The sequence below is a fragment of the Acinonyx jubatus genome, chromosome B3 (genome assembly GCF_027475565.1).
Source record: "Acinonyx jubatus isolate Ajub_Pintada_27869175 chromosome B3, VMU_Ajub_asm_v1.0, whole genome shotgun sequence".
Taxonomy (NCBI): domain Eukaryota; kingdom Metazoa; phylum Chordata; class Mammalia; order Carnivora; family Felidae; genus Acinonyx; species Acinonyx jubatus.
The window spans coordinates 116,151,368-116,408,083 of NC_069386.1; the positions used below are offsets into that span (position 1 = coordinate 116,151,368).

Sequence of the window (256,716 nt, forward strand, 5' to 3'; positions counted from 1 at the left end):
GACCCTGAGCATCTAGGACATTTCCCAAAGTAGCAGCCCCGTGCAGAAACGTCTGGAGTTGAATATACATAAAAGTTACCATCGGAATCATTTTTAAGTGTGCAGTTCATAGGTATTCAAGCCGTTCATAATGTTGTGCAGCTGTCACCACCACAGATGTCCCGGACTAACCAGCCCTCCACCCCGCCCTCCCGGCAGCCCCTGACAACTGCCGTTCTACTTTCTGTCTCTATGAACTAGACTGCTCTAGGGACCTCAAATTAGTGGAACCATGCTGTATTTGTCTTTTTGTGTCTCATTTATTTCTCTTGGCACAGCGTTCTCAGGGTTCATCACGTTGTTGTAGGTTCGCTTCAATAGAAAGATAACCACAACACCATCATAAACCATTACCCAATATATTTCACCCCTCCCCCCCAACATAGCACACTCCCAATCTTAAAGTTGATGTTCCCCCAATCCGTGCCTTGTGCTGTGTCTTTGGTGTCTTTCTGCAAACCCTGCTTTGAGAACTTCCTCCCCTACTCTAGCCACCAGTGCAGCCCAGTCACAACTGGAATTCAGGGTGTGTGCTGAGTGGAGGCCTGTGCTAAGAGCCTTCAGGGTCCCCAGAGCCACCCCCATCTCTCTGCTGCCCTCCTTTGTTCTCAGCCCCTGGGGCGGTTGATTCCTGGGAAGTTTCCATTTTAACATTGATTTTTGTTTACATTAATCTATGGTCTTCCTTTTATTATTTTAAATTTTTAAATTTTTTTTCTAATTTTATTTTTTATTTTTGAGAAAGAGCGGAGAGAAAGAGTGCTAGCGGGTGAGGGGCAGAGTGAGAGGGAGACCCAGAATCTGAACCAGGCTCCTGGCTCTTGTCAGCACAGAGCCCAATGGGGGGCTCAAACACATGATCCACGAGATTATGACCTGAGCCGAAGCTGGACGCGTAACCGACTGAGCCACCCAGGCGCCCTGTATTGTCTTCCTTTTAAAAATGAAGAAATTGCCATGCAGGAAGGTTAACTTGCCAGACACATCCCAGCCAGTGAGTACAGATGCCAGATTCCAACCCAGGCCTGGGGACTACATGGACTTAACACCTCTTCCAGCCCCACCGTCTCCCACCGCCTCCCCCACGATGGAATTCAGCAGGCCACCGGCCTCTGTCACCGTCATTAACATTGTGCTAACGTTGTGAACCCCATTTGTAGTCATGTTGTGTTTAATTTATGCAGGTCTACAATCCCTTATTTGCAATTATGAAATTCAAAAGGCTCTGAAAACCAAAAGGTTTCTCCTAGGCTTGTGAGTAGGTGTGGCCTGAGGCTATTCAGAGTCTCAGTTTAGCCTATTTAGGTGAATATTTGTATGTTTTGCTGCAGAGGTATAAGTGCATGTAGTTTTGTTGTTGATTTTGGTTGGTTGGTTTTGATTAAAGAAAGCTTCCAGAAAGTACTGGAGGTAGTACGTCATATGCAGTTTAGTAACTTCTAAAATCTGAAAAATGCTCAACCCTGAAACACATTTGGCCCCGAGAGTTTCTAATAAGGAATTGGGTCCTAGACATATGTAATAGGATTATAGTTATATACAGCTGTAAAAATAAAAGGCTTAGACCTAGTTTTATGTCCATGCATTTTTAAGTGGTATCATGCTCTAAAATAAGGGTCAGGATAATAGGTTCACAAATTACTGAAGTTAGAGAAGCTCCCCACCCCACCCTACCCCCCACCCCCCCCCGACAAAGTTAGTAGAATTTCCCCTTTCATTTAACTTGAGCATTGGGAATTGCGTTTCTGAATTGAGAGGTGCTGGTCCTCTGACTTTGTGAGTAATGTTTCTAGGCCTTTGGAACAAGGCACAGACACTTGTCAGCTTCCAGGCTGAGAATTATCCAAATACAGAGGCTGAAGCGGCAGAGGAGATGAGCCGTGCCCTGAGCGTGCAGTGGAGAGAGACAGAGAAGAAAGGATCTGAAGAGCTTTGGCAGCTGGCCTGTGGGGGTCCCAGTCCCCGGCCCTCCCTGGCAGCCCACAGGGGACAGCAGCAGCAGAGCAGGGGATGCTGAGGCAGAGGCACAGGGGTCTTCAGAGGGGGAGAGAGGACCTGCCCTGTCCCTGTCACTGCTGATAGGGGCACCGAGGCCACTGCCACTCAGCCATGGGACACCCACCCTGAGCTGAGGGGGACCCTCCGGGCCTGCATGCTGCAGACTGGCCCCACACCCCACATTGACCTTTGTGGGGGCCTGAGCTCTGAAGCCCCCTCCCACTTAGGAAGCAGAGGGTGGGCAAAGTGGGCTCCTCACACCTTCTTCCTTAATGTCTCCAGGAGTTCATGCAGTTAGCTTCTGCAGGAGACTGTAGGCCGACACTTACGGTGTGTGTGAGCGTGTGTGTGCACACACACGTGTGCAGGGGTGAGTGTGTGTGTTCCCGTGTGGAAGGAAAGGGATGAGATTGAGGCTGGAGCTGCTGGGCGGAAGCCAATCAGGAAATATTTTCTGGAAAGCCCCCTACCTCCCTCCGTGTTGCTGCCCTAACACCAAGCGTCTTCAAATGGCCTCGCCCTCCCTCCTGGTGCCCTGTCCCGGGATCTGGACTGAGGATGGGGCAGATGGGGTGGGTCTGTGTCAGGCCTGATGTCACTGAAGGACATCCCAGGATTTGTTCTTTCTCTCTGGGTGGCCCTCGTGTCTGCAGGAAGTGTCGGGGAGCTGTATTTCTGTCCCACCTTTGAGCATAAACCTCCCCTCCACAGGTCAGGTGGCTTATCTTATGACAGCACTTGTCAGATATACTGAGCTTTGGACTTCTTCTCATGGTCTTGCTCGGTGTTTCAAGGTCCTGACCTGGACATGGCAGCAACAGGGGGAGGAAGACAGATTAGTGTTGGGATCTGAAAGCACAGAGTCAAGTTGAGGGGCAGACTGGCAAGGGGCATTTAACGCTCCCCTCCCCCACCCACCCCCAACTTTGAATGACTCCAGAGAGGGAAATGGATAGATGCATGGGAGGGGGAGGGAAGAAAAGGCAGAGAGAGAAACAGAGAAATCCTCTCATGTGAAGTGTTCTTTTTCCTTTTGGATTTCCTTTTGCAGATAGTTTTATTCTGGATTAACACATAGCGCTAGAATGCAGTGCCCTACTAGAAGGTAAACTCCCCAAGGGCAAGACGGTCTGTGTGTTGCGACAGCTTGGGACAGCCGACCACATCTCTTCCCAGCTCTGTGCTTAGCGACATCACCTTGGTAGCCTGAAAACAGCCATGGAGTATTTACCCACGGAAGTTGATAAAGGCTACTGGGCAGCACTTTTTCCCTCCAGAGAGCTGGGTGTTACTTACACGTTTGCCACCACTGGACAGGTCTCTCCGCAGCTTCTGGAAGAGGAGGCCTTCAAGTGTCCCTGGAATGAATAAACAACCATCAGCAAGAGAGGGAAGAAGAGAAGCAGCATCCTCTCCAAGTCCAGTTAAACAAGCGCCGTGTGCCAGCAGCTGCACATCGGAACGAGGTTCCCATCCGGGCAACCTGCCGACTCTTGCTTCGTAGGTCTTGGCGGTCAGGGTGCAGCCATGCTCCTTCCTGTTGGGGTTGGCATCTACGAGGACTATTCAGGGTTTTCTCTGGGGATGATATGGGTCATTGTAACCTGAAAGTGGTGGTGGCAGCTTCCAGAGACCAACAGGACAGTCCTAACCAGAACTGCTCCTGGGCCGTGGTCTATGGCATTGGTGGGGACTCTGGCCCTTGTCTGTGCCTGATTCTCCAGGCTTCCTGTCCATTCCATGAGCTCTCAATGTCCTTACTTAAGCCTCAACTTGCTCAGCTGAGCCTCGCACAGAGGGTGGGTAGAGTAGGGAAGTACTTAGCCGCTATAAAGCGGCTTCCACTTTCCCTGACCTTGCAAGATTCACAATTTAGAGGGAGGAAAGGGACACATTCGTATCACTGTAGTAGTTCCAAAGTGCAATCCTGGCGCCGTGGGAGCACAGAGGTAGGCTTTAAGGGAAGGCCTCCTGGAAGTGGCCTATCCTTGGAGCCTGGAATGGGTTTCCATTCTAACCCAGCCTTACAAGAAGATCTGGCCACTTATTTCTAGGCTGTGTCCCTGGATCTGCAATCTGCTGAGATGATCCGGATGTAAAGAACCCAGGAAACAGGCAGAGGGAGCACGGGGCAGAAGGAACTTTTGCTGAGCACGCGCTTAGTAGGAGCTTTATAGCGGCTAAGTACTTCCCTACTCTACCACGCTCTGTGTGAGGCTCAGCTGAGCAAGTTGAGGCTTAAGGAGGTGACATGATTTAGTCCTAAGTTCACACACAGAGCAGAACAGGTTCCCAGTCTAGGTCTGTCTGCCTCCAAGGGCTGTACCCTCTTCTGCACCCTGGGCTTCTCAGACCAGCAGGTAGAAGGGCCAGGCAGAGGGGGATTTACAATGAGGGAAGGTCTCTGGTCTCACCCCAGAATCTTCTTTCTAAATCACCATTTTGTGTGTGTGTGTGTGTGTGCGCACCAATTGTGCACACAATTTTTGGTGAACAATTATGTTCTGGGCACCGTGCTCACACATCCTTCTGGGGTAGAGAACTTGAGGCTTGGGAGAGGACTACTTACCCAAGCCAGGAACTGCTGGAGCCTGGCTCCTTCACGCTGTGTGTTGACTCTCTGTTCCCTACCTTCTGGGTCTTCTTTGCAGCGGGGGTGGGGAGCAAGAAATCATGGGCCTGGGTGCCTGAGAAGGGATCACTGAGGAAAAACAGGAGCAGACCAGGAAGGTGCCTCAGCGGCCCCACCCCCCAGAGCAGGAGAAGCAGCTTCCTCCCACTTAAGGGACCTTTGACCAAGCCCAGAAAATTCCTGGCTGATGGGGGCAGGGAGTGGGGCTTCTTGAATGGAAGACGCTATTTTCCTTTTCTAGACAGGCTTTGGGTAATTCCACTCCCTTTTCTCTGCCAAGCTTTATCTTTGCCTAAGAATTCACACTAGTCCCCAGGGGCCCCTGCTACACAGCTGCTGCCGCTTCTTTCTTCACTGATGGGTAAGAAATGGGACAGATGTAAAATGCTTATGTTTTAATAAGCGTTTTGTCTGAGCATCAGTGACAACTTAGAGAGATGATCTACAGGGGCTGCCGCTCTCAATGGGGGCGGGGAGCTTCCTACCGGTGTTTCTCTGCCCGAAAGGAGGCCATGGGAGAAATGACCAGTGCTCAGGGTAAGTAAAGGACGGAAGGTATAAGAAGATGAGGGAGGGGGGGCTTGGGTGGCTCAGTCGGTTGAGCATCTGACTTTGGCTCAGGTCATGATCTCGCGGTTTGTGGGTTCGAGCCCCGTGTCGGGCTCTGTGCAGACAGCTCGGAGCCTGGAGCCTGCTTTGGATTCTGTGTCTCCCTCTCTCTGCCCCTGCCCTGCTTGCACTCTCTCTCTCTCTCTCTCTCAAAAATAAAAAAAATAAAGGAGATGAGGGAAAAGGACCTGCTGTGTGAACTCCCCACCTCCCATGTGGCCCAGGGCCAATGCTGTTTACCTCGGGGTAGGTGATTTTCAGTCAAAAAGGGATGGCAGGCAAGAAGTGCCTTTGCTGAGAAAAAGGACAATGGGGAAAGGAAATGAAGTGTATCACATGTATTGAGTCCCTACTTTGATCCTAACTAGTGCCTTGGGCACAGGTGATGGGGAGGCAAGCTTTGTCCTTAGCCTCTTACAAGGTGAGTCAGGGAGACTCGGGTTCCCACAGAGTGATGCACCATAAACTACAGCAGACAGGGACAGAGCCTGAGGGAGCGGGGCGGGCACCAATTCTGCCTGATACGGTATGGGGAAGGCTTCTAGAAGAGGTGAATGTCAGGGCCTTGAGGGATGAGTAGTAGCTTGCAAGGTAGAGTGGATTTTCAGAGTGCATTCTAGGCAGTGTGAAAAGCTGGCTGGGAGGGTAGCAAACAGCAGCCTGTGTGAGGAGAAACAGCTGTGGCTGAAGTACAGGCATACTTTGGAGATACGCCAGGTTCAGCCCCAAACCACTGCAATAAAGCGAATATCACAATAAAGTGAGTCAAATAGATTTTTTGGTTTCCCAGAGTATATAAAACTTAGGTTTACACTATACTGTAGTCTATGAAGTATGCAATAACATGTCTAAAAAACTAATTAAAAAATTTTTTTTAATGTTTTTAAATTTATTTTTGAGAGACAGAGAGAGAGAGACAGCATGAGCGAGGGAAGAGCAGAGAGAGACTGAGACAGAATCTGAAGCAGGCTCCAGACTCTGAGCTGTCAGCCCAGAGATTGACACGGGGCTCAAACTCATGAGCGGTGAGATCATGACTTGAGTTGAAGTCAGACGCTTAACCCACTGAGCCACCCAGTCGCTCCTAAAACATTTTTTTTTAAGTAAACTGTATGCCCAGCACAGGGCTCAAACTAACAACCCCTGAGATCAAGAATCGCATGCTCAGCGGGTTAAGCTGAGCTTTTGATTTCGGCTCAGGTCATGATCTCAGTTTGTGAGTTTGAGCCCCACAGGGGGCTCTGCACTGACAGCACAGAACTTGGTTGGGATTCTCTCTCTCCCCCTCTCTCTGCCTTGCTCCCCTCTAAATAAATAAATAGATAGATAGATAGATAGATAGATAGATATTTAAAAAAGAAAAAACAGAGTTGCATGCCCTACCAACTGAGCCAGTCAGGTGCCCCTAAAAAAAACATTTTTTTCTAATTAAAAAAGACTTCATTGATGAAAAATGCTAACTGTCATCTGAACTTTCAGGACATCCTAACCACTGATCACTGGTCACCATAACATATAATAATGAAAAATTTTGAAATATTGCCAGAATTACCAATATATGACACGAAGTGAGAAAATACTGTTGGAAAAACGGGGCCAGTAGATTTGCTTTAGGCAGGGTTGCCACAAACCTTCACTTTGTAAAAAATGCAATAAAGTGCAATCAAGCAAATCACACACACAAAAAAACACAACAAAAAAACAAAAAACCCCAAAACACAAAACCACGCAACAACCAAAAACCCTCAATCCTCCAAACCAACAACCCAAGGAGGCACAAGAAAGTGAGGTCTGCCTGTACAGAATTCAAGGGCGGAAGAGGCGGACGGCTGGACGCAGAGGTGTGTTGTATGTAAGGTGAGCATGGAGCGGGATGATACAGAGATGGATGGCTTAGAGGAAGTGGGACCAGGGTGGTGACTGATGCCCCCCCCCCCCCCAGGAAACACAGAATGGAGGGCAAGCCAAGCTCTGGCACAGACCCAAGAGGATGCAGCACGGGTCACTGCAGGGGGGCGGGGGCTTTCCACTGGGATTGGGGATGGGTGTCCGCAGGGCTGGCTGGGGCGGGGGGAGATGGGGCGGGGAGAAGCCAGCCAGCGGCAGGGAGAGAAAGTCCAACCTCCGCAGGCGTTCCGCGCCGCCAGGCCAACCTCCCATTCCAGGGGCGGGCACCGACGGAGCAGCGCTGCGTGCCCCGCGCGCCCGGAGACCCAGGTAGGAAAGCGGAGGGACAGTGCCCCGGGGGCAGGGGCGGCTCGCTCCGGGGCTGCTGCAGGAACGTGCCCCGCCTGGCCCGCAGGAAGAGCGGTATCGGAGGAAGTAGGGGGTCCCGGAGGGGAACCCGCCTCCGGCTCTGTCCACCGAGGTCACCGCTCCGCACCGCACCTCGGGCGGGGCTGGGAGGTCACCGGCGGGCGGGAGACGCCGGGAGCCACTGGGGCTAGTGGTGGGCGGGCGGACGCAGCCGGAGCCCCGCGCAGACGCCGTCCGCCCCATCGGACCTTGCCTCGGTGGGACGCCTTTGCCGCGCCTCCCAGGCGCCGGGCCCAGGAGACCGAGCGTGCCCCTCCCGGAGGTGCCGTCAGGGCCAGCACGTGCCCGGTGGCCCTGGCGCCTCGCGTGGGAAGGTCACCTTTCCACTTTGCGGGGGTCTGCGCCCGCGCGTTCCCGGGCGGGCGGGTGGGGGGCGCGGGCACGTCCCCGGGCTGGGACTGCGGACCGCTGGCGCCTCCTCATGACCGACGTGGGGAAGATTCTTGCGTGGGAGGCAGACGGGGAAGGGTGTCGCACCGGCCTCGGGCGTCTCCTCATCCGCTGGGGACCCTGCGGACACGTGGCGCCTGGCGCGCAGGGACCCCAAGTACGGGTCGCGGGCCAGCCCCCGCGAGGAGGAGCAGACGGGCTTGGCCTCCGCTTCGGCCCTGGTCCGGCACCGCCGCGTTCCTCGGGGACACGGTGTGAAAGGAGCCCCCACTGTCGGGCGGGTGCGCAGCGGGCCCTGCCCTCGGGCAGTTGGGGGAGCCCCGCAGAGTAGTCCGGTGCCCAAGACCCAAGGCTGGTCTTTTTTGCGTTTTTCTCCCAAGTGAATTGAAATAGCCTTCCAGGCTTTCCAGGACCTTGGGATTGCATATGCGGGCCTTGATCTAGTGTAATTGCAGCCGTGGTGGTGGCACCTAGTAGCAATTTTAAGTCCAGTCTTTCTTCTGTCCTTCCGTCTCTCCCTTGGCTCTGCTCACCTCCGCCCCTTAAGGCAGCCGGCTTTAGAGAAGCATCTCCCCAACACTCATCTTGGCATGAGCCCTAGAACAGTACGGTGCTGTTACAGGAGCTGCGGGGCGGGGTGCGCAGAGCAGAGGTCGTCCTGGGCGGTGGGGTGTGGGGAGAGAAGGCCGTCCCCCCTGCCCCCCGCCTGCAAGCCCCAGGAACCTCTGATTTGACTGTGAAAATAACGACCAAATGAATCAGTGTTTGTGCTAAATTAACGAAGCATGTACGTCGCTAAACGTGCCAGGTTACATTTTGCTGAACTTGGCTTGTGTGTGCTCTGTTTTGTCCTTGTAAAATGAAGTCATTTTATGCTAAAAAAAAAAAAAAAATTAGAACATTGGTAGAATTACAGATTTGTAAATTTGAATTTACAAGTCAGTACTCGCTTGCTGTTTTGTACTGAAGGAGCAAATTGCTTATGTCATTCTTTGGTACAGTGCACAGACTGAACACACACACCACACTGGGGTTTACTTGTGGTGACTTTCTCGTGCAGAGAAATGCTGACTTGGGTTTACAGTAGGGTTACAATTGACATTTTTAAAGCATTTGAGCTTTGAAAGCATCTTGGGAGAGTTTTTTAAATGCAACTTTTAAAAATGTTTATTTTTGAAAGAGAGTGCGTTGGGGCGCCTGGGTGGCTCAGTCGGTTGAGCGGCCGACTTCGGCTCAGGTCATGATCTCACGGTCTGTGAGTTCGAGCCCCGCGTCGGGCTCTGTGCTGACAGCTCAGAGCCTGGAGCCTGTTTCAGATCCTGTGTCTCCCTCTCTCTGACCCTCCCCCGTTCATGCTCTGTCTCTCTCTGTCTCAAAAATAAATAAACGTTAAAAAAAAAATTTTAAAAAAGAAAGAGAGTGCGCTGCCTTCGCATGAGCGGGGGAGGGGAAGAGAAAGGTAGACAGAGGATGAGAAGTGGGCTCTGTGCTCATAGCCTGATTCTTTGGGGCTTGAACTCAAACCTGGAGATCATGACTTGAGCCCACGTTGGGCGCTTAACTGACTGGGCCATCCAGGCGCCCCCAGAGAATTTCTTTAAAAAAAATTGTATATATATATATATATTTTTTAAGATTTTATTTTTAAGTAATCTCTACACCTAACTGTGGGGCTCAGACTCACAACCCTCTCATGAAGAGTCGCATGCTCCACCCACTGAGCTAGCCAGGCGCCCCTATATTAACAAGTTTTAGAAACAACTGGTGTGATGGATTAAAAAAATTTTTTTTAATGTTTATTTATTTTTAGGAAAGAGAGAGAGAGAGAGACAGAGCATGAGTGGGACAGGGGCAGAGAGTGAGGGAGACAGAATCTGAAGCAAGCTCCAGGCTCTGAGCTGTTGGCACAGAGCCCGACACGGGGCTTGAACCCACAAACCTGGAGATCATGACCTGAGCTGAAGTTGGATGCTTAACTGAGTCACCCAGGCATCCCTGTAATGGATTTTTAAAAAGCAATCTCTTGGGGCGCTTGGGTGGCCCAGTCGGTGCAGCATGCAACTCTTGACTTCTGCTCTGGTCATGATCTCGGGGTTCTTGAGATAGAGCCCTGCTTGGGCTCTGCGACCTGAGAGCGTGGAGCCTGCTTGGGATTCTTTCTCTCCTCTCTCTGCCCCTCCCCCACTCATTCTCGTGCTCTCTCTCTCTCTCTCAAAAAAAAATAAACAAAAATTTAAAAAGCAACCTCTTGCTAAATTAAAAATAGGCTGATTGCTTTGATTCTGAACCGTCTTTCAACAAGAAGTATTTTTTTAAACGCTTATTTATTTTGAGAGAGAGATGATGTGAGCAGGGGAGAGCCAGAGAGAGAGGGAGAGAGAGAGAATCCCAAGCAGGCTCTGTGCTGTCACCACAGAGCCCTACGTGGGGGCTCCATCTCACGAACCACCATATCTTCACCTGAGCGGAAACCAAGAGTCCGACACTCAGCCCACTGAGCCACCCAGATGCCCCTCAACGAGAAGTATTTTTAATTGCCCTCTTTTTTTCCCCTTTGAATCGTGAAAGAAGATACTCTTGGACTTTTAGAAGCCAGGAGTAGGCCTTCTCCACTTCCACCCCCCCTCCCTGCCGACATGAGCGCCACTGAGCCCCATGGCCTTCCCTCTGGTCCCCCTGTGGCTCTCTGGTCACCTGTGGGCAACAGGGAGGGAGGGATGCACCCCTGCCCACCCACTGACCGGTCCTGACCCCTGCCCTGCCCACCCCGGCCTCTCCCACAGGCTGAGATGCAGGCCGAGATCCGGATGTTCCTGCTCGTGCCCCTGCTGCTGGCCCCGGCCCCTGGGTCCTCGGTGAGTGCTGCCCTTCCTGGCCAGGCTCCCAGCTTGGGAGCAGGGAATGGGGGATGGGGAATGCCCCAGGGTTTAGGACCAGGGAGGAGCCCCCCCACCGCAGCTCAGAGCCCTGTCCCTGCAGGGAAGGCCAAAAACAATAAAGTTCTTTTAAAAGCGGATGGCACCTTGAAGGGGTCTAGTCAAGGTGCCCGGAGCTGCCCGCCAGGCTGCAGGGTGCAGTTTGCAGGAATGGCAACTTGCCACTGCCCTCCCCCCACCCAGTAGTCTTCCAGGGAGGAAGGAAGGGGAGGGGGCTGTGCTGGCACAAGCCAAGACGCAGGCTAGATGGCTCATCCCATCTGCAGTCTGCCTGGGACAAAGTGGGCTGCCCCTCAGCTTGACTGTTTGTGCTTCGAGGTTTGTGGGTGCCGGTCATTCCTCCTCGCTGGGGGCTGGCATCCAGGGCAGAGATGGCCAACAGACCTCTCTGAGATGATCAACGTTCTGAATCTGTGCTGTCCCGTAAGATAGACACTTGGTTACTGAGTGGCTACACGTGGCTACTGAGCGCATGACATGTGGCTAGTGCAGCTAAAGAACTAAGTTTTTTCTTTGATTTGATTTCTTTAATTAACTTAAATAGCCACACGAGGCTCATGGATATTGCATTAGTGCAAATTTAGAGGACACGGGAGCCCACTGGTGATCAGTGTAGCTGTTTTGTTAACAGGGCCCGAAGAACAGCTTCCTGGAGAGCAAACCTGGGGGCCTGAGGTTATATGAAAAATCTTCTAGATGGCAGTGCAAACCTCCAGGAGAGAGGGGCCACAGAGCTGGGCTTGGTCCTGGGAGCTGCTCCTGCCAAGCTCCTGCTGGCATTGACTGGGTGGAAGGCACGGAAGCAGACAGGTCCCATCCTGCCCCCGGAGAGTTCTTTGCTAGGGGGACCCCCACATCCCTGTCCATCGTCTGTGAGACAGACAGTCCCTGGGGAAGGAGGGGAAACGCCACCTCTGTAGAGTGTGAGTCAAGGATGAGAAGGGGCAGGGCCAGGCAGCATGGGCCACAGTCAGAGTGATGGGTGGGCTAGAGGCCACCTGCCCATGGCCACCTCTGCCACCCCATGGTCCTTGCTCCCTAAATGTCACACCATGAGATCCTTGGCACAGGCTTTCTCTGGTGCCTGGGCATGAAGCCATCGCTCAGGTGGAGGGGCTATGTTGCCAGAGTCAAGGCCCCGGGAGGAAACCCAGAGCCACCCCCTAACAATTGTGTGACCGTAAGCAAATCATCAGGCCTTAGATTCCCTTTAATTGGGGGTTATAATACCCACACTCAGGTTCCTGTGCAGGTGAAGTGAGTCAAGGTGCACAAAACGACCTGGGTCCTATTAGGTGCTTTCTGTCCTAGGAACACCTGAGCAACCTTTTCCTGCCTCCTCCTCCCCACACCATGTGAGCTCAGGTGGGGCCTAGAACTCTCCTCCGCCCCTCCACTGCACGCACCCAGCTCAGCTGCCTCCTATTTCTGGCCTCAGCCAAGGGCAGAGCCACCACGGGGTCCCCGAGTGCTTCTTGGCTCTTCTCAGTGCTGACAGGGGTTAGGGATGAATAAAGCGGATATGCACCCTGGCCATCATGCCCAGTCACTGCCTGCCAACCCCAGGCTGGTCAGGAGTGGTTTCCTCTGTCTCCGTTTCCACCCACTCACACCTTCTCTCACCCCCACCCCTGCACGGCACAGCACAGCCCTGGGAAGAGCGCAGCAGGAAAGGGGGCCCCTGAGTTGCCCTGGGAGGAGGAAGTCAGAGCAGGAGAGACTGGGTACTGAGAGCAGGAGCAGGTGAGGACAGGCCAGCAGGAGGATGGGCTGGACCCGCTTATTCTGGCTCCACACCATCAGCTTGTGGTTTGAGTAATTATAGAGAAACAAAACATGCCTGTGCTGCCCGTGGCTGAAGCCAAATGTGCTTTCGTTCCTCGGGGAGACAGTGTGGAGGAGTAGGTAGCCCGGCTCTAAGATCTGGCAGGCTTGGTCCCTCCCTCCCATCTGCCGGGCAAGTGGATGTCTGCTTCGTGGGTGCTGGGCACAGGAGGCCAGGGCATGCTTGCAGTAGGGCTTTTGGCCCCTTATGGTGAAAGCTGGCGAGTTCTGTAAATTAATGTTCAGGGTGCCTGGTGTTCTTGCCGAGTCCTTGAAGGGCTTTGGCTCCCAAGGTGAGATCGGGGAATGTTTTTAGGCAGGGGTCCTCTGGGGAGCCCCAGTGCCCTTGTGGGGGGCTGAGTGACTCACACTCCTCTGCGTGTCTTTTCCTCCAGGCTCCCAAGGTGAGGCGGCAGAGTGACCTCTGGGGCCCCTGGGGCACCTGGGGCCCCTGCAGCCGGACCTGCGGAGGGGGCATCAGCTTCCGGGAGCGCCCCTGCTACTCCCAGAGGTAGGGGAGGCTGGCCGGGGCCAGCCTGTTAGAAGAGGGCAGGGGGCAGGCTGGTCGGGGAGTCCGCTGGTCCTGAGCAATAGGTTTGCTCTGGGAGCAGCATCGGTGGAATATTTGGAATCAAGTCCATTTCCCACGTACGTACACTCTGATTCCAACAATCAACCTGATTTCAGGGGAACTAGAGACAGGCCTGCCTCACGTGCCCGAGTCTCTAGTTCCTCATGCTTCAGGTGGCAGGTGCAGTAAATTCTTGGTGAATTACTGAACGATCTTCAACAATTGCTAACCTGTGCATTTTCTCCACCTGCAGCCTCTTTAGGTATACGTGTCTCCCACTTTAATAAGTGAGAGATCAAGCGCCTATGTGCCCTGCACTCTGATAGGTGCCATGGCGGGTGGGGCACAAAACAAGGGGGTGACCCTTTGCCTGTTGGTGCGTTACCTCACTATTCTTGAGAACCTTGCGTGAAGAGGAAGAGACATGAGCTATTATTCTAAGCACCTTATGCTCATATACACCTTAAATGGCAGAATAACCTTACCAGATATGCATATATTGCGTCTTATTTTATCTCCAAAGGCAGAATTGGGGTCTTCTTTGGAAAGCTGCTTTAAGAGGCCGAGTAGCCCCGAGTTAGAGAAAGTCCAGAATAGGCTGCTGAGTCCAGCTTCTTCCAAGTATAAACTCGGGGCTCATTACACCTACCTGGGGGAACCTGTGCGTGCACAGGCATCCCTCCTCTGTCCAGCGGGGCCTGCGGGGGAGCCCCAGGAGGAGGAGGGGGTGTTGGTTGGCGGGGTCCGGGCCTTCCCGGTGCGGTGTTCTCATCCTCAGGACAGACGGAGGCTCCAGCTGTGTGGGCCCTGTCCGGAGCCACCGTTCTTGCCACACTGAGGTAAAGCTCTGGGACCCCTATCCGGCTGACCTCCCAGTCCCCGGGGCGTCCTCCCACTGGTGTACAGCCTGGGCTGCGGGAAGCCCCTTCCTCACCCCACACCGCAAATGACAGCCTCCCCTCCAGCAGCCCAAAGCCCCAGCAAGGAGGTGCTCTGGAGCTGCACCAAGCAGCAAGGAGGTGTGGGGGTGGGGGAGGAAGCACCCACCTGCTCCTCCCTTCCCTGCTGGCCCCCCGCAGAGTTGCCCCACCGGTGCCAGGGACTTCCGGGCCGAGCAGTGTGCCCAGTTCGACGGCCAGGACTTCCAGGGAAAGCGTTACAAATGGCTGCCCTACTATGGGGGTAAGTGGCTGTCCTCCGCACCGGTGCCCCTGCTGCTGCACCCTGCCTTGCTCTGCACTGCGCCCCACCTGTTTGGGATCTCCTCCGTACATTGATCTTCCATTACACAATTCCTACCACCATTTTACAGATGCTCTGTCGAATACATTAAACAACAACAACAACCTTACGGTGCCACCGTTCTCCTGGCGTGTGCCCACTGCAGCACAACAGCCGGGGTCATTTTGAGGTCTCTCCATCCTTTTTTCCATCTCTGTTTTTCAAACAAAGCCATGAAGGCCACGTCCTTGCCATGTGAAGCCCGGCTTTGTTTGGCCTGCTCCAGAAGTATTCCTCAAGGTGCACAGAAGCCTTGGGGAGGAGGAGTGCTGGTAGGGTGGGTCCATGTTTGGGCAAACTGCAGGCTGGGGCTGCAAGGGGCTTGGTATGGCAAGAGTCCATTTACTCAGGATGTCTGGCCCCCAAGGGCTTGCTCTGAAGAGCTTTGAGGAGAGTGGTTAATTTTTAGAGCAGCACGGTTTCGGAAAAAACACTTGTACGTAATTAAAACATTTTAGAGGCGTCAGAAGATTCCTTAGGCTAATCCTGAATGTTAGTTTTCACTGCCCATTGCAAATGACTCCTGGGAAGTATGGTACTCTGGATTCCGAATCAATGAGCATTTATATCCTGTGTGTACCAAGGGATAGGGAAGAGGGTCTTGGCTAGAGGAGTGGCCCCAGGGGAGCCTGTTGACATTCTTTGCTCTGCCTGGATAATTTAAATGTATCCGTATTATAGAAAAATAAGGGGGCACCTGGGTGGCTCAGTCGGTTAAGCGTCCAGCTCTTGATTTCAGCTCAGGCTGTGGGCTTGCGGTTTGTGAGTTCGAGCCTTGCAGCAGGCTCCGTGCTGACAGCGTGGAGCCTGCTTGGGATTCTCTGTCTCCCTCTGTGTCTCTCTCAAATGTTTACAAAAATTTTTAAAAAGAAAAAAATTGGAACACAGAGGAAAGGTTAGAAAGGGTCATGCAAGGGATGCCTTCTTTGGTGTTTCACAGGATTGGTCTAGCATTCCATTTTAGCATTTTTCACGTTATTTTCTCTATATACATTTACGCATTTATAGTTATTACATAGCACCATTTTGCATCGTGTGTTATAAGCATCTTCACACGTTACCGCATAGTCCTTGTAATTCTTTATAGCAAAGTCAACGTGCATAGTATTCTATGAATAATTTCCTTAGAATAGCTGACTGTTAACACATGGGCTTGTCTATAAGGATGAGGTAGACCTCTTCAAGTGGCTGGCTTTTTATCTTGGGGTTTTTCTTCCACTTGATCCCCAGGAATGCAGCAGTTTTGTGGCCATCCCTTCTCCCTGGGGTGGGGCGGGGTTCTGAGCCACTGCGGGGACTGCTGCAAGGGCTTTCTCTCTCTGCCATCTGTGTGATTCTGGCCCCTGCCCATGCTTCCCTGTTCCTAGGGTAGGACTTGGTGCTTGCCCGGGGTCTCAGCTTTTCCCTTTGCCTGCTCAGCCCCGAACAAGTGTGAGCTGAACTGCATTCCCAAGGGGGAGAACTTCTACTACAAGCACAGGGAGGCTGTCGTGGACGGGACGCCCTGCGAGCCTGGCAAACGGGACGTGTGTGTGGAGGGCAGCTGCAGGGTGAGTTGCGCCCCTGCCCACCTCCCACCTGCTCCCCGCCTCCCCCCATGCTGCCCATCCTGGCCTTGGGCTTATTGAAGGATGTCCCCCTGCCCACCCCCCACCCCCACACCCCTGTTACTCAGCCTGGGGCCCCACTCAGGCTTATTGCAGGATGTCCCCTGCCCCACGCCAGCAGGGCCAGTGGCTCTCATGAGCTTGATGTCTTACCATGACCAGCTTCTAAGGTGTCTTTGCATTGTAGATGCCCTAGGACCTTTTTACCTTTGCCCTTTGAAAACTTGAGCACCGGGATAAGAGCAACCCTCTGGGTGGCAAGTTACAAAAGCCCAACTAAAACTGACAAAGGGGGGGGGGGGCGGGGAAGCCATCGGGGGATGGGCTGGCGACTTCAGGTGCCTGGATGAGATTGCTGGAAACGTGAGGTGTGTACATGGCCACCAGCAGCTCCAAGCTCTGGCTGGAGAGGGTGCCCTCTTTCCAGGAGTTCCAGTGAGCTGGGGCTCCCTCTGATTTGTCTTGGCTCGGGACGTCCCGTGAACCACTCTCTTTGAGCAAGGCGTAGAACCTGCTGATTTGCCCACACCCACCGTTGGGGGGCTCTGTCCACACTGTGGGAAATGAGGTGTTGTTGCCAGAGGAGGGGAGACGGGTGCTGAGCCGGCAGAAGAGGTAGATGGCCGGCCACAGGCTAGATCCAGTGGTTACTCGGCCTCAATGGCTGATGAGTACTCACTGCTCTTCCCTGATCTGACCAGCGACCAGCGTTTGGATCCTGGTGTATCTGTGACTCCCTCTGGTCTTTTTCATCTCCTCCTCTGCCCGGTAGGCCGTTGGCTGTGACCACAACCTAGACTCATCAAAGGAGGAGGACAAGTGTCTGCAGTGTGGGGGTGATGGCACCACCTGCTACCCTGTCACAGGCACCTTTGATGCCAATGACCTCAGCAGAGGTGGGGGTTCTCTGGGGGCCCACAGGCCGTTGAGACGAGGGTGTGTTGCCTGTCCCTTCCTCTCCTGCCTTCCATTCCATCCGAGTAACCCTCATGGCACTGGGAGGGTCCAATCTGGCAAGTGTGATCTCACACTGCCACCAGCTGGATGCCCCTGCTCAACCCTCCCCCACGGTCCCCATTTCCTCCCCCCTCCCCCCTCCCCCCAATCCCCAGTCAGTTTGGGCACCCAAGCCTGCCGACCCTTCTCGCCTTTGCGGGGCCACTTTCCCTTCTGGAGGACTCTTCCCCAAGCTGCCCAGCCCTGCCTGTCCCTGACCCCGTCTGTGCTGCCGGGGCATGGGTGGGCCCAGAGTATCCTTGCCCCTGCAGGCTACAACCAGATCCTCATAATTCCCTCGGGGGCTACCAGCATCCGGGTGGAGGAGGCGGCCGCCAGCAGGAATTTCCTGGGTGAGTGGTCCGGGGCGAGTCTGGGCTGTGGCAGGGCGGTGGGTCCTGCCCCAGCTGCTGACCGGGCGGCTCACCTCTGCGCAGCGGTGAAGAGCATCCGTGGCGAATACTACCTCAACGGGCACTGGACCATCGGGGGTGCCTGGGCCCTGCCTGTGGCCAGCACTGTCCTGCACTACGAGCGAGGGGCCGAGGGGGACCTGGCGCCTGAGCGGCTCCTGGCTCGTGGCCCCACCTCAGAGCCCCTAGTCATTGAGGTGAGGGGCTGCCAGGGAGCGGGGCCACCTGCTCCCCGAGAGGCGAGGTGGGGGCCACTGTCCTGCTGATGAGGAGGGATCCCACTGGGGGCAGGCCTCAGTGAGGACCCTCCCGCACAGCTCCTCAGCCAGGAGCCCAACCCAGGCGTGAGCTACGAGTACCACCTGCCCCTGGGCAGCCCCCGGGCCGGCTTCCACTGGAGCCACGGCTCGTGGAGTGACTGCAGCACCGAGTGCGGTGGAGGTGAGGGCAGCCCCGGGGAGATGGACACGTACGTGGGACATTTGCATGTCTTGGGGGTCACCTGGAGGAAACCCAGGGGTTGGGCACTCCATGAAGGGTCCCCCCCAGTTCTAAGCTAAGAGAACCAAAGAAGGCTTCCCCGAGGTGGCAGCGGAGGCTGGGCTCGGAGCCGATGACCATGCATCGTAGTAGGGTTCCATCACCAGCAGATCATACTCCTCAAACCTCAGTTTCCTCATCTGTAAATCAGAGATGACGATGGCACGTATCCTAGGGGGTCGGCTGAGAATCAAGATGACACTTGGGGTGTGTCCAGAATGATGCCCAGCCCAGAGAATGCGTTTGGTGGAGGCTGACTGACCCCCCGCTGCCCGCGATGGCCGGGCCTCTACAGGTCACCAGTCCCGCCCAGTGTTCTGCACCACTGACAACGAGGTCTACCCTGACCACATGTGCCAGCCCCAGCTGCGGCCGACTGACCACCGCCCCTGCAGCACTCACCCCTGTCCGCAGACCAAGCGGTGAGGCCTCTGCCAGCCCCCTCCACCCATGGTGGGGCCCGGGCCCTTGGATAGGAAGGCAGTGTGGTCTCTAGGCCACTTGAGCAAACAGTTGGGTTGGTCCAGGTCTCCCTACAGCTGTGGCCAGAGTGGGGCAGAGGCAGCTGCCACGGGGGGAAAGCGGTAGAGGGGCACGGGCATGAGATCCAGGGCTGTTCTGTCCGTTCACGTGTGCCCAGTGCTCAGAATGTCCAGGCCGGTGGTGGGAGAGTGGGGAAAGGTACTGGAGGCCCTGTCTGAGCCAGCAGGGGACTTGGCAGATGCCAAGAAGTGGGCCAGGGATCGGGCCAGAGGGCCTGTGGGCATCAGCCATGCCTTTGTTCATGCACCAAGGACCTCTTACCTGCACCAGCCCAGAGCGTGGCACCTTGCTGGGGCCCAGCGTGCCTGCAGGAACAGGTAATCTGCAGGCCACAGGCTCCCTGCCACGTTGGTGCAGTCCTTCCACTCTCATGGCCTTGGTGGCAGCTGGCCTCTCGGGATGGTGGTGGGCTTGGCTTTGCATGGTGCACTCGGGGCTGCCCTGTCCTCTGGTCCTGGTGCCGCAGGGCCGGGCGGTACCACTCCACGAGTGGGTGAGCACGACCCCTCTGGGAGATGTCCCAGCTAAGGTCAGATGCAGTGGCAATGGAGTCTGGCTGGGGACGACAGGGCACCTGGTGAGAAGGAGAAAGGGGGATCGAGTGAGGACAGGAAAGCTCAAACGGGCAGCTAGGCTCCATGCTGTAGGGACCAGTGCTCGGTGGTGGGAGATGGCAAGTGGAGGGCTTGGCCTTTGGTGCAGAGCTTTCTGCCTCCCCTCCCCCCTGCACCTGTCAGGCCTAGATTGGGGCCGGGTTGGGGGATCCCCAGTCCACTCTGCGTGTGACAGCCGGTGCCAGCTTGGGCCTGGGCTCCGGCTCCTGCTGCTGGGCCAGCCTGACCAGATTCCTGCTCCCTGCCAGCTGGAAGACGGGGCCCTGGTCGCCCTGCTCAGCCTCCTGTGGCGGCGGCTCCCAGTCCCGCTCTGTCTACTGCGTCTTGTCTGATGGGGCTGGCGTCCAGGAGGCCACTGAGGAGGCCGGGTGTGCAGGCCTGCCCGGGAAGCCCCCCACCATGCGGCCTTGCAACCTGCAGCGCTGTGCATCCTGGAGCGCGGAGCCCTGGGGAGAGGTGAGGCCCCTGCCTAGAAGGGGCTGGGGTGGGGGTGGAAGGAGGGGAGGAAATCAGGTGCTGGGCCTTGGGGGCCTGGGCAGCAGCAGAGTCTGACTGGGAGGCTTCTCCTCTGCTGGGGAAATAGATCCGGGGAGGTAAAGTGACCTGCTAGGCGGTCTTGGGAGCTGTGGCCAAGGTGGGGGCTAGGAGGAGCTTCTTGGACTCTTCCTCCTTCTCCAGGATCCCAGGCAGGGTGGGAAAGCTTTGCCTTGGCATGAAGAAGCAGCTGAGCCCATTGTTTGGGGGCGAGGGAGGAGCTGGTACTGTCTGGGGCTGCTGGTCAGCTGCTTCTGGCACGTACATATGTCCAACTTCCGAACGAGGGGATGTGGAAAATGTACCTAAGCTTGGTGTCAGCAGCCCTGGTGTAGGCTGTGTGGCCTCAGAAGAGTGACTCAGCCTCCCTGAGCCCAGGAACCGGACGTGGGCAGTAGAGTGCTGTCCACCCTCCGTGCCGGCAGGTGCGCCTCCAGCTGTCTGCCCTGGCATGGCTCCTCCGGGCGAGGATGAGCTCCTGCTGACAGCCTGGTCCTTACAGTGTTCTGTCAGCTGTGGTGCCGGGATCCGGAAGCGGAGTGTCACTTGCCGGGGCGACGAGGGGTCTCTGCTCCAGGCGACAGCGTGCTCCTTGGAGGACCGCCCCCCCGTCTCTGAGCCCTGCGTGCATGAAGACTGTCCCCCCGTCAGCGACCAGGCCTGGCATGTGGGCGCCTGGGGTCTAGTGAGCACTTGCCTCCTTCCCTTCCATGGCTGCTGCCCAATCCCGGCCCCTTGGGTCTCTGACAGGTGGCCGGACACTTGACCATGCTTGGGTCTGACCTGCATTACCGGGCGTGTTCCCCCTCCCTTCCTTGTGGGGACCCCCAGCCTCAGGGTCTCTCTCCTTCTGTTTGCACGCCTACCCCGCGGGCCCCAGTGCTCCAAGAGCTGCAGCTCGGGCACTCGGCGTCGCCAGGTCGTCTGTGCCCTCGGGCCGCCCAGCCGCTGTGGGAGCCTGGCGCAGTCCAAGCCTGGGGAGGTGGAGCCCTGTAACACACAGCCCTGCCACCTTCCTCCAGGTGAGGACGGGGTGGGGGTGGAGGGGGTGTGGAGTGTGCCTGGCCTGACCTCTTTCCTCACCACGAACCAGCCAGCGCTTCCTAAGTGCCACCCGGGCACCGGCGGGGCTCCTGCGTCTCTGTCTGCTGAAGGCTTTGCCGCCCGCAGCCTCTAACTCTGTGCAGCCCCGTGATCAGCCCGGTTTCCCCATCTGAGGCCGTGTCCCCATCCCACCCCCCAAAGCCCACGTAACTGCTGTCACTCTTGGGATTATTTCCTTGTGCCGCAGTGATTGCATACGGCTTGTCAGGCCTACTGGCTTCCTTAAGTTCCCCCGCCCCCCCCCCCAGAACTTACCATGAGGTGGGTACTCGGTAAATGTTTATCATCGAATGACTGCGTGATTGAGTACAGAGGAGGGAGGTGGTCCAGGAGAGCTTGTCCTCACACACTGCTCCTGCCCTTGTCTTCCCCTTCCCCTCACCCCCATCCTGACTGGGAAAGATGTCCCAGGTACGAGGAGCTGCAGGACAAAGGGCCCAGAGGCCGGTACTTGCTCGGTGTGAGGACGGGATATAGAGGAAGAATGTGGGTTGGGGCTCAGCTGGGAGGAGGGGAGTGTGGGTGGCAGCCCCTGATACCGTAGGAAGGTGTGTTTGGCCCTGACGTGCTAGTGGTGAGGGCCCCGTGAGCCACGATGGTAGACCTCCAAGGGAGGCCCCTGCCACGGTGACTAAGAGCAAGTTGTCTGGAGTTAGCAGCTAACCTGAGTTTAAGTCTCTACTCTCTGTTGCTGACCAGCCACGTGGCTCTGGGTGAGTGCCTCTCCTCTCTGATTCTCGATTTGCCCACCCGTACAGTGGGGTTAATAAGGGTGCTTTTCTTACGATGGTAACTTGGCACTGTGCCTGAACACACAGAGCTTGATAAGCAAAGGGTCGGAAGCAGTGGTGGTGAGGCCGTGTGGGGGCCCCTGGGCCAGGCTCCTGGGGTGCCTCGGCCTGGCCTGGCCTTTGTGGTGCATGAGCAGGAGGGCCCTCCAGCTCCTCTGAGTCCAGCCCCCTGGAACCACTGACACCTTCCTGGAAGAGGTGGCCCTGAGCCTGCCCCAGAGAGGCATTCACATAGGTAGAAAGGAAGGAAACAGAAAGCATTTCAGGCCAGGCTGAAGTGCAAAAGAAATAACCTTCACTGCTACTTTTATAAAAATAATCTGTGTTCGTTGTAGAAAATTGGAAGATATTAGGAAAGCAGCATATAGACAAGTGGGATTGCCTCGATCCCATGCGTTAGTGCGATGAATCGAGTGTGTTTCCTTGTTTTGTGTATGGGATTTTGTGCATGCTTTCCCCCCTTACAGCCATTTGGTGTGTGAACGTTTTCTCATCTCCTGACTTCTCGACAGAAGTCCACGATGGGCGGGAAGTTAGAACTTAGGTGGCTTCTGGGGTGTAGGTACTGTTACTAACGCTGTGGTGCTAACTGGTGTGCCCAGGGGAGTCCTGCGGAAGCCTCTGTTCCTTCTCTTTCTAGAGCAGCACTTGCTGGCAGAAATAGAGGGCAAGCCACATCTGTTACTTAAAATGTTCTAAGAATCGCATTTAAAAAGTAGGAAGAAGGGGCGCCTGGGTGGCACAGTTGGTTGGGCGTCTGTTGATCTCAGCTCGGGTCATGATATCAGAGTTCATGAGTTTGAGCCCCACATTGCGCTGATGGTGCAGAGCCTGCTTGGGATTCTGTCTCTCTCCCATTCTCTCTCTCTTTGCCCCTCCCCCTCTTGTGCGCCCCTGCTCGCTCGCTCTCTTTCTCTCTCTCTCAAAATAAATAAACTTAAGAAAGGAGAAAGAAACAGGTGAATTTATATTAAATAATGTTTTGTTCAGGGCGCCTGGCTGGCTTTGTCAGTAGAGCATGTGACTCAATCTCAAGGTAGTGGGTTAAGCCCCATGTTGTCGGGTATAAAGATTACTTAAAAATTTCCTTAATTTAAATAGTGTTTGGCGGGAGGCCCCTGGGTGGCTCACTCGGTTAAGCGTTCGACTTCGGTTCAGGTCATGATCTTGTAGTTCGTGGGTTCGAGCCCCACATCGGGCTCTGTGCCGACAACTCAGAGCCTGGAGCCTGCTTCGGATTCTGTGTCTCCCTCTCTCTCTCTGCCCCTCCCCTGCTTGTGCTCTGTCGCTCTGCCTCTCCCCCTCAAAAATAAACATTAAAAACATTTTTTTAAAATAATGTTTTATTTAACCCAATTAAATATTTTTAACATGTAAGCATTATACAAAATGGCAGGATATTTTACATTCTTTTTTTCACAAGATTAAAAAAAATAAATCTTCTAAATTCTGTGCATCACTCAGACAGCATGTCTTAATTCAGTTGCTAAAATTTCACTGGCATACTTGATCTATATTTAGATTTCATAAAATGTACAGTTGGAAGAGTAGACTCGCATACTGAAGTTGTTCCAAACATACTGAAGCATTTTCCACTAAGTGAATCGAGCATCAGTTTTTAAGTGTAAAACTAAGTTAATTCTAATTAGAATAAACGTAAAACTCAGTTTCTCGGTCACTCTGGTCACATTCCAAGTGCTCAGTAGCTAGCTCTGCCTGAGGCCAGTAGGGCCCCAGAGCCAGCCCTCAGCCAGGGTGCGGGGGTGGTGGCAGGAGGTCTGTCCAGGGTAGGTGGGGCTCTTAGGGCTGGGGACCTCAGGCCGGGACTGCCGATTAAATTTGTCTGATAGGGGGGCGCCTGGGTGGCTCAGTCGGTTAAGCGTCCGACTTGGGCTCAGGTCACGATCTCACTGTCCGTGAGTTCGAGCCCCGCGTCGGGCTGTGTGCTGACTGCTCAGAGCCTGGAGCCTGTTTCAGATTCTGTGTCTCCCTCTGTCTCTGACCCTCCCCTGTTCATGCTCTGTCTCTCTCTGTCTCAAAAATAAATAAACGTTAAAAATAAATCAAAAAAAAAATTTGTGCGATAGGCCCAGGGGAGCCATTGAAAGCTTTGCAGGTTGATAGTGACACCGTGAAAGCTATTTAGGAGGACAGTCTGAAGCGGAGCCTGTGGGAGCAGGACCCTGGCGGGGAGCAGGCTGCAGAAATGCAAGCGCTCACAGGGCCCCTGAACAGGAAGGGCCAGGCACTTGCCCAGCAGAGCCTGGGGCCCACGTGGTGCGTGGGAAGGGGCCCCGGACTCCAAGTTAAGCGTGAAAGGTGGGTGAGAAGAGGGGAAGCCGGGGCAGGGTGGGCTGGGCAGAAAGGTGCCTTTCAAGTTGAGCTGACAGAGGGGCCTGCTGGCTGGGGCCTGTGAATGCGGTGCTGGGGGTGCCCTCAGGAGATGACGGAACTGGGGAGAGAGTGTGTCTGCCTTCTCCCGGGGTTCGGCCTGGGTGGGAGAGGCCATGAAACGAAAACAGATTTTACTGCGTATCTGCTAGGGTCTTCCGGCCCTAAAGTATTTTTTGAATATTCCCTGGGGGCTGGCAAGAGCTAGTCCTTGTGGAGATGGAATTTTCACTTAGTTTTTATAACTTTGTTCCATTATGTGGTAATATGCGTATTGTGGAAAATTTGAAACACACAGATAAATAGAAGGAAGTCCCCCACTCCCATCCTGCCACCATACCCCCCCCACCCCCCCCCCCCCCACGAAGTGCTCAGAACCTTTCACCAGGAGCATTTTGGGGTGAGTGCTGTTATGCATCATAAAAAAAAATTCCTGTTCATACTTACTCAGCCTTTTGTGGTTTTCTCCATTTTATGACAAAAAATCTTTTTGATAACTCTGAAGTGGTTAAGTATATACCATAAAATTCACCCACTGGAATGGTATAATTCATGATTTTTCGTAAGTTTATTACCAAGTTGGACAATAAGGTGGTGAAAAAAACCTCTCATGTTTCTGAGCAGACCCTCATCTGCTCAGGAAGACAGGCCTGGTTGTTTGTTTAATTCCAGTATATTTAACATACGGCATTACGTTAGTTCAAGGTATACAATGTAGTGATTCAACAATTCTCTACTCCGTGCTCATCGTGGTAAATGTGCTCTTAATCTCCTTTACCTATTTCCCCCACCCCCCACCCGCTGCCCCTCTGGCAGCTATCAGTTCTCTGTGGTTACAAGTCTGTTTCTTTCTCTTTTTTCTTTGTTCATTTGTTTCTTAAATTCCACATATGAGTGAAATCCTAGAGTAGTTGTCTTTCTTTTATTTTGCTTAGCATTATACTCTCTAGATCCATCCATGCTGTTGCCAATGGCAAGATTTCATTCTTTTTATGGCTGAGTAATATTCCATTGTGCATATGTACATCTTCTTTATCCATTCATCAGTCGATGGACACTTAGGTTGCTTCCAAATCTTGGCTACTGTAAATAATGCTGCAATAGACATAGAGATACATACATCTTTTTGAATTAGTGTTTTTGTATTCTTTGGGTAAATAGTAGTAGAATTACTGGGGGTCATGTGGTAATTCTACTTTTAATTTCTTAAAAATCTTTATTTTTGAGAGAGAGAGCACGCAAGCAAAGAAGGGTCAGAGAGAGAGAGAGAGAGAGAGAGATACAGAATCTGAAGCAGGCTCCAGGCTCTGGGCTGACAGCACAGAACCCGATGTGGGGCTCAAACTCATGAACTGTGAGATCATGACCTGAGCCGAAGTTGGACGCTTGATGGACTGAGCCACCCAGACGCCTAGTTTTAATTTTTTGAAGAAGGCTGGAGAAGAATTTTAAACATACAGAATAGTTGAAGGACTGTATAGCAAGCAGCCATGTACCCACACTTAAATTCTATACCTGCTATTTTGTTATATGTGCTTTTTCATGATTTACTCCCATCCCTTCATCTGTCAATCAAATTGTGTTTTTTTTTTTGAAACAAGTGTTTTTAATATGGAATTTTTTTATTGAGGTGAAATTCACGTAACATACCGTTAACTGTTGCAAAGTGTATGCTTTGGTGCTGTGTACTCACAATGTTGTACGATCACCCGCTCTCCTCTGGTTTTAAAATATTTCATCACCCATAAAAGCACCCTGCTGTACCCCCTTAAGTAATCACTCCCCGCTAACCCTAACTGCCTTCCCTGGTAAGCTGATATGCTTTCTGTCTCTATGGATTTGCCTGTTCTGGATGTATCGTATAAAAGGAATAATACACCTTTTGTGCCTACCTTTCACTCAGCAGGATGTTTTTATTTTTCTCAATTTTATAATTTTGAGAGAGAAGAGAGTGCGGTGTGGGGGGAAGGGCACAAAGAGAGGGGGAGAGAGAATCTTAAGCAGGCTCCACCCCCCCCCCAAAAGGGTCCGATCCCGTGACTGTGAGGTCATGAGGACCTGAGCTGAAATCAAGAGTCAGATGCTTAACCGACTGAGCCACCCAGGCAGCAGAATGCTTTTAAGGTTCATCCAGGCTGGAGCACACATCAGCACGACCTCTTTCTTATGGCTGATAACAATTCCATGGATATGCCACAACCTGCTTATTCATTCTTCTATGGATGTATATCTGGGTTGTTTCCATCTTTTGGCCCTAACAGATAAGACTACTATAAATGCTCATGCGTAAGTTTCTGTGTGGACATGTGTTTTCATTTCTCTTGGGTGTATGCCTTAGAAAGTGCTAGGCTCTATGATAATTCTATGTTTAACTTTTGGAGGAATTGCCGAACTGTTTCCATGGTGGCTGCACCAATTTACATTTCCACCCGCGGTGCCTGAGGGTTCCGGTTCACCCACGTCCTCACTGACATTTCTTCAGCCTTTTTTTTTTTTTTTTAATTTTTTTCAACGTTTATTTATTTTTGGGACAGAGAGAGACAGAGCATGAACGGGGGAGGGGCAGAGAGAGAGGGAGACACAGAATCGGAAACAGGCTCCAGGCTCTGAGCCATCAGCCCAGAGCCTGACGCGGGGCTCGAACTCACGGACCGCGAGATTGTGACCTGGCTGAAGTCGGACGCTTAACCGACTGCGCCACCCAGGCGCCCCACTTCAGCCTTTTTGATGACTGCCATGCTAGTGGGTGTGAAGGAGTATCTCACTGTGGCTTTGATTTGTATTTCTGTAATGACCGATGATGTTGAACATCTTTTCGTGTGCTTATTGGCCATTTGTATATTTTCTTTGGAGAAATGTCTGTTCAAGTTCTTTGCCCATTTTTAAAATTATTTTTTTTAAGATTTTCATTTTTTAAAAGTTCATTTATTTTGAGAGAGAGAGAGTGAGCAGGTGCACAAGCCGGGGGCGGGGGGGGGGTGGGAAGCAGAGAGGAGGAGAGACAGAATCCCAAGCAGGCTCTGCACCATCAGTGCAAAGCCCGATGTGGGGTTCGAACTCAAAAACTGGGATTGTGACCTGAGCAGAGATCAAGAGTAGGATGCTTAACGGACTGAGCCACCTAGGCACCCCTTTAAGATTTTAAAGTCATCTCCACACCCAGCGCAGGGCTCAAACTCACGACCCTGAGATCAAGAGTTGGCTGCTCTACCAACTGAGCCAGCCAGGTGCCCCACTTTGCCCATTTTTTAATTGGATTGTTTGTCTTTTCATCAGTTCAATCTAAAAGTATCATTGCTTTGTTTTACGTAGTTGGGATCAAACACCGATGCTAATTTTATATCTGGCTTTTCTTTTTGCGCAACATGTAACATTAGTGTTTTCTAGGACTAAAGACTCTTGAAACAGGGGAAGGGTGTTTTAGGAAATCACAGGTCTGCTCATTCTCGCTTCTGCTGTCCTGGGTGCCCCAGGTGCTGCCTGAGTGGTGGGGTGGGACCACGTGGTGGTTAGCGTGGCCATGGCGTGGCCTGACTGCCCACTCCCTGCAGGCGTCCCCAGCATGCAGGACATGCACACCAGCCCCAGGGATCCTCGCATATCTCTGGGGCCTCAGGCGGCCCCCACCTCAGGTGAGAAGCTCAGTGGAAGCCCCCAACACAGGGCCCTGGAGATGGAGGTTGGGGGGGGTAGGTGGTTTAGGGGGGCTGGGGAGAGGTAGGTCTGGTGTGGACATAGATGGAGAGGTGTCCAGGCGGACACCTCATGTGTCTTTTGCTTCCTCTTCTTTCTAGATTCCAGAGGCCAGTGGTGGGCCCGTCAAGAGCAGCCCTCGGCCCAAGGAAACCCCACAGGAGCCCAGGGCCTCCACCTGCCAGCCCCAGCCCCCTCTTTTCAGCAATCCCCACACAGACAGTCTGGCTTGGCACCCCACAACTGCAGACTCAGCCCCTATGGGTGCTGTCCTGATGGCCACACTGTATCTCTTGGGCCACAGTGGCAGGGCTGTCCTGGGGCCTCATGTCAGCAGAGCAGGTAGGTGCCTCTTCCTCTTCACCAAGTCAAAGAAGGGAGATGGGGCCGGGGGATGGTATCTGATGGGCAGGGCAGCGACTCCGAGCAGAGAGGGGGTGGGGTTTGCAGAGCTCAGAGATGGGACTTCCGAGGTGTTATCTCCCAGCTGCCCTGATTGTGCAGTCTTGGGGACTCTGCTTCCTGTCACTACCTTCCTAATGTGCAGAGTGGGGGTAAGAATTTCCGCTTTCGCTACCGAAGTCAGCCCGTTGAGGTGTAGCCTGAGGCTCTGGGAAGGCACGTGGGATAGAATTCTAGCTTCCAGATCCAAACCAGGCTACCGGTCTCTCCGGGGCTGGGGCGCTGAGAGCCCAGACTTTGGGGCCAGCAGCCCGGTGGCGATCTATCCGCTGTGTGCTGCGTGATCAGGGCAAGTTATTCCTTTGGTCTTGGCTTCCTCTGTGAGACTGGGAACAGTGACAGCCACAGGCCGGGTTGCCGTGAGGATGGAACCATCCCAGGGTGCCTGGCACACGGAAGGAGCTCTGATGTGTTCCTCTTTCCCCTTCCTTCCCGTCTTGTGGTTGACAGAGCTGAAACAGGAGGAGGGCTCTGCTCACCCCTCTTTTCCCCATCCCCCATCTGCTGCGATTTTGTAAAACCTACCCGGGAAGCCAAGATTTGTGCAGGCTTAGTGAATTTTCTCCTCGGTTAGGGGTTTCCGCCTTGGGTAGGAGTTGAGGAACCGTCAGGTATCAGGAGACACGGCCCTGCTTATCGTGTTACTGCTGTGTCCCTGGCTGCCACTGAGTGGTTGGTGGATGTGGCTTGGCATGCAGAATGGTATGCCCCATGTGGAAGGACACGGTGTCTTCCGTTCGGATCCTCAACTGCTCAGCTCCCAGCGTAGGGAGCCTCAGAGCCCAGTTTCCAGGATGCTGGAAGCTCGGGGGATCCCGTGAGGGTGGGGATCAGGGGTTGGGTGGTGACGAGACTGCTGTGTGATGCTTGTCTAGGTACGGGTGCTGCCCTGATGGGGTGTCTGTGGCTGAGGGGCCCCATCAAGCTGGCTGTGCAGCATCTTACAGCAGTGATAAGACCGGGAGAAGGCCGGTGTCGAGAGCAGTGGCTTCCACAGTAAGTGTCTGGTTCACATGAGTGGGCAGGAGTCCCGCACCTGTTCAGCGCCACTGTGATCCAGACTCTCTGCACTTGGGCTTCAGATACGGGCCTAGGCTGGAGTGGGGGTGTGTGTGTGCAGGGGGGTCCATCTGACCTTCCCCTGAGGCTGAGGTACTGCAATTCTGTCCCTCCCTCTTCCTGTCCTCCTTCCCCAGGCAGCCTAGAGTCCCTACCAAGAGCCAGACCTATTCCCAACTTTCCCAGTCTGGGTTTCCTCCGCAGGCTCCCAAGGCCCACCAGCCCCAGGCTCAGCAGAAGGAGCCCAGTGAGTGCCAGGGCTCCCGGTTTGGCTGTTGCTATGATAATGTGGCCTCTGCTGCTGGTCCTCTTGGGGAAGGCTGTGTGGGCCAGCCCGGCTATGGTGAGTGGATGCCCCTTCATCCTTCCTGGTGAGTAGGCTGTGGTCCCGCTTTGCCCCCCTTAACCACCACAGAGCCCCACCCAGATCTTCCTACCAGCTCAGTTATTCATTCATTTCTTTGACAAATATTTACTGATCACCTGCTAGGTGCCAGGTCAGAGAACAGTGCCATATTGTTCTTGTTTCCAACAGTTTGCATTTGAAACCATCTGACTGCTGTGGGAGTTGGGGAGAATTGTAGGCAGGGCGCCCACAGACAAGGAAGGCTTGTCCTGCCCTGCCCCCACCATGGGGGCTCAGCCCCTTCCAGAGGCAGAGATGGTATAGGGTGGTCAGAGCCCAGATGGACAGGGATGTCCCCACCCTGCCTGGGATGAGTCCTAGAGGGAGGTCATTGAGACTGGAGTGTGGGATATGTGGGTGGCACCGGCAGGGACCCTCATGGGGACCTCAAAAGCCAGATGGGCTGGTGGTCAGAGTCTGCAGGAGGCTGGTCCCTGGATGGGACCCCCGCAGGGGCCAGCCACAGTCACCTCTGTGTCTGTAGAGAGGCAGAGCAGGGCTGTGCTGGGAAGGTAGGCCATTAAAACAGGCTGGCTGGGGGCTGGAGGCGGGTCCAGAGGCTGGGCCTCTTCACAGATGTCCCTGCGAGCTGAGGGCTGGGTTCTTATCGCGAGCTAATTACATCAAAGCCAAGCTCGGTGCGTGTGTGTACTCTAGGGACCTGGGTCAGGCATGGGGAGGGGCATGAGGGAGCCAGTCCAGGTTGCTCATGGCCCTGACCTTCTGAAGCGCTCTAGTTCTGTGGGTGGAGGTGGACGGGCTGATCCCGGAGGCTGCTGGTGATCCCAGCCCAGGTAGGTCTGGGCAGTGAGCAGACTGTCCCCAGGGCTAGGTCAGGGGCCCAGACAGGGGTGTAGACCCGCTCTGTGAACTTGGGAAGAGCCTGGCTCCCATATCTGAGGCTGAGGGGGCGGTGGGCAGTTCTTGGCAGAGCTCTGCCGGGGCAGTATCTGCAGCCTGATGGCCTGCCCCCTCCCTGCCCCTTCCCTGCCCCCTCAGCCTACCCTGTGCGGTGCCTGCTGCCCAGTGCCCATGGTTCCTGCACGGACTGGGCCGCCCGCTGGTACTTCGTCCCCTCCGTGGGCCAGTGTAACCGCTTCTGGTATGGCGGGTGCCATGGCAACGGCAATAACTTTGCCTCCGAAGAGGAGTGCGTGAGCAGCTGCCGGGGACGTCAACAGGAGCCCCCCAGACCTGAGCCTGGGGCCTCTGGCCAGAGCACCCATAGAGACGGTGGTGGCAGCGGTCCTGGAGGCCAGCAAGAGGCTGGCGGGCACAGGACGGGGGCCACAGTCCAGACGAGGCCCTTGCCTTCTGGTGGCCTCTGGTGGCGAGACCGAGAGCCTGGGCCTGGAGAGGAGGGCCACGCCCAGGCCTTTGGAGAGAGGCCCCTGGGCCAGGAGCTTGGGCCCAGTGCCCCTGGACTGGGCGGAGATGCCGGGAGGCCAGCGGCGCCCTCCCACAGCTCTTCCTACAGGTGAGGCCTACCTTCCCCAGGTCAGGAGCTGCGCCCATTGGAGCTCAAACCCTGAAGTCCGCAGATCCTCCCGCCCCATCCCTAACCTCAAATCCTCCAAATGGTCTTGCCTGGGGGGGCCTTTGCCAATAGATGGTGGGTGCCTGGGTCTGATCTTGCCGGGACGCCCCGGGGCCTGTCTAGTTGGAAAAGCTTGCAGGCTTCGTGACCTTTGGCAACTCATCCAACTTCTCCAAGCCTCCGTTTCTTGACCTGCAAAATGGTGATATTCTCTCTTAGATTTCGTATGGGTTCCACAGTCTTGGGACTATGTCCTATTAATGAGACTTTTGGGGAGAATAGAAACAAATAAGTAAAACTTGAAATTCCAAAGGGATCAAGCAGTGGTTTAGTTCTACACGGGAATCTGGTGTGAGCTCTCTCTCCCGACCTCTCCACGCCCTGGGCTCTGTACCTCCCTTGCTGCTGTTGCAGGACCAGGTTGAGGTAGCTACGTCCAAGGGCATGGTGGGGAGCCGGGGTGGGGGTGGAGTGAATTCCTGAGGCCACGGGCTTCTAGAGCTGGGCCTCCCAGGGGACCCTGTGACCCCAAAGGTGCCTGAGACAGGATGGGCACCGAGCTCTCTGTGGTGGGACACTGATGGAGGGGGGGTCCCTGGCCCTGGCGCTTGTGTTGTTAGTGCAGGTTCTCACCCCCACTTCCCAGGATCAGCTTGGCAGGCTCAGAGCCAGCCCTGGTGCAGGCGGCCCTGGGGCACTTAGTGCGCCTCTTCTGTCAAGACGACACCTCCCCGGAGCCCCATGCCAGGTGGCAGAAAGATGGGCGGCCCATCTCCTCTGACAGGTGATCTCCCCTGGGATGGGAGGGTGCAGGCAGGGTTACGGTAGGAGCACTCTGGTAGGAGCACTGGGGCCTGAGAGGGCCTGGGCTCACTGTCCTCCTCATTCAGGCACAAGCTGCAGCCCGATGGCTCCCTGGTCATCAGTCCCCTGCGGGCAGAGGACACTGGCACCTACAGCTGTGGCAGCAGCAGGCCAGGCCGTGACTCTCAGAAGATCCAGCTTCGTGTCACAGGTCTTTGTCCCCACCCCACGCCCAGCGGAACAGGTCTCCGTCCCCACCCCACACCCAGAGGATTGTCATGGCCCCAGGTGGGAGGCGCTGGCTGGGAGGGCCTGAGCCAGGGTGCTCCCACGCTGGAGGGGCCCCCACGCTGGAGGGGCCCCTTCTGCTGGCAGGGACCACGTGCTCCAGTTGGGCCAAGGTGGATGTCTTCCCCCTTGTGACCCTCATTTTTCCACACGTCCCTGGCCAGCCTCGTGGCCCTTCCTTCCTTCCACTGCATTCCCCCCACAGCTCACCCCTTCTCCTGGCCTCATGACAGGGGGTGACGTGGCCGTGCTGTCTGAGGCTGAGCCAAGGCCCTTCCCTCAGACCAGGGACCCAGCCCAGGGCCACAGTCCTCGGGAGTCCAGCCTAGTGGGGAACGCGGGGGGCCTGGGGGCCGTCTCCTCCCTGCAGATTCGGCCCACGACCAGGTAACAGTGCAGCAACGCCATTCTGCTCTCAGCCTACCCCACTGGAGGGCCAGGGCCAATGGGGGTCCCAGTGGTGAAAGGAAGGGAGAGTGGATGGGGTCACAGGGCTCTGCCGGGCAAGGACTAGGGAGGTGGAAAGGGAGCCCTCTTCCCTTCCCCAAACAGTTGAGACTGGCCCATGGCCCAGGGCACAGGAGCTGAGGGAAGGGAAGCAGAGCAGGAGCTGGAGAGCCTGAGATGGCCTTGATGGGAGTTTATAGAGGGGTTGCAGAAGGCTGGAGGGGCCCAAGTCAAAGTGCCTTGTGCAGGGCAGATGTGCAGGATCTCAAAGCAGATGTGCAGGGCAGGGAGCAGACAGTCAAGATTCTGGGGTGGTGGTTGGGGGTGGGGAAAGCGAGAAAGCTGGAGGTGGCTTTTAGACTGCCCCGGGGACATGGGTGATGTCCTGACCAGCACAGAGCAGCTTTCTTAGGAAGCTGAATGTGGCTGGAGAGGGAGAAGGGGTCAGATGCTTGTGCAGACAGAGTCCCCCCTCTCATGGCTGTGGGGTGCTTGTTCTGCAGGCTGCTTCTGGACAGGAACCAGCCTAGGGTGGTGGACGCCCATCCAGGTCAGCGGATCTGGTTGACCTGTCGTGCTGAGGGCTTCCCACCCCCAGCCATTGAGTGGCAAAGAGATGGGCAGCCCCTCTCTTCCCCCAGGTTTGTTCAGCTCCTCTCTTCCCCTTCCTGTCCCGCCTTTAGCCCCTGACCCTGTCCAGGCCTCAGGGGAGGGAGCTGCCAGGTGCCACCTCTGGTCAGTCCTGAGCAGGACTCCAGGGGCTCTTGAGAGAGGATACCGCTGGGGGTAGGGCTCCTTGGGCAGACCAACATTTGGGTTTCTGGGTCTTTCCACTGTGGTTAGTGGACAGAAGTAACAGGCTAGCTAAGGAGAGGTGATGGCTGAGGGACAAAATGGAGGCAGACCCATTTCTGGCTGTAACCATAACAGCATGGGCATGTATCGTGCCCATTAGGAGTATGAGGCTTGTTCTCTATCATACAGTCTTCAGGAGAGCCATGTGGAGGTAGGTGCTATTTTATCCCCATTTTACACACAGGAGTTTAACACACCATACAGCTCCTAAGTGGCAGAACCAAGATTTGAGTCTACTGAATGAGCACAGCAAGAACTAGAAACCCAAACCAGAATTATTTTGTATTTGGAGACTGGAAATGGTTTATTGCCAGGCTTAAAAGTCAGGTACCTTCAGGTAAACGAGAGAGCTCAGCATCTGGAGGACCTCAGGGCCTAAGGTTAGATTTGCTCAGACCCCACTGAAAGGGCCACTCAGCCTCTTATGGGGAAAGGAAGACCCTGCCCCACCCCACCCCCATTTCTTCCAGCCCCTTGGGGGAGGAGCTACCTGACTGTGCTTTGTCTCTAGACACCAGCTGCAGCCCGATGGCTCTCTGGTCATCAGCCACGTGGCTCTGGAAGATGGCGGCTTCTATGCCTGTGTCGCTTTCAACGGGCAGGACCGAGACCAGAGATGGGTCCAGCTCAGAGTTCTGGGTGAGGTGGCAGTCCTGAGGGTCAGGTGGCACAGGTGGGGCAGGACTGGTGTGGGTGGCTGACAATGCCTCCTCCTTGCCCTAGGGGAGCTGGCCATCACAGAGCTGCCCTCTACTATGCTGGTGCCAGAGGGTGACACGGCCAGGCTGCTATGCGTGGTGACAGGAGAAAGTGTAAACATCAGGTGGTCCAGGTAAGGCTCTATTCCAGGCAGGCCTGGCCCTCAGAGGCTTGTAGTTTGGAGAAGACGCTCACCTTTCTGCAGCGATACTGCTGTTCCCCACTGCCCGCGGCCTTCATTCTTCAACTCCTACCCGCAGGCCTGGTGGCAGCACCCCCTTCCCTACACAGCGGGGCCCCACAGGACTGCTCTCTTTCTTTTGGTCGGGCTACACCAGGGTCTCTCAACCTCGGCACTCTTGACATTTCAGACCTGATAACTTTTGGTGGTTGGGGCAGTTCTGTGTATTGTAGGGTGTTCAGCAGCATCCAGGCCACCCACCCACTAGATGCCAGTAGTACTTCTTCCCAAGTCATGACAGTTGACAGTATCTGGAGATGGGGGTAGAGAACCACTGGGTATACTCAGCTGTGGGGACTTCAGTGTCGTTTACACCAGATCAGTTGCTCTTTTATTCGTTCATTCCTTCTTTCAGCAACTTTTTTTTTTGGCCCCCTTCCTCCTTGCAGTGTGTCAGCAATAGCCTAGGCTCTGAGGGTCTTGGGGGTAATCTGAGCCCCCCAGATACTCCCCAGGCAGGAGATAGCCCTGTGTCCCCTGAGCTCTAGAGGTCTGCCATCAGTGCTATCTGTGCACAGAGCGCTGAGGCTGCCTTCTATCTGGGGGAATCAAGGGGTGGCAACGCAGGTGACTTTGGCTGAGCCTTAAAGGCTGAGGAGGGGAAGGATGTTCTTGATCAAGCCTCAGAGGTGAGTACTGGAGAGATGATGTCAGGATGGGAAGGGGCCTGCACGCAGGAGGGAGGCAGGGAGCCTCCGTAGGCTTTTCAGCAGTTGTTCTTGGTGCAGGCCTACCTTGATCAGGTGGGGCCTCTGATTACCCTTTCAAGCTTCTGTCTTCAATTTTGCTTCTCCTTGATCTTACCAGCAGCAAACATGCTCAGGAGCCCCCGCTTTCAAAGCATAACATAAAAGATACCCTCCTCTGACCCTGTATTTCCCTGCAGACCCTGGCCTCATCTGGAGTCTCCCCCTCACAGTATGGCTGTTCATACTGGGGGTCTCCACCTGTTCACCCCCTACTCACAGCTCAGTCCTTGCACAGGGGCTCACATCCACCCACCACTCCAGGATACTGACCTGTTCCTAAACGTTCTGGATGTTATCTCAGTCCCCACATGACCTGAGAGGTGTTCTTCTGCTGACCATTTGCACCTCCTGACATGCTCCCTCCTCTTGGCTCCAGGAAACTACTGTTTTCTGGTGTTCTTCCTTCTCTGGCTGCTGCTTCTGTTTTCCTGGCTGGTTTACCTTTTCACACCAATGTCTCGGAGGCGGATGCACCTCAGGGTCTGTCCTTGGTCCTTGGCTTGTCTAACTTCACCTTGGGCAACCTTGTTGACACGTGGCTTCCAGGGCCACCCAGTGCTGATAGACTATCTGGGTCCAGACCTCAAATCCAATGCCTCTTTGTATCTCATGGGCACCCAGAATGCCAAATGGTGGAAAAGAACACTCACCGTTGACCTGTCCTCCCCACCCTGGATCTCCCCATGGTGGAGGGGCACCGCCATTACCCAGCAACCCTGAATAACCACTGTGGTCCTTCATTTCTCCTCCCTTACCTTGCACATCCTCCCCTTACCCATGTGTGCACTTCTGTAGGAGTTACTTTCCTGCTCTCTGCTTTCAGGCTTGTCCTAGGCCCAGTCATCCAAGGGCAGATACTCTGTCAGTCCTGCTTAGTTCACACTCTTCCATTCCCCCCAGGGTCCAGTCCAAACTCCCATTGAGGCCTTGTCCACTTCTCTCCCTGCTCTGACCATGGCCTCTGCCTTCCAGCTCCCAAGTCCCTTTGTTCTCCCGTTGCCTGGCCAGCTGCTCCTCCTCATTCTCAAGTCGGGTCTCAGCTCTGTCTTCCTCAGGGAGGGTGCCCCTAAACACCTACCCCAGTACCCTCAAGGCAGGGAGCGGTTACGTCGCTTGCCCAGCACAGGGCCCGGCACCACACAGCTGCTGGAAAGACTGTTGTTGATAAAAAGTGAGAGTGGGGCTTCCCTTGTGGGTAAGAGGCAAATTCATGGTAATTTAGACCAGTGTGCTCAGTTGGGGTGAGTTCCCTCTACTTTTGAGTTATTTTGCTCTGATAGTGTTCTTTTTGGCACCTGGCCCATCTCTTTCTTGAAGTGAGGGTCCTCTGTCCACAGTGATTACCTCCTCCCTTTGTCTCTGGGCTCTGGGGCGCTGGGAGTGGCAGCATGGCCTCCCAGGGCCTCAAGACCAGAGGCCGTGGATGGCTCTCCCAGTGTCCTGTCCCCTTCAGGAATGGGCTGCCGGTGCGGGCCGACGGGCATCGAGTCTACCAGTCCCCAGATGGCACACTGCTGATCCACAACCTGCAGCCCAGAGACGAGGGCTCCTACACGTGCAGTGCCTACCGTGGAAGCCAGGCAGTCAGCCGCAGCACGGAGGTGAAGGTGGGCCCGCCGGGTAAGAGGCCCACCCCAGGGACTCACTTGTTCCCGAAAGCCGGCTTTGTGCTGCGCAGGTCTGAGTGACTCTAGTCTGAGTCCTGGCTCACTCTGCCGGTTCCTGGTAGTGTCACCTGTGGCAAGGGGCTCTCCTGAGCCTCCCTCTTCTCACATATACAGAGGGCTATTCCACCACCTGAGAGGGCTGCGGTGAGGTGAGGGAAATAATGCAGATGATGGGCATCTGGTAATAGCTTAATAGATGACGTTAAATATTTAGACTTACTGATCTTGAGAAGTAGGATATGTAATACTTACGGCAGACCATTAAGTCTGTCCATTCTAATTAGGGTGGCAAAAAGTGCTCCTATGATTGAGAAGTGCCTTCATGGCCCTTTGACCATATAACTCAGAAAGAGAAGGGCAACTATTAGTATCGTCATCTTACAAATGAGACAGATATCCAGAGACCTTACGTGATGTCTCCACAAGTCACACGGCAAATTAGTGGCCCAGTTGGGACTACAACCTAGTCCTCATATTTAATTTTCTTTTCCCTAAAGTATCACACCTGTTACTGGGCAGTTTGATATTTTAGTTTTATATTCTCTAGCTCTTGCTCTGAGTTACATTTCAATAAACCTAAGCACCATATCACAAAACAATTAGTTTCATACCACTAAGAAAAACATGCTGTTAAAGACACAGTGCTAAGAGACCATCAATTCAGATGCAGTCTAATTTCAGAGGTGTTAATTTGGAGATGCACTTATTTTCACACTTTGAGAAGATGGATTCATAAGAGCCCTATATTCAAATAAGCCAGAAGGAAGGGGGCAGAGGAGGCTCTGCCCTGTGCCCAGCCTGCCCTTCCACGTGTCCTTGGTCTGGGTTCATGGATTGCCTGGACAGCAGGGCAGTGCCCCAGGCCGAGCCACCAGTTCTCAGGAGGCCTCCAGCAGGCTTGGGGGAAAGGTGCCAGGGCCTTTCCTGTCCGCCTGGATGTTCACAGCAATCAGGGCTGCAGCACTGCACCAAGAGTGTTGTTTTAGCAAGGGCTGTCAGGCCTGGCTGCCGCCTGTCTGCTACGCCGAAGGTGGGAACTGGCCAGTGCTAGAGGATGAAGGTCTGCGGTAGAAATGCTGCTTAGTGGATCAGACTGACATGTAGGCTTCCAGTTTGTGAGCTCCTTAGGACAGCCACTGGGATTCGAGTCCCCAGGTCAGTGCCTGGCATCACTAGGTGCTCAGGCTTGGTGACTGCGTGCGTGTGTGCATGAAGGCATTACTTTGGCAAAAACACTGTGCTGCAGGGGCCGCTTCTCATCTCTACTGTGCCCAGCATACTGATCTCTTGTCTACATACCAACCAAACTTAACAAGACTCTAGATAAACCAGAATGCGGATTTATGTGAGAAAAAGAGCTGTCAGAGGAGCCAGGTGTTCATGTTTGTGATTAATTGTAGATCTGTCTACAGGAGAAGCCGAATTATAATGAGAACCTTGCTTGAGGGCAAAGTCTGGTGGGGCTCCTGCTGATGTGTGGTTGTAAGCTGAAATGGTCTGGCATGATGGGCCTCCCGGACAGGAGAGGAGCCGTCGGAGTCAGGCTCCTGCCCTCTGCTGGAAGAGTGTTGCTAATCTTAGATATTTTGTGGGCACCTTTCATGCTTAGAAGCGGTCTCTCCTGTCTTTGTATTCATTCTGATTAGGCTGCAGACTTCTGCTCTCACCTGTTTATGCTTTTTGTAGGGTCTCACTGCTTGAGGCTGCCTCATGCCTCACTCTGCCCTATTCATGGTCTGGTGGCATACTGCAATTAATGTTAGCATCAGAGTAGGGGGTCTTGACCTAGTCTTGCTCTGGTGTAAGGGACATACTTCTTTTGAGGACCTCTCAACCTTCTTGCCTAAAAGACTTGCCTAAAACACTGTAAGGATAGAACATAGGGCATCACTCACTTTTTTGAATGAGAGGGAATGAGGCTATGGAACAAAACACAGGTAAGTACTCAAATTTTAGCCACAGTTACTGTGTGCCCAAGGTGCTATTATCATCTCCATTTCAGATGAGGAAACACAGGCAGAGAGCTTAAGTAACTTGCCCAAAGTCACCCAGCTGGGGAATAGGAGAGCCAGGATTGTGCTCAGGCCTTCTGGCTCCAGAGCTGGTGTGCTTAACCATCATGTGGGACCCCAAACCTCTGGGCCCTGTGATAGGCCCCCGGGCTGCAACTGCTCAGAGAAAGTTGATGCCAGAGTGACAGATTTCTTAATATGTACAAATGGCTTGCTATTTATGTAAATGTAGGTACAGTTGATGCTTGAGCAACACAGGGATTGGTGTGCCAATACTCTTTGCAAAAATCTGGGTATAATTTTGACTCTCCAAAAATTTTACTAATAGCCTGTTGATCAAAGCCTTACTGATAACACATATTGTATATGTATTATATAGTGTATTCTTACAACAAAGAGAAATTGTTGAGAAAATCAAAGGAAATACAGTACTGTATACAGTATTCGTTAAAAAAAAATGTGGACCCATGCAGTTCAAACCCAAGTTGTTCAAGGGTCATCTGTAGTTTGTATTCTTATTATACTGATATACCAAAAGTCATTCACTACTCAGATACAGTCTGTTAGTTGTATTTTTGGGAGGAAGCAAGGGGAGAGAGAAAGATTAAGCCTATGAGGTCTGACTTTAGGGAAGGTGTCACTCTGGCTTAAGCCAAAAGCCCCTTCCAGAAGGGAAAGGGAAGTTAACTAGGTAAGGCCACTTCAGTCCTATAAGGAAGAAGCAGAATGAAACACAGGGGTTGTTTTTTCAATAGTCCTGTTTATTTTTAAAGTAGTCTCCATGCCTAATGTGGGACTGGAACTCATGACCCCAGGATAGGTAGTTGTGTGCTGTACCAACTGAGCCAGCCAGGCGCTTTTTTTTTTTTTTTTAATCTCTATGTCCAACATGGGCTCGAACTCCTGACCCAGCTATTAAGAGTCACATGCTCTACTGACTGAGCCAGCCAGGTGCCCTTCTCACAAGGATTTTTAAGATACAGAAGCCCCTGGCACATTTGGCGGGGGGTGGGGGGGGGTGGCAACCAGCATTTTTGTGCTCAGTGCAGTATTAGAGCCATAGTTCACAAGGCTGTTCTAATCACTTTGCCTAATACTTGCTCTCTCTGGGGGGCGGGGGAGTGTGGGAAAATTGGGAAGATGGAGAATGAAGCGACTGAGACGCACTGGGGCTACTGAAGGCACAACACATTAAATCAGCAATGAGAGGACAGCTCTTGCCAACTCAGAATTTTACTTAGGTTGATCCTACTCCCTTCCCAGTCCAGGCAGCTGTCATTCAGCTCTTCAGGTCACAATTGCAAGGGTAGGAGTTAACTTCAGGAGATGTTTAATCATCCGGTCAGCCACTATTTGGGAGTCTGCATTGGGCTGAGGTTGCAGGACAACCGGAGGACCACTGCATGCCTAAATGAGGCCCATGGTGGGGGGTGGGGAGGCACTGTAGACACACGTGTTAAAAGGTTCCAGAATAACTGTACTTTTTGGGAATCTGGCAGATCTAGTGTTGCTTTCCTTTAAGGCAAAGAAAGAATAGGTGGGACTTTTCAGCGTACACAGCTTCCTTAACCACTTTCTCTCCCTTATTTCACAGCACTGGCAGCCCAGTCCAGGGACCTCAGCAGGGAGTGTATGGATCAGCCTGAGCTGGCCAACTGTGATTTGATCCTGCAGGCCCAGCTCTGTGGCAACGAGTATTACTCCAGCTTCTGCTGTGCTAGCTGTTCCCGCTTCCAGCCTCACGCTCGGCCGGTCTGGCAGCAGGGATGAAGGCTAGCTCCAGCCCCAGTCCTGAAGCAAGTCTCAGGCTGCTGTCTCTAGCTGGCAAAGGGAGCGATCTTCTAGAGAATGGGCTCTTTCGGCCCCCGACCCCCAGCCCCCCCCCACCCCACAGTGCTGTGCCTCAGCAGCAGACAGCACCTGCCTCGCTTCCGACACTACAGGCAGCGGTCAAGAGGAGTCTGCTTGGATAAGGACACCCTTTACTTTACGGCTTCCTTCTATAATTTCTGTTATACAGGATCAATTCACTGGGTTCTAAAGCAAGCTACCAGGGTTCTCACTTCATTTAAAGCTGGGTGGGGAGGTGTGTAATGGGTTCAAAGTTAACACCTGTCTCACACGGGCACGCTAACTCTTGCTGTGTCAGGCAAGTTTCTTTGCTAGAACTCCATCTCATCTAGTGTCAAACAGTGGTCCATTAGTCAACCTCCCCCTTCCAGGTAGTGTAGCAACCAGCTTCAACTCGCATCTGTACATACAGTTAATGGCAGGTTTGTGAAGCTCTTGCCAAAGTGGAACACGACATGTAAGGCTCAGTACAGGGATGTGGGATGAAGGAGCGGCAGCTGCGTTATTGTGTGAGCATGACAGGATGGGGTCGGGGGGAGCTCCTTACTTTCATCAGAAGCTGGTGCCTGAAGCCCTCCTCCTGAGGCTGACCTGCAGAGCCTGGTGGTGAGGACTGCCTCACACCTGCATCAAGCTGACAGACCTGTTCTGTACAGTGACCAACTGGGAGCCTCTCCTCCCCAAGCAGGAATCTGTGAAGCAAAATGTTTGCTTCCAGATACAAATCAGACTATTAAAAACAGGCAGCAGCAGGATAGGGGGCCAATGGAGGGGAAGGCAATGTATTAACAATGAAGGGATTTCAGTTGGAAGAAATCCTTCTCCATCCCTCAGAACCTCTGGTTCCTTGCTGCTAAACAAGAGGCCTGGATTCAATGAGCTTCCAGGTCCCTTTCCACTTTAACCTTCTACCCATCCTCCAGTAGACTGGCTGGGCTAAGCCAAGGCTAAGCGACAGGTTATTCTGGGACCCAGGAAAGACAGGCATTATAGGGAAAGCTGACTTTTATTACCAACACACTGGCTGGAAAAGAGACAAACTGCATCATGGGTGAGTGATACTTCTTCGTCTACCTCTCATTCAGCACAGGAAACATGGGTTAGGGGCAGAGGTATTTTTTTCTTTCCATTTAAAAAAAAGACAGAGGAGCATCCCCTTTCATTTATCATGGCTGGTTTTGCTATACAAATTGGAAACTAAGGGCTATTTTCCTGGACTCCCCAATTCCTTATTTGCCAATTGGCAACGTAATTTAGAAGGTAAGTCTGAGGTTAGCTAGCTCTTCTTAGAACTAGTCACAGAAGAGCGGGCCAAGGTTAGGGAAACAATAAAACTCAATCTAGACAAGTGGTTCTCAACCCTCTTCCATACTGGAAGCTTTTTCTTTAAAAAACAAAACAAAACAAAAAAACACCCTGAGCAGCACCTGGGTGGCTCAGTCAGGTTAAGTATCTGACTTTGGCTCAGGTCATGATTTCACAGTTTGTGAGTTTGAGCCCTTCATCAGGCTCTGTGCTGACAACTCAGAGCCTGGAGCCTGGTTCAGATTCTGGGTTTCCCTCTCTCTCTCTCTCTCTCTCTGCCCCTCGCCCACTTGCACTCTCTCTCTCAAAAATAAATATATATATAAAAAATACCTGAATGTGGGTCCCCACCTGCTCCCCGACATGAGAATTTTAAAAGCTTCCCAGGTGGTTCTAATACATATCCAACGCTGAGACTCACTGCTTCAGTCAGGGCCTTCTCAGAATGTGAATCTTGTTCCAGTGTAGATTCTGATTACTAGGTCGGGGGGGTCAGGGGTGGGGCTGAGAGTCTTCACTCCTAGGTGAAGTCCATGCTCTTGTTCCAGACCACACTTTGAGCAGTAAGGATCTGACATCAGAGATATGCTTAGGATGAACCAAAGCCTAAAGTATAAATACAAAAGTGAATTTTAAGAGTAGACTAGTCCTGATGGGCACAATAGATAAAGGGGACTAAGAGGTACAATCTTCTGGTTGTAAGTCACAGAGATGAAAGGTATAGCAGAGAGAATGTAGTCAACAATACTGTAATAACATGTGTGGTGACAGATGGTGACCACACTTATTGTGAGCACTGTGTAATGTATACAATTATCAGATCAATATGTTGTACACCTGAAGTTAACATTGTATGCAAATTATACTTCAATAATAAAAAAAAACATCCCAATAAAAGATTTTCTAGACATCAAACTGGAGTTCAGCAGAATGGAGCAAGAACAGACCAAAAAGAACTAAAACACATTTACTAATAAAGAAAAGGGGAAAGACCAGCCCTTCAGGGGCAAAAGCTTCTACCACGAACATTTATTTTTGTTAAAGCAGATTATAAATTCTCATCAGTACAAATATATATAACTTACATTTGATTGTAAGGCCAACGTTCAAAAGTAAAAATGAGATGGGATCTCACGTCGTTACCAGAGGTCAAGTGGCTACAACTGGCAACGGGATGCTCTCACCACAAGTGGGGGGACCGGCTCACACACAGCTATTAAACCAGAATCTCCATCCCCACAAAGCTGGTGGGGACAAAATCTAAAGGACAAAACAAAACCCGAGACCCACATGACAAATCAACACAGTAACCTGTGCTCCCGTCCATGGATATGATTAAGTCACTGTCACCTTAGTGTTAAAACAAAAGTAGAGGATTAACATAAGGAAACTGCAGCAGTATATAAAAGAAAATACGTATTCTCTGTAGAATGTATTCAGACTGATTCCATTAAAATTACACTAGGATTTCATCATAGGTTTAAAACCAGGACAATACTGCTCTTTCATTTTTGTTAAAACTACCACCTAGGGACTGTATTGGTCATACGCATGATTGTTGCTGCAAGGTGCTACTTACAACGAATGATACCAAGTAATAGGGATCCCATCTGCAACTCCCAACCTCTCCTCTCTCCACATCAATAGGCATCACTGATAAATCAATCTTATGTACAATTTCTTACAGCTAACCCTTTTACCTTTGGCAAGATTACTTACAACTCATACAACTTTTTAATATTGAGAACTATTTAAAATATTCTAAATGCATAAAAATAAAGATTTTGGCTTTTTTGATATATATTTATAATATTTATTCTTACTCAAAGTGGAAGCTCAACTTTACCCCTAAAATATAGCTCTGCTGGGCAGCTGCTGTGCCCTCCTGGGAATTCTGGCAGCACGGCCTGCCTCTCGTCCCCAGCCCAAGCACAGGCCACCATGTTCTTGATCTCTAAGACAGGCCAGTGAGAGGCGGCAGGTGAATGGCCTGAAAAATGAAGGGTGATTGTTTTGCTTCCCGTTGTGTTTTATATTCCAGTAAATGTGCTTTGAATACAGATTCCTGTTCAGATACTCTGCCTCTCTGCTGCCAGAGATTTTTAAGGGGCTGAGGGAGCAGGAGGGGGACAGCGGGCAACATTTCCTTGACTTCTTTAGCCCAACTGCAAGACAACTCTTCTCTAGGAATGTTTCTTCCATTTTTTTCAAAATCACCTCTCCTAGCACTCTGTGCCTGGACATGCTCCTTAAGACCTTTGGGATTAGTGAAAAGTATACTGACTGGGAACACAAAGTTCCCTTTGCTTCTTTGACCTCTGCCCCTGCCCTTGCCTAAGTATGGGCAAAATACATAAGCCATAGAGACTACTTAAAGTTCAATTTCAAACGTTTTCTGTAAGTCACTGGAGAAAGGGTTGGTGGGAGAGGGGTTAGTACGCTGCTTGGACTTGCTTTCTAATGCAGCCCACTGGGCTTCGAAGGGATCCACCGGGCAGGCCCCTGCAGGAACCTCTGTGTGCTTATCTCCCGAGGCTAACCTGCCATCGTCTACACCATTGAAAGCTGCAGAACCGTTGAGGTGCTGAGCAGGAGGGTTAAAGAAGGGACTGGCAGTAGCACTGCTTGTCTCATACTGAGGGAATGTCTGCTGCTTGACCAGGCCGGGAGACTGATGGGAGTGGGCAGCCTGAGGGTGGCCTGCAGTGCCAAACACGTTGGCTACCATCTGGGAGGGAGTGATGCCCACCACAGGCACATTAGGGGCTGGATAGGGCATCCCATTGGCCACAGGATAGGACTGGGCAGGGACAAAGGCTGGTGGCAGGGGTGGGACCACACCCACTGGTACGGGCTGAGAGGTGAGGAATGCATTCCCTTGGAAAGATGGCGCTGGCTGGGTGATGGCAGTGGGTGGAGGAGGCTGGAGAACTGGCTGCAGAGAGGCAGCTGAGGCCTGGGGCTGCTGCGCCCGGACACTCTTGGACACCTCTTCTAACCAGCGGTCAGCCTCAGAGGGAGTGCGTCTGTGACCAGCCTGGAAGAGACCTGGAGATGCGGCACCAGAAGACTGACTCCACTCGGTCCCTGAAACCAATGAGATCAAGAGAGACAAAAGAATCAGAATCGTTAGGGGCTTCTTTCCTTACCTGATAACCTTGGTTACCTGAATGATCCTAACATGTGGAACAAGTGCCCCTAATGGGACACTTTGTAGTTCTAGCAGGTGTGAGAAAAGTCTCTATTACCAGCTGAGGAGGTTTTGCTTTAGGACAAAGGAAACCTGTCAGACCATGCTGCTATCGCAGCCACACTGAGGAGCTGTCTAGATAGGGCTCAGACCCCATGGAACTAAGGCAGCTGGCTGGCATCTGAAACCCCTTCCTATTGCTGTGGCTCCTCCGTGCTACAGAAATTGGCCTGCACATGCTCTAAAGAGCCCAAGGTGATTCACCTTTTGCTCTAACAGAATAAAAAGAAAATAACCAGGGACATGGTGCTGTACTTTGTGGCCCCTGTCTTGCTTCGAGAGACATGTTATCTTTCAGGTGAACTGCCTTTATTACTATTAAAATTTGTTTTGATTTCATAGTTAACAAATGTTCATTACAGAAAAACTAGAAAGTAAAGCAAAGCAAAAAACAAAGCTTTTTCTGTAGGCCTGCCATTGTAAGAGGCAAGGTTCCCACCCTTGTTATGGGCATATCCATTTATCTCCAAATCCAGTGGTCAGCTCAGGGTTGGGCCCAGGAATCTGTATTTTGTGAAAGTTCTAAGGGGTAGTTGTGTTCTGTAGCCCTAGAAACTATCAGTCTAATCTCTTGAGTTCCTCTCCTTCACCATCCTTTCCTAATAGTTTATTTCCAGGAGGGAACACACTTTTCCTGAAAGGATTCCTCCCCGGTTCCCACTTGGGTAAATGGCTGATTTCTGAATCGGCGTCACTTATCTGATCCCAGAATCCTCACCACCACCCATGGCCACCTTACCCGAACGTGTGGCTGCAATTCCCTTGTTAGCAGCATCAGGGGCATGGGCCCAAGGGTTGGTTTCACGCACAGGCATTGCTACGGGTGCTAGAGCAGTATGGGCTGGCTTAGCAGCAAGCACATGGAAGGCTGAGTCAGTGCCATTAGCTACAATGGGAGCAGACAACATCGATGGAGTTAATTCATGCAGGGTGAATGGGTGACCCCTTGGAGCTCGGTCAGGCCGATGTGCGATAACGGTGGAACAGATAAGACAGAAAAGTTGGTGTTGGGATAACCATGCCATCTTGCAATGGATACACAAACCTTTGGGCAAAGAGGGAATTAGAGGTAATTAAAATAGCTATACTGATAAAAAAGTCAAATGACTGTTCTAGGAAAATATGTGAACAGGGAGAGAGGGAATGAAGCCTAGACAAACAATTTCCAATTAAGTTGAACAGAGCTGCTCTGTCTTACAAGCAGCAAAAATCAATTCTAGGTATAGCTTAGCCGTTGGCATAAGATGTAGATAAAGCATTTCCTTCTCCTACCACTTTTCCAAAAGATCAAATTATGCCAACAATAACAATGGGTTAAATATAATGATCCTCTATGATGTGCCAGACACTATGTTAACAGTACTTAAGCATTCATCATCCTATTTAATTCTCTCAAAAATCCCATAAGGCTGGTATCCTCATACTACAAATGAGAAAAGAAATTTGGTATGTATTTTCATTTGCTTAATAAATTTTTATATTTTCATTTGCTTAATGTTTAATTCGCTACAGAATTAATTTCACCTCTTTGAAGTTTTTTTCCCTCAGTAATGTTCATAATATCTCAAAGCACTACTATTCTTTCCTGTCTCTCTTTATGAAAATCTCTTAATCCTTGCTCCTTTACTCCAGACATCTTTTCCATCAGTTCCTATTCCTTATCCCAGCTCTCTATCATAGTTAGTATGGAGCAAGCACCTTCCCCTGCCCTATACTTCAATCACTCCCTCTTCAAGATGGGCAACCATGCTTATGGCATCGGTATTACTTACCCCAGGGCTTGTCTTAAAAGACTAGCTCACTCATAGACTGGGAGCCGCTTGTGGGCAGGGAAAGGACTACGTTCTATTAGTTTTGTACATCCCACTGTAAATAGGCACTGTAAATTCAGAAATAGGTAGCGGAACGTAACAGATAATGATATTCAGAAAGACCTGGGTTTAAATCCTGTCTGTGCAATTTGGGAAATTTATTCAACCTCTCTGAGCCTCATTTTCCTGATTTGTATTGCTTACCTCAAACGGTTGTTGTGGGGATTAAATGAGAAAATGCTGAGTCCTCATCATGATGTGGCAGGCACTGTGCTAATATCTGCTCAATAAATTGTGCCTATCGTTGGTATTATAAACATTTGTTGGATGAAATGAAAAGCCATTTGGTGCACATGATTATAATAGATTGTTTGTTTTTGTTTTTAAAAGAGACTCTCTGAAGGAAAAGCATTGGTAGCTTCCTCAGAAAGGAATGGGGTACTGTCTCCCCGTTTTGAGCTCTTTCTCAAAAGAAATGAAGAAATGGCGATTATAAGAGTTCAAATTCTAGGGGCGCCTGGGTGGCTTGGTCGGTTAAGCGTCCGACTTCAGCTCAGGTCATGATCTCACGGTCCGTGAGTTCGAGCCCCGCGTCGGGCTCTGTGCTGACAGCTCAGAGCCTGGAGCCTGTTTCAGATTCTGTGTCTCCCTCTCTCTCTGCTCCTCCCCTGTTCATGCTCTGTCTCTGTCTCTGTCTCAAAAATAAATAAACGTTAAAAAAAAAAAAAAAGAGTTCAAATTCTAAAAGTCTATTATTTAAGTTATATATAGACTCTTTGCTGACTTCAGAGTCAACACCAAGTATTAACTCAGTATCCTGGAAACAACAACTTTTAGTTAGTCCTCAATGCCTTTACAAAGGTAAATTTTAGGACACTTGTTACAGAAGATGAAATGAACTAAGAAGCCAAAAGAAGTGCTTTTTTCTTTATGAGCCTCTTGTGGTAGGATGGAGACGAGGTGAATCCAAGTCTTCTTAACCTTGGCACTACTGATAACTTGGGCCAGAAAATTCCTTGCTGTGAGGGCTGCCATTGTGTGCACTGAAGGATGTTTAGTAGCATCCCTAGCCTCAGCCCAGATGACAGTAGCAGCCACTCCCTACCAGCTTGTGACACCCCAAAATGTCACCAATGAATGCCAAATTTTCCCTGAGAGGGGCAAAACTGCCTCGGGTTGAGAGCCAGTCTGCTAAAGAAAGCATACGCTGGAACCAACTCTGATGACTGCTGCTTCTGGAGAACTGGCTGGATACTCTGAATAGTTAAGTGGGAAGTAAAGCAGTGGGTTGGGACTACAGAAGCTCTTAACAGAATGGGATCAAAGACAGAAGGTACATGCAGTGATGAATGCAGACATTCTAGGAAAAAGGAACGGGAACAAAGCACAAAGACATTGTGGAAAAGGGGAATTAACAAATCTGAGACATCATCCAACAGGGAAATTAACAGGTCCGACCAGCTCTTGGGAAGCTCAGAATGCCCACCGAGAGTCAGTGAGCTGTGCCATGAAAGTACAAGCTTCACAGAGAACAGCTGAGCAGGCTAAGAGGGCACCAACCTTGAAAGGCAGGAGACTGTGGTGCTAGCACTGTCACCGGTTTGGTCATTGGGGCAGATGAGAAGGGATCCTCCGTGGGTGTGCTGAAGGCATTGGTGATCTGTGAGCACAGGGAGCTGATACTCTCTGCCTCCCCTTCTACTTCTGGCACTGCAAGGCAAACAGAAAATGGTTCCAGACAGAAAAACTAATCCTGAAATATAACAGTATGACACAGGTGGCATTTTATAACACATCCCTTATTTGCGAAAGGAAAAGTCTCAACTGTCAAGTGGGGCTATAAAAGCAGCTTCAAAAATTTAGTATAAAATGTCAACAATTTATGTACTAAGGACTATCTTCCTCCCTGCAAATCCCCAGTTCTTTATTTCCTTTCCTGTGTGAAACTACTGAGAAGTTGGTATTCTTTTTTTGTGTCAGTTAGCTACATTTTTCTGGAAGACATCTGCAACCTGTTTGCCTTCCAACTAATTCCCAAGGCTGTGATCTGCATAGAGTTCTGGAGCCACTTAGTAACTCTATCAGAAGATGGGTTAAAATCAGGGGCACCAGTGGCAGCTTAGTCCTTCTCTCTGTAATAAGCTACAATAATATCATCACTCATTTTTTTTTTCCTGAAGTAGCAAGTATGTGAACTGTGATAACATGAAAAAGTAAACTGAAATCCAGGACTCTATAGGCTTTGTTCTTTAAAAAAATTTTTTCTTTAATGTTTATTTTTGAGAGAGAGAGACACACACAGAGTGTGAGGGGGGCGGCAGAGAAAGAGGGAGACACAGAATCTGAAACAGGCTCCAGGTTCTGAGCTGTCAGCACAGAGTGCGACACAGGGCTTGAACCCACGAACCATGAGATCATGACCTGAGCTGAAGTGGGATGCTTAACAGACTGAGCACCCAGGTGCTCCTAGGCTTTGTTCTTAATATTGACTCTGGGATACTTCTGTCACAGGGGAAGCTGATAATGTGTGGTGAACCTTTGGTTTGCTCAACTATGAAAAGAATGGTTTTTGTTTCCCATCTGCTGCAGAAGAAGACTGAAGACAAGGTATTAGAAGCATCTGGAGTTTCCATTTTTATAGGTGTTGAGAGCTGGAAAGACCCTCAGTAATCATCCAGTCCAACTGTTGTTTAGGCCTCCTTTCATCTGTCAAAAGAACTTAACACTCTGGACTTTTATACCATCACTGGGAGTGTCTTATTGAAACAGTCTTCCTCATATTCTGTTATAGCACTGGCTTGTCACGTCTCAGAGTGAAGTAAAATAGAGCCCAATAAAAGCACTGACCAGATCTGACACTTTAGCTCTGGATCTTACGATGAGGATAGAGCTACCAGGGCTGGCTCAGCTGTACAGGGGCCACACAAAGGCCTGTGTGGCAGTTCTGAAAGGTAATGAATATATGTGAGCAAGCTCACTGTCTCTGATGAAAAACAGATTTTTGATTTAAACAGGAGACCCGTTTTGAGTTTCCTCCGTACGGAGTCAACCAGCCACAAGGACAATGAGCACTTATCCATTTCTTCTGGTACATCTGAGAGTAATGCTATTTGAATAGATGTGTTTCCAAAGCCTTTTAAATTAATTCTCTGTTGGGTCCCAAATGGCAGGATTAGAATGGAAACTCGAGACCCTTGATGTTTGGAAGCAGGTTGGCTGAGAGGTAGCACACTTCCATCAGGACAAATCACAAACCTTGTAGCTCAGTGTAGGAATTTCCATCATGGCTCTGATACCTATCTGTTGAAGAGAAATGAAGGATTCACGACCCTCTCCATGAACCTTACTTTTCTCTCAATGGGAAATGACACAAGATACATACAACCATCAACCAGGCTCAGAAGAGAAGGTGGCTAGTTTGATGGGTTTAGTGTTACCATTGGAAATAACGATAGTGCTTTCAGTGCAAAGCACTTATGAGTCAGGTGGATGCTGCATTACCTGCATTTTTTATGGGGAAATCAGTCTTCCTCTGCATAGTGGAAGGCAACTCATTGATGCGCAGGGATAGTTGGCGTTTAAAGGGTGACATCTTCTGGCTAAGAGCAGGAAATCCTCGGAAAGAGCCTTGGCGAGCAAGTTGTTCAATGGGCGCATGCCGGCGTGGTATGGCATGAGGATTGTTCGTCTCCAGAGAGGCAGTGGCATCCGAAGTGGGAGAGGTGGGAGAGGATGGGGATGGGGCAGTGTTGCCAGGAGCCACTGATGAGCCAACAGCTGTCTTATCTGTTTCAGCTCAAGAAAGTCAAGAGAAAGAGGACCTTAGCAGTCTTCAAATAATTCCGGCTTATACAGTCAAGGAACTCAAAACCTTCTTATGTCCTTTTACCCATCTGCTTCCCAAAGTCTCTTAAAGGGCAGGTTACAAGCAGGGCTCAGATCTCCTACGTTTCAGACAAATAAAAGGTTTAATATCCTACTACGTGTCACATGATATATCTACTAAGACACAAATATCAGATCTTTGATTCTCATGCAATGATTCATAACTTAAGATTTTCTTTAAGACACTGACCAAGATTAAAAAAAAAAAACCCAGCACCTATGAACTCCTAATGTGAGATCGTTTATAGAATGATGATTCATAGTTTTCAATGTTTGGGAGAGAGGACTTTGGAAGTGGCAGAGTCAGAAAGGTCTAAACAAGTGTAAGTTTGATTAGATATTAAAGAATGCAAAAGGCAGTCTTTAAATCACAAACAATGTGCATTTGTGTCTCATTTGAATAAAAGCATACAGAAGCAAAATTTTAAAGTTTTTTTTTTTTTAATCTATACCCGACATGGGGCTCCAACTCACCACCGTGAGAGTTGCACGCTTCACCAACGGAGCCAGCCAGGCACCCCCATAAGTAAAAGTTTAAACTGGATTATACCTAAATACAAAACTATTTCCATGTAAGTACCAGTTGAGTCCCATTCTGAATGTGGTAAATCTCTACCTGCCTCCCCTCATAATGCTCTAGATGTTAGACTCAACCACTTTGGCAGCTGCTGTGTGTAGCCAAGAGTATTATTTGATGGTATTAAAGAATATGCTTCCAGTCTGAAAAATCACTGTAGCACACTAAATAATAGCTATGCATATTAAATTTTCTGATAAAAATAGCATGGTATTTTATTCTTTGGTATTCTGGCACAAATGTTTATAAGAAATAAAAAAAAATTCACAATCAAGAATTTAATTTCAAATAAAATGTGTACCCTTTTTTTACCTTAAGAATTAGAGTTGTTTGGGTCAGTATTCAATGAATGGCATTCTTTAGTGGCTGGTTTAGAACTAAAAGCATACAGTAAAAAATGAGCAAGATTTTTATCAAATCTTGTATATTTATACTGAACTTTTTAATTCCAAAATATTCCTTGTGGGTTTCAACTCTAGCTGCACACAAGAATGCAAAGCATTTTCCCCCAAGCCCTATCATTTAGTTTTACAATACACTCAAACCCAACTTTACACAAGAGACTTCTGAGTGACCTGAATTGTCCGCACAGGTATTTCTGCTATGCTGCCATGTGTATCTGCAAAAAAATCACACTTTGCAAAATCACACACTAAAATTTGGCTACGGGAAAAAGAGGGGTTAGCTTCTATGGACTTTTTTCACTAAAGCACTAAAACACAGTAATAATCTAATAAGAACAACATCACTGTGAAATTTCTACCCACATTTGTACCTAGCATCACCATCAGTGGGTCCTTTGTAGCCTAAACCTGCAACTTGTACTTCTTCCTTCAAGAATGTAGGTCCTTAGTAGCATGTACCTCTCACAGAGATCAGATCATCAAAATTAGAAGTCTGTTCCAGGATGTAGATTTCCCCAATTTTGTTTTTAAACATGGGGGGTAATGTCTTTGCAGCTTCTTCAGCTGCACTCTCAGCCTCCTCAGACAGCTTCTGGTAATGGAAAGAGTAAATACTTTGGAAGCCACTAAACCACTTACTGTAAAGGAAAGGCCTTTGTTTAGGTTTTCAGCTTTGTTCTTAAAGTCTTCATATACTGCTAAGAGTTCTCTTTGTGAGAAAGCTTGCCCCTGAGAGCTTCCAAATATTAACCTGCTGGGAAAAATGGCTTAAATAAACATAAATTGTAATAGAACAGATTGTACCTTTCTTGGCATCTTGGATTTGTTTCATAATCTCCTCTCTTTCTGCTTGCTCTGTGGCTGTCGTGACACGGAATGATCCTTCTCTTGTAAAAGTGGTCCGACTGGCATCAAAAGTAGCAGTCACTCCACATTCCTTCTCCCGCTTCTGTTTCCGTTCCAAACAGGCTGCAAATGCACAGCCTACTGCATGACTCAATCTCTCACCCTGTATATAACAGAAGGTTTAAAAAAACTTTTTTAGAGTTACAGTACAATTACAAATAAGCTTGGACCACAAATAAGTCTGTTTTCTTAAATTAAATTTTATTTTTTTAATTTACATCCAAGTTAGTTAGCATATAGTGCAGCAGTGATTCAGGAGTAGATTCCTTAATACCCCTTACCCATTTAGCCCATCCCCCCTCCCACAACCCCTCCAGTAACCCTCTGTTTGTTTTCCATATTTAAGAGTCTCTTATGTTTTGTCCCCCTCCCTGTTTTTATATAATTTTTGCTTCCTTTCCCTTGTGTTCATTTGTTCTGTGTCTTAAAGTCCTCAGATGAGTGAAGTCATACGATATTTGTCTTTCTCTAATTTTGTTTAGCATAATACCCTCTAGTTCCATCCACGTAGTTGCAAATGGCAAGATTTCATTCTTTTTGATTGCCAAATAATACTCCATTGTATATATATACCATATCTTCTTTATCCATTCATCCATTGATGGACATTTGGGTTCTTTCCATACTTTGGCTATTGCTGATAGTGCTGCTATAAACATTGGGGTGCATGTGCCCCTTTGAAACAGCATACCTGTATCCCTTAGAATAAATACCTAGTAGTGCAATTTCTGGGTCGTAGTTGCACCCAGTTCTATTTTTAATTTTTTTGAGGAGCCTCCATACTGTTTTCCAGAGTGGCTGCACCCGTTTGCATTCCCACCAGCAGTGCAAAAGAGATCCTCTTTCTCCGCATCCTCGCCAACATCTGTTGTTGCCTGAATTGTTAATGTTAGTCACTCTGACAGGCGTGAGGTGGTATTTCACTGTGGTTTTGATTTGTATTTCCCTCATGATGAGTGATGTTGAGCATTTTTTCATGTGTCAGATAGCCATCTGGATGTCTTCTTTGGAGAAGTGTCTATTTGTGTCTTTTGCCCATTTCTTCACTGGATTATTTTTCTGTGTTGAGTTTGGTAAGTTCTTCATAGATTTTGGATACTAACCCTTTATCTGATATGTCTTTTGCAAATATCTTCTCCCATTCCATCGGTTGCCTTTCAGTTTTGCTGTTTCCTGGATGTGCAGAAGCTTTTTATTTTGATGAGGTCCCAATAGTTCATTTTTGCCTTTGTTTCCCTTGCCTCTGGAGACATGTTGAGTAAGAAGTTGCTGCGGCCAAGATCAAAGAGGTTTTTGCCTGCTTTCTCCTTGAGGATTTTGATGGCTTCCTGTCTTACATTCAGGTCTGTCATCCATTTTGAGTTTATTTTTATGTATGGCGTCAGAAAGTGGTCCAGGTTCATTCTTCTGCATGTCGCTTTCTGGTTTTCCCAGCACCACTTGCTGAAGAGACAGTCTTTATTCCACTAGATATTCTTTCCTGCTTTGTCAAAGATTAGTTGGCCATACGTTTGTGGGTCCATTTCTGGGTTCTCTATTCTGTTCCATTGATCTGAGTGTCTGTTCTTGTGCCAGTACCACACTGTCTTGATGATTACAGCTTTATAATACAGCTTGGAGTCCAGGATTGTGATGTCTCCTGCTTTGGTTTTCTTTTTCAAGATTGCTTTGGCTATTTGGGGTCTTTTCTGGTTCCATACAAATTTTAGGATTGTTTGTTCTAGCTCTGTGAAGAATTCTGGTGTTATTTTGATAGGGATTGCATTGAATATGTAGATTGCTTTGGGTAGTATTGACATTTTAATATTTGTTCCTCCTATCAAGGAGCATGAAATATGTTTCCATTTTTTTGTGTTTTCTTCAATTTCTTTCATAAGCTTTCTATAGTTTTCAGTGTATAGATTTTTCACCTTTTTGGTTAGATTTATTCCTAGGTTTTTTATGGTTTTTGGTGTAATTGTAAATGGGATCGGTTCCTTGATTTCTCTTTCTGTTGCTTCATTGTTGTATAGGAATGCAACCGATTTCTGTGCATTGATTTTATATCCTGCAACTTTGCTGAATTCATGAAATCAGTTCTAGCAGTTTTTTGGTGGAATCTTCAGGGTTTTCCATGTAGAGTATCATGTTATCTGCGAAGAGTGAAAGTTTGACCTCCTCCTGGCCAATTTGGATGCCTTTTATTTCTTTGTGTTGTCTGATTGCTGAGGCTAAGACTTCCAATACTATGTTGAATAACAGTGGCGAGAGTGGACATTCCTGTCATGTTCCTGACCTTAGGGGAAAAGCTCTCAGTTTTACTCCATTGAGGATGATGTTAGCATTGGGTCTTTCTTTTTTTTTTTCAACGTTTATTTACTTTTGGGACAGAGAGAGACAGAGCATGAACGGGGGAGGGGCAGAGAGAGAGAGAGGGAGACACAGAATCAGAAACAGGCTCCAGGCTCTGAGCCATCAGCCCAGAGCCCGACGCGGGGCTCGAACTCCCGGACCATGAGATCGTGACCTGGCTGAAGTCGGACGCTTAACCGACTGCGCCACCCAGGCGCCCCAAGAGTTGGGTCTTTCATATATGGCTTTTATGATCTTGAGGTACGCTCCTTCTATCCCTACTTTCTTGTGGGTTTTTATCAAGAAAGGATGCTGTATATTGTCAAATGCTTTCTCTGCATCTATTGAGAGGATCACACGGATCTTTTCCTTTCTTTTATTGATGTGACGAATCACAGATTGTTTTGTGGATATTGAACTAGCCCTACATCCCAGGTATAAATCTCACTTGGTTGTGGTGGATAATTTTTTTAATGTATTGTTGAAACTGGCTGGCTAATATCTTGAGGATTTTGCATCCATGTTCGTCAGGGAAATTGGTCTATAGTTCTTCATTTTATTGGGGTCTTTGGTCTTGGCTTCATAGAAAGAGTTTGGAAGTTTTCCTTCCATTTCTATTTTTTGGAACAGCTTCAAGAGAATAGGCGTTAACTCTTTCTTAAATGTTTGGTAGAATCCCCCTGGAAAGCCATCTGGCCCTGGACTCGTTTTCTGGCAGATTTTTGATTACTAATTTGATTTCTTTACTGGTTATGGGTCTGTTCAAATTTTCTATTTCCTCCTGTTTCGGTTTTGGTAGTGTATATGTTTCTAGGAATTTGTCCATTTCTTCCAGATTGCCCATTTTATTGACATATAATTGTTCATAATATTCTCTTATTATTGTTTTTATTTCTGCTGTATTGGTTGTGATCTCTCCTCTTCCATTCTTGATTTTATTTATTTGGGCCCTTTCCTTTTTGATCAAACTGGCTGGCGATTTATCAATTTTATTAATTCTTTCAAAGAACCAGCTTCTGGTTTCATTGATCTGTTCTACTGTTTTTTTGGTTTCGATAGCATTAATTTCTGCTCTAATCTTTATTACTTCCTGTCTTCTGCTGGTTTGGGGTTTTATTTGCTGTTCTTTTTCCAGCTCTTTAAGGTATAAGGTCAGGTTGTGTATCTGAGACCTTTCTTCCTTCTTTAGGAAGGCCTGGATTGCTATATACTTTCCTTTTATGACCACCTTTGCTGCATCCCAGAGATTTGGGGCTGTGGTGTTATCATTTTCATTGGCTTCCATGTACTTTTTTTTTTTTTTAATTTTTTCAATGTTTTTATTTTTTGAGAGGCAGAGAGAAACAGAGTATGAGCAGGGGAGGGGTAGAGAGAGAGGGAGACACAGATTCCAAAGCAGGCTTCAGGCTCTGAGCTGTCAGCACAGAGCCCGATGCAGGGCTCGAACCCATGAGCATGAGATCATGACCTGAGTCAAAGTTGGACACTCAACCGACTGAGCCACCCAGGTGCCTCCCATGTACTCTTTAACTTCCCATGTACTTTCTTTAACTTCTTGGTTAGTCCATTCATTCCTTTAGTTCTTTAGTTCTTTAGTCTCCAAGTATTTGTTTCCTTTCTAAATTTTTTCTTGTGGTTGATTTTGAGTTTCATAGCGCTGTGGTCTGAAAATATGCATGGTATGATCTCGATCTTTTTGTACTTGTTGAGGGCTGATTTGTGTCCCAGTATGTGGTCGATTCTGGAGAACATTCCATGTGCACTGGAGAAGAATATATATTCCGCTGCTTTAGGATGAAATGTTCTGAATGTATCTGTTAAGTCCATCTGGTCTAGTGTGTCATTCAAAGCCATTGTTTCCTTGTTGATTTTCTGATTAGATAATCTGTCCATTGCTGTAAGTGGGATGTTGAAGTCCCCTACTATAAAGGTATTATTTTCAATGAGTTTGTTTGTGATTGATTTATATATCTGGGTGCTCCCACATTTGCAGCATAAATGTTTACAACTGTTTGGTTTTCTTGGTAGACAGACTCCTGAATTATGATATAATGCCCTTCTTCATCTCTTGTTAGTCTTTATTTTAAAGTCTAGATTGTCTGATATAAATATGGCTACTCCAGCTTTCTTTTGTTGACCATTAGCATGATAGATGGTTCTCCATCTCCTTATTTTCAATCTGAAGGTGTCCTTAGGTCTAAAGTGGGTCTCTTGTAAACAGCATATAGTTGGATCTTGTTTTCTTATTCATTCTGTTACCCTTTGTCTTTTGATTGGAGCATTTAGTCCATTGATGTTTAGAGTAAGTACTGAAAGATATGAATTTATTGCCATTATGTTGCTTGTGGAGTTTGAGTTTCTGGTGGTGTTCTCTGGTCCTTTCTAGTCTTTGTTGCTTTGGGTATGTATGTATGTATGTATGTATGCATGCATTTATTTATTTATTTCATCTTTGCTCTCCTCAGAGAGTTCCCCCTTAAAATTTCTTGCAAGACTGGTTTAGTGGTCACAAACTCCTTTAATTTTTGTTTGTCTGGGAAACTTTTAATCTCTCCTATTTTGAATAACAGCCTTGCTGGATAAAGAATTCTTGGCTGCATATTTTTCTGATTCAGCACATTGAATATATTGTGCCAATCCTTTCTGGCCTGCCAAGTTTCTGTGGATAGGTCTGCTGCAAACCTGTTCTGTCTTCCTTTGTAGGTTAAAGACTTTTTCCCCCCTGCTGCTTTCATGATTCTTTCCTGGCCCGAGTATTTTGTGAATTTGACTATGATATGCTTTGTTGACAGTCGTTTTTTGTTGAATCTAATGGGAGTCCTCTGTGCTTCCTAGATTTTTATGTCTGTGTCTTTCCCACGTTAGGAAAGTTTTCTGCTATGATTTGCTCACATAACCCTTTTACCCTTTTTCTCTCTTTTCATCTTCTGGGACCCCTATGATTCTGATGTTGTTCCTTTTTAATGAGTCACTGATTTCTCTAATTCTTAAGTCATGCTCTTTTGCCTTAGTCTCCCTCTTTTTTTCTGTTTCATTATTCTCCAGAAGTTTGTCCTCTATATCGCTGATTCTCTGCTCTACCTCATCCATCCTTGCTGCCATGGCATCCATTTGAGATTGCAGCTCAGTTATATCATTTTTTATTTCATCGTGACTAGCTTTTCTTTCTTTTACCTCCACAGAAAGGGATTCTAATCTATTTTCGACTCCACCTAGTCTCCTTATTACCATGATTCTAAATTCTGGTTCAGACATCTTGCTTGTATCTGTGTTGGTTAAGTCCCTGGCTGTCGTTTCTTCCTGCTCTTTCTTTTGGGGTGAATTCCTGCTGAGTTCTGTGGTTCAGGTTGTGCAGATTGTTGTGTTAATCCTCAATCAGTTTTCTAGGTCTGCAGGATGGTTTAGTGTTGATCTGGCTGTATTTCATGGACACAAGACGCAAAAAATACTTTCATGCTATTCTGCCATCTTCAAATAAGTCTGTTTTTACACAAGGCAAAATGTTGGCAAGTCCAGCTTAAAATTATATTTTATTTTTGAAGTTTATTTATTTATTTTGAGAGAGAGGGAGAGAGATCACACAAGCAGGTGAGGGGCAGTGAGAAGGAGAGACAGAATCCCAATCAGGCTCCGTGTTGTCAGCACAGAGCCTAATGTGGGGCTTGAACTCATGAACCGTGAGATCATGATGTGAGCCGAGATCAAGAGTCAGATGATTAACTGAATGAGCCACCTAGACGCCTCTAAAATTATATTTTAATATATTAATATGGCAAATTAAATGAATAAATTACCTTAGGTAATGCTAATGATACTTTACTGTAGTGGGCACTGGGTAAAGTGACCATGAGTAACCTGTACTTTTGTGACCAGCCACTGAGACCTTCCCAGTCAGGTTCTCTTTGTTACTCATATTAGCTTTAGAGACACTGCTCAAGGTTTGAGGCCCTAAGTCTTGACACAAATCTTACATTTGCCAATTAAGGGAAGAGTGGTAATATGTACCAGCATTTCTAAGAAACTACTGGAAAGGCAGGCAAGTTTCAGGAGCTTAAATAGACTGTCAACATATCTAGGACAAAATGTGCAAACCAAGAACAAAAGGTACAAACCTAAGACTTTGGATAACTAATACAACTCCAGCAACGACAAGGGAATTATGAAAAGGAAAGCTTAGCTTTCTCAGTCTCCTCTGTCCAAATGCCACACTCCCCTCCCCAACACCCTACCCCATTCTAGACCCTCACTGCTTTGATGCTGTCCCCCTTTCCTATCTTCTAGCTCTCTCACAACTCTCCCTCTCAACCACACACAGGCAAAAATTAAAGTAGGTTTTCACCCACACTGTACACTTAAAAAGGAATTAGATAAAACTGATTTGTCTGTGTGAGAAGAGAGCTTATATAAACTTAACATTATTTTAAAGAAATGCTGGATTACCTAAATTTAATAAACTCAATGGATTATTTTCAACAGGGTTATCTGTATTTTAAAGCATATCCCTAATTGTGAAATAACAAAGTTAGAGATGATATAGTAACTTTTGGCGTCACTAATAGTAAGAAGAGATATTTGACAACAGAGAGCCCTTTGTGGAGTTTTCAAAATCACACCATGTAGATAGCTGTAGCTGCTCCTACATATGGTTCAAGTAATTTCCCTGAATTTTATATGCCAATATCAGATATCATAAGGAGGAGTAATGTCGGAAATGCCTTTTGTCCCTAAAATATCACACAAATGTAAACTGTAATATTTCACATAATTGCTTATTGCTTATTAAAAGAATGAGTTACTTTTTATGAGTCCACATGAGTTTCCATCTACCTTCTTAGGAGGATGATACAAGGGTAGGGCACTGAAGCATGAAATAGGAAAGAGAACCGGAGTTTTAGAACCTGTCTGCTTTTGAACACAGTTCTATTACAAGGACAGAGCTATTGTCCAAAGAAGTTTAATATTGCTCCTAGGCCTAGGGCAGAAGTTCTTGAAGACAGACCCTCCCCAAGGCCCATCTGAGACCCACTGAGTGAAAAACTCTTGAAGGTGGGGCCTAACAAACTGTTTTTATCAAGCCCTCCAGGTGATTCTGATACAGAAGAACCATTGGCCAAGGAGATTCAAACAGCCTGAAATGAAATACCAGGATTTGACAATAAAACAGGTTTTAAATTAATATAAGGAAACTCTTGAACTCTTGATTTTGTGAGTATAGTGATAGCAAAATGCACTGCTTTATGGCTTAAGATCTGAGAGACAAAGGAAGAAAGTGTAGTTTATTTACTTCAACTCATTAACACGCTGTGTCAAACCAAGGAGGTACAGCTTTGACAATATTAGCCACGGTTTTCAGAGCAGTTAGCATGTGTCAGACTCTATACTAAGAGTGCTTATATCAATTATCTACTTTAATCTTTAAATTAGATTCTACTTAAATCTACTTTAATCACAATTGTTATCTTCATTTTATAGAAGTGGAAACTAAGACTTAAAGAATGTCAAGTAACTTTCCCTAAATCCCATAGTTGTAAGTACCAGAACAAGGCCTGAAACCCAGATCTGAGTCAGAGCCTGGACTCTTAACAGTTTATAGCGCTGTCTCCAACAGCTTTGAAAAAACATTTTGGTGAATTTTAGAGTACAGCCACCACTTCCCTTTTAGATTAAACACTGGCAAGATTTTATTGAGTTGTAGCCTTCAGGAATGACTATACTGCCTTATTCTGTCTGGCCTTACAAAAAACTCAGTAAAATGGGATGGGTAGGTGGCTCAGTCGGTTAAGCGTCTGACTTTGGCTCAGGTCATGATCTTGTGGTTTATGGGTTCTGCCTTGCGTCAGGCTCTGTGTGGACAGCTCAGAGCCCAGAGCCTGCTTGGGATTCTGTGTCTCCCTCTCTCTCTGCCCTCCCCTGCTTGTACTTGGTCTCTCTCTCTCTCAAAAATAAATAAACATTAAAAAATTTTTTTTAAACTCAGTAATTACAGGGGTGTTTAGGTGGCTCAGTCAGTTGAGCATCTGACTCTTGATATTGGCTCAGGTCATGATTCCAGGGTCATGGGATTGAGCCCTGCATCAGGCTCAGTGCTGAGTGTGGAGCCTGCTTAAGATTCTCTCTCTCTCCCTCTGCTCCTCTGCGCCACTCATGCTCTTTCTCTCTCAAGTAAAAAAATATATAAAACTCAGTAATTACAATTACACATTCAATGCTCTACTGTAGTTAATATCATCATCATCTAAGAGACTTGTCTTTTAAGTCAGAATTTTGGGTAATTTACATGAAGGATAATAGGTTAATTATTCTCCATTTTTAAACAAAACCAAAAATTTCTACTATGCAACAATTTCTGGCATGCCAGAAATTCAATGTACCATAATTTAGTTTTTTTTTTTCTTTAAATTAATCTCTACCCCCCAATGTGGGGTCTGAATTCATGACCCCGAGATCAAGAATCACACGCTCCACTGACTGAGCCAGCTAGGTGCCCCAGTATTTTTATTTCTTAATTAATTGAAAATATACTCCAACACAGCTCTTTCATTTATAGTAGAATTTCTTTGCAAATAAATTTATAAGCGCCTTTCAATGTCAGTATCTATACCCAGATGTATTAGCAAATAAATACATGTAAGAATCTTGAACACAGTTCTAATAATGAAAAGTTTCAAGTAAAGTTTAGCAGCAACCATCACCAGAGCACTTTTACTTTCCTTTAATGACCTTGGATCTCAGCTAATTATGGAGCTCTGTGGGCTCAGGGTCACACCAAGAGTGTGAACTACTTGAATAAAAGGAGTAAAAGCAGGCTAGTTTGACACTTCCAAGTGCTGTAACAGCAGGTACATGTTAGAAATGTAGTGGAGGGGCACCGGGGTGGCTCAGTTGGTTAAGTGTCTGACTTCAGCTCAGGTCATGATCTCACTGCTCATGGGTTCGAGCCCTGCATCTTGGGATCTCTGTCTCCCTCTCTCTCCGCCCCTCCCCGCACTCATGCTTGTGCACACACTCGCTCTCTCACTCTCAAAATAAATAAATAAAACATTTGAAAAAAAAATGCAGTGGAAATTGCTTGGCCAACTGAGGCTAGTCATGATGAAATCCACACTGTTGGACTCACTGTGTCCTTGACAGCCATGAAGCAATGACAGATCCAGCGCCGAGTGGTGCCATCACGACATATGTAAGAGAAGGCTCTATCAAAGTTCCTATCCGGAGCACAGAAAGAAACTTTTTCTATTGTCTGGTCAACTATGAGGTCCTAGAAAAAGGGAAGCACAAAGGAACAGAGGACTTATCAAGTTATTCAAGCTTCTCAGAATAAACACAGGATGTTCACTTCACAATAGAGTCTCCACAACAAATGAATTGAGACTATGAAATAGCTAGATCTGAGGCCAGCAGCCTGAATACTAAGAATTTGACTTAGGAGAAATCCCAAGAAGCACTCTGCCCAGATGCCTCTCTCACTTCATCTTCTGTTCTAAAACATATGCTTGCTGCTTTTAGTTTTATCATGGTATAGTCCATGCTAAATTTGATAATATATGTAAATCACTATATCTCATTTGATTCCCATATAACTTATATTAACTTAGTGATCATTTAATTTTAACTATGACTTTTTTATATACTTGCTGAATGGCACTGTATACACACAGTATAAACATTACACAGAATGTTTTTTAAAATCTTGAGGCTCTGAGATTCTTCTATGTGATATTCCCAGTCTAGAATCCCTAGATGCTGAGGTGGGGCTGTAAGAGCTAAAACATAAAATCAAACAAAATAGTTTTTATAAAGCATCACCATAATGGCTCATTATGATTTTACTTTGCATAACGTGCTTACTATGAATTTCCTCTTTAGCAAAATGATTCTTCTTTTGGATTGTCTGTCATTTTTCTTATTGATATGTAGGAGTTCTTTATATATTCTAAATATGAGCCCTTTATAGACTATATGCACTGCAAAATTTCTTTTCCATTCCTGATGAGTCCAAGGGTGAAAAGCCACCAATTACTATTATCACTAAAGGTGGAAAAAGAACCAATTTAATACCAGTGCTACAAGTAGCCAGCAGGGGGCAAATCACTTTCTAACTGGTATAAAACAATTAAAAACATAGCCTCCATGTATAACACATTTCATCCAAAACATTAAAAAAAATACATAAGTTCTTAACAATAAGTTTAAATGATCATTGTTTTCAATAATAATGTACATTTAAGAGTACCACTTCTTGGGACGCCTGGGTGGCCCAGTCGGTTAAGTGTCCTACTTTGGCTCACATATTCCTTTTATGGCAAGCATATAAGAGCAGGGCAGAGGACTACAAAACAAATTTTAAGAGGGCAGTACATTTAAGCTTTTAAAGCTTTAAAAGATGTGTAGAGGGGCGCCTGGGTGGCGCAGTCAGTTGAGTGTCCAACTTCGGCTCGGGTCATCATCTCGCAGTTCGTGAGTCTGAGCCCCGAGCTGGGCTCTGTGCTGACAGCTCAGAGCCTAGAGCCTGCTTGCAATTCTGTGTCTCCCTCTCTCTGCCCCTCCCCCGCTTATACTCTGTCTCTCAAAAATAAACATACATTAAAAAAAGGGTACCACTTCTCTTGAAATTAAAAAAAAAAAGCCTTAGATGGAAGGTCAAAAGAACTCATGCAGCTGTATTAAGTCACTTAAAATGTATCAGACAAGTTACCCATCAAAATTGCTCTTTACCTGCAGACTCCCCCCCCCCAACCCTTCAATAATACATGATTTTTTTTAGAAAAATTGCCTTCATGTTAAAATTTCTCCAGGCTTTAGGTCTCTTAGGAAATTTTAATTAATGATTAAATGTGCTTATATAACACTTTTATGGTCTGTAAGGTCAGAGTCTATGTCTCTCTCTTTTCTTAATATAATTTATCATCAAAGTGGTTTCCATACAACACCCAGAGCTCATCCCAACAACTGCCCTCCTCAATGCGCATGACCCACCTGCCCCTCTCTATGTCTTTATTCTTTATGCATGTAGGATCATTTTCTTTCAAATGATAAATGCCACTTATGATTTGAGATATTATGTAGATTCTAAGTAAATGTTAACCAAATAAGCCATTTACTAGTCCTTAAGATTTCACTTAAATTGGGTGTTTGGTTAAATGGCAGGTTAATCATTTCAAATATCACTTTCTAAGAATATAGTTCCCTTTATTAAGGAACAAGAAGAAACTTCAGGTGTGGTCTTTTTTTTTTTTAATTTGGTAAAAGGTCCATCATCTTTTACACCAAATCTGTGGGGCTAAACATTTTCTTAAAATGTGTAAGAACGAAATCTTAACATTAAGTTCAAATGCTTACTACATAAACATGCTGTCATGTAGAGCAAAATACTGAGAGAATTGTATTTTTTATAAGGTAAATGAGTAACTAATTTCGTTTCCTGAACACTAGTATCTCAGAAGACTGTACTTTGGACAAAGTGGAAGGATAGAGTGAGTGCAGCAGCTTAATGGCATTATATCTGATCATTAGGGATAAAATTTAAACAACATGAGCAGTAACACATTAAAGCATATAAAATGTTTACCTTAGTTTTTTCATCCACAACTCTGAGTCCATCTGCTGATACCCACAGGACTGCCTTAACTGCTTTCTTTCCAGTCTTTTAAGAGAAACCAAAAAGGAAGGGGGGAGACACACAGATATATAATATTAAAAAAAAAAAGTCATCTTCAATAGAAAACACTGACTTCTGCCTTCCAAAAGTCACAAGTACAGATGGAGTCCGAGTTCAGGAGGGGTGCCCAAAGCCAGATACTCAAACCAAACTGCAGAAACATTCAGGAAAAAAACAAGCCAAAGCCATTATTGTAGAAACACAAGGCAAAACAATAAGATAAAATTAAGTAAGGGGGAAGGGACAGGTGGACTCAAAACCATGATATCACATTCCATAAAGGGCAAAGAATTCATAAGTAGATTCTTCACCCCTTTAAAAAATCAACCAAGAAAACCAAGAGTCAGGTAAATATTAATACATAAGGAGTTACACCACAAGTATCTTCTACAAATGTATTTACAGTAAAAAGCAATATACATAGGTCTAAATTGAGATGCTGACCTATCCTCTGACTCCAATGTGTACAGCAGAACCCTTGGTCATCTGAAATTTTCATGTTAAATACCCAAGAAGTCTTCATTATTTCTATAATAATCTTTAAAGACCATTATTTCTTCTCTCAGGATTAACACAGAAGTGGTTTAGTTTTTAATTTGACATTAAATGCATGGAGACATTTTGGGGACATAGGAGGATTTAAAAAATTAAAAAAAAATACTATTATTATTACATGAATTCTTTTTACTGGCTGAGAAAAGACTTCTTTTGGCACACAAGAATCATGTGAGAACAAGCTGATGTAGGATTTCTCTTGTGATGGAATGAAAATGAGACAGTGGGACTTTGTAATAGTAATTTAACAGCTTCCTGTCTTTTCAAATGCTCCAAGGATACAAGCAAAATAAAACAAACGCAAAATAAACGCTGAGAATAGGTGTTAGAACATCATTAAAAAGTATAAATTAAAAGGAAACTGGTAGTAAAAAGTTGCAGCAGCGTCCAGAAGGGACAGAAGAGGATAAAGAAATGTCTACCATTCTCCTCTGTATGTGTCCAAGCCCAGAGCTCCTCCATATGGAAGGCATGGCCTTATTTAAATGAACTGTGTGCTTTACTCTGGGCTCATCATCTCCACTATCACCACACATCTGATAAGAGCCTAGCACATGCCAGGCAGCAGAAACACTTAAAAGTTTACAGCCCACTGAAAGGTGATGATTAAACAAAAGATAAATAATATAGTAGGAAGTGTTATAGTAGAGCTGAAAAATGTATAATGATGTCAGCAAGGAGGCATGGTCAAATGTATTTGTGGAATCAAGGAAGGTTATTCAAAGGAGAAGATCAAACTAGGTTCTGAAATAATTTCTCTAGATGCACAAGGTAGGGGTAAGGAGTCAGGGAAGTGACAGAGGTTGTGGACATGGCAGGCAAAAGAAACAGCAGCACAGGATATGGAAGCAAACAACATGGCAAGTCTGTGCTCTTTAAAAGCTTGAAAGTGGGATGGGTAAGCGAGGAGCAGTGGAAGATAAAGCATAGGAAAGGCCTAGCCATGGAGAGCCTTGTACACTTACTTAAGAATTCTATCTTAATTACATAGGCAATTAGGAGCTACTGACTGAATTTTTAAATGCATTTAAAAAATATCACTGTGGCAGCAGTATAGATGGGTTGGAAAGAGACTGAAAAGGAGGCTGAAAGACTACAACATGATTCCAGATGGCAGAAAATGAGGGTTAAGCTCTTTTCATTGAGATTGGGATACAGATGAGAAAGTTTTAAATGGAAAATATAAGAGAGAAATAGGAAGATCCCTCTCAGGTTCCTGACTTGGGTAATTAGGTAAAGACGGTACCACAAACTAAGAGAAAAGAAGGGATGCAAAAACAAGTTTGAGAGGGGAAGAACAGGATTTCAGTTTTAGACAAGCAAAGTTTGGGATGCCTATGCAATATCCAGGTAGAGATAAACAACAGGTTATTGGATATTTAGGTCTGAATCTCAGTAGAGAATTCTAAGATGGAATTTTAGTTTGGGAAATATCAATCATGGGAGTAAAAAGAGGGCCAAGACCTGGAGAGAATATCAATAATTAAATAATTGGGAGAAAATGAGTCTCTGAAGCATCAGAAAAAGAATGGCCAAAGGGACACAAGAATGGAGAGACTAGGGTTATTGAAACTAAGTGAGAAGGGTTTCAAGAAACAGTAGGCGGTCCAAAATGTCAAGTGTTGCAAAGTGATTAAGCAAGAAAAGATGTGAAAAGTGTCCACTGGATTTAGCAATGAAGAAGATGTGGTAGAGTGATAGAGTTGTAAAGGTTAATTTTGTGTGTCAAATTGGCTATGCTATGATCACACAGTTTTTTGGTCAAACAGTAGTCTAGATGTTGCTTTGAAGATATTTTGTAGATGTGATTAATATTTACAAGCAACTGACTTTGGATAAAGGAGATTACCCTTGATAATATGGGTAGGACTCATCTAATCAGTTGAATACCTTAAGGGTTAAAAACAGGCTTCCCTGAGAAGAGATTTTGCCTCAAGTCTCTAATACAGAAATTCTGCCTGAGCATCTAGCCTGCTGGCTGGCCCTATACATTTCAGACTTGCCTGCCCCAATTCTTAAGCCCCTCCCTCTCTCTATATGTATAGATATAGATATCTAAATATATACATATACATATATGTGTATATACATGCACACAGAAAGAGAAAACAGACAGTGGTTCTGTTTTTCTGGAGGTCTTGACTAATACAGAAGTGGAAGTCAGACTAGGTTGGGTTGAGAAGTAAATGAAAGGCAAGAAGAATCTGTAAATATTAAATACTCTCTTCAAAAAACCTTTCCTAAGCTTTTGCACAGCAAAGGAAACCATGCACAAAATGAAAAGGCAACCTACTGAATGGGAGAAGATATTTACAAATTATATATCCAATAAGGGGTTAATATTCAAAATACTCAACACCAAAAAACCCTAAATAATCTGATTAAAAATGAGCAGAGGACCTGAATGGGCACTTTTCCAAAGAAGACATACAGATAGCCAACAGATGCATACACAGATGTGCAACATCACTATAGTAGCAAGGAAATACAAATCAAAACTACAATGAGATATCACTTCAGACCTGTCAGAATGGCTAGAATAAAAAAGACAAAAAGTAACAAGTGCTGGCGAGGATGTGGAGAAAAGGAAACCCTCATGTACTGTTGCGGGAATGTAAACTGATGCAGCCATTGAAAAAATTAAATAGAAATACCATATGATCCAGTAATTCCACTACTGGGTATTTACCCAAAGAAAATGAAAACACTAATTTGTAAAGATATATGCACCCATGTATTTATTGCAGCATTATTTACATCAGCCAAGATATGGAAGCAATCCCAGCGTCCATCGATAGATGAATGGATAAAGAAGGGTAAAGCACACACACAATGGAATATAAAAAAGAACGAGATCCTATCATTTGTGACAACATGGATGGACCTAGAGGGTATTATGCTAAGTGAAATAAGTCAGATAGAGAAAGACAAATATCATATGATTTCACTTGTAGGTAGAATCTAAAAAACAAACAAAACCCCCCAGCAGAAACAGATCCATAAATACAGAGAACACACCGATGAGAGAGGGGAAGGGGGGAGGAATGGACTAAATAGGTCAATGGGAGTGGGATATACAGGCTTCCAGTTATGGAATGAATCAGTCATAATGACAAATATAGTCAATGGTACTGTAATAGCATTGTAGTGACAGATGGAAGCTACACTTGTGGTGAGCATAGCATAATGTATAGACTTGTTGCACCTCTATGTTGTACACCTGAAACTAATGTAACATTGTGTGTCCACTATACTTCAATAAAACACAATTTAAAAGTTGACAAAAAAGATAAAAAATAGGTGCTGGGATCCAGTATCCACATAGTAGCAGGTGCCTTTACAGAAGAGGTCTGAGTGGGGCTCGGACAGTCACCCTAAGCTTTTGCACCATGGATTTGCTCCATGAGGGCAGGGATTTTTTCCATCTTTATTATTTACTGTTGTAACCTCAGAGCTTAGAACAATGCCTGACACAGTACAGGAGTTTAAGAAATATCTGCTGGGAATGCCTGGGTGGCTCAGCTGGTTAAGTGTCCAACTTTGGCTTAGGTCGTGATCTCACGGTTTGATGGTTTGAGCCCCACATTGGCTCTGTGCTGGCAGCTCAGAGCCTGGAGCCTGCTTTGGATTCTATGTCTCCCCCTCTCTCTGCCCCACTCCTGCTCACACTCTGTCTCTCTCAAAAATAAACATTAGGAAAAAAAAAAAAAAGAAATATCTGCTGAAGGAATAAAGTTGCTAAATATCTACTAAAGGGAATAAGGGAAAGTTGATCAGTAACACAGAAGACTGACAAATGACAGTGAAAATCCTGTGTAAGAAATTTAAATTTGCAGCTTTATCAGTCCACTGATTGTTCAACTGTAGTCTGCAGTGTTCAACATCTGAGTCAACAGATAGGACTACTTCCAGGTTGGGAGACTGAAAGCAGAAAAAAAATCAAATGTCATTATTTAAGTAATCTCTACACCTAACGTGGGGCTCAGACTCATGATCCCGAGAACAAGAGTTGCATGTTCCTCTGACTGAGCCAGCCAGGTGCCCCTCAAAGGTCATTTTAGAATGGGATTGTTCCTCATTTAGTCTCCTTACCATATGTAGCAAAATATAACATTTTCTTGGCCCAATTACACTGTTATGAAAACATCTCTGCTTTTTGAGGTATGCCTATATAATAAATTTTATGGTATTGTACTAATATATCACTGAGGCACTGTATTTATCATATTCCATGGCCTTTGATCTTCTAAATAGGGGAAGAAAACATAGTATGAGTTCTTCTTGTATTTGTTCCCATATTTGGGTGCCGATTCTTGGATACATATAGTTACTTCAATCAGATGTTGAGATATTAACACTCAAAGACACCTGTAGCTGAATTTAAGTCCAGACTTCATCATACATATTCTATGGTAGCAATGCTCCTGTAGTATTTGTGCATTTTATAGTCTTCCATTCTGATAATATAAACTAAGATCGCCAAGCACTTTTCAGAAAATGATAAAAGTCATAGAAGATCAAAGTTTTTGCTTTTATGTGCCCGAAAAATGTCTATTCAAGCCAATATCCTAGGAGGGAAGGTCAAAGTTAGCTAACCGAAAGACTGAAATACAAAGATAACCCAGAGCAAGTATGAAATACAGAATTTAGGTACATCTTAGTGATGCAAACACCCCTTAAAAAAAGACTACATAATACTTCATTACCATTGTTCCAAAACTATTTTTTAAATAATTTCAAAGTTATAGGTAGTTCACATTGATTAGTCACTTATGAAAAACATGTTACAACAAAAAGAAAATTGCTTATTCTTCAAGGAAAGAAGATGCGTTTAATAACATGGACGGAACTTAAGTAACTTCATATTTAAACTGGTAAAATCTGAGAAGATCACACTAACCTATGAGTGAAACATGACAAATGTCAAGTATAACTGAGCTAGAAACCATGCAACTCTCTGTAAGTCCAACTTAGAATTTTAAAATTAACATCTGCCATAAGCACTTTTTTATATAGGTAGACATAAGCCAATACAGAAATTAAACAGACTCTGATATTAAGAGAAAATGATAGCAGTTAGTGGATCTATTATAAATTATTGAATTAAGAAACTTGTACTGCAAGTAAGAGAAATGCACAGGTAATGTTCAAATGAAAATATAAGCGAAGAAACAAAATGACTGCAAAACTGACACAGAAATAGTAACTTTAGCTAAGTATACTAAAAGATCACTTTCCCCTAAATATAAAAGCTACTCACAATAAAAGGCAATTGAAATAACTAATTACAACAAAGAACTGTTATCTACCTACCTATCTCCAAAGACTGTTCGCTTGTTTTTAAAAAGTAGATATCACTTAAAGAAAGAAAAAGGATGATGATCACATATTGGTGATAGTCTTGGTAGGCATATCCTCATGGTTGCTCTTTAATTTTACATATTGGTATTATCTAGGGAAGTACTTCAGACTTCCAGTTGGAGAAATACGTTTTTAAACTGTTTAAATCAGAGATTGGCAAACTTTCTGTGAGGGACAAGATGTCAAATATTTAAAGCTTTGCAGGTTATAGAGTCTATGTCACAACTAATTAACTCTGCTACTGTAGTGGAAAAGCAGCCACAGACAATATGTAAACAAATGGGCATAGCTTTGTTCCCGTAAAGCTTTATTTATAAAAACAGTGGGCCATAGTTTGCCAACCTCTGATGTAAATCATCATAATCCCTGAAAAGTAACCACTAATTAAATCTTTTTGGAAAGACAATATTGAAATATTAGACTCATTTGGAATTATATCTCTGAATTATCCTTATTCTTTTTCTTCCCTTTCTTTCCCTTCTCCCTTCCCTTCCCTTTTCTTTCTTTTCTTTCCTTTTTCCTTCCCTATCTTTCCCTTCTCCTTTCCCTCTTTCTTTTACAAATGTGCTTATATGCTATCTATTGTTTCAAAATGCAACTCAGATCTCAGTGCTGCCCAACTCCAAAGTTCTGATTCCCAAGATCACCAATGAGATAAGAACGTGCAATTAATCAACATAAATAGAAGTGATATTTGCAGGCAAGACAATTCTGCTAGATGTATGATAGTAGATAAGAGCAAAAAGGTTAAGCAGCTGTTCTAATGTTTAAGCCAAAGCAAATAAATGCTGTAAAGACACACAGGAAGCATAATTTGGCATAAATGAAATGTTAAGAAGCAACTGCAGCAAACAGACCACTTTGGGCAGGAAAGGCAGAGCAAGTCACTCTTTCTGAGCAATAGTAATTTGCCACTCTATTGTGCAACGTTCTTTCTTTACAAACCAAAATGATCTTCGAGTGTACCCAACATGTAAAGAATCACTGGTCAGTCTTTCTGTCACACCTACACACAGAGATAACCCAGTCATTACAGAGTAATGACATGCTAACAGGCAACTATAACACGGTATGCCTTGTAATAAATGAGTAAGAAGCTTTTGTTTCACAGAAAAATGGGCTTCATTTTTTTTTTAAATCTGAGAAAGACCTTAAAATGATATTTGAATTTACGAACAGAACTGTATAAGGAACAAATTTTGTCTTATAATTCCAAGATACAGTGAATATTCCCTAAAGGACAAAATGGCAAAGGGAAAGAAACACAACTTTCACCAGTATTTGAGGCTGGCATTATCTCTAATGGCTGTTTCACTAACACTACAGTAACCCTTTAATCTGGGACATTAAGTTACACTATATTTCCTGCATTATAAGTGAGAGGAGCCTTTAAAGGTAGCAAACAGCATGAAGGTTGAAACAAACAGCAAAGAAAGATTTCTGGAGGCAGTTCAGCTCTTCCAGTTTGCTAAGTCACTTTTAATTGTCAGAAGGGGGGAACCTAGGGATTATTCTAATACTATGAAGATTCCATAGGTATCTCAAATTCAACCTGTCTAAAACCAAATTCATCATGCCCCTTCTCACAATGAACAATTCCCTGATGCTTGGTCAACCATACCCAAAGCTTGGGGCATCTGTTTCCTTCTGCATCTCCCTAGCTTGAATGAATGAGTGAGTAGGAGAGCATGTTTCTCTCTCATCCCAGTGGTCCTGTGAATGCTGTTCCTTCTGTCAAAAATGCCTTTCTCCTCTTCGTTTAACTGGAAGTCATTGTTTTACATCTCAGCCTTAGGTGTCACCTCCTCTTAGAAGCCTTCATCACACTCTCACATTCAATCTTCCTCTCTGCTCTAGTAATACCTGTTTCTGTCACATGATTTGGTAACCATTTCTTTACCTGATTCCTTCCACTACAGGTTGAACTTGAAAGCAGTGCATTTGTCATTCATTCATTTATTCAGTCACTAATTCAAATATTTTGGAGCAGGTCCTATGGGTCACATACTATTTTAGGCATTAAAGATTCAGCAGTGAACAAAATAAGTGAAGATTTCAGTCTTAAGAGAGCTTATGTTTTAGCGAAGAAAAGACAAACAAATAAATAAACTGTATGGTATGGCAAATGGTGATAAGCCCTATCAGAGAAAAATAAAGCAAAGAGGAAGAACACAAAGTATGTGTATATAGAGGAAGGTGATATTTGGAATTTAAAATGAGGTTCTCAGTGAATGCCTCACTGAGAATGGGGCTTTTGAAGAAGGAATGGAAAGAGATGAAGTGAGCCATGCATATATCTGGATGATGTGTATTCCAGAATAGAGGTTACAGCAAGTGCAAAGGTCCTGAAGCGGAAGCATAGCTAGTGGGTTCAAGGAATATCCAAGAAGCTAGGGTGGATGGAACTGAGGGAGAGTAGAAGATAGGAGAAGGGACAGTGGGAATTCATGTACTATGGCCTAGAAGGCCTAAAAGACTCTGGCTTTTATTCTGAATAGGGCAAAAAGCTACTGGAGGATCTGGGGCAGTGGAACAACACAATGAGCCCTCTGTCTTAAAAAGATCACTCAGGCTGATATCTTGCGAACAGATGGTAAGGGGAACAACAATGAAAGCAGAAGTAGAACACCACTGCAATGACTCAGGTGAGAGGAGAAGATGGCTTGGATCAGGGCAGCAGTGCAGAGGTAATGAGACAGAAACTGTTGATGGAATAGATATAGGGTACAACAGAAAGAGAGGAGTAAAGATTAGATCCAGGATTTTTAGCCAGAGCACAGGTACAGAGTTGTTGTATAGTGAGATGGGGAAGATTAGGGGAAAGTAGTTTGGGAGGAAAAGATTAGGAATTAGGTCTGTGACACGGGAGTATGAAATGCCTCATATAAAGTGTTTGATGATGATGATGATGATGATGATGATAACAATACCTAACAGTTGCCCACTATCGCAGGCTGTTTTGTGCACTTTGCTAATATTTACTTATTTAATTTTCACAATGATCACATGAGGTTGGTATTATTATTATTATTTTTTTATAGAGGGGAAACTGAGATACAGAATAGTTAAGAACCTTTCCCAAGGTCACAAAGCTAGTAAGTGGCTGAGCCAAGATTAAATGCAAGAACCTGACTCTTCAGAGTCTGTGCTCTAGCCCCTATGCTATATTGCTTCTATGATGAAAACACCACTATGAAGTCAAGAGGCAATGTCAAGATAGAAATTTCAGTCATTGGCACAGAGATGGTATTTAAATCTATGACACTGGATGAGATCATCAAGGGAGAGGTGTAGGTAGAGAAGAGTCCACAGACTGGGAAGTAGGCAGCAATATGAGGGAAAACCAAGAGCAGGATCCCTGAACTCCAGATGAACTGTGTTTTATAGCAGGGGAGGAATGGACTATGAGAGATCTGCTGATAGGTCAGGTAAGGGGGTAGGTAGGACCTTTAGAATAATGATACAGAAAAAAACTTGACAAGAACAGCTTTGGTGGAGTGGTGAAGGTAAAAAGACTGATTAAATAGGTTTAACAGAGGAAGGGAGAGCAGAAACTGAAGGCACCAAGAAGAAACATTTTTTAAATAAAGACGATTTGTTTTGATCCACTATAAGAAAGAAAAACTGATATGGAAAAGAGTGTGGGGAGCATTGCTGGAGTAATAAAGAACTGGAATAATAAGAATCTAGTGGAGGAGATGGTCTCGGCTAGGAGCTCATACAGTTCATCTCCTGAATGGGAGGGAAAACAGAGCATATGGGCATGGATGTAGGTAGGTGAGTAGATGCGGTGCCAGCGCATGCTAGAGTTTTCTTCTGATTGATTCTATTTTTTCAGTGACATAAGAAGCAAGGTCATCAGCTGAAAGAGAACAGAGTAAGAAATTCTGGAGGCTTAAGGAAAAAAGAAGTGTCAAATAGTTACCTAAAAATGAGAAAGTAAGAGCTAAAAAAAAAAAAAAAAAAAAAAAAGATTGTCTTGCTCATCTTTATATCTAGATAGCCTAGATAGCCTAGCATACTCCCTAGTATGTTTTACACAGTGTGATTTGAGCTCAAGAACCACTGTGTTTTCATGAATACAAATTAAAAAAGATGACTCCAAAAGTTGATGAATTTGTTTGTAATCTAGAAGAGGTCAGTGTTTGACATATTAGTTGATCATGTTATAGGAAATAATGAAACCAAGGATAATTGGAAATCTTCTGATAACTCTTGAGATTGTCTTTTTTTTTCCTTCAGAAATTTGTTACAATGGACTTCAAAAAGGGAAAAAAAACCCAAATCATAAAAGGTGCATCTAATAAAATACAAAAGAAGGTAAAATTTACATAAGGGCATGGGAATTTAAAAAACAGGAAGACAAGGAAAGAGGCAGCAGATATTCCCTCTCTCTTAAAGAAAAGGATCCAGAATGAAGGTAAGCAGTAAGTATGATTTGTTACAGAGGAGAAAATCTGGGAAATCTAAAACAGAATGTAGATGTTGAGTACACTGACTTGAAGAGTAGTCATAAATACCACAAAATGTTTTCTCTCAACAATTAGGACTGAAAGTAATATAACCACATATTACTCTTCAACCATGCATTCTCTAAAAGACAACCATTTCTAATTATGCCATTTAACAACTGAAAAAGCAAAAGAACATGAAAAAAATATATTTGGCAGGACATTAACAGGATCTGCTAAGAACAGATATAGTATTTTTGGTGATTTTTACACAGTTAGAAGTGCCCTCCCCTTTCCGAATTCAAAGTGACATAATAGCCCAAGGAGGAGTTCATAAACTCAAATATCTATGGGGAGGAGTTCATAAACTCAAATATCTACGGGGTTAAAAGCAGATAACAAATGAGTGAAGCAGGCTGAGTGCAAGGACATTAGGGAGTTGCAGGGATTATGGCAAATAGGCAACCAAAGGGTACACTGGCTACTCAACTCAAGCCACTGCTGCCACATAGAAAGCATTGTTTTACGAGATCTTCCAATTCTTAAGATATTCTAAGTTTCATGTGAAAACTCTCATGTTTGACATTTTGGCAACTAATTCAAATTTATAAACTGTGCAAGGCATACAATGCATGTTTGCGGGAAACATTCAGGCCCTTGTGCTATCTAGCGTACTTCTGAGAGAACATCAATATGGAGTAGGTGAAAAACTCTGCACCAAGTTTCAGAAAACCTTGGTTTCAGGGTAGGCACTGCTCTTTACTACTAACTGGGTGACTTCTTTGAGCTTGGTTGTAAAATGTAGTTTCATGAACTATCCTAATTCACTGAGTGGTTGTGAACAGTAAATAAGAAATTAGGTCAAAGCATATCACAAACTATAAAGCTCTATATGAATATAAGCAAATCGCTTTGAGATAATGGAAAATATATACTGGTCTCTGCCCCTGGTTCTGGGCACAAAGCTACTGCAACCCTTGTAACTTCCTAATTTCCCAAGTGATAAGAGCACTGTGAGCATCTCTTGTTCTGATATTTGGTCTGTGACTCCATCCCTGACACAGAACTCCTAAAACCCTTGTAAATTCCTAAGAGATAAGGACACTGATAAGGAGCATCTTTTGTTCGATGAGGCAACTTTGGGTAGGCTCCTAGATAAGGGCTGATCAGCAGAAAGAACGAGCCATGATGAGAAGCTTGTTCAGCCTCACCTCAGATCCATCCTCCAGGGAAGGAAAGGGGTTAGAAATCATTAATAATTGATCACGCCTATGTGAGGAAGCCTCCATAAAACCCCAATAGTACAAGGTTCAGACAGCGTCCAGGTTGGCAAACGCATCGTACTAGGAGAGTGACACACTCCATCTCCACAGGGACAGAAGCTCCCGGAACCCTCCCAGACCTCACACTGTGTAGCTCTTCTTCTGTTTCTTTTATCGTATCTTTTAATAAACTAGTAAACATAATTAAGTATATCCCTAAATTCTATGAGCTGTTCTAGCAAATTAAACCAGAGGAGGGAATTGTGGGAACCTCCAGTTTTTAGCCAAACTGGACAGAAGTTGTAGGTAACATTGGGACTTACTACTTGTGACTGGCATTGGAAGTAGGGTAGGGGAAGTCTTGTGGGACTGAGCCCTTAAGGTGTGGGATCAGACACTATCTCCAGGTAGACAGTGTTAGAACTGAGCTAAAGTGTGGAATAACCAGCTGAAGTTGCAAAAAATTGGTTGGTATGGGAGAAAAAAAAATCTCTACATATTTGGGGACCAGAAATGAATATTTTATGTGAGTAGTAAAGGAAATTCATAGAAGAGAGACTCACAGGAGGTAGACTGACTGGAATTTTTCTAATACAATAGCCTAAGAACATTTCATATCTCTATTCAATCAGTTCCTCATAAAATGGGAATATAGTTTACCTAGCTCAGAGGGTTCCTCAAATATATTAAAATTATAAAATCCTTTTCAATCAAATGTTAAGTGCCATGTCATCACTTGGGTTAATCAAGTATTTATTGGGTATGGCCAAATACACTAATGAAGCTGTATGCAGTACATCCTAAAAAGTTGAGTACATTCATGGCTCTCCTAACAATGGTGAGCAATTTAATGTAGCTAGTTTGGAAAATGGTTCTCGGGGTTTTTTTCCTTCTTTCTAAAGACGTGTGTAAGCTTGGGGCGCCTTGGTGGTTCAGTTGGTTAAGCGTCTGACTTCGGCTCAGGTAATGACCTCGAGTCCCACACTGGACTCTCTGCTGTCCGCACAGAGCCTGCTTCAGACCCTCTGTCTACCTCTCTGCCCCTCTCCCACACGTGCCTGTGTTCTTTCTCAAAAAAACAAAACAAAAAGACCCAAGAGGCATATAAGCTTACAATGAGCTAATAATACAGTAACAGACTCAGGTTTATCTGTTCCCTATTGCAAAAGCTTGTGGAGACACTGCTTCCATTAACTGGTGATGCAGGAATAGGGAAGTGACCCATTGGTCAGGTTCAGGAAACAACTTAGGAAAAAGAGGAAGCAATCCTCCTGGCGATGATCTATAAATCCCGATTCAGGGCTAATAATCCTTTCATCTACCTACTTTTATGCAAATGTGCTTGGTGGACACCCCTCTTCCTAACTGTTGTTTGCTTTATCTTCGACCACTAAACCATACATGACATGAAGGCTAAGAAAGTGTCAAAATTTATGAGAAACTGTACTGGATTAAAAACTCAATAGTTAAAAATATTGTAGTAGCATTGTATGGTTACAGAAGATAACTACCTTTATCATAGTGTTTCAAAATGTAATTAACTATAAAATCACTATACACCTGAAACTAACATGCTATATATGTGAACTATACTTTAATTAAAAAAAAAAAAACAAAAAAACAACGCCCCCCCCCAAAAAACCTACCAGGATGCCTGGGTGGCTCAGTCGGTTAGGTGTCCGACTTCAGCTCAGGTCATGATCTCACACTTTGTGGGTTCAGGCCCTGCGTCGGGCTCTGTGCTGACAGCTCAGAGCCTGGAGCCTGCATACAATTCTGTGTCTCCCTCTCTCTCTGCCCTTCCCTTGCTCATACTGTGTCTCTCTATCTCTCTCAAAGGTAAATAAGCAATAAAAAACAAAAACAAAAACAACCCCCCAAAACAAAAAACCTACCTATCATATACCGTTCGATGAGATTCTTCATTTTCAGCTTTCATTAAGTCACAATTGACCTGGCAAACTTGACAAACCAAGTCTCTTCTGCCAGGCAATTTCTTGTAGATTAGTGTGCAAGTGGGTTGAGTAATGGCAATTTGAAAGATTTAAAAGGCTCCAAATTAAAGTTTTTCATTTAAAAGCACATTTCTGCTGAGATTATGGGTAATGCTTCTTCCCCGTTGGTTTTTATAAATTTTTAAATGACTTACTATAACATAAAAAATTATACATTAGAATAAAATTGTCCTGCCATAAAAAGAATTCTCCCTTCAATAACAAAAGAATTCTGACAGTCACAATGGTTCACAGATGCTAGTAGGAGATTGTTTAGTATCTTTTTTTCCTTTTTAAAAAAGTTTTTATTTAAATTCCAGTTAGTTAACATATAGTATAATATTAGCTTCCCAGATGTACAATTTAGTGATTCCACACTTCTATACAACACCTACTGCCCATCTGCTGAGCGTCTTTTAAGGAAATTCTGTGAGAGTAAAACTCACTAGTATGATTTAAATATCTCCAAATAAGGGGCTCCTGTGTGGCTCAGTCAGTTAAGCATCCAACTCTTGGTTTCAGCTCAGGTCATGATCTCATGATTTGTGAGATCAAGACCCGAGCTGGACTCTGTGCTGCCAGTGCAGAGCCTGCTTAGGACTCTCTCTGCCTCTTCCCCACTCACGCTCTCTCTCTCAAAATAAATATTAAAACAAATTAAAAATAAATAAACATCTCCAAATAAATAAAATGTTGGTTTGAACCACTGAAAAAAACTCTTTAAAGCCTTAATAAAAAAAGTGAGTTGAGGGGTGGCTGGGTGGCTCAGTCAGGTAAGAGTCTGACTCTTGATTTTGGCTCAGATCATGATCTCATTTGTGGGTTCTAGCCCCACATCAGGTTCTGCACTGACAGTGCAGAGGCTGATTGGGTTCTCTCTCTCCTTCTCCTTATGCCCCTCACCTTCCTACACGCTCTCTCAAAATAAATAAATAAACAAAAAAACATAAAGTGAAATAAGTTTATAGGAAGCTATTTATTAGCACCTTTTAAGGTTAAATCTTTTTATTTTATTTTAAAGATTTTATTTTTCAGTAATCTATATACCCAATGCAGGGCTTTAACCCACAACCCTGAGATTAAGAGCCACACACTCAGCAACTGAGCCAACCAGGCACCCCAAGCTTCAATCTTTAAAACTTTGGTTGTAAATAATAAGAAAACAGAGTGACTGTATAGCATAGTGACTAAGAATGTGGGCTTTGGAGTCAAATTATCTGGGTCCAAAATTCTAGCTTCTACCACTTATCAGATCTGTGAATTTGGGCAGGACACCTACCTCTATAAACTTTAGTTTCCTCACTATAAAATAGGGAGAATAATAATTTCAGGGTTATTTTAAGGATTGAGATGATTCTTAATTTTCTTTCTCATGCCATATAATCATGTTGCAAAATGCAACAGTGTGACCCAGTTCAGCTATACTGTAAGTGCACCCTGACTCCATTCTATATAGCAATGAATATTGCCACTTTGGGATGATTTTGAGTTGAAAGCTACCTTTGTTCCCTAACAGCATGTTGTATAACCTTTTAACAAGTTTTTTCTATAAACCAAATCAATATTTTCTATAACCCAGCCTTCTATGCAAGGTCTATACAAGGTTATTATTATTTATTTTATTTATTTGAGAAAGAGAGAAACCCAAGCAGGGCTCAAACCACAAACCATGAGCTCATGACCCGAGCCAAAATCAAGATGCTTAACCAACTGAGCCACCTAGGTGCCCCAAGGTTGTTTTACTAAAGTAGACATATTAAAAACTGATCACTTGGAAGCTAGTTTAAATTGTATAATAATTATGGTGATGTAAAATTGCTTTGAGAAATTCTATTTGGAAAAGAATAAATATCCACAAAAACTTCCTTAACAATTATAATGCCTATTTATATAGTTAACCTTTGAATACTGAACTGTGTAAATCCACTTATGTATAGATTTGATAAATACAGTACTGTAAATGTATTTTTTAAGATTAAAAAAATTTTTTTAATGTTTACTTTTGAGAGAGAGAGAGAGAGAGAGAGAAAGAATAAGCACGCACAAGTGGAGGAAGGGCAGAGAGAGGGAGACAGAGGATCCGAAGCGGGCAAAGCAGGCTCCACACCAAGAGCAGAGAGCCCAATGTGGGGCTAGAACTCATGAACCGTGAGGTCATGACCTAAGCTGAATTCAGTCGCTTAATCCACTGAACTACCCAGGTACCACAAGATTTTCTTAATTAACATTTTCCTTCCTCTCGCTTACTTTATCATAAGAATACAGTATATAATACATATAACATACAAAATATGTGTTGATGGGGCGCCTGGGTGGCGCAGTTGGTTAAGCATCCAACTTTGGCTCAGGTCATGATCTCATGGCTCCTGAGTTTGAGCTCCACTTAGGGCTCTCTGCTCTCAGTGCAGAGCATGTTCAGATCTTCTGTCTGCTTCTCTCTCTGCCCCTCCCCCACTTGTGCTCTGTCTCTCTCTCACAAAAATAAACATTAAAAAAATATATATGTGTTGATGGACTGTTTATGTTATTGGTAAGGTCAACAATAGGCTACTGTAGTTAAGTTCATGGAGAGTCAAATATCATACAGGGATTTTCCACTGCGGAGAGGGATGAAGGCCCTGATCCCTGGCATTGTTCAGGGTTAACTGTAATGATGCAGATATCTATAGGATTAGTTCTTTCTAGATATAGACTTGTTAATTTAACTCAAACTCAAGATGTCTACTAAGAAATTTTATTGTGACATATGTGGGTAAATTATATGACTTTCTATTTCAGATTCACAGCAGTAAACTGAATCAAGCCATTCAAGCTCTTCAAATTTGTTTATAGACAAATTTATAGTATAAAGGTGACCTACATGAACATGTAAAAACAAGTTACAACTAAAATATTTACTTAAGAAATGGAAACTATTTGTTCTTTAAAACAAATTTCCAAGGTAACAAAACCACCTTGTAAAAAAAAAAAATTGTGATGGGATTTTTATATTCACATTAACTTTTTATAATTTATAGTCAGTTATCCAATGACAGTAGTGTTTTCTTATGCTGTCTCAGTCTGAATTATTTTGTAGCACTTACTCAAAACTAAACAATGATAAGCTTTGACACAAAAATGTTAGAAATGTATTTAGCTATTTGTATATATATTCTTAATTTTAAGAAACTCTGAACATTAAATAATCATTACTTGAAAAGCATGTACAGAAAGAATATCACACATAATGATAGATATTTGGTAGACTGCTAATTAAGATAATTTTTCTTAGATTAGCAGCCCAGGTTTAAAAAAAAAAAAATCACAGAATCTCCAAATGTAGGTTTATGTACTTTCACTCACTTTACCTGAAATTTGATTTAGACTGAAAAAAAAAAGTATTAGCACTGAATGTAAAATGTGTACATTCAATTTCCACTTGAACTTAGTGTTTCTTCCCATTTCTCCCTCAACATTGAGCACTAAGTAAAACCCACTTGCTAAAAACCCAGCTAATATGCTAGTATGAACAGCTTTGTAAGATCAAATTAAATTTAATACCTAGCTTTGAGGAAATAATCCTCTTTTAACTTATCTGCTTTAATTATTGGATTTTAGTATCAACAGACACACAGTTAACATCATAGATAGCAAGTTTCCAATTTATTAATTTCCCTCTATAGTCAAATCAATTCCTGTATTATGAAGAAACCAATGTCAGTGCTATACTAGGGGTGTAACTCCTTATAAAGCAAGCACGAATGTGGCATCAAACTTACTTTTCCAAAGAAGCCTTTGAAGAACTTCCTTTCCTGGAGGAACAGGGGGACAAGTCGAGCGCTATTATTGTATGGGCTAAATGTCCCAGGGTTTCACACCAATAAGCACATACAGAAGTTGGGTAAAGGGCAAAGTAGGAGAAGGGGAGGGAGTGAGAGTTTTAAAGAGTTATCCATACCAGGAGTGACAGGGAAAAAGGAAGGGTGCATGAAAATGCAGGGAAACATACTATATGGCCTAAGAATCCATGAAAAGAGTGAGAAGAAATCAGAACCTGTGTATCCATGCAGAGCAACTAGTTAGTTTAGTATTCTGTATTTACTTTTGAAACAGAGATTATCCAAATTTGGCAGCAGAGAAAAAGATGAACACATATTGGTTTGGCAAGATTTGCATTTTAAATTTCCTAATAGTGAGTAGTAAATACATTTTTCAATTTCCATATACATTTTTTTCAATGTAAACATCAGTGGTCAACTATGTGGAAGTCATGAATTAAAAAAACAGTCCACATTTGAATAACCACATAAAAAATGCAACACATAAAATTAAATTATGAGTATGTAGCAAGAATCCTTGTCAAACTTTTTCTTACTGAGTTCAAGAGGTTACTTAGAGAATCCTTACTTATGCATTAGGATCAATTTGTATGTTATATCTGGGCTGATCAATTCCACAACAATCATGGGGGAAATAATAGATATGTTCTATTCCAAAAAGAGAATAAATCAGCTATAAAGAACACAAAGCTAATGTTTTCATTGCAGCTGAAAAAACAAATATATCTGAGAACCAAACAAGAACCACAAAAGAAATTTTAAAAATAGGGTTTTGTTTTCTTTTAAAATGCTGTTTTAGAATAAAGAAACTTGCATTGACAGTTCTAAGTATACAGCTCTGAAACTATGCAGATAAGAGAGAGCTAACTATGGTCCCAGCACCAATCTTTAAGCATGTACAACTTTGAAAGCTGGCTACCATTTAAAATCAGAACTTGAATGCAAAGTAGATGGGTTCTAACCCAAGCTGTCTCAACTTTACATTTCCTAACTCTGGTTGAACTATACTTTAAGCTTTTTGATTTTAAAATCAGCATTTAATGTTGGATAAGTATCTAGAAAAAGACAAATGTACTGAAATTTTGCTCTCTCAAACAATTTATAAACTCATTCACTACTCTCAAACACTGAATAGTTTGTTTTCTACCTAAGTTTTGAAAATCACAAACAGCATCAAATATTTCCAAAAAATGTTTTGAACTTAAGCTGGAAAAACAATGAAGTAATTGAGGTAGTTATTGTAATAAGAGTAAGTTTATTTCTACTGCCAAGTTTGGTGACCCTAGTTTTGTTAGACTGTGAGTAACCATCAGCTTTTAAAGATGCAGCCCAAGTTAAAAGATTCACCATTCTTGAGGGCTAGGGAGGAGAGGGAAGGAGATCTGTTAATATTTAATTTAGCTCCCAGGAAAGCTCTTGTTAAACATGTAGTTTGCCCTCTTCATAAAAGACTTCAGATGTTAACAAAAAAAGTTGACTTGCGAATGCATTAAAAGATAGCTATCAGAGAATATTAGTGTTTTTTTTTAAAACAAGTTATGATTCTTTTACCTGCTAAAACAAGAACATATATTAAAGCAAATATATCAAATAGTGAATAAAAAAACAACATATTAGAAACTGTCAGTATAATGAAACTAGTCTAAAACCCAGACAGAGAAGGAGAGACATTCAGAGACAACGGGAAGAAAAGACCTTTAAAAGGAAGAGTGTATTGAACTAGTGTCAAGCAAGATAACCAAAGGCCCTATACACTTTTTACAAAATAGACTGATAAATGACATTACTACTCATCCTGCAACTGCCTATGTCATTAAAGGCACTGAAAATGGGCAATAGTTGTTTCTATTATTTATCCTATACAATCTAAGTCCCAATGCAGCTAATTTGTGCACTCATGTCACAAAATAAATGAGTAGAAAAATACCTTTAACTAACTTTATCATACAAAGTAAAAAGAATTTAAACATATTTATGCTCTTGAAAAGCATTTTGAAAATTCAATTTTGTTTAGTTACAGTATCTTTTTGTTTGAGAATATTAACTATGCACATAACTTCTAGTTGATATTAAAGTAATCCTAAATTATAAGAGACTACATTGAGGAAAAATAGAAACCATACTTGCAAATTATCCAGCTTCCTAAATTATTTATAAATTTAAGAAGCTCTAGAATGTCACATTTTTAGTTCAACTATCATCCAAGTAATAAGTTTACGATGTTTGTTTTGCTACTTAACTGATATATTTGAGCTATATAATTCTTTAAATTTTAAAACTCTGGCATTCAAACTAGTTACATATTTCTTCTTTAATTTTCTTTTACATTTACTTCCATTTATTTGAAACTCTAAGAAGGAGACATAGCTTTTGGTACAATATAACCATCTGGCACAGCAGATTATAGATGTTTGATGAATGTTTGATAAGGGGCAGGAGGCAACCAGAAATTTCTGCACAGTAAAACTATGAAAAGAACAGAAAAATCATAAATATTTGTGAACTAATATGGTCTAAGAAGAACAACATCCTGAAGAATTCCAACTTACTGCAAGCCTCTCAGTATAGAATTAGAAAGAATATTTGTAAGGGGGAGTTTTATTGACTATAATAAATAGGAAATTGACCCCGATTACCCAAAAATTCAATCTTATTTGTTAAATACATGTTTATCTATCTGAAATTATACACAACATTTGCCCCAAGTCTCTTGGATAGCATTAGTTTGAAAAACTTTAAAGAACTTCTTGAATGAAAAGTTCAGAAGTGGTCAATTTCCCCTGAAAGTTTAAAAGTTTAAGTATATCCAGAAAAGCAATTGACATATATAAAACTTTGTATTAGTCATAAACGACCATAGGGAAATCAGGATATTTTAGAGATACATAAAAAGGTTTCATAAACTTTAAAACACTAAATGTAACATATGGTAATGATAATTGTTAGGAGATTTGATTTGACCACATATTGAGGGCCTAATTATTTTCTGTATACTCATTCTAGAAATATTTTTTGAGTGGCTACTATGTACCAAACACTGTTCCAGGCATAGGCATAATTTTTTAAATGGCAATTTGGTTACTATTTCTGATGAAAATAAAACCCATTAAATTTTATTAACTAAATAGTCCCATACCTCAAATAATCATGTTTATAGTTTATAATCTTCATGGTTAAAAAAAAGGTAAAAATTTCATTTGATTAAAAAAATTAGTTTTTTTTATTAACTTTATACATTTAAGTAATTTCTACACTCAACATGGGGCTTGAACCCACAACTGAGATCAAGAGTCACGTGTTCTTCTGACTGAGCCAGCCAGTTGCTCCTAAAAAAATTAGTTTTAAAACTAGCTGGTGAAGGGGCGCCTGGGTGACTCAGTTGGTTAAGCGTCCAACTCATGATTTTGGCTCACGTCATGATCTCATAGTTCAGTTTGTCAGTCCGAGCCCTGTGTCAGGCTCTGCACTGGCAATGCAGAGCCTGCTTGTGATTCTCCCTCCCTCCCTCTCTCTCTGTTCCTACCCCACTTGTGCGCGCGCACGCGCGCTCTCTCTCTCTCTCTCTCCAAATAAAAAAATAAGCTTTAAATAAAAACAAAAATAAAATTAGATGGTGAAAAATGGCCATCTCTGGGATTGCAAGAAATTTTATGTACTGTTTTTATTCATTTGTATTTTACACAATTAACTTATGTATATAATGAAGAGATGTTTCTAATGAAAAGTAGGCTTAAAAAAAACACTTAAGGAGCACCTGGATGGCTCAGTTAGTTAAGTATCCGACTTCGATTCAGGTCATGATCTCATAGTCTCCTGGGATCGAGCCAGGCCTGGAGCCTGCTTTAGATTCTGTGTCTCCCCCTCTCTCTGACCCTCCCCTGCTCAAGCTCTCTCACCCTCTCTCAAAAAAACCACTTAAGCGGATTCACTACTCATTAAACTAAATACCATTTCTTAATATATTCTGTACAAACTGAAACCATCCCTAGTTTTCCCTTATTTAGAAAGTGAACATGAAGCCACACTCTGAATTAAAAGACTAGCCTTCTAAGTGTAAGTTATATAAGTTATAAGATTTAATAACTATTTGTAGTTTGTTTCAGGTCTACGTAATATATTCACTGATTTGTCTATTGTTTTCGATCATTAGTATTATGACGCTTAAAATATTCTTTAATGACTAGTAGGGCAAATCATTGCATTACTTTAAAAATTTTCTAAGCTAAACTTATTCTTCTAGTGAACTTAGAATTATTTTGTTAAAGAAGAGACTGAATTTATGTTTCTTGGAAAATTACATTACTTAGGCTGTATGTAACTGGAGAATAAACTCAAGTGGGCATGACCAATCTATAAATTATAGTTTCACATATCATAATAGATGAATATAATCCCTTTAACATTAATGATGATTAGACTAGGAAGGGCTTCAATCATTTAAGAATTTAAATGACCAAAATCTGAGGTAAATGTTATGTATGTGTGTGTATATGTACATGTGTCTACATATTGGTTTATTTTTAGTTTTTTGCATACTATAATCAGTTATTTTTCTCCTTTCCCTTCTACAATAGATTCACAGACATTTGTTCCAAAATATAATAGACCTCTTTAAGTTGGTTGCTTCTTTTTTATTGTATCTTTTATATTGAGGGATTACAGAAGAGAGGTCATATGAGATGTACCAAGAAGTAGAAAAGTTTTGATTATTAAGCAAATTGATAAAAAAAAAAAAGCACTCACTAGTAGCCAGACTTGTGACAGCCTACCATACGAGCAAACCTAAAGCAACAAGTATTTAATGCTGTCTAGGGCAGGGCATGCAAAAGTAATGGTTAATGCTTTCATAGCAAAAGGGTAAAAGGCCACACATTGGAGAGAAGGAAGGTTGCGAAGAGGATTGTCAGAGTTTATGAAACATTCTTCAAATCTATCCACAATATGATATTAACACTTTACTGCAAACTTTTATGAATTCTGAATCCATTCTCTCCTTTTACTAAATACACAGGCCTGTGCCTGGGATTTGTTTTATGGTATAATAGGCAAAGAAAACATTATGTATCCTGGAAAAGGCCTCTCCATTTCAAGTATGCTCAAGTTTGTGCAAAAGGCAGGGGAAATACACTGTTTATGTTAAAGGAGTATATAGAAGGAAACTGGGGAGTAGTAGCCAAAATAGTAAGCCCTCCCCCCAACTGTAAACCTCACTAGCCATCATCACAGGTAACTCTATCCTCTACTTTTTCCTGGAAAGCTGTTTATTGTAGTAAATTTAAAATCAGTAATTAAAACCCAGTTATCACAGTTAAGACACTAACTCTAATAGTTTTCTCTTGGTTTTAGAACATTATTCATCTGTAAGATTTCATACCACTTGTTTAATTTAGGTTCTGAATCAAAAGTAACTTTTGGATAATGTCTGGCCTAAGTTGGCAACATTGGTCTTTATTATTGACATCTTTGGATGACAACATGAGATGCTCTTTATTAGAGAGCCCACATCTTTTGCCTTAAAAGAAATACTGTTATTGGATAGCGAATCATTAAAATTTATTGAGCAAAATCTTTAAAAAAAATATTTCAGCATATAGATCAACCCTGGCAACCATCAAATACATACAGCTTTCAATCTTTTTACAGCATCTTCACAGATGTGCATTCCTCTTGACTCATCAACTTCTACATGGCCGAGGTACTGTAGAAAAGAAGAAAAAAGTTAGGGTTATTGCTATGCTTATTGAGTAGCTACTATATGGCAAGTATCAGTTGGTAGAAAATTGAATATCAAAATTTCTGCATGTAAGAAACTACTACTACAGAAGAGTTAAGATAATGTTTCTAACCCTCAGTGTCCTCATATAAATGAGATTTAGAATAAATGTCTCAAAGAGCTGTTATAGAGAAGTGAAAAAGTACATGGTAAGCACTAAATGTTACCTAAATCTATTGGATCTGAACATAATAGCCTGTGCTAGACACAGTTACTGTGTCTCTGAACACAAAAAATAATCCTAAAATCAACTGTGTATGTATACATATATAAATACATGTATGTATATGTATACACACATATTGAAAAAGGCACAAATAAAAAGAACAGTTACTCAAAGGATGAAGAGATCACATATTCCTTTTATGGCAAGCATATAAGAGCAGGGCAGAGAACTAAAAAACAAATTTTAAGAGGGCAGTACATTTAAGCTTTAAAAGATGTGTAGAGGGGTTTGTCAGTTTGAGCCCTGAGCTGGGATCTGTGCTGACAGCTCAGAGCCAGGAGCCTGCTTGGGATTCTGTGTTTCCCTCTCTCTCTGCCCCTCCCCCACTCACGCTCTGTCTCTGTCCCTGTGTCTCTCTCAAAAATGAATAAACATTTAAAAAAATATTTATAAGATGTGTAGAATTTGAAGAGGCAAAAATTGAAAGGCTAGAAAACTATTTCAGGCCAAGAGAATTTAACAAAAGTTATAGGTGTAGAAAAGCATAACTATATATCTGCAAGTATTCCTGTTTGGCTAGAACATGAGGTATGTACAGCTGGGGAACTTTAATGCTGGAATGTGTCTTTATTTTTATTTATTTATTTATTTATTTATTTATTTATTTATTTATTTATTTCAAATGTTTATTTATTTGGAGATAAAGAGAGTGTGTGTGTGAGTGAGGGAGGCGTAGAGAGAGGGAAAGAGAATCCTAAGCAGGCTCTGCACTGTCAACGCAAAGCCCGACAGACGTGGGGCTTGAACTCACACAAGCCTTGAGATCACAACCCCAGCCAAAATCAAGAGCTGGATGCTTAACCCACTAAGCCACCCATGGGCCCCGAGTCTCTCTTTAATCCTAGAGTCCATAGAGAGCTAATAAAGCTTTTTTTTGCAAGGTTACAGTAATGTAATTCAAACTGTACCTTAGCATGGGAATAGGTAAGAGAAAACAGAAGGGATGGTGGGAATATTACAAAAGTACTCTTATTTATGTATTTATTTATTTTGTGACAGAGAGAGAGAGAGGGAGGGAGGGAGGGAGGGAGGGAGTGCGAGCCTTGCAAGCAGGGGAGGGGAGGAGGGAGGGAGGGAGGGAGAGAGAGAGAGAGAGGGAGGAAGGAAGGGAGGGAGGGAGGGAGGGAGGAGGGAGGAAATCTTAAGCAGGCTCCATGCTCAGCACAGAGCCTCATGAGCTCCTACAACCCTGGGATCACGATCTGAGCCAAAATCAAGAGTTGGACACTCAACCGACGGAACCCCCTTGGCGCCCCTGAAAGTGCTCTCTTTTAAAAGGAAATTTATGGTCTGGTTCTGGGTTAACATTGAGTAGACCCACTTTTCTCTGTCCAACCCGCTGAATGAAACCATAAAACCTGGACAGAATGCATGGAGCACCTATCTGAGGTCTCTTTTGTAAAGAGTAGAAAAGAAATTCAAGAAGAATACCAGGATCTTAGATATATATTTTTTAATATTTATTTATTTTGAGAGAGGGAGAGAGAATGAGTGAGCAAGCATGGATCTGGGAAGGGGCAGAGAGGGAGAGAGAGAATTCCACACAGGCTCTGTGCTGTCAGCGCAGAGCCTGATGCAGCACTTGAACTCACAAAACTGTGAGATCATGACCTGAGCTGTAATCAAGAGCCAGACTCTCAAGATGCCTAGCCAACTGAACCATCCAGGCACCCTAAAGTACTTCTGAACTGACAGGGAGTTTACCTCCCATTCTCCTCCTCCTTTTTTCCTCCCTCTCTTTTTTGATGCTTCCAGTTTGAACTTAACACAGCCAGAAATCCAAAAGTGAGTGCTGTGGCAAAGAAAGAACTCTGAGGGAAATAAAAAAGAACTCTGGGAAAAGCACTCTAGCTGTGGCTCTAAGATCAGGAGAGAGTATAGGAATCATACTCCCTTTTATTTATCTCTCTTAATTCTTTGTTGTCTCACATCCCAGCTCCCCAAAATATCCTGTGGTGGTGGCGCTGATGGCAGCAATGGAAACCTGCAAGAGCCACACTTCTGAGGGAGGGGAACTTTCCTCCTGGTTAGTGAAACTGTGGTTCCAGGAAGATGGGACCAACACCCTTTCTGCTTTTTTCCCCCTTTGTATATCTCCCACCATTTGGCCCTGCATAGAGGTGAAATAGTGGGAACGTATGGGAGAGCAGAACAACAAGAACCCCAGGAAACACAGGCATAGAGTTTAAGTAACTTGCCCAAGGTCACTGAGCTAGTGAATACTGAAACCCAAGCAGCCTGACCAAGAACCATCTTATAATGCTCATATGTATGGAATTTTTCATTTTTACTCAAATCTTTCCAATACTGCATAAGTGCATAAAACCAGTGTATTACAATCAATTTAGGAAACTATTTGACTTCAAGTAACTTGAGGCATCAATCATAACGATCATTACCTAAGACCAAAATAATTAAATGTCTGAAGAATTTTAACAGCTATAATTTTGAGTGAACATTATATAAATAGGAAGAATCCTCACTTTTTAGTGAATCAAATGATGTATTATATATAGTTCTAAGCTGAAGGAGTCTAACCTCTTTAGGCCAAATCTGAATAATATGAAATCCAACAAGATAAATCTTTACATATTCTATTTTAGATTGTCAAGTGCAACAAATTTTGGCTACAAATTTTATTTTCTAAACACTTTCTATCTAGATCCACATTTAGTTCCACTCTTTGGTTTTATAGATGAGAAACAGTGGTAATGTTTTCTCAAACTCAACATCACTGAATCCATTATGGATACTCAGTATATACAAGGGCTTCAAATTTTAGAGAATTTCTAAACTACTACATTAAAAACAATACATAATAGTGTTTCATATCAATAAGAAAGGATGCTGGTAGCAAATTTTCATGTGTACCTTTGTCTGGCTCAACAAAGGATAACTTTAAGACAGATTCCATATTTCGTCATCTTTGCTTACCTCTTTTTTCTACTAAGTTAGAACAATTTTACCCCCAAATTATAGGCTATCAGAAAAGTCAAATGTTTGGTGGCTCTGAACTAGCTCTAGATGTTCAGATTGACTCACACTCAGAAATAATAAAGTACTCTCTCACTGAAGACTGTTTTCATCATTCAGTTAGATGCAATAGTGATAGGTATATTACACTCAAATTCTGGAAAGCTCTATTTTTCAGCTTAGAAGACAATGATGAATGGACTTTTAAATACCTCCTTAGTTGAATTCAGCTCTAGAAAGGATTGCTTTATTTTCTGTTGATATTTGGCCTTTTTCAAAGTCCAAAAACATAATTTTAATTTTGTGGTCCAATAAGCAAAGAAAATAAAGCAGTGGAAAAGAGTAAAATCTTAGCAACTGAACTATTTGCATCATTGTTCTGACATTTTAACAAATTCTGGCAGCTCATTCTTAGTGCCTTGTCACATATATTAAGTTCTTTTTGTTTCTTTACCCTTAATCACTGACTTGAAATGCCAAATATATATTTTTTTAAATTACATTATCCTGGACTTTCTATTTTGTTCTACTGTTGTGTCTTCCTATTGTGGCACTATAACATGCTATTTTGATCAATGGTTAATTTAAGAATGCATTTTAACATGGTTTAGCATGGTCACTTTCACTAATTTTTCTCCCACAGAATTTTCCTGGTTATTTCCTATGTTTAATCTTTGGTATCAACTTTGGAATAATTTTGTTCAATTCCTGTCCAAAAAAAACTTTGGTGTTTTAATTAAGATCACCTTAAGTTCACTAGTTAATTTGAGAAAAACTGACATTATAATACTGACCTATTCCATCTAACACTATTTATTCAAGTCTTTTATATCTCTGAAGTTTTATAGTAGCCTTCAAATATACTCTTGTACATTTCTTTCTAGATTAATAAGTATATTCCATAGCACTGCACCATTTAACATTCCCATCAAAGTGTATGACGGGTTCAATTTCCCTACATGCTCATCAGCACTTTATTTTCTATCATTTTTTAAATTATACCATCCTTTAATAGGTAGTATTAAACAAGTAGTATCTTGTGATTTTGATTTGCATGTTCCTAATGACTAATGATACTGAGTATCTGTATCTTTTTGTGTGCTAATTAGCCATTTGTATATCTTCTTTGGAGAAATACCAATTCATATCCTTTGCTCATTTTTTAAAAATTGGCCTATTTATATACTTTTTAAGTTTTATTTAAATTCCAGTTAGGAGTGTAATATTAGTTTCAGATGTACAATATAGTGATTGAACATTTCTATACACCACCCAATGCTCATCACAAACAAGTACACTCTTTCATCTCTGTCATCTATTTAACCCACCCCCCACCCACCTCCCTTCTGGTAACCATTAGTTTGTTCTCTATATTTAAGAGTCTGTTTCTTCATCTGCCTCTTTTTTTTTTCCCCTTTGCTCATTTGTTTCTTAAATTACACATGAGTGAAATCATATGGTATTTGTCCTTTTTCTGACTTACTTTGCTTAGCATTAATACTACTCTTTAGCTCTATCCACGTCCTTGCAAATAGCAAGATCTTATTCTTTTTTATGGCTAAGTAATATTCCATTGCATATATACACCACATCTTTATCCATTTGTCAATCGATGAACAGTGGGCTGTTTCCATAATTTAGATGTTGTAGATAAAGCTGCTATAAACACCGGAGTACATGTATCTCTCCGAACTAATATTTTTGCATTCTTTGGGTAAACACCTAGTAGTGCAATTGCTGGATTGTAGGGTAATTCTATTTTTAACTTCCTGAGGAATCTCCACTCTGTTTTCCAGAGTGACTGCATTAGTTTGCATTCCCAACAGTGCAAGAAGGTTCCCTTTTCTTCACATCCTTGCCAACACCTGTTGTTTCTTGTGTTCTTGATTTTAGCCATTCTGACAGTTGTGAGGTGTTATCGCACTGTAGTTTTGATTTGCATTTCCCTGATGATAAGTGAGGTTGACCATCTTTTCATGTGTCTGTTGGCCATCTGTATGTCTTCTTTGGAAAAATGTCTATTTATCTCTTCTGCCCATTTGTAATTATTCATTTTTGGGGTGTTGAGTTTTATAAGTTCTTTTTAGATTTTGGATACTAACCCTTTATCAGATATGCTATTTACAAATATCTTCTCCCATTCCATAGGTTGCCTTTTAGTTCTGTTGATTGTTTCCTTTGCTGTGCAGAAGACATTTATTTTGATGTAGTCCCAACAGTTCACTTTTGCTTTTGTTTCCCTCGCCTCAGAAGACGTACCTAGAAAGAATATGCTATGGTCAACATCAAAGAAATTTACTGCCAGTGTTCTCTTCTAGGATTTTTATGATTTTACATCTTACACTCAGGTCTTTAATCCATTTTGAATTTGTTGTTGTGTATGGTGTAAGAAAGTGGTTCAGTTTCATTCTTTTGCAGGTAGCTGTCCAGTTTTCCCAACACCATTTGTTGAAGAGACTGTCTTTTCCCCACTGGATAGTCTTTCTGGATTTGCTGAAGATTAATTGACTACATAGTTGTGGGTTCATTCTTGGGTCTTCTATTCTGTACCATTGATCTATGTGTCTATTTTTGTGCCAGTACCATAGTATATTGATTACTACAGCTTTGTAATATAACTTGAAGTTCAGAATTGTGATGCCTTCAGCTTTTTCTTTCATAAGGTTGCTATGGCTATTCAGGGTCTTCTGTGGTTCCATACAGATTTTAGAATAGCTTGTTCTAAGCTCTGTGAAAAAAGTTGTTAGTATTTTGAGAGGGATTCCATTAAATGTGTAGGTTGCCTTGGGTGGTATAGACATTTTAGCAATATTTGTTATTCCAACCTATGAGCATGGGATGTCTTTCCATTTGTTTGTGTCATCTTCAATTTCTTTCATCAGTGTTTTATAGTTTTCAGAGTACAGGTCTTTCACCTCTTTGGTTAGGTTTATTCCTAGGTATCCTATTGCTTTTGGTGCAACTATAAATAGGACTGATTCCTTAGGTTTTCTTCCTGCCGCTTAATTATTGGAGTACAGAAATGCAACAGATTTCTGTACACTGATTTTGTATCCTGAGACTTTACTGAATTTGTTTATCAGTTCTAGTAGTTTTTTAGTGGAATCTTTAGGCATTTCTATATATAGTATCATGTCATCTGCAAAGAGTGAAAGTTTTACTTCTTCCTTGCCAATTTGAATGCCTTTTCTTTTTGTAGTCTGATTACTGTGGCTATCACTTTTAGCACTATGTTGAGTAAAAGTGGTGAGAGTGCACATCCCTGCCTTGTTCCTGACTGTAGGAGGAAAGTTCTCAGTTTTTCACCATTGACTATGATGCTAGCTTTGGGTTTTCCATATTTGATACTTGGCCTTTTTTATGCTGAGGTATGTTGCCTCTAAACTTGCTTTGTTGAAGGTAGTTATCATGTATGGATGTTGTACTTTGTCAAATGCTTTTTCTGCATTTATGGGAATGATCAAAGTTTTTATCTCTCTCTTTTTTATCTTTCTCTTATTGATGTGATATATCATGTTGATTGATTTGTGAATACTGAACCACACTTGCAACCTAGGGAAAAAAATCTCACTTGATTAGGCTGAATATTTTTAATGTATTGTTGGATTCAGTTTGCTAGTATTTTATTGACAATTTTTGCATCTATGTTCATCAGGGACATTGGCTTGTAGTTCTCTTTTTTAATGGTGTCTTTATCTGGTTTTGGTATCGGGGTAATGCTGGCCTCACTGAATGAATTTAGAAAATTTCCTTTCTTTTCTATTTTTTGGAATAGTTTGAGAAGAAAAGGTATTAACTCTTCTTTAAATGTTTGGTAGAATTCACCTGTGAAGCCATCTGGTCCTGGACTTTTGTTTGTTGGGAGTTTTTTTTTTATTACTAATTCAATTTCTTTGCTGGTTATCAGCTTGTTCAAGTTTACTTTCTGTTTCAGTTCTGGTAATTTATATGTTTATAGGAGTTAATACATTTCTTCTAGGTCTTCGAATTTGTTGGCATATAGTTTCTCAAAATATTCTCTTATAATTTTATTTCTGTGGTATTGGTTGTTATTTCTTCTCTCTCATTTGTGATTTTACTTATTTGGGTCCTTTCTCTTTTCTTTTTGGTAAGTCTGGCTAGAGGGGGTGCCTGGGTGGCTCAGCTGTTTAAGTGTCCAACTCTTGATTTTGGCTCAGGTCATGATCTCACAGTTGGTGAGATCGAGCCCTGCAGAGCCTGCTCAGGATTATCTCTCTCCCTCTCTCTCAAGGTTTATCAATTTTGTTGATTTTTTTCAGGTTCTGAACCAGTGCTCCTGGTTTCATTGATCTATTGTTTTATTAGTTTCTATATATTTTTGCTCTAATCTTTTATTATTTCCTTCCTTCTGATGGCTTTAGGCTTTGTTTGTTGTTCTCTTTCTAGCTCCTTTAGGTGTAGGGTTAGGTTGTTTATTTGAGATTTTTCTTGCTTCCTGAGGTGGGCCTGTACTGCTATACACTTCCCTTCTTAGGAAAGTTTTGTTGCACCCCAAAGGTTTTGAACTGTTGTATTTTCCTTCCTTTGCTCATTTTCTAATTGGGTTGTATGCCTTTAAATTGTTGAGTTGTAAGAGTTCTCATTATATTCTGGGTATTAAGCCTTTATCAAATACATGATTTCCAAATACTTTCTCCTATTCTATATATTGTCTTTTCACTTTCTTGAAAACATCCTTTGCGCAAAACTTTCAAATTTTGATGAAGTTCAATATATCTATTTTTTCTTTTGTTGTTCATACTCTTGATGTCCTATTTAAGACTCTGCTACCATATTTAAAATCATGAAGATTTACCCCTGTGCTTTCTTCTATGAATTTTATGGTTATTACTCTTATATTTAGATCATTGATTCAGTAAGTTAATTTTTTACATGGTTTAAGGTAGAGCTCTAACTTCATTCTTTTAAATGTGAAAATCCTAGGGCGCCTGGGTGGCTCAGTTGGTTGAGTGACCGACTTCGGCTCAGGTCATGATCTCACAGTTTGTGAGTTCGAGCCCTGCGTCGGGCTCTGTGCTGACAGCTCAGAGCCTGGAGCCTGCTTCTGATTCTGTGTCTCCCTCTCTCTCTGCCCCTCCCCACTCATGCTCTGTCTCTGTCTCAGAAATAAACATAAAAAAATTTTTTTAATGTGAAAATCCAGCTGTCCCAATGGATGCATGGATGACAATTCTTTTCCCCTTGAGTGGACTCTGCACCCTTGTCAAAAATCAATTGAACAAAAATATATCAGACTATATTTAATCTATCTTATTTGCTTCTTCAATCTGAGGATTCAAATACTGCTTTAAATGAATTCATCTTCCTCTCTCCTCCTGTAGCTCCCATTAGGCCTGGAAGTTCTACTGGCCTTTTTAATTTGTTCATCCATGTTTCCTCATCTCTTTTTCATATTTTCTCTTTATCATCTTGTGCTGCATTCTGGGTAACTTTATTAAATCTACCTTCCAGTTTACCAATTCTCTTTTCAGCTAGGTCTAATGCACTATTGAATCTATCCACCAAATACAATCTCAGTAACAGTATTTTTCATTTTAAGAAGCTCAGATTTGATTCTTTGTCAGATTTAATTCCTTTTTTTTCATGTCTTATTTTTTTCTTATGGTTTGAATTTTTGTATGTCTCTAATGATTTTATATATCCATATTTTATAGTGTCCTCTATAGTCTATCAATTCAAGTTCTTACAGAGCTAATCTTGTCCTTTATTGTATAATCCTTATTATATCTGCTGATCATTTCCATATATGATTTATAACTTACTTTTTAAACTGTAAGTTCATCCTCACTGAAGCTCAATTTCACTGAGGGAAATTCATGCATTCTGGAATATGGAGTGGTTTTCTATTTGCTTCTAAAAGATACCCCAGGTGTATCAGTAGCCCAAGACCTATTGTAATTAATTTGAGGATTCTTACACCATGCAGGTTTTAGCATCTGAAGTCCAAATCCACAGTTTCAATTTTTCCTTAGAGACTCCTTTTTTTCACCCAGGATCTGAGCAGAGGCAAGATTCTGCTTTTTAATTTTTTTGTTTTGTTTTTTGCTTCTTCTCTTAGTTCTCTATTTCACTGATTATAAAGCCCACTGAAGTTTCTGGTTCTATGCTGGGTTCTCAGTTCTGATGCTCTGGTTTTTATAAGTCCAGGACTTTTAGAATGAATGTTAAAACCAAAGGCTCTAGCTCACAAATCTTCTACCTCCTAGGTTGTACCATGCCAGCATAATTACTGCTGTGTTTGCAAATTCCCTCTTAATTTCTAGTAACTGGAGAGATCGGTCTTTATTGAAAGCTCAGATGTGTTTTAAGAGAAAAAGGTTGTTTATAAATGTATTCAGCATTTCTAGATATTTGTATTGGGAATATTTCTATGTTAGCTTAATACACTTTTTGCAAGAATGAAAACACCTGTCATATTTTTCAACAAAACTGTTTTTGCTATCTATTGGTTTTAGTATATCTTGTAAGTAGCCAAAATACTGGAGTTTCCTATAATTTTACGCAGTTTTTTGGTTGATTCTCTTGGTTTTTCAAAGGTAACATCTGCAGAAACAAATAAGACACAAAAAGTCTTGATTTCCCACTTTTATAACTTTTCTTTTCTTTTTTTAATTTTTTTTAACGTTTTATTTATTTTTGAGACAGACAGAGACAGAGCATGAATGGGGCAGGGGCAGAGAGAAAGGGAGACACAGAATCGGAAGCAGGCTCCAGGCTCTGAGCCATCAGCCCAGAGCCCGACGTGGGGCTCGAACTCACGGACCGCGAGATCGTGACCTGAGCTGAAGTCAGACGCTTAACCGACTGAGCCACCCAGGCGCCCCTGTAACTTTTATTTTCTTATCCAAAGGTACTTATCACCATTTCTAAATCAGTGTTGAATAACAGTCCTATCTAAGAGCAACCTTGGGGTGCCTGGTTGGCTCAGTTGGTTAAGCTTCTGACTCTTGATTTCAGCTCAGGTCACGATCTCATGGTTGTGAGATAGAGCCCTACATCAGGCTCCACGCTAGACATGGAGCCTGCTTAAGATTCTTTCTCTCCCTCTGCCCCTCCCCTACTCACTCTCTCTAAAAAGAAAAAAAGAAAAGAAAAAGAAAAAAAGAAGAAAAGAAAAGAAAAAAAAGAGCAACCTCATCATCCTCCCAAATTCAATGGAAATATTTCACCATGTATGACCCTGGGACAGTTTTTTACTCATTTAAAGAATGTATTATTCTATTCCTATTTTGCTAAGAAGATTTATTGGGATTGAATAATATTTTAAACTAAAAAAAAATTGAGATGTAATCCACATCACATAACCATTTCAAAGTGAATAATTCAGTGGCACTTAGTACATTCAGTGTTGTGCAATCACCACCTTTATCTAATTCTAAAAGAAAAACCAAAAGAAAAACCTGTACACATTAAGCATCTACTACCTGTAGCAGCACTTTCCCGAAGCCCCTTAGCAACCTATAACCTGCATTCTGTCTGTATGGATTTACCTAATCTGGATATTTCATATAAACGAAATCATACAATATGTGATCTTTTGTGTCTGGAGTATTTCACTTAGCAAGTTATTTTTGAGGTTCACACATCGTAGTATATAGGAGAACTTCATTACTTTTTATAGCTGATACATACAATATTCCACTGTATGTATGTACCATAGTTTGTATATCCATTCTTCCACTGAGGGATATGTGGGCTGTTTCTACCTTTTGACTTTATGAATAGTGGTGGTATAAACAAGAATGAATGTACACGTATTTATTTGAATTTTCACTTCTTTGAGGGTATATACCTAGCAGCAGAATTGCTGAGTCCTATGATAACTCTGTGTTTAGCTTTTTGAGGAACCACCAAACTGCCATCCACAGAAATTGAACCATTTTACTTTCCCACTAGTAACGTATAAGGATTCTGGTTTCCCCACATCCTTACCAAAACTTATTTTCCTTTTTTTTTTTTTTTAAAGGAGAACCATCCAATTGGGTGTGATGTGGCATTTCATTGTGGTTTTGATATGTATTTCCCTAATACCTAACGATGTTGAGTATCTTTTCATGTACTTGTTGGCCATCTGTACATCTTCTTAGGAGAAATTTCTATTCCAATCCTTTGCCTATTTTTAAATCATGTTCTTTTATATATTCTAAATACTAGACTCTTATCAAACATGTGATTCCCAAATATTTTCTCCCATTCTGCAGTTTTTTAATCTTGATAACTTCCTTAGTGCACAAAAATTTTACATTTTAATTAAGTCCAGTTTATCTATTTTTTCTTTTGTTGCTCATGGTTTTGATGTCTTTTCTAAGAATCTATTGCCAGATCCAAGGTCATGATAATTTACCACTAAGTTTTCTTCTACGAATTTTATGGTTTATAAGACTTAATAGTCTTATATTCCTTAAAAATTTTTTTTAATGTTTATTTATTTTTGAGGGGGGGGCGAGAGAGAGAGAGAGAGACAGACAAACAGACAGCACCAAGTGGGGGAGGGACAGACAGAGAGGGAGACACAGAATCCGAAGCAGGCTCCAGGCTCTGAGCTATCAGCACAGAGCCCGATGCAGGACTAGAAGTCAGGAACAATGAGATCATTACCTGAGCTGAAGTTGGATGCTTAACCAACTGAGCTGCCCAGGTGCCCCTATTCTTACATTCTTATACTAACTTTTAAGTTAATTTTCTGTACATAGTGTAAGGTAGAGGTCTGGCTTCATTTTTTTTTCAATGTGGAAATCAAGTTGTTCCATGACCATTTGTTGAAGAGACCATTCTTTCCCCATTGAATGGTCTTGGTACCCTTCTCAAAAATCAATTGGCCACAGATGTATAGGTTTATTTCTGTACTCTCAATTCTATTACATTGTTTTATACATCTATCCTTATGTCAGTATGACATTGTTTTGATTACTATAGATTTGTACTAAGTTCTGAAATCCACAAGTGTGTATCATTCAACTTTGCTTCCATTCAATGATGAAGTCCTTTTCTTAGGTTCATCAATGTGATGAACTATATCAAATTTCCTAATACTGAATTATTTGTGGATTCTTAAGTTAAACCCTACTTTGGTCTTTATTATACTTTTAGATCCTACTTGTTCTATTTTTCTGCCTACTTTTTCATCTATATTTATAAGTGGAACTGGTCTGTGGTTTTCTTTTTCTTTTATGCTATCTTTGTTATATCAGGATTCTGTTAATGCCATAAAAAAATCTGGAAACCATTCTTTTCTCCCCCAACCCCCATATGCTCTGGTATAGTTAAAGAGCATAAGAATTATTCTTTGAGGTTTTGAAAGAATCAACCTGTGTAACCATCTATAATCTTTTTGGGGAGATAGTTTTGGGTTTTAAAAACACTATTTCCTTCATGGTTACAGGCCTATTCAACTTTTCATTTTCTACTTTAATTAATTTTAGTAATATATGTTTTCCTAGAACATTCTTTTTTTAAAAGAAGAGGAGGGAGGGGCAGAGAGAAAAGAGGAGAGACCTGACGCAGACCCTGTGCTGACAGTAGAGAGCCTGATGTGGGGCTCCAACCCACAAACTGTGAGATCATGACCTGAGCCGAAGTTGGACACTTAACCGACTGAGACACCCAGCGCCCCCTTCCTAGAACATTCTTAATCTGAAATTTCAAATTTATCACCATAAACTATATAATGTTCACATAACTTAAATCTGTGATTGGGTCTCCTCACTTTCTTATCTCTAGTATTATATATCTGTGTTTTCTTTCTTTTTCTTTATTAGGACTCATTCCTAATACTATATCCAAGTCACTTAATCCCTGTTTCCATTTTTTATTAATAATAAAATGACAAAGTAGGGTTTTATGGTCGCTGAGATATGAATATAGGTTTCCAAGTGTTTCCAGAGGATTTTATTCTATCATTGTGGTGACTTCAACTGATCTCTTATGGGTATTTATCCCGGTAAAAAAAAGGGGGGGGGGGCAGGGAGACTTAATGGAAAGGAGAGAACAAAAATATCTCATATATGGAATGACTCTTAGCTGCAAAATCTATTTTGGAAATGTGGAGATGGAAATCAGTGTTGTGCTTTACTAGACTATGAGAAAAACATGCCCATTGAAAAAAACATTATTAAAGAGGTCTCTCTTCTTTTCTGAGACACTATCTCACTGAAGAATTGCAGCTGACTTGTGTTTTAATGGCTAAAATATTTGACACTGGGACTTCTTTTGTCTGTATGCCTTTTCCAAACTCCTTCTGAGTAAGGGACTTTTATTCACAAAAATGTACTTTAGAAAAACTAGTATGTGGAATTTCATTCTTGGATGAATTAGGTCATTTTTCCTTTTCTTGAAAAAATTATTCAAATAGATTTCCCCCCTTATTTTTGGTAATGTTAGCTATGAGAAGAAATGCAGAGTTCTGATGTGAAAGACTACGTAGTCAACACTTCCCAACATTAGCAAAAAGTAACATAATGATTAATTTACAAGAAAGTGTAAGGCACATTATCAGGTATACATGTCCAGTATTATACAGCAAATATAGGATGTAGATGTGTAGAACATGATATCAAAACTTGTTTCAGGCCTTTAATCAAAGGAGAGTAGTTAATTCAAATTAAAATGGGTTACTTTTACATATAATTTTGGAGTACAATTACATTTGAACAAGTCATCTGACCTAAATATATGCATTAAATCTAATCACAGAAGTTTAAAGCTGAAAAGAACTTAAAGAGATTCAGAAACTTTACCTTTCAAATGTGGCACAGAGTGTCAAAAAAGTTAAGTGATTTACACAAAGTCATATAACTAGTAAATTAACAGAGCCAGGAATAGAACTTTGATCTTTTCACTTCTAGATCTTTCTTCTTTCAACTATCTCACTATCTTCTGTTTACTATCTCACATTACCTCTGCAACTTTGCTATTCAAATAATGGTTTATAGTTTACTGGTCTTACATACATTAACTTAATGCTAGTCTACTTTAAAAAAAAAAAAGAAAGAAAGAGAGGTTGATCAAATAGGAATAGTCATCCATTTTGGCAATGTTGTTTATGGCTGAAGTGGGTGGGGGGCATTCTTCCTCAGAGCTCAATATTTCCTTCATAAATGAAATTACCCTGACTTTCCTAGTAACACTATTGTACTGCTAACCAAAGAGTAGATATGGGGGATTTTGCTTTATAAAAATATTATAGCTGATAAGTAAAGAAAGGATGACAGAATTAAAGTATCACCATTTTGCAACTTAATGATTTAATAATCCCAGGCAATGATCATGAATGGCTACTGATATCACAAAAAGATAATCAGCTATTGTGCGTCTCCTGATCATAGCCCACAACACCAATGCAGTATTCCTGGAAAAACAAGCAAGCAAGCAAGCAAGCAAACAAACACAATCTAAGCTAAATCTGATCAAGCCTTTAAGAACCAACCCACAAAAATTATAGGAAACAGGGGCGCCTGGGTGGTTCAGTCGGTTAAGCGTCCGACCAGCTCAGGTCATGATCTCAGGGTTCATGGGTTAGAGCTCTGCATCTGGCTCTGTGCTGACAGCTCAGAGCTTGGAGCCTGCTTCGAATTCTGTGTCTCCCTCTCTCTCTGCCTTTTTCTGACTCACACTCTGTGTCTCTCTCTCTCACAAAAATAAACAAAACATTAAAAACATTTTTTTTTAATTACATGAAACAGAGGAACATGTTACACAGAATGAATTTTTGGCATTTTCAATTTGCTGAAGAGTGAAGAATTAGAGTTCCAGACCAACTAGATTAACACCAGTGAACACCAAAGTATCTCAATTCAAATGCCAAGAAGAATTCCCTAAAAGTAGAAGTAAACCCGAAGTAGACAGAGCCTTCTTAAAACTGTAATCCAGCTTCTCTTAATATAAAACCAGACAAGGACATTATGAGAAAGAAAAATTACAATCCATTCAGGAGCAAAAGTATAGATGTGAAATTTTTGAACAAAGTATTAGCAAAGAGAATCCAGAAATATACTCAGTAAACTCAACTTGATTGAGTACCTCTAATGATCAAGTTGAGCTTATTCCAGGAATGTAAGGTTAACTATTCAAAAAATCTACTAAGTATAATTTACTACCCAACAGAATTAAAGATAAAGATCATATAATCTCTATAGGTACAGAATACACTTCTGATAAAACCTAGTTTCCACTCATAATTTAAACTATTTTTTAACCAAGAACAGAAGGGAACTTGTTTAATCTGATAAACTGTGGCAAGATTGGGAATGAGGTAAGAATTCTTGTTATTACCAATTCTACTCAGAGTTATATATCAGTCCCTGACCAATGAAACAAAGGGACAAAAAAACTTTTAAGTATATATAAGAAATACAACAATAATTATTCAGAGATAATATAACTGTATTAGTAAAAAACCCAAAGGAATATACAAATAAATTATTAGAATAAATGAGTTTAGAAGGATTGTAGATATAATTTCAACATACAAAAGCCAATTGTATCATTTCACAGTATATATAAATATTGAATCATTATGTTGTACATCTGAAACTAATATAATGTTATATGTCCATTATATTTCAATTTTTTAAAAAGTCAATTGTATTTCTATAACAGCAATAAGCAGAAAATGAAATTTTGAAAAAGACACCAATAACAGAATCAAAACTAAATGCCTGATGTTATCCTTCATTCATGAATCTATTCTTCTAACCACGTCTTTCCTAAAATAATATGGCAACTCTACCCTTCCAATTGCTCAGATCAAAAACCTTGGCACTAGGGATGCCTGGGTGGCTCAGTCAGTTAAGCATTGGATTTCTGATTTCAGGTCATGATCCCACAGTTCGTGAGTTCAAGCCCTGAGTGAGGCTCCTTGCTAACAGTGGGAGCTCACTTGGGATTCTCTCTCTGCCCCTCCTGTGTGAATGCTCTCTCTCTCTCTCTCTCAAAATAAACAAACAAACTTAAAGAAAAAACACCTTGACACTATCTTTGATTTCTCTTTCTCTTTGTCAACACTTCACAAATTTAATAAATCAACAAATACTACCAGCCCTATCTACAAAATACATGCAGAATCTAATCCCTTCTCACCACTTTCAGTACTATCACCCTGATGTAAGCCATCATCATCTTTCAGGTCTGGATTTTCATAACAGCCACTTAACTGGTCTCTCTGCTTTCACCCTTGCTCTTCTCTACAGTAGATTCTTAGCACAAGAGTCAGAGTAATCCTTTTACAATCTAAGTTATATAATGTCACTCCTCTGCTCAAATTTCTCCAGTGGCTTCTCATTTCACTCTAAATAAAAGCCAAAGTCCTTAAAATGGTCTTATAAGACTCTATACCACTGGTTTTTTCAAAGGGGTGTGTTCAGGAAATATATGGAGGCATTTTTGGTAACAGTGACTTGGAAAATTACTCATAGGTATTGTGCACAGATGATACCCTGCTTCCTGTATGACATCTGACTGTGCTACTGGGCATTAGTATCCATTTTAAGTGAATGGATAAAAACTTACTTGTAATTATTTAAACTCTAACTCCATTTTACATATATACACAATATTTTTTGCATAATTGCAATTGCTATGTCAATCGAGGAAAGAATTTTACTTTGATAAGAATTTTACCAAAAGCTGTTCACCATTTCAGAAAATAACATCACCACTTACAATCCACTTGTGGTATATGAGTTATCAATATATCGTATCAGTTTACATTTGCAGCTCTCATCCACAGTGATTCTAAGGTAAAGGTTTACTACTTTACTTTAGATCTTCTAGGGTAATTATGTCCAAGCACTCACACACTGGTTTAATTTTATTAATGTTTTTTTGTTTCTTCTTTATATATTTAATTATGTAAGCATAAGTAGGTTATACTATGTATATATTTCATTTAGGATAGTATAAGAAGTATTATAAGATATTTGTAGTAAAAATATAGATGATAGATCTGACCAGTGTGAAAACTATTAAACTACATGCATGATCAGGCACTCTGCTACTTAGCTGTACTACCTGCTCTAAATACACTGGCTTCCTTGCTGTGTCTCCAACATACCATTCTCCTGCCCTAGACCCTTTGCACTTGCTGCCCTTTCTGTCTACAATCTGCCTCTTACTTTCTTTGAGTCTTCACTGAAAAGTCACTTTTGCAGTGAAGGCTCCCCCAACCATCTTATTTTAAATTTCACTATCCTTATCACCATGCACTTCCTTCAAACCTAGAACCCTTTTGATATACCAGGTACTTCATACATTTTTATTTTTTCATTGTTAAAACCAACTAGAATGTATACACTGTGCAGGAATTTTGTCTGTTTTGTTTGCTATACTACCCATGCCTAGAACACTGTCCGGCAAACAGCAGGCATTCAGTAAATTGAATAACTTTTAAATGAATTAATGAATTACTAGACTCATAGAGAAGAAAATGTAACACATTACTTAGCTCTACATTAAACAATTAAGAATCATTATACTGAAACCCCTTACACTAAACTTGACAAAGAAAGGGGGACAGGGGCACCTGGATGGCTCAGTCGGTTAAGCATCAGACTTTGGTTCAGGTCATGATCTCATGGTTCTTGAGTTTGAGCCCCCCCAATAGGTGAGCAAGAGCCCCACTTCGGGTGAGCATGAGCCCTGCGTCAAGTGAGCATTAGCCCTGCTTCTCTCTCTCTCTCTCATTCCCTTACTAAAAAAAAAAAAAAAAGAAAAGAAAAGAAAAAAAAGGAAAGAAAAAGGAAAGAAAAGAAAAAAAGAAAGGGGGACAATTTATGGTTGTAGGACAAAATGTAAATGTTACTGACCTTATAATACTAAAAAGCACAGTTGACATACGTTTGAAGGTAAGAGAGTTAGGGGTTTTAGTATTTTTATTTTATATGGTAGAGAATCAAGACATACCATCTAAAATTAAAGAAGAAAAAATTTATGAGTATAGGGAACTAATAGAAAAACCAAAAATAGTAATTCCAAAAGTCTGGGTGGAGAAGAGACAAAGAGAAGATGGAAGGACAGGATATGTGGGTTAAATGATCCTTTGTCACCTTTACAGTGGAGAACCAATGATAAAACTGGTAAGTTAAGAACAGACACTAAAATGATATTATCTAAAGAAGGTAAAATATTACCAATTATAGAAGCAGAAATAAAAATGGTTAAATGTCCCTGGGAAGTGGGATTAGTGGTAGAGAAGGTGTTGTTTTCTCACCACAAGCATATATTACTTCAATGAAAAATTTTAAGTTTAAATTAAATTCAACACCATTTTAATAAAATTTTAATTCACATATCATGGTTATAAAATCATAATGTAGTCCTTAAGAACACAATCCTCTAGGGGCGCCTGGGTGGCTCAGTCAGTTAAGAGTCCAACTTCAGCTCAGGTCATAATCTCGTGGTTTGTGAGTTTGAGCCCCATGTCGGGCTCTGTGCTGACAGCTCAGAGCCTGGAGCCTGCTTCGGACTCTGTGTCTCGCTCTCTCTCTCTCCCCTGCTCATACTCTGTCTCTCTCTCTCAAAAATAAATAAACTTTTAAAAAATTAAAAAAAAAGAAATAAAGAAAAAGAAGACAATCCTCTAAATCTAGACCACAGGAATTCAGTGTTGGCTTCAAATAATCAGATATCACCAACTATTCACTAGCACTATCATGTAACAGAAATCTCACTGCATCATATTATGTCATAAACAAAATCATCAGCTCTTAAGAGATTCTGAATAGAGCTAACACTTCCTTTCAAAACGCACAGCAAATCATGAGTAACTGAAATGCTTGGGATTCATAAACCAATAACATTTCACAGTTTATGTTAAAAAGTTATCTGAAACAAGAAACATTTTTCCTAAATTTTAATGTTTCAGTAATCTCTACACCCAACCGGGAGCTTGAACCCACGACCCTGAGATAAAGAGTCCCATGCTCCTCTGATTGAGCCAGCGAGGCACACCCAAATTTTTAATGTTTCAAACAGAAAACCAGATTATGATGTATAGTTGTCACTGTTAGCAAGCTAGAGAACTAAGAAAAGAATACAATGTATCTATCTATTAACCAACTGGTCACTTTGATTGATTTATTTCATTGGTACCATATATGTGAACCTTACGTTTGGATCACTACCAATCAACTGGAGCATCTTCCAAAAAATTACAGTGTGAGGCAGCTATGAAATGAAACATTATTGCATATGCAGAAGATTGTCACATTCAGACAATAAAATTATGAGTAGCAATAAAAGTCCCATCCCTTGGGATAAATAGAATTTTTAAAGCTGTAAGAGATTGCTGCGACCAATGCATTAAGTCCTCAGGCATCAAACATCTATCAAAAGCTTCTGACTCCTATTCAAGAGAAGATATTTAACTTACAGTGTTAAAAATTCAATTAAGGAAAAAACCCAAGAAATAAGAAATGCAGATTTAGAACTCCAGTATTCAGTTGGCATCTAACAAATAACAATAACAGCAGCACCAAAATTTATTGTATACTATGTGCCAGCAGTGTTGTGTTTTTCATGTACCGTATTTGCTCATTTATTTCTCAGAACACCTATATTAGATAAGTACTATTTCTCATTTTACAGCTGAAGAAACAGAGGTGGAGAAAGTTTAAGTAATTTGATTATGATCACAGTTAATAATAACTGGCATAGCACCAATACAAACTTGGGTAGTTTGGCTTGAAAGCATATGCTCTAAATGGATAAAGAAATTGTGGTTTATATACACAATGGAGTACTATGTGGCAGTGAGAAAGAATGAAATATGGCCCTTTGTAGCAACGTGGATGGAACTGGAGAGTGTGATGCTAAGTGAAATAAGCCATACAGAGAAAGACAGATACCATATGTGTTCACTCTTAGGTGGATCCTGAGAAACTTAACAGAAACCCATGGGGGAGGGGAAGAAAAAAAAAAGAGGTTAGAGTGGGAGAGAGCCAAAGCATAAGAGACTCTTAAAAACTGAGAACAAACTGAGGGTAGATGGGGGGTGGGAGGGAGGGGGGGGTGGGTGATGGGTATTGAGGAGGGCACCTTTTGGGATGAGCACTGGGTGTTGTATGGAAACCAATTTGACAATAAACTTCATGTATTGAAAAAAAAAAAGAAAGCATATGCTCTAGATGCCTCTCTAAAATTTATTACAGAGCCAATGAAGGACAGAAAGCAGGCAAGTGACATAGTCATATCTGCAATTTAAGAAGATCACTATTACAGCCTTAAGATAATAGTTTGAAAGGGATTAGCCATAAGAAAAACAGTCAAGAGAACTATAATGGTCTAGGGAGAAAAAAAAGCTGAGGACTCGATTAAACAGTAGCAGTAGGAGAGAGAACAAAAAGGCAGAGGATAGATATTTAAGAAGTATAGATATGATACAATGACAGTGACTGACATTGTTAGTTGCCTACATGTCAGCCAGTCTTTCAACGGATTTCCCCTGCCAAACGAGCCTAACTCCTTGGTACAGGCTGAAAATAGCAAATAATTGCTTTCTTGGCTTTCCTTGCAACTATAGCATGGAAGTTTAATTCAATCCTAGCCAAAGGAAAAGCAGTAGGAAGTCTCTGTGTGTATGTTTGTAAGGGGCTGTCCCATTCTGATATAAAAGACATTTACTCCCTAGTCTTTATCTTTAGATAATGATGAGTGAGGGTATAAATTATTCTTTTTTTTTAAAAGTTTATTTATTTTGAGAGAGAGTGTGTGAGAGAGAGCAGGGAAGGGGCAGAGAGAGGGAGAGACAGAATCCCAAGCAGGCTCCACACTGTCAGCACAGAGCCTGATGGCAGGGCTCAAACCCACGAACTGTGAGATCATGACCTGAGCCAAAACCAAGAGTTGGATGCTCAACTGGACTTGGCCAGCCAGGTGCCCTACTTTAAATTAGGTTGCTGGATTCTGTCTGTTAATATTTTGTCAAAAGTTTTTTGTTAATATCTATACAATAATTTAGTTTGTAGTTTGCTTCTCTTATGCTGTCAAGTTTTAGAATGCTACACATATAAAAAGAAATTTCTAAGTTTATAAAATGAATTTGGGAGGCGCTGATGAACAAATAAAGCATGACTTTCATCTTTTCGTTAAAAGATTAATAGTTCCCAGGGCACTTGGGTGGCTCAGTTGGTTAAACATCTGGCTCTTGATTTCAGCTTGGGTCATGATCTTGCGGTTCGAGGGGTTGAGCCTTACGCTTGGCAGTGCAGAGCCTGCTTGGGATTCTCTTTCTCCTTTTCTCTCTGCTCCTCCCCCGCTCACACATGCATGCACATACTCTCTCTATCTCTCTCTCTCAAAATAAATGAGTACACTTTAAAAATATATATATTAATAGTTCCCTTGGTATGTTAGGGTTGGAAAGTAGAAAAAAGGAGGTAGGTAACTTTTACATATTACGATATTTCTTCTACAGGAGTTGGTCTTTTTATATTTTGTTTCTTTGGAGTTAGTTTGGGTCATTTATACAACCCAAGAATATTACCAATTCTATCCATGTTTTCAAGTTTATTTGCCTATATTTTTTTTAAGAGAAAGAGAAAGGGCAAGAGTAGGGGAGAGAGGCAGAGGAAGGGGGAGAGGGAAAGGGGGGGAGAGAGAGGGAGAGAGAGAAGGAGGGAGAGAGAGAGAGAGAGAGAGAGAGAGAGAGAGAGAGAGAGAGAGAGAGAGAGAATATATGAGTCTTAGGCTCCATACTCAGAGTAGAGTCTGATGCAGTGCTTGATCCCATGACCCTGGGATCATGACCTGAGCCAAAATCAAGAGTTAGATGCTCAACTGACTGGGTCACCCAGGCACCCCTACAGAATCTTAATTTTAAAAATGCCATTGGTATCTGTGATTATTTTCCCATTTTATTTTTTTTTGTGCATTCGTGCACAAAAGTATATTTAGTAACTTCTAATTTAGTATTAACATTGTACATCAAAATACACGTTACATGGTAGGTAAGCCACTGGATCAGAAATACTGAAATAGCAAGAGCCCTACTTTCTGTACCATGGCTATATGCTTACACGCAAAATAAAAAAAGCCTGTGTGATACTGTGATTTATAAGAAACACAGATTTGGTCATTCAGATAACCACAATATATTTCTCATATATATTTGGTCTTCATCCACAGTTCCTAACTCACAGCTCCCAAAATCTTTGGAATTTCCTGAGTATTGAGAGTGATAAAGGTGTCTTTTGTTCCATAAAGGAGGCAACTTTCTCGGAAAACACCTAAGGATGGCAGCTGGTTGCCAGGAGGACCAACCATGTGAATAAAGGGTTGGATCTGTCAGTCTCACCTCCCAACCCCTGGAGAGGGGAGAGGGGCTAGAAACTGAATCAGCCAATGACTTAGTCAATTATGACTATGTAATGATACCTCATAAAAACCCAAAAGGACAGTTTTTTGGCTTTTATTTTTGGAGTGCTTCCATACTTGGGTAACCAGAACATTTTCACATGCCACCAAGCCAGTCCCCAAGCTCCATGAGGCCAGAAGCTACTTTGTTCAAAACCTCACCCTATATATCTCTTTATCTCACTGTTGATTCATACCCTTTATCATGTCCTTTCATCAACTATTAAATGTAAGTGTCCCCTTGAGTTCTGTGGGCAGCTCTAGCCAATCTCTAAGGAGATCATTGGATCTCCAATCTGTAACTGGTTACTCAAAAACACAGGTTAACAGCCTGGGGCTTGTGACTGGCATCTGAAGTAGGGGGTGAGAGGAAAGTCTTATAGGACTGAAGCATGAAACTGGAATCTGATGAATTCTCAAACACTACGCTGGTGTCTAAGAGCTGCTTGGTGTTGCTAGGGCAGGGGGTGGGGAGATGATCCCCCTCACCATGTTCTAATGGACAACACAAAAAACCCTATTATTAAAATACTACCTCTTAAAACTTCTAGCACAATGGCAATCCTTATCTTAGAAAGAAATGGGGCCCAGAACAACTTGGCAGATCACTTACTATAGCAAAATGTTGGTCCAGGAGGTAAACACATCCAATTCCAGCCATTCATGTGCTCAATTCTCCATTTGGTCTATCCGACTTGTACATACCAGCCCACTTCCTGGTTCAGGATTATAACCTTAAACCAATGGAATGAAGTCCTTCCATCTCATTTAGCAGTGAATTGAATTAGATCAGTTTACAAACAATACGAATAAGCATAAATCCTGTATCCAGCCCCTCAAATCTCCCCAATTTGAAGATAATATGAAATCCAGAATCTATCCAACAGAAGGTCCATTTTAGCATTCTGTATGTATTCTACATAACTAGAGAATTCAGATTTTAATTACAAATCAAAGGACTGATGAACTGGCTTAGATTCCAGCAACTGATTTTAACTGAAAATAACACTAGCATTTTAAAATATAATGTTAGTACGCAATTACAAGTAAACTTAGTATATTACTTTAACTGATGAAGCATACTGGTTTTTTTTGTTTTTGTTTTTTTTTAACGTTTCATTTATTTTTGAGACAGGGAGAGACAGAGCATGAACAAGGGAGGGTCAGAGAGAGGGAGACAGAATCTGAAACAGGCTCCAGGCTCTGAGCTGTCAGCACAGAGCCCGACGTGGGGCTCGAACTCACGGACTGCGAGATCATGACCTGAGCCAAAGTCAGCCGCGTAACCGACTGAGCCACCCAGGCGCCCCTGAAGCATACTGTTTTAATCAACGGTTCTCAAAATTTTTGGTCACAGGACCCAATTACACTGAGGACCCCAAAGCATTTTTGTGTCAGTTATATCTATTGATAATTTTACTATATTAGAAATTAAAACTAAGAACTTTTAAAAATATTTAATTCATTGAAAAATAATAATAAATGCATTTATATGTTAATGTAAATGGCATTTAATGGAAAATAACTATATCAGAATGAAACAATTTTGTGAGAAGGGTGGCACTGTTTCACATTTCTGCAAATCTCCCTAATATCTGGCTTAATAGAAAACTAGATTCTCAAATTTGGCTAATATCTGGCTTAATAGAAAACTAGATTCTCAAATTTGCATCTAGATTCAATCTATTGGAATATGTCGTTTTGATACATATTTTCACACACAGATATATAGTTGGAAAAGAAAGTACTTCAGGATCTCACGAAAAGATTTTGGGGACCTCACTTTGAGAACCACTACATTAAGTTTTTATAGGTAATACTTCACTTCTAACATTAAAATTCCTCCTCCATTAAAAAAATTATTGGGGCACCTGGGTGGCTCAGTCAGTTAAGTGTCTGACTCTTGATATGTGCTCAGGTCATAATCTCACGGTTCACAAGATTGAGCCCCACGTCAGGCTCTGCACTAAGCATGGAACCGCTTGGGATTCTCTTTCTCCCTCTCTCTCTCTCAAAATAAACACTTAAAAAAAAAGATGATCTCTGTTACACTAGCAGAATTGCAAGACAAGGTTTGAAACCTACTTTAATTAATTACTAATTAAATTGTAATACTAAATTGTACTTATACAGGCACCAGTATACTTTAACATACTTGGCAGAGATCAAACTAGTTGCAGTTTCACTTGATTACAGTCTAGTAATCACATTTCTATTTCCAGTAATTGCATATTCTGTATCTCCCATTCTCTGGAGTAGCTATTCTAATGTCTTCAAATCTAATTCCACAACTCTCCTCACTCTTCTACAGATGTCTTCACTTCCTATTTCCTTGAGAAAATATGCCTTTAAACTCCAAATTTAAGCCACCAACACCATAAATGTAAGGCATTTACACTCCGTTTGTTACCTTTGCTACTATTAAAATAGAAGCAGCATCCTTCCTCCATCTAAAACAAATCCACTTTCTACATGCTTCTTAAAGGCCCTTTAGTTATGCTCAAGTCTCTCCTACCTTAAAAACAAAATTCAACATAAAATCAAACTACCAGTGATTTATAGACTTTAACTGAGTAAACTTTATGGTATGTAAATTATATCTAGTAAAACTGGTAAAAACAACAATAACACACAGCTTTTCAACCTCACACTCCCTTTGCTACTCTGCCTTTCTGCTCTCCTTTGAAGACAAACTTTTTCATTAAAAATTTTTTAACTACCTTATTGAGGTATAACTGACATATAATGAACTATATATATTTAAAGTTACAATATGCTGAGTTCTTGCATATACCTGAGAAACCATGATCACAATCAATATAATAATCAGCCATCACCACTAAAAGTTTCCTTGTGGGCTTTGTAATACTTCCCTTTCTCCCCTCCCCATCTTCACACAACCTTGTCTGACGAACTTCTCGAATTAGTAATCTCTAGATTTGTCATCTTCTTTCTTATTTTGCATCCATTCACTCCTCAATCTAGACTCCATCCTTATGACTCCACTGTAAGTGCTATCATTAGAATCACCAGGACTTTCAAATTTTTAAATTAATGAAGTTTCATTTTCTCCTCGATAGCACTTGACCACTTTCTCCTTCCTTGAAACTTGGCTTCTGAGATCACACTCTTCAGGTTTCCCTTATACCTCTCTGGCTACTCATTCTTATTCTCCTTTGAAGATAACCCATTTCACTGCCTGTCCCTTCTATGTTTGTCCTAGGCCCCCCTCTCCTCTCACTTCTTCTAGGCAATCTTACTTACTCATGACTTCAATGATAATTTATATATAGTCAACTCTCATTATTCAAGGATTCCTTATTTGCAAATTTGCCTACTTACTAGAATTTGTTTGTAATCTCAAAATGAAAACTCATGGTGTTTGTGGTTAAGTAGGTATCTTCATGTCCGTCTTTCCTAGACACCTCAAAAGGAATTCATCTTCTCTACCCTCAAACGTGTTCTTCCTCAGTGAGCACGCTCACCACCTTACTAGCTGTCTACACGGGAAACTTTTTATACCAACTCATCAGTAGTTCAGAATTCAGTAGTCCCCAAGGCAAGGCCAGATAAGACATCATTTGTCCAGCTATATTTGAGGAAATTCATCTATTCTTAGGCTATAGAAAATAATTCAGGTTCTGATTCTCCTATCCAACCATATGGCATTTGTACTTAAGTGCATGGGGTGGGAAGGGAAAGCAGATAAGGGGTGGGGAGCCACAATGTAGAAGAGGGGATGAATGTTTTGTCGAAAGGATTTCAAAACACCATTTGGAGAAGATCATACAAAAAACGTCCTAAGTAAGGTGTCCTGCCTGCATAAGATGTAAATCTTACATCTTAAATGTTTATCTCTAAAGCACATCTAATCAGCTGTTTCTTATGACAAATGACAGTACCACTGAATGATAGTGAACCTTATTTATCACACACAAAATACTTAAAAGTTGTATATTTCATAGCCAATTGGAAGTGCTTCGATTAATTTTACTTCAGTTATTTCAGTACTATATACCAGCCTCTCAGAACCCTGTGAATGAGGTTTTTAAAAAAAAAAATATATATATATATGTTTATTTATTACAAATATAACATGTTCATGACAAGAAATGTCACTAGTTCCAAAGGATACATAGTGTAAAGTAAAAAGATCCCCAAACCTTCACACCCATTCTGTAATTCATATTTATTTGTGTCTTCTTAACAGGTTTTTCTTATATATATAAGCAGATATATAGATTTTTTTCTTTAAAAAAATTTTAACATTTATTTATTATTTTTGAGAGACAGAGCACAAGTGGGGGAGTGGGAGAGAGAGAGAGAGAGAGAGAGAGAGAGAGAGAGAGAGAGAGAAAGAGAAAGAAACAGAATCTGAAGCAGGCTCCAGGCTCCGAGCTGTTTGCACAGAGCCTGACGTGGGGCTCGAACTCACAAACCATGAGATCACTACCTAAGCTGAAGTCAGACGCTTAACAGACTGAGCCACCCAGGCACCCCAGATTTTTTCTTTTTAACTATAAACAGAATCATACTATGTATACTGTTCGTGCCTTGCCTTTATCACTTAATAATACACTAAAGTCATCTTTCTGTATGAGCATGTCAGAGAATATTCTTTCAGTGTTTCCTCTGTCAGTCAATGATCATCACCTCTACCAGTCTGGGACAAGAAACCAGGTATCAGCCTTAACACCATTCTTTTTCATTCCCTAGGTTCAGTCCATTTCCAATTCCTATTGCCTTTATCTCTTAATTATCTCTCAATTTACTTCATTTCTTTTCGTCTCCACAGTTACCATCTTAGTCCAGACTAAACACGATCTCTCCTCTGGATTATTGTAATAATCTTTCACCAGACTCTTTGCACCTACTATGGACTACCTCCAAACCACACCACACCCACAGTCCCAGTTTGGGAAGAGGAAAAAGTTCTGGAGATGGGTGGTGCTGATGACTGCATAACAATACGAATGTTACTAATATTAGTGTACTATGCACACAGAAATGGTTAAAATGGTGAATTTTATGTTACATATTTTACCACAATAAAATGAACAAAAGATGAAAAAAACCCACACCATTTAGTGGCTTCCAGTAACTCTTAAAGTCCAAAATCCTTAACATGGCCTACAAGGGCCCCACCCTATTTCTTTCCAGGTTCATCTCATATAACTTCTTACACCATAGCCTTCCCTTTTTAAAAAGCACTTATCTCAGTTTGTAATCATATTAATGCAAATATCTAATTAAAGTCTGTCTTCCTACAAGGACACTATCAACTCCACAAGAGCAAGAACTGTCTTTTTATTTACCACTTAGCATATGTCTGGTGCACAGTAGGTATTCAAAAAATTTTATTAAATGAATACAGACCTACCTTATTCTTTTTTTTTTTTTTTTGTAACGTTTATTTATTATTGAGAGAGAGAGACAGAGCATGAGCAGGGGAGGGACAGAGAGAGAGGGAGACACAGAATCCAAAGCAGGCTCCAGGCTCTGAGCTGTCAGCACAGACGCTTAACGGACTGAGCCACCCAGGCACCCCTCTTGTTTTTTAATAGTGGCAAAGAATTCCACTTAATGGGTTCCTAACGTCTTTATCTAATCCCAGAATGATGGGCATTTAACTTGTTTCCAGATTTTTGCTATCAAACGATGCTAAGATGACCACTTTTGCCAGTATATCTGTGAATGTACTTAAATGTAATTGTTTTTTTTAAGTTTATTTTTTTTTAGTAATTTCCATACCCAACTTGGGGCTCAAACTCATTACCCCAAGATCAAGAGTTGCATGTTCTTCCAATTGAGCCAGCTAGGTGCCCCTTAAATATAATTCTTAAATGTAAAATGTCTGGTCAAATGAAAAGTGCATTTAAAATTTTAACTGATATTTCCAAATTGCTCTCCTAATAGGTTATAATTTATATTCCAAGCAATCAACAATGTGTAAGAGTACCCATTTCCACACTACTCGTATAATCAAAATGAGCCTATTTTGGGGGGTGAGGTTGGGGGAAGTGAAGAGTGTTAGTTTTTGTATGAGAGGGTTTTTTTCATATCTTAATATCATGCCAAAAATTTTAAAATAAAATATTTAAGTTTATTATCCCTATAAAAGAACTCATTTCAGCGAATAAGTAGCAAAGCTAAGTGATTAGGATTTCTTTTTTTTTTTTTCTTTGAGAGACTGTGTGCACAAGCAGGGTAGAGGGACAGAAGGCGGGGGAGAGAAAGAGAAAGACAGAGAGAGAGAGAGAGAGACAGAGAGAGACAGAGAAGAGAGAGAAAGCAGGATCCTTACTAAGTCTGGAAACCTATGACCCTGGGATCAATACCTGAGCTGAAATCAAGAGTCAAGACACTTAATCAACTTGAGCCACCCAGGCACCCCAGAAAATGCTTAGTAATTGAGACTGTGGAAAAATTTGTATATTTTTCATGTATTTATTTAAAACGTATATTCTATAAATCACTTTTCTGTCATATAGATTTTTTTCCTTTCTGAAGCTTCAGGCTATGTTTCAATCAATGGTAGAAAATCACAATAAGACTATGTATACATAAGAATATGTAGAAAATAGAGAAATATGTTAACATTTTATATTAGACTAAATTTTTTTCTGGAAGATATTAACATTTTGGTCTAGTTCCTTCTATTTTTTTATATCCACACTTAATACACCTCATAGCATGCTTATATAATTATAAATTACTTCTTTTCACTAAAGAGTATAACATGTACACTTCTTTCATGACCTTAAATGTGACCCTTCTTCGGAGTGTCAAGTAATAGTAAGAAAAAACACCTATATGGCACCCCCTTCTCTAGATCTTCATTATGTTATTACTTCTTTGAGCTTCCATTTTCTGATCTTACAGGTGAAGGCATTAGTTTAAATGACCTCTGTAAGATTAACAGTTATAAGATTAAAGAGAAAATTCCTTTTGATTTAACTCTTTTAAGATTTTCTAGAACACACCAGGCCTGTATTTAAGAAAACAGACTCCCTATTCCCTCTGCTCCACCACTTAGTAAACATTTACCACTCAAAATAATTTCATTTGTAATAATTTGGGACTTGGGAGCACCTGGGTGGCTCAGTTTGTTAAGTGTCCGACTTTTGGCTCAGGTTGTGATCGCTAGGTTTGTGAGTTCAAGTCCCACATCAGGCTCTCTTTTTCAGATCCTCTGTCACCCTCTCTCTGTCTCTCCCCTGCTTGTGCTCACTCACTCTCTCTCAAAAATAAACAAAACAAAACAAGGAAAGCTATCCATTCAAAATTGTTATTAAAAATAATAATAATAATAGTAATAGTAATAATAATAATAATTTGGGATTTTTAGATATTTCAGGATTAGTTTTTCATCAGAAATGATCTTATTTGAAGTGATTCTAGAGTATATATCAGAAATTCCTATTTAAATATAAAGAGAAAAAAATCACTAATTATAATTGTTTTCCTTATTAATTCTACCTTGAAGCAGAAGATGAAGAGATTCATTTTTAGAGGGTTCTCTTTTAATTGTCCTAATTAATAGGATTTCACACACAATAGACTATCAATTCTTTTCCACATCTAGAATTACAGAAGCACGAGCTCTTACCTTAACTGGGAAGCTACATTTTCCAGTACGAACCCCTTCTTCATCTGTCTGCCACTGATGTGGACGACTGGCCTCTGGAACATAAACATCTTTCTTTCTCCTAAAACTTTGCCGTAGTTTATTCATTTTAATTTTTACAACCTGCAGACAGAGTAAAAGAAATAGGAAAAAGAAGTTATTATCTTCTCATATATTTAAACTTTGGATTACTATGCTGATAAAAAACTAATGTTCCAAATTAAACATTTTGGTTTAATAGAAAATGAGCAATTAGTATCCCTCTTCTTAGAGTAACTCTAAGCTCAAACAAATCATTTCATTTTTCAAAAAAACAACTATAATACTAATTCAAATAACTTCTATGATTTGAAGAGATGTTATTCTAAGAAGTTTCAAGCATTTTAATTGTAATAATCCAATGAATATTCCTATTGATCTACCCCTCAAATCCATTCTAATTCCTGAATAAGGAAATCTATACATGTAGGTCAAATTATAGACTGCTAACGATTTCTGAAAACATTTTGAAAACTTTCATACTTATTAGGAAAAAAACCATTTCTAAACACTAAAATTTAGGACCTTTTTGACTTACTATTAGAAAACATTAAACAAAGCATGGACTGTAACCACCTTTTCATAAAGATGTTTTATAAAAAGGAAGAAAAGTTTCCTTTAAACATACTTAAAGAAGAAGTTCTACTAGGATTAAATTATTCTAAAGAAAAAAAATTCTTGCAAGTAGTATAACATCAGAATGTACTTTCATATCTATAATTATTACAGAATGAAAGTAAACTAATAGCTTTCCATTATAAAGGTCCAAGTCTCATCATTAACTCTGTAAATTAAAAGGGATTAAACTATAGTCATTTTTGGTTTTGTTACTAGAAGAGGTACCTCTCTAATGCCTTCAGTAGAAATCACAAAACTACAGGGAAGGAAGACCTAACTGATAAAAAACAACAGGACATTCAAGAACCTATGAATAAATGTAATGAATAAGTGTCCCTTTACAGAGCAGGTCTCAAAATCTGAAACCAATATCTCCAGTTTTCTGTTAAGGAGCATAGCATTGTTCATTCTTTCCTTGAAAGGATTTAACCACCTCAACCAGCCTCAAAGAGATCTTAACTTTTGAAAATGATGTGACAAAGGTATAAAAGGAAACATCTCTGTCAGAGTGTTAAAGAGCAAGGAATTGAACATTAGTTCCCACATGACACCAATGAAAAGCTTCAAAAATCAAAGTTAGCATTCTGAGGAAAATAATTTTGTATTTTAAAATGCATAATGCCACACCAGAACTATTACTAAATTAGCTAATTTGCACAGACAAGCCAATCTTACCACACATCTTCTTAAAAGGTAAAAATTCTGACAAATGGCAATGTAAAAACCCCTGGGTTTTCTAAAAATGAATTTATTTTTTCTCAAATCACAATTGATTTGTAGAGTATATGAAGTAGATACTAAATAATCACACGACTGGACAAAAGGTAGTCCACTCTTTGGCCTTTAAGTAGATGACTCATTCCTAAACTACTTTAAATAAGAGTCTACCTTAATCTAATAGGCTCCCCTCATTCCTCCCCAAAATTCCACAACCTTTCCTGACAATACATCCTGTTATTACTTCCTCGTATCATACTTTAAAACATATACACAAATATAAGAAAATAAAAAAAGACCTATATCCTTGCTCAAGTTGGCACTCTGAGAATCTTGAGGTAAAAAGCCCAAGAGCTTCCTTTCTTCTTAATTTCTTTCTCTTAGCAAAAAAAGAGGTGTAGGGGGGTAACCTACACTCAGTTGTCCTGGTCAGACACCTGAAAGTCATCTCCTCATTCACTCTTTCTCTGACCAACAATTCTGCTGCTTTTGCCTCCTTAGTATATCTTGAATTCATTCCCCCACCCACCACATCAGTTCTATCCTCAGACATTTTTGTGTAAATTATTGCCAAAGTCTATTACTTAATGGTTGCTTTGCTTCCAAGAAAGGTCCATTCTAATCTGTTGTCTTGATTACTGCCAGAGTGCTTTATAAAACACAAATCTGACCATGCAATTACTCAGCTTAAAATCCTTCACTTGCTTCACAATACTTTCCAGATAAAGTCCAAATTCCTAAACTTGGCAAAACACAGTCCTTTTTCATCTGGCTTCACTCACCAATCCCCATTGATATGCTAAGCTCCAGCCACACTAAACTACTTACAACTCTCCAAACAAGGCATGCCCTCTTTCAGAGCCTATTTGTGTGTTCCTCCATCTGCCTAGCAAGACCTTTCCCCATTTGCCTCTGATTAAAGTCTACTCATCTTTGGAGAGTCAACTTGGGAGTCTTCAGGGAAGCTAGTAGCATTGTCTTCTTGACAAGCCCCTAGCTGGATGGGGTTAGGTCCTTCCATTTCATATGATTCCCATTAATATCCTTGGATTACTTCTTTTACTGCACTCATCAAACCTAACAGCAATTTTCTATTTCCTTAATAGTAAACTGTATCTTATTTATTTAAATACTACCCCTGCATCTTAACACAGGATCTCTCATATACATGGCACACTATAAATTTGAAGAAATAAAAGATAAAATAGACCCCCATCACATTAGATAATATTTACCAGGTAGGATAAATGTAGACATATAGGAGCAGAGAGAATCACCGGTGTTGGAAGAGACTGCAGAGATAATGGTAGGCCAGCCTCCCACTGACAAAAGAACCACCTTGACAACTTCCCTTAAAGGAAGACATACGGTCTCTGTCTAAATAACTCTAGTATAGGTTTATTTCATCTTTGGGCAGTTACTTATTGTTGTACATTCTGCTGACCAATAAGAGAACAGAATAGAAGTGTCAAGATTTGGAATCTAAATATCTTGTGACTGGGGCCCGAGTGGCTCAGTTGGTTAAGCGTCCGACTCTTAGTTTCAGCTCAGGTTATGACCGCATGGTTCATGAGTTTGAGCCCTGCTTAGGGCTCTGTGTTGACAGTGTGGAGCCTGCTTGGGATTCTCTCCCCACCCTCCTCCCCCCCCCCCACTCCGCTCTCTCCCTGTCCCTCCCCTGTGCATACTGTATCTCTCAAAAATTAAAAAAAAAAAAAAAATCTTGTGACTTTCAGTACTAAAATCATTATCAGCATTTCTACAGAGAGTATTACTTATCAGTGATTTTCAAATTATGCTTTAAGTAGCCCTAGGATTTCCAGGGAGGAGACCCAGGTGCCACTAGTTGATTGTGGAAATAAAGAGAACAAAGTTAGAAGACTACACTCAATTCAGGAGGGACATCAGGTCCCTGTCACAGCTTCAAACAAACTCCACTTTATCTGATTCACATATTGGGATTCCATATATGTTTAAGGAAAGGGTTTCATGGCTGGAAATTTTTTGAAAGTGAGTGATATAATCATAACAGTTCTAAAATGAACTTGGCAAAATGAAAATATAATATCTTGCTTGTTACTTAATGAGTAACTACCAATGGTTTGTAAATAACCAAGGGAGAGACCAAACATTCTGTTTTCAAGTAATCTATATATAATGATTTTGCTTACAAAGACAAAAGAGACAACAAGAAAAAATACAAAACCTGTTAAAATAAAGCAACATTTACTATAGGCCCTCCATAAAGTTAAACTTTACTACCAAATAAAGAAAATCATACCCCTCGAGAAAGTCCTGGTTGAACACAGGTAAAGTATGTATTTTTGTTAGTATAAAAAATGAGAACAAAAAATCTTACTTTGGGGGCGCCTGGGTGGCTCAGTTGGTTAAGCGGCCGAGTTCGGCTCAGGTCATGACCTCATGGTCTGTGAGTTCGAGCCCCGCATCGGGCTCTGTGCTGACCGCTCAGAGCCTGGAGCCTGTTTCAGATTCTGTGTCTCCCTCTCTCTGACCCTCCCCCGTTCATGCTCTGTCTCTCTCTGTCTCAAAAATAAATAAACGTTAAAAAAAATTAAAAAAAAAAATCTTACTTTGTACCACAAACTAAATTAAAAAAAAAAAAAAAGTCATCCCCATTGTACTAGCTAGACATAATTGCCAAATGTAGAAAATCTCTTCACAGTTCTCATTCTTAACTGCTCTGCAAAATTTGACACCATGATTCCAGCTCTCCTTTGTACACTTCTTTCCTTGTTGTCTCTCCCCACTCCAATACCCTACACCTCTGGTTTATCTTCTTCACCTCTGTTGCTGCCGATACTCTGAGGGCTTCCTCTACTTTTTCCCACCCACTGAGGGTAATTCCCCAAATATTGGTCCTCAATTTGTACTTCCTTGTTTATACTATCACTCTTGGTGAAATAATCAAACCATCACTCCAACTGCGATGATTTCCCAATAATAATAATCTTACTCTTGTATTCAAATTCCTCTATTTAGGTGCATTGGTGTTGCCTCAAACACATCAATTTAAAGTTAAATCATCACCTCTTACCTCCCCTTAAGTCCTCCCCTTCTTTCTGACCCAATTTGTTTGGGTTAGTAAAAACTGAGAACTTACTATGTGCTGGGCCCTGTTGCAGATGCTAGTGGATACAGAAATTAATAAGACAATTTGCCTTTAGGTGGCTCTCTCCCCTCATGAAAGGTTAATGTAATAATAGCACTATGCAAAGTATGCTCTGGAAGCACAATCAAGGTTCAGGTAACACTTCCTATAGAAGATATTGCCCGAGTTAACTTTTAAAGGAAGAACAAAAATTAGCCACATACAATAGGAGGGAAAAGATATTCCAGGTAGAGGCAACAGCATCAACAAACAAATAGATGCAGGAAATCAAATGCTAGGCAGCAATTCAAGAAGAGTGCAGACAAAGATCAGGTACTGATTTCATCCTATGGACAACCAGAAGCCACTAAAAGGTTTTACACACGTCAATGACATGGTCAGAATTGCAACATAGTTAGATTATTCTGGTGGTAGTATGGAAAACAAATCTGAGGGCAAAAGACTATAAATGAGTTAGAAGGAGTTTTAAATAGTCTAGGCAATTTATGAAAACAGCTTGAACTAGGCCAGTGGTAGTGGTGTAGCTAGAAAAAGGGAAATGAAAAGTTTAAAAGTAAGAGTAGCAAAGAGAATTGAGTCAACATGATATATCTGCTGCAGGAAATTTTCTTTTGCCCAGGGTGATAAGACTAAACCAGTAATTAGCTTCACTGTTTGCTCCAAGAAATTCCTGCAAGCTAACTTATCTGGGCAAACAGTGTGTGCATTAGAGCAAACAGGTCTCCTGACAGGATAACAAATTGCTTCAAGACCCTTTTCTTATTATGTCCACTAATTCTAAATATCACGTCAAAACTCTGCCCATCCCAAACAGTTCCCCATCTTGAAGGACGTGCCTTAAACCACATGAGTACAAATCTCAAATCCCTAGAAATACTCTTTCCTGACTTCCCCTAACTACCAAGACTCTGTCAAAGTGGTGCTTGCCCTTGTTGCAGTAAGTTTAATAACCTCAGCTTTGCTGAATCAACAGGATTCTTTTGATGGGGAAAGTCAATGGCAGGAATTGGTGACAGATTATGGATGTTAAGGAAGAGAAATAAATCCAAATATGACTCCTAAGTTTTAGTTAGGCCTCAGCAAAATGAATTGTTGAATTTGAGGGGGATGCTGATAGGGCTTCCACGTAGGGATGTGTATAGGCTTCTCTTGGGGGAGAGGTCAGGGCAATGATAGACAGTCACTATAGGTGTAATTTTTCCTGTGAATGTCTCTTCATTTTCCTCTTTTTCCCTAATAGAAGGTAGGATGCAGTAAACAGAATTAAACTCAGCTTACTGAAACATGGTAAGAAGTGCACGCACTACATAATTGGCCAGTATGTATTAATACATACAGCCATACCAGTGATTACATTTTTGCTATGCTTACATTCTAGACAGTAAATAGCCACTGTGCTAGATTTCTCTCCTATCCATCAATTCACCTTCCACAACTCAACAACTAATAGGTTAATACCCAGTTTAACAAAGTACTAAGGCCAGTGAAGGTTTTGATTGGCCAGTAACAATACAAGTCAGATTCCAAAGTCCCATCTCCCCAGGCACACCCGTTGGCTCCCTACATGGTTCTCAGAGGGTTGCCCTCCCTTTGTGGGCAACTGCCTGGTCCAAAGAGGAAGATGCAATAACTCTCCATTCTGTCCACCATGTGGGTCCCCATCTCGAAATATTCCAGGTGAGATCAGGAATAGACGAGTTAGAGAAGACAGCACCGTAAACAGTGACACTAGCTATCCAGTAGTCAAACAGACCAACTAGCTCTTCATTAATGGATAAAATAGCAAGATCCAATTATATGCTGTCTCCAGTAAACCTACTTTTATTAAAAAAATTTTTTTAATGTTTATTTTTGAGAGACAGAGAGACAGAGCATGAGCAGGGGAGGGGCAGAGAGAGAGGGAGACACAGAATCTGAAGCAGGCTCCGAACTGTCAGCACAGAGCCCAATGCAGGGCTGGAACCCATGAACTGCGAGATCATGACCTGAGCCAAAGTGGGACGCTTAACCAACTGAGCCACCCAGGCGCCCCTACAGTAAACCTATTTTAAACATAAAGACACAAATAGGTTAAAAGTAAAAAGACAAAAAACAATACACCACATTAATAGTAGTCAAAATAAAGCTGGAGTGGCTGTACATTCCCTTCTCAATAACCAACAGAATAAGTAGGCAGAATCAGCAAGTATATAAACAGCAAAACTTGAACAACAGTATCAACCAACATGATCTGATTGACGTTTATAGAATTCTTCTATCCAATGATAACAGATTATACATTCTTCTGAAGTGCATGTGGAACATTTAGCAACACAGACCATGTTCTGGGCCATAAAACAACTCTCAAATTTAAAAGGAATCATACAAAGTATGATGTCTAACAACAATGGAATTAAATCACCAAAAATTTGTAAACTACATTTCAAAATACCCCATGGGTCAAAGTACAAATCAAAAGGGAATTCAGAAAGTATTTTGGACTAAATGAAAACACAATCTATAAAAATTTACAGGATGCTGCAAAAGCAATACTTAGCAAGATAGCACTAAACTAGTGCTTTTCAACCAGGGACATTCACTGCATATCTGGACACATTTGGGAATATCTGGAAATATTTTTGGTTGTTCCCAGGGAGGTGTTATTGGCATCTAGTGGGTATTGGCCAGGGACACTGCTAAACATCCTATAGGACAGCCCCACAACAAAGAATCATCTAGCTTAAAATGTCAATAGTGCCACTATTGAGAAACCCTGCACTAAATATCTATTTTTATAAGCTTATTTATTTTGAGAGAGAGAGAGAGAGAGGGAGGGAGGGAGGGAGGGGAAGGACAGAGAGAGAGAGAGAGGGAGAGAGAGTGAATTCCAAGCAGGCTCTGCACTATCAGGTTCTGCACTTGAACTCATAAACCATGAGATCATGACCTGAGCCAAATGTGGACGCTTAACTGACTGAGCTCCCCAGGTGCCCCAAAATGTCTGTACTTTTTGTTTTTAAAAGAAAGGTCTTACTTAACCATGTCCTAAGCTTCCACCTATAGAAACTAAAGGGACAAAGAAGTGCAAAGTAAGCAGAAAAAAAGGAAAGAGTAGAGATCAGAACAGAAAGCAGTAAAAAGTAGGAAAATAAAAACAGAAAAAGGGAAACCAAAAGATTATTCTTTGAGAAGATCAACAGAACTGATAAACCTGTAGCCACACTGATCAGGGGGTAAAAAGATACAAATGATCAATATCAAGAATGAAAGAATGTCATCACTATAGAAAAGAATAATAAGGGAATATTATGAACAAGTTTAGGCTAACAAATTCATTGATAACATGGAAAAATACCTTGCAAGTGCCAAACTACCACAGCTCACTTAAGATGAAATAGATAACATAAACAGTCCTATACCTAACCTATTAATGAAATTGGATTTATAGTTAAAAATCTTTCCACAAAGATAACTCCTGGGCTATGGATTCACTGATGAATTCTACCAAACATTTAAGAAATCATACCAATTCTATGGGGCATCTGGGTGGCTCAGTCAGTTGGGTGTCCAACTTTGGCTCAGGTCATGATCTCACAGCTTGTGAGTTCCAGCCCTGCGTCAGGCTCTGTGCTGACAGCTCAGAGCCTGGAGCCTGCTTCGGATTCTGTGTCTCCCTCTCTCTGTGTCCCTCCCCTGCTTGTACTCTGTCTCTGTCTCTCTCTCTCTCTCTCAAAAATAAAGATTAAAAAAATTTAAAAAAAAAAAAAAGAAATCATGCCAATTCTATGCAAACTCTTACCAAAATACTGAAGGGCGGGGGGGATGAATATTTCTCAAATTCTTCTATCAGGTTAATAAGAGTCTCCTGCTTTGGTTTTCTTTTTCAAGATTGCTTTGGCTATTTGGGGTTTTTTCTGGTTCCATATAAATTTTAGGATTGTTCGTTCTAGCTCTGAGAAGAATGCTGGTGTTATTTTGATAGGGATTGCATTGAATATGTAGATTGCTTTGGGTAGTATCGACATTTTAACAGTATTTGTTCTTCCGAGCCAGGAGCATGGAATCTTTTTCCATTTTTTTGTGTCTTCTTCAATTTCTTTCATAAGCTTCCTATAGTTTTCAGTGTATAGATTTTTCACCTCTTTGGTTAGATTTATTCCTAGGTATTTTATGGGTTTTGGTGCAACTGTAAATGGGATCGATTCCTTGATTTCTCTTTCTGTTGCTTCATTGTTGGTGTATAGGAATGCAACCGATTTCTGTGCATTGATTTTATATCCTGCAACTTTGCTGAATTCATGAATCAGTTCTAGCAGTTTTTTGGTGGAACCTTTAGGGTTTTCCATGTAGAGTATCATGTTATCTGCGAAGAGTGAAAGTTTGGCCTCCTCCTGGCTGATTTGGATGCCTTTTATTTCTTTGTGTTGTCTGATTGCAGAGGTTAAGACTTCCAATACTATGTTGAATAACAGTGGTGAGAGTGGACATCCCTGTCATGTTCCTGACCTTAGGGGGAAAGCCCTCAATTTTTCCCCATCGAGGATGATATTAGCATTGGGTCGTTCATATATGGCTTTTATGATCTCGAGGTGTGCTCCTTCTATCCCTACTTTCTTGAGGGTTTTTATCAAGAAAGGATGCTGTATATTGTCAAATGCTTTCTCTGCATCTATTGAGAGGATCATATGGTTCTTGTCCTTTCTTTTATTGATGTGATGAATCACGTTAATTGTTATGCGGATATTGAACCAGCCCTGCATCCCAGGTATAAATCCCATGAGGTCGTGGTGGATAATTTTTTTTAATGTATTGTTGGAGCTGGTTGGCTAATATCTTGTTGAGGACTTTTGCATCCTTGTTCATCAGGGAAATTGGTCTATAGTTCTCCTTTTTAGTGGGGCCTTTGTCTGGTTTTGGAATCAAGGTAATGCTGGCTTCATGGGATAAGTTTGGAAGTTTTCCTTCCATTTCTATTTTTTGGAACAGCTTCAAGAGAATAGGTGTTAACTCTTCCTTAAATGTTTGGTAGAATTCCCCCTGGAAAGCCATCTGGCCCTGGACTCGTTTTTTGGCAGATTTTTGATTACTAATTTGATTTCTTTACTGGTTATGGGTCTGTTCAAATTTTCTATTTCCTCCTGTTTCGGTTTTGGTAGTGTATATGTTTCTAGGAATTTGTCCATTTCTTCCAGATTGCCCATTTTATTGGCATATAATTGTTCATAATATTCTCTTATTATTGTTTTTATTTCTGCTGTATTGGTTGTGATCTCTCCTCTTCCATTCTTGATTTTATTTCGGTCCTTTCCTTTTTAATCAAACTGGCTGGCGATTTATCAATTTTATTAATTCTTTCAAAGAACCAGCTTCTGGTTTCATCGATCTGTTCTATTGTTTTTTTTGTTTTTTGGGTTTTTTTTGGTTTCAATAGCATTAATTTCTGCTCTAATCTTTATTATTTCCTGTCTTCTGCTGGTTTTGGGTTTTATTTGCTGTTCTTTTTCCAGCTCTTTAAGGCGTAAGGTTATGTTGTGTATCTGAGATCTATGCTTTCCTCTTATGACCACCTTTGCTGCATCCCAGAGGTTCACAGTTCCTGAGATTGAGCCCCAAGTCAGGCTCTGTGCTGACAGCATGGAACCCACTTGGAATTCTCTGTCTACCTCTCTTTCCACCCCTCCCCCGGCTCACGTGTGTGAGTGCATGCTCTCTCTCTCAAAATAAACATACATTAAAAAAAAAGCTATAGACCAGTATCTCTCATGAGCATACATGCAAAAATTCTAAACAAAATTTTAGCAAATCAAACCAAACAAAACATTGAAAGGATAATACATCATGACTACATGGAGTTTTTCTAAGAAATGCAGTTAAGTAACATTCAAAAATCAATGTAATTCACCTTATTAGCAAAATTTAAATGTCCCTGTCAATATTTAAGTTTGAAGCTATATCTTTTCTTCCTTGAATTCAAAGATTATACTGAGATTTTTTTTAATGGGTTAAAAGTCAACTAATTTTAAGCATAATATTTATATATATCATAGAAAGTTAATACCTAGCCCTGATTTCTTGGTGTGAATTACAGTCATGTACTCCCAACTCCACCTCAGATGTCTTCAAATCAAATTCATGTTTCCTTTCAATCAAGCTCTTCCCCCTGATTTTCCTATTTCTACGTAACATTTTTACAACCATCAAAGCTTTACAATTATAACAGCAAACTCTGGGTGTGGAGCCTGATGCTGGGCTCATTCTTACAACCGTGAGATCATGACTAGAGCTGAAATCAAGAGGCAGGTGTTTGCGCGCCTGGGTGGCTCAGTTGGTTGAGTGTCCGACTTGCTCAGGTCATGGTCTCGCGGTTCAGTTCGTGGATTCAAGCCCCGCGTCGGGCTCTGTACTGACAGCTTGGAGCCTGCTTTGGATTCTGTGTCTCCCTCTCTCTGCCCCTCCCGGGCTCGCGCTCTGTCTCTCTCTCTCTCTCTCTCTCAAAAATAAAGAAACATTACAAAAAATTTTTTTAAATAAAAAAAGGGTAAAATTATAAAAAAAGAGAAAAGAGGTTTCACATTTATTTGAAGATAAGATTTGTTTTACTCAGCATCCCGTAGACATTTGTTCATGTAAATTTTAATTTACATATTACAAAACCTTGAATATTTTAATTAAAACTTATTAATAAGTATTTATTAACTATCTACCATGGCATAAAGCAATAAAAAGAACAAAAAAAAGCCTGCCTCTATGAAGATAGAAAATAAGTAGGCAGATTATTTACAGATAAGATCAAATAAGTTTTCAGCATGTTTGCAAACTGGGTATTAAACACAGCCTTTATTAAAAATTAAATTATACACCATATAATAAAATATATTATTAAAAAATTTTAAAGTTTATTTCTCTTGAGAAAGGAGAGAAAGCACACAAGGGAAAGAGAATCCCAAGCAGGCTCCGTGCTGTCAGTGCAAGCCCGACTCAGGGCTCCATCCCACAGACTGTGAGATCATAACCTGAGCCGAAATCACAAGCCAGATAATTAACCAACTGAGCCATCCAGGCGCCCCTAAATAAGTTATTTTATTTTATTATTTTTTATTTTTAAAAATACAATTTATTATCAAATTAGCTAACATACAGTGTGTACAGTGTGCTCTTGGTTTTGGGGGTAGATTCCTATGATTCATTGCTTATATATAACACCCATGCTCATCCCAACAAGTGCCTCCTCAATGCCTATCACCCATTTTCCCCTCTCCCCTGCCCCCCACATCAACTCTCAGTTTGTTCTCTGTATTTAAGCATCTCCTATGGTTTGTCTCCCTCCCTCTCTGTTTTAACTATTTTTTCCCCTTCCCTTCCCCGATGGTCTTCTGTTACGTTTCTCAAGTTCCACGTATGAGTGAAAACATATGATATCTGCCTTTCTCTGACTGACTTATTTCACTTAGCATAATACCCTCTAGTTCCATCCACATTGCTGCAAATGGCAAGATTTCATTCTTTCTCATTGCCAAGTAGTAGCCCATTGTATATATAAACCACATCTTCTTTATCCATTCATCAATTGATGGACATTTAGGCTCTTTCCATAGTTTGGCTATTGTTGAAAGTGCTAGAAATATTGGGGTACATGTATTCCTATGAATCAGCACTCCTGTATCCTTTGGATAAATTCCTAGTAGTGCTATTGCTGGGTCATAGGGTAGTTAGTTCTATTTTTCATTTTTTGAGAAACTTCCATACTGTTTTCCAGAGCGGCTGCACCAGTTTGCATTCCCACCAGCAGTGTAAGAGGGTTCCCATTTCTCCACATTCTTGCCAGCATCTGTTGTTTCCTGGGGTGTTAATTTTAGCCACTCTGACCAGTGTGAGGTGGTACCTCCGTGTGGTTTTGATTTCTATTTCCCTGATGATGAGTGACGTTGAGTATCTTCTCATGTGTCTGTTGGCCATCTGGATGTCTTCTTTGGAAAAGAGTCTATTCATGTCTTCTGCCCTTTTCTTCACTGGATTATTTGTTTTTTGGGCATTGAGTCTGGTAAGTTCTTTATAGATTTTGGATACTAATCTTTTATCTGGTATGTCATTTGCAAATATCTTTTCCCATTCCATTGGTTGCCTTTTAGTTCTGTTGATTGTTTCCTTTGCAGTGCAGAAGCTTTTTATCTTGATGAGGTCCCAATATTCATTTTTGCTTTTAATTCCCTTGCCTTTGGAGACGTGTAGAGCAAGAAGTTGCTGTGGCTGAGGTCAAAGAGGTTGTTGCCTGTTTTCTCCTCTAGAGGTTTGATGATTTCCGGTCTCACATTTAGGTCTTTCATCTATTTTGAGTTTATTTTTGTGTATGGTATAAGAAAGTGGTCTAGTTTCATTCTTCTGCAGGTTGCTGTCCAGTTCTCCCAGCACCATTTGCTAAAGAGACTGTCTTTTTTCCATTGGATACTCTTTCCTGCTTTGTCAAAGATTAGTTGGCCATAGATTTGTGGGTCCAATTCTAGGTTCTCTATTCCATTCCACTGGTCTATGTGTCTGTTTTTGTGCCAATACCACACTGTCATGATGATTACAGTTTTGTGGTAGAGGCTAAAGTCTGGGACTGTGATGCCTCCCACTTTGGGTTTCTCCTTCAATATTACTTTGGCTATTTGGGGTCTTTTGTGGTTCCACACAAATTTTAGGTTTGTTCTAGCTTTGAGAAGAATGCTGGTGCAATTCTGATTGGGATTGAATTGAATGTGTAGATTACTTTGAGTAGTATTGACATTTTAACAATATTTATTCTTCCAATCCATGAGCATGGAATGTTTTTCCATTTCTTTCAGTCTTCTTCATCAATTTTCTTCATAAGTCTTCTATAGTTTTCAGCATACAGATCTTTTACGTTTTTGGTTAGGTTTATTCCTAGGTATTTTATGGTTCTTGGTACAATTGTAAATGGGACTGATTTCTTGACTTCTCTTTCTATTGCTTCATTATTGGTGTATAGAAATGCAATTAATTTCTGTACACTGATTTTGTATCCTGTGACTTTGCTGAATTCATGTATCACTTCTATCAGCTTTTTGGTGGAGCCTTTTTCGGGTTTTCCATGTAGAGTATCATGTTGTCTGTAAAAAGTGAAAGTTTGACTTCTTCTTTGCCAATCTGGATGCCTTTTATTTCATTTGGTTGTCTGACTGCTAAGGCTAGGACTTCCAACAGTATGTTAAACAACAGTGGTGAGAGTGGACATCCCTGTCATGTTCCTGGTCTTAGGGGGAAAGCTCTCAGTTTTTCCCAATTGAGGATGATATTAGCTGTGGGCTTTTCATATATGGTTTTTATGATGTTTAGGTATGTTCCTTCTATCCCAACTTTCTTGAAGGTTTTTATTAAGGAAGGATGCTGTATTTTGTCAAATGCTTTTTCTTCCTCTATTGACAGGATCATATGGTTCTTATCCTTTCTTTTATTCATGTGATGTATCACAGTGATTGATTTGCAAATATTGAACCAGGCTTGCAGCCCAGGAATGAATACCACTTGATCATGGTGAATAATTCTTTTTATACACTGTTGAATTCGCTTTACTAGTACCTTGTTGAGAATTTCTGCATCCAGATTCATCAGAGATATTAGCATCTAAATCTCCTTTTTAGTAGAGTCTTTGTCTGGTTCGGGAATCAAAGTAATGCTGGCTTCATAGAATGAGTCTGGAAGCCTTCCTTCCATTTCTATTTTTTGGAACAGCTTGAGAAGGATAGGTATTAACTCTGCTTTAAATATCTTGTAGAATTCCCCTAGGAAGCCATCTGACCTAGGACTCTTATTTGTTGGGAGATTTTTGATACCTGATTCAATTTCTTCACTAGTTATGGGTCTGTTCAAATATTGTATTTCTTCCTGTTTGAGTTTTGGTAGTGTGTGGGTATCTAGGAATTTGTCCCTCTCTTCCAGGTTATCCAGTTTGTTGGCACATAATTTTTCCTAATATTCTCTGATAATTGTTTGTATTTCTGAGGGGCTAGGTGTGATAAGTCCAGTTTCACTTGTGATTTTATCTATTTGGGTCCTCTCTCTTCTTTTTGAGAAGTCTGGCTAGGGGTTTATTAATTTAATTTTTTTTTCAAAAAACCACCTCTTAGTTTCATTTCATTCTTAGTTTAAAATCTAGGTTGTCTGATATTCATTGATCTGTTTCTACTCTTTTTTTTCGATTCTATATTTTTTATTTCTGCTCTAATCTTTATTATTTCTCTTCTGCTGGCCTTGGGGTTTATTTGCTGTTCTGCTTCTAGTTCCTTTAGGTGTGCTGTTAAATTTTGTATTTTAGATTTTTCTTGTTTTTTGAGATACGTCTGGATTGCAATGTATTTTCCTCTTAGGACTGCCTTTGCTGCATCCCAAAGGGTTTGGACTTTCATTTTCATTTTCACTTGTTTCCATATATTTTTTAATTTCTTCTTTAATTGCTTGGTTTACCCATTCATTCTTTTAGTAAGATGTTTAACGTCCATGCATTTGGAGGTTTTCCAGGCTTTTTCCTGTAGTTGATTTCAAGTTTCAAAGCACTGTGATCTGAAAATGTGCATGGTATGATCTCAATTATTTTATATTTATTGAGGGCTATTGTGTGACCCAGTATGTGATCTATCTTGGAGGATGTTCCATGTGCACTTGAGAAGAATGTGTATATTCTGCTGCTTTTGGATATAAAGTTCTGAATATACTTGTCAAGTCCATCTGGTCCAGTGTATCATTCAGGGACACTGTTTCTTTATTGACTTTCTGCCTAGATTATCTGTCCATTGTTGTAAGTGGAGTATTAAAGTAAACTGCAATTACCGCATTCCTATCAATAAGATTGCTTATGTTTGTGATTGTTTTATATCTCTGGGGCTTCCAAATTGGGTGCATAAAAATTTATAATTGTTAGCTCTTCTTGGTGGATAGACCCCATAATTATAATGTAATGCCCTTCCTCATCCCTTGTTATAGTCTTTTAGTTTAAAATCTAGTTTGTCTGATATAAGTATGGCTATTTCAGCTTTCTTTTGACTTCTAGTAGCATGTTACATGGTTCTCCATCCCCTGACTTTCAACCTGAAGGTGTCCTCAGGTCTAAAATGGGTCTCTTGTAGACAGCAAATAGATGGGTCTTGATTTTTATCCATTCTGATACCCTATGTCTTTTGATTGGAGCGTTTAGTCCATTTACATTCAGTGTTATTATTAAAAGATATGGATTTACTGTCATTGTATTATCTGTAGGTTTCATGCTTGTAGTGATTTCTCTGGTCCTTTGTAGTCTTTGCAACAATCCAAAGAGTCCCCCTTAGGATCTCTTGTAGGGCTGGTTTAGTGGTGATGAACTCCTTCAGTTTTTGTTTATCTGGGAAAACCTTTGTCTTTCCTTCCATTCTCAATTGACAGTCTCGCTGGATAAAGGAATCTTAGCTGTATATTTTTCCTATTCACAACACTGAATATTTCCCGCCACTCCTTCTGGCCTGCCAAGTTTCAGTAGATAGGTCTGCTACTTACCTTCATGCGGCTACCCCTGTATATTTTATTATTTTTTAAAGGTTTATTTTTCAGAGAGATAGAGCACGCATGCTCACATGAGCATGAGCAGAGGAGGGGCAGAGAGAAAGGGAGAATCCAAAGCAGGCTCCAGGCTCTGAGCTGTCAGCACAGAGCCCAATGTGGGGCTCAAACTCACAAACCATGAGATCATGACCTGAGCTGAGACTGGATGCTTAACTGACTGAGCCACCCAGGTGCCCCCTAAATAAGTTATTTAAAACAAAGGTAATAAATACTAAAAACTTATCACTTCCTGATCATTTTATTACATTTTATTATTTATGCTCCTGAAGTTATTTATGATTTTGTATCTGTATGTGGAAAAAGTATGTAATGCTAGGCTATTCTGTATCTCCACAACATCATATTCAGTGACTTCATGTTGGTGGCTTGAAATCAGCCATAGTGGAAGTATCTACACCACGGAATTTGGCAAAACCTACTAATCATAGCTTGAATGATTGTTTTATTAATGTCCGGATCTAAGAAATTGATGGAGAAAATGTTAATGTTGACTAAATTCAAAGCATGTGCTATCTAGAACCATTACATTATGAACTACACAAAAATGGAGAACATATTCTTCTAGTAATTGAAAACTACTATCCAATTCAGCAAAGAAGTTTCTCACATCATCAACATGCCAGGGAAATGTTGACATACACCTTCATTGTTTCACTTTGACCTTAGTCATTAGCACAAACCGAAACATCAACCATCCTTCAAGCTACAACTACACAGAGAACTAGTAGTGACACATTTACTAGCACACCACTGACTAGCATGTTAGAAGATGGTAAGTGCTATACACAAAAAGATGAACAGCGTTAAGAGGGGGATCAGAAGTGCTGGAGGCAGGGATAAAGTTTTAAGAAAGTAACATTTGAGCAAAGAATTGAAGGAGCTAAAAAAGTGAGCTATATGAACAGGATGAGAGTTCCAGAAAAAGAAAATAATCAGTGTGAAGCTCCTGAGGGGCTGGCTTGTCTCGAGTGTCTGACAAAAAGAAAGGAGGTCAGTGTGTTCAGTGCAAAATGAAGACAATAGAGTAGGAGAGAGGAGACCAAATGGTTACACAGGGCAAAGTCATATAGGGTCCTGTAGGCTAAACACTGTTCTTCCTCTGAGAGAAATGGGAAGTCATTCAAGGTTCTAAAAATAGAATTTGTTTTGCAATTGGCTGCTGGGTTAAGAATGGATTGAAGAGGGATGCCTGGGTGGCTCAGTCAGTTAAGTGTCCAACTTTGGCTCAGGTCATGATTGCACAGTTTGTGGGTTTGAGCCTTGTGTCAGGCTCTGAGCTGTCTTCAGATTCTGTGTCTCCCTCTCTCTCTGCCCCTCCTCTGTTCACACTCACTCTCTCTCTCTCTCGCTCTCAAAAGTAAACAAAAATTAAAAAAAAAAAAAAAGAATGGATTGAAGATTTCCTTTTTGATTTCTTGGTGGAACCATTCATTGTTTATAGCATGTTCTTTAGATTCACGTATTTGGGATCGTTCCAGTTTTTTTTTTTTTCTTCCTTGTGATTGATTCCTAGTTTCATAATGTGATCAGAAAAGATGCATGATGGGGCACCTGGGTGGCTCAGTCGGTTAAGCGCTGACTTAGGCTCAGGTCACAATCTTGCGATTTATGAGTTTGAACCCCACACTGGCCTCTGTGCTGACAGTGTGCAGCCTGGAGTCTGATTCAGATTCTTTGTCTTCCCCTCTACTCCTCCCCTGCTCATGCTCTGTGTGTCTCTTTCTCTCTCAAAAATAAATAAACGTTAAAAAAATTTTTTTAAGAAAAGATGCATGAATAGGATTTCAGTTTTTTTGAATCTGTTGAAATTTGTTTTGTGGGCCATCATAATCTATTCTATAGTACGTTCCAGGTGCACTTGAAAAGAATGTGTATACTCCTGTTTTGGGATGGAATGTTTTGACTGTATCTGTTAGATCCATCTGGTCCAATGTGTCAGTCAAAGCCACTATTTCCTTGTTGATTTTCTGTCTGGATGACTACTATCCATTGATGTAAGTGGGGTGTTAAACTCCCCTACTATTATCGCATTACTGTTAATTTCTTCCTTTATGTCTGTTAATAGTTGCTTTATGTATTTAGGTGCTCCCATGTTGGGTGTATAAACATTTATAATTGTTACATTCTCTTGTTGGATTGTTCCCTTTATGATTACAGGATCCTTCTTTGTCTCTTGTTACATTCTTTGTTTTACATTCTATTTTGCTTATATAAGTATTACTACCCCAGTTTTCCTTCTACTTCCATTTGCATGAGGGATGTTTTTTCACCCCTTCCCTTTCAATCTGCATGTGTCTTTAGGTCTCAAGTGAGTTTTATAAGTAAACTGCTACAGCCACTGTGGAAAAGAGTATGGAGGTTCCTTAAAATGTTAAAAATAGAATTACCATATGATCCAGTAATTCCACTACTGCAAATTTCCCCAAAGGAAATGAAAACATTGGAGTGCCTGGGCAGCTCAGTTGAGCATCTAACTCTTGATTTCAGCTCAGGTCATGATCTCACAGTTCATGGGATCGAGCCCCACATCAGGCTCTGAGCAGACAGTACAGAGCCTGCTTGGGATTCTCTCCCTTTGCCCCTCCCTGGCTTGCACGTCTGTGTGTGCTCTCTCTCAAAATAAATAACCTTAAAAAAAAAAAAAAGGGAAATGAAAACACTAATTCAAAAAAATACATGCACCCTTATGTTTACTGCAGCATTATTACAATAGCCCAGATAATGGAAGCAACCCAAGTGTCCATGAATAGATGAATGGATAAAGATATGGTATATGTGTACAATGGAATACTACTCAGTCATAAAAAAGAATGAGATTTTGCCATTTGCAACAACATGGACCCTAGAAAATACAAAGCTAAGTGAAATAAGTCAGTCAGAAAAACACAAATATCATATCATCTCACGCATATGTGAAATTTAAGAAAGAAAATAAACAAACCAAGAAAGAAGAAGACAAACAAAAAACCTTGTCTCAAATACAGAGAACAAACTGGTGGCTATCAGAGGGGAGATGGTAGGGGGATGGGTGAAACAAAGGGGATTAAGGGTACACTTATCATATTGAGCACTGAGTAATGTATGGAATTGCTGAATCAGTATACTGTACACCTGAAATTAATATAACACTATGTAAATTATACATAAAAAAATAAAATGAATGAATAAAAAATGTTTTGGAAACAGAGGTGGTGGTTGTACAACACTGTGAATGTACTAATAAATACCACTGAATTATTCACTTAAAAACAAAAAAGAATGGATTGAAGGGAAAAAGCATGAGGTTAGGGAGACAATTAGGAGGCTACTATAATAATACAACAGATGATGGTGAACTGGATCCAGATGGTTAATAGTAGAGGTGCTCCTGAATCTGATTTCCTTAACAGCTCTAGAAAATGCACTGTTCACTGATACAGTATCTGTTGAAATCACATTAAGTCTATTTAAATGGGAGACAGGTATAGGAGATCCCACTATTAATGCTGAAATTAAACACAAACTAACAGATCAACTGTTTCAAACAGGAAGTCTTATCTACAGTATCAATCAAAAGATCAGCTGAACTGTCCTATTTTTCATGGCAATTTAACTTCATGCTTAACAAAATAAATAAATTTCTTCAACACTGCCTAAGTGTATGAATGTATGATGGATTACATGCACATTTTAGAGTAATTTGCTCTACACAGGGAAGAATAAAGAACAAGAAGATATAATAAATATCAGGCATCCACTGTGTGAATAATACTATAGTAAGAGTTTCATGTGCAAGTTTACAGATTGTTAAGAAATAACTGTCCCTAACCACAGGAAGCCGGCATGAAAGGGAAGAGACTAATTATAGGATTAACTCCTAAATACCCCCTAAAAACATCACATACAGAGAATGGCAAAATAAAACCCCAAATAAAGGAAAGCATTCTAAACCAATTCTCTGTTAAGAAAAACTTAACTAGTAAGCAAAGGTTCATCTGACATGTTCTCAACAACTAAGGAGGTTAAAATTCCTAAAATAATCTTCTATGGCCAGTTCAGTCATGTAAGGTATACTACTATTATGTCTTTAAACAAACAAAAATTCTCTAATATACAATAAGGAACAATAATTGATTCACATGGTGAGCCACAAGCTGGAAACAGTCTTATCTGTTGGAAAAACGTAATGAAACTAAAAAGACCAAGAATTAATGGCACAAAAAGTATAATTTCTAACAATGGCTTAACAATGTGGCATATGTAGTTAGTTTTACGGTAATGAAGTTGGATTATTTTAATATAAAAATATTTTAATAAGAGTAACTATAATAATACAAGATTTTCTATAGTGGTTGTTTACATTAGAATGGACTACTCAGAAAGACTGCATAAGTATCACTTTTCTGAGTAATCAGGAATATGCAAATCAAAACACCATATGTCATTTTACCTCTGTCAATTTAGCAAATATTAAATAATCAAATAATAAAACATGGAGCAAAAGCATTCTTATTCCCTTAATAGGAGCATAAATTGGTGCAACCATTTTGAAAAGTAATCTGGCATTGCCTAGGAAAGTTGAAGACACATATTCCTTTACAATTTACTAATTCCATTTCTAGGTCTACATTCTAGAGAAACTCTCACACAGGTGTACAAAAAGGTATGCAACATAATATCTATGTAGCACTGTTTGTTGTAACAGTAAAATAACACTAGAATCTAATTATCCATTCAGAGAAGAAATACAGAATACTCACACATTAGAATACCCTGCAGAAGTAAAAATGATACCTTGATAAAAAATAAATCTCAAAAAATAAATTAATCAAGAGTAAGAGAAGTAAAAAGGAATGATCTACAGCATATAACATGGATGAATCTCACAATCACAATGTTGAAAGAAGGGAGCAAATTGCTTATAGTATGATTCATTTATATACATACTAACAACACTGAGAAAATATCACCTATATAACAGGCACTGTACACATTGCAGGTAATGATTCATTTAATCCTCAAAACAGCACTATCAGGTAAATTCTATATTTTTTAAGATTATTTATTTATTTTGAGAGAGAGAGAAAGAGAACATGCACACACATGCGGGGTGGCAGAGAGAGAGACAATGTGAGCTGACAGCGCAGAGCCAGATGCGGGGCTGGGGGCTCAATCCCTCGATCCTGGGATCATGACCTGAGCCAATATCAAGAGTCAGATGCCCAGCCAACTGAACCACCAGGTGGCCCAAGTAAATTCTATTTTTAATCTCTTTTTTCATACATGAAGAAGCAGGCACAGAGAAGTAATTTGCCCAAATTACATGGTGGCAGAACCACCTGGCATAAGAATCTGTGTTCTTAGTTTTCTGACATTACACTGCCTCTCAAAAATATGCAAAACTAAACAAGATAACATCAAGGATACATACATAATTAACAAAACTAAAGAAAATAAAAGAATGATAAACATAATTAAGAGCAGTGTTACTGAGGTAAAAGAAAGGGGGACATAACAGGGAAAAGTTCACATGGGGACTTAAAAGCTTTAGTAATGTTTTAATTCTTTATTTTGTTTTTATTTTAATCCCAGTATAGTTAACATGCAGTATTATATTTGCTTCAGGTGTACAACACAGTGATATGACAATTCTATACATTACCCAGTACTTATCATGGTAACTGTACTTTATTTCTTAAGTTTATTTATTGCTTTTGAGATAGAGTATGCAAGTGGGGAAAGGGGCAGAGAGAGAGAGGGACAGAAAATCCCAAGCAGGCTCCACACACAGCAGAGAGCCTGACTAGGCTGGATCTCACCAACTGCGAGATCATGACCTAGGCCAAAATCAACAGTGGGACATTCAAGTGACTGAGCCACCCACGTCCCCAGTAAGGACACTCTTAATCCCCTTCTATTTCACCATCCCCTCTAGTAACCATCAGTTTGATCTCTATAGTTGAGTCTGATTTTTAAATCTTTTTTCTTTGTTTCCTTCATTTCTTAAATTCCACATATGAGTGAGATCACATGGTATTTGTTTTTCTCTGACTGACTTGTTCCACCAGCATTATACTCTAGATCCATCCATGTTGTTGCAAATGGCAAGATTTCACTTGTTGTTCTGGCTGAGTAATATTCCACTGTGTAAAACACTACGTCTTCTTTACGCATGCGTCTATCAATGGACACTTCCATAATGTGGGCTGCTTCCATAATTTGGCTATTGTAAACAATGCTGCAGTAAACACTGGGGTGCATGCCTCCCTTGGGATTAGTGTTTTTATATTCTCTGGGTAAATACCTAGTAATGGAACTACTGGATCATAAGGTAATTCTATTTTTAACTTTCTGAGGAACCTCCATGCTGTTTTCCACGGTGGCTGCACCACAGCATTCCAGCAGCAGCAGAGCACAGGGGTTCCTTTTTCTCCACATCCTCACCAACACTTGTTTCTTGTGTTGTTGGTTTTAGCCATTCTGACAGGTGTGAGGTGATATCTCATTGTGATTTTGACTTCCATTTCCCTGATGGCTAGTGATGTTGAACATCTTTTCATGTGTGTGTTGGCCATCGGTATATCTTCTTTAGAGAAATGTCTGTCCAGACATTTAGAGAAAGTGGTCTAGTTTCATTCTTTTCCATGTAGCTGCCCAGTTTTCCCAATGCCATAGGTTGAAGAGACTGTCTTTTTGCCATTGTACATTCTTGCCTCCTTTGTCAGAGATTAATTGACCATATAATTGTGAGTTTACTTCTGGGCTCTCTGTTTTGTTCCATCGATCTATGTGTCTGTTTTTTTTTTTTTTGCCAGTACCATATTGTTTTGACCACTACAGCTTTGTAGTAGGTCTTGAAATCTCCGTTTGTGATACCTCCAGTTTTGTTCTTCCTTTTCAAGACTGCTTTGGCGATTTGGGGTCTTTTGTGGTTCCATACCAGTTTTAGGATTATTTGTTCTAGTTCTGTGAAAAATGCTGTTGGTTACTTTGATAGGAATTGCATTAAATCTGTAGGTTGCTTTGGGCAGTATGGCCATTTTGACAATATTTGTTCTTCCAGTCCATGAGCATGGAATGTCTTTCCATTTCTTTGTGTCTTCATTTCTTCCATCGGTTTTTCAGAGTACAGGTCTTTCACCTCTTTGGTTAAGTTTATTCCTAGGTATTTTATTATTTTTGGTGCAGTTGTAAATGGGATTGTTTTCTCAATCTCTCTTTCTGCTACTGCATTATTAGTGTCTAGAAATGCAAAGGATTTCTGTATACTGATTTTGTATCCCATGACCTTACTGAATTAATTTATCGGTTCTAGTAGCTTTTTGGTGGAATCGTTGGGGCTTTCTATATGTAGAATCAGGTCATCTGCAAATAGTGAAATTTTTTACTTCTTCCTTACCAATCTCCCTTACCTTTTATTTCTTCTTCTTGTCTCATTGCTCTGGCTAGGACTTCCAGGGCTATGTTGAATAAAAGTGGTGAGAGTGGATATCCTGGTCTTGTTCCTGATCTTAAGGGGAAGGCTCTCAGTTTTTCACTGTTGAGTATGATGCTAGCTCTGGGTTTTTCCTTACATGGCCTTTTTTATGCTGAGGTATGTTCCTTCTAAACCTGCTTTGTTGAGGGTCTTTATCATGAATGGATGTTGTACTTCGTCAAATGATTTCTCTGCATCTACTGAAATGATCACGGTTTTTCTCCTTTCTCTTGTTGATGTGATGCATCACGTTGATTGAGTTGTGGACTAAACCACCCTTGCATCCCGGGAACAAATCCCACTCGATTGTGTGATTGTGGTGAAAGATTTTTTTAATGTATTGTTGGATTCGGTTTGCTAATATTTTGTTGAGGATTACTGCATCAATGTGCATTAGAGATATTGGCCTGTAGTTCTCTTTTTCTGTAGAGTCTTTATCTGGTTTTGGTATCAGAGTAACGCTGGATTCACAGAATGAATTGGAAGCTTTCCTTCCTCTTCTGTGTTTTGGAATAGTTTTAGAAGAATAGGTATTAACTTTTCTTTAATTGTGTTGTATAACTCACTTGTGAAGTTGTCTGGTGCTGGACTTTTTGTTTCTTGAGAGTATTTTTATTACTGATTCAATTTCATTGCTGGTAATTGGTCTATTCAAATTTTCTATTTCTCCCTGATTCCGTATTGGGAGGTTATATGTTTCTAGGAATTTATCTATTTCTTCTAGGTTGTTCAATTTGTTGGAATGTAATTTTTCATAATATTCTTTATAATCCTTTGCATTTCTGTGCTGTTAATTCTCCTCTTTCATTTCTGATTTTGAGTCCTCTCTTGTTTGTTTTTTTCTGATGAGTCTGGCTGAAGGTTTATTAATTTTGTTGATCTTTTTGAAGAACCAGCTCCCGGTTTCATTGATCTGTTTTACTGTTTTTTAGTTTCTATTTCATTCATTTCTGCTCTAATCTTTATTTCCTTCCTTCTACTGGTTTTGAGTTTCATTTGTTCTTTTTATAGCTCTAATTTTAGGTGTATGTTTAGGTTATTTGAGATTTTTCTTGCTTTTGGGGTTTGTCTATACTCCAATAACTTCCCTCTTAAAACAGCTTTCGCATCTCAGATTTTTGGATCAATGTGCTTTTGTTTTCATTTGTCTCATTGTATTTTTTTTTCACTTCCTCTTTGACTTCTTGGTTGACCCATGCAGTGTTTAGTAACATGTTATTTAAGCTCCATGTATCTGTGTTCTTTCCAGGTGTGCGTGTGTGTGTGTGTGTGTGTGTGCGCGCGCGTGTGTGGTTGATTTCTGGTTTCATAGTGCTGTGGTCAGAAAAGGTGCATGGTATGACTTCAACTTTTTGAATCTGTTGAGACTTGTTTTGTGGCCTAACATGTGATATATTCTGGAGAATGTTCCATACGTCAAAGGAATATGTATTCTGTTCTTTTAGGATGGAATGTTCTGAATGTATATCTCTTAGCTCCATCTGGTCCAATGTGTCATTCGAAGCCACTGTTACCTTGTTGATGATCTATCCATTGATGTGAATATGGTGTTGAAGCCCCCCACTATTATTGTATTACTATCAATTAGTTCCTTTATGTTTGTTATTAGCTGCTTTATGTATTTCAGCGCTACCAGGTTGGGTCATAAATTTTTACAATTGTTATATTTTCTTGTTGAATTATTCCCCTTTAGATTATGTAGTGTCCTTCTTTGTCTGTTACAGTCTTTGTTTTAAAGTATATTTTGTCCTATATAAGTATTGCTACCCTAGATTTCTTTTCACTTCCATTTACATGATAAATGCTTTTCTATCCCTACCCTTTCAATTTGTATGTGTCTTTAGGTCTGAAAACAGTCTCTTGTAGGCAGCTCTTACTTTTTTATGCATTCCACCACCCTGTGTCTTTTGATTGGACCGTTTAGTCCATTTACATTCAAAGTAATTGTTGATAGGTATGTACTTACTGCCATTTTGCTATTTGCTTTATGGCTGTTTTTGTAGTTCTTCCCTGTTCCTTTCTTCTCTTGCTCTCTTCTCTCATGATTTTTGCTTTCTTTAGCCATATACTTGGATTCCTTTCTCTTTATTTTTTGTATTTCTATTACAGATTTTTTACTGGTGGTTACGAATGGTTCATATATAACTTCTTAGGCATAGAGCAGTCTATATTAAGTTGATGGTCACTTAAGTTTAAACCCATTCTTTACTACCCACCCCCACCATTTTTTAGGTATATGGTGTCATACTTTCTTATATCCTTTTATTTTGTGAATCCCTTGACTGATTTTTATAGATATACTTAATTTTACTGCTTTTGTACTTCCTAACTTTTCTCACTCCTGCTTATGGTCTTTCCTTTCCATTCAAAGACTCCCATTAACATTTCTTGTAGGGCTGGTTTAGTGGTCATGGATTCCTTTAACTTTTGTTTGGAAAACTCTTTATCTCTCCTTCTGTTCTAAATAACCTTGCTGGTAAGAATAATCTTGGCTGCAGGTTTTTTTTCTTTCAGCACTTTGAAAATATCATGCCACTCCTTTCTGGTCTGTAGAGTTTCTGCTGAAAAATCAGCTGAGAGCCTTATGGGATTTCCCTTGTATATGGAGAGTTGTGTTCTTTTCTCTTGCTACTTTAAAAATTCTCTCCTTATCAGTACTCCTTGCCATGTTAATTACTATGTGTCTTGGTATGATTTTGTGGCCCTCTTTGTGTCCTGGATCTGGATTTCTGTTTCCTTTCCCAGATTTGAGAAGTCTTCAACTATTATTTCTTGAAATAAATTTCCTGTCCCCCTTTCTTTCTCTTCTCTTTCTCGGATCCCTATAATGTGAATGTTAAATAATGTTCTAATTCTTCTTCTTCTTTTTTATTTTTTTTTTATTTTTAAGAGAGAGACAGAGCATGAGTGAGGGAGGGCAGAGACAGAGACACAGAATCCAAAGCATGCTCCAGGCTCTGAGCTGTCTGAACAGAGCCTGATGTGGGGCCTGAACTCACAAGCTATGAGAACATGACATGGGCTGAAGTTGGACACTTAACTGACTGAGACTCCCAGGCACCCCAGTAATGTTCTAATTCTTTAAGAAAAAAAAATTTTTAATGTTTATTTTTGAGAGAGAGAGAGAGAGAGAGAGTGAGCAGGGGAGGAGCAAAGAGAGAGGGAGACATACAATCCGAAGCAGGCTCCAGGCTCTGAGCTGTCAGCATAGAGCCTGACACAGGGCTTGAACTCATGAACCATGAGATCATGACCCAAGCCAAAGTTGGATGCTCAACTGATTGAGCCACCCCAGGTGCCCCTGTTCTAATTCTTTTTTTTTTTTTTAAGGTTTTTTAATGTTTATTTATTTTGAGAGCGAGTGAGCAGGTGAGGGGCAGAGACAGAGGGAGACAGAAGATCGAAAGCAGGCTCCACGGTGATAGCAGAGAGCCTGACATGGGGCTAGAACCCACCAACTATGAGATGGTGACCTGAGCCAAAGTCAGATGTTCAACCGACTGAGCCACTCAGGCACCCCACCCCTGTTCTAATTCTTAAACTGAGTTGTAGATACACAAGTTTTCAGTTCATTATGCTCTATACCCCACCATATGTTATATATATTCTTTTGGATAGATCAACTATTTTATAATTTTAGGTGAAGATTAAGGTGGAAAATCCTTTCCTGAAACTGAGGATTAAGATGGGGAATGTAGAAATATAAATACATACGCACACATAATTAAGAGACATCTAACAAAGAGTAAGAAAAATAAATCACACATAGTTATAAAAGTTAAAAGACTTTCTCACTTTTATTTAAAAAAATAAAGTCATTGAAATTTAGTCTGTCCAGCCAAATCTGGAATGAACCAGAAGCCTTTAGAGGTACAACTCTTAGAGAAATGGGAACTTTCTAGAGTTTTTCCCCCCTACATTATATTTGTTTGCTTTTATTTGTTCTATAATCACAACCACACCTCTAACTTTAGGCCTCTCTTGTATATAAATTATAAGGACGAGTGGAAAAGACAGGAGTATGTTTCAGAAAGTTAACTATGAGGAGAAAAAACCCCAAAACTATAGCCCAAATTTGATATACATATAGGAGATATAAAAGACACACTCAGGAAACTTGACCCTGACACTTAAGATTGCTTCCTTGTCAGAAAAAGAAACAAAGCCAAAATGGTAAGATTACTCTAATTTTTATAAATGTATTAATTAGTACCAAATGTAACAATATATAAAATAAACTATTAAACCATAGGTATCATTTTGAAAACCTGAAAAAAAATAGAAACCTCACAAATTTCCTTAAATTAGCTAAACTTCTTTTTTCAGGAGACTCTAATCCCACAAGGCTATTCCAAAGATAGCACTAAAAGCAAAAATCACACAAATTGATAATTATCTTGGGAATACCTCAAATCATCCACAAAGTATAGTATTACACTATCTTGCAATAAATCCAACACAAACAGGATTTTTCTAGTATGGAACAGTTTGCTATTTTCAACTGAATACAGTTAAAGTAGCTGCCTTATGCTTAGGAACTATGCCATGAGAAAAGCATCTATCTAGCACTAGAATCACACGGTATGCTCACACTATGGGAGGCACAAAAACACTGTAGAGAAGAAACTTGCTGAGTAGAACAGCAAAGAGAACCTAAATTTAATTTTATTGCCTTTAACTTTATTATTCTCTAAACAAATATGGTTGGATGTGAAAATATACAATCCTACTATATTCTTCCTCACACTTCTATTCCAGAATTCTACAGGGAAAGTTATGAGAAAAAAAAATGCACTGACTGTCCATCTGCCAAAAACATTTTTTTTTATTCACTCACTAAAATTTAAGCTAAAAATGACATATTAAATAATCATTACATTAACAAAGAATATTGTACCACAAGCAAAAAGTATTTCATCTCTGAGTTTTCTTTGATTTCTACTATTTCTTATGGTGTGTAATATGCTTTCAAGTCATAAGACATTTAGAGTGGAAAAAAAATTTTTTATTTCATCAAGTTAAGTAAGTTTAAAAAATATAAGGAATCCTAGACTTTCCACATGGCCAAAGGATTCAGCAGTAGGTCATCTAGTCAATCTCCTACTGAATCAATGAATTCTAAGAATTCTGGATTACATTAAATATGGCCTAACTGGCATAATTTGCCTAACAGGAAACAATTTATAACTTATTAAGTTGTATCACTGGCTCAGTGTTCCACTTAGGCACGGAGCCAAGTGAATTGCAACAAAGTACAGCTTCATCATCCACAGTAAAATTAAAATACTCAATATTAAACTTACAGAATTAATAAAATTCATTTTATTTTCTTAATATTTATTTATTTTTGAGAGAAAGAGTGAGCAGGGAGGGACAGAGAGAGAGGAAGACACAGAATCCAAAGCAGGCTCCAGGCTCTGAGCTGTCAGCACAGAGCCCGACGCAGGGCTTGCACTCACGGACCTCGAGATCATGACCTGAGCTGAAGTCTGATGCTCACCCGAATGAACCACCCAGGTGCCCCAATAAAATTCATTTTAAAAGCTCAGTCACTTTTATGATAAAAATTAATTTACAAACAGATTCATAGAAAGGTAGAAAGAATAAAGGGCTGGTTTTGCTTTTTTTAAAATTTACTTCTCAAAAGAAACATTCATTTAGTTCTTGTATATACACAGTTGTTGGTTAATTTAAAATTTGTTTCTATTCCAGTTCAAATTTATGAGTTACGTATGTTAGGATATCCTGAACACAATATTGCCTTATTTCAGAAAGTTCTGCCATCTACAGCATTTTCAAAGAAAAGATTTTAAGAACAGATTATTCTAATTTTTCAATAGCTAAAACTAAAAGTTGTTTTGCTATCAGCTGTCAGACCAGAGGCTTAAAAACAACAAATTAACCTTGGTTGTCCTAAAGATTGGTATTTGAGAAGGGAACACTGTCACAGTTTGAATGCCAAAAGTCTTCAGCCATATACTCCCTCACCCTGACCGCCTTTTACACCACATGTTCTTGACTAGGGCATCGTGCATCAGGCTCTTCAGATTTGGCAATGCCCTAATATTACACACAAACTTGAATGTGCAATTGTCTGCGCACTTTCTGGGACCAGATTCTTCAACTTTCATCAGAATCTCAAAGGATTCTGTAGCTATCGAAAATTTAAGTGGATTTAAACAGTATTTTGTGATCCTGATCTATCATCAGCGTTTAATTTTCAGTTTCTACCTTCCTTTTAATCTTCCCACTCATCTTGTTTACAAAATTATTTCTTTTGTTTAGATATGTGGCTTTGGCTTCTTTATTCACTCTTAAAAGACTGTAAGAGAAAACTAGAGCTTCATAAAATGAGTAAAGAACCTGTCTACTTAAAACTGCAGTCAACAGTGGTTTCAAAAGCTGACCTTGTAATATTTTAAAAACCTACAATATTAAAGAAACAAAGCTATCTCTTCTGAAGACTTTTTCTTTCGGTTAGTTACACAATCAATTTTATCTTTTAGTTGATCTCTTGCCTTTCAATTGAGAAAACAATCGGTGAACTGAATTTGCAATTCAGCTATACTCACCTCTACCTTTTAAGGCATGTTAAGACTGAACATAAAAATATGACCATCACCCCTAACCTCACAATACAAATATATACAACTGACTTCATTAAAACGGTGTTCCTTCAAAAATTAAACCGTACTTATAAAACAAAATGGTTTTCTCTGATATAGCAAGGACTGATTTAGCAAGGAACATCCTGATGAAAAAGGGCAGAACTGCTGAGAATGCTAGCCTACTTTTACACTGACTTCCCTCCTCTAAGCATCTGTTAAGTGTGGGATGAGAAAAAGGTGCTGAATCTGGAGAGGCAGACTAGAATAAAAATATATTTGGTTCCAGGAATTTAAAAGAGAGACAGAAATGTCACTGGAAAAATTATAGAAATAAGAAGGTTAAAAACAGCTCTGCACTCCTTTCCTCACAAATAACTTCACATATCATCTACATACATCATCTCTTCAATTCTTTAACCCTCTCTGCTCTGTGATCGGACTCCTTTTCCCTCACAATCCTCTCCCCTTATCCAAACCATTAACAAAAGACTTATAAAATATTATCTTAAGTTTGTTCATTGCTCTTTATCTCCACCATCAGAACCATGGTCCAAAACAACTTTCCCTCTTATCTTACTAGTATAAGCCGTCAACCAGTATTTATCTTTATTTCCTCTACTGTCCCCCTCTGATCAACTGTGTACAAGGTAGCCAGTGTAATCTTTAAAAACGTAAAATGAATCATGCACTGCATAATAGTTCCATGGCTTTCTAATGCACCTTCAAATTAAATCCAAACTCTCAGCATTTGGGAAGTCAGTATGGCAGAATAACTGACAATGCCCAAGAAATGCTTGGAACAATGCCCAGAACATCACAAAGGTTGAGTAAATGTTAACATATAAGGTATAGCTCCTGCCTGCTTCTCTTACCTTGAGGTGACACTCTCCCCAGCTATGAACCTTTCAGTTAACTAAAAGCTCTCTCCCACTTTGGGTTGGCTATTTCCCTGTCTGAAATGCTTTTCTTTCAGACCCTTCAAGAACTTCTGTCTTTCATTCATATCTCAAGTCTCAACCTAAATATCTTATTGGGGAACCTGCGTGGCTCAGTTGGTTAAGTGTCAGACTTCAGCTCAGGTCACGATCTTGTAGTTTGCGAGTTCAAGCCCCGTGTCAGGCTCTGTGCTGACAGCTCAGAGCCTGGAGCCTGCTTCGGATTCTGTGTCTCCCACTCTCTCTGACCTACCCCTGCACATGCTCTTTTTCTCTCTCAAAAATAACCATTAAAAAAAATATTTCTGGATGTGCAAGTATTTAAAAAAAATATATCTTGTTGACGAGGACTTCTTTTTTCCTCTAAATACCGTTCTCTATTATTCTGTATTATACCATTCTTTTTATTTCCTACAGTGTTTATAGTTCATAATTTTTTTTTTGTTTCATTGGTTAAACCCTTGACCATCATCAGATGACTAAGCATCGATCCAATGAATTCTCAAAGTTGCTTTATATAGGAATCATTGGGCTCTGTTCTTTCTATCCAAAATGTACATGTTTATCTTCTCTTACTAACAAGCTAAAAAATTGATCACTAATATAAATATATCACAGCCCATGCTATGATTCATTATATGTACACATTTCCCTTACTTGTTTAAAACCCTGTGTCCAACAACATATTATGCTAGGTGCTGGCAGAAGAGGAACCAGCATGAAGTACTAAAGATTATTTCTACCCTTAAGGTCTTGAATGATATAAGTAAGCATAGGATAGGAAGGACAAAAAAGGGGATGCATTTCAAGCAGGGGATGGGTTGGAATGAAGGAAGAGTCATGATACGTATAATGTATATTTCACCAAAACTAACATGCCAGAGATTGCAAGATATGTTGCACTAAGAAAAATTCCTGCCAAAATTAATTATTAATAACTGTTCATTAATTGTGAAATATCATGAGTAGTAAGATGCATACCAATATGAGATAGATCCCAGTTTCAGAGATGTTAAAGTGTAAGGAAAAGAGGAAGTAGGGAAGGGAGAAGAGGGGAAGGAAAGGGGCAGGGGCAGGAGAAGAAGAAAGAAAAATGACCATTCAATTATTAATATAAAATCAATCTTCCGAGAACTTCAAAAAGTCTCAATGATATGGAATACTGGTTATTCACTAAAGTTTGTTATCAGGAAGGGGAGAAAAATCCCTAAAAAGAGTGGTCACAGAGCAACCCATACTTTCATATTGTTTTCATTTGCTTTGCATATCTTTGTCTTTCCCTTTATTTTTAGCTTTTCTAAATCACTTTTTATATCTCTTACATATAGCACATAGTTGAGTCTTGCTTTGTGAACCAAACTGAAAATCATGAATTTTTTTTTAGAGGTGAGTTAAATATAACAAAAAAGATAAATCTTTTAAAATTCATGTATTTCAAAACTCCTAATTGACTTGAGGATCATAGGTCATGGCTTAAAGGAGCAAATATACCTAAAAATTATAATAGCAAATGAAAAATCTTAAATGGATATAGTTAAAAATAATGAAAATATTCCATTTCAAACCTTATTAAGTCACTTATAAATGTATAATTTTTTTAAATGTTTATTTTTGAGAGGGACAGCATAAGCAGGGGAGGGGGAGAGAGAGGGAGACAGAGGATCCAAAGCAGGCTCAGCACTGACATCAGAAAGCCCTATGCGGGGCTCAAACTTGTTAACCATGAGATCATGACCTGACCCGAAGTCAGACACTTAACCGACTGAGCCACCTAGGCACCCCTATATTAATTCAAGTTAGTTAACATACAGTGTAGTCTGGCTTTAGGAGTAGAACCCAGCGATTCATCTCTTACGTATGATACCCAGTGCTCATCCCAAAAAGTGCCCTCCTTGATGCCCATCGACCATTTAACCCATCCTCCTACCCACCTCCCCTCCAGCAACCCTGTTTGTTCTCTGTATTTAAGAGTCTCTTATGGTTTGCCTCCTTCTCCGTTTTTATCTTATTTTTCCTTCCCTTCCCCTATGTTCATCTGTTGTGTTTCTCAAATTGTTGTGTTTCATGACTGAAATCATATGGTATCTTTTTCTGACTGACTTATTTCACTTAGCATAACATACTCTAGTTCCATCCACATTGTTGCAAATGTCAAGTTTTTTTTTTAAGTTTATTTATTGATAGAGACACTCAGGGGAGGGGCAGAGAGAGATAAGGAGAGAGAGAGAATCCAAAGCAGGTTCTGCACTGTCAGCGTGGAGCCCAAGATGGGACTAGAACTCACAAACTGTGAAATCATGACCTGAGCCAAAATCAAAATCAGATGTTTAAGTGACTGACCCACCCACCCAGGCGCCCCACAAATGGCAAGATTTCATCCTTTTCCATTGCCGAGTAGTATTCCACAGTATATCTATATAGATATAGATGCACACACCACTTCTTTATCCATTCATCAGTTGATGGACATTTGGATTCTTTGCATAATTTGGCTATCAATGACAGCACTGCTATAAACATTGGGGTGCATGTGCCCCTTCAAATCAGCATTTTTGTACTCTTTGGATAAATTTTGTACCCTTGGGTAAAATTGCTGGGTCATAGGGTAGTTCTATTTTTAATTTTTTGAGGAACCTCCATATTGTTTTCCAGAGTGGCTGCACCAGTTTGCATTCCCACCAACAGTGCAAAAGGGTTCCCCTTCTTCTGCATCCTCACCAACATCTGTTGTTTCCTGAGTTAATTTAGCGACATGCAGAAAAATGAAACTGGACCAATTTCTTACACCATACACAAAAATAAATTCAAAATGGATGAAAGACCTAAATGTATAATTTTAAATGCTTATATGAGAAAAAAGCCTAGTAATTGGCGAGTTAAGCATCTATCTGAAGGAATCGCAAAAAGAAAACACAAAGAAATTAGAATAAAATTCCACTTCCAGTAATATATCAGGCTAGATTTTCACCCAATTATCTCATTGAAAACAGCTAAAAGTGATGGGTAAAATTTTATTTCAAAAAATATTAAAAGCACTGAAGCATGAAGAGTTGACAAGATCATAAAGGAATAACCAGACCACAATCTATAAGAAAGCAGAAACTCAAAGAGAGCAGTGGCATAATGAAAGAGTTTTTATCCTGTATACATCTGCATAACTCACCAAGTTGAGCTTCACTTTTGATGATCTCTTGGGAGAAAACAGAAATCAAATAAGACCTACCCAACATGGAAATGTAACAGGAGACCCTTTCTGCATAAAACTGAGACCTGCCCCCCCCCCACACACCCCAAAAGTTTTATGTTCAGGAAAAGAGTGAATAGGAAGTAAATCCAGTCCATCTCTTCCCACATCTCATCACCAAAGGACAAGGAAATTTGTCTTCTTGATGCAAAGAGAACAAGGATTTCTAAGAGGTTGTGGACAAGAAGGCTCATACACATATTTGCAATCCACAGTCACCCCATTAGGGTGGCACAAAACCTCTAGGGATAAATTTAGTCACCATGTTGCAGTACCTTGAGGTATCTGGGGGAAAAAACTAAAGGTATATACTCTTGAAGCAACGCATTTCGTTCTCAGGTCTCAAAGAAGAACCACAAATATTTTTCCAGGGAAAATAAGCAATTCACAGTAAAAGTCTCACACAGGAAAAATAAAAAGAAATCTATACCTAGGCACAGCATATGAAAGTTCAGGAAACCAAAAACATAAACAGTACAAAAGCAGCCAGAGATTAAAAAATAAAAAAAAGACACATTCACTTATATTAACAACTATTAGGCAGCTGATTTATCAATATAAACAATGGAAACCAGAAGGGAGTGGAATTATTTCTTCCAATGACTAAAATAATACTGCCAGCCTGTAATTTTATACCTAGTGAAATATCTATCAAAAAAAAAAAAATAATACAGACACTTTCAGACAAAAACAAACAAAAACAGAGTTTACTACAAAAAATCTCATTAAAGAGAATTCTAAAGAAAAAAAAAATCTTCAAAAACAGAAGTGATCCAGATGGAAAAATGTGAAATCACTGGAGGAATCAAGAGCACACAAAGTTGGGAATGACATCACACTCAGAGGCTCACTGTCACCATTTTCTGCCATGTAGACCGAAGAATAGAAAACCCAGTTGACAATGAGACAAAAGAAACAGACTCAAAGGAAAGAAGTAAAGTCCTAGTAGCACCGTAAGCCCCTGGGTGCAGCTGTTCTTAAGGCCGACTGAAATCCTGTACCTGGGGGGCACCTGGGTGGGCTCAGTCAGTTGAGCATCCGACTTCAGCTCAGATCAAGATCTCACAGCTTTTGAGTTTGAGCCCTGCATTGGGTTCTGTGCTGACACCTCAGGGTCTGAAGCCTGTTTCAGATTCTGTGTCTCCCTCTCTCTCTCTCTCTGCCCCTCCCCTGCTCATGCTCTGTCTCTCTCTCTCTCTCAAAAATAAATAAACATTAAAAAAAAATTTCTTCATGAAATCCTGTCCTTGGAAAATATGAGATACTCTAATGTCCTTATATTAGATTCTGCTTTTCACTTAAAAGGTATGTAAAGGAAAATGGCCAAAAATTAATAAACAGAAAACATACAATAGAGAAAATCAAAGTCAAGCACTAGTTTTTGACACAGCTAAGAAAATATATAAATGCTTTAGCAAGATAGATGAAGAAAAAAAGAAGTCACAAAAAATATTAGGAATAAAAAATACTAAGCAGAAATTTAAAAGATAATAAAAGAATGCTTTGAATAACTTTATGCCAAATACTCTTAAGTTTATTTATTTATTTTGGGAGAAAGAGAGAACACGCACATGCACATGAGCAAGGAGGGGCAGAGAGGGAGAGGGAATCCTAAGCAGGCTCAGCATTGTGAGTACAAAGCCCAACACAGGACTTGAACACATCAACTGTGAGATCATGACCTGAGATGAAATCAAGAGTAAGATGCTTAATCAACTGAGCCACCCAGGTGCCCCTATGCCAAATACTTAAAAAACAAAACAAAACAAAACAAAACAAAACAAAACAAAACAGAGCCCCATGCAGGGTTCAAACTCACAGACCATGAGATTGTGACCTGAGCTGAGGTCAGATGCTCAACTGACTAAGCTACCCAGGCGCCCCAAAGAAAAAAATTTTTCTAAAAACTGACGTAACTACAAACAGAAAATTTAAATAAAACCATTAGAAAACTGAATACATACCTACCAAAAAAATTCTAAGCCCACTCACTCCCCCCAAAATACTAAGCCCAGACAGTTGAACAGAAGTTTGGCCAAATGTTCAAGAAACAGGAAACAGATCATTCTAGTCTTTTGTTTTGTTTTTAATTTATTTATTTGAGAGAGAGAGAGAGAGCGCGCGCACAAGGAGGGAAAGGGCAGAGACAGCGGGAGAGAGAGAATCCCAACAGCACTTTGTTCTGAGCCCAACATGGGTCTTGATCCCACAACATGAGTTCACGACCTGAGCCAAAGTCAAGAGTCTGACATTCAACCGACCAAGATACCCAGGGGCCCCAGATCATTCTAGTCTTACATAAACTGTTAGTGGCGATGGGGGGACCAGAGTGGAGGGGGGAGGAATAGTTCTCAACTCATTCTTTGAGGCTGTTATAATCTTTTTGACATTTGTTTTTATTAATTTACTTTTTTAAACTGAGATTTATGCCCCATATGGGGCCTGAACTCACAACCCTGAGATCAAGAATCACATGCTCTACCGACTGGGCCAGGTAGGCACCCCAAGGCTGGTATGATCTGAACACCAAAATCAAAATAATGTAAGAAATGAAATTATGGGCCAACATTACCCATGAACATAGATATAAAAATCCTAAATGAAATACTAATAAACTAAATCCACTTGTATGTATAAAAAAAAAAAAAAAGACTATCATGATTAAGTTTGGTTCATTCCAGCAATGCAAGGGTAATTCAACATTAGAAAATATATAAATGTCATTCACCACCCTGAACAGAATAAGGAAGGACAACATATGATCTCACAAGTACAGAAAAAGTGTCTGATAAAACTTAATACTCATTCTTCACACACAAAAAAACATCTTAGCCAACTAGCAACAGAAATGTCTTTAACCTATAGCATATCTATGAAAAACCTACAACAAACAGTGGGGCATCTGGGGCTGAGTTGGAAGAACATGTGCTCTTGAACTCTGGGTCACGAGTTAGAACTCCATGTTGGGTGTACCGTTTACTTAAACAGAGAAACTTAAAAGAAAAAAAATCTACAGCAAGCACTATTCTTAATCATAAAACATAAGCACCCACTTTGTTTTTTTTTTTTAATGTTTATTTTTGAGAGAGAGAGAGACAGAGAGACAGAGACAGTATGCAAGAAGGGGAGGGGCAGAGAGAGAGGGAGACACAGAATCCGAAGCTCCAGGCTCCAGGCTCCGAGCTATCAACACAGAGCCCAACACAGGGTTCGAACTCACAAACCGTGAGATCATAACCTGAGTCGAAATCAGATGCTTAACCAACTGAGCCACCGAGGCATTCCATGAAGCACTTGCTTTTAAAAATTAAGTGCAACATGGGGCGCCTGGGTGGCTCAGTCAGTTAGGTATTCAACTTCGGCTCAGGTCATGATCTCATAGTCTGTGAGTTCGAGCCCTGTGTTGGGCTCTGTGCTGACAGTTTAGAATCTGGAGCCTGCTTTGCATTCTGTGTCTCCCTCTCTCTACATCTCCCCTGCTCACACTCTATCAAAAATAAATAAACATTAAAAAAAAATTTTTTTTTAAGTGCAACATAAGAATGCCCACTATTAACACTTGTATCGAATATTATACTGTAAGTCCTAACCAGTATAGTAAGACAAAAAAAGGAGAAAAGATGTAAGCATTGCAAAGGAAGACACAATTTGCATTCATATTATTTTAATAAAGTAATTTAGTAAGGTAACTGAACATAGATCTGTTTACCAAAAAAGCTTACATCAGCAAATAGAAATGGAAAGGAAAAACAAAAGAGGAAAAGTATACTATTTATAATAGTAACAAGAAATAAGGCATCTAATAATTCAAAATATGATCACATATTTTACTTTAAGCTATAGTAAGAGTGGATGTGGCACTTCAGAATTCTTTTTTTTTTTAATGTTTTTTAATGTTTATTTATTTATTTCTGAGACAGAGACAGAACATGAGTGGGGGAGGGGCAGAGAGAGAGAGACAGAATCAGAAGCAGAAAAATATTTAGAGAAAAATAAAAAACTTTACTGAGATATTTTTAAATATTTAAAGAACTAGAAAGACATACCATGTTCAAGGATAGGAAGATTCGGTATCATATAACAGAATTAATGCACATGTAGATTAAAAGTTACAAAGATCTTTTTTAAAAAGTTACAGAGATCTGGGGCACTTGGGTGGCTCGGTTGGTTAAGTGTCAGACTTTGGCTCAGGTCATGATCTCGCGGTTTGTGAGTTCAAGCCCCACATCAGGCTCTCTGCTGGCAACACACAGCCGGCTTCAGATCTTCTGTCCCCCTCTCTCTCTGCCCTCCCCTGCTTGTGCCCACTCTTTCACTCTCAAAATAAATAAAAAAACATTAAAAAAAAAAGTTACAGGGAGATCTTGGGCTCATATACAAGGCAAGTCCCATTTTATGTATTTATTTAATTTATATATACCTATGTAATATGTATACAATATACATACATAATATATATACATATATATAATATATACACATATATATATATATATTTTTTTTTTAATTTTTATTTGAGAGAAAGTGCAAGCCAGAGAGGGGGCAAATGGGGAGAGGGAGAGGAAGAAGAGAGAGAAGGGGAGAAAAGGGGGAAAGAGAAGGAGAGGGAGTGGGAAAGAGAAAGAATGAATGCCAAGCACGCTCCACGCTCAGTGCAGAGTCTAATGGGGCTTGATCTCACAACCCCAGGATCATGACCTGAGCTGAAATCAAGTCAGACACTCAACTGACTGAGCCACCCAAGCACTCCTGGGCAAGTCCCATTTTAAAATAACAGCTTTGGAATATTTGCAGAACTTGACCCAAAATACTCCCATTTATGCATATATTTGCAATTGGTATAAACTTCTTAGTCACTGATCACATATTTTACTTTAAGCTATAGTAAGAGTGGATGTGGCACTTCAGAATTCTTTTTTTTTTAATGTTTTTTAATGTTTATTTATTTATTTCTGAGACAGAGACAGAACATGAGTGGGGGAGGGGCAGAGAAAGAGGGAGACACAGAATCAGAAGCAGGCTCCAGGCTCTGAGCTGTCAGCACAGAGCCCGACGCAGGGCTCGAACTCACAAACCGTGAGATATGACCTGAGCCAAAGTCGGTCGCTCAACCAACTGAGCCACCCAGGCGCCCCAAGAATTCTTACAGCTGCAATGAACAAGTATTAGTAAAGAGTACATGATCAGTATGTGGATGAGTTCTAGCTGAATGTGCTGTGGCCCCACCAGTTCAAAGGTCAATCACTGTGCACATTCAATACAATGTTAACTTCTGGTAACTATTCCTGCAAATGATGAAATGTTGCCAACATTTTACATAACACATAAGGTTTTGGTTATTTGTAATTATCTACAAATATTGCCAAAATATCTCCTTAAAAGCCACCTAAAAATGTAAACATTTATTCTGAATATAAATTGCATTTATAAGGAGAAAACAGATAAAACACATTCATAATACAATGATCATATAGGGCTCAAAGGGTATTTATAGTGGAACTATGTTTGGTCCTTATACGTAAAATATCCTTGTATTTGTGAGGCTCATAAGCAGTTGCCCAGTTTGTTCTACCACAGATGTGAAATTGATTAAATGTATGATTTTCCCTAGATCTAACTTATTCAAATTTAATTTTAGTTCATGTGAATTTTATGATACCTTATATTGGTGCTTAAACTTTCCTTATTCAGTTTCCTAATATAGAAATAATGATCATTTGTTTTACTAACTCCTAGGAGATGATTATTGATGGCTTACCGTGTGTCAGGTACTGTTGTAAGTGCTTTGGTACATATTATATAATTTAATCTTTACAACTTTATCAGGTGGATAATATTACTATCACCATTTTACAGATAGAAAAACTGAGGTACAGAAAAAGTTAAGCCACTTTCCTAATGTCACACAAGTATAAAAGCTTAGGGATTCATAACCAGGTATCTGTCTCGAGAGCCCAGACCCTCAATTACTATGTTACACTTCTTTTCACAATATTTAAAAGATACATAAAATTATCATGGACAGAAAAACTCACCATTAAAAAATTATTAGTAACAGTTAAACAACAGTTAAGCAATATTAATAGCAATATAACTTATCATAGGTTGATACTTAACAGCTATTTCAAAGTTTCATGGCTACAATTAAGAGTTTTGAAGTTGGACAGACCTGGCTCTGAATCTTGGCTGTGCCCTTTACAGTAAGCTGTGTGACTTTGGACAAGTTTCGTAACTTCACCAAGCCTCAGTTTCCTCATCTGTAAAATGAGAATAATAAACATCTCACAAAATTGTTGTTGTAACATAATTACTGCTATGTTACAGTGATAGGGTAACTCCAAACAAAATACAGGTACACAAAATACAAAGAGGAGATTCTCGATTTACCCCAGAGAACAGGACTTTATTCTAATGATGTAAAATGACCACTCCAAGTTACCATAGACACTATAAAATCCACACACTGGTGTAGAAGCAAAATCTCCTCTAATTCATAACAAATAATTCCCCTAATTACAAGTCAAATGCCTGAGAGGTAAAAGACTGAATCTGTGAAATATAAAATACTATACAGACACAAAGAAAGAGACGAACAGAACAGACACTGTTGTTTGCTGACAACTCGCACAAATTCCATTCTGTACATATCCTTTCTAAGACTGGTAGTATTCAGGGGCACCTGGGTGGCTCAGTCCGTTGGGCATCCGACTTCAGCTTAGGTCATGATCTCACAGCTTGTGAGCTGGAGCCCTGCACCAGGCTGTGCTCCTGTGCTGACAGCTCAGAGTCTGAGCCTGCTTTAGATTTTGTCTCCATCTCTCTCTGTCCCTCTCCCACTCATGCTCTGTCTCTCTCTCTCTCTCTCTCTCAAATATAAACATTAAAAAAAAAAAAAAAAGACTGATAGTATTCAAGGGGCCCAAAATGTGAATAGCTGTATCGACAAGGAGTGATTCCTAGCTATGGTAGGAAGAAATTTTTGTAAGAAAAAGACAAAGAAAGAGGCATGTCATCAAAGCAGGGTATTAGTATATTACTACTAAGGAATGATTATTTCATTTATAACTAGTATTTTATGGGTCAAACAAGTTTAATTGTCACTATTGCTGCCTTTAGAATCTCAATAAAATAATTTTACAATAAATAAACACATTTCTATTAATATCTGCATTTACTAATAAATCATCTGTAACATTATCTATTTGTGATAAAGTTAGTTGTTTCTTTGAAGGGGGAAGTTTTAGTAATACAATATAAAAACCTGTTTTTAAAGGAATGATAGGAATAATATTTTACAAAAGCCCTATAGGATAATTTTGTTAAACAGCTCATCAATATTATCAAGGTGAGTTTTTATGAATGTCACCAGTCTAATAGCAAGAATTCTACTAAGTATTAAAATAACTTATTACATAAAAATAATTATTAAAATGATTGTTCATTGTAGCTCAAAGATTTGTTTTTTTTAATGGTTATGCATTTATTTTGAGAGAGAAAAAGAGAATGGGTGGAGGAGGGGCAGAAAGAGACTGGGACAGAGGATCTGAAGCAAGCTCTGTGTTGACAGCAGAGAGCCTGATGTGGGTGGGGCTCAAACTCAGGAACTGTGAGCAATGACCTGAACTGAACTTGGACACTTCAATGACTGAGCCACCCAGGCGCCCCTAGCTCAAAGATTTAATACAGAACGCCCATTCCCTAATATATTCCCTTTTAACAAATAATTGCAAAACATCAACAGACACATGAAAAGATGCTCATCATCAATTATCATCAGGGAAATGCAAATCAAAACTACAATGACAAATCACATCATCTTTGTCAATGACTAAAACCAACAACACAAGAACAGATGTTGGCAAGGATATAGAGAAAAAGGAACACTCATGCACTGCTGGTGGGAATGCAAACTGCTGTAGTCACTGGAAAACAGTAGGCAGGTTCCTCAAAAATTTTAAAGTAGAAGTACCCCATGATCCAGCAATTGCACTAGTAGGTACTTACCCAAAGAATACAAGAACACTAATTTAAAGGGATACATGTGCCCCTATGTTTATAGCAGCATTATTTTTAATAGCCAAGATATGGAAGCAGCCCAAGTGTCCATCAATTGATGAACAAAGAAGATGTGGTAAATATACACAGTGGAATATTAGCCATAAAAAATGAAATCTTGCCATTTGCAACAACATGGATGGAGCTAGAGAGTATTATGCTGAGTGAAATCAGAGAAAGACAAGCGCCATATGATTTCACTCATATGTGGAATTTAAGAATCAAAACAAATGAGCAAAGGGGAAGAGAGACAGAGACATAAACCAAGAAAAAGACTCTTAACTATAGAAAACCAACTGATGGTTAACAGAAGGGAGGTTGGGGGGTGGGGGATAGGTGAAATAGGTGATGGGGATTGAGGAGGAGTGCACTTGTTGTGATGAGCACTGCATTTTATATGGAATTATACCACTAAATTGTACATCTGAAACTAATATTACACTGTATGTTAACTGGAATTTAAATTAAAACTTTAAAAAACTAAACAAAAAATAATTCCAAAAATAGCCTTCAAATTTTCTTAATAAATTTATAAAGGTTTTTGTCTGGAATATGGCAATCTGTTTTCACAAAGCACCCTTTTTAAAGAAAACTTATTAGTTAAATAGGAAATCCTTAGGAAATCCTTTAAAAACCTATTGTAAACATATCAAAGGAAATGAATATAGGAAAATAAGGTGCTTGAGGTAACTTGGCCATTACAGAACTCCAAACAAAAATTCAAGTCCTTCTGCTCTGTATCTTAACAATTTGTAATTTTTCAACTTGATAAGCATTTCGTTCACTACTTTACTTTCTCTAAGTGATGAGAATAATTTTTGTCCTTTTTGTGACTCTATTAATAACCAATAAAATCAAGTTGTTCAATCACAACTCATAAATATGAAAAATTGTGACTTAGGAATTTTTAGGTAGCTTTTTATTTTATATAGCTTGCAAATGCCACTGATTATTTACATTTCCCTCATTTGCTTTGTCATTCTTTCACACTTTCTTTTTCCTGAACCATGTGAGTCGCAGACACTGTACCATTTTAGCAATGTTTCTTTTTTTATTATTAAATGTAATTTATTGTCAAACTGGTTTCCATACAACACCCAGTGCTCATCCCAACAGGTGCCCTCCTCAAGGCCTATCACCCACTTTCCCCTCTCCCCCACCCCCCCATCAACCCTCTGTTCTCAGTATTTAAGAGTCTCTTATGGTTTGCCTCCCTCCTTCTCTGTAACTATTTTTTCCCCTTTTCCCTCCCCCATGGTCTTCTGTTAGGTTTCTCAGGATCCACATATGAGCAGCACTCAATGTTTCTATGTATTTTCCCAGGAAGACAGATATGCACTTAGATAACCACAGTGTAGCAAATCAGAGCAGTATTGTATCAATGTTAAAATTTCTGTTACATAATTACACGCCATGTTCAAATGTTTCCAACTGCCTTAAAAATGTCCTTTAAAGCTACTGATTTCCCCAGTCCAAAATCCAATTCAGGACCTTGCATTACATTTAGTGGTAATGTCTCTATAGAAACTTACCATCTGAACAGTTCCTTAGTCTGTGTCTTTTAAAACTAATAGTTTAAAAGAATATAGACTAGTTATCTTGCAGAATGTCCCTCAATTATGTTTGTCTGATGGTCTCTCATGTTTAAATTCAGGCTATGCATTTTTTACAGGAATGTCACAAAGTAATGTTGGGTCCTTCACGCACATATCAAAAACTCCAAGAGGCTAGTGGGTTCTATTATCAGTGATACTAACTTTGATCATTTGGTAAAAGAGTCTCCTGCCAAGTTTCTCCACTGTAAAGTTACTAATTTTCTCTTTGTAATAAGTTAATATTTTGTAAGGAACTATCTTGAGGCTATGTAAATATCACATTCCTTATCAAACTTTCACCTAATAGTTTTGGTACTTGCAAATTATTCTTGCGTGAAAGTACTATTTAAATTGTTCTGAAATAGTCATTTTTTATTTTTTATTTTTTTAATGTTTATTTTTGAGAGAGAGAGAGAGAAAGAGAAAGAGCATGAACAGGAGAAGGGTAGAGAGAGACAGAGACACAGAATCCAAAGCAGGATCCAGGCTGTGAGCTGTCAGCACAGAGCCCACCATGGGGCTCAAACTCACAAACTGTGAGATCATTACCTGAGCTGAAGTCGGACACTTAACTGACTAAGCCACCCAGGTGCCCCTAATCTTTCTCAGTTGTGCTAAGTCGTATCACTCACATCTTAAACTCAGTCTGAATCTAAGTACAAAACTGCATAATAACAGGTATCATTTAAACAGATCTTACTATGTGTAAGCTAGTTCCTACCCTTCCCCTATGATCATCTGTTAAGTTTCTCAAATTCCACGTGAGTGAAATCATATGATATGTCTTTCTCTGACTGACTTATTTGCTTGGCATAATACACTCTAGTTCCATCCACATTGTTGGAAATGGCAAGATATTATTCTTTTTCATTGCCAAGTAGTATTCCATTGTGTGTATATACACATCTTCTTGATCCATTCATCACTTCATGGACATTTGGGCTCTTTCCATAATTTAGCTATTATTGATAGCACTGCTATAAACATTGGGGTGCATGTGCCCCTTCAAATCAACACTCCGGTATCCTTTGAATAAATTCCTAGTAGTGTAATAGCTGGGTTGTAGGGTAATTCTATTTTTAATTTTTTGAGGAACCTCCACACTGTTTTCCAGAGTGGCTGCATCAGTTTGCATTCCCACCAACAGTACAAGAGGGTTCCCCTTTATCCACTTCCTCACCAACATGTGTTGTTGCCTGAGTTGTTAATTTTAGCCACTCTGACCAGTGTGAGGTGGTATCTCACTGTGGTTTTGATCTGTATTTACCTAATGGTGAGTGATTTTGAGCATATTTTCATGTGTCTGTTTGCCACCTGGATGTCTTCTTTGGAAAAGTGTCTACGGGCACCTGGGTAGCTCAGTCAGTTAAGTGTCTGACTTCGGTTCAAGTAATGATCTCACAGTTCATGGGTTCAAATCCCACATCGGGTTCTGTGCTGACAGCTCAGAGCCTGGAGCATGCTTCAGATTCTGGGTCTCCCTCTCTCTCTGCCCCTCCCCCACTTGTACTCGGTCTCTCTCAAAAAAAAAAAAAACTGAATAAGGGGCACCTGGGTGGCTCAGTTGTTTAAGCATCTGACTTCGGCTCAGGTCATGATCTCCTGGTTTGTGAATTCGAGCCCCTCAGTGGGCTCTATGCTGACAGCTCAGAGCCTGGAGCCTGCTTAAGATTCTGTATCTCCCCGTCTCTGCCCCTCCCCTGCTCATGCTCTGTCTCTCTCTGACTCTCAATAATAAATAAATGTAAAAATATATATATTTAAAAAATGAACACATACTAAAAAAATTAAAAAAGGAAAAGTCTATTCATGTCTTCTGCTCATTTCTTCACTGGATTATTTGTCTTTTGAGTATTGAGTTTGGTAAATTCTTTATAGATTTTTGATACTAACCCTTTATCTGATATGCCATTGCAAATATCTTCTCCCATTCTTTAGGCTGCCTTTTAGTTTTGTTGTTTCCTTTGCTGTGCAGAAGCTTTTTATTGTGAACAGGTCCCAAAAGTTCATTTTTGCTTTTATTTTCCTTGCCTTCGGAGAGAGACATGTCAAGTAAGAACCTGCTGTGGCCAAGGTCAAAGGGGTTGCTGCCTGTTTTCTCATGTAGGAATTTGATGGTTTCCTGTCTCACATTTAGGTCTTTCATTCATTTTGAGTTTATTTTTGTGTATGGTGTAAGAAAGTGGTCCAGTTTCATTCTACATGTTGCTGACCAGTTCTTCTAACACCATTTGCTAAAGAGAGTGTCTTTTCTTCATTGGATACTCTTTCTTGCTTTGTGGAAGATTGGTTGGCCATATACTTGTGGGTCCATTTGTGGGTTCCACTGATCTATGTATCTGTTTTTGTGTCAATACCACACTGTCTTGACGATTACAACTTTCTAATACAGGCTGAAGTCCAGGATTGTGATGCCTCCAGCTTTGTTTTTTTTTTACCCCCAACATTACTTTGGTTATTCGGGGTCTTTGGTGGTTCCATTCAAATTTTAGGATTGTTTGTTCTAGCTCTGTGAAGAATGCTGGTGTTATTTTGATTGGGACTGAATTGAATGTGAGGATTGCTCTGGGTAGTATTGACATTTTAACAATATCTGTTCTCCCAATCCATGAGCATGGAATGTTTTTTTTCCATTTCTTTGTGTCTTCTTCAATTTCTTTGATAAGCTTTCTATACTTTTCAGAGATCTTCTACCTCTTCGGTTAGGTTTATTCCTAGGCATTTTACGTTTTTTGATGCAATTGTAAATGGGATCGATTCTGTGATCTCTCTTTCTGTTGCTTCATTATTGGTATATAGAAATGTGACCGATTTCTGTACATTGGTTTTATATCCTGAGACTTTGCTGAATTCCTGTATCAGCTCTGGCAGTTTTTTGGTGGAGTCTTTGGATTTTCCATGTAGAGTATCATGTCATTTGCAAAAAGTGAAAGTTTGACTTCTTCTTTGCCAATGTGTATGCCTTTTATTTTGTTCTGTTGTCTGACTGCTAATGCGAGGACTTCTAACACTATGTTAAACAACAGTGGTGAGAGTGGACATCCCTGTCATGTTCCTGATCTGAGGGGGAAAGCTCTCAGTTTTTCCCCATTGAGGATGATACTAGATGTAGGCCTTTCATATATGGTTTTTATGATGTTAAAGTATGTTCCTTCTATCCTGACTTTCTTAAGGGTTTTTTTTATTAAGGAAGGATGCTGTATTTTGTCAAATGCTTTTTCTCCATCTATTGACAGGATCATATGGTTCTTATCCTTTCTTCTATTAATGTGACTTTTCACGTTGACTGATTTGCAAATATTGAACCAGCCCTGCAGTCCAGGAATGAATCCCACTTGATCATGGTGAGTAATTCTTTTTATATACTGTTGAATTCGATTTGCTAGTACCTTGTCAAGAATTTCTGCATCCAGGTTCATCAGAGATACTGGCCTCTAATTCTCCTTTTTAGTAGAGTCTTTGGTTTGGGAATCAAGGTAAGGTTGGCTTCAAGCTTTCCTTCCGTTTCTGTTTTTTGGAACAGTTTGAGAAGAATAGGTATTAACTCTGCTCTGCTATAAATGTCTGGCAGAATTCCTCTGGGAAGCCATTTGGTCCAGGACTATTATTCGTTAGAAGATTTTTGATAACTGATTCAATTTCTTTGCTGGTTATGGGTCTGTTCTATTTCTTCCTGTTTGAGTTTTGGTAGTGTGGGAGTGTCTAGGAATTGGTCCATCTCTTCCAGATTGTCCAGTTTGTTGACACATAATTTTTCATAGTACTCTCTAATGATCTGTTTTTCTGTGGTGTTGGTTGTGATCTCTCCTCTTTCATTCATGATTTTACTCTGGTCCTATTTGGTACCATTTGGGTCCTCTCTCTTTTCTTTTTGAGACATATGGCCAGGGGTTTATCAATTTTGTTTATTCTTTCAAAAAAACCAGCTCTTAGATTCATTGCTCTGTTTGACTGTTTTTTGGATTTTATATTGTTTATTTCTGCTCTAATCTTTATTATTTCTCCTCTTCTGCTAGCTTTGGGCTTTTTCTGCTGCTGCCTTTCTAGCTACTTTAGGTGTAAGGTTAGGTTGTATATTGGACCTTTCTTGCTTCTTGAGATAGCCCTGAATTGCAGTGTATTTTCACCTTAGGACTGCCTTTGCTGCATCCCAAAGGATTTAGACTATCTTGTTTTCATTTTCATTTGCTTCCATATATTTTTTTAGTTGTTCTTTAATTTCCTGGTTGACCCATTCATTCTTTAGGAGGATATTCCTTAACCTCCATGCATTTGGGGACTTTCCAGGGTTTTTCTTGTGATTGATTTCAAGTTTCATAGCATTGTGATCTCAAAATATGCATGGTATGATCTCAGTCTTATTATACTTATTGAGGGCTATTTTGTGACCCAGTATGTGATCTATTTCGGAGAATGTTCTATGTGCACTCGAGAAGAATGTATATTCTGCTGCTTTAAGATGAAAAGTTCTAAATATATCTGTTAAGTCCATCTAGTCCAATGTGTCATTCAGAGCCATAGTTTCCTTACTGATTTTCTGCCTAGATGATCTGTCCATTGCTATAAGTGGAGTATTAAAGTTCCCTATAATTACAGTATTATTATCTATACAGGTGTTTATGTTTGTGATTAACTGATTTATATATTTGGGTACTTTCATATTGGGGGCATAAACATTTACAACTGTTAGCTCTTCTTGATGAATAGACCCCGTAATAATGATATAATGCCCTTCATCTCTTGTTACGGTCTTTGTTTTAAAATCTAGTTTGTCTGATAGAAGTATGGCTACTCCAGCTTTCTTTGGCCGTCCAATAGCATGATAGATGGTTTTCTATCCCCTCACTTTCAATCTGCAGGTGTCCTTAGGTCTGAAATGAGTCTCTTGTAGACAGCACATAGATGGATCTTGGTTTTTTATCCATTCTGATACCCTACATCTTTTGATTGGGGCATTTAGTCCATTTATATTCAGAGTGATTACTGAAAGGTATGGATTTAGTGCCATTGTGTTAGCTGTAGGTCTCATGGTTGTGGTGATGTCTCTGGTCCTTTGTAGTCATTGCTGCTTTCCACTATCAGAATACCCTTTAGGATCTCCTGCAGGACTGGTTTAGTGGGCACGAACTCCTTTAGTTTTTGTTTGTCTGGGAAAGCCTTGATCTCTCTTTCTATTCTGAATGACAGCCTTGCTGGATAAAGGATTCTTGGCTGCATATTTTTCTTATTCAACACAGTGAATATTTCCTGCCACTCCCTTCTGGCCTGCCAAGTTTCAGTGGACAGTTTGCTACTACCCTTATGTGTCTACCCTTGTTGGTTAAGGCCCGTTTGTCGCTAGCTGCTTCCAGCTCTCTTTATCTTTGTATTTTGCCAGTTTCACTATGATATGTCATGGTGTTGACCTGTTTTTGATTTTGAAGGGAGTTCTCTGTGCTTCGTGGACTTGGATGTCTGTTTCCTTCCTCAGATTAGGGGAGTTCTCAGCTATAATCTGTTCAAATAAACCTTGTTCCCCTTTCTCTCCCTCTTCTTCTGGAACTCCTATATATGGGTATTATTTTCGTTTCATGGAATCACCAGCTCTCTAATTATCCCCTCATGATCCAGTAATTTTCATTCCCTCTGTTTTTCAGCTTCATCATTTTCCATAATTTTATCTTCCGTTTCACCTATTCTCTCCTCTGCATCCTCCATCCTCGCTGTCCTTGTATCTAGTTTATTTTGCATCTTATTTGTAGCATTAAAAAAAATTTTTTTTAATGTTTGTTTATTTTTGAGAGACAGAGTATGAGTGGGGGAGGAGCAGAGAGAGAGGGAGACACAATACCCAAAGCAGGCTCCAGGCTCTGAGCTGTCAGCACAGAGCCCAGCATGGGTCTCGAACTCACCAACAGTGAGATCATGACCTGAGCCGAAGTTGGATGCTTACTGACTGGGCCACACAGGCGCCCCTGTAGCATTTCTTAATTCACCATACTTCGTAGGTCTTTAATCTCTGCAGCAAGATTCTCTGCTGTCTTCTACGTTTTCAAGCCCAGCTATTAGTCTTATGTTATTCTAAATTCTTAGTCAGATATGTTGTTTATATCTGTTTTGAGCAATTCTCTGTCATTTCTTCCTGGATTTTCTTTTGAGGAGAATTCTTCTGTTTCATGATTTTGGCTAGGTTTCTGTCCTTTACGTGTTTTAATAGCTTGTAATGTGTCCTGCACCTGTGAGTACTACTATATTAAAAAGGGATCATACACTGTCCAGGGCCTGGCACTTCAGGAAGTGTTTTTGGAGTGTGTTGCCTGCATTCTGTTGTTGCACATTTGGCTGCTCTATCCCACTGTTCAGTCCTCTGCAAAGCTCCTCCTTGCCTGTCATAGTAGAGTGTCTGGACCTTCCATCAGGTGTGCTTTGATTTGTTGGTTGAGATCCTGCCGAGCTGTCTCCTCTACCTGTGGAGATCCTTCTGCCACTCTGCAGATTAATTTCCTGGGTGTTCCAAGTGATCTGACCTCAATACAGCTGTGTTTGAGGGTGAGGGAAATCCTGGTCACCCTATTTCTCCATCATCTTAACTCCTCTCCACACTTTCTCTCTACACTGGGCACCCTACTCTTCTGCACTCCAGCAGCAGCAGTGACAGGGGTGGGGTTTCTGGGAGTGGAAAATCTCACTAGGTTATATTTGAGCAGACAGATCTGAAGATATTGAGTAGTAAGAGGGAAAACCCAAGTACACAGGTGAGAGAGAGCATTCTGGGTCAAAGGAACACCAAGTGCCCAATTCCTGAGGCAGAACTATGCCCAGTGTGTTTGAGGAATAGAAAGGAGATAATGTAGCTATATATAGCTTTCTTAGTAAAGGGAGAATGGGAAACGAGGTCAGAAAGGAAGCCAAGTTCTTCATATGGTTTCACAGGATATTATGAGGGGAGAAATCAGGAGTTTGGTTGTTAAGCCCAATAAAATGTAAAAGTTTATGAATAAGATAGCTATATGTCAAATTAACTTTTGAAAATGGCTAGCTCCAAGTCTATCACCCGTAATATTCATCATTAAACAGTCCTAATTACTCCAAGTCTGGAAGCAGTATCTCCTTCCTCTGAATCACTGCTTTTTCAAAAACTTCTTGTAGCATTTACTACATTTTACATATTATAACTATTGGTGTAGATCATGTCCTATAGAATTTAAGCACCTTGAGAGTAGAATTCATAGTTTATAGTTGTTTAATAGTAATAAAGGGCCACTGTTGGGATGCCTGGGTGGCTTAGTTAAGCATCCAACTCTTGATTTCAGCTCAGGTCATGATCCCAGGGTTGTGGGATCAAGCCCCATGTTGGACTCTGCTCTGAGCATGGAGCCTGCTTAAGATTCTCTCTCTCCCGCTGGCCCCCTCCCCTGCTTGCACGAAAGAAGGAAGGAAGGAAGGAAGGAAGGAAGGAAGGAAGGAAGGAAGGAAGGAAGGAAGGAAGGAAGGAAGGAAGGAAGAAGGAAAGAAAGAAAGAAAAGAAAGAAAGAAAGAAAGAAAGAAAGAAAGAAAGAAGAAAGAAAGAAGGAAGGAAGGAAGGAAGGAAGGAAGGAAGGAAGGAAGAGAGAGAGAGAGAGAGAAAGAAAAGAAAAAGAAAATAAAAGAAAAAGAAAAAAAAGAAAAAGAAAAAAAAGAAAAAGAAAAAAAAGAAAAAGAAAAAGGGCCACCACTTACTGAGGATATTTATCAGTCAGCTCATTTAATCCTATTATCACTTCCATTAGTATTTAGCACATCAGAAAATTCAGGTTTAGAGATATTAAATAACTGATGCAAAACTATCAGATAATTAGTAGGGTAACATTTTAACACAGGTTTGTCTGACTCTAGAGCCAATGTTCCATGTTGTCTTTAATCAACTTCAGCATCTAATTTAGAACCTTGTTTTCAAAAGGCACCTAATATATTTGTACCAAATAAATAACTAAAATAAATAACTCTGTTTAGGGACAGAAGATGAATTAGAGTCAGACCAATGATCAGATCAGAATTGGAAAAAGCAGGGAAAAAAAGATAAAATCCTTAATAAGGATTGTAAAAAGTTTGGCATAACTTTGGGCTTGCCCATTGGTCCAACTACACCTGTCCTTTGATATCTTAAACCCGCCATGCTTCCTTTCACCATAAGGTCTCTCTAATTGATAGTTTTAACAATTGCTTACTTTTCCCTAAGTTAATTCTACTCATTCTTTTTTTAATTTTTATTATTTTTGAGAGAGAGAGAGAGAGAGTTAGAGAATGAGCCAGAGAGGGGCAGAGAGAGAGAGAGACACAGGATCTGAAGCAGGCTCCAGGCTCTGAGCTGTCAACACAGATCCTCATGCAGGGCCTGAACTCACGAACCAGGAGATCATGACCTGAGCTGAAGTTGAGACGCTTAACCAACCGAGCCACCCAGCTGCCCCCAATTCTACTCATTCTTCAGAGCTCTGTTCAGATATCACTTCCTCAAAGTAACTGTCCTTGACCACTGCCTCTCTCACCTGAACTAAATCTCTATAATAAGCAAGTAACATCCTGCTTCTCTTTTACACTTTATCACAATATAAATAAATGTGTACTTAATACGTCTCTTCTCTGCAAGAATAAAAACAGCATGAGGGCAGGATCCTCATCTGTCAAGTTCACTGTAAATGATTAGTAAATGCTTAAAATTGTTTATAATATTGCTTTATTATTATAAGTTATTATTTAGGAAATGATTTAATAAGAGACATACCTTACAAATTATTATAGAGTAGACTGTGTCTGATCAATTCTCCTGGCAACAAATTCTATAAAAATAGGATTTAAAAACAAAAAAATATACACAGAAAGCAGATTAGATATGAGAAGCCAAAATACCAAAGGAAAAGAAAAGGCAGAGCTAAGTCTGACATTCACTACTTTTTCCTCCTGAGGCAACTAGCTGCATACTAGACCTTTTGGCCGTCTCACAGGACTGCAGAGACAGAAATTAGAGCTCAGGGCGTATCAAGACAGGTAGGATTTGAGGGGCTGAGATTCCACATAAAAGGCAACCACAGAAAAATGAATCTGGAAATTCTGTACCACATTTGCCCTTAGGGTATTTACTGAATCCTAACCTGTGCATGGAGCAAGAGGGCTGGGGGCGGGGGGGGGGGGGGGGGGGGAGGGGGGGGCTATTTTAAAGCCAAAAAGGTAAGTAGAACTTCTGGTAGGTTCACAGTGCTGGGAAAAGAAAAATTACAGTTCAGGGCCTGCCAAGAAGGACAGCCTCTGGCAAATACCCCAGGATTCCATTTGATAGCTCTGAAGGACAACACTCTTCAGAGTAAGGGGAAACTGGATTTAAACCAGCTCTTAAGAAGTCTAAAACAAAGCCTCAAGTCATCTCAAGCCTGTATTGGATCAAGGTCATTTGCTCCTACTTTTAAATACCACTACAAGAAAATTAAATCCTTTCTAGAGAACAGTATCATCATTAAAACCCTCTATAATTTTTTATACACAATCTGACATTCATTTTAAAAATTACCAGAAATGCTAGGAGACAAGACCAAATGACTGAAAGACAAGAGAAAAAGCAGGCAATAAAAAAAGACCAAACGGTGATCCAAATATCTTAAATCACCAGGCACAGATTTTAAAAGAACTGTGATTAATATGTTCAGGAAAATAGATGAGAATTTCACCAGAGACTTGGAATCTATACAGACAAATAAAAAATCATAAAACTGAAATTCTGAAACTAAAAAATATAAAATTAATTAGAAAAACATGCTTATAACAGATTTGACACTAAATAAATTAGAAAACAGATCAATAGAAAATATCCACATGAAGGACAAAAAAAAAAAAAACAGATGGAAAAACAAGAAAAGCACATGAGAGGCATATAGGCGACAGAGAAAGATAGAACATACAGTTCTGCAGAATCCCAGAAGTAGTGAATGCGACTGGGGCAGAAACAATATCTTAAAAATATTCCAAACCTGACAAAACACATCAAGCTACAGATTCAAAGGGGTCTATGGAATCCAAGCAACTTAAATACAAAGAAACCCACCTGGAAGAATTATTTAAAACTGAAGAAGGGCACCTGGGTGGATCAGTTCGTTAAGCATCCAACTTTTGATTTAGGCTGAGGCCATGATTTCATGGTTTGTGAGATCAAGCCCTGCATTGGGCTCTGTGCTGACAGCATGGAGCCTGCTTGGGATTCTCTCTCTCCTTGTCTCTCTGCTTCTATTTTTCCCTCAAAAATATATAAATAGACTTTTAAAAATGATAAATTAAAAAAAAAACTAATGGAAACCAAAGACACTGCCTCCCTAACAACAACAAAAAGTGGAATCAGAAGACAATAGGATATATTTAAAATACTGAAAGAAAATAACTGCCAAGCTGGAATTCTATGCCCAATAAAAAATACCCTTCAAAAAGCCTCCAAATTTATCCTATGAAGCCAGCATTACTCTGATACCAAAACCAGATAGACACTACAGAAAAAAAGAACTACAGACCAATATCTCTAATGCACATAGATGCAGTAATCCTCAACAAAATATTAGCAAACCGAATCCAACAATACATTAAAAAAATCTTTCACCACAATCACACAATCGAGTGGGATTTGTTCCCGGGATGCAAGGGTGGTTCAGTATTCACAACCCAATCAACGTGATACATCACATCAACAAGAGAAAGGAGAAAAACCGTGATCATTTCAGTAGATTTAGAGAAAGCATTTAACAAAGTACAACATCCATTCATGACAAAGACCCTCAACAAAGCAGGTTTAGAAGGAACATACCTCAGCATAAAAAAGGCCATGTAAGGAAAAACCCAGAGCTAGCATCATACTCAACAGTGAAAAACTGAGAGCCTTCCCCTTAAGATCAGGAACAAGACCAGGATATCCACTCTCACCACTTTTATTCAACATAGCCCTGGAAGTCCTAGCCAGAGCAATGAGACAAGAAGAAGAAATAAAAGGTAAGGGAGATTGGTAAGGAAGAAGTAAAAAATTTCACTATTTGCAGATGACCTGATTCTACATATAGAAAGCCCCAACGATTCCACCAAAAAGCTACTAGAACCGATAAATTAATTCAGTAAGGTCATGGGATACAAAATCAGTATACAGAAATCCTTTGCATTTCTAGACACTAATAATGCAGTAGCAGAAAGAGAGATTGAGAAAACAATCCCATTTACAACTGCACCAAAAATAATAAAATACCTAGGAATAAACTTAACCAAAGAGGTGAAAGACCTGTACTCTGAAAAACCGATGGAAGAAATGAAGACACAAAGAAATGGAAAGACATTCCATGCTCATGGACTGGAAGAACAAATATTGTCAAAATGGCCATACTGCCCAAAGCAACCTACAGATTTAATGCAATTCCTATCAAAGTAACCAACAGCATTTTTCACAGAACTAGAACAAATAATCCTAAAACTGGTATGGAACCACAAAAGACCCCAAATCGCCAAAGCAGTCTTGAAAAGGAAGAACAAAACTGGAGGTATCACAAACGGAGATTTCAAGACCTACTACAAAGCTGTAGTGGTCAAAACAATATGGTACTGGCAAAAAAAAAAAAAAACAGACACATAGATCGATGGAACAAAACAGAGAGCCCAGAAGTAAACTCACAATTATATGGTCAATTAATCTCTGACAAAGGAGGCAAGAATGTACAATGGCAAAAAGACAGTCTCTTCAACCTATGGCATTGGGAAAACTGGGCAGCTACATGGAAAAGAATGAAACTAGACCACTTTCTCTAAATGTCTGGACAGACATTTCTCTAAAGAAGATATACCGATGGCCAACACACACATGAAAAGATGTTCAACATCACTAGCCATCAGGGAAATGGAAGTCAAAATCACAATGAGATATCACCTCACACCTGTCAGAATGGCTAAAACCAACAACACAAGAAACAAGTGTTGGTGAGGATGTGGAGAAAAAGGAACCCCTGTGCTCTGCTGCTGCTGGAATGCTGTGGTGCAGCCACCATGGAAAACAGCATGGAGGTTCCTCAGAAAGTTAAAAATAGAATTACCTTATGATCCAGTAGTTCCATTACTAGGTATTTACCCAGAGAATATAAAAACACTAATCCCAAGGGAGGCATGCACCCCAGTGTTTACTGCAGCATTATTTACAATAGCCAAATTATGGAAGCAGCCCACATTATGGAAGTGTCCATTGATAGACGCATGCATAAAGAAGACGTAGTGTTTTACACAGTGGAATATTACTCAGCCAGAGCAACAAGTGAAATCTTGCCATTTGGAACAACATGGATGGATCTAGAGTATAATGCTGGTGGAACAAGTCAGTCAGAGAAAAACAAATACCATGTGCTCTCACTCATATGTAGAATTTAAGAAACGAAGGAAACATAGGAATGCAAACTGGTACAGCCACTCTGGAAAACAGTATGGAGGTTCCTCAAAAAATTAAAAATAGAACTACCCTACAACCCAGCAATTGCACTACTAGGTATTTATCCAAGGGATACAGGTACACTGTTTCGAAGGGGCACATGCACCCCAATGTTTATAGCAGCACTATCAACAATAGCCAAAGTATGGAAAGAGTCCAAAATGTCCAATACTGGATGATGGATAAAGAAGATGTGAGATATATATATATATATACACATACATATATATATACACATACACACATACATATATATATACACATACACACATACATATATACACACACACACATATTTATATATGTGTATATATGTGTATATACACATATATATACATATATATGTATAATGCAGTATTACTCCATATATATATAATGGAGTATTACTTAGCAATAAAAAAGAATGAAATCTTGCCATTTGCAACTATGTGGATGGAACCAGAGGGTATTTTGCTAAGCAAAATTAGAGAAAGACAAATACCATATGACTTCACTCATATGAGGACTTTAAGATACAAAACAGATGAACATAAGGGAAGGGATTCAAAAATAATATAAAAACAGGGATGGGGACAAAACATAAGAGACTCTTAAATATGGAGAACAAACAGAAGGTTACTGGAGGGGTTGTGAGAGGGGAGATGGGCTAAATGGGTAAGGGGCATTAAGGAATCTACTCCTGAAATCACTGTTGTACTATATGCTAACTAACTTGGATGTAAATTAAAAAAATAAAAAAACTTAAAAGGTTAAAAATTTTTAAAAAGGCAATCAAATGAAGGAAACTTAAAAAAAAAAAAATGACCATTTTGCCAGTTAATAATAATGTTATTTTCTGATGTGTGTGGTTTTATGAGCCTTTTTAAAACCTGTAATGATTTCTCATTCTGAATATTCACTTTATTAAGAGAAAATATGTAATAAACACCATGAGAAAACCAAAACAAACAAACAAAAAAATGAAGTAAAGAAAAGAGATTAAAGAAAACAGACTCTTAACTACAGAGAACAAAAGAATGGTTACCAGAGGGGAGGTGGGTGGGGGATGGATGAAATAGAAGGAGATTAAGAGTACACTTACCATGATAAGCACTGAATGATGTATAGAATTGCTGAATCACTATATTGTACACCTGAAACTAATAAAACACTGTATGTGAACTATATTAGAATTAATATTTTTTAAAATATGTTTAAGCATAAAAATATTAGGATAAATTCTGAGGAAAGGAGAATGAAAATACGAGTTTAGGGAAAAAATGGGAAGAAATAAAATTTCTCATTATTAAAGAAGAAGAATCCTTCAAATATAAAGACAAAATAAAAAATGCTTTCAGGTAAGAACAGAACATTCACTACCAGTAGACCCACAGTAAAAGAAAGGAAGTATCTATGAAGAAAGGTAGTAATCTCAGATGGAAGCATGGTAACATAGGAAAAAAGAAAAAGGAAGTATGTGAGTAAAATTAAATAATTACAGATTTAAAACAACAAAATAAAAACAAAGTAAAAACAAGCAACCAAGAGGAAAATGATAAATGTAATGAAAGGGTAACAATGTCCTTGTGTTGTCCAGAAAATAATAGCAGGAAATTTTCGCAAAAATGGCCATAGGGGTGCCTGGGTGGCTCAGTAAGTTGAGCATTTGACTCTTGATTTCAGCTCAGGCCATGATCTCCCAGTTCGTGGGATCTTCACTGATGGCATGGAGCCTGCTTGAGATTCTCTCTTTCCCTCTCTCTCCCTCTCTCTCTCTCTCTCTCTCTCTCTCTCTCTCTCTCTCTGTCCCTCCCCCACTTGTGCATGCTCACATGCATGCACACTCTCTCAAAATAAATAAATTTTTTTTAAATGGCAACAATTTCTTCATTCCTTATGTACACTCCTTTATACTGTGACTTAGCTACCTTCCTATCAAGAGGTGGAATCTATTTCTTTACCTCTTTAATTTGCATTTTGTCCATGTGACCTGCTTTGGCCAATGGGGGTTAGAAAACATGATACAACAGATCTTTCCAACAGAAACTTCCAACACGAGTTTCTTCAGTGATGAAAATGTTCTACATCTGTGTTACCCAATATAGTAGCCACTAGCCACATCCGGCTAGTAAGCACTTAAAATGTGGGTAGTTTGACAGAAGAACTAGAGTTTTTATTTTATTCAGAATAATTTTAATGTATTAAAATTTACGTAGCCACATATAGCTAGTGGCTTCTGTACTGGACAGCACATCTCTAAAATTTAGATGCTAGAGATACTGAGAGTAGTGAAAATTAGATTGGATAACACTGGAAAAGCTGAGTTTGACAAAGTTAAGGCCCATAGTCACTTGCTACAAATAAATATTCCAAACATTCTTTTTTTTTGTCTCAGTACCCATAAACTCCAAAATGTACTACACACTGATAAAACAATAAACTGAAAAAAAAAAAATAACTTCACCATATCCTGCAAAAAAACAATTATTCATCAAATGTTGGCAGACAACTTTACCTAGAGGGCTTTCCTAAATTATTAGCATAAAATCCCTAGGAATTTCCTATTTTTTTTACAGTTTTTTTTTTAAGTTTAAAGTTTTTAAGTTTTAGAGGCCTTCAAATTCTACCAGATGAATAGCTTTTAATTAAATAACTTCAGGTAATTATTCACTTACTACATTACTTACTTCCCTGCAGCAGTTCACTATCTTTTCTTATCCTCTTCTCTACCCCCACCCCATTCACCCTAAGAGAAGGAAGAAGTTGATCCAATGTTGGTACAATTCCACAGATTTTTTTTTTCAACTTGTCAGCATTAAGTAGGTCAGTTTTCTGCTCTACTGGGTGTTTTGGCAATAGGTTTTCTTACTAGAATACCATGGCTACTCTGCCTGTTAAGCGCATACCACAAAGGAAAAAAGATTCTGAGTAACTCCTAAAGAGTGAACAGGCTGCGTGATCTCTAAAAGAAAATCCCTGAGTCCTAACTGAATACCATCAGGAAGTTCTGACAGAAAAACAAAAAACAAAAACAAAAAAACAGGAAAAAAAACTCCAAACTTTTTCCTATATTGTACAATCTAAAGGTTTTAAAGGTCCTTAGTATCTAGCAACCACAAAGATTTCACTGATACTCTAATATGTACCCAGCCTAATCCTAACCAGTGAGATTATAAATCAAAGGGAATAAAGGACACCTAATCTATCAGATGCTTTAAGAATTCCAATAGAAGAAACCTTACCATTAAAACTAAAATTCTGGAAAACATCTCCGTGGTAAGATATAACTTCCTTGTAAAGAAAATTTTTTTTAATCAGACATGAAACTTTTAGGGGCACCAGGGTGGCTCAGTCAGTTAAGTGTCTGACTTTGGCTCAGGTCACGATCTCACAGTTCATGAGGTAGAGCCTGGGCTCTGTGCTGACAGCTCAGAGCCTGGAGCCTGCTTTGGATTGTGTCTCCCTCTCTCTCTGCTCCTCCCCTGCTCGTGCTCTCTCAAAAATAAACATTTAAAAAATTATTAAAAAAAGAAATGAAAATTTTAATGACTGTAGTACAGCAGAAAGCAAATTTGGTAGAAGTTTATTAGAATAAATGATTTATACATATTTTATTACTTCTTTTAAAAATCAGTATTGCCTCTCTGTTGTGGGTCTGAGTACTCAGTTTCACATTTTTCATCATTTGTAAATCAAGTATTAACGAAGAAACTTGACAGGTACATATTCACCAGTTTACTTCATACTAGATCCAAAGTTCTTCAGGGGCAAGATTAATATCCCCTATTAAGAATAGGGTTTCAAATGAAAAAAAAAAAAAAAAGGCTGAAACAAATGTATTTACTGGATTTGTTTCCCAGAAAATTCCAAGAATTTTGACAAATTTAGTAAAGGAAAATGTACATCTTGCAGGCCAGATCACTAATTGATGTGACTATAGTGTACACTTAAGTTCACCAGGAATAAATTACATGAAAAAATGCATTGTGGCCCATATTCATATCACCATAACTTATGTTGATGTTCACAATCTACAGGGGTGGTATGGGTGGGTGGGGGTGTGTGTGTGTGCGTGTGTGTGTGTCCAAAGTCAGCTCCATCCTGGAGACCAATTATCATCTAAAGAGAAATCTCTCTACCTAAGGATGAAAAAAAGTTTACTTGGAGACAAAAAGTCACTGCACTAACAGTATTCTTATTTTCTAATATTTCCATTTATTTATGTCTTCCTATATTCCAATATCATTTAGGTAGCCATAGTTCTTCCAGCTATATACTATCATTTCTATAATTTTCTCTTTTATTATCAGTAATCTACCCATCTCAGAATATATTCTTCTGTTCATTTAAATTCCATCTGAATCTCTCATCAACTTGTTTGGAACAGAAAATGGAATTCAAAGGCATGTGGTTTTTTGGGGTTTTTTTGTTTTTTTTTTCTGTTTGTTTTTTAAAGGCTATGGTATCATGGGAAAAGCTAACAGATGGTTTGATGTAGCATATGTACTTTATTTTCTATAGTTCTTTTGCTCTATATACCATATCTCTAATAGGGCTATAACACAGATGAGAGAATATTGGACTTGAAGTCAGAAGACCTGTGCTAAAATCCTCACTGGCACTTTCAAACTATATGACTTTAAATATATCACATAATGTCTGTGGCCCCCACTTTATACATATCTTTTCTTATTTTATAAGATAGGCAAAAACAAAGCTAATACTATTCCTGTATCTTGGATAGGGAAATACACAAATGACAAAAATAACTTTAAAATCATATAATTGGGTCACTTTGTTGGCTCAGTTGGTTGAGCATCCAACTTCAGCTCAGGTCATGATCTTGCAGTTCATGAGTTCGAGCCCCACCTTGGGCTTGCTGCTGTCAGACGGTCAGCACAGAGTGCACTTCAGATCCTCTGTCCCCCAATCTCTAGCCCTCCCCCACCTGCGTTCTCTCAAAACTAAATAAATATTAAAACAATAAAATAAAATCATATGATTAAATAGCCACTGTTTAAGATGTGACCATATGTACATTGTGATTTCTACTGGCATTCTTTCCTCTTAAGTGTACTAAAACTATATTAACAGAGACAAACTGCTTATGTGTATTGCCTTACTTTAAAAGGCTTACATGCCAAAAGATCACCAGAAATTAACTACGTTTATCTACTTATCAACAAAAATGAAAAACAAGTGTACCAAACCCCTAAAATATAACTCATGTTATGAAGGCATAACATATGAAGAGTATTTTAAAAACAAAAAAAGGCAAATGACAATGACAGATGACAAAAAGAGGAATATAAATGCATAATACAAATATTTGGTCCATTAATTCTATTTCTAGGAATTATAATAAGGGCATAATACAAGTATACAAAGATGAATGTAAAAAACATTCACCATAGCACCATTTATAACAGTAAAAACTATAAGCTTAAATGTAAAAAAAAAAAAAAGTTGGGGGACTGGCTGAATAAATTAAGGCACATCTACCATGGCATACGATGTAGCTTTTAAAATTATGAAGTGCTAAAACAAGCCCCTCCTTCAAGGACACAAAAACACATTATGATAATGGGATAAAAGGCAAATATTGTTTGCAAAAGCATTCTAAAGTTAACATTGCTCTCATTTGCTTTTAGAAAACGTAATTTACTTTAAAATTTCATTAAACATGAAAGTAGAATGAGATTTTTGTGCTTATCAAGGAATTTTTAAAAATCTTTTCTCATTTTATATATTTCAGAGAGAGAGGGAGTGCATGAACAAAGGACAGGGGCAGATGGAGACGGAGAATTCTAAGCAGGCTCCACGCTCAGAGCAGAGCCCGACATAGAGCCCAATCCCACAACCCTGAGATCCCGACCTGAGCCAAAATCAAGAGTCAGAAGCTCAACCGACTGAGCCACCCAGGCTCCACTATCAAAGGAATTTTCAAAATGATGTCTACTTAAACATCAAAGCTCATATCCTTTTTTTTGAAGTTTTCTCCAATCCTCCAAGCAAAGTTGGAAGCTCCCTTGACAGTGTACAAGATCACTCTTTCAGTATCTTTGTTATTGGAGTCATTACCCTGCACTCTGCACTGTCTTGTCTTCCTTATGAGACTAAGTTCCTTGAGGACAAAAATAAGGTCTTAAGCAGTTTTGTATCTTGATACTGAAAACAGGTCCCAGCACACAGCAGACGCTCTATAAAATGCTTGTTCAATGTCTACATTCAAACTCTACTTTTCTGCTGATGAGATCCACAACTTGAGGCTACGTCAGACAAATCTCTCTCAGCCTCAGGTTTTTTGTTTGTTTGTTTGTTTGTTGTTGTTGTTGTTGTTTTTAAGCAACAATGGGGATACAAAACCAGGACCTATTTTAGAGAATTGTGTGAGGGACTCAAGACCTGTGTATAAACATATTTGACCTGACTGGTATATACATGGCATGCAAATAATGTTACTCTGCTTTGCTTTTTTCCTGATGACAGTATATCATTAAAAATTAGAGAAACTCATCTACTTAAAGAGAATTGAAATGCTCAAAATGAATTGTACAGACCGTAATCCTGCAGAAATTTAAATTTTAAAAAATCATTCACTGGCACTTGTTAGGGAAAGTAATAAAGCCATTAATTATTCCAAAGGTGAAGATTCTGCTTCTCTATTTCAGACAGCTGTTGATATTGATACTATAGTTCAATGGTTCTCAAGTTTTTGCATGCATCAGAAATCACCCAGAAGGCTTGTTAAGGCACAGATTGCTGGCCCCTAACTCCAAGGTTTCAGATTCAGTATAACTGGGCAGAAGCCCCAGAATTTACATTGCTCATAAGCTCCCAGATGATGCTGATAATGCTGGCCCAGGGACCACACTTTGAGAATCATTTATATAGGTAATTTAGCAATCAAGTCCACAGTCTTTCCCAGGATTTTTTTCTGATACTAGAGGAAAGTTACCTCTCTTTCTCTAGGATTGAGGTTATAAAACCAATATAAACTGGGCCTGCTTGCAGCCTTCTTCCTTGACTACATACATAAATAAAGCTACCTGTCTCAGAAGGAAAAGAAGTAAAGAAAAATAGAGCTGAGTAATAAGGAATAAAAGTGGGAGCCCCTAACAGTCATTTGAGCCCCTAAATCTCTACTAAATCAGATTTGACTCTAATTATCAAATCAGATTGACTAATTATTCAATTACTTGGGCCAATAACTCTTCTTCCCCCTGAAGTTGGGTTTCTGTCCCCTGCAACTATTGGAGTCCTACCTAAAACTGTGGGGAGAAGAGATGGAAGAGATGAAGGCACAAGGCTCTAATAACATACAGCTGTCCATAAATCTTGGCAGTGAAATAGCGAATTTTCAGGTGAGATTACATTTTGGCTATAACCCGATGGTCCGAAAGAAGCTACCACATTTGAGGGGTTTCCTGGAAACTCATTCCCTCACTAGAATTTGTGACCAAAACCTTTTTCACAAGTTCACACTTAAGTGTCAATGGATTCCACAAGAAATGAGACAGTTGTGCCTAAATCAATACATAACCTCACTTAACTTTATTAGCCGTAACTTATAGTGAGGAAGATCTCTAAAACTAGCCACATAGAGCCATAATTTATTTGGCCTATATCAACAATTAAAATGTGTGATTATTCCTCCATTCACTTATTAAGTCTCTACTACACAAGGATATCATGATCAATCTGTCCAGCAAGTAGAAGTTCACCAGACAACCAAATTTAGGAGCCACCTATACTGAGATGACAATTGAATCCAGGAAACTGGAGAGTCTGCCTAGGAGATGGTCTACAAATATCCTCAACCTGGTTCAAAGATGAGCTCTGGGAAAGGTGGGGTGTGGTGGGGGTCCTATAAACTCCCCAAACTACAGGTAAAGTTTAATAGGCAAATTTTTCTGATAAGAGAGAGCATTCCTTATATTAGATTCTGAAAGGAGGACAAGTTAAGAACTACCAGTATAAGGAGAGGAAATATCAAAGGAGAGAGCTATGTATGAGGAATGCTTATATCAAGAAGAGAAATCGTGGGGTGTCTGGGTGGCTCAGTCAGTTGAGCATCTGACTCTTGATTTTGGCTCAGGTCATGCATAATCCCAGGATCATGGTATCAAGGCCCACATCAGGCTCTGTGCTGATTCTGTCTCTTCCTCTGCCCTTTCCCTCTTTCTAAAACAAACAACAACAACAACAACAAAATGGAGAAATCAAAAGGCATCTACTTATTACTAGGTACCTATGAGAATTATGCTGTGCACGTTACATATATTGTATTTAATCCTGATAATAATCTTGTGAGATGGGTATCAGCAGCTCAGTTTTACAGATAAGAAAACTGAGGCACCAAGAAATCAAGTGACTTAATCCAGGCTAAGCAGCTATCCAAGCTATCACACTGTACTGGAAGGTAAGATGAAAAAACAAAGAACTGGGGGCTATCATTTCAATTCCAATCTTCTTTTTTCCTTCAGAGCAGAATCTCTGAGAACTTAACTGTTCAGGTCAAGAACATATACTTTGGAGAGACATCACTTCAAACAGAACTATTTAAGCTTAATCTGCCTAAATTAAGGCATTAAACTGTTAAATAATAAAATCGTTTCTGAGGCTGTATAATCTGGAATATTGGCAATTTGGCAGACCCTATTAATGTCATCATAAAATTAAGTTTTGAGTCCAAAGCACTCATTCTAGGGGGAAGAAAAAAAAAAAGTCCCTTAAGGATGAAGCTTGGGATAAGGGCCAGTTTTGATGTTTGCAACTCTTCTTCAATAAAAGTTCAAAATGAAGAAACATGGGTGCCAAAAATCAGGGCCAATGAAATATAGCAAAGCTGCTTAAATTATCCTCTTTTAGCCAATACTAATAAATTCTAGCTCCTAACCTAACAAAAATCTTTTTAAGTTTATTCATTTATTTTGAGAGAAAGTGTGCATGTGCATGCACAGTGGGGGTAATGGGGTGGGGAGTGGGGCAGCAGAGAACCCCAAGCAGGCTCCACAGTCAGGGCAGAACCCAACTCAGGGTTCAATCTCATGAACCGTGAGATCATGACCTGATCTGAAATCAAGAGTTGAACACTTAACCAACTGAGCCACCTAGGAGTCCCTAACAAAAATCTTTAAAATAAAGTATTTACAAGAGGAGTCACAAGCTCTTGCTAGGATCTTTTGCCCCTTTCTAACAGCTTATAACCATTAATAGCAACTTTCACAGCAAGCAGGTCTTAACACACTTTAAAGTGGTGTTTCAGAACAATGTAATATGCCAAAGGTAAGGAAAGAAGCATGAGTTAATCATTCACATGGGGATTAAAGGTAGGTACTCACAGGTATAGTCACACATGATGCTAGATGTGTTCTGCAAGCAAGGCATAGTTTTTTTTCCCTCTGTCTGAACTGTCCTCTTTTTGAAAGTATAAATAACATTAAAACACTTTATTGCATTGTTGAAGACAATGCAAGTGAAATGAGTTCCAGGATGGATACATTGATATAGATGCAGCTAGAAAAGAAGATCTTTAACCTGTTTTTCTCTCCATGGAACTAGAACCTAAAATGAAATTGATGTAGACTTCATGTGGTAATGGAAACTAGTAGTCTTTTTAAAATACAACTTGGCTATCCATCTACAGATTTTTAAATGAGCATATGTCTAGAAATTTATCACACAAAAATCATCAGACCAATCAGATAATTTATGGTATTATCTATACCACTGATTCTCATCAGTGATTCTACATCAGAGTCACCCTCAGAGCTTGTAGGACCATAGACTGGCTGGGCCCTAACAGAAGAGTTTGTAATTCTGTAGGTCTGGATGGAGGCTAAGAATTTACATGTCTATAATATTTCCAGGTAACCCTGATACTGCTGCTCCAACGACCACACTAAGAACCACTGATCTATACAACGTACTTCTATGAAGCCATTAATAGTGAAGTAGATCTATATTGATACTATATACATATGTGTGAACGTGAGTTTAAGTGTGAGTGTGTGTGTGTGTGTGTATGTGTGTGTGTGTATGCAGTAGTGTGCTGATAACTGGCTCTGGATGGATTTAGGCAGAGAGAAAGAAGCCCTGATTTATAGCATTTGCCAATTTCTGTGGTGTAACTATTCCCACTATAGCTAATATCAAGTTACCAATGATTTTGGCTTGCATAATTCTTTAATTACTGGTTCTGGTAAGCCAATGCACACCATGTAGAAAAATATCTAAAAGGATATAAGGTAAAACTGTAATAGCAATTATCTTTGAGTAGAAGGATTATGGGAATTTTATTTTATCATTTTCTGTTTTCTCAATTGCTTTATAACATTCTTACTTTTATAATAAAAAGCTATTAACAGTTTAAAAAATAAAATGGAGTTATCAATTTAGATTAGAGTTCTTGACAGTTGAAATTTAGCAGCCCCTCTATCAGAAGGGACAAGGATATTTAAATACAGATCTATCCACTATTCTTCCACTATCCTTTACTAACCAGGCCTTGCCAAAGTGAGAAAAAGAGAGAGCGAGCAAATAAGAGAATAAGGCCTAAATGGGAATTCTTTAAAGTCTAGCCCTGCAACATCGAGGTGTTAATAGCAACCATAGAATTCAAGCGGAAAATAAACTGAGACAGCTGCAACTTACTACTATAAGCCCAGTTTCACAAAGGGAGTAAGAGCATAATCCCTCTGGCCTTGCCTCATCAAAATGTAGGCTTAGGCTTGATTAACAGTTCACCAAAGTATTGTTAATGGCAAAAAAAAAAAAAAAAAGTAGCATATATATCCCACAATATAAGATCAAATAACTTAAAGCCATAAAATGAAATGATATGCACCTATTACATGGTAATATAGATACATTTCCAAAAACACAGGAAGATGGTCATAAATCATTGTGGAATGGAAAGTGTACATTACAAAACTGGGTATATGATCCTATTAATGAACAAAAATACACATTTGTGTATAAATTTATATGTGTATGAATATTTAAAGACCAGAAAGATATAGCCAAAGTTAACAACAATTATCTCTGGACGAGGGTATTATAGATGATCTGCATTTTCAAAAATATCTACAACAGGGACGCCTGGGTGGTTCACTTAGTTGAGCACCCAACTCTTGATTTGGGTTCAGATTATGATCCCTGGGTTAGGCTCGGCACGGAGCGTGGAGCCTGCTTAAGATTCTCTCTCTCTCCACCTCCCCCTCCCCGACACAGGTACACGCTTGCTCACTCTCTCTCCCCCTCTCTCTTGAAAATAAAAAATAAAAAATATAAATTAAAAAAATACACCTACAGGGGTGCCTGGGTACCTCAGTCAGTTGAGCGTCTGACATCAGCTCAAGTCATGTCTTTCAGTCTGTAAGTTGGAGCTCCATGCTGGGCTCTGTACGGACAGCTCAGAGCCTGGAGCCTGCTTTGGACTCTGTGTCTTCCTCTCTCTCTGCCCCTCCCCTAGCTCACTCGCTCGCTCTCTCTCTCTCTTAAAACTAAACATTAAAAAAAAAATTGGAGGGGTGGCACCTGGGTGGCTCAGTCGGTTAAGCATCCAACTCTTGGTTTCTGCTCAGGTCATTATCTCATGATTCAGGAGTTCAACCCCCGACATTGGACACCATGCTTACAGTGCGGAGCCTGCTTGGGATTCTCTCTCTCCCTCGCTCTCTGCCCCTCCCTTGCTCATGCTCTCTTTCTCTCTCTCAAAATAAATAATAAACTCAAAAAATTACAAAAAATACTCTATACAAAAAATTGTTTTAATACATCTACAAAAAAAAAAAAATAACAAAAAGAAAAAAGGCAAATTTAAAAAATATCTACAACAAATATGTATGATTTGGGTAAATTTTTTACTCAACATGCAGGGGAAATGCAAATGGTATCAAGTAAATAAAGAGATGTCAAATCTCATGCTCAATCACAGAAATATAAATTAAAACAAAATACTACTTTATACCCATCAGATTGCAAGACTAAACAGATGGATAAGACCAAATGCTGGTAAGGATTTAAGGAAATGGGAACCCTTATACAGTGCTGGTGGGAGCATAAACTAGGCAACCATTCTAGAAAACAATCTGGCAATATTTAGTAAAATTAATTATGTATACAGACCATATGTCAGCAATTCCTTTCCTCAGTATATACCACAAAGAAACCTTTGCACAAGTCAAAAGTATAAGGAAATGCATAGCAGTACTTTTGTGTTAGCAGTTTCCAAGCCACACCTAAAAATCCACTAAAGAAACAAATAAATAAAATGTAGAAATGTGCATACAATGGAATATTATACAACTGTCAGTAGTTATAGATTTTTGTTTTTTTAAGTAGGCTTCACACCCAGCATGGAGTCCAACGCAGGGTTTGAACTCATGACCCTGAGACCAAGACCTGAGCTGAGATCAAGAGTCAGACTCTTAACCTACTGAGTCATCCACGTGCCCCTAAACTAAATTTTAAATATGTTTAAATCTTAAGAGAGCACTGAGCAAAAAAGAACAAGTGAGATTCACAGCACAACACCATTATATCAAAGTCCCAAAATTCATGCCATTTTACCTTGCATAAGCAAAAGCTCACCTTCACAACTAAATTTAGAAATCTTTTTGCTTCCAAGAATAATAGTGTCCAGTTTCTGCAGCTGACTGATGGTTTTGAACAGATGAAACATTTTCACTACTAATGAATATCCCTTTTACTACAAATAAAGTAAACCTCACATAAATTTCTAAAGTAAATTCAATGACTGGTTCCCTATTATAATTTTATAAGTAATAACTAAAAATAGTAAGAACAGATGCTTTAATTTTTTTTTTTTTTTTTTTTTTAATTTTAGAGCGAGAACATGAGCAGGGGAGAGGGGCAGAGGGACAGAGAGAGAGAATCCCAAGCAGGCTCCACACCCGGTATGGAGCTTGACACAGGGTTTGATCCCATGACCCTGGGATTATGATCTGAGCTGAAATAAAGAGTCAGATGCTCAACTGACTTAGCCACCCAGCCACCCCCAGGAATAGATGCCTTTTACTGAAAGCCTACATGGTACTGCACAAATAGCCTACATGGTAATGCACTGTACAAATAGAATCTCTAATCCTTCTAATAATCCTGAGAGATAAACACAGCACATTAATAAACTATCTCAGAGAGATTAATTGATTTGCCTAACACCACACATTTATTGTGTAGTGAAACTAAGAATCAAATGAAGTCTGTCAACTATGAAGTCCACGCTCTTCCACTCTAGCACAACGTCTAATAACATCTCGTCACACTTCCAATGCAGCAGGCACTGTAGTAGGTACTTACATAAATTATCTCCTTCACACTTGACAATTACCCTGAAAGTCAGGTATTATTAACCCCATTTCACAGATGAGAAAACAGATGCTTACATATTTATTTTTTTTAATTTTTTTTTAACGTTTATTTATTTTTGGGACAGAGAGAGACAGAGCATTAACGGGGGAGGGGCAGAGAGAGAGGGAGACACAGAATCGGAAGCAGGCTCCAGGCTCTGAGCCGTCAGCCCAGAGCCCGACGCGGGGCTCGAACTCACAGACCGCGAGATCGTGACCTGAGCTGAAGTCGGACGCTCAACCGACTGCGCCACTCAGGCACCCCAGGAATTTTAAATTTAGTTGTGAAGGTGAGCTTTTGCTTATGCAAGGCAAACCTTAGCTTGAATTTTGGGACCTTGGGCATGGTTTTAAATATGTAAGCATCTGGGGGCGCCTGGGTGGCGCAGTCGGTTGAGCGTCCGACTTCAGCTCAGGTCACGATCTCGCGGTCTGTGAGTTCGAGCCCCGCGTCGGGCTCTGGGCTGACGGCTCAGAGCCTGGAGCCTGCTTCCGATTCTGTGTCTCCCTCTCTCTCTGCCCCTCCCCCGTTCATGCTCTGTCTCTGTCTCAAAAATAAAATAAACGTTAAAAAAAATTTTTTTAATATTATAATCAGGTTAAAATCAAGATAAATCTATACTTTTAATGATACCTTGTAATGTAAAATAATCCTGTCTTGATGAACGATTAAGCTATTACAATATTACTGAATTGACAAAAAGAAAACTTAGTACTTCACGTAACATGAAACATCATCCTATGCGTCAAAAGGCAAGACCTCCTTGGCAAAATGTAGAAAATAAGCCTAGCTCTATTAAACACTATAAATAGTTATGCATTAAGGGTGCCCAGGTCATTCAGTCCGTTGAGTGTCCAATTCTTGATTTCAGCTCAGGTCATGGGTATGGGACTGAGCCCTGAGCCAGGCTCCACACTCAGTGTGGAGCCTACCTAAGATTCTCTTTCCCTCTGCCCCTCTTCCCTGCTTGCATGCTCTCAAAAAAAAACAAGAAAAAAAAAAAAGCATTAAAAACAATGTCCTGTTCAACACTGTACTAGACATTCTAGCTAGAGAATTAAGAAAAAAATAAAATAAATCCAACTTGGAAAGGAACAAGTGAAACTATTTTTATAGAATGGATAAAAAAATGTGGTATATACATATAATAGAATATTATTTAGCCTTAAAAATGAAGGAAATTCTGGGGCACCTGGGTGGCTCAGTTGGTGGAGCTTCCGATTTCAGCTCAGGTCATGATCTCACGGTTCGTGAGTTCGAGCACCGCATCAGGCTCTGTGCTGACAGCTTGGAGCTTGGAGCCTGCTTCGGATTCTGTGTCTCCCTCTCTCAACCACGCCCCCCACTTGATCTTCCCCTCCCCTCAAAAATAAACAAACATTTTTTAAAAATTTAAAACAAAAATGAAGGAAATTCTCACATATACTACATCAAATGTCCTTGAGGACATTATGCTCAGTGAAATAAGCCAGTCACAAAAAGACAATACTGTATGATTTCATTTATATGAGGTACCTAGAGTAGTCTAATTCATTGACAGAAATAGAATCCTGGTTGCCAGGGGCGAGGGGATGGGAGTATAGGGAGTTGTTTAACAGGTATCAAGTTTCAGTTTCACAAGATGAAAAGTTCTAGAGATTGGGTTGTACAACAATGTGAATGTATTTACTGACATTACACTAAAAAAGAGTTAATATGGTAAATTTTATGCAATGCCAATCACTTCCTTACCACAAATTTTACACACTTTTGTTAAATATTTCATACACAAAAGGTGTTATACCTTTTTTAAATTTTTTAATGTTTATTTTTCAGAGAGACAGAGCACAAGTGGGGGAGGGGCAGACAGTGAGGGGACACAGAATCTGAAGCAGGTTCCAGGCTCTGAGCTGTCAGCATAGAGCCCGATGCAGAGCTCGAACTCACAAGCTATGAGATCATGACCTAAGCTGAAGGTTGGAAGCTTAAACAACTAAGCCACCCAGGCACCCCAGTGTTCTAATTTTTAATAATGGGGTGGGGAGTTCCAGAGAAGAAAGTCACACAACTTCTGTTTTGCCAAAAATCTGTATAAGCATGAACTGAATGTCATTTTTCAATGGAGTGTCACTGTAATTTTAGAGATGGGAATACTAAAGAAAAAAAAAAGAATACTGATGAGTAGGATAACCAATAACCCCAAAGAAATATAATTTCTGCCTTCCACAATTATTCAAATTTTTTTGCATGTTAAAAGAATATTTACATATTCATCTTTACAAAAGAACTTTTATCATTTACTCCTTCCATGGATTGAATAAAATGTCACAGAGTAAACACAATCATATTTGCAATTTCTATAGGGTTTTTTTAGAAGTTTTTATTGTTGTGGCACCTGGGGGGCTCGGTCAGTTAGGCGCCCATCTTCAGTCTTTGGCCTAGGTCATGGTCTTGACGCTCCCGAGTTAGAGCCCTGCACAGGGCTCTGTGCTGACAGCTCAGGGCCCAGAGCCTGTTTTGAATTCTGTGTCTCCGTCTCTCTCTCTCTGCCCTGCCCCTGCTCACATTCTGACTCTCACATTCTCTCTCAGAAATAAATAAACATTAAAAAAAAATTTTAAATGCTTAAAACAGGGGCACCTGGGTGGCTCAGTCGGCTAAGCATCTGACTCTTAGTTTTAGCTCAGGTCATGATTTTGTGGTTTGCAATCAATCAAGCCCTGTGCTGGGCTCTGCGCTGACAGTGCAGCCTGGGATTCTCTTTCCCTCTCGACCCCTCCCCACTTGCACACACATACACACACACACTCTCCCTCTCTCTCAAAATAAATTTAAAAATGCTTAAAACAAAAAATAAGGTAAGTTAATGACAAAAGGTTTTATATATGTTTGTGTATATATGCATATATTGTTGTTATTGTTATTTAATATACAATATTTTACACTAACCATTATTCCCAATCTACGTCTACTGGAAAACATCTCATCTTGTTTTTAAATGAAAAATGAAACAGAACAGCTTTCCCATTTATTACACTTTGAATTAAAATATATTGTTTCAAAGAATGAAATCATTTACAACAATGTGGATGGAACTAAAGGGTATTATGCTAAGTGAAATAACTCAGAAAGACAGATATCATGATTTCACTTACACATGGAATGAGAAACTCAACAGATCAACATAGGGGAAGATAAGGAAAAATAAGATAAAAACAGTGAGGGAGGCAAACCATAAGAGACTCTTAAATACAGAGAACAAACTGAGGGTTGCTGGAGGGGTGGGAGGGGGAATGGGTTAAATGGGTGATGGGCATCAAGGCCGGCACTTTTCAGGATGAGCACTGGGTGTCATATGTAAGAGATCAATCACTGGGTTCTACTCCTGAAGCCAAGACTACACTGTATGTTAACTAACTTGAATTTGAATTGAAAATAATAAAGTAATATAAACTATATTATTTCATAAACTCAGTCAATTCTGATTATTCACCGTAAAGAGCAAACTTCTGAGATTACCTCTATTGTCACAATTGCTGGCTCAGTCATTTTCCACTGTAGGATATCTACCTGTGAGTACCTAGGAAATAGGACTGAACCAATGCTGCCAAATTAGGCTCATATCTAGACAGCAAAAAAATTTTCTGGGTCTAAGAGATAATGAGTATATGTATATATATAATAGTACATATTAATTATAGCTTATTTCCCACCTATAGTGAACAACATCTCCATGTAATACTTAGAGGATAATCTAAAAATATTACCCCATTACATCCAGAAATTAAGTACTAGCTATATTCAAACCTGCGACAGGTAATTTATATAAATGGTGAGTAAGTGTGATTAATACAACCAAATACTCTACAACTTGTAAGTTTTCTTGTTCCATTGGAAAAAAATGTTTAATTACCAGAAATTTAGCAAGTAAAATTGTACAATCCAAAAAGAGCTTACACAGTTTTCCTCAAAAGCAGCAGAAAAAACAAACTTGATGCATACAATAACACTGGCACTAGTTTCTTAAATCGACCATATTGGAAACCAGTTTCCCAAATAATTCTCCAATTATTAAAATAAGGGGGGAAAAAACAAGTAGCCTTTGAACTAAAATAAAAGAAATATAAACTACATTGTCAATTCTGACTCAAAAACAAAAAACCGAAGATGCAGATATTATTTTTTAATGTTTATTTATTTTGGGGTGGGGGGGAGACAGAGAATCCCAGTCAGGTTCCATGCTGTCAGCACAGAGACCAATAAGGAGCTCGAACTCAGAAACTGTGAGATCATGACTTGAGCGGAAATCCAGAGTCAGACACTCAACCAACAGAGCCACCCAGATGCCCCCGAATTTTATTTTGCATCTTCTTTATAAATTTTTATCTCTATTTTTCATTATGCTGCTTTGTTGATACAAACAAAAATTCAAAATCTATTTCACCTCTTCCTGTTTAGGCATCTTATTTTCAGCATCATACTCTACTCAGACAGGAAACGCATGCAAAATTCTTACTGGACTCAGACACCATAATTTCCTGCCAATATTCCTCTTTTCATATATTATACATGTTGTTTATATTCTTCATCTTAAAAGTAATACAAACTGTGGCCCATTATATTCTTCCAAGATAGCTACAATGGGAGATTCCATCCCATTGTATCTCTTCTTATCATGAGATGCTGATATTCCTCCCTTCAAGTGGTGTGGTCTATGTCTACCCCCTCCTCTGAACATAGGTGGGCCTTACTGACTACTTCAACCAAGAGAAAAAAGCAGATTTAAGACTATGTGACTTCCAAAACTAAGTCAAATATGCCATGCAACTTCACCTTGTTCTCTTGGGATGCTCTCTCTTGGAACCTAGCCACCATGCTGTGAGGAAGCCAAGCAGCCAAAATGAAAGGTCATGTGTAGGTGTTCTGGCCAAGAGCCCAGGCTGAGGTCCCTGCCAATAGCCAGCGTTAACCCCCAGACACATGAGTGTGCAAGCCTTCAAACGATTCCACCGCCCAGCCAATCAAGCCACCCCACGCTTCCAGCTACTCCACCTCAGGCTACATATTAGCGGAGACACACTGTCCCCCCCAAGTAAGTCTTGACCAATTACAGAAACATAATCAAAATAAATGACTGTGGTATGTTTTGAACCACTAAGTAAACAATAGATAACATAAGCTCATAAATAAAATTTGAAAAATGCACAAAAAGAGGAAGAAGAAAACCTTTAATTACACTAAGTTTCACCACTGTTAACATTTTGACACATATTTTACCATCAAGAAAATATTTTGCCCCATTCACCTAAGATTTCAAATGCTTTATTTTTACTGGAATAAAGGGCCAAGTTTTAAAGGTAGTCAACTGTTTGTATCTAACTAGAAATAGGAAGGGAAAACATTACAGTCATTCTACTTTTCTTCTCTTTACTCTTTCACATACCTGTCCTTAGTGAGGTATCTGAGGATGGCTGGTACACCAATATTCCAATCTATGGATGTGAATCAAGACCTTGGGTTGCAACAGCAGCTGTACTGGACCTCCTCCCTGGAAGAAGTTGCTGAAGCCCCAAATCTGAAATTTTTAAGGAAAGAAAATACTAAATATAAACATTTCCTTTCAATCACTTGTAATTCCATCTCCACAACTAAATGGGTTCTGGCAGAGTAGGTTAAGATTACATGTAAGTGAACACACAGGTTTCACTAAAAGTGGAGCAATGCAGACTCAAGATCCAGCTCTACTTCTTACTAGATATATGATCTTACTGAAAGAACGAATTAGGGCACCTGGGTGGCTCGGTTGAATGTCCGACTTTGGCACAGGTCATGATCTCCCGGTTCGTGAGTTTGAGCCCCACATTGGGCTCTGTGCTGACAGCTGGGAGCCTGGAGCCTGCTTCGGATTCTGTGTCTCCCTCCCTCCCTCTCTCTCTCTCTGCCCCTCCCTTGCTCACACACTCACTCTCAAAAACAAACTTAAAAAAAAAAAGAATAAATTCTCTGTGCCTAAGTCCCACCATGTAATGAAGACTGTGGTGACTGGATCAAAATCTTGGGCTAGGAGTTAGAAGATCTGGGTTCTAAACTCAGTTATCATTCTGCCTTGCTGTAAGAATTTTGATACTTCTCTGGGTTCAGATATACCATCTCTAAAAGGAGAGGGTTGTTTTAGATAATAGTTCCTGAAATCTAATCCTTAAACAGATGCCAGCCATGACTAAAAAATGGGTGTAAAGTTACCAACTGTGCTTACTCTGAGATTGTCTTTCCTATTTTTTGTTATTAAAATGGTTTCTTTTATGAGATGATGTGATAGACAGTAGTATAGTTTTTTAAATATCTTGAAGAGTCAAAATCAAAAGCCCATAGCCCTATGTAAACAATATAGAATTCTTTTTAGAAATTCTTGTATGTATGCAACTTACATGAGCTCTAAAACCCCCTCTACTTCTAACATTCCACATATTTACTATTCAACTAGCATTTTTTAGGTACCTAAAATGTGATAGACACTCTACCAGTTGCTGGGGAAGCCCCAAAATAAATAAGATTAGTCCCTGCTCCTAAAAATCTCCCAATCTAATAGGGAAATAGACACATAAACCTCAAATACAATTTAACAGGCTAAGTTTTGTAATAGAGGCTTTACACCTTGCAACATACAAGAGGTAAAATAGCGGAATGAATGAATTTTTAAATTAAGTAGGATTTTTTAAATTATTACTTAAGATTTTATTTGCAGGGGGTGGGGGCACCTGGCTGGCTCAGTCAGAAGAGCATTCAACTCTTGATCTCAAGGTTGTGAGTTCAAGCCCCACATTGGGTGCAGAGATTACTTAAATAAATAAAACTTTAAAAAATGAGATTTTATTTCTTTAAGTAATCTCTACACCCAATGTGGGGCTTGAATTCACAACCCTAAGATCAAGAGTCACACACTCCACTAACTGAGCCAACCAGGTGTCCCAAATTAAGTGGGATTTTAGAGCTTTATAATTGTATGAAGAATTACTCAACCTCTTTAAATCTCAATTTCCAGGGGCACCTGGGTGGCGCAGTCGGTTAAGCGTCCGACTTCAGCCAGGTCACGATCTCGCAGTCCGGGAGTTCGAGCCCCGCGTCGGGCTCTGGGCTGATGGCTCAGAGCCTGGAGCCTGTTTCCGATTCTGTGTCTCCCTCTCTCTCTGCCCCTCCCCCATTCATGCTCTGTCTCTCTCTGTCCCAAAAATAAATAAACGTTGGAAAAAAAAATTAAAAAAAAAAAAAATAAATCTCAATTTCCTTACTTGCAAAACAGGAATGATTACAGATAACACAGAGCTGTGGTAAATAGGTAAAATGTAAAAACAAAGGACAATCCACCCAAAAATTTGGCTTATATACTTTCCAGAAGACAAATTAAAAATGTATCATATATTAATGACCTGGCACAAAAGGGATTATTTACAATACTGATTTACACTCAGAGGTACCTTTGTACACTAACTTCTAAACATCTGAAGGCTTACAACCAAGTTTGCTCCATTTATATTCCCAGCACCTAGTACAATTCCTTAATAATGGCAAGTATTAATAAATAGTTTATTAGAAAAAAGGACTGAATGAACGAATGGCTTTTTTAAAAAACAGGAACTAAAGTTATAATAGCTGAAAGTAAAAATTCTTAAGTTTTCATTCAAAACTAATTTTAAGTGTGTATTTTAAGTACCCAGACCTGTCATATTAGAACCTGGATACGCAGGCCTGTTTTAAAAAGCAAAACAGGGGTGCCTAGATGGCTCAGTCGGTTGAGCATCCAACGCTTGATTTTGGCTCAGGTCATGAATCTTAGGGTTATGGGATCAAGTCCTGTGTCAGGCTCTGCACTAACAGGTTGGGGTCTACTTAGGATTCTCTCTCCCCTTCTCTCTCTCTGCCCCTGCCCCACTTGCATGCACACACGCACAGGTGCACGCACACACGCACAGGTGCACACTCTCTCTCTCTCAAAAATAAATAAACTTGAAGGAAGGAAGGAAGGAAGGAAGGAAGGAAGGAAGGAAGGAAGGAAGGAAGGAAGGAAGGAAAGAAAGAAAGAAAGAAAGAAAGAAAGAAAGAAAGAAAAGAAAGAAAGAAAGAAAGAAAGAAAGAAAGAAAGAAAGAAAGAAAGAAAGAAAGAAAGAAAGAAAAAGAACTCCCAGGTTGGTTTATGTTCCAAGTAGCTGTCCCTAGAGGAACGGATCGGAGAAAGAAACTTAAGCACAGCATTTAAGCTTTATTCAGACCTGGAAGACAAAAATCTGACATACTTCCCACAAAGAACATGCCTATGGAAAAAAACTACAGTATCTATTTAAAAAAAAACAACAAAACACTTATTTTTACTTTTTTTTTTTACTAGAATTGCTATGCCAATTACAGTGATCATAAAGAGGAAATCTTCCCAGTTACAAATTAAGACCTCCTACTCAAAACTTAACTCATAAATTCTGTTTATCCAACTAAATATTTACTTTCATCATACCCGAAGATCCTCCTCTCACTTCCCAGTATCTGTTCAAAGGTGTTAGACCCAATCACCATCCAATCTCAATTCTGAATGACTTTCAAAAAATGGGTGATTACCTCCTTAATATCATATCCCTTCTTAATATGTAACCACTAACAGCTCTCATAACTACATTTTGCCAAGGCCAAGTGTGATGTGCTACTCACAACTCCAAGCCTGTGCTGCATGGCTCCAAACCATTCTTCTCCAAGTAGTAGCATGCTATTCTCTTCTCTTAATTACATACGAATTCCTTGTACTCAAAATGTGGTTCACCAACTGGTACCATCTCAGGCCCTACCTTATACCTACTAAACAGGCTCTGCATTTTAACATGAACGTCAGGTGATTCATACAAAGAAAATTTTGAGAGGCACTGTACTAATTCAGGGTCCCTTCCTCCTGCCTTACAGTTTTTGAACTGCGATTTGCCATATAAGGAAAGAGATCCTTTTTCTTTTGAGCATATTAAGACCCACCAGGGGTGCCTGGGTGGCTCAGTTGGTTGAGCGTCTGACTTCGGCTCAGGTCATGATCTCACTGTTTGTGGGTTCAAGCCCCGCGTCGGGGTCTGTGCTGACAGCTCAGAGCCTGGAGCCTGCTTCCGATTCTGTGTCTCCCTCTCTGCCCCTCCCCAGCTTGCATTCTGTCTCTCTCTCTCTCAAAAGTAAATAAAACATTAAAAAAAAAAGACCCACCAAAATGAAGTGAGGAATCTTTAAATAAGATTACACAGTTTCTTCACAACCTTCTTTTCATAAAAGACTGTAAGTTTTATGAAGCCAGAGACTTCACTGTATCCTCAAGACTAAAACAGTACCAGGTAAATATTTGTAGAAGAAACAAAATAGACAACAGATGATCCCTAAGGTCCTCTGACTTTTAAATCTTTGGCTCTTCCATTTGCCATGTAAACAAAATTCTATCTAAGGAAAGGGAAGCTAAAAGATCATCTAAATTTACAAAATAAAAAATATGCCACCTTAAATGCCTTGGTCACAAGGTCACAAGGCAGGTTCACTATTAAGTTCATAAAGCTCAAAAACATTTTTATAATATCATATTTTTTTTTTTAAGTTTTAACTTATTCATTTTAAGTAATCTCTACACCCATCATGGGGCTTAACCTCACGACTCCAAGATCGAGAGTCACATGCTCCGGGGTGCCTAGGTGGGTCAGTAGGTTAAGCATCCAACTTCAGCTCAGGTCATCATCTTGCAGATCTCGATGTGGGGTTTAGGCCCCACATCGGGCTCTCTGCTGACAGCTCAGAGCCTGGAACCTGCTTTGGAATCTGTGTCTCCCTCTCTCTCTCTGCCCCTCCCCCACTCATGCTCTCTCTCAGGAGCACACACTCTCTCTCAAAATAAAATAAAACACTTAAAAAAAAGTCACATGCTCTTCCAACTGAGCCAGCCAGGCACCCCGGTATCATTGTATTATAAATATTAATATATTTTATAATTATATTTTAGGTCAAATGACAATACTTCCTCTACATGTACACTATCATCCAAGTAGCTAGCAAAACTCAAATATCCAGAAAAGTTGTACACTCAAGGGTTTAAGGAAACCTAAAATGTACACATTGTTGCAAAGTATCTGTACATAAAAACTGAAGATTTCATAGTATGATTAGTTTCTTCAAAGCCAGAAGTAAAGTGCAGTCAAGATTGGAAGCACTTTAAGTTGAAATAGAGGAAAGAAACAAAAGGGATAGAAAAAATAAAAATACAGAAAAGAAAAAAAAAAAAATAGGGACCAGATATGGCAACCGGATAGAGAAGTGAACAGAGGTAAATAGCAATCAAAAGTCTCAAGGAACGTGATTTAGGGACTTAGAAAAGGAAAAATGGCTATAAAAGCAAAAAGCAGAGTATCAATTGAACCAACATCCATTTCAGGAACTTCTAACACATAGTGCAAGAAATTTTGGGAGCAAGTAAATTCTAGAATATCTCTGGGGTTGGGGTGCCTGGCTGGCTCAGTTGGTAGAGCACCTGACTCTTGATCTGAGGATCATAAGTTGAAGCTTCACATTAGGCATGGAGCCTACTTAAAAAAAAAAAAAAAAGAGAGAGAGAATGTTTTTTAATTTTTATTTTAGAGAGAAAGAGCGCAAATGGGGGAGACGGGCAGAGGGAGAGAGAATTCCAAGCAGGCTCCACGCTCAGCACACAGCCCATCACGGGGCTCAATCCCAGACCCTGGGATCATGACCCCAGCCAAAAATCAAGAGTGAGAGGCTCAACTGACTAAGCCACCCAGGTGCCCAGGGAGAGTCTGTTTTTAGAATATCTCTGGGATCCAGGCACCTGGTGGCTCAGTCGGTTAAGTGTCTAACTCTCAATATCAGCTCAGGTCACAATTTCACCCTTGTGGGATAAAGCCCTGTGTGGGATTCCACCCTGGGTGTGGAGCCTCCTTGGGATTCTCTCCCTTTCTCTTTGCTTCTCCCCTGCTCATGCTTTCCCTCTCTCTTGCTGTCTCTCAAAATAAATAAACTTTTTTAATGTTTGTTTTTTTTTTTTGAGAGGGAGAGAGAGGCAGAGAGAGACAGAGCACGAGCAGGGGAGGAGCAGAGAGAGGGAGACACAGAGGCTGAAGTAGGATCCAGGTTCTGAGCTGTCAGCACAAAGCCCAACATGGGGCCCAAATTCATGAACTGCGAGATCATGACCTGAGCAGAAGTCAGTTGCCCAACCGACTGAGCCACCAAGTCAACCCAAAACAAATAAATAAACTTTTAAGAAAATGTTTAGAATATCTCTGGGGTTGGTGGATCATTTCTCCCATCTACCATAGCCTACATAACTAAATTAATAAGGAACAAGGAAATACATCCCTAACCTCTTCAGAGATCACTAAAAAGCAAATTAGGTTCAATATGTACTTTGTTTTCTATGGCAAGCACAGGTCTAGAAAGTTTTCATTAATCTCTAAGAAAATTTCATTAAAAACAAAAAAAAAATTAAGTTTTGATTCCTCACCTACCTTCTACACCTCATTTTCCCTATTTATGATATTAGATTTAGTCCAAAACATAGATATAATCAGTTCATGCAGAGATTTCTATTTCTAAAAGACATTTTCTAGAAATCTATTATATGCAAAACAAACAAAAAACAACAAAAAAAACCCCATAAATGTTAAATTAGGGTGAGGAAAGACCACCAGAACAAGGTACCAAAGTAGAAATCATAGACTGACTATAAAAATGTAAAACAGGGCTGCCTGGGTGGCTCAGTCAGTTGAGAGTCCGACTTTGGCTCAGGTCATTATCTCACCGTTCGTGGGCTTGAGCCTCATATCAGGCTCTGTGCTGACAGCTCAGAGCCTGGAGCCTGATTTGGATTCTGTGTCTCCCTTTCTGTCTCTCCCTGACTCACGCTCTGTCTCCCTCTGTCTCTCAAAAATAAATAAATGTTAAAAAAAAAAATTTTTTTTTAATGTAAAACATCTATGAGTGCCTGGCTGGCTCAGTTGGAAGAGCATGCAACTCTTGATCTAGGGGTCCTGAGTTTGAGCCCCACACTGGGTGTACAGATTACAATCAATCAATCAATAAACAAATAACTTTATTTTAGATGTAAAACATCTACACTGCAAAAGTCATCATGAAGGAAAGTTAAGACATGAATGACAAATTAGTAAAGTATCTACAATATAAAACAGAGATTTAATGCCCTTAATGTATAAACAGCTCCTATAAATTAATAAAACAACATGGGTAGAAACACATGAAAATATAACTTACGAAAGAAGAAATAAAATCATAAGCACAAGATGTAAATTTCATTAGTAAGAGACACAAATTGTCATTTCAGATTGACAAATACTAAAAATATCAATAAGATCCATACTGTTCTATAAGGTGTATGTGTTATAATCATATAACACATCAGTAAGATGTGAATCAGTAAGATCCATAAGTATTCTATAAGGCATATAAAATCTGGCACTCCTATTGACTACTATTGAGATTCTACCTATCAACAGTTTATCATTGTAAGAGCTTTCAAGAAAATAAAGACATTTCAAAATATGCCCATCCTTTGACCCAACAGTCCCACTTGTAAAAAATGTATTCTAGGGATGTAAAATGTAAAAAATCCCATTCTAGGGATGCCTGGGTGGCTTAGTCAGTTGAGAGTCTGACTTCAGCTCAGGTCATGATCTCACAGTTCATGGGTTCGAGTCCCACATTGGGCTCTGTGCTGACAACTCAGAGCCTTGAGCCGGCTTCAGATTCTGTCTCCCTCTCTCCCTGCCCCTCCCCCCTCTCAAAAATAAACAAACATTAAAAAAATTTATTCTAAGTAAATGGATGTGTTTAAATATATATGTACAGAAGAGCCATTGCATACGCCCAGCACATAGCCAGTGTTCAATTAGTATCTGATGAATAAATAGTACTGTTGAATGATCATAGCATTGTTCATAATAGCAAAACTGTTACCATTACAGAAGTATCTAATAAACCATGATATATCCATACATTGAAATCCTATACAGCCATTAAAAATGATAATGCAGGGGTGGGCACCTGGGTGGCTCAGTCGATTAAGCATCTGACTCTTGATTTCAGCTCAGGTCATATCTTGTAGTCAGTGAGTTTGAACTCCGGGTCGGGCTCTGCGCTGATAATGCGGACCTGCTTGGGATTCTCGCTCTCTTTCCCTCTCTGCCCCTCCCTGACTTGTGTGCACACATGCACACTCTTTCCCTCTCTCTCTCTCTCAAAATAAACTTAAAAAAAAATTTTAATGATAATGCAGATCTATAATTATTAATTAGGGGAAAAAAACAGTAAACCATATGGTGGTTCCTCAGAAAAAGTAAACACATAATTACCACATGATCCAGCAATTCCATTTCCAGGTATATAACCAATAGAATTGAAAGAAGGGACTCAGATATTTTTTACAGCAAAGTTCATAGCAGCATTGTTTATAATAGCCAAAAGATGGAAACAACCTAAATGCCCACTGAAAGATTAAATGATAAGCAAAATGTGGCATATACATACAATGGAATATTATTCAGCCTTAAAAAACAATGTTCTGACACATGCTACACCATGGATGAACCTTGAAAACATATGCTAAGCGAAATAAAACCAGATACAAAAGGACAAATATTGTATGATTGCATGTTTTTGAGATATACAAAACAGTGAAATTCAGACAGAAAGGTAGCATGGTTGTTGCCATGGGCTGGGGGAAGGGGAGAACAAGCTGTTACTGTTTAATGTGTACAGAGTTTCAGTTTAGAAAGATAAAGTTCTAGAGATGGATAGTGGTGATGGCTGCACAATAATGTGAACGTACTGAATGCCACTGAACTGTACATTCTGAAATAGTTAAAACGAAAAAAATTATAACGTGGTTAAAATAGTAAATTTTATGTTATGTATATTTTATTACAATAAAAAATTATAATGAAAACAATAACACATCTTCTAGACTGGAATAAACACTGTTTATTATTTTTGAGTTGTATTCATAAAAAGTGAGATTAAAAAAATGCATTACTTTGGTTTCTGTTCTATTATTATTATTCAGTATCCCCTACACAAGTCATCAAGAATAGTACCGAATGCACACCTGTCAGAATGACTAAAATCAACAACACAAGAAACAACAGGTGTTGGCAAGGATGTGGAGAAAAAGGAACACATGTGCACTGTTGGTGGGAATGCAAACCGCTACGGCCACTGTGGAACACAATACGGAGGTTCTCCAAAAAGTTAAAAGTAGAACTACCCTACCATCCAGTAATCTCACTACTAGGTATTTACCCTAAGACTACAAGAACACTAATTCAAAGGGATACATGCACCCTATGTTTATAGCAGGATTATTCACAATAGCCAAGATGTGGAAGCAGCCCAAGTGTCCACTGATTGATGACTGGATAAAGAAGATGTGGTGTGTGTGTGTGTGTAATGGAATACTATTCAGCCATAAAAAGAATGAAATCTTGCCATTTGCAACAACATGGATGGAGCTGGAGAGTATAAGGCTAAGCAAAATAAGTCAGAGAAAGACAAATACCATATTTCATTATATGGACTCTAAGAAACAAAACAAACAAGGGAAAAAGAGAGAAATCAAGAAACAGATTCTTAATTATAGAGAACATACTGATGGTTATCAGAAAGGAGGGGGGTGGAAGATGGGTTACATAGGTGACAGAGATTAGAGAGTGCACTTGTCATGATGAGCACAGGATGAGGTATGGAACTGTTGAATCATTATACTGTACACCTGAAACTAATATAACACTGTACATTAACTGGAATTAAATTAAAAACCTAAATATAAAAAAAAATAGTACCAAATGTAAATATTCTTCATCTGAAGTTCAAAGCATAGCTCTGTAAATTACAGTTCACATACCTATTCTAAATAATAAGACACTAAATCAGAGTTAAAACATGTAGCTTCTGTGCTTTTTACAAGTTACTTAAGATGAAAGTCAAATAAATTCCCATGTAAACTAACTCTCATCCTCTTCAGCAAAAAAATCAAGCTACCTAGAATATAGCAAAGAACTCCAGTAAGAGGAAAGATCTCAAGTATCTGCATATGCACATTAGAAAATCACCAGAAAACTGAAGAATAAACTACCGAGATGTGATCCTTTGAGAATACACAGCTTATGGTCAAAATAAGCAAAAAGAAGGGCCAAGTCGGACATCAAAGTAAACATCAAGAATAGAAAGCTCCAACCAATCCCATCTTGCCCCTTGCATCATCTGAGAATGGTCTGACTCTGATATAACTCACATATTTGATTAGGGCATACCTAAGTAATTCATTCCATAAAGGAGTGAATCCAAATTTAGTCCTGAAACTTTATTGAGCTCAAGTACCAGAAGTTTCCAGGTGTGGGAGCAGTGCTCTGCTTATCCAGGTGCACTCTCACCTCATGAGATGCTGCCCTCTGGCACACTCTATAGGCAAAGTTAAGTCAAGTCAACACACTGCTCTCCACAAGAAACCAAGACACCTATTTTAAACTGCGAAAACATTTGGGTCACAATCAGCACTTAAAGAGGACGAGAAAAGTAGGGGCACCAGGATGGCTCAGTTGGTTACACATCCAACTTCGGCGCAGGTCATGATCTCGCGGTTCGTGGGTTGGAGCCCCCACATCAGGCTCTGGGCTGACAGCTCAGCCCAAAGCCTGCTTCAGATTCTGTGTCTCCCTCTCTCTGCCCCTCCCCCACTCACACTCTGTGTGTCTCTCTCTCAAGAAGAAATAAAACATTTTTTTTAAATTTTTTTAAAGAGAGAAAGAGGGACGCCTGGGTGGCTCAGTCGATTGAGCATCCGACTTTGGCTCGGGTCATGATCTCGCGGTCCGTGAGTTCGAGCCCCGCGTCGGGCTCTGTGCTGACAGCTCAGAGCCTGGAGCCTGTTTCGGATTCTGTGTCTCCCTCTCTCTCTGCCCCTCCCCTATTCACGCTCTGTCTCTCTCAGGCTCAAAAATGAATAAACGTTAAAAAAAATTAAAGAGAGAGAGAGAAGTAAAATGGAAGAGATGAGTGCATCACCTATATTAAGGATGAATACCAATCTCATTTTTCTTTCAACTCTGTGTATGGGGGGCAGGTCACCATATCAAAAATGTTTAAAATTCACTGCTGTAGGGAAATGCTTGTATGTTTACACCTGAAGACAAGCAAAAATATGTGTGCAATACCAACAAAATGGAAATAAAACAAATGTCCATCTTTAGAAGAAAAGATAAATTGTGGTACAGTCTTACAATGAATACATATATCTGAGAAAATGAATCATGGTTACACACACTGATATGGATGAATCTTAAAAACAAAATACTGAGGTGTGCCTGGGTGTCTTAGCTGGTTAAGCATCTGGCTCTTGATTTTGGCTCAGGTCATGATCTCACAGTTCGTGGGTTTGAGCCTCACATCGGGCTCTGTGCTGACAGTGCGGAGTCTGCTTGGGATTCCCTCTCTGTCTCTGTCTCTCTCTCTTTCAAAATAAACTTAAAAAAAAATACTGATTAGCCAAAGCAAATAAAAATATATACGTAGTATATGTATAAATGTGTAACATGGTTCCATTTTTACATCTAAAAAATAGGCAATACTAAACAATATAGTTTTGAAATACATACAAATGCAGTAAACTTAAAGGAAGGGAATAATAAAACCAAAATAAATTTCTGAATAGTTTCATCCCCAGTGGAGAGGCAGGTGAGTGGAAATCAAGGAGAAATATACCAAAAATATTGGAGATGTTCTATTTCTTAACCTGGGTGATGAGTTCACAGCTATTGGTTTTATTACACGCTTCATTACTTACATACACAGTACCATATTCTCGTCTGCGTATTAAATACTTCATAATGGGAAGGGAAAACAGAAAAGGAAAAGAGAGGGGAAGGAAAAAGAAGGATGGACACCTATAACATAGGTCAACATGCACCTCCTATCTCTCCCTGGGCAGGCAATGTAAAGTCCCATTAAATATAAGCTTCGTTCCGGGAATGCCAGCTGGTGCAGCCACTCTGGAAAACAGTATGGAGGTTCCTCAAAAAACTAAAAATAGAACTACTCTACAACTCAGCCATTGCACTACTAGGCATTTATCCATGGGACACAGGTGTGCTGTTTCGAAGGGACACATGCACCCCCATGTTTATAGCAGCACTACCAACAATGGCCAAAGTTTGGGAAAAGCCCAAATGCCCATCAATGGATGAATGGATAAAGAAGATGTGGTAAATACATACAATGGAATATTACTCAGCAATCAAAAAGAATGAAATCTTGCCATTTACAACTACATGGATGGAACTGGAGGGTATTATGCTAAGTGAAATTAGTCAGAGAAAGACAAAAATCATATGACTTCACTCATATGAGGACTTTAAGAGACAAAACAGATGAACATAAGGGAAGGGAAACAAACATAATATAAAAACAGGGAGGGGGACAAAACAGAAGAGATTCTGAAATATAGAGAGCAAAGAAAGGATTGCTGGAGGGGTTGTGGGAGGGGGGATGGGCTAAATGGGTAAGGGGCATTAAGGAATCTACTCCTAAAATCATTGTTGCACTATATGCTAATTTGGATGTAAATTTTAAAAAATAAAAAATCAAATTAAAAAAAATATATAAGCTTCATCCAGAAACCCCACTAAAACATAAGATTTTTTTTTAAGAGCACAAACCTGAAATGAAGGCAATTTTTCTATCCTCAGTTTAAAAAAAATTTTTTTTTAACGTTTATTTATTTTTGAGACACAGAGAGAGACAGAGCATGAATGGCGGAGGGGCAGAGAAAGAGGGAGACAGAATCGGAAGCAGGCTCCAGGCTCTGAGCCATCAGCTCAGAGCCCGACACGGGGCTCGAACTCATGGACCGCAAGATCGTGACCTGAGCTGAAGTCGGACGCTCAACCGACTGAGCCACCCAGGCGCCCCTCTATCCTCAGTTTTTAAAAATTAAGATGATACCTGATGTAATATAAGAAAAAGGAAAGTAACTTAAAATAATACATTATAATATGTAAATGCTCAGGTATAACCATCCTAGATTTCATATTATTAAGGAAATAGACACTGGCACATATACACAGAAATGCCATGCACACAACATCTACAAAGTAGACTGACACAAATGAGTTGTACTGGAAAATCAGATGCCAAAAGGGGCAATGCCATCGGTAATACGATTTTCCAAAACAGTTAACAACTCATTAAAGTTCTGAACAAAACAAAGTACAATGTGAGACTAAGTAGTTGCATTCCTGGAAAATTTAGTGTCTATTAAAACCATACAAAATACTACTTTGTTTAAATGTGTTTAAATGTGTTTAAATGTGGGGTGCCTGGGTGGCCCAGGCTGTTAAGTGTCTGACTTCCACTCAGGTCATGATCTCACAGTTCGTGAGTTCAAGCCCCATGTCTGGCTCCGTGCTGACAGCTCAGAGCCTGGAGCCTGCTTCAGATTCTGCGTCTCCCTCTCTCTCTCTCTCTATGCTCCTTCCTCACTTGCGCTCTCTCTCAAAAATAAACATTAAAAACAATGTGTTTGTTTTTTTATTTGGTTTGGTTCAAAAAGGTGATTTTATTAAAGCAAGAGGACAGGACCCATAGGCAGAAAGCCGCAAAAAAAACTTTTTTAATGTGTTTAAATGCATAACAGAATTAACATCAGATAAGTGCAAACAGGTTTTTCACCTACAAGATCTGGGAAAAAGTTCAAAAATCATGCAGAACTGTCTCCAACATTGTAGAATATATGGCATTTTTGGCTCCTGCTCATTGAATGCCAATAATATATACCCACCCCACCTTCATTACTGTGGCAACCAAAAGTGCACCTTCAAAAATTCAAACATTCATAGGGGTACTGACCCCATTGAAAACCAGTGACTACAAGAAAGGATAAGTCCCAGTGTGGCCTCCATACAGCCTTTATTTTCATGCACCATAAAGCTGAATGTAATGATAAAGCCTACCCAATTTCTAACTTTGGCAAAGAAGAAATCCTCATACAGCGAAGAAATTTATTATTAGAGAAAGTATAAAGGCAGATTAAAACACAAGGATACTTACCCTAAATGAAATTGATACATTAAACCAAAGGTTGGCAATTTTTTCACCCATGTGACATCAATCTTTGAGGGCAGTGTTATTTTGCTAAAATACAACAAATGTCCCAATTGAAAAGCACTGTAACACTCAAAACATAGTTTACAGAGCATTATTTAATTTGAATCTTTATAGCAATTCTATGAGACAGATACCATTATTCTTTTTATATTACTTATAAGGAGAACAACAAAAAAAGGTCAAAGTCACAGAGCTGGTAAACTGAGAGACAGGACTTCAAGTCCTCAGATTTAAAATCCTGTGTTCTTTCCATCAAACTATACTGCTTCACAAAGATTCAATATGGCAATACAGATAAAAAGAAACTCACTAGGATACCTAGGTGGCTCAGTCGGTTGAGCATCCAACTTCGGCTCAGGTCATGACCTCACGATTCATGAGCTGGAGCCCCACATTGGACTCTGTACTGACAGCATGGAGCATGCTTGGGATTCTCTCTCTCCTTCTCTCTGCCCCTCCTCACCTTGTGCTGTCTCTCTCTCTCTCTCTCTCTCTCTCAAAATAAATAAATTAAAAAAAAAAAAACAACTCATCAGTCAATACAACAGAAATGTTAACAGCAAAAGATCAATATAAAATCTCGATGTATTTTGATATATCACAGACAGTTGTACTACCCATAGTAGTTATTTCTGAATATGAGAAATTTTTAAAGATTTTTAAGTAATCTCTACACCCAACATGGAGTTCAAATTTATAATCCCAAGATCAAGAGTCACAGGGGTGCCTGCGTGGCTCAGTCAATTAAGCATCCAACTCTTGATTTCAGCTCAGATCATAATTTCACAGTTCATGGGATCAAGCCCTGCATCAGGCTCTGTGCTGTCAGATTCTCTCTCTCCCTCTCTCTCTGCCCCTCCCCCACTCATATGCACCCGCACCCTCTAATAAATAAATATACTTTTTTTTAAAAGAGTTGGGGTGCCTGGGTGGCTGAGTCGGCTGAGCAGCCAACTACAGCTCAGGTCATGATCTTGTGGTCTGTGAGTTCGAGCCCCGCGTTGGGCTCTGTCCTGAGAGCTCAGAGCCTGGAGCCTGCTTCCAATTCTATGTCTCCCTTTCTCTCTGCCCCTTCTCTGATTGCTCTCAGTCTCTCTCTCTCTCTCTCTCTCTCAAAAATAATGAATAAAAAATTTAAAAAAAAAGAGAGAGAGTTGCATGCTCCACTGACTAAGCCAGCCAGACACCCCAGAAAAAAGTAAAATTTTAGCAATTACCATGATATATAGTATGTAATTACTTCCTAACATCGAAAAGTTTCTGGATCGCAATTTTAATCAATCTTCTACTTAATCCAACATTCCAGAACCACACCATTGATTCTGAGAGTTAAAGGGTTAACAATGTTTTTTAAAACCTTTCCATTTGGGGAGACATGCATAACCATTAAAAACTTTATAAAATCTCGGCTTAACCACAGCACCTCTAACGTAGTTACTAGATCAGTCCTTTCAGAATAAATTCTCTGAAGTTCATTTGAGGATAACAAAATGAGGAGATGGCATATTGAATTAGTTCTCATTCATGACTGGTAGATTACTTTAAAACTCTAAATAGTATTGTGCTATCCTTCTTAATTGATAATACACTTTCATAGATCCAAACACTCATGTGCACACAATAGTTTACAATATAAGACAAAAAGCAAAGGCATACTCAGAGTTTGATGTAAAAGGAAAAAGAAAGTAGTATATCTTATTATTTCAACTGAAGTAATAAGGAAGATCATTTATCAGCAAGCACAATCTTCTTAGACTCATCTCTAAAGGGCAGAATAATAGAGTCTTCCTAAAAAGTAATAGACAATAATCTACAAGACTCAACTCTCCACTAAATTGAATCCAAAACCCAAGAATAATAATTTGGCATTTCTATTTTATGTATTTTAATGTTTATTTATTTTGAGAGAGAGAGAAAGAGAGAGTGCATGTGTGGAGAGGGGGGTGCAGAGAGAGAGGGAGAGAGAGAATCCCAAGCAGGCCCCATACTCAGCATGGAGCTTGATGCAGGGCTTGATCCCACAACTGTGAGATCACAACCTGAACCAATATCAAGAGTTGAAGGCTTAACCAACTGAGCCACCCAGGAACCCCTTGACATTTCTTTTTTTTTTTTTTTAATGTTTTTATTTATTTTTGAGACACAGAGTGTGAGCAGGGGAGGAACAGAGAGAGACAGAGAGGGAGACACAGAATCCGAAGCAGGCTCCAGGCTCTAAGCTGTCAGCACAGAGCCCAACGTGGGGCTTGAACTCATGAGCAGACAGATCATGACCTGAGCCAAAGTCAGAAGCTTAACCTGGTGAGCCACCCAGGCGCCCCAAATTTCTATTTTAAAAGAAACAATTTCTTTTCATCTATACTTCTAAATTCACAGGTAAAGTTTGAGTAGGGTGAAGACTTTAGGTAGTGAAAATATGCAAGCATATTAGTTATAAACTACACACATGCTGTCTTATAACATACTTTTTAAGATTTTATTTTTAAGTAATTTCTAGACCCAAACATGGAGCTTGAACTTACAACCCCAAGATCAAGAGTCACATACTCTACAGACTGAGCCAGCCAGGAGCACCTGCCTTATATTTTATCTCACCATTTTGTTCCTCTTTCCCAAAGAAGAGTTATACTCAGTCATAACTATGATTGTTTAAGCCAAAAACTCTACCTCAAACAAAACCCTAATTTTCTCCCTCATACACACTGTCACTTCCCTTTTCCTGACTTGAAATTCACTCCATTACAACTTCCATAATCTCTGTGATATCTATACATACTGCACCTACTTTTTTTATTAGTAGCTAATGGAAAATATATGCAATAGAACTTAATATCAATTGTTTGAATATTTTTAAATGCCAGCACAAATACAAAGAATTAAGCACTTAAGCACTTTATTATATTGAAAAAAATTGCAATTCATCTTGAAAAACCTCAAATTCAAAGTTGCTAAGACACACATTAAAATTAGATTTAAATGTCTTACCCAAAAGCCTCAAAACATGCCATAATCCCCAGACATATTTGCAGAAATTTCAAATACTGATTGACCAGTGTTTTGGGGTCATTATACATATAGATATGGATATGGAAATGGATATAGATATAGATATCTGTCTAAACACAGAAACCAAAAAGGAATTACAGGACTTACTTGAAAATTTAAGAGCTACCATATATAAAGCACTTATGTAGGCTAGGCATTGTTCATAGAATTCAGATACAGTATGTATATAATCTCATTTCATCAGCATAAAAAACAAGAGGTAATGGCTATAATTCAAATTTCGTTTTTTTTTTTTTAATATTTATTTTTGAGAGAGCAACAGAGTGCGAGCAGGGGAGGGCCAGAAAAGGTGGGGGGGTGCATAGAATCCAAAGCAGGCTCCAGGCTCCCAGCTGTCAGCACAAAGCAGGACACAGGGCTCAAACCCACGAGTGGTGAGATCATGACCTGAGCTGAACTTGGACGCTCAACTGACTGAGCCACCCAGGAGCCCCTATAATTCCAATTTTAAAGATGAAAAACTGTGACTTTGAAAGATTAAAAAGATTTCTACGTGGTGCAGTAAATTCACCCAAATAACAATATACGAAATATGTCAAATACATAAATAAACAATGCATAACTAGCTCAAAAAATAACATAAATCTCTCTCAAGCAGCACTAAGAAACATAAATGCAAATTGGCACGCAGTGCTAAAGCCACGAACCCACTAGGGTCCTAGTCCAGAAACAGTGGCAGCTGGAAGTTTGGCTTCCCTGGGGAACAGGGACTAAAAGTGCTCCATGTAAGACAGAGGGTTTATCAGAGCTAAGCCAGAGGAAGGGCTGGGGTAGGGCTCCCTCATAAAGAAAACTTGGGGTGCCTGGCTGGCTCAGTCAGTGGAGCATGCGACTCTTGAGCTCAGGGATGTGAGTTCAAGCCCCACAATGGATACAGAGATTACTTAAAAATAAAATCTTTAAAAAAAAAAAAAAAAAAGAACACAACTGCCAACTCTGCCTGGAGGTATGGTTTATACTAAATCACTCCAATGAAGGTTGCAGGACACAGACCCAGCTTCAAAACCAAAAAAGTAACCAGGCCACCTGCTAGCTCTGTGACTAGATCTGCAATATCCACACTATCACCAATATCTCTGAAGGGCAAGAACTCTAAACCCGGTTCTAGAATTGGGGTCCACAGGCAAGCATAAAATTTCTATACAAGGAGGGAAGTGAACACAGAGGGACAGTAAAAGCTCACTACGTCTCAATAATATTTGCAAATGGTATATCTGAAAAGGGGTTAATATTCAAAATATATAAAGAGTGTATATAACTCAACGCTAAAAATAAACATAATAATAATAATAATCTGATTAAAATGGGCAGAGGGCCACACCCAAAAAATAATCCAGTGAAGAATGGGCAAAAGACATGAATAGATACTTCTCCAAAGAAGACATCCAGATGGCCAACCGACACATGAAAAAATGCTTAACATCACTCATCATCAGGGAAATACGAATCAAAACCACAATGAGATACCACCTCACACCTGTCAGAATAACTAACATTAACAACTCAGGCAACAACAGATGTTGGCAAGGATGCAGAGAAAGAGGATCTCTTTTGCATTGTTGGTGGGAATGCAAGCTGGTGCAGCCACTCTAGAAAACAGTATGGAGGTTCCTCAAAAAACTAAAAATAGAACTACCCTACAACCCAGCCATCGCACTACTAGCCATTTATCCAGGGGATACAGGTGTGCTGTTTCGAAGGGACACATGCACCCCCGTATTTATAGCAGCACTATCAACAATGGCCAAAGTATGGAAAGAGCCCAAATGTCCATCGATGGATGAATGGATAAAGAAAATGTGGTATATATACATATACAATGGAGTATTACTCGGTAATCAAAAAGAATGAAATCTCGCCACTTGCAACTATGTGGATGGAACTGGAGGGTGTTATGCTAAGTGAAATTAGAGAAAGACAAAAATCATATGATTTCACTCATATGAGGACTTTAAGAGACAAAACAGATGAACATAAGGGAAGAGAAACAAAAATAATATAAAAACAGGGAGGGGGACAAAACAAAAGAAACTCATAAATATGGAGAACAAAATGAGGGTCGCTGGAGGGGTTGTGGGAGGGGGGATGGACTAAATAGGTAAGGGGCATTAAGGAATCTATTCTCGAAATCATTGCTTCATGATATGCTAATTTGGATGTAAATTTTAAAAAATAAAAAAGTTAAACAAAAAACAAACAAATAAATAAATAATAAAATGGGCAGAGGGCCTGGGGCGCCTGGGTGGCTCAGTCGGTTAAGTGTCCAACTTAAGCTCAGGTCATGATCTCACAGCTGGTGGGTTCAAACCCCCCGTTGGGCTCTGTGCTGACAGCTTAGAGCCTGGAGTCTGCTTTGGATTCTGTGTCTCTGTCTCTCTCTACCCCTCCCCCACTCATGTGCGTGTGCTCGCACTCGCACTCTCTAGCTCTCAAAAATAAACAAACATTTAAAAAAATCTTTTAATGGGCAGAGGGCCTAAATAGGTATTTTTCCAAAGAAGACATACAGATGGCCAAGAGACACATGAAAAGATGCTCAACATTACTAATCATCAGAGAAATGCAAATCAAAACCACAATGAGCTATTACCTACACCAGTCAGAATAGCTACTATCCAAAAGAAAAGAAATAACAAGTGTTGGCGAGGATGTGGAGAAAAAAGAACCTGCATGCACTGTTGGTAGGAATGTAAATTGGTGCAACCACTATGGAAAACAGTAGGAAGGTTCCTCAAAAAATTAAAAATAGAAATACTATATGATCCAATAATTTCACTACTGGGTATTTACCAAAAGAAAGCAACACTATTCAAAAAGATATATGCATCTTTGTTCACTACAGCATTATTTACAATAGCCAAGACATGGAAGCAACCTCAGTGTCCATCGACAGATGAATGGATAAAGCAGATGTGTTACACACACACAGACATACAAGAGGAATATTACCCAGCCATAAAAAAGAATGAGGTCTTGCCACTTGCAACAATATGGACAGACCTGAAGGGCATTATGCTAAGTGAAATAAGTAAGACATCAAAAGACAAATACCACATGATTTCACTTATATGTGGAATCTAAAAAGCAAAACAAAATAGAAACGGACTTATAAACACAGAAAATAAATTAGTGGTTGCCAGAGGGGAGAGAACAGGAGATAGGCAGAATAGGTAAAGGGGATTAAGAGGTACAAACTTCCAGTTATAAAATAAATAAGTCATAGAGATGAAAAGTACAGCATTGGGAATATAGTTAATAATAACACTGTATGGTGACAGATGGTCACTATATTTACTGAGATGAGCATTGTATAATGTATAGGATTGTCTAATAACTATATTGTGCACCTGAAATTAATATAAACATTGTATGTCAACCATACTTCAATAATAAAAACTTAAAGAAAATAATAGAAAATAATTAAATTATACTTTCCTTTAAAAAAAGAAGACAAATCTGTTATATTCTGGACATTCCATTCTCCATTTCCTGAATGTGTAACTAATTAAGACTTTCTGGTGCTTCCTCATACCCATGGGTATTTGTAAGATAAATCCTCATTACTTAAAATAACCAGAAAAAACCTACCACTTAATAATCATGATAATCTGAAAAGGGTTTTTTTTTTTTTTAATGCAATAAAGTTACAAAAACCTATTTCTAACTGGTAGCCTTTGACAACTCCAAAACTAAAGCATACAGGTTGCCACAACTAAAGAAAAGTGTCTTTATAACTAAACTTGTTGATTATGTCTAAGCAAACTTTAAGTGATGCAGGATCTCTCAAATTTAGCCTTCCTATTATCAACCAGACACAGTCCTATTATCAACCAGACACAGGACTTTCCTACCACTAGGAAGGGAGTGGTTTCCAGCTTTAGGATGACACAATTGAAAGGTTCCGAAAAGGAATTAAAAATAGTCTCTAGAAGGAATAACTCAGAATAAAAAGTGTGTTTTAGTAAAACAAACATCAAATTAGTAATCCGTTACTTAAATTCTAGACCTACCTCTGTCACTAACTAGTTGTGTGACTTTGGCTAACCTAACTTAGGCTTCAGGTTCTTTTTCCCTACTAATTCTAACATTATAACATTCTTTAAAACACCTGACAGGAATGTTTGCTCCACATAAACAAATTCCAAATTTTCATGTTTTCTAAAGTTTCAAAGAACTTTACAAATGCTAATGATGCCTATCACTCTCTCCTCCCAAAAAAGTCACATAAGCAGAATCTAAAACATTTCCTTGAGGGGCGCCTGGGTGGCTCAGTCAGTTAAGTGTCCGACTTCGACTCAGGTCATGATCTCACAGTTTGTGAGTTCGAGCCCTGCGTCGGCTCTATGCTGACAACTCAGAGCCTGGAAGCTGCTTCGGATTCTGTGTCTCCCTCTCTTTGCCCCATCCCCACTCATGCTCTGTCTCTCTCTGTCTTAAAAATAAATAAAACATTAAAAAACATTTTTTAAACATTTCCTTGAGAGTTTTCCAAAGTACTTTAATATTTTTTAATGTTTATTTATTTATTTTGAGGGAGAGAGAGAGAGCACATGCATGCACATAGGGTCAGAGAAAGAGGGGGAGAGAGAATCCCAAGCAGGCTCCACACTGTCACAAGGAGTCCAACGTGGGGCTTGATCTCACAAACCATGAGATCATGACCTGAACCAAAATCAAGAGTTGAATGCAACCAACTGGAGTTACCCAGGCACCCTGAAATTCAGTTGGGTTTTTTTTGATGTTTATTTTTGAGTAAACGAGAGAGAGAGACAGCACGCAAGTTGGGGAGGGGAAGAGGGAGAGGGAGACAGAGAATCTGAAACAGGCTGCAGGCTGTCAGCACAGAGCCAGACATGGGACTCAAACTCACCAAATGTGAGATCATGACCTTAGCCGAAGTCGGAGACTTAACCGACTGAGCCACCCAGGCACCCCCCGAAATTCACTTTCAAGTGTATACTTCTGAGTTTGAAAAATACATACAGTCATATAACCATCACTACAATCAAGATACAGAACAGATACAGGCAATGTAGAATACTTCCCAAAAAAATTCCCGAATGCCCCCCACTCCCTGGCAACCACAGTTTTCTGTCCCTTTAGCTTCACTAATTCCAAAATATCTTAAAATAGAATCATACAGTATGTGGCCTTTTACGTCTGGCTTCTTTCACTCAGCATAATGCATTCAATATCCACCTATGCTGCTGTATGCACTACCAAATAGTATTCCACTGTACAGAGGTACCAGAGTTGATCAATTCACAGTTGAAGTACATTTGAATTTGTTTCCAGTTTGGGGCATTAGCACAGAGGTTTCTGCTTGACTGTAAGTTTTCCTTTCACTTGAGTCCTAGGAGTGGAACTACTAGATCACTACACTACGTGTGTGTTTAACTGTATATGAGTACCTGCCAAACTGTTTTCTAAAAAGACTGTACCAGCAATGAATAAGAGGTTTCTGGGTTTTTGGTTTTTTTTTTTTAAGTTTTTATTTTGAGAGAGAGAGAGAGAAAAAGAGAGAGAGAGAGAGAACACACAAGGGAGCACAAGTTGGGGAAGGTCAGAGAGGAGAGAGAGAATTCCAGGTAGGATCCACGAGACCAGCACAGAGCCCGACATGGGGCTTGAACTCACAAACTATTGAGGTTGTGACCTGAGCCAAAATCAAGAGTCAGACACCTAACCAACTGAACCACCCAGGTACCCCTGAATAAGAGCTTTTTAATGGTTTTAAGGAAAAATAAATTTATTTTTTTTTAAATTTTTTTTTCAACATTTTTTATTTATTTTGGGACAGAGAGAGACAGAGCATGAACGGGGGACGGGCAGAGAGAGAGGGAGACACAGAATCGGAAACAGGCTCCAGGCTCCGAGCCATCAGCCCAGAGCCCGACGCGGGGCTCGAACTCACGGACCGCGAGATCGTGACCTGGCTGAAGTCGGACGCTTAACCGACTGCGCCACCCAGGCGCCCCGAGGAAAAATAAATTTATATCTTATGTTACAAATTTCATAGAAAGATCCCACATAGGGTGCCTGGGTGGCTCAGTCGGTTAAACGGCCGACTTCGGCTCAGGTCATGATCTCACGGTCCGTGAGTTCGAGCCCCGCGTCAGGCCCTGGAGCCTGTTTCAGATTCTGTGTCTCCCTCTCTCTGACCCTCCCCCGTTCATGCTCTGTCTCTCTCTGTCTCAAAAATAAATAAATGTAAAAAAAAAAAAAAAAAAAAGAAAGATCCCACATAGATCCAGATATTTATCAGAGGAAATTTTCCTGTGTGCTATATATATGTAGAAAGCACGTTAACAAAGGATGTTGATTTGATAAATATTCATATTTATCAAATAGATGTTTTTTAATAGGCTTTAAAATGTCATGTTTGAAATCATACTCAGGTCGTGATCTCACCGTTTGTGAGTTCAAGCCCCACATCGGGCTCTGCAGCACGAGCTCGGGGCCTCCTTGCAATTCGTTCTTTCTTTCTTTCTCTTCCTCTCTCTCTGCTCCTCCCCCATTTGTGCTCTCTCTCTAGATGAATAAATAAACTTAAAAAAAAAAAAAAAAAAGATGCTCAACCAACTGAGCCACCCAGGTGCCCCCAAATAAACGTTGGTTTTAATGAGACCACCTACTTATGAAACCCTCCACTTCCACTTTCTCCCTATCATTCTCCTGGTTTCACTTGTCTTTTTTATCCAATACAGATTTCACAGTTCAATTACTGCTTGCACCCAATTTAATGTTTCCCACGTCTCCTTCACACTCTCCTACCAAAACTCCTGTTAACCTTCTCTATGACCAAAACAGAGCAGCCAAACAGTGACAAAAGTCACATATCCACTCAGACTGATTACGGTCCTAAATTCACAATTAACAACTTCAACCACAGCAATATTACTCTAAAAGCTCTCTGTAGTGGCTGTTGTATAACTTGTCCTCAATCCTTAAACATTTCACCCCTCCTCTCCATTTCTCCTGCTCCTTAGTTTACAATACTTTTATTAAGAAAATAGAAGCCATCAGATGAAAGCTCCCTATTTTTCCACAACCAAATCTATAACATACCCCCCCCAAACTGAACCAGTCATCTTCTTTTCCCCTACTTTAAAATGAGTATCTCTGATTACTATTATATGGCCACTGAAGTTTGCTCTTTGTAGTATCTTTCACTTAAAGATTTCCTTCCTTTCATAATTCACTCTGGTATCATCAATTGTTCCTCCTCTACAAGATCATTCTCATTTTCATGTAAACATGTACCATTACCTCCCATAGTTACAGGGTTTTTTTACGAGTACCCCATCATTCCCTACACAGCTATGCCCCACCTCCTCCCCCATTCCTCAGTTGACATTTATAGTCACATTTCTCAGAAAAGTATCAGCTCTCACAGTCTCTAATTCCCAACCTTTCATTCACTATTCAACCTGCTCCAAACTGATCTACCTTCACAAGTTCATTGAAACTGCCTCTTAAACAGCACACTTAAAGGAATAAATGAAGAGAGCTTAATGGACAGACTATTTAGAGAGCTATTAAGAAGCTATTACCTTCTCTAAACACCTAGAAAGTACAGGGGTACAAGTTCTCACCTCTCTGTAACCTTAAGTTACTGGAACCAGAAAAGGCTATGGCAGTGGAAAAGGTACTTTGCAGCTAAGCAGCCACAGGTGGAGGTATGCAGTTTTTGCCTAAACTGCAGCCACATAGGGAAGAGGAAAAGGAATAAAAACCCTAATCTCTTTTTCCTTCCACTGTCCAATCTCCTGTCAATTGTACCTCCACTGGCGGAACACAACATGAAGCTAGAAGGCAAAGAAGCCTGGGTGATATAAACCATGGAGGTCAGCCTTCTGAAGCACAAAGCAGAGAAGAAAAGGGCAAAAACAGATCTGGAGAGACATACAGAGATGGCCAACACAAGATTGTCAATAATTTCCATTTTGATATATCAAATTGGCACGGTTCCTCTCTCCTCTCTTGGCTTCCATGACATGACAAATCCTAGTTTTTCCCGATATAAACTCCCTCCTCGCCCTTCATCAGATAGCATATTTGGGGTTGCTCTGAGCTCAGTACCAGACAGCTGATCTTACCTTTTCCTCATGCCTCTCAATCCCATCTATATAATGACAATTCCCAACAGCACCTTTCCTTAAGCTCCAGCCGCCCATATCCCAACATTATCATTTCAGATGTCACTTGGAAATTCACAGATCCAAAACAATCATTCTCATCCTCTTAAAAAAATGTTCGGGGGGCGCCTGGGTGGCTCAGTCGGTTGAGCGTCCGACTTCAGCTCAGGTCATGATCTCGCAGTCTGTGAGTGTGAGTTCGAGCCCCGCGTCGGGCTCTGTGCTGACAGCTCAGAGCCTGCAGCCTGTTTCAGATTCTGTGTCTCCCTCTCTCTCTGCCCCTCCCCTGCTCATGCTCTCTCTGTCAGGGATGGGTAAACATTAAAAAAAATTAAAAAAAAAAAAATGTTCGGGGTACCTGGGTGGCTCAGTCAGTTAAGCATCCAACTCCGGCTCAGGTCATGATCTCACTGCTCGTGGGTTCAAGCCCCGCATCAGGCTCTGTACTGACAGCTCGCAGCTTGGAGCCTGGAGCCTGCTTCAGATTCTGTCTCCATCTCTCTGCCCCTCCCCTGCTTGCACTCTGTCTCTCTAATATAAATAAAAAATAAATATTAAAAAAGATTTTTTTAAATGTTCTTTTCCCACTCCACCTATATCTCAATAAACGCCAAGCCAGAAATTTGGGAATAAGCTTTTATTCCTTTGATTTCTTTTTCTCCTTCACATCTAATCCATCAGTAAATCTTGAAAACTCTACAGCTAAAATGTATCTTGAATCCATCCACTTCTGTCTCTACTTCCAACACCCTCCTAAATTGCTCTTCCTGCTTTCTTTCTTGCTTCCCTACAATCCAATTACCAGATAACAGCCATTTATGTTTTCAAAATGTAGATCATATTTATCTTATCCTCTGCTTACCATCCTTCAATAGTATCCCATTACCTTTAGAACAAAATCCAAATTCCCTACAGCAACCTACAAGGCACTTCATGATCTGACCTCTTTATACCTATCTAAAGTAGCATCTTAAAAGCTACTTTTCCTCACACCTAGGAGGTTCCAGCCTTACTTCAGCTCCTCAAAAATTCAAGCTCTTTCCCACTTTAGTCTTCTCACATGCACAGAATACCTCTAGCTCTGTGCATGATGGCTCCTTTTAATTCTTCATAGCAATTCAAATGTCAACCCTAAGTGTGGCCTTCTCCAACAAGATCAAAACTAGTTCCCCCTTTATTCTCCCATCACAGCATACTATTATTTTCATTGCATATTCTAAAATGGCAATTTTCCTGTGTACTTATTTATCTTCTTATTGTGTATCCCCTTCCACTACATTATACGTTTCATGGGGGCAGAGATGATTAAGTTAACTCAAGTCCAACACCACTGAGGATCCACTACATGCAAAGAACTATGATAGGCAACTGTGGGAGTGACAAAGAATAAGTCAAAGTGACAAAGATCCTGTTCCCAGTATGTACATTATCTACTTAAGGAGAAAAATGTATATTTAACTATAAATGCAAAGCAGAAAAAATAAATAAATAAATAAATAAATGCAAAGCAGATACTATGCCATATAATTTTGCTACAAAGTGGTATGGGATCAAAAGAGAAAGAGATAAAATGTAGAAAAAGTGATGAATAAGAAAGCCCTCATATAAGAAGATGGTTCTATTATGGCTTAGAAGGATAACAGGAAAAAAAACATTCATTCGAAGCAGAGCAAACAGCCTTGATAAAAAGACAAAAAGGGCAAAAAGTGAAGGACACACAGGAAGAGGAGGCTAAAAAGATCAAAACAGCTACAGCATAGAGAAACTGTAGAATCCCAATGGAATATTCAATGATGGGGGCGCCTGGGTGGCACAGTCGGTTAAGCGTCCGACTTCAGCCAGGTCACGATCTCGCGGTCCGTGAGTTCGAGCCCCGCGTCGGGCTCTGGGCTGATGGCTCAGAGCCTGGAGCCTGTTTCCAATTCTGTATCTCCCTCTCTCTCTGCCCCTCCCCCGTTCATGCTCTCTCTCTGTCCCAAAGAAAATAAACGTTGAAAAAAAAAAATTTTTTTTTAAATAAATAAAAAATAAAAAAAAGAAATATTCAATGATGTTAGTTAGGGAACAGAAAATTTTCAGTGAGTGTGCTACAGAATTCAACCTCACCCACTATAAAATGAAAATATAAGGTATTTTCTTTTCTTTTTAAAGGTTTATTTTTTTTTTAATGCTTATTTATTTTCGAGAGAGAGTGCGCAGGGGAGGGCAGAGTGAGAGGGAGACAGGATCCAAAGCAGGCTCCACGCTGACAGCAGAGAGCCTGATGCAGGGCTCAAACTCATAAACCATGAGATCATCACCTGAGCCAAAACTAAGAATTGGATACTTAACCGAATGAGCCACCCAGATGCCCCAAGGTTTATTTATTTTTGAGGGACAGAGCACAAGTGGGGGGAGTGCCACAAGAGGGGGGACAGAGGATCCTAAGTGGGCTCCATGCTGACAGCAGTAAGCTGGATGCAAGGCTCGAACTCAGGAATCATGAGATGGTGATCTGAGCCAAAGTCCTACACTCAACCTACCGAGCCACCCAGGTGCCCCAATATAAAGTATTTTCAAGTAAATGAAAACTAAGGTCCTTTCCAGATCTAAATTTCAAATGATGGAGCTCATATACACAACTAGTTTTAAAGTAAAAAGTGATCATGCTCGGGGTGCCTGGGTGGCTCAGTCGGTTAAGCGTCCGACTTCGGCTCAGGTCGTGATCTCGCGGTCTGTGAGTTCGAGCCCCGCGTCGGGCTCTGTGCTGACAGCTCAGAGCCTGGAGCCTGCTTCTGATTCTGTGTCTCCCTCTCTCTCTGACCCTCCCCCCATCCATGTTCTGTCTCTCTCTGTCTCAAAAATAAAAATAAACAATAAAAAAAATTTTTTTAAAAAGTGATCATGCTCATTGAAAGAATGTTTCATCAATTTCACATGGAATTTAACATGACTTTTAAGGTGGTTTTAAACTAACTGTCTAAACAATTTTGGGGGGCACCTGGGTGGCTCAGTCAGTTAAGTGACTGACTTCAGCTCAGGTCATGATCTCATGGTTCACGAGTTCAAGCTCCACACTGGATTCTGAGCTGACAGCTCAGAGACTGGAACCTGCTTTGGATTCTGTCTCTCCCTCTCTCTCTCTGCCCCTCCCCCACTCATGTGCGCGCGCGCGCTCTCTCTCTCTCTCTCAAAAATAAAAACACTTAAAAAAATTAAAAACAAAAGATTTTAAATAACAATTTTTCAAAAATCTTACTCCTTCCAAAACTTTAATCCAAAAGGAATATGGAAAGAGGTGGCAGGCAGGGGGTAGGGGAGTATGACCACTCAAGATATTTAATATCACACCCACTCAAGATATTTAATATTACACCCACTCAAGATACTTAATATTACACCCAGCCCAAATCTGAGAATAATTTAATTAAAAACGTCTGAAAGACAAAGGCAAGTTTTTTAGCAAAATTCTCAAAAGTCGTAATTTACTGATATTAAGTTGTAACACTGTTGTTCATAAGCCTTTAGGCAGTAACTGGCTGTTGTTCACTATATTCATTCAATAAGAATGTACGGATTACTGATAAAATACCCAGGGCGTCTAAACAGTATACACAAAAATCATAGAATTTTAAAGGTTAAGAGAGATTTAGAAGAATAATCAAGATAATTTTAAAGAAGAACAACATGGGGGTATGAGGCTGACTCACCATACCAGACACCTAAATTTATTACAAAGCTACAGTAAATAAAGACAGTATAATACCAGCTCTGAGATAGGCAAACAGAGCATAAAAAAGGCCCACATGTAAATAGAAATGATATATGACTTACAATCCTTAATGAAGATTGGTGACAAATGGTTGCTACTCTATAAACAGCATTGGCACTTATTTTCTGTTTAAAAAACTTAATTATATTCATATATTATTCATTATAATTTCAGAATAATTTGAATATTTCAGCAGTAAAAAAACTTTAAAGATCATTAAATCCAATACCATCACTTCATAAAAGAAAAACAAAGACCCAGAGAGATTAAAACATTTAGGCAAACCATAGCGTGGCCACACAGGAATTAAACCCCTATCTCATGATTTCTTTATTGAAGAGTTTACATCCTTTCATTCAATACACACAAAATGCTTCCCATCTACCCCAATTTCTTTAAGTTACCCATGATATCAACGTCAAATCAGAAGTGGAGAAAGATACAAAAGGTGTGGCAACATAAAAAGCCAATACATACTTTCATTTCCTTCCTTAACCTTCTTTCAAAGAAATTCAAAAATCTACAGGGCACATGGCTGGTTCAGTCAGTGGAGTGTGCAACTCTTGATCTTGGAGTTATGAGTTCAAGTCCCACATTCGGTATACAGATTACTTACTTAAAAATAAAATCTTAAAAAAAAAATCTAGGGGGTGCCTGGGTGGTTCAGTCGGTTAAGCATCCAAGTCTTGATTTCGGCTCATGTCATGATCTCACGGTTTGTGGGTTCAAGGCCCACATCGGGCTCTGCGCTGGCAATGCAGGGCCTGCTTGGGATCCTTTCCCTCTCTCTCTGCCCTCCCTACCCCCTCAAAATAAATAAATAAAATAAACTTAAAAAAAAACCTAGCCCTACTCTAAAAGATTAATCTTATCTAAATCCAACATGCGAGAGATTCAGGAAGAAAATAACTTTAATTTTGTTAATGTTTTTATTTTTTGGAGAGACAGAGAGTGAGAGTGGGGGAGGGGTAGAAAGAGTAGGAGACACAGAATCTGAAACAGTCTCCAGGCTTTGAGCTGTCAGCAGAGAGCCAGACACAGGGCTTGAACTTGTGAAACAATGAGATCATAACCTCAGCTGAAGTCGGACACTTAACCAATTGAGCCACCCAGGCGCCCCAGAAAGAAAAGAGCTTTAAAAACGGATTCTTGGGTCAGCACGTTATAAATATCTATAAATATCAAGTGTTTAGGGAGTGCTGTTATTAGGCCCAATATTTTTCAGTCACAAATTCCATCAACCTCATATCTCACTCAGTTTGTTTCCAGAGGATGTTAAACATTTACATTTAGAGATTTTTACAAAGACCAGTTAAACAAACACTGCTGAAGACGAAAGTAGTTGCTCCAATTCCAAGGCTCAATTAAGGTACAAACAGAAATGACATCTTCTCTAGGAAAGCACTCAATCTCAGGTTACTAGAGTTGTTCACCATCTGTTAATTCAGATAAAACTTTCCTTCCATAAATCACCCCCACCCTGGGATATATGACAGGAGTATTAAGAGTGAAGTGAGAGAGACTTGCAGAGAACCTATTTGCAAACTTTGAAATCCCAATTTGGGACGCCTGGGTGGCTCAGTCACTTAAGCGTCTGACTCTTGGTTTTTCGGCTCAGGTCATGATCTCATGGTTTGTGACATCAAGCCCCGTGTGGGGCTCCGCGGTGAGAATCCTTGCTTGGGATTCTCTCTCTCTGAAAATAAATAAATAAACATAAAAAAGAAAAGAAATCCCAATTTAAACAATGACCACCACTGCCACACAAGGATAGTGCTCTATAAAAAACTAAAAATTGACTGCATTTAATCACTTAAGCACTGAAGGGTAAGAATATGACCTCTGGAGCCAGATTATCTATGTCTGAGTCTACCATTTGCTCTGATTTTGGGCAAATTGTTTAACCTCTGTGCCTCAGATTCCTCAACAAGAAAACAGGATAATAACACCTGCCTCATAGGAGTTATTGCAAGAATTAAATTAGTGCATGTAAAGCACTTAGAACAATGCCTAGAATACAGCATTAGCTGCTGCTAGTATTATTACTACCTGATCCCATTACTAGATATCAGTTCTCACATGTGGCTCAAATACAGACTAGTTTCCTAGCCAGATTATGCAATTTTAATGTTCCTGAATCAGCGATTCAATGTACCAAATTCAAAATAAGCTCTACAAAACACAGCCTCAAGTCTTCCTTTTGAATCATTTACTATCAAACAAAATTCTCACAAATAATAAACAGCCAATTTTTTCTTAACTCCAATAAATCTGTATGAATTATCACTACAATATATAACTTGTGAAAAATCATACGCTTGAAATAAATCCTTCTCATTTTACTTAAAAAAAAAATTTTTTTTTAATGTTTATTTATTTTTGAGAGACAGAGACACAGAAAGAGTGTGAGCGGGGGAGGGCAGAAAGAGAGGGAGACATGAATCCAAAGCAGGCTCCAGGCTCTGAGCTGTCTGTCGACACAGAGCCTGATGCAGGGCTCAAACCCACAAACCATGAGATCATGACCTGAGCCAAAGTCAGACGCTCAACTGACTGAGCCACCCAGGCACCCCTTCATTTTACTTTTAATTACAAATTAAGCTCTGATCTTACAAATCAGATTAATAAGTCTAGATCCATATGTAGTAATAAAACATCCTGAACTTTTTATTAAGATATTTGATATTAATCTGCAAATTTGCTTTGTAAAGATTTAAAAAAAAAAAAGTTCAACATCTTTATTCATCTGGAAAATGCAAATTAAAACCATTCTAACACATCACTTTGTACCCACGAGAATGGCTAAAAAAATCAAAGAAATTAACAACCCAAGTGGTGGCAAAGATTGGCAGCAACTGGATTCATACACTGCTAGTAGATTAAAAAAAAAAAAAAAGAATTTGCCAAATGGTTAAGTTTATTTATTTTGAGAGAGAGAGAGAGAGCGCGCACGAGCGGAGCGAGCAAGCAAGCAGGGGAGGGGCAGAAAGAGGGAGAGAGAAGATCCCAAAAGGTTCCGCGCTCTCAGCTCTCAGCGCAGAGCCTGAAGTGGGGCTCAACTTTACAAACCGTGAGATCATGACCTGAGCTGAAACCAAGAGTCAAAACCAAGTCACGCACTTAACCAACTAAGCCACCCAGGCACCCCCAACAATTTCTTATAAACATACATGTACCCTGTGGCCTAACAATTCCCCTCTTAAGTATTCAACCAAGGGAAATGAAACGTATGTTCCCAAAAAGACGTGTACAAGAATGTTTATAGCAGCCTTATTCAAAGCAGGCAGAACTGGAAATAACGCAAATGTCCATCAACAGAAGAATGGAAAAACAAAGTGTGATATTCATAAAATGGAATACTGTACGACCTAGGAAATTATCTGTTGTTTAAAATAATATGAATTTATTATTCAATGAGGATGTCTTATTTTCTTCAAATTCTGTCTCATTTTAAAATGCATTTTTATCCCTAGTTGAAAATAATTTTTATTCTGAAAATAATCTTTTGTTTAGTAACTCACTTGAGGTTTTGTGCCATAATATAAACTTTTGAAAATTTTTAACTTGGTGCTTTTAAGAGCCAAATAAACCCCAGGGTCTTATTAAGTGATACTCCTTTTATTAAGTGATACTCTTAAAGGTATGTACACATATATTTTCTTTTCTTATGCATTCTTGGTGCATGTTCATCCTAAATGCTCCCTCCAGAAATTATCCATGTATAAAAAGATGGCTGGCTTAAAATGGCTACTATGATGGAAACAGTGTCTTAGGGAGATACAACTTGTACTTGAGATAAACTGAATACTCAAACCATGGTTTAGGGCTTAAATGGCATTGTATTTAAAATGCATTTTAAATACTATTGCTGTAACTTTCCATTTCCTTAATAAAAAAATATAAAACAAAATTAATCTCAAAAGTATGTTACGCAAAAGAAGCCAGATAAAAAGAATATACATAGTATTATTCCATTTATATGAAATTCAAGAACAGACAAAATCAGAAAGCAGTTGCAAGGAAGGAGGGCAAAACAGAATTGAAAAGGACATTAAACCACTTTTGCTGATCATTTACATAAATTAAATCACAGCTTTGAATATTATCCATCCCTAGATTCCACATAAAAATTAAAGACCATGTGGGGCGCCTGGGTGGCTCACTTGGCTAAGCATCCAACTCTTGATTTTGGCTCAGGTCACAATCTCATGGTTCACAGGTTCAAGCCCACATCGGGCTCTGTGCTGACAGCACGGAGCCTGCTTGGGATTCAATCTCTCCCTCTCTCTTTGCCCCTCCCCAGCTCATGAGTGCACACGTACTTTCTCTCTCTCAAAAATAAATAAACATTAAAAAAAAAGTAGAGATCACTCAAAAAGAGAAAAAAAAAAGACAAAGAACAGAAACATAACTTCACTTGAAGGAAATACTTAAAGGTTAATGATCATATTTAAAATATTCCACTAGTGATAAAATATGAATTTCAGAGACTAGTTACTCTTTTCTCCCTATCAAATTAGCAAATATTTTTAAATGATAACACTGCTGGCAAAGATATATATCTCAAGCTCATACATTGCTAGTGGGAATGTAAATTTGTACAACCTTTCTAGAAAGAAATTATGCAATGTTTTGCTCTCTTGAGAACCCTTAGAAATGTAAACCTGAACTTGATAATTCTACTTATGGGAATCTATCTTAACAATATAGAAATGTGGATAAAGATTATATGTTTAGCAATATAAATGAAGATTTGTTTATAATTTTTTTAATGTTTATTTTTGAGAGAGAGAGAGAGAGAGAGAGACATGGATCATGAGTGGGGGTGGGATGCAGAAAGAGAGAGGGAGACACAGAATCTGAAGGAAGCTCCAGGCTCTAAGCTGTCAGCACAGAGCCCAACACAGGGCTCGAACTCATGTGCCGTGAGATCATGACCTGAGCCAAAGTCAGACACCTAACTGACTGAGCCACCAGGTGCCCCAGATTTGTTTATAATAATTGGCAATTAATAAGCAATCTGAATGTGAAAACTATGGAAACTCGTTGTATAAATGATGATATATCCTTTAATAGAATTTTCTTCAGCAGTTTGAAACTGTTTTCAAATAATTGTAATATTAAAATGCATGTTAAAAAAAAGCAGGTTCCAAGGGCTCCTGGATGGCTCAGTGGGTTGAGCATTTGACTCTTGATTTCTGCCTTAGGTCATGATCCCAGGGTCGTGGGATCAAGCCCTGTATAGGGCTCTGTGATGAGTGTAGAGCTTGCGTAAGATTTTCTCTCTCTCTCTCTCTCTCTCTCCCTCCCTCCCTCCGCCCCTTACCCCGACTCAAGCACACACTCTCTCTGTATATAGAGTAGAATAAGCAAGTTCCAAAATTATGTATATAGTAAAAACTTGCATAAGGTAAACACAGACATAATAAATGTTAATATCATTTAAAAAATAATGAAGGGTCAATATCATAGAGACTTTGATTATATTTCACAAGTATCTGGGCTTTCTTGCACAAGTGATATCCTACACTGATTAGGTCCACTAGAGGTGGGGGAAAAGACCTAAAGAATAAGAACATTCATTGAAGGAACACACCATTAGTATTACTTGGCTATACAAACAGGCAACTTATCAAATGAAGTCAAAGACCTTCAAGGTATGTTAAACAAGCCTATAACAAGAAAAAGTTACAGAATTCAATATGATGCAAATGTATACCAATCATGTTTAATTTGAGCTAAGGAAAATAATTAGGTGATTTAGTTATTTTCCACAGAAGTAAGCCCAGCTCTTTTACAAAGCAATGAAAAAGATGAGAAAAGCACAGTAAGAAGTCAAGCCAGCAACCTAATTTCCCAGGACATTAGTTCTTACTTGGCAAAGTACTGCCCTCAGAACTCTACAGAGAGGAAACACATAAAATTCAAATACCATGTAAAAGATGTATACTATACTTTGCTTTTAAGATCTCCAAAAAGAAAACAATTAATGCATATTAAAACACAGAAAAAAAGAGCTCAATTTAGAGTTAAATGTTCTTAAAGCAAAGAATCGGTTTATCTCAGGGAACCTGAGTGGGTTGGTCAGCTAAGCTTCCGACTCTTGATTTCGGCTCAGGTCATTGTCTGGAGGTTCCTGGGTTTGAGCCCCTGCATTGGGCTGTGTGCTGACAGACGGAGCCTGGTTGGGATTCTCTTTCCCTCACTCTCTCCCCTCTCCCTGCTCGCTCTCTCTCTCAAAAAAAAAGAATAAGTGTATCTCAAAAGGCTAAGTAAATCGCACAAGTTGTAAAAGAACTATATTTTTACTATACTTTAAATGAAAAGGAAAATAGCATGCTATTTCTCACTTTCAAGTAGGATTACATAGAAAACTTTGATATTAAAAAAAACTTTGATATTAATGATGTTAATTCTTGATTGTGAATTTACCTCGGCTAATTAAAATCCTTATAATTTTTCTCTATGTTTTTAAACATCACTATAGAACATTTCCTTGAATTTCCATAAAGAATAAGGCTTTAGTATTTGATCATCCCTCAGAAAAAGGCTATATGTTTAATCCAAAAGAAGTGTCTTCTTTAGATAAAAAGATACTAGGTAGGTGAGTCAAAGAGGGGAAAGGCAGGGAGAGAGGGGAAAAAAGAAGGGGTATAATAGAAACTATTGTTCCTTTAAGTAACATGTTTAAAAAATCTGACCCTAATTTCCATTAAAAGTCCAGCAGGGAAGCTTGCCTAGAACTACAGACACAAGGTTGCCCTGTAAGCAGAAAAATGATACCTGAACTTCATTTAATGTTCAAGTATAAAGTAACATAAGGATGGGGGCGACTGGATGGCTCAGTCGGTTGAGTGTCCGACTTGAGTCAGGTCATGGTCTTGTGGTTCGTGAGTTCGGGCCCCATGTCAGGATCTGGGCTGACAGGTCAGAGCCTGGAGCCTGCTCCGGGTTCTGTGTCTCCCTCTCTCTCTGCCTCTCCCCTGCTCATGTCCTCTTCTTTGTCTCTCAAAAATAAATAAACATTAAAAAAAATAAAGTAACATAACAATGAAATCATACAACCATATATTTAAATCAGTGGGTTCATTTATAACCCATTCTTGCAACTCTAAACTGCTTCCCTCAGCACCATGACCCCAACTGCCACAGCAGACCAAAAGGCCAACAAACTACTACTTGGAAGAATTAATAACAAGACAGAATATTTTATTAAACTTTTGTAACAGGGGTGCCTGGCTGGCTCAGTCAGAAGGGCATGCAACTCTTCATCTCGGGGTCATGAGTCAGAGCCCCACGTTGGGTGTAGAGGTTACAAAACAACAACAACCTTCCCCCCAAAAAAGAAAATATTTGCAAATCACATATCTAATAAGGACTTATACCCAGAATGTATATTTTTTACAACTCAAACTCAATAATAAAAGGCAAATAACCCCATTTTTTAAATGGTCAAGGGATCCTAAAAAACATTTCTCCAAAGATAAACAAATATCTAATAAACCCATGAAAAAATTCTCATCATTAGCCATCAGGGAAGTTGAAAACAATACCACAGTGAGTTATCACTTCACATCTACTAGGATGGCTATAATAAAAAACAGAAGTAAAAAAAGTGTTGGTGAGGATATGGAGAAACTGAAATATTCATTTCCCACTGCCAGCAAAAATATAAAATGGTATAGCTGCTTTAGAAAACTGAGTTACCATATAACCCAGCAATTCTACTACTAGATATATTATCAAAGAAAAATGAAAACACATGTTCATACAAAAACTTATACAGGAATGTTCACAGCAGCTTTATTTGAAGACAAAACTGGAAACAATTCAATATCACAAGAGAATAAATTTTTTAAATTGTGATATAACCATATATTGGAATACTACTCAGCAATAAAAAGGAATAAATTCTTGATGCACAAAATAACATGGATAAATCTCAAATAAATTAGGTAGAGTGAAAGAAGCCAGACCTATCAAAAAAGCACACACCATACAATTCTCTTTGCATAAAATTCTAGAAAATGAAAACTAATCTATGATGACAGCAGATTTGTGGTTACCTCTGTGGGTAGAAAAGGAGAGATAGATTACAAAGAGGCATAAGGAAACTTTTAGAGTGGTTAAGTATTGTCCTTTTTTTTTTTAACTTATTTTGAGAGAGAGAGAGTGCACACACACAAGCAGGGAAGGGCAGAAAAAGAGAGAGAGAATCCCAAGCAGTCTCCGCACTCAGCACAGAGCCCAATGCAGGGCTCAAACCCACGAACCATGAAATCATGACCTGAGCAGAACCCAAACGTCAGACACTTAACCGAATGAGCCACCCAGGTGCCCCAAATGTTCCTTATCTTGATTGTGGTGGATAAATAGGTAAAAACTCATCAAACTGTATAAACATGTACAATTTCCTTGTAGTCGATTATGTCTGAATATATCTGTCCAAAAAAAAGAAAGACAAAAAAAAGAATGTATTTGCCATGTTAGGGGTAACAGAAGTATACTAGTGTTTCTGAAATGGCACATTTGGGTAAGTAAAAGGTAGAAAAAGTAGGCTGAGAGCTGTTAAGGATGAACCTTTTAAAGTTAAAAGAGTAACTGATCTCTATATGATAACAGCTGAATATATTCAACATCCACTGACAGAGCAAACAGTCAACCAAAACTACTATGAATTCAGTCTAGCCTTCAAAATAAAAAATTTAGTTCATCTCAACATTTATACATATGATATATATGTATAAATGTATAATACATGTAATATGTATATATGTATGAAAGTAATAAGTTCTAAAAATACATGTTTTAGCTATACATATATTTTTAGAACTTATTACTTTTGTCTATGATAATATTTGATGAGAAAATGGATTAACCGTAGAAAACATCCACTCCAACTCAAAGAGTTGCAGGTAACAAATTGAGAACTGCTAATAACGATATTCAATGCCAGGGAGACCCAATACTTAAGTATTAGCTTAAATAAAATACAAGTCAAGTCTAATGAAAAATGTGTCTAATCGGTTCCACAGCTATACTTCATAACCCAAAAGAATTTAGGGATTAATTATCACACTGCCAATCTGGGTGGAAGTAATTAAGAATTTACTGTGACTTAAAGGCAAAAAATATAGTTGAATTAAAAGAGAGATTCAAGTTATTCCACAGTAGGACTAAAAATAAGATAACTGGAGTGCCTGGGTGGCTCAGTTGGTTAAGCGTCTGACTTCGGCTCAGGTCATGATCTCACCGTTAGTGAGTCTGATCTCTGCATAGGACTCTGTGCTGACAGCTCAGAGCTTGGAGCCTGCTTCAGATTCTGTGTCTCCCTCTCTCTCTGCCTCTCCCCCACTCATACTCTGTCTCTCAAAAATTAATAAACATTAAAAAAATTTTAATAAAATTTAAAAAAATTATGTACACTAGTTAAACTTAAGGCAAAGTCCATTACATCATGAATGTTATAGAAATTACACACCTGCTTTCATCAGAGGTAATTTAAGAAATATAGCTTTTAACAGCTTTCTACAGATACAGATTTTTCTTTCACCTTTGACCAAATCCTTAACAAAGGAAGCTACTTAAATAGTAAAGAAGACTGTATTAACTGTAGGGGAGAATAACTAATTCCTTCTAACTGGCATTTAAAACTAACTTAGAACCATTCAATCTATCATGTTTAATAGTTTTTCTTGAAGTAGGGTTAAGGGTTCCCACTGCTAACAAAAGCATACAAAAACTCATACAACAATACATATTTGGAAGAGGATCAGGTAATATGCTAGAGCCCATGACCACACAGTAAAATATGAGCCTCATTTGCCCCATGTTTTAGTCTAATCTACCAAACTAAACCAACCACATAAACAAACTAAGATGGTAAATGTTTAAAGTACATATAAAAATTTTAAGTAAATTCTGGTTTTCCTAACTGCCAAATTGTTTATACTCACACTATTTGGAATATTAGCCCTTCTAAACAGAGAAGTCAACAATAGGCTTAGTACTGTTACAATTATTAATAATTAACATCACCATGTGTTGACTGCCCACTATTGGCAAGGCACTAAACAAAATGATTTTCATTTAATTCTCATTATAAGGCTGGTAAAGAAGCTATTATAAGCTCCATTTTATGGATGACAAAACCGAGGCTAAGGGAGGTTCAATAAAATGACAAATTAGTAAATAATAGAGCCAGGAATCAAACACATGGTCATATAATTCTAAAACCTGGATTGTGTCCATTCTATCATGCTTCCTTAGAACACAATGCCTTTTTCAATTTCATAATATAGTAGTTACAAATATCCTTCTGTCATCATCAGGGTATTCTATGGTTCTGTAAGATTCTTTGAAAAAAAAAATTATATTGATTAAAGAATACTGGGAGCAAAAATTCCTTATAACAAAGTTGGTTATATTAAAAATATTTAAATAAACCTTCATAAATCATGCAAAACAGCACAACATGACACAACTAAAAAGCACCGAAGGTATACTTGTACACGGTTGACCAGGACAAAGCATCACTAACTTTTACTTCTCTAAGGTCAAAGATAGCCAAGGTCAATCTTAAGTAAGTTACAAATTTTGCTTTTCTCAGTGTTGCTAGCTTCCCTGACTTTCCCTTTATTCAGGAGCCAAATAGTGTTCTACAGCTTTCAATCCCTCTTGCTCCCTAAATAACTCAACTTTCGTGGTGAGAGAAGGGGAAGTCACTGAACATTAATTATTAACACACTAGCTCCTTGGTTAACCCATTTAAGATGGCTGGGGGTCTCTTCCTACTGCTTAATCCCAGACTCCACCAGAGAAAGACAAATGGTATGACTTGCCCTAGTTATGACTGCTAGGGACCTATTCCCAAGAGTTGCAGAAGCAGAGACAAGTGTCCAGCCTTCTAAATCCACATGGTACTGCCCAGGCTCCCATCCTCTAGGACTAGCAATTCTCAGTCTATTCACTTGCATTCTGACCTGCTTTCCTGAGTGGAAGATAACAAAGGAAGAGTTATAGCAGGCAGTGGAAACTGCACAGTACAAAAAATATGTCCATGGGAGAATGCTGCAAATAGGATCATCCTCCTTTACATATGTCACTCTAGGAAAACTGCCAAGAGGGGCTCACTACTCTAGACATACTTCCTACAGATCCTCCAGACTCCTCCTTAAACACATGTCAGTGTTCTCCTCGTTCTCCCTTAGTTTCAATCCTCCTTTTGCTCTAAGATTTCCAAGTGTGTATTTTATATTCTCAAAAATATATAAGCAGTATCATGAGGACATCCTATTTATCAGAACCTGTGGCTCAGATCTGAACAAACATCCTAAGGTTTTATACAGTACTCGTAACTTTAATAATGAAAATCCCAATAGGTTATATTACTGAAACAAATTTTCTTGGCAAATAATTTATCATCATGTCAAGATAAAAAAAATTAGATAGCAAATTTATTTTTTAATATTTAAGGAGTACAATTGTTTCCTTTCTCCCTAGCCCTATCAAGGAAACATGTATCAGAATTCAGAAACTGGAATTCAGAATTCAAGAGTCATTCTGTGGAAATCACAATCTATCAAACATAATAGATATGTTTTGGCAAGCTAAAAATAAAATGCAGGTTTTCAAGTACTCTACTAAATAAACAAGGGGCGCCTGGGTGGCTCAGTCGGTTAAGTGTCCAACTCATGGTTTTCGGCTCAGGTCCTCATCTCACAGTGTGTTAGTTAGAGCCACGCACTGGGCTCTGCGTGGACAGTGTGGAGACTGCTTGGGATTCTGTCTTCCTCTCTCTCTCTGCCCCTCCCCTGCTGGCTCTCCCTCTCTCTCAAAAAAATAATAAACTTAAAAAAAAAAAACAACAACACCTTTTTTTTAAGGTGGTAACTTTCCCAAGGGATCTTTTCTGATAAAAGTAATTCTCTCAGCAAACTGAAAACCAGACATAGGTTTCTGTACCTTTACACTACTAAATTCTCAGGCACCAACATTTCCATCAAGGTTTATTATATGGGTAGTTGAAGGCCAGCAGCAGAGAGAGCAGATCAGAAGCTATTTATAAAAGAAGATAAAATGCTACTGAAATAGAAAATAAACTTAATTAACTAGTGTTAATTGAACTTCTTTTCTAAATCATTTACTTGAATTTTCTTTGATATGTGAAATTAAGTCTCACCAAATTGTAGTCAGGAACACAGTTTCTTTGGGACTTAGAAACCACCATTCATTCAACTACAGATTACTAAATCTCACTATAAAATGAGTTAAGCAATCAGAGCTATTCATAGGTAAGTGTGATTAGATTATGGATGAATAATAAGTCAACTGAATAAAGTCCATTTATTAAAAAGCAAGTAATCAAATTGGTCAATGTTCACAATTACGAACAGTGAACTTTTATATTTTTCCCCCACATTCAATTATTAAAGTTTTACATTCCTCCATCAATTAGCAAAGAATTGAATGATCTATACAAATGTGTCCACCAACTGCACAATGACTTAAAGAACAACCACTGTGGTGGCAGGGATCCTCCATTTAATGCAATGCAAGGAATTCAAAAACTTTCATCCTTGGAACCTTTGTTACAAAAATCAGTAAATTTCTTTTGTGAAAAGACTGCTTATTTTTTTCAGTTCAAAAGTATAATGATTATATGTTTTGTAGTCTTCCAAACAAAAATTTTAATGAAATATAAAAATCTGAGAACAATTATTTTTGAGAGAAAAAATTATGTAAAAATCCTAATGCAAAGCTACACCAAGAGTTTCTTCACAATTTCATAAAACATTAATGAAAGGGCCACATAAATCCCTTAAAGATTTTAAAGAGAGCTGCAAGAATCTCTAAGTTTTCAATACTTTCTCTGTTCCTGTAGCCACAAAAATTAATATAATCATCTCTTCCTAAATATAAACCCAAGGAAACCAAGAACAGCACAGAAAATACACATATGCTTAATATAGCTGTAAAAAGGTATTGTAGATTGTATTTAGGTCCCCAAACAAGTTAAGTTTACAACATGTGGCATATCCAGTTCATTCTCAAAGGAGAAAATCATCAAAACAAAAGCTCCTGCTTAATAAACTATTTGCTTTGTAGTTAAGCCTCTATCCCAGGTGCATTTTACTGTGAATTATTATCACTTTCTTCTCTCTTCAAAAGCCTAGAAATCTAAAATACACAAGTATATCTGATTCCCTTAAAAATGCTTTCATATTAGGGGCTCCTGGATGGCTCAGTTAAGCTCCGGTCATGACCAATCCCAGGGTCCCATAGGGCTCCACACTGACAGCAGGGAGTCTGCTTGGGATTCTCTCTCTCCCCATCCCCTGCTCATGGGTACAATCTCTCTCTCTCAAAATAAAATAAACTTAAAAAAAAATGCTTTTATATGTTTTGTATTAGTGTAAGGCCATGAGAAGCCTTATATTACTTTCACTCTCTTTTAAAAAGGAAACACTCCTTTGCTTTTCTTCTTTGAAATGTGTCTTACTTGGTTTTTACTTATTTTCTATACATGAACTGTTCTCAAACCAGTCCATTTCAGCGTTAGTTGTTTACTGCCAATATGTCTGTGCATACTTAGGTTTTTTTTACAGACAATGGGTTACCATACCGTGGTATAAAAAAAAAGGTAAACAAGAGGGCACAAGTGAAACACCACTCAATTTCATTTCTCTGACTCAAATTTCCTTAAGTCCTCATGCCAAAGATTCTCAATATCTAAAAAGAAGCACAACGCAGTATGTGATCAGGCAAACATAGGAGAAACCAAATTGGAGGCTAAAGAAATTAAATAGAATGTACGACCACCTGAGACAGAATTACCAGAAAAATAAAAATAAATAATAAACTCAGTCCCTAGAAAGCCCTACTGAAGGGCTACTTTTGCTGCACTGCATGGCTCAAAACAGTTTTTCAAACTCCTTTGACTATAAGAAACAGATTTTACATTGTGACCTAGTACACACACAAGAAAATTTTCCCAAAACAACATTTTTCTTCACCAAATGCAATGCTAGTCAGTTCTGTTCTATTTCATTTTATTTTCAATGCTGGTGGTAACCCACTAAACTGATTTTATAAATTACTAATAAATCACAATCCACAATTTGAGAAACATAGGGCTTAATAGAGGATATCCCTTATATTTGGATCATTTTTGCAATGTGCCTCTACTTGTCTCTAGCAGGGTAGACAGTTTGAGAAGTTTAAACATTATTACTGTTTTCATTGAAGTAAGTGGCTTTTAAAGTGGGATCCTCTGACCATCACCTGAGATAAATGCAAATGCTCAGGACCCACCCCAGATGTACTGAATCAGAAACTCTGGCCAGCAGTCTGTAGTTTACCAAGCCCTCCAGGTGATTCTGGTGCAAGCTAAAGTTTGAGAATCACAGCATTAAAAAAACTCGGGTCTTTATCCTCTATTTAACAATCTAGTCAGTAAGTACCCACTGCTTACTCGATGCCAGTCACTATTCTAAAAGTTCTACAAATATTAACCCATGTGAAAAAACAACCCTATGAAATAGGGACTATTATTATCACTATCGTACAGATTAGGAAACTTGCACAGAGAGGTTAAATTATCCAAGCTAAGTGGTGGAATTTATTTTAAATTTGGCCAGAGTATGTCTATCCTTTCATGACTCCCCTCTTTCTGATCAGGTCCCCAGTCCTTCCTACTCCCTTAGTTTCAGCTACTCCTCACCTCCCCTTTTTCCTTTCAAATTCCCCATCCTGTCAATGTCCTCATTTTCTAATATCATTGGTGTCATCCTAAAACAAAAATTTTTTTCTAAGCCACTAGAATGCAAGTCACCTAACCCTGCTTTTAGGATGCTCTTCTCTTCCACCTTAGTATTATGAAGCCGAAGTTTCTTCTATGTCTGAAGTCCTTAGAATCTACTAATAACTACACTGTAAATTTCTCATATCTGCTGTTACGGCCAGTTTCCACAGGACCACCACTCTCTTCCAGAGCAACTTTCTCCTACTGCGTCCTATCTACGCCCTATCTACTTCGCGCTTCCTACAAGGAAATTATTTCTCCCCGCCCACCCCTGTGTCATTTTGCGTGACTACTCTCCAACTGAGAGAACTTCCACTCCCCGGTAGACCCCCTCACCCCAGTCTCAAATCCGAACTACTGCTCCAGGTCCCATGGTCCCCCGCGGATTCTCAGACCCAGGAGCTCCCAGTCCAGTCTTGGGTCTCCCATCCCAGACAAGCGGTGGGGGCTGGGAGCTCCCGTTCCTCCCCAGCTGTTCAAGGTCTCCACAGGTCCCACCCTCCTAAGACCCGCTTCTCCTAGACTCCCCCGGAGTCCTCCACCCTCGGACAGCCGCCTTTCTCAGGAGAGTCCCCAACCCCCTCTCTGCCTTTCTTCGACGCCCCTCGTTCAGACCCAGGCCGCTCACTGTCACCCCGGACCCCGGCCGCCCTCGGTGTCTCTTCTCCCTCGGACCCGGGCCACTCCCAGTTTCCCGGCCCCCCAGCTCCCTCCGCTCGGGCCGCTCCTGGGTTTCCCGGGTTCCTCTGCTCTCTTCCCTCGCACCCCAGCTGTCCTGGGTGTGTATCCCCGAGTCACCCGGTCCTCGGACCAGGTTGTTGCCGGTCACCCCGGGTCATCCCCCCTCTCCGGGACCCCGTCCGCTCCCGTCTCCTCAGGGAACTTACCGCTCACACACCGGCCGCCGGTCAGCGCCCAAGCAGCGGGACGTCCCAAGGGACCTCCCGGCACGAACCGCTTGGGTCTGCCCCCAGCCTATGTTGCCAACGCGAACTCCGCCGCCGGGAACCGGGCCATTCTCCCACCAGCCCAGTCGGAGCGAACTCGCCGCAGCCGCCGCCGCCGCCGCCGCCCTGGCCCCGGCCCGACCCGGCCCACAGTCCAGGCCCCCTTCCTCCGGCCTCCGCCTCCGGAGCTCCGAGCTGGAGTTTCCGCCCCGCGACGGCCCCCAGACCTCAGGCCCGCGCTACCGGCACTCACCTGCCGCTGCCCCCAACCAACTCCAGCGCCACTGCCTTTACCTCGGCCGCCAGTAGCCATCAAGCGCCACCACCTCCCCCATGACAACAGGCCCACCCCATTTCATAGTTCTTACCTCTCCATTGGATAGTGGGGCGGCGGCTCTCTATTCTGATTGGTTTCACTTACCCGTCTGTCATAGCTTCCTCACCGCCCCTTTTCCTGGACCCGGTATTAGCCCCCTCCCGGACTCACAGCGTCCTGGACCAAGCTTTAGTTGTAATTGGTTGATGGTAGGGCAGTTCGAAGTTATGATAGGCTACCGAAAATGTCTGTTAAGTCAATTGGCAAGGGATGTAGCTCCAGGGTTGGTTCAAACTTGGGCACAGTTTGGTTGCGCAGTAGAAAGCAAGGAAGGGGCAGATGTTCACAATCGAGGTTACCGGGGAAGGGTTAACTCTTTGTTGTAGAGTTCATTCTGTAAACTCATCCCTTTCTCCAGTTCCCTCCCTATTAGGAGAAGTTTATCACTGATAGTTTAGAGGGTAGTACTTACAAAACACCAACATCAGAGGTTGTGTTTAAGGAGTGTTTTCCAACTCCTTGGGAGAAAAGCACTTACACAGATAAAAATGTCCTCTTCTTGAAGTCTCAATGCACCCTATTTCCTTGAAGTTCTTTCCAGAAGTCTTCATGCTAAAGGGCAAAGCACAACCATTTATTTAGTAGAAATCAGCCCACTTTGGTTGCAGTTACAACGTCGTTAATAAACTGAAGTGGCATGTCGAGAGTTCTCCAGACTCACCCCTGGCTCCTGCCAAGTGACCAAGCAGCCATGAGCAAGTTTGGACCAAATGGGCCACATTTACCCGTGTGATGCTCTGGAAATGAGAATTCCGTCCCTCCCCGCCCCTTCTCCCAATTTGATTTTTATGTTCAGCAGTTCATAAATAGCCCTACTAGATGTGTGTCAGATATTTGAAAGCTTGTCTTTTCCTAGCATTCTAAATTAGGACCGTTGAATGAATTGCAGTTCTTTTCTCACATTAGCACAATGCACGAGAATAAATGATTGCATTTTTTATTCATTTGGGTACAAGTCACAGTACGCATTTTTGAGAAATCTGGTGTTGCTATAAAAACTCTTGTGCTCCTAGAAATATATCCATCCTTAGATTTTGCTTTTCTTTTTAATTTCCACCCACTTTTCATGCTCCTAAATAACAAAATGTTGGCCTGATTACTCTTTAAATTTCTAAGTCAGATTTAAATATACCTTTCTCACAACTCTACCTATAATACACAAACCCATGGACCATGAAGCAAACCAGAGATGGATTGGGACAGGTCAAGGAGGCACCCCCTCACAAGCATTACCTTATGGTTGGGAACTTCCTGTGAGACTGAGAATCTGGACTTCAGAAATTTTGTGCTTTGCCCCTTTCTTCTTCCAGCTAACTCTTTGTCCCATATCTCTTCTACTCACCTCCCTGTCCTTTGCAGAGCAAGCTACAAGTAGTCTAAAACTTCACTGTTTGTTATCTAGGAAAAAAAAAAAGTCTAATTTCTAGCTTATATTTTTAGTCAACTTTGAATAAACTACATATCACCAAACTAAGCAGAAATTATTCCTCCAGTAACTATAACAATAAGGTGTCTTTTCCTAGTTATTTTCCGGAACTTTCCTCCCCCTTCCCTCATCCTCACCTTCCAATTTAGAAATAACCTCCCCTTCAATTCAATGACTCATAAAAAGCCTGTAAAGGAAAGTGGAAAAGTCAAAATAACTTCGGAGATGTCTGAATCATTCAAAGGAAAGATCAGACATTGACCATGATAAGATGGAAACCAAGACATAAGGCAAGCCTGAGCTAACATCCATAACAAATGAAGTAACATGCAAATGTGGAGATTCCCCAATGAGAAGGAGGTATCAGCATATCCTTTACACAGCCTTTTATTATATTACCAGCAGCTTTCTTCTCTCTAGTCTTGGCAGTATGCCCTACCTACCAATTTTAGAGCAAGTTAGAAGGCAATTAATGTCCTGGCAGATAGGAAACAATAACGTCATAGGAGGGCATGGGCATTATTATGGTACTTGGGGTAATAATGGCTCTTGTACAGCCATAGTGATTTGGTGCCATAGAGAACATAGAATTAGTCCAGCCTCACTAAGAGGACTTGCCATCTAAGTCCAGGAGCTCAACAAAATAACTATCACAAAACAAGGAATACTTCCACAAAGGTCAGCTATTCATTCCGTTCCGTGAAAACAAAGTACTCACAAATGTTTTCACTCATACATGCATATATACATTTTACCACTCCTGTTCCTTATGGAAATCAGTTAAGAAAAAAAAAGTAAAATAAACATGTTCAGTCCAGTAAGAAAAGAAAAAATCTTAAAGAAGGAAGATTTTAAGGAACATTCTCTGATCCAACAGAAAGCTATTTATTATGTTATTAAAGTCCACACAGTACTAGAAAGTTTATTGCTTGTGCCCCACGTTTTGATTTTGCATGAGCCTTATCACATAACCTTACCACATAATTCATCCAGCCTCTCTTTTCTTTCCTGTGTTATGTCTTCACCACTCTTAAGACCCCATCTTAGAAAGCAAGAACACTGGAGTCAGGGAGTCTGTAGCTTTGTGTTGTGTGGCTGGCTGTGGAGGTGGTGCAGATGGTATCTGTTCAGAGGCACTTGAGCAAGACCAGGATAGCAGGTATATTAAAGGCAAAAATAGCCTTTATAAATCCTGATTACGTAGAAAATGAAGGACTTGCGGCGATGTCCTGATGTCTAAGGCCTCGGGCTTCAGCGAATGCTGATGCTACTTTCTGCTCTCTTTTCATCATATCACTTTTCAAGGGAGCAGAATCCAGGTTTCCTGTCATTTCTATTTTAGTCCGGGGTGGGGGCAATGTCACTAGGGAAAGCTCCTTTTCTGTTTGTTTATTTTTGGATTCCCCTCCCCCAACACTGGATTCTAGACACAATTCCAAATGGATTAGCGAAACAAACAACTGGTGGGGAAGAAAATCATTCTGATAGTAGACAAGAGCCAGAGCTGCCTGTTTCTAGCAATTGGAAGCAAGCCAAGATATTTGATAAGAGGTAGTTCCCTGAGTCAGGGATCCCTGAAGATGGAGACTGATGGGATGAAGGGATTAGAGAGGAGGGGTTGGGATAGGGAGGGTGGGGGGCAGGGCCAGCAGAGAAGAGAGTAAGGAAAGCTAGACAAAGTCAAGAGGCCACAGAGTTCTGAGCCAGCTTAGAGTCCTACCCCCATCCCTCTGGCTGTGGACTTTATACCAGCTTGCACAATTATACCAACAAAGTGTAGCCTGTCACTGGTTGAAAGGAGAACCATGCCAGAACTTTACCCTATGGGATCTTTGCTCCACTGCCACCTGGAAAGCCTCCCTGAGCTCAAAGCCTGCTGCTCTGTCATCAGGGCAAAGCTGACAAGATTCGTGCAGCCACCTTTTATAAAGGTGATCACTGGCACAAAGCTCTGGATGAAGGAAGGGAAACCGTCTGGAAGAAGATGTTTTCACCATCTCAAACTGCGGAGATTCCAACACAGAGAAGTGCCAAGCTGCCTTCCCTGCTGGAACAAAGCACTGTGGTTTCAAAGTTCAAAGCTGTCTCCCATGGATGGGAAGAAGCTTAAAAAAAAAAAAAGGTGTGTGTGTGGTTTTTTTTTTTTTAAGTGAAAAATGGTGTTCCTACAGGTAGAATCTTTGTTTTCTAATGCTAGGGCTCATATGATCTTTAAATATCACATCAGATCGCCTCATTATGTAATGCATGTATTTTCATCCTCAAGAAAAATGTGTACTACCCCTTTACCCACCTTGCATTTTATAGATAAGATAGCTTGAGTGCTTGCAAAATGGATGGGCTGCAGCTCTTAGCTCTGCCATTATGCTGTTGAATAGAGCCCCTGGTTACTATCACTAGATCTATGGGTGGACCAGCCATTCTTCCGCAGCAGGGAGTGGGCTGCTCAAAGCACCAAGCACCATTTAAACTTTTGTCCATCTCTGTTTTACACACAAAGAGTTTCCTGGAAACATGGCTGCATTCCAAGGATTTCAGAGAGTAGAATGCCTTCTAGAACTACAGTTTGCCAAGCACTGGAATTACGTAAGAAAGTAGACTTGAAATCACTCTTGAATCTAAATGTGTTCAAATCCTGACTCTGCCATTTACTAGCTGTGTGACTTTGGGAAAGTTGACTTATATCCCCAAGCTTCAGTTTTCTTCATCTACAAAATGGGATGCGTTAGTTACAAATTACCCCAAAACTTAGTAACTTAAAACAACATTTATTATCTCCATTTCTGTGGGTCAGAAATCCTGATGGAGCTTAGCTGAGTCCACTAGCTCTGGGTCTTACAAGGCTGTAATCATCTCAAGGCTCAGTCGGGATGGATCTGTTCTCAGCTCATTCACATCATTGTTGATAGAACTCAGTAGCTCACAGGCTTTAGACTAAGGCCTTAGATCTTCAGGAGCTATTGAATGAGGCCTCCCACAGTGCCTTGCCATGAGGGTCTCTCCACAAAGCATCTCAAAAGTGGCAGCTTACATCATCAGAGTAAGCAAGCAAGAGGGCAGGCCAGCAAAAGAGAGACTTCTGGCAAGACAGAAGTCAGTCACTTGTAATCTAATCACAGAACTGATATCGCATCACTTTTGACACATTCTACTACTGAGAAGCAAGACATTAGGTCCTGCCCACGCTGAAGGAGAGAGGATTACACGAGAATATAGACACCAAGAGGGGGATCACTGGAGCAACTTTAGAAGTGGCCTACCTTAGGAAATAATAACAACACCTCCTTGTAGGTTTCATTTAAAGATTAAATGAGAGGGCTACTTGAGTGGCTCAGTCGGTTGAGCATCCAGCTTCTGCTCAGGTCATGATCTTGGTCATGATCTCATAATTCGTGGGTTCCAGTGCCGCATCAGGATCTGTGCTGACAGCTCAGAGCCTAGAGCCTGCTTCAGCGTCTGTGTCTCCCTCTCTCCCTCTGCCCCTCCCCTGCATGTGCACATGCTCCCCCTCTCTCTCCCTCTCCCATTCTCTCTCTCAAAAATAAACATTTTTAAATAAATAAATAAATAAATAAATAAATAAAAGATTAAATGAGAGAGGGGCATCTGGGTGGCTCAGTCAGTTAAGCATCTGACTCTTGATTTGGGCTCAGGTCATGATCTCACGGTTGTGAGATCGAGCCCGGGGTCCGGCTCTGCACTGACAGCACAGAGCCTGCTTGGGATTCTCTCTCTCTCCCTCTGTCTTTGCCCACCCCCCCCCCACCCCTGCCCTGCGCTTTCTCTCTCTCTGTCTCAAAATAAATAAATAAACGTAAGAAAAAAAAGATTAAATGAAAGAAAATATTCAATTTAAGCCCTGACATATATAACTGGCTTATATAATAATTATTATTCCTATTTATGTTATTATTGAGTATATAATGGTTTTCTCCCCCTTCTAGCTATTAGAACAAAATCTTCATGAGGAATAAATGAGATAATCTACATAATTCAGGAAGCACTGAGCACATGGTATGTGCACAGTAGCCATTAGTTATTATTAACTTTTATGAGTATGTGATATCTGTTTTCCTCTCCAAGCTACTGGATATGCTATGATTATAGTAACCTTTCCAGGATGATCTTATTTTCAAATGTTTTGTCTCATTTATCTATGTGTATCGTATACTTGCCAGAAGGTAATGGCAGATTTGGGATTCATAAAATATGGCCAACAAATCTAAACTTCAGCCTAATTTCCTGCCTGCCCTATGCTATGGGGATGTGCTCAAAGAAGATATGCTCAAAACCTGCAAGGTGGGCTCATTATGGCAGCACCTCCTTTATGCAGAAATCTGAGCTTGGCTCCATGGAAGTTCCGGGGGGAGGGGGGACAGGGGGGGCAGGGACTTGGTTGTGTGGTCTTTGTCCCTTTCAAAAAAAAAGCTGGTCACCGTGCAGTCTGCTAAGTCAGTCCTCAACTGAGGATAAGAGAAAGGGTAATTCCCACACAGGTTCTGTGGATACAGTAAGGACACTCAAGAGAAAGTTTCCATACCTGGATTGGGAGCAGCAAGAACCAAGAGACTAAAAGAATAGCAATTCTGCAATTAGAAAGTGGGAGGAAGAGGGGCACCTGGCTGTCTCAGTCGGAAGAGTGTGCAGCTCTTTATCTCTGGGTCATGAGCCCCATGTTTGGGTGTAGCAATCACTTAAATAAACTTAAAAAAAATTTTTTTTTAATTAAAAAAAAAAAAAAGAAAGGGGCACCTGGGTGGCTCAGTCGATTAAGAGACTGGCTCTTGATTTCAGCTCACATCGTGATCTCCACGGTTTGTGAGTTTAAGCTACGCATTGGGCTCTGGGCTGGGCTCTGGGCTGATGGCATAGAGCCTGCTTGGAATTCTCTGTCTCCCTCTCTCTCGGCCCCTCCTGCATGCTCTCTCTCTCTCTCAAAAGTAAATAAACTTTAAAAGATAAAAATAAATTTTTAAATTTTTAAATAAGAGAAAGTAGGAGGAAGAGAGTCTAGTTTGCAACATGAAAGAAAGATTACTAAGAGGTTGGAGTGACTGGGTCGAAGCTTGGTTCCTTATAAGGAAGGAGGATATGGAGGGGTGGCCTATGGCCAGAGAAAATGAGGAAGTATAATCAAAGAAACCCCATTATTTTGGCTCTGAGTCATTTCTCAGGGTTCACTCATGATTATATGAGAAAAATGAGGGGGGTTCTCCTAAAGTATAAATAATCTTTAGACCAAAGACACTATAGAAAGACAAAGGTTCAAGTACTCATCTGATCTCATCTTTTCAGGCCAGAAGTATCTATCCCCAGTCTCTCTTTATCCTCCCAATGCCTTCTTCCCCTGCCCCATTTGTGTACATGTTCTTTCCTTCTGTCCGTGTTCCATGCAGAAGAAAAAAGCTCCTCACAAGGAAATGCCTTAGGATCCTTTAGACTGGAATTGTTTCTCTCTCTCTCTCTCTTTTTTTTTTTTTTCAAGATTTTATTAAGTAATCTCCACACCCAACATGGGGCTGGAACTTACAACCCTAAGATCGAGAGTTGCGTGCTCCACCAACTAAGCCAGCCAGGAGCCCCTGGAACTGTTTCTTGCTGCAGAGTCACCTTCTCAAGCAGTTTCTGCTATGGTGCTACACTGTTAGAGCTCAATAAATATTCACAGATGATGACAGTTTACACCTCTGCCTCCAAATCAGGTCACCTGCCCAGCGGTGATTTTAACAGGCCCATGGATTTTCTGAGATGCACTAGCCCTAGGCTTTTCTCCTCCTGACTTGTCTCCAGACATTACCAGACTTGTGCACAGAAAGGTTCAAAGCAGAAGTTGCTGAAAAAGTTCTGTGAGGTTAAAGGAGAGGTGTGTAGCAATATCAAGTTCCTCCTTCTGTGAGTCTTGTCTTCTCTCCTTCTAACTCTGTATTTTCTCTGTGTTTGGAGACTTGTAAGTTTCAATACCTTTCAGTAGCTGGGGAAAACCTCTGCTCCTCTGCAGGATGGCCAATTTTAGAAGGGAAAGAAGAGGCGGGGAGATGAGGACTTGCCCCCAGGAAGTCTGACTACACAATAGGGATGGTTGTATTTATTTATTCAGCCCTTTCCTACAGGCAGCCAGGGCCGCAGCCATTTCATTTTGCTCTCAGGAAGTGTATTTAGTGGTAGGCTTTCTTTCTTTTCCTGTCAGTTTCCTGCAAGAGGACATCAGTGTCTTCTCAGTGCAGCAGCTGATAAGAAGGATGTTGTTGCTCAAGGAGACAGACATACCTATTTCCCATCACAGACCCAGACCCTTTCAAGGGCACAGAGAATTGGGCTTGGGTGTGGAAATAGAAGACTCTGATTTCTGCACCTATTTCCCTGGTGCCATTTTCCTCACTGAAAGACTCTCTTTAGTGGGATACAATAATAACATCTTCCACCTGTGTAGAATTTCACACTTCCACACTTTTCCAAGGTAGTGTCCCACTGTACAGAAGCGGAGTTGGAGGCACTGTATTTGGCATAGCCTGGGAGTTACTTTGTAGGGTTAATATGAGGAGGCAGCTTTGGTGTCAACGTTATGTTCTGGGGAAATTCAACAAACTGTAGGCCTACCCTAAGTTGGATTCCATGACTAGCTTCTACTACTACAGTGGAACCTTCTGACATTCCCCTCTCCCAGCCACCATTGGGTGGGGTGTCCCTCTTATACACACGGCCCTTCCACATTGGATACACACATCCCACATGTAAGCTTCCTTAGTGCCTATTCCTCCTGTATTGTGTCAGCATTGTGATACCAAGAACCACATTCATGCTGCTCGTAGCTGCCCAGCACAGGGCCTGGCCCACTGTAGTTCACTACATATTTAGTGAATGAATGAGTCAGGAGTTGTCTCTAGGAGCAGCCTTGCCACCCTACACCATCACTTATTTTGGGGTGGTGCTCTGGGAGTTATAAAAAAGGCATGTGCTAATTATCATATAATGATCACTAGTGGTTATAGTAATTAGTAGGTAAAAAGCACAGTAGTGGAGTATGACTAAATAAAGCCCTCCGCCAGTGTATAGGGCCCATCCCTGCATTCTGAATTTGGAATCCCACTGCCTGTCTTTGTTAGACTCCCCAAGACAGAGGTATTCCTTTGGGGAAGGCCCAACACTGGGGACAGGGAGAGTTCAATTTCCTCTGAGACCATTCTGGTCTGGATATTAAAATACAGACTGGGCATTAAAATGGCGGCCCTCAGACTCTAAGACGGATTTCCCTTTAAGGGTCTGCACTGAGCCATCCCTCCTCCAATCAATCAATCAATCAATCAATCAATAAGAAGCTAACTCCCTCAGGATGAGTGATAGAAGCCAAAACTCATCCTTCTAATCCTTTCTTCTTCCTATCAAGGCCAATATTCATGGCCTCAGTCCCTCAGTGGGAACAAGAGGGCAATCTGAGAGAAAAAAAAAAAAAGACGTTTCCCTCCCTTTCCTTCCTCTGGGCCTGTGGCTTCCTGTTGCTGAGAGGAGGTGAGACTGGAGATAGGGAAGGAGGAAAAATAAGCCTAAAACACAGTACTATGATGGCCTCGAGTCTGTGGGAGGAGGTGCAAACTGGGATAAAGGATGACAAGACATGAAGAATCCCCGTGGATTCTTCAACAGTTCCTGCATCCCAGATGTGACCATGGCACAGCTCAGTTGCCAGGACACTAGGGAACCAGAAATGCAGTCAGTAGGAGGTAATGACAGCAAAGAAACAGGCAGATCTGATACGTAGGCCCCTACAAAGCACTATGCCCTGTGGGAGTACCACACACTGCTCAAGACTGGGTAGCAAAGTGGAGTAGGTACTGAGGGTGAGACCTTGAGTCAGGAGGCCCACACTCTTTTCAGCGTAGTCATCAATTTATGGGAGGACCCCAAGTGAAAGATGAATGTCAGAGATGTGGCTTAATCAGCTACCTAGGGGATGAGTAGGTGTTGGTGAGATGCTTTGAAATCTCTAGATGAAAAGAATTGCCAGGAGAAGTTATTATTATTTTGAATGTGGAGTTATTATTATTTGGAGTGTTGATCATACGGAAGCCAGAGCATCTTTGAGCAACCGTATTGGAATCAGAGGCCACAGTTTTTTCACCTTGGGCGGACCAATCCCAGTTTCATAGCTGTAGAAAATAGTGATCTATTTTCTAATAACCTTAGCTTAGAGCAGGGTCATTGTTGAGGTCCATAAGGAATACAACCAGAAATCTCATCTCTGGAGTATTAGAAATTTCCAACCATGCTCTAATAAATTTTCTGTGCGGACAGATGCTGGCCAGGTCTAACTTGCCTAGAGGGTTGTACAGGCTGTGATTGGATAACACTTCTCTCTCTCAGTATCTCTCCAAAGGCTACTTTCTCCTCTCTTTCTCTCTCTCTCTCTCTCTCTTTTTTTTTTTTTTACATGTACATAAGGCTACTTAGAAACTTGGATTCATCAAGGGACAGTTGGAGATCCCCAAATGATCACCCCAATTGTAGGTCTCTACCTACAATCACTCAGTGTTTTTGTTTTGAAGAAAGTGGTTAAATCAGACCTTTTTCCTTTTATTTGTCAAGTATGTGAACCTGGTATTCTTCTCTATTCAACCCCTTGTGTGTTTTTCTATAAATACTCCCACTCCACTCCCTTCTCTGGTTTCTTTCTGCAAACCATTCAGGTTGTCATTCTGAAGGAGTATGTTAGTCTTTGAACAATTAAGTAAAAGTATAAGCCCCTTCCCGGTCTCTCCAAAGCTAGCAGGCTGACTAGACTCATAACAAGACTTTAACCCAAATCTGCAACAAGTGCTCACCTGTCCTGAGTGACCTAAAGCGGCAGCCATCCCAGGTCACAATTATCACAGGAACAGATATTATTTTTCTGCTATTGCACAAAGCGGGCAAAGGTTGTCTACCTGATGCAGAATGGATCACTTGATAAAGCCAGAGCTGCTTGTAAACAAACAAAAAAAAATCACAAGAATGGGCATGTGATTAATAGGCCCGCTTTAGGGGGAAAGCGGACCCAAATCCACAGTACCACAAAAAGCATGGGTTAAATGAACACGGACTCATCGCTGAAATCCCTAAATCTTAGGATTTCAATGTTATTTACAAACTTCCAAAAGAGATAAGCTTAGTACTGATAAAAAGGAATATTACTTCACACTGTAAGTGATAAATGCATGAAATTCTTACCCAGGGAAGGAATATAATCAGAATATAGAAAGTATATGAATTGCAGAGCCATTTATGAGTGAACCAGCCATTTTTCAACCCTGATTCTATATTAGAATCCCAGGATCTGGAGCACCTGGGTGGCTCAGTCAGTTAAGCGTCCAACTTCATCTCAGGTCATGATTTCACGTTTTCATGAGTTTGAGCCCCAAGTCAGGCTCTGTGCACTGACTGCTTGGAGGCTGCTAGGGATTCTCTTTCTCCCTTTCTCTCTCTCTCTGCCCCTCCACCAGTCATACTTTGTCTCTCTCAAAACAAATTAAAAAAAAAAAAAAAAAAAAAAAAAGGATCCCAGTTTCCTCTCTTAGTTCCAGGGATTTCACTTCACTAGGGTGGAACAGGGTCCAGGGATCTGTATCTCATTTTTGCGAAGCTCCCTCAAGTGATTCTGATTCATAATCAGGTCTACATTCCACTACTTAAATAACCTTTTCTCCAAAGAGACTACTGAATGGCCTATGGGTTTGACCCAGCCTAGTAATCCCTATGATCCTAACTGTCAAAAGGCTTGGTTAGAGACAAGCACAACTGGTATCCTTGTGACATGGAACAAACCCTAAAGCAGCCATCAGACTCTGGATCCCCTGATCAAATCTAGTAGTATAACAGTCCAGTGGTCCCTGACTCATTTAGAAACTTCTCCAAGATCTGAGACTTTCCTGCCACAGGGATGAATCAGTTGGGGCTTCTTAGAACATTTCCTTAGAACTTTCCTTTGGAAGGAAGTATTCAGATTTGCTTACCAGAATAAGGTGCAGACTTCTTTAAACATTTCCCCCTCTCTTTTTTGTAGCGTTTAGCAGAGTACTGGGCATTCATTTATTTATTCAGCAATATTCATTGCTTAAAAATTAGATACGTACTCTATGCTGATACTTTGTTAGTGAGGATATAAATTAAGCAAATACCACAGTGTTAAAACAGGCCAGATGTGATCTCTAGCCTTTTAGGAATCTAACAGGCTCTCAAATTTTTAAACTTTTATTGTAATGGCTGGGTACAGTGGAACAGCTATCCCAGGAAACTCTACCTAAGGGTCATTCCATCCTCTTAGGATAGCAGCATTTGAGTTCTTCAGAAGATATAGCTATCCCAAGGCTAATAACAACTGTAAAAGAACATGCCCATCTTTTCTTCCTAAATGTACCTAGGAATTAAGGGTAAAGATGGACTTCCAGAGGATGAAAACTATGCTTTATTCACCTTTGGATCCCCAATAGCAGACACATACAGTATGTTGTGTATAGTAAGTGTTCAGTGGTTTTGACTGAGAAAATGGATTAATGAAGCTTGAATCTCAGTTCTGCTACTTACTGTGACCTGTACAAGTAACAGAATCATTCTGACCCTTGGCTTCCTCATGATTGGGACAACTACCTTGCCTACTTGATATAGGATTAGAAATCCCATGTTTTAAGAGTCATTAGCACTGTGACTGGCATAAGGTAGGTACTCAACAAATAGTTGTGTAATAGTACACAGTTGTTACCTGGACAACAGATAATCAGAAACTCCTAACCAATATGTATGGCTCTTACCGACACCTAGTGGTGCAGTCTTAGAACACATACCAAAAATCTATAAACAGCTCACCAAACTCCACACCCGAAAAGCAAATAATCCAGTGAAGAAACGGGCAGAAAACATGAATAAACACTTCTCTAAAGGAGACATCCAGATTGCCAACAGGCACATGAAAATATGCTCAACGTCGCTCCTTATCAGGGAAATTCAAATCAAAACCACACTCAGGTATCACCTCACGCCAGTCAGAGTGGCCAAAATGAACAAATCAGGAGACTATAGATGCTGGAGAGGGTGTGGAGAAACGGGAACCCTCTTGCACTGTTGGTGGGAATGCAAACTGGTGCAGCCGCTCTGGAAAACAGTGTGGAGGTTCCTCAAAAGATCAAAAATAGACCTACCCTATGACCCAGCAGTAGCACTGCTAGGAATTTACTCAAGGGATGCAGGAGTACTGATGCATAGGGGCACTTGTACCCCAATGTTTATAGCAGCATTCTCAACAATAGCCAAATTGTGGAAAAGTCTAAATGTCCATCAACTGACAAATGGATAAAGAAATTGTGGTTTATATACACAATGGAATACTATGTGGCAATGAGAAAGAATGAAATATGGCCTTTTGTAGCAACATGGATGATGGAACTGGAGAGTGTTATGCTAAGTGAAATAAGTCATACAGAGAAGGACAGATTCCATGTGTTTTCACTCCTATGTGGATCCTGAGAAACTTAACAGAAGACCATGGGGGAGGGGAAGAAAAAAAATGGTTAGACAGGGAGGGAGCCAGAACATAAGAGACTCCTAAAAACTGAGAACAAACTGAGGGTTTATGGGGAGTGGGAGGGAGGGGTGCGTGGGTGATGGGTATTGAGGAGGGCACCTGTTGAGATGAGCACTGGGTGTTGTATGGAAAGCACTTTGACAATAAATTTCATAATAAAAAAAAAACAAATCTGTAAACAATAAGAACTACTAACGAGTTCATTAAAGTTTATGAATATCAGAAAAAAAAAGAACACATACCAAACATATCAATTGCTGGTTTGAAACTTAAATTGGGGACTAACTAGGAACTGCTGAGTACCTGCTTTACACAAGTAACATTATTTAAGCCACACCAGTTATTTTCAATCCTCATTGCATATTAGAATGGGTTGTGAAGCTTTTAAAAATTTGCTGGTGTCTGGGTTTCACCTTCAGAGATTCTGACTTAATTTGCTGGAGGTGTGGCACGTGCTGTGACATTTTAAAAAAGCAATTTTAATAAGCAACCAGGTTGAGAACCACTGTAATCGACCCATGAGATAATTATTATTCTTTCCATGTTACAAATGATCAAGTAAAATTCAGAATGATAAAGTAATCTGCACAGAGTCCTATACTTATTAGTAGCAGAAGGAAACTCAAACTCAAGTGTACCATTTTTCTACCACATCACATAGCCTTTGCAAAGACTTTTGGAAGTCGGGTGTGTTCCACTTAGCTTTTCAAACTTAAGGGCATTAGGGAATTCCATGACCCAATGGGGTGAAATACTCCAAACAACAGTCTGCTGTTGATGGGATAGTATGGTCCAATGAAGGCACTGATTTCCTGAATCCTCTCTCTAGACTCCCTCTTCCCGGAGTTCAAACTCAAGTGCTCCGGAGATAGATAAACGAGCAATGTGAAGTTGTTTGTGAATTGAAGAGCTACGAGATAAATTTAAAACTTTTTTTTTCTGAGATCATGAATATGTTAGAGAATTAAAACAAATTAAATTAATCATCTATTATTGAGTTTCAGGAAAGAGCTGCCTGTATCGTTACTGCATGCTTACAGGTTTGGCCAAAACAGTTGAGATGATACATATCAGCAGGTAAAAGAAAATGAAAGGGTCTAACATGTGAGACCGTGTCCTAAACTGGCCTCCCACAGAGGTCCTAAGAGGACAGATGGATGATCTTGAAAGGCATGCAAAGCACAATCTCTTCCAAATCCATCCTATAGAACATACCAGCTCAGCCCAGGCATGCAAAACGAATGGGACCTCATTGGGTCAGCGAGGAAGGCTGCAGCATTTTGTAGAGATGGGATCCAGGCCACTGCTTGGTTCAATTACTTGCTAGGATGATTTCCCTGAATTTTGAGAAATGTTTCTTTGGTTGGTGCTGGGCAACATATGGGAACAGGCTGAGTGCCAAGGTTCAGCCAAATGGGCAATATTCTAGAAATTTACCACGTGAAAAGTCTGTATCAAGAGTCACAAACTATCAGCCTAAGGGCAGAATTTGGCACATAGATGTATTTGGCACAGTGTTAGCTTATGGTAGTCTTAATATTTTTAAATTAGTTGCCATTATTTAACATCAGAGAGATTTCATGTAAAAATCTCAATTTTTTTGTGTGAGATGTAATATAGAGAACCTTGACTGTCCTGGTCACCTACTGTATCCCCAGAACCTAGAACAGTGCCTAGAACATAATAACTGTTTAGGACATATTTTAAAAATAAATGTTATTCAGAAATTAATTAATTAATTAATTAAAAAGTAATAAGAATAAAATAAATGTTATCCAAAAACAGGCTTATAAGAGGAACTGTTGTCTTCATTTTACAGTAAACAAAAGAAGTATCAGAGAATTTAAATAACTCACCTAAGGTCGCACAATTGGTAAGTAGCAGACTATTTGGATTCGGATGCGTTTGACTTCCGAACTGGTGTTCTGTCCATCGTGCCACACTGCTCAGCATCCTACACTGGTGGGCCTTTTGTAATCATAAAAGGCTTTCAATCTAGACTTTTTTTAAAGTTTATTTATTTATTTTGGGGCAGCTGGGTGGCTCAGTCAGTTAAGTGTCCGACTCTGGCTCAGGTCATGATCTCACGGTTTGTGAGTTCAAGCCCCTTGTCAGGCTCTGTGCTGACAACTCAGAGCCTGGAGCCTGCTTCAGATTCTGTGTCTCCCTCTCTCTGCCCCTCCCCTACTCATGCTCTGTCTCTGTCTCTGTCTCTCTCTCTCAAAAATAAATAAACATTAAAAAAATAAAGTTTATTTATTTATTTTGAGAGACAGAAAGAGAGAGAGCCAAGGAGGAGCGGAGAGAGAGGGAGAGACTATCCCAAGCAGGCTCCGCACTGTCAGCGCAGAGCCAGAGAGGAGGGCTAGAACTCATGAACATGGAGATCATGACCTGAGCCAAAACCAAGAGTTGGAAGTTTAACCAACTGAGTCACCCGGGCATCCCTCAATTTAGACTTTTTAAAAACAGTTTTATTGAGATATAATTATATGCCATACAATGCACCCACTTAAAGCATACAATGCAACGGGTTTTTTTGTATATTCACAGGGTTGTGCAACCATCATCACAGTCTAATTTTAGAACATATTTGTCTCTCCTGAAAGAAATCCCATTAGTAGTCAATTCCTTTTCTCCTCTCCCTCCCCATTCCCACCTTTGTCAGTGCTAGGCAACTACTAATCTACTTTCTGTCTCTGTAAATTTGTCTCTCTGGAAATTTCATATAAATCATACAATATGTGGTCCTTTGAAACTGGCTTCCTTCACTTACTTGAACATTTTCAGGGTTCAGCCATGCTGTAGCCTGTATCAATATTTCATTTATTATTATTTTTAATATTTCATTTATTCTTACTGAAAAATAATATTTTATTGTACAGATACAGCAAATTGTATTTATCCATCCATCAGTTGATGGGCATTTGAACTGGTTCCACTTTTTGGCTATTATGAATAATGCTGTTATGAATATTCATGTCAATTTAGATTTTTGACATTCTTTCAAAAGTTAGTCATTGTAATGTTTTGTGTTAAAAGCAGTGATTTAAGTGTATATGTTAAAAAAAATCTACCATCATTTATTAAAATTCAGTTTGGGCACTTTATTTATTTATTTTTTTTATAGTTTAATGTATTTTAATAGCAAACTTACAGGAACAGCACAGAAGACAGACAACATTAAAAACATGTACTTGCATGTAGGACAACTCAGTTAGAAAAGTATAGTGAATGGATGGAATCTACCGTATGATAAAAATGCTACAAACACCATTTAGTCGCCGTCAATAAGAAATTTACTTGTTTTAAAAAAAAAATCCAAATGCTGGCATTGTCCAGAAAAATTTAACAGGTTTATTTACAATTGTTATAAAGTTGAACTGCTGAACCGTGTTCACTGAAACATTCTGACTTGCATTAATGCTTTATGTCCCTGCATTTATATTAAAAATTCACACACAAATGAAAACGGAAAAACTTGCCAATACCTGATTTGTGTCCCCGATGTTTCCATTTGCAATCATATACTTCGGTACCTTTTGACCCCATGGAAAAAAAAATATCTAATGTTCAGAACTACAATAACAGGAAGACGAGAATTTTTTTTTTTTTTAAAGCATGAAATGTTTTCCATCAGAGCGGATTCTTAACCACGTTCTCCACGTATGCGGTGCGCTAGCTGGACGTCTTTTGGCATAATTGTTACACGTTTTGCATGGATAGCGCACAGGCTGGTGTCTTCGAAGAGGCTCACCAGGTAAGCCTCGCTTGCCTCCTGCAAAGCACTGATAGCCGCGCTCTGGAAGCGCAGGTCTGTTTTGAAGTCCTGAGCAACTTCTCGCACCAGACGCTGGAAAGGAAGTTCGTGGAACAGAAGTGCAGTGGACTTCTGGGAACGTCTAATTTCGCGGAGTGCCACGGTACCAGGCCTGTAACGATGAGGTTTCTTCACCCCTCCAGTAGAGGACGCACTCTTGCGAGCGGCTTTTGTAGCCAGTTGCTTCCTTCGTGCTCTATCCCCAGTGGATTTGCTGGCAGGCTGCTTTGTACGAGCCATGGTACTGAGACCTTCTCACTTACCCCCCTTCTCCTTCGGCTGGAGCTCAGTGAGCTAGAGGCGGCGCTGGCGTTAGCGAGCGACAGCCTGGGCACTTTATTTTTTAAAGTACTTCTGGAGGGGCGCCTGGGTGGCTTGGTCGGTTAAGCGTCTGACTTCAGCTCAGGTCATGATCTCACGGTCCGTGAGTTCGAGCCCCGCATCGGGCTCTGTGCTGACAGCTCAGAGCCTGGAGCCTGTTTCAGAGTCTGTGTCTCCCTCACTCTCTGCCCCTCCCCCTTCATGCTCTGTCTCTCTCTGTCTCAAAAATAAATAAACGTAAAAAAAAAAAAAAATAAAGTACTTCTGGAGTCTCAAAAATGTTAAGAGTATCCAGCTCATTCTTGACCCCTGAGAGGGTCTGATGCTGCCTCTAAACAGACAAGCCTATTTTATCCAACTGGATGACAAATTCCTCAAAGTAAGAGAAACGGTCTTATGCTTCCTGACATATCCATGATGAGTAAATAAATACATGCATTTTTAAAAATGTTTTATTTGTTTATTTTGAGAGAGGGAGAAAGGGAGGGGAAGAGAGAGATGGAGAAAATCCCAAGTAGGCTCTGCACTGTCAGCACAGAGCCCAACACGGGGCTCGGTCCCATGAACTGTGAGATCATGACCTGAGCCGAGATCAAGAGTTGATCTTAACTCTTAACCCACTGAGCCAGCCAGGCGCTCCAATAATACATGCATTTAATAAATGTTTGCTGACAATACAGATCATCAAGAAATGATGGGGGGTGTGCCCGAGTGGCTCAGTTGGTTAGGCATCCGACTTTTGATTCCGGCTCAGGTCATGATCTCATGGTTCATGGGTTTGAGCCCCACTTTCGGCTATGCACTGGCTGTGAGGAGCCTGCTTGGGATTCTCTCTCTTCCTCTCTCTGCCCCTCTCCTGCTTGCGCGTGCACACTCTCTCTCTGTCTCAAAATAAACGTTAAAAAATTTTCTTTTCTTAAAGAAATGATGGTAGAGCGAGAGGATTAAGTGATAACCAGGAGGAGATTGTGAAGAAGAGGGAGTAAATTCTAACACAGATGCTTTCCTTCTGACCCACAAGCCCCACTTTGCTGTTGGTCTTGTCAAGAAGATTGCTGTTGATGGTAATTCACTAATGGATACTAACTTAGCTGGTATGTGTAAACTGATAAAGACATGAATCTTGGTTGAAAAATGGAAGTTT

At 40.6% G+C, this 256,716-nt stretch overlaps 3 protein-coding genes and 1 long non-coding RNA gene across 28 annotated transcripts; 1 reads left to right on the forward strand and 3 right to left on the reverse strand.

Annotated features, from left to right (window-relative positions):
* Positions 1-740: 740 nt before the first annotated feature.
* Positions 741-5,094, reverse strand: LOC113601374 (uncharacterized). 3 transcript variants are annotated; one of them, XR_008299509.1, is made up of 4 exons: positions 4,607-5,094; positions 3,334-3,395; positions 2,508-2,839; positions 741-1,924 (listed from the first exon to the last, which is right to left on the reverse strand). It is a non-coding gene; the product is annotated as an uncharacterized LOC113601374 (long non-coding RNA). The 3 variants fall into 3 exon arrangements; XR_003422607.2 differs by having other exon boundaries at positions 2,722-2,839; positions 4,607-5,071; XR_008299508.1 differs by having other exon boundaries at positions 741-2,839; positions 4,607-5,034.
* Positions 4,833-47,995, forward strand: PAPLN (papilin, proteoglycan like sulfated glycoprotein). Of its 8 annotated transcripts, none has more exons than XM_053224672.1 (28): positions 4,833-5,030; positions 10,768-10,839; positions 13,140-13,255; positions 14,094-14,154; positions 14,395-14,497; positions 16,016-16,146; positions 16,976-17,099; positions 17,472-17,552; positions 17,637-17,809; positions 17,930-18,053; positions 18,448-18,574; positions 18,947-19,012; positions 19,558-19,765; positions 20,346-20,528; positions 20,724-20,865; positions 27,681-27,761; positions 27,924-28,164; positions 29,160-29,280; positions 29,530-29,686; positions 30,749-31,226; positions 31,933-32,070; positions 32,177-32,301; positions 32,612-32,765; positions 33,329-33,466; positions 34,192-34,319; positions 34,404-34,512; positions 36,823-36,989; positions 40,643-47,995. In XM_053224672.1, exons 2-28 carry the CDS (start codon positions 10,774-10,776, stop codon positions 40,816-40,818), a joined length of 3,918 nt encoding a protein of 1,305 aa, XP_053080647.1. In that variant the 5' UTR covers positions 4,833-5,030; positions 10,768-10,773; the 3' UTR covers positions 40,819-47,995. The 8 variants fall into 8 exon arrangements, 7 of the variants coding, with proteins under 7 accessions (XP_053080647.1, XP_053080645.1, XP_026921890.2 ...); XM_053224670.1 differs by lacking the exon at positions 4,833-5,030 and adding an exon at positions 7,353-7,495; XM_027066089.2 differs by lacking the exon at positions 4,833-5,030 and adding an exon at positions 7,353-7,495 and having other exon boundaries at positions 29,548-29,686.
* Positions 43,219-238,956, reverse strand: NUMB (NUMB endocytic adaptor protein). Of its 16 annotated transcripts, none has more exons than XM_053224675.1 (13): positions 238,936-238,956; positions 193,632-193,763; positions 158,922-159,009; positions 118,417-118,557; positions 88,091-88,165; positions 82,408-82,440; positions 64,937-65,011; positions 62,486-62,626; positions 52,936-53,140; positions 50,767-51,060; positions 48,826-48,975; positions 46,194-46,340; positions 43,219-45,291 (listed from the first exon to the last, which is right to left on the reverse strand). In XM_053224675.1, the coding sequence occupies exons 4-13, from the start codon at positions 118,540-118,542 to the stop codon at positions 44,576-44,578; spliced, it is 1,962 nt and encodes a 653-aa protein (XP_053080650.1). In that variant the 5' UTR covers positions 118,543-118,557; positions 158,922-159,009; positions 193,632-193,763; positions 238,936-238,956; the 3' UTR covers positions 43,219-44,575. The 16 variants fall into 16 exon arrangements, with proteins under 16 accessions (XP_053080650.1, XP_014927167.1, XP_026921901.1 ...); XM_015071681.3 differs by lacking the exon at positions 238,936-238,956 and adding an exon at positions 238,335-238,428; XM_027066100.2 differs by lacking the exon at positions 238,936-238,956 and adding an exon at positions 238,022-238,298.
* Positions 238,957-255,071: 16,115 nt separating this feature from the next.
* LOC106974444 (histone H3.3A-like) lies at positions 255,072-255,572 on the reverse strand. The gene has a single exon (XM_015071680.3). The coding sequence runs from the start codon at positions 255,489-255,491 to the stop codon at positions 255,081-255,083; it is 411 nt and encodes a 136-aa protein (XP_014927166.1). The 5' UTR covers positions 255,492-255,572; the 3' UTR covers positions 255,072-255,080.
* Between the last annotated feature and the right edge of the window lie 1,144 nt (positions 255,573-256,716).

Coding starts and splice junctions, on each gene's coding strand:
- LOC106974444 (XM_015071680.3), bottom strand. CDS start 255,491: ATGGCTCGTACAAAGCAGCCTGCCAGCAAATCCACTGGGGATAGAGCA.
- NUMB (XM_027066096.2), bottom strand. CDS start 238,394: ATGGCTACTGGCGGCCGAGGTAAAGGCAGTGGCGCTGGAGTTGGTTGG. Junction 118,558..238,334: donor TTGGTTGGGGGCAGCGGCAG/GTGAGTGCCGGT, acceptor CTCTGTCTGCAG/GTTGTAAAAATTAAAATGAA. Junction 45,292..46,193: donor AATTGCAGCCACACGTTCGG/GTAAGGTGGCCA, acceptor CATTGGTTTCAG/GGACCGAGTGGAGTCAGTCT.
- PAPLN (XM_053224670.1), top strand. CDS start 7,355: ATGGGGCGGGGAGAAGCCAGCCAGCGGCAGGGAGAGAAAGTCCAACCT. Junction 14,498..16,015: donor ATGGCTGCCCTACTATGGGG/GTAAGTGGCTGT, acceptor TTGCCTGCTCAG/CCCCGAACAAGTGTGAGCTG. Junction 16,147..16,975: donor GTGTGGAGGGCAGCTGCAGG/GTGAGTTGCGCC, acceptor TCTGCCCGGTAG/GCCGTTGGCTGTGACCACAA.